This window comes from Corvus cornix, chromosome 4 (assembly GCF_000738735.6).
Source record: "Corvus cornix cornix isolate S_Up_H32 chromosome 4, ASM73873v5, whole genome shotgun sequence".
NCBI classification, from domain to species: Eukaryota; Metazoa; Chordata; class Aves; order Passeriformes; family Corvidae; genus Corvus; species Corvus cornix.
Genome location: NC_046334.1, coordinates 67,116,288 through 67,372,564, shown reverse-complemented (window position 1 = coordinate 67,372,564; position 256,277 = coordinate 67,116,288). Strand labels below are relative to the sequence as shown.

General features: G+C 44.4%; 1 protein-coding gene across 6 annotated transcripts; it reads left to right on the top strand.

Annotated features, from left to right (window-relative positions):
• The first annotated feature begins 68,229 nt into the window (after nucleotides 1-68,229).
• FGFRL1 (fibroblast growth factor receptor like 1) lies at nucleotides 68,230-237,497 on the top strand. Of its 6 annotated transcripts, none has more exons than XM_019287290.3 (7): nucleotides 68,230-68,309; nucleotides 71,139-71,248; nucleotides 150,676-150,948; nucleotides 221,320-221,400; nucleotides 226,159-226,443; nucleotides 229,510-229,863; nucleotides 232,682-237,497. In XM_019287290.3, the coding sequence occupies exons 2-7, from the start codon at nucleotides 71,188-71,190 to the stop codon at nucleotides 233,089-233,091; spliced, it is 1,464 nt and encodes a 487-aa protein (XP_019142835.3). In that variant the 5' UTR covers nucleotides 68,230-68,309; nucleotides 71,139-71,187; the 3' UTR covers nucleotides 233,092-237,497. The 6 variants fall into 6 exon arrangements, with proteins under 6 accessions (XP_019142835.3, XP_039406885.1, XP_010400372.3 ...); XM_039550951.1 differs by lacking the exon at nucleotides 68,230-68,309 and adding an exon at nucleotides 69,571-70,068; XM_010402070.4 differs by lacking the exon at nucleotides 68,230-68,309 and adding an exon at nucleotides 70,672-70,760.
• The last annotated feature ends 18,780 nt before the right edge of the window (nucleotides 237,498-256,277 follow it).

Genomic DNA, 256,277 nt, shown 5'->3' with positions numbered 1-256,277 from the left:
GTGCAGAGACTTTAAGCACATTACTGAACTGGGAGAACCAGCCCAGCAGTGGGATTTCCCCTTTGGTTTGCAGTTTCACCCTCTGCAAGTGCTTGAGGGGTACCCTTAAATTCAGATAAGCAATTCATTTGATTTCAACAAAAAGAAAAATGATAATGATTCCACTGAAGTTTCAAAACAGGCTGCGGGCCTAATGTGATCCAACTGTGTCCCTTAAACATCTTAATGGTGCTGAAAACACAAGTTCAGTTCCCTGGGAATGTCATTCTTTAGCTGTTGTCTGATTGGTTGATTTAGTGATGATGTTGTAATTCCATGAAGTCATATCAAAGTTCTTCAAAGCATTTCCATCTGGTTTCAATGCCATCATCAAGCAGGAGCAGAATGGGAACATGTCCCACCAAGGTTAAATGAGCCAAAAGAAGTGATTGCTTTCAGTCTGTGATATCAGAAGCACGTAAGTGCAGGGCCTGTAACACCCACCTGGATTTCCATGTTTTACAAGCCATGGTTTTTACTCTGCACTGCTCCTCATTGGTACTCCTGGTGGGACGAAGCATGGCATGGCCAGTGGCTGCACCCTGGTGTTGCATGAACATGTGGTAGCCACACCATGTCCAGAAAGAACCAGCCACAGGAGATGTGCCCACCACACGCTTGGCCCCATCGTGCTTGATCCAACCTGCCTTGTGAGATGTGGTTTGGATGGGTCCCTGGGTTGATCCTGCAGCTGGGGGAGCTGCAGCTGGTGGAGGCTCCAGCCTGTGCTGCCTGGGCAGGATGAGACCAAGTCTGTGCGGTGTCGGCGCCTGAGGAAGCTGCTGTCCTGCCATTGCAGCTGCCCTGCAGGCAGGAGGAGGAGAGTGCTTGGCTGCCAGCTGTGCCCCTGGCACTAAACCCAAGACTGCCCTGTATCCCTGTGTCCCAGTGGCTGCTCCAGCTGTCGGCAGCAGTTGCTGTCTGCAGCTCGATGTCGCCTTGTGCCGTCTCGCCATGTGCCCACCCCCAGACAGGCACAGCTGGGCAGCATCTCTCACAGCACCAATGCCATGAAAATATTGCTGGTTTGGATCACAGGATCGCAGAATATTCACAGCTGGAAGGGACCCACAAGGATCATCAAGTCCAATTCTGAAGTGAGTGGCCCATACCGGGATTGAACCCACAACATTGGTGTTAATAGCACTGGGCTCTGTGGCTGCCCTATAAGCACCTGGATCTTGTCAGTGTGCAGCCTCACAGCTGAGCTGTCACAGAGGAAAAGTGACCTGTATTATCCCTGTTATGCTGCCAGTGTCTGTGTTCCGTGGTTCCCTGGGACACCCCATGTCCTTGGGCACCTGGCAGGAGAAGAAGGACCAACACTTGGGTTTCTCTCCAAGAGCCTGTCCTCACGTGGTGCAGCTGCTGGTGACAAAATGACCCGTTGATGTTGATGCCAGGGTCATCTCTGAGGCGAAGTGCAGCACACTTGCTTTCCCTTTCTGCACATCACAGGACACATACCCAGCCTAGCCCTACTGAACCAGCTGAGATTCCCTCTGACCTCAGTGACAAGAGAAAACCTCTTGCTTGGTGCCGGCTGTCCTGGTCTCCCTGAAACCCTCCTCTCCCAGCACGTGCTCCAGCCAAAAAAATTACTGTAGTTGTTAGCAGACACAGAACTGTACAACTCCCTACTCTGTTTCCTAATTGTCTTTCTCAGCTGGTGGTTTCCAAGGGTGGTTTCTTTACTTTGGATGGTTCAAAACCAAACTTCCCTACCCACCCTGGTGAGGTCTGAACTGTGGTTTGAACTTTGTTGCTCAGACCCATGCCTGGCTCTGATCTTTTGGTGCCCAGCACTCCCAAGCTTTCCTAGGGAGCACATAAATAGCACCATAACTGTCCTAGGGCTTAGGAACCAGAGTGCAAATAAAAGTACAATTAAAAACACTTATATATCCACTGTTTTTGAAGGCAGTCTCATGACCTGGGCACTTGACTCGTGAGTCTGACAGCTTGCCCCCGGCAACAACAAGCAACTTCTCATCACCCAGCGAGGAAGAGTGATGGGCAGTGCCAGCAGCCCGTCTGAAACACTGCAAAGAATGTAGATGCTGGATGCAGATTATGCCGTTACGTTGTGCAAAAATAAAGGTACATGGAGGGAATTTGTGGGGATGCAGCCCCGGAGCTGGCTAAGAGCATTCTCTAGCACCATCTAGTGCTCTGAGAGCCCAGGTTCTTAAAGAATGCTGAGTTTTAATCATCGTATGGATCAATACCATAGGCAATTTGAGCCCCGTGGTGCAGAACCAAGAAGTGATGCATATCTTTCAATATATTACATGAAAGGGTGAGCGTTAAATTAAGTGTCAGCTGTGAACCAAGGTAATAAAATGTGGCATATATATTGCAGACAATGCAGATTTGTGATTTATGCTGGCTGGGCTCTGAAAGCAAGAATCCATATTGTTAAAGTATGCGTTCAATCATTTCAGAGAATCAGAATGGATTAGTACATTTAGACTTCAGGGGCTGAGTCTGAATATCCATGAAGCATTAAAATGTCTCCTTTTTCCCCTGGCTGTTGTTGCTCTTTTTTCTATATATCTTTGTCCCTTTCCAAGCACGTCCTATCTTAGAATCACAGAATCATAGAATCATAGAAAGGTTTGGGTTGGAAGTGACTTGAAAAACCATTTAGTTTCAACTCCTCCCCATGGACAGGGACACCTTCCACTAGACCAGGTTGTTCAGAGCACCATCCAGCCTCGAACATTTCCAGGGGTGTGGAATCCCCAGCTTCTCTGGGCAACCTGTTCCTTAATTTACATCATTCCTACTTTTGCAAGACTACCTTCAAGACTGATGGGATTAATTCGCAGAGGAGAATACCCCAGTTGAAAGAAACAAAAGGAATAGCAACAAGCAGCCATCAACACCTCCAGCAGCTGAGAGTTGCACTGGCTCCAGCTGTTGAGCTGGAGGGGACTGGGGACAATTAATTCTACAGAGGATACCAGCTGTTTGCTTATAAGCCTAAAACTCAATCGAAGTTTGTCAGACACATTCTCAGTAGTCAATGAAATGCACAGTAGATCTGGGGCCAAGTTTTGAGTGCTAGGGAGGCAAAACAATGGCCCTATGCTTTTATTTAAATATTTTATTTTCCTTATTCGTTTGGTAGATGAGGTTGTATGGAGCTGTTGTTGAGCTGTGAACCAAACTTGTGATGTTTTCTGTTTGTTTTATGCCTGACTACCTATTACATGATGCACCTTAGCTCAGTGATTTCAGGACTTGTCAAACTGATGGAGAAGATATTTTTTACTAACATATGTAATTTCTCTGGCTCAGTATTTAGCCAAGACCACCTTTCTGAATGTGGTAAAACTGTTAATAGGGAGATGGTGCTAATGGTTCTTATAAAAAATCTTGTCAGATGTCAGGTTTTCTTTCCTGAGAGTCCTTGCAGTAACAAAAGTAACCAATAGCCAATGACAGGTGGATCTTGTCTGCCTGTTTCCTGTGTTCAGCTGGTCTTTATCTCCTCTTCATCACCACAACTAAGCCAAAGGAAGAGACTCAGAGAGTTCGTGCTTTACCCATTAAGCCATTATAGTCCTAACCAGTAAGCTAGTTCAGATCATCTGCATCCACTTCTCAGACTTTTGTTTATATATTCATTTTTTCAGGGTCAATGGCAGTGAGGTTTTGGCTGGAAAGTTATGAGTGAGAGTTATTAAGGCTTCATGAAATTTCAACACAAAAGCAAACCAATCTCTAAGGCAGACACAGCAGCCTGCTGCATGACTTGTGCTGGTGCCAGGGGTTACAGGAGGACAAGGAGCCTGTACTTGAGATGCAGCCCACAATTTTTGGAATGCAGGTGAGGATGGGACATTGCACCTCCTTATGGGATCCCCATCATCAGCCCTGCTGAAAGCCTCTCTTCCAGGAAAACCATCCTGAGCCAAACTGGCACAAAGAAAGAGGATTTAAAAAGACAGCAAGAGGTTTATGGTCATGCAGGTTACTCTCTAACCCTCCCAACATAGGCTAGTAGTGCTTTGCAAAGCATAGTAAAGAGTACAGGGTTCTCTTTATTAAAGTTAGGTGCCAAAATTATTTGCATAGACCCACACAATCATCAAGAAGAAATGATAATAGGCGCAGCACGCAACATCCTTGAATGGTTTGGGTTGGAAGGTATCTTTTAAACTAGACAAAATGCATAGAATTGTGCTGATGGGGAGCAGTCAGAGACGAGGAGCACATGGCCAGGCAGCATCCCATGGGGTACAGTAGGTCTGACTGTCTGCACTAAGGATGGGACACAGAACTCCAGATTTTGCCTCACCAGTGTTGAGTGGGATCACCCCCCTGGACCTGCTGGCAGTACTTTGTCTAATGCAGCCCAGGATACCACTGACCTTGGCTACAAGAGCGTGTTTCTGGCTCATGCTCAATCAGGTGTTCAGCAGCACCCACAGGTCCTTTTCCATCAAGCTTCTTTCCCACTGGCTGGTCTACAGCATGTCCTGGTGCCTGTTTTTTTTCCCTCATCAGGTGCAGGATTTGGCACTTCTCACTGTTGAGCTCCATGAGGTTCCCACTGTCCCATTTCTTCAGCCCACTGAGGTCCCTCTGGATGGATACAAAACCCTCTGGCACATCAACCACTCCTTCTAGTTTGGTGTTGCTGCCAAGTTTGCTAAGGGTACACTCTGACCCATCATCCCAGCTGCTAATGAGGATGTTAAACAGGGCTGGACTCAGTGTGTGACCCCTGGGATACAATCACTAGCTGCTGCCCTCCAACCACACTCCACACCACTGACCACCAACCTCTGGTCCCAGCCACTCAACCAGTTCAGAAGCCAAATCACTGGCTGCTTATCCAATACTTTAAACAACAGCTTGTCCGTGAGGATCTTAAGTGAGATATTGTCAAAGGCCTCCCTGAAGTCCAGGCAGACAATGTTCACTGTTAGTCCAGGCAGACAATGTCTATCACTAATGAGTGAAAGCCTTGTGAAGTGAGGCTTTCTTTTTTAGGGGTAACTTTTCAAAAAATCTGGTTCAGAACTGACCCCCACTAGCTGTGGTTTAGGAGAACTCCAGTGGTATGGGAATATAGGCAACTGCAGGGAAACAAGCATCACCAGAAGTGCCCAGCAGAAAGCAAAATGAAAAAAATTGCTGTCTGAATTTACTCTCTGTCAGGGCAATTGTATCACTGTAATAATGCACATTTACTTGTAATGGAGTGCATGCTTGTTGAAAAAGGTGCCAAGCAAATGCTTTCTCAGCTTGTGAGGTTAAACCTTCCTATAATGTAAAAATTCTCATTGAAGAGCTGGGACTCAGGATTTTTTTTTTGTGCCTGGTTCTTCATGTGGAGAAGGACCATCGCCTTGGGAGAGCAGTCCTCTGCAGACTGTGATTGCTTATTTAATTTAAAGAACAATCTCCCAAATATTTTAAAATGTTTATTAAAAAAAAAAAAGCAAAACCCCAAAACCTTCAAATCAAAATAATTGGATTTTCACTTACTGGAAAAAAAATTCTCGTAAACAGTTTATTTCTGGCTCCGTTTTAGCAATATGCGTCACCAAAAGCTATTTGAAAAACTTGCCAAAAAAACGAAAATCAAATCTGTTTAAAAACATTTTTATTCTTGTCTTGTTCTGCTCTATTTCAATGTCCTCTTTCTGTGTTCTTTTGAAACATTTAAAAACCTATGTCTTTAAAACACGTTTAGAGATGCAGGACGGAGTGGAGGAGGTAGAATATTTTACAGCAACAGACTTTACCTTGAATAGAAAACCTTGAGTCTGAATCTAAACAAGAATGTCTCCAAAGCTGTGGGGTTTGGGTTTTCTTGAAATAGCAGGTGGCTGTTCAGATAAGAAATGCTGGTTCTGCCCATTACACAGACAGGAACCAGGTGCAAGTTGCAGATCTGCACTGGAACTTCCTGAAAATTTGGGAGTCTGCAGCCAAAATGCTTCTTGGATCTGATCACTGCTGCACTTCCAGTTATAATTATTGTGTTATAGTGTGTCAAATTGCAACTGAAAGCAGAGTCTGAACACATACATACTTTATTATGGCAATGAGAGCTATGCTAATGAACAATTATAATGAGCAATGCTGTACTTTGGATATTCTTTGCCTTCAAAGAAGACGAGTGCTATGTGCTGTTACAGTCACAGAATCGTGGAGTGGTTGAGGTTGGAGGCAACTCTTGAGATCTAGTCCAACCTTGAGGTCTACTCCAACCTTGAGGTCTAGTCCAGCACAGCTCAAGCAGGGTTACCAAGAGAGGGTTGTTCAGAACTGTGTTCAGTCTGGTTTGAATTATCTCCAGATCATCACCAGGCAACCTGGCCCAGTGTTTGACCTTCCTCACAGTAAATATTTAATGTGTTTTATTTGTGTCCAGTCACTCTTGTCCTGTCAGTGAAGTCTAATCCCTTGTCTTCATTCTCTTCTATTTGGTATTTATAGACATTGATAAGATCCCCCTGGGCTTCCCCTCTCCAGGCTGAACAGTCCCAGCTGTCTCAGTATCTCCTGATATGAGAAATGCTCCAATCCAGTAATCACCTTCATGACCCTGTGCTGGACTAGCTCCAATAAATCTGTGTCACTCTTGCACTGGGGAGCCCAGAACTGGGCAGAGTTCTGGGACACATCCTCAGCCATTTTCCTCCTACTTGACTTTGTGTCACTGGTCACAGCCCTCTGGGTCTAGTGGTGCAACCAGTTTTTAATCCATTTTACTGTCCACTTATTCCACCCATACTTTGTCATCTTATCTTAGGTGTTATTATGGGAGACAGTGACAAAAGATATACTAGTCAAGGTAAGCAACATCCACTGCTCTCCCCTCATGCATCGAGCTGGTCACCTCTCTGTGGGGGAAATCAGGTTGGTCAAGCATGATTTCCCCTTTGTAAACCATTGCTAGCTACTCCTCATCCCTCCTGATCATTATATACTATTCATGTTTTGAAGTCAACGTGTGGGGGAGAGAAAAAAAAGAACGTGAGCTCCAGTGGGAGACTTTGGAAATGCAAACACTCATTTGGGCCACTGAAGAACCTCAGCAGAATCCCACTACTGCAAGGAGCTAATGCAAGGACAACTTAAGCCTAAGAAAAGACTCACAGAGTGGGGAGGTGAGAGCAATTTATGTCTGAAAAGGTTGGCTGCCAAGTAAGCAGAATTGGGCTGTGGACTTCTCTGTACACATTTATCCTCAGGCATTCCTTGCCATGGCTTCCAATACTGGTATGTACTGGATTCCTCTTCTGTCAGATCCAGACCTGGCCCTACACCCAAACTCTACTGTGGCAGCTCAGTCTTACACTGACCTTGATTTATTTAAGTGTTTGCTTCAGTCCCATCACCCCCAACTAAATGTCAATTTGCATGCAGAGAACATCTTAATTATCATTCTTTCACCACTCACTCAACATATTTAAACTAGACAAACATTCAGAGGTGTAAACTTTCCAGTATCCAGTGCTCCTTCTCTGTACAGGGAAATCAACTCTGTTACCTGTCAGTGAAGAGGAAGAGGTAAGGTCATCAGGAGCTGAAAAATGTACAGGGGGAATTCTCAGCTGGTGTAAGCTTGGCTTTCTCCTGTATATTTACATCTTAATTTTAAATAAATAATGAGATCTCATCTATGGCCCAAGAAACTCATCTTTATAAACAAATCATCTGTTTTCCACTTGGAATACACACTAGAGAAATCAGATGGTGTCTGGTTAAGCTGGAGCATACATTACTTTTTAGAGTACACAAGACATTAACAGCCTGAGTGGAACTGCACAAATTTCTGTTGTTGAAGATGTAGTACCACCTAAGGATATGCAAAAGCCTCATCTGTGCTAGACATTAGATGGTGTTGTAAACCAGGTGGCTGATCAGAGTCCCACTGAAGTTTCCAAGAGGCCTGTATTTATAGAATATATCACATAAAATCACTGAAGAGTAAAACTAAAGAAATAGTGAATTTTGTGAAAAATCTTGCTGTGACATGGGATAGTCCATTTCCCACCCCATCCTCAGAGCTCTGCACCACTGAACCAGGCAGCCACAACCCATCCTTCAGCCTCTGCCTCCAGATGGCTTTCCATTGCCTCAAGTGTATTTAAAGAGTTCTTCTGAGAAAATGGAAAAGTAGTACATGCCTGACTCATAGCAAGAGCTTTCCAGAAATGGCCAACACCTCTGTTATGGAAAAATGCACATCCCTGGAGGAGATCATATAAAAAACTTTGACAGGACTTTAGCCAGCTGAGATAAACTAACTAGTGCAATTGGGTGAAAATAGTACAGATTTATACCACTTGTTTAAAATAATATTTTTTTTAGGTTGTTATATATTATTTCACACTTCATCTCACTTCTGTACATCCTACCTTTAGCACTTTCTCATATTTGTGGGTCTGATTTTACACTTACTGAAAATCAGACATTTAAATTTGCATCTAAAAACAACTGGAGCAGCATTTCCTTGAGTTTCTGAGGCAAACATCTAACTACCTAATTTCACACAGCACTTTGCACAAAGATCTGACTCATCTTGAAATTCAGATGAATGAAGGAGTTTTAACACACTTTGGAACTGGGTCACACATAAATTCAGGAGAAATTTACCAGTTATACCAGAATCCCCTGAAGTGACTGAAATGTGTTCCCAGGGCATTTCTTTTTTTAAAGATGGTTGTTCAACATTGAGCTGGGGGTCGAACTTGAAGCTCTGATGAGCTATTGGGCACTTCTGCTGTAGAATCTGAAGAGGGAAGGGATCCTGGGAAATGTGCTGGGCAGAGAGTTATTTTATCAACACCTGTGAAAAGCAACCTCAAAAATCCACTTAGTGACTGTCAGGTTTTCTCTTCTTCTCCATTCTGTTGATGATCACATTGCCTTTATGGGGTTATGTTGGACACCTTGACCTCAAAAGCAGGGCCAAACCCTGCTCAGCTCACGAGGGGAAGCCGTGGACCTTCCACAGGTTTGAAAGGACTGGAAATAAACTGAGCATGTAGTGCAGGAAAACTTGCTTTTCTATGGTGACCTGCATGGTTATTTCCCCCTTAACTTCCTGCTCTCCTCCCTGCTCTTCAAGGCAGGTCACTGTGCCCCATATTGGTTCACATGAAACTAATGAAATCACAGCGTAATATTTTCCATACCTCATATTGTGTCCTTGCTACAGTGACTTACATGTTGCTTGTAAAATATTTGCTCCGTCTGTTTCAAGGGGAGGAGTGGGGGTGGAGAGAGAGAGTCCCTTTCACTGCCTGATTTATATGTCAAATATAAAACTAAAATGAAACATGTGGCTGATTGCCTACAAAGTTTTATGTCAGGTGTAGAAGTCAGTGGCCCCACTCGTAAATCACATTGCTCATTTGTAACCGTTGCAACAGATTTATGAGATTTATAACTGGGTTATTGAGCTATGTCATCAGTGCAAGCATTTTCTTATTAATAAAAGTACTGCTAAATTGAGAGGTGGTTTGTAGAGCAATTGGCCGTACCTTTTTTGATGGGAGGAGGGAGACACCTTATTGTTTGTAATCTATTAAAACAAAACACTTGTGAAAGTCCTGGGCCCCTCCCTGAGCTCCAAAGGCTTTATTTCTTCTCTGGGGACCTGCAAAACAAGCTCCTTATTCATAACTGTGAGATGAAGCTGTGAGGATGATGTTTCCGCTGGTGATTCATGTGATTTACTCAGAATGTTTGATTCATCCGTGAAGGAAAACAACCTCTGGCTGAGGAACAGATGCTTATGGGGATTTGACATTTGATTTTAGCTGGGTTATAGAGGGTTATGAACAGGGATGGTTTTTCTCTATAAAACAGCTTTCCCTGGAGCAGGAAACCAGACTAATGCCCTAAAATTTGGCCTTCAGTCTGTGTTTGCAAAGGAAAGGGGGCATTTCTGTAAGGTTTCAGTTGGTCTCTGTCTCCTGAAGTTCCTCTTCTGAAGGTTTGCATTATGTTGGAGGTTGTTAAACCAATGGCACCTCCTAAAAGGGAAGGTGGAGAGCCTTGGGTGCCATTGTTTCAGGATGCCTTAGGGTGGAAGGTGCCATGTGATGTTTGCTACATCTAGGGGATCCTCAAGCCAAAGTGAGGTTGATGATGTTCAGAGACATGGTGAAATAGAGTTAATTGAAATTCGCAGGAGTGGCTCCAAATGGGATCCAGCAGGTCCTCTGACACCAAGCTTTGAGTCAGACAATACTGCTCCTAAACTGGAACTTCCTAGTTCTTATCCATAACAGGTAATTTCAAAGTTCTGGGTCTGAGCACACAGAGTTCTAACTGCGTTTGAGTCCAAATTTATGTTAAAATTTCTCATTTGGGGGCCCTCTCTAATATTTTTCATTAAAATGTTGAAGTATGTGTAATATCAAGAAATCATTTATCTTTTAATTCAAAAGTTACCTTTTTAAAATAACTTTGTGTCTGAAGCCTCTTATCATCAAAAATTACTAAAAAGACACAGATCTACAGTGAGTTATAACTATTTTTACAGAAGCTTTCAAGAAAATGTCCCCCCAACACGATATTTGAATCTTATTTAATTATTATTATTTGTAAAAAATGAGAGGCCCTCCCCTATTGGTCTCTGTCAGATCATTAAAACTAAAACTTGAGTCAAATGTCATTGTAGCACCAGCTTGACCTGCAGAGCAAAGAAGGAAGCAAGACTCTACCTTTCATGAGATGAATTTCTGTGTAAGGTTATGAAAAAATCTCAGCATGTTTATTAAAACCAGCCGAAGGTTACAATATTTTTAAAATGGAAATCTTACATTTGTTTTAATTAATTTAATATTTTTTTCTTTGGAAATTATTTATTTCTTTATTTATCTGGGAATATATAAAGGGCTGGTAGGAGGAGTGAAGGATGCACAGATATTGATGTTCACAGGGCAAAACCCAAGGTTTAGAAATTTGGTGGAAGTTGTATGTGAGGTCTGTGGTCATGTAATGATTTTGGGGGACATATCACTTGTGTTTCTTCTTTGAATGATGCACTCACCATAGAATCACAGAATGGTTTGGGATGGAAAGGACCTTAAAGATTATCTAGTTCCAACCTTCCTCTAGAAGCCCAATCCTGTTCCATCTGCCTTGATCAAAGCAGAAGAGGAATGAAAGCCAAAAATCTTCACGACTGAGCCTAGGTCTGAGTATTTGGTGTTCTGCAGGCCACGTAACATTGCCAGTGATGGTGTTGGATCCAGCCCAGCCATGAGGATGAGCTTGAATTGATCTAAAGCAAGCAGGACCCAAACACACAGCTTAAAGTTAAGCAGCTGCATGGGTGTTTTGTTGCATTTGGGGTGCAGAGAGGAAAAGCAAAAACTGGTTGGGAAGTTACAGGGAGAAATGTGATCCTAGTGCTCCTGTTAGTTACATTTGTTGAATGAGCAAGGCCGGGTAGAAAGTTTGGCCTGGTAAAGGGAACGAGTACCCTGATGTCTGTGCTGCTCTGGAGACAGGTGGGGCAAGATATGGATACCCAGAATCTCAAGACAGTGCCCATCATTCATTAATCTCACCTCCACTTGAACTGCACCTGCCTTCCCCTGACATGCACAGTTTTCTTATGTGCTTCATTGTTTGTAAAACATCCTAAGAAACTTGATTTTTTTGTAAAGTAAGAAAAAGAAAGAAAGAAAAAGCATTCCTACCAGATTTTTCCTCTTCCATTTGGTAAACTTTGCTTTTCCGCCCCGCTGTTTCCTATGGAGCTGCAGCCAGCGTGACTTTCCAGCTTGTTGATTTCCTTGTGCCATAATTTTTAGAATTGCCATAAATATCAACTCTGCTCTGGGGAGTAGGGGCAATTCATCCTGCTGTCTCCACTGGCTGCCTGTCCTGCTGCAAGAGCAGAGTGAACTCCTGGCCAGATGAGGATCCACATCCTGCAGTCTCCTTGCTTATTGTACATAAGGACGGTTTTAATGAAATACTGGGCACTGTTCTCTTCCATTTTTACAATTTCTGAGTATCTCTTGTTTGATAATTCTTTATGGCCTTCTTGGAGGCTGGCAGAAATAACTTCTGCTCTGTCATCAATAAAAAGTCCTGAATTTGTGCTTGTGGGAAGGTGTTCAGGAAGGAAGAGATCACAGAGATCTCCAGCACACAGATATCACAGAGTCCAATTCCACAGGAGAAAAGGCAATGGAATTCCTCTCTCATGCTTCCACAGACTGTTAAGGCCTTTGGTATTGGTTGCTAAGTGTTCATTTGCTCTTCTTGGTGTTATCAGAGAGAGTCCTTGGGAGGAAGGACTTGAGCTTTTTAGGGGAGATGTGATTTCCCTTTGCTTTCCAGGTGAATCCATCTACCAGCTGCCAATGTGATGTGTGAACACCCTCATTTTAAATAATTTGCCACAGGTGGAAGACCTGAGTGGTTTCAACTGATTTTTTTTTTAGCTGACAAAGTTAATATTCTTGTAACTATTGGGGAAAAGCGAGTATGTCACATGTGGTCATAAACTGGGAAATAAAAAGGTCAATCCAAAATGGAGGCTAAATGCTTGTAACATTTCAGGAGCATTGGAATGTGGGTCTTCACAGCAGAAAGTGTTACCTGAAATATGTGAGCAGGCTGCTAGGGATGCAGTTTGCAGACTGCACTGTAACCCGCTCTCCAAACAGGGGGATCATAAATCCAGGCTCCCTCCTGTGCACTGTGCCTCTGGTCTCTGCCTTCTGGCACGTTGCCATTTCTGATGACAAAGCAACACATAAGTACACACATATTTTTAAACAAACTCTCCAAACTCCCCATTTCCTCTTTTCTAAAAAGGTTTGTGCCAAAGAATTCTGGAAAATTAGGTCAAATGACAAATATTTAGGAGGCAGATTTTCCTTCTTTTTTTTTCCTATAGTAGAAGCAAAACATCCAGATAGAACAGTGTTGCTGTGAGTCTGATGATAGACTGTGTGGGGAAGGACCATGCTCCTGAGTCCAGGAAATCCTAACAAGTTCCAAGTTAATGATAAATACCATGGAGGATCTTAGCAACTCTTCACTCAAATTTTGAATTGCCAAGGAACAACTTTTATTTACTATTTCACATAGGTCCCTCTGAACACCAATGTCATGGCTCCAAAATGCTCCTTCCAGTGGCCTCTATACTGCACCTGAGTCTATGTGGCTGCTGTGCAGTGAAGGTCCACTCTAAAGACATGCCTAAAAAGCACAAAATTCTCAATTATATTGTTCCCATCCACAGGACATGCCAAGAAAAAGAAGTGGAGGCCCCATGGAGAGGATGGTGACGTTCAGGTGTGGAACATCTCTCCATCAGGAGGCTGGGGAGGACTGGGGCAGAGGAGGGATGTGCTGGAGGTGGAAGACAGCAAAATAAATAATGGAAGGATGGCAACCTCCACCCCTGAGGCTATTTAAATAGTACCACAGTGAAGTGACAATTTATGGCCCAGTTAAACCCAGTTACACCTTGTGTGGTCCTCTGCTGCCAGACCCTGCTCAAGCAGAACTTCCCACTCTCGCTGTTAACAGCTTCCCAGGGCAAGAACACAGATTTATTGGGGGGGAAATTGCCTTTTAACCTGGCTGGCATCTGCTCTAGGCCCTCCAAGGGTTGGGGGCTGTGTTGCTCCAGAGAGATGGGTTCAGTATCAATTTCATTTTTATATATTTTATTAGAGCTGTTAAATAAACCAACCTAAAACCAAGAAAACATCACTGAAGTTAAGCTTTTTATTAATAAAATATTGAACTAACCCAACAATAGAATACTTGAACTACCAAATGAACTGGCTGGGTCAAGACAGTTTCAGTGCTGGGCTGGAGCTGAATTATCAATTATGTTGAAAGTGTAGCCAACTCTTTTGTAAGTGTTGAGACGGATTCTAAGAATATGGCTAATTATAAATGATTAGTCTGGAATTTTACCACTGTCATTCAAATAAAAAGATCTGATTAGGTCACTTCAATATCCTTTGTCCGAACCACAACATTTCCATATCCTTATGTTTCAGTTCTCCTGTTCAGTTTCAGCTTTCTCTACTCTCTCTCCTTGAAGAGACATTAATGGAACATTTTAGACAGGTGGCTCAGAGCTTTTATTTGCTGTGACTTCAATGGCAGCTCAAAATTCGTGAACTTCTAAACACACAGAACATGTTTCACCAAGTGCCTTTATTGATTTGGTTTGGAATATTGGATCTGAAGGACTTTTTTATCTGACCTTTTCCCATGGCAGTTTCTGAGTGATATCCTAAAGCTAAATGGGACCAGAGGACAATTTGGGCAAAAGTTCTGGTGAATTCTTGGCAGATTCTGGTGAAGTTCTGGGATGTATCTAGTACACTGGAGCCCTGTAAGCTCAGTCCAGTCAAACATGAATTAGGTCACTGTTGGTTGTCACTAAGTAGGAAAAGTCCTGCACATGCCAAGAATTTTTAAAACATTTAGCAATTTGCATAGCAGAAATGACTGCTAGGTTTCCCTCCTAGTAAATAAACAAATAAACAATGAAACACAATATCTTGGGACATCAGGTCACTTTGGAGTAATTTTCCATGGCCTTATTTGAGTTACTAGCCCCAAGTTTTCTGAGAAGTTTTCATAACCTTCCCCAGGCAGGATGAATAGGAAAATCCCAGACTAGGTGGATCAGCTGCCCAAACACCCATCCATCAGCAAAATCAAAATAAATTCACAGAGACAGGAAAGCTCAGCATCATCCTTCTGTCCATTGCCTCTGGGAGCTGACAAAAAGGCTGATTCTTTGTGGTGACAGGGTGATTTTAACAACCTCCCCATTTCTGGGTAGCTTGTGGTCAGTGATGTACATCTCGGTGCAGTGCTACTACAAGAATGATCAGGGCTAGGCTTATTTGAAATATAACCTTTAAAATGATCAAGCATAGGTAAAAATGCGTGTCCAAAGAAAAACAAAGTTCTGAAAGCAAGTGCTCAGGTTAGGTGCCTAACCATCAGGAGCTTAATTAGGAGCTGTAATTTATTAAAGCTCCTTGTGCAATTTGTACCCTTCTGTGCAGGGTGAAGCTTGCCAGGGGGAAGTTTAAAGGACTCACTGCCATGGGGCAGGCTGTACTCAGATTGCAGAATGGCATTGCTGCTTCTCTTCCCACCCCTTCCCAGCTCTCCACTGGTTGTGTCCAGATGTGTCCATCTTTCCTCAATACCCACAAAATATTCTTAATTTGTGAGCTGCCCCTTATTTAATGCAAGCCACTGTGCTGCTGCTCTGCATTTTGCTTTGGTCATTGTACAAAATCCCTTTAAAAGATGGGCTCATGACAGGATCAAAACCCAGGACATGCAGGAGGAAATCCCCCTGACGGGTGAAGAAATCTCTACAGTACAAAGTGCTCAGCTGGCATTCAGTGTGCATCCTCCCTTGGGTTTATTGCTTCACATATTGGCTCTCAGATGTGCTACCCACACTGGATAATGGCTCTGTCCCATCACAGGTGCTGCATGAGTTGTGTGTAGTGGTGGCACTTAGGAGCTACTAATGTGTATTTGGGTCAAAATCCAGCTGCTGCATCATTTTTCTGTTTCTCCCTCACCCAGGCACTATGTATAGGACCTGCAATGATCTGGACATCTAGGGTAGGTCAGACCTCCCAGAACTGGGAAGGTGGCCTGAGGCTGGACAAAACAAATAGAAACAGGGCTATGGAGAACCTGTCACATGGGATGGGATGTCTGGATTTGGCTTGTTCAGTTTAGCAAAACAAAAGCTCAAGGGAGGATGTGACGACTGTCTATAAATATACCAGGAGAGAAAAGAGTTATTTCAGCCTAGGGACAATGTTGGCACAAGAACAAATGGGCATGAAGTGGCTGTGAATAAATCTAGGTTAGGAATTGGGAAGGTTGTTAGCAATTGGGGTAAGGAACTCCCTCCTAAGCAGGAGGGAAGAAAACAGGTGTTGACAGACGATGGAGTGGGGTTGATTTATAGGATTTTCATGCTGGTTTTGCTTAGGATTGCAAGTGTCAGCCACACAGGAGGTCATCCCAGTCCTGTGTCCTGGTGCTCACTGGCTGGGATGCTGCTAGTGGTGCAGTTGCTGGGCTGAAATGAAGTGCAGGTGTTTATTTTACAGACTTTCAAAGCAAAACCAGAATCTAACACCCAACTGCTATGACCTCTCCCCAGCATAGGAGATGCTCGTATCAAATTCAGTGTTTTGGTCACAAGCATGTCCTTACTTCAGGCAAAGACCCAAAATGATGGGGAATTGAGATGCCTTTGGGATCCTGTTCCTCAGGGTGCACACACAAGTCAGGCTGTGCATTAAGGGACAGCCCTGAGCAAGCACCTCTGTGCTCTGTGATGGTCTTTGCAACAGATGCTTGTGATGTCTCCTACAAAATATAAAGACTCTGGGACTAAGGGAGGGTAAACGAGCACTTCCTGGTGCATCTTCTGCACTTCCCGGTGTATATTCTGCTGGCATTCATTCATTAGTTCAGATAGTGCTACCAGGAACCTTGCAGAGCAGTGGGATCAGGACAGCCAGTTTTAGGAACACAGTGACACGCCCTCCCCACCCCTGCCTGCTGCACTGGTGGAGAGGTTAAGGTCTGATATTTCCTCCAGCTTGTTCTGCCGTGGCTCTGCACAGCAGCTAAAGGAGGGGCAGGCTGGGGAGAAACAAACGACGAGGTTATTTTTTCCGGATGATTTATCAGGCCCTGTTTTTTGCAGTAGAGGGCTGTTTCTGGCTGCTCTGGCCATGACTCATGGGGATGGGCTGCAGTCAGCACGGTGATGGCTTTGCCGCTGTGAATGGGGAGGTCAGGAAACCACTCAGACCTTTTTCATTCTTTCAGCCCCGGAGATGAGACAGGGCTGAAGCATGGGAGATGTAGTACAGATTTAGGAAACCATGGAGGTGTCGGGCAGATTTGGGTTATCTTACAGGTCAGAAGTGTCTAAACCCCCTTGACATCTTTTTAACAATGGCTTTTGACCCTCAGTCTCATGCTGCAGCCTCTCAGTCTGCAAACCCAGTCACTCCTGGGTTGCATGAGGAAATCACGGTGTGGACTGTGGCTGTGCCAAGATCTTAGAGCCCAACAGCACATGGAGTTGTTGGCAATTTCCCCTCACGGATGTCTCAGAGAAGCCAGAGAGAAGCTATTGTGTGGGAATGCCCTGCAGCCTGGGAAATGGCCATTTCAGCAGGAACAATGTATCCATCTGTGATGCAAAGTTGACTCAATATTGATGTGATAACAGCCTGAAAAGGGTCATGGATGTAGATCAAGCACCTTCTGGCCAAAGCAACCTAAGGAATGGCTGCTCTTGGCTCATGGACATGGAGACAGCTGTGATTTTTCTAGGCATTCTGGCAGAGGATAAGATTTTTATTGTTCTCTATCCTTACACAGAAAGCTGAGAGGAGGATGCTGGCCCCATGTGTTTCTGTAAGACAGAGAGATAAGAAGCACTGTCCTGTGCTAACCATGGCTGTTTCCCATCTGTTTCCTTTTGAGGTAACAGCTCCACAGAGAAGGCTATGTAATACTGAGGGAGGTGCTGGAATATGGCTTGGAGCAGGCATATTGTGGACAGGTGAAAAAAATGCCCCACATGATGACAGGAAGGTCAGGAGTGCATCGTGTCTCTGCCTTGAAATGTGCTGAAACTAAACAAAAAGAAAGATGTATTTCTGAATACCCAGGGAGGATGTCAAGTTTTAGAAGTATTAGACAGCACTTTGGTGATATTTTCTCCATAGGAGTTGCATAAAATTCATGTATTAGAGTTGATAAAAAAAGAGGAAAATGTGCTGATTCAAAAAAAATTTTAAAAAGCATTTAAGTAAGGTTTTTGTGGACCTGATGATGGAACATAGCCATTGCAGCCACATGGTTTAATCATATCATTGAAGACATGATCAAACTATTTTGACTAAAACTATTGGTCTCGTCAAAGAGTGCCCTCTATATTTTCCAGGAAACTGGGAGAGGAAAAAATAGTCTGCCTAGCAGCAAGACCTTCACTGCTGTGTTTTGTCTTAATTGTACATTTACAAAATTACTTTTTTCGATTCCCTGGACATGTTCCAGGAAATGCTGTTCTGAAAGCCATTTCTTGGAAGGGCTGTGGTTTTCCCATCTCCTGTTCTCCCAGTTTCAGCCAGAGACCCAGGTCACCCTCTTTGCAGGTGATGGCTCTCCTGTTTGTGTTAGCCAAGTTGTGGAAGATGCTGAATAGACTCAGTGCACAACTGCTTCTGTTTCCAGCTCTGATCTTAAGGCCAAGTATGATGGAGAGATTGTATTTCTCCAGCTTGTGAATGCTGTTCCCATCTTTTCCTTGTACTCTGAGGGGTTTTTTTTTTTTTGGATATTAATAAGATTTTTGAATATCTTTCTGCAATGAATACTCTCTATAGAGAAGAAGCAGGGCAAGCAAAGGCAGGGCTCTGAAGGGATGCACATACAAGTGTAGGGGGAAAGGGCAGTTGGAAAGCTTTACACAACCTCAGTGCTAGCTGAGCTTAACATGGTAAAGTTCTCCTTGCCCACAAAAATTTATATGGGGAAGAGAAATCCTGTCAGAATAACCTGGGGCAAAGACAAACACCCAAGTGCAAAAGCCAGTGCCAAGCCAAGCAGTGTGGGGTAGCAGTCAAGCACTTTCCAGCAGTGAGAGCAGTCCAGTAAGAACAAACTCTCCACAAAGTAAAGTGACCTGTGATTCAGGGAGACTTGACTACAGCCAATTGACCTCGGTGAAAAGCAGGTTGTGTGCACAAGGCATAAACTAGCCAAGGAGGTTGTTGCTATTACTTCCTAGGATCCTTCACAATGAGGTGGTAGTTGAATAATTCAGCAAAAGCTCCAACTTTTCTCACAAAACAGAAATCAACTGTCACTGGACATTAATGGAGCGAGAAAAGTAATTAGGTCTAATTTCAAATGTCTGAGCCAATTAAATAACAGAGTGAGAAAAGTTGTGTCATTTAGCTCTGCTCATCAAAAATAAAACTGTCAAATTGTCCACATTTCCAAATCTCATGCTGGCTTCTTGGACGGCTTAGGGAAATACGCAAATTGTGCACAAGGTGTCAAGACCGAGGGCACATTATGTTTTTCTGGTTCATAGAACTTGGATCTTTCAGGTTTGAATGCTTCAAAGCTCAGTTCTGCCCTTAGACATTCCCAAAAAACCAAGGTGAACCTGGCCAAACCAGGAGCTGTCACCGGGTCTGAGAAGAGGCCTTCAATTCATACATATGCTCCCCAAAAGGCAGGTGTGTGTGCTCAGCCTGCCAGGTGGCAGAGCTCACATAACTGCTTGTCCTTGAGCCAAATTTTACAACAGAGGCATTTGCAACTGCAGAGCCAGATCCTGGTTGTGGTTGTGTCACTTCCATGTGCAGTTGTGGTACTGAATTTGGTAGAGGTATGCGGGACTCAAGCTCATGTAACTAAGGCTGGAGTGTGACTCCCAGACTCCAGCCCTCCCTGAGGTCTGTGCTGGAGCTGGGCCAGCCCTGCTGCAGTCTCAGATATCACTGCTTTCTTGTGCTGTGTCTGTCTGAAAACATCTTGGACAACTCAGAAGTAATACTGCAAGAGACAAGGCCCAAGGTGCAAAGCTTCAATGGAGAGTGTGGAAAGCGCAGGAGTGGAGCATGAGGAAGATTTGTGGAGCCTGTACCTTCAAAGAGACACAGCCAGCAGCTCATGGGGGTCTGTCACCCTGAAGGACTGACAGGCTGGTTGGCTAATGGGGGATTTCAGTGTATAAGCCTGGACCAGGTCTCAGATCCACCACACCTTTTGGTCTAGCACAAGACCCACACTCAGGGCAGATCCACCTGCAACTGGTGAGGCCAGAGAAGATTTTATACTCAGTAATAGCATTTATTTTCCTCTGGCTGCATGAAGGGTGCTCACGTGGGGGATTCACAGTGTAAATTTACATGGCAATATCAGAACACCATTCACTCTGTAGTAATCCAGAGGATGAATATGGAGGAGGAGAGAAGAGAAACTTGGATGTGTTTCTACTCCAGTTGATTAGTCTTGGCTTTAAGCCCCTCTACCAGGAGTGCATGCATGCAGCTGGTTTTATGAAAATAAATAATTTTCCCAACACCTTTCCTGCTGGTCCTGCTGAGACTGTTGGTGGGGTCATCCAGAGGCAGTGGATGCAGGAGCCTGGCATCTGCCTGCTATGCAGTAAATGAAGGCAACCAAACCAATGTCACATTCACCCCTGAGGGCTCATTGGATGAAGGCACTTATATCCACTGTTTACCTGTTCTGGATTTGAATTGGTGACCCAGGGATGAAAGGCTTTCTGTCCCAGTGCCAGTACTTTGACTTGCTCTGCTGTAACAATAAATATCCCCCAAATCCCTGGGAGCTCCCAGCAATTACAGCCTTAAAATAAACTTATAGCATACGCTAGTGATTACTGAATGTTTCTTATTGTTTCCCCTCTGGGAGACATGTTTCCCTCAGGAAATGAGTTTCTAATTACACAAGAGAAGCAGGGAAGTAACCATAGTGTGGGAAACCTAAATTAATAAAAGCTTTTAGGTGCACTCTGACCACCTCTTTCAGATCTGGGGAATGATTAAATGTGAGTGGACTGAGGGGTTAAATTTTGTCTCTTCTTGGGGAATGCCTAGACCAGCTGTGGCAGAAGAGATGTGAGTATAGGAAGAGAGGAGAGAAATAAAGATGCTGTTGGAAACCCCAGGATGAAGTTGCACTGAGCAGCACACAGCAATTCTACAGCCTGCAAACCACAGACTATGTGGTACCATCTGGTGCAGGGCCTCAGGTTCTAATACATTGGGAAAGTTAATAAGATAGATGTGCATCCTTTATCCCCTTGAGGTGCTAACCCAGCCCATTTCAGAGCCCAGTACTCCTTTTAAATACGTATTTTTAAGGAGTGAATCCTGTTCAAGCCAGTGCACTACCCATGGAAAGCTGAGGCTGAAACACTGTTTGGGCATTGTATGTCTCAAAGAGCTTGAGGTCATTGAGGCTGGAAAGAGCCTTTTGGACATAAACACATGTGATGGTTCATCATGCCAGCTGGAATCCCCAGGGCTGGCTTTGTTTTTGTGAGTGCAAGAGGAAGTCCTCTCCATCCCTTGCTTGTACTTGTTTCATTTCCCACAGTACATACCATTTATAAACCTTGGAAATGCAAGCAGTCCCTTGGAAAATATCTCACATCTCATCTATGCAACAGTGGTATCCAGAGCAGAAAAATGGGTACAAATGCACTCAGTCCTTCTGCAAGTGAATGTCAGGGTCTACACCCACACTCAGATGGCTGCCCTCATGTCTGTTGCTGCTGAAGGACAAAATCTTCAAGCTGCAACTTTCTGGGCAAGATGAAGCTCATCCTTGTTCAGAAACTGTCTCCCTTGGTTTGAAATGCTTTGCTCTGGTGGAAGATACACCAGCATATGAAGAAATGTGCTCTAAGGTGTCACATACCAAAGCCAAACTGTGGATGATGTCATGTACCAAAACACCCATACTGCAGTTTGCATGTTTGCAGAGTGGATGTCTGATATGAGATTGTTTACGGGGAACCCCTGTGAAGTCTTGTTGTGTAATTTACTCAATACTAAAGAATGGAGAAATCCCATTTGAGTGTGTACATAGCTCAGAAGCAAAGAAGAAGGTAGGATATACAGCGACAATTCAGAATAAAACTTTGAGGAGACAATAGGATTTAATTTCAGGTGAGAATGTTGTCTTTGTCTGGGCAGCGGAGTGCTTCATTTTGAGATGGAAAACATAGTAGTCCCTATATGACTGAGGATGTTTTTATTCTGAAGTCAGGCAAACTATTTTTGCTGGAATTATGCTTAGCCAGAAAATTGAAGCAAATTGTAGGGATCCCAAAACTACTCATACCAAAGTCAAGAAAGACAAAATTAGCTTTGTTCTCTTGGAACCAAAGCCACAGGATCTCAGCCTGTCACAGCTGTCCTTAAGATAACTAAATACTCTGTTCTTAGGATTATGCTCACCATTTTGATCAAATCTGCAGTTAAAACCTGTGGTTGTTGCCCATTTAGTGAATCGGTACTCATCTTAAATTCCCACTATATACATTTACGTTATTCTTTTACTGCACAATTTGCCAGATGGGCCTTTATCCTTGAGAAACACAGTGAGGAGCATAATCACCTCTTCTGGCAGTGCCAAACCACACCGCTTAGGGGATTCTCTTGGGGTATTAATTGAATCTGAAATGGTGGTGCCAGCAAAACATCAGAATTTCAGCAACATATGTTGAAATGGCATCAATATAGGCTGTGTATGTACAGATAACATGTTTGATCTGCCTCTTGGGGAATGAGAATTTAAGCTTCTGCTGATGCATTCTATCTATGGTTAGGGTAGGATCAGAGAGCAAATCACCACATTGGCATATGGCAAGGATTTACTCTCCTGCAGCTGTAATTATGTTCATTCTGCATGGTGAGAGTGTAAAATAAGACAGGGCACATTCATAATAGCTCAAAGAAGCCCATTTTGCTTTGCTGTTGCTGCACATGAGGAGTTTTCATTAGGTTAGAGAAGGGGTTACCTGGTCAGGTCACACAAACTCAATTGCTCATGATCTTTTGTAGTTACTCCTAAATCATCCTGCTGCTGGGCAAGACTCTTCTCCAGCACATGAGAATAGCTATTGGTTTTCTCTACTCTAGTTGTAAATAACCACCAGCAATAAATATGTGCAGTGTCCCTTGAGACCCTGTTTCACAGTAAGTGGGGTGTTGCTATATCCCAGCACACTGACAGGTTTTTAGTGTGAGTGGAGACTACAGTGCTGGTCTTCAGGAAGGAGAAATTATTTATTTGGAACAAGATTAGACATTAACACCAGCAGAGCACAAATGGGAAAAGCACTGGACAGAAGCACTGAAAATTGCCTGCAGCACTCATTTGTCATTTAGTGTCCTCCTGACTTGTGGTACCAACTTCATCTGTTTAATGTGTACCAACAGTAACTCAAATTTAGCTGCGGCTGGGTTTTCTCCCTCCATGTTTTCTGTTTATTGATTATTAGCACAATGCACAGAGCACAAAGAGGAAAAGATGCAACTGTGGAGAACAGTGGTGCCTCTCCCTCTGTTCCATGCTGAATTATTACTCATATAGATAAGAACATGTAGCCACCTGCCATTCCTTTCATGCTTAGACTGTCAACTTCCTGGGTCTGTATTTGTAAAGCACAATAAAACGACAAATAACAGGGTACCTGACCAGCACGAACAAAACCCACAAAATGTCTTGAATTTTCATTTTGCTGAATTGACTCTGGTCTGAGTGTTACATAATCCTAGGCTGTAAAAGGTAGCTGTTCTTAGAAGGATCAACCTTCTTGAGCTATTTTCCCCTCTTGTTAACAATTTCCATCTCATTTCCTATTTCCGGCTCTAACTCCTGCCGATAATGCATCTCAGCTAATATTGAAACCAAGAGGGAAAAATATATGAATAGTAGACATCCGATCCAAGCTTTGTGTGTGGAATTCAGGGATGGAATGTTCTTGAGAACAAGAGGGGTTTTTTAAATAGCAAAAGATGGCTTGTTTAGGAAGAAAATTTGCACTGACACCTATATGTGGTACTGATGATGTTTGTTCCCACAGTGCTCTTAGGTCAAATATAACCATCCTCTTGAGAACGCTTGCTTTTTTTTTTGTTTTGTTTCCTTCAAGAGGTTCTCCATGCAGAGTATGTCTGCACAGCACTTTGCTGCGTGACTGCAGCTTGTAGAGACACTTTCATGCCAGCTTAAAAGGGTGAACTTGCAAATGCCATAGCAGTCACCAGCTGGGTTTGTGATTGCATACAATCCTGTCTTTCAGCTAGCAATACTGGCTTGCTGTGCCCTTGCCTCCTACTGTGGCTCCTCCATCTCCTGCTGTTCATCAGTTGGGTCAGTAGTGTTTTGTGCAGTCACTCCAAGCCACACCCAGCCCCTTCACTTCCAGAAAAGGCATTTTTTCTGCACACCTGACACAGTTCTTGGTGCACAGATGGTTGTCCAGATGTCCAGCTGCTGGTGGAAAAGACTAGCCAGCTTTATAAGTGCATGGGGAAGACCCATCTTATCCTATGTAATTGCAATTAGAAGTTATCCAAAACGAATCTGGCCATTTCTGGGTGAGTTGCCTTGTGCTCTTTTTGCAGAAGAGATAAAACCAAATATATTATTTATGTAATGATGAGTACCCATGCAGAGGTGGGTATGGGAAGTCCTCCCTGAGCAGGGATCATGTGAGGGTCTCTCTGTGCAGCAGTTTTATAACCTAACCTACATTGGAAATACATCAAAGAAGCCTTGGCTATGAAAGGCAGGAAGGGAGTGGTCTGAGGAACTGCAGCTACACCAGCGAGTTGAGCAGAGCCAAGGAATGTCCTCAGGCATCGCAACTCAATTGTGCTGTTAAATTGTCAGTCCCTGGCCAGCGCCTGGGAGTTGGCTGGGGCTCAGGACTGAGCGGCTTGGATGTGTCCCTCCCTCCTGGAGGACAGTGGTATGAACATGGGCAGTTGTGTGCCAGTGGGCTTCCACACCAGGGAGCCATTCTGGGCACGAGCATTGGGATAGACAATTGCTGGTAGGAAGGGAAAACTGGATTTTGTGGATTCATTTTTTTGGTATTAATATTCCCAGATTTCCCTGTAAGAAGAGAGAGGGCATACATGGCTCAGAGTCTCGTATGCAGCTGTGGAAGTGGAACTTGGACTTTACAGAGCCACCCAATCTCATGCTGTTTGAAGATCTGTCTCTCCTTTGCATGTAAGTCAGTGCTTGGTTGGGCCTCAGAGTTTCTTCCATTGGATATTCAGCTCTTCCAGGACTGCACTGCTCAGGGGGAGGTTCTGCTTGTGTGTAACACTCTGTCCAGATCTGCCTCTACTCCTGCTGGTGGCCCTGGCTGGCAAAAACAGGTCCCCAAGACATGCTATGGCTCAAATTCAAGTGTGCATCTTCCTCCTTCTGGGTCCTGGCCACCTCTCTGCAACTGGTTTCATGGAGGACACTGAGTGGAAGTGGATAACATTTGTTGGGACCACAATTTCTAGAAGCAAGCCTTCATTTGGGTGTTACTGCTGGATGTCCTCACAGACTGATACAACCCTGTGGAAAGCTCTTACACCTCAGCTTCACCTGAGCCAGGTGTGACTTGTTTGCCAATGTGGAGGGAGGTGGGCCCAGGGCATCATGCCCAAACCCAGATTATTTAGAGCCAAGGGAGGTTGAGTGTGGCCTCTTTGTTTGTCAGTTGAGGGCCTGAGAAGTGTGGTCTGTGGGAGTAATGGAGGTGGGTGTGGGGGGAGCAAGGCAGATAATGGAGAGCTTTTGAGCTGAGCTAAAGCTTTGCCTTGTGGTGAGCCAGGAAAGATGTTTTAGGGCTGTTTGCAGCATGGGTGACTGAGAGAAGACTCTGCTTAGCTGCCTGGGGCAAAAATGATGCCAGTTGCTGGATACTAGTAAGTCCTTTTGACTTTTGTAAATTCAGACCCTGAGGAGTCCCATTCTGAAACTCAGCAGGGTAGGTCAAAATCCTTCTTGTGTGAAATTACTTGTCCGCTGTTCTTCCTTGGCAAAGCACACAGGTGCCCCTTAGGACTCCAGAAAGCCTCCAAATCACTTCCTTTAACCAGGTTTTGGTTGCTTTGACCTGAATGCTGCAACATGCCCTGGGCCCAGCAGATCTGCCAGAAATGGACAGGGCTGAGTCTTCAGCAAAGCTCATCATTGAGTATTCATTAACCTTTGGCTGTGTTCTGGTAGCTGCAAAAGGCTCTTCTTCCAGGGTAACAAGTGACAGAAGAGGAAGTGACCTCAAGTTGCCTCAGGGGATGTTTAGACTGGATATTAGGAAACATTTCTTCACTGAAAGAGTGGTGAAAGATTGGAACAGGCTGCCCAAGGAAGTGATTGTGTCACTGTCCCTGCAAGTGTTCAAAAACTAGGTAGACTTGGCACTTTAGGAACATAGTTTAGCACTTGGCAGTGTCAGGTTAACAGATAGACTCAGTGATCTTAAAGGTCTTTTCCAAACTGGGTGATTCTGTGAAAGTCTTCCCTGGAGCCCATGATGGGGGGGAAAATCTGGCTGGAGAGCGAGGGGCTAGGCTGGGAAGGCAGTGGAAGAAGTTGTGGAGATGCCTATGAGAAAAAGAAGGAGCTGGGGGTCCCCTGCTGGTCCAAGAAGGGCACAGGATACCACATCTAGAGAGTGATTGTTTTCTTGACAGTCTTCCCCAGTAGACAGGCATTTGGGGTGAACTTATAGCCTGAGCTGTGGGACAGGAGCTGTGGGGCTCTCTGCCGGGGAAGCTCACAGGGGCTTGTGGGCAGGCCTGAACTTTCTCAAAGTCTTTTGGAGCTGTGTGGGAGAAGCTCAAGGAAAGAGCTGCCAGCTGGACCAGCTCCTCTGCTTGCTGCTCATGCTGGGCCCTCAACCCTGGCAGTTTCCACCCCTCCATGTAGGATGCCCTTCAGGAGAAGGCATCACCAGGATGCTGTGCTCCCCTGAAAGTCCAGAAGCAACACTGCTGGCAGGGCCAAATATAAAATTTTTCCAGTATTCCTTGAATGTGCAAGAATGGACAACTTCTGCCTTTCCAACATATTTTCAGATGTCTCAGGCTGTGAATGTCCCCATGAGTATGAGAATGAGAGGGGTTGGAAAACAGCAATACTTACTTTCCTGGAGCCTGAACAACAACAGAAAGGACATGGAAGAAAAATCCCCTCCTGAGACAGGATCTGCAAACCTTATATCTGCCCAAATCCAGGAAAGAGGCAAGACTGTGGATGCCTCATGTGGAGCAACCCCAGCACGAAGAATAATGGCCACAAGATTTGCTGCTGACTCATCTTATGGAAAGCTGAAGAGCAGCCAAGATGGGTGAGAAAAGGGGAGCCCAAGAGTGGGCTCCGAAATTTCATTTTGGATACCTGAGAAAGCAAGAGGCTCCTCAAACACCCTGACTCCAGTGGGTGCTGGCAGCACTCAATACAGAACTGCTTCCAGGCTGAGCACTTTTTTTTTTCATCAGAAAATGCCAATTCCTTACAATGGAAACACTCTGCAGGGCTGTATCGCCTCCGTGACTCTGTGAGAGAAGCCAGGCTGTTTTCTTACCCAATTCCTTGGCTCCTCACAGCCCACCCTGGCAGGATCTGCAGAGCCAGAGCCTCCATCCTGCACATTAACCCTTCACCCCATCCTGCACCTTGAGTCCCTCCTTGTTCAATGGCCAAGCTCCTGCTGGCCTGTAAAGGTGAAGCAGTGGTGTAGTTTTCTGCTCCCCAGGTTGGGAGTTTTCTGGCTCAGGAGTTGGTGTGACTTTCTATCTAATTGTGCAACTTTTGGGAAGTCAACCAAGGATTAATTTCATTCCTGTCTTCACAGGATGGTTGGGAGATGCTGGGTCAGGACTGCCTGCTTTCTTACTGGAAGCTGGTCTGTTTCCAGGCAAATGGTATGTAGATGGTGTCTAGAGGGATGCTATTAAAATTACTTAATCTAAGGAAATATTTTGATGAAATTGTCTTTTGAGGGGGAGTGCTAAGATTTTGACTTGAAGCTTTCACAAAATAAATGTCTCCATGCTAAAGTTACTTCTCTTGGGCCAGCAGTGGTGGGAAGCCAGAGTATTTTGATTTCAGCAGGATGTCACAGCAACAGCTTGAGGGTCTAGTTGGGTTGCTTCATACCTTTTCTCCCCTGTCACTGACAAGATTCCTGGGGCTAAAGATTCAGAGGTAAAATCTGATTTGCCCTTTGTCGAGATAGAGAGCAGGTGACTCAAGCCCCAAACTTGCCTCCCACCAGCATTTCTAAATGGAAGCAGTTTTCTGTTTCAAATACCCAAACTTTGGTTTTCCTGCAGATCCGAGCAGCCTGAGCAATTGAAAGCCTATTTTGGCTGAAATTCAGAGCAGTTCTGTTCACAATCACTTCTCTTAATAAACAGCATTAACATCTGGTGAGAAATCCCTGGGCTAAGCACAACTTAGCTGCAGCACCATGCTTGAACTGAGCTCAGCTTGATTCAGAGACAGAGCAGTGTGAGCTGAGCCAAGAGCAAGGAGGGGAGAAAACAGCAAATGGAAAAATTAATTGCATGTCAAAAAACTTCAGCACTCCAACTTCCATCATCTCAGGAGTTCACAACTGGCAGGGAGTCTTTAGTAAACTAATTAGTGGCTATGGCAAATTGTGGAAGAGATTGTAAGTTGTTGTAGTTGAATAGAAGTCAACAGTGTCTGATTTACAGTAGCCAAAACTCTTGCTCCTGATTTTGCACTGCACAGCATTATAAAAAGTGGAAGTTGTTTACCTTTTCTCTATTAAGATATTGCTGGTTTTGAATGAGTCTTTCCCTTAGAGTTCTAATTTAGATAGAATTTTGTTTCCAGTATATAAAATTAAAGCATATTTATTGGAGTTATCTGTGTAATATATATAAAAATAAGGTTACTGAGAGCCTTAAGTTAGCTATGAGAGTGCAAACACCTCCATGATTTAGGGATTTAATTTGCTGCTGCTTGGAGGGGTGCAGCAGTAGGTCAGGCTCTCCAGGTTGCGTGGCACAGCACAGAGACACTCGCCAGTGTAAATAAACTTCGCCTGGGTCTCCTTAAGCAACATTTCACTCTGAATAATCCTGGTGATTTAGCTCCCACTAGAACATTAGTTTTAGTTCCACTTTGCTTTATTGCTGCCATGCTTAATTGATTCAACACCAGGATGGAACTGCATAATGAGGCTACTTAAGTGTAATGAAACCCTCGCATTGTCAAAAATGAACATTTTGTCTGCAGATTCTGGAAAGATCTCTAATTAAACACTTCAAAACTCATATATATGCAGACTTAAGAATTTATTTAGTCCTGTAGTTCTGTAGCTTTTTGTATTTTCTTTTTCATCCAGGCCTTCTCCAAAAAATTCCTTTTTTAATACAAATTCCAGAGGCCTTGATTTTTTTTTTTTTTAATATCCAGCTGTGAAATTTCTCTACTTGGAGATGACTATCATTGAGAGACACTTGTTTGTACTGTGTAGGTTGATGTTAGCTGCCTGGTTGCCTCCTGACAAGTCCTTGAAGGCTGCTGCTTATTTTATTTGGAGATAAAATAAAATAAACTACTCGAGAGGAGTACCAGCCCCACACCAAGGGCCTCTTTTCTGGGCACATTTCTGGATTTGTAGTGGGAGACCTGAGCTAAACTGCTTGGTCCTAGTGTGTTTTTCACCCTCACCGAGCGCCTCGTGAAAAGGGGTGGAAAATTCTGTTTCTATAGAAAAATAAGCCTGAATAGCCCTGTTACATCTTTATCTTCTCTCACTTTGTTTCCTCGCCTCCCTCTGCAGCCCCATTCTGGAGCGGCAGAGCAAATTTGGCTTTCTCCACCAGGTGGTACTATTAGGCTGTCGTAGGGGGAAGATTTGCTCCCTCCATCCCAAACCCACCCAGATATTCCCGTCAAAGCTTTTCACTCTTGGTGTACTGAAGCTAAGGAGGAGCTCCGGTTAATTGCAGCTGAATGAGGGCATTCATGCTCTCTTCCCCTTCCCACTGCAGATCAAATAGGATCAGTTTTTTTCCCCCCATCCCTAATGAAAGGAATGGTCTGGGATCTTCTGGTGAGCCCATGCTCAGGGTGCACACTTGGGATTGTTGCTTTTATGAAGATATTTTCTATATGAGCAGTGTAACTCCCCGATAGCTGTGGGAGATGCATCAGCTTTAATGTGCCTGAGGACAGAGCAAGGTCTTAACACAAGTTTGTGTTCCTAACCTGATGTTCAGCTTTCCCTGGGTGAAGTGGATCACATGTCTGGGCCCTGTCTGCAGTGACAGGAGGGGATGCTGAGGTCCTGTGTGGGTTCCTGGGGTTCTCTCATGCAGGGCTAATGTCTGTCCAAATATTCTCAGACAGCTTTTGCTCTTACCTAGAAATCTTGTCCAGGAAGACTCTTGAAGGTGTTTTTCTCTGAATTTAGTCTCTCTGATGCCTGTGATGGCCCAGTGGCTGCATATGGGCTGCCGTATGTCCTCAGCTCCCAGGCACAGCCACAGGGCAATGTCCTTGCATGGCTCTGTGCAAAAAGCCAGAGGCACTTGAGAAGCTTCTCTCTTGCACAATAATTCTGTCAGGTTGCAGAGATGTCAGATTTAGTGTTGGTATTGTTCACCTGGGAGGGAAGAGAACATGGGTACATGGAGAGGCAGCTGCTTCACTGCTAGAGGAATAGTGAAGTTAAAATGCTAGAGGAGCAGTGCAGTTGCTGATATCCCTGGAGACTCAGTGCCTTAAAATCAGAGGGCGTTAGCATTGTCTGGTAGATACTGCAGCTCTCACTTCCACAGGTAGATTGTCAGCAGTGTGCTCCATTCGCTGGCATTTTTTATAGGCTTGCCCAGGTAAGCATGGTCCATACTTTTTTTGGGCTTTTTCAACCATGAATTTGTGTATGTTTGAGTAAACACAGTCCTTATCTACTGCTGACTGTCCACATGTGCCCTTTGAGCACTTCTCTGGTCCTCTTCTTAAGAAAAGGTCTTTGCACATGCTGTGATGGGCTGGCTGACACAGGGTTTCTGCTATGAGGCCAGTGCTATTTATAGAGCTGAAGGTCATGGGCCACTGGGATGATGAAAATACACTTAAATTGGAAGATCAGGTGCTTTCCAGGGCATAAACAGCTGGCTGGCAGAATTGGGATGGTTGGAGTATTGTCAGCACTGCTTTTGGAGAGAGTTGCTGCTCTGAGAAGACCTTGTTTTTTGAGCCACCCACTGTCACATGATGCTTATGTCACTGTGACAGTCACAGAAAACCCCTGTGATCACACAGGCAGCAGGAGGGGCTTTGAAGAACAAGCCCTGCTGTATGCCATAACATAAATCTGTATGTTGCAGGACTGAGAAGGTGATGCTTTTTTCTTTCATTTTATTAGCCAGGCAAGTTAAAAAAGCTACCTGCAAAGCCCAGTGGACCTTGTCATAAGGCATCAGGGATGCTCTTGCATCCTTAAAAGGATGAATAAGGTGAAAAGAGGCTCTTTTGTCCCCCCTCCTTCACCAAAAAAAGCACTGTGAGATTTAAGCTGGTGAATCAACAGAGAGGGGAATGAAATACTTTAATGAGAGTCTCCAAATTGGTAATTTCTTCTTGCTGTCTTGGGAAACTGTAGTAATCTGTGAGACATCTGTTGCTACTTGGGTTTGAATGCTCCATTTTTGTCATTGGTGCTGTGTGATTGTAGGACTCTGTGTGATGATGTTGGTCTGTGGGGGAAGGAGAGCAGGATCTGCTGCACAGGGGGATGCAGGGGAAAAGGGGCTTTTGATGAAGGAGCAGCAGCAATTACTGGGAATGTTTTTGCAATGTATAGATGGAGAAATCTTCCTTTCCTTTGTCCTTAGGGGTTTATCAGAATTTGGTGCATCCAGCTTAATTTGGATTACATTGTATTTTAATGGAGCATCCTGCTAGACTCTGAGCCCTTTCTCTGGCTCTGCACAGGGTGTGCACTCTTGAAGTGGAGCAGGGATACCTGCAGAAAGACAACTGCTGGAGGCTGAGAGCCCTCTTGGGGCAGAGAGTTCACAGCAGGAGCTGTGATGTCATCTGTAACTGCCCATTCCTGCTTCCTCTCAATTTAATTTCTTCCTGGCTTAATTTGCTGGTGCCCTGTCCATAACCCCACTTTTCCCTGGTGTCGTTTGTCCGTGTTCCATGCTCTGGCTGCATCTCCTCTGCTGTGTTTGTGGACCAGTGGAACGGGTTTCACAAGTTTCCAGCTGCATAATGCTGATGTGCCAAAGGGATTTGGTTCCCACGTATTGATATCTGTGTTGCAAGTGATGGGGTCAGGGGACGTTTTTGTCTTTGGGACTCTTTTGTACCAGTCCTTTCACTCTCCTCTTAAATTTCTATTCCTTGTGATCATTGTTTTAGTGATACCCACCTGCAGCACTCCTCAACATAATCATATTTGCGTGTCTGGCTATAGTTCTTCTTAGGGCTTAAACAGCACCAAAAAAATTCCTTACAGCTGAAATGTTCCTTTTTGATCAAAGGATTTATCATGCTTCTTTTACTGTGCATTTCCCCCAGATATGGCAGGTGATCTATGTCATCCCTTTTATTCTTTTTTTTTTTTCTTCCCACTTACTTTCTTAAAAATTGAAAAGAGAGCTGGTATTTCTTCAAGGCAATTGCACAACAGAGGAAGGCGTTACCAGCATCACATTTGGCTTGCAGTGCCCAGAACATTGTGCAAAGCCCCAGTGGACTCTGAGAAATGCACATCTTTAACATCTAATTACTGGGGTTTGGTAACAAATGCACCCAAATATCCCTATTGAACAGCACATAAATTAGTGCCACTGATACTCTCTTAATAAATACTTTTGTTTAAAGCCTTTTCCTACCTGTTGGTGAAATGGAGTCTGGTGTTTTAGGGAAGAAATTCTTCACAGTGAGAGTGGTGAGGCCTTGGCACAGGTTGCCCAGAGAAGTTGTTGATGCCCCATCCTTGACAGTGTCCAAGGCCAGGATGGATGGAGCTTGGAGCAACCTGGTCTAGTGGAAGGCGTCCCTGGCCATGGTGGGAGGTTTGGAATTAAGTTGGTCCTTTCCAAACCAAACCATTTGTGGTTCCATGATTCCAGCCTGCTCTGAAGAAACTGTATGGGAATCATTTTTACCTGGTTTAACTGGGCAAATGCAATCACTGCTGCATCACTGCCAGTACTTTGAAATAGAGCTCGTTTGCAGCCATGCTGGCCTTGAACTGGTGCTGCATGGAAAGGGTGAAGGGATAAAGGGGGTGTGGGCAGGAAAGTTTCACGAACATCTCCAGTGCTTGGCAGACTCATGGGCATGTCAAGCCAGCACAGGGGTGGTAACTGCACAGAAGTAATGAGGTTACCCTAAAATAAATAGCCTACAGCAAATATAGGCACTAGGAGGAAGATTCTGCAAATGCTCCTAAGCTCTGTAATTCCTTATAATTTTTAGGAACTGCTTATCCTCTGTTTGCAAACAGCCTGCAAGACTTGCCACTCCTTTCACTGGAGAACAGTAAGCATTTGGTATAGTAATAACTTATTTTAAATGGAGAGAGGAGGCCCACCATGTGTCTTTTGACAGTGTGGCCAGACTCCACTTTCAGAAGTTGCTTGTCCACCCCTCAAAAATCATGAGCTTGTTTTTCGGTTTTTGGGATCTTTTCACAGATCTCATATTTAAGCCAAATAAGTCAAAAGTTTGAACTTTACAGATTGTGTCCCTCAATCCGAATGTTTCTATCAGTATGAGATTATCAATCAACCAGCTCTATAATCTGTACGTACTGTGCATGTGTATATAGAATCAGAAAATCATTAAGGTTGGAAAAGACCTTTAAGATCATTGAGTCCAATTACTCAATTAACCTAACACTGCAAGGTCCACCATGAAACCATGTCTCTACTTAACACATCTGCATGTTTTTTGAACAGTTTCAGGGGCTGTGATCTCACCACTTCCCTGGGTATACTGTCCATCAAGACAACTTCCTGTAGCTAGATGCTTCAAAGCTTGTTTTATTCCATCAGTGAGTTTGTAGTGAAAGTATCAGGCTGCTGGAGTCCTAGGGAGAGCACCAAGTTTAATCTACGAATGCAGCCTGTGCCTTCATGGTGCAGAGACCTCTTACCATTCTGCAATGCTACAGCCTCCCATTCTGTAGCAGACATCACCTTCTGTCCCTCAGCCTTTCTGGCAGCTGCACAACTTAGCTGTAATTGTTGCTTTTCACATATTTTTTTCTTTCTTTGCTGCCCCTCTCCCTTGCAGGCTCCTGCCTCCTCTCCTGTGGTGGGGCATTCAAGCCCAACAGTGAGGGTGCTACCAAGGATTGTGTGCGCTGGTGATCTTGTTTTGTTTGGGTGCCCTTTGGGGGTCTAAGGTCTGTCTCTCATGCAGTGGGGAATATGACATTTCCCTAGTGTGGAGGGTGTCAGGAAAAACTAGTTCTTTATGGGCTGTGAGCTAACAGACTCTGCAGCAAATTTGGGGCAGTAGGAGCTTTTCCTCAGTGTCACAAACCCTCTGATCAGCTCTTTCCCCTTGAGAAATGCTTCATGGTTCACAGAGTGCTTCCTAGAAAGTGGCTTAGAAAATCAGTTGTGCAGTTTTGAAAACTGAGTGCTTTTGTGTGAGGCTTTCCGTGCCTCATTTTGGGGGATTGATATCTTTCTCACATCTAAGGAAAGCTGTACAAAATTACTGCTTCAACCCACACAAACAAAATGTTTTTGGCTTGAAGGCCAAACTGATGGATTAATGATTCTCAGTCCTACTTGTGCACTGAAAAGAGATTTACTTTCTCCCCGTAAGATAAACCCTGTAACTGAGAGATGTGTATGTTTTTCAAGAGTCAAACTGACTGATTGCTCATACTCTACTTGCGAGTTGTGGTCACTTGGATGAGACCTGTGGTTTTTCTCACGGTCACAGCTGATATCTGTTCTTGCATGTAGCAGTTTCAAAATTGGGTTCCTACAGAAACTTGTGCAACACACTCAGTGCATTACACAGAGCCAGTTTGCAATAATAATAATAATTAAAAAAAAATAGGGGAGTTAAGTGTCATATGCAGATTGCTCACCAGAGGTGACTAAGTGGCCTGATGATCCCTCTCCTTTTGGTCAGAAACTCAGATCTCTGGATTGAGTCATTGCAGGAATAAGCAACACCTGGAGAGGAGGAGGGTACTGGTGGTAGAGTGTGATTCAAATTATAAAAATCTTATTTGTAATGGATAAGCTGAACTGTTTGAAGTTCAACAGAGGCAAATGGAGGGTCCTGCACCTGGGGAAGAATAGCCCCAGCCCAGTACAGGCTAGGGACTGACCTGCTGGAAATCAGCTGTGCAGAGAAGGACCTGAGGGTACTGGTGGACAACATGAGCCATAAGTGCCCTCAGGGGCAAGAAGGCCAATGGTGCATGAGGGGTGCATTAGGAAGAGCATTGCCAGCATGTCAAGAGAGGTGCTGCTACAGGCAGTTGTAGAGACAGGATCAGCAGGTCCAAGGAGGAGCTGAACAAATTCATTGACAGTAGAAGGTTTCAATGCTCACTGATGTGGCAAGCACTGGCTGGAAACATGGAATGTATTTCCTCTATTTATACAGCTAAAGATTGAATGTTAGTGGAGCAGGAATCTGAAATGACAGCAAGATTGCCCAAGCTGAATTAATTCACAGCCTCCAAGGAAAATGTGTATGGAAAACATGTTGGAGCTGACCCCACCTCAGCCTCCACTCCAAAATGGGATCTTCATTCTGCCTGCAGCCTGCTGTGCTGTGGCTAAATCTGTTGGGACCTGGCTGCATTGGAGGCAGCCTATGAGCTTGCTGGAGAATTGTGGGTGCTGGGGTCTTGCCTGGCTTCTGTCCTTGCTTGGTGTGGAAAAGATGTCTATGTGGTGTGGGGAAGAGTTATAAAGTGCCTGGCTGCTGCTTGGGGGCCTGTTCGTGCTCCTGCTATGCTGTGCTGTGGGGTACACACTGTGGAAAACTGTCAAACCCAACACCAGCACCAGGGGAGAAACAACAGAGCCTATTTTTCATCTGGCTGAGGTTATTTTGGTGTGTCCAGCTCTCTGTTGTGCTCCTCTGAGTGCTGCCTAGGCATGTGCAAGCTATGGGGTGAAACTGGGGTAAATAGACCTGGGTCTGTTCTTGAATAGCTGCAGAAAATTCCTTTGGAGGTGTTATGTGTACACAGAGGCTGTTGCAGGCTTCCTGATGGCTGCTACACCTTCCCTCCTTGATGAATCCATGGGGTTTCGCGCACTGGATTATTACAGGGTGCCCTTTTAGCCCCTTCTAACACGACACCATTTGCATTTGTTCTCCCTCTGGAGAACAGGAGGGAAAGAACAGTGAGATATTCAGGGACTTAAAACCCCTGCACTTAACAAAACTGAAACGGGATCTCATGCCAACTGTGTGATTCGCACTTTCCTTGCTTTGTGTGCCGCGTTGGGGCTCTCCCCCCGTTCTCTTTTAGGTGATTAATTCCACCTCCTGCTAAATAAATTTACAATTAAAATGGCTTATTTGTAACTGCCACTGAATTTCCACTCTCTCTCTCTTTTTTTTTTTAATATATAATTGAAAACACACCCAAACTCTAGTCGCCTGTAAGTATTAATTTTCATTTCCACAGAATGCTCTGTCTCCGGGGCAAGGAAGGAAATTCCAGAGAGTTAGCCAAGACAATCAGGGTTAATGTGCTCTTTGAAAAGTGTGGTGCAAGCAGGACCCTCACTTTCTCATCCAAAGGTCAGGCCTTTGTCCCAGGCTGCTGGGACAGTGGTCTGGGTATCGGATGGAGAGGGCGTGGGTCTGGCCCAATGTGCGTTTTGCCCGGGATACAGTTTGGGAGACCATGTGCAGCAACATGGGAATGGTGATATGAATTTTCAGCAAGGCTGTTGCTTGCTCAGGGGGAACATGTGCTCCTTCACAGAGGAACAAAGGCCGTTTTCAGTTGTGTGGGGGTTGCCTGACTTCACAGCACAAGGGGTGTTGTACATCCAAAAGCGTAGGAAGCCCTTGTGGGGCTGGTGTTTTTTCGCTGTGCCCTCTTGACAACCAGAAGAATAAGTGTAGGCTGTGGCCTTACCACCTTGCTAGTCTGAGTGATATGGATCACTCCATGAACACTCATTTACAGAATCACAGGATAAGCCAAGTTGAAAGGGACTCAAAAGGATCATCAAATCCAATTCCTTGCACTGCACAGCACCATCCCTGAGAATCACACCATGTGCCTGCAAGCACTGTACAAACACTTCTTGAGCTCTGTCAGCTTTGGTGCTGTGACCACTGCACTTGGGAGCCTGTTCCAGTGCCCAGCCACCCTCTGGGGGTGGAGCATTTTTCTAATATTCAACCTAAACCTCTCCTGACAACTTCAGGCCATTCCCTCGGGTCCTGTCACTGTCACCACAGAGCAGAGATCAGTGTCTGCCCCTCCTCTTCCCCTTGGTGATTGCCCAGCCCTCTCATTTGTGGAGGTCTCTCTGCAGGGCCTCCCTGCCTTCGAGGGAGTCAACAGCTCCTCCCAGTTCTGTATCATCTGTGAACTTGCTCAGTGTCCCTTCCAGTCCTCATCCAAGAGTTGACCAAGGGCATCTCAGTGTTCTGGATACAAGCAGGGCTGACTTTATGGCTCTTCACTCTGTGATGCACCTGGGTTCATCTTGCTATGGTGTCCAAAAAAGTCATCCATGTGCATTAGAGACCCTTTCCCCTGCAAACGTGTTCTTTCAGTGTTCTATGAACATTCAGTGCCTTCTGTTCCTCCATCCCCATCATGCCAGTAAGATGTGATTTCCTCTCCACCTGGAGACTACACTGTCAGAGTTGTGTTTTTGAGACCACTAGGGTTTCTTTAAAATAAAGCTTCAATAAATATTTTTAATGAAAAGAGCCCCCTCTTCCTTCCCCCAACTACTTTAGGCCTGGAAACCTAAGTACAAATGTGTTTTTGTGCATTGACATAAAACCCTCAAAGTGAGACTAACTTGCTGTTTTTCCTTCTCTTCAGTTAATCAAATTTGGTTTGTGTGTTTTTTAGGTCTTGCTCTGTTTCCTGGCTGGCTCCCCTCTCCCCCTTTGGAAATGGATAGGAACACCAAGTTCTGATTGTGCGATAAGTTTCATGGTCGTTCACCCACATTCCTTTTCTTCTCCTGGTCCCAGTAGCCAAATTGCAGAGCAGTGCCAGGGCTTGTAAGGACATTTTCAGCTTTCCTGCAAGTATCCATGTCAGCAGCATAAGGGCTGTAATAGAGTAATGAGGGTCCTTGTTTCCTCCCTGCCCGTTACCTCCTGTTGGCAATAGGTTAAGAAGTGGTTTTGATCAATTACTAAATATTTTTCCCTGATGAAAAGCTGCAGTAATACTTGGGTTGAGATTAAAATCCAAAATTTCACGTACCCCATATCCCTCTGTGGTATGGGGTAGCAACACTTTGGAAATACCCTGCCTTAACAACAACACAAAGCATTTTTGGGGCGTTTTGTAACAGTTTGGGGAAGATGTTCAGCAGTGCTGATGCCTGCCTGAGTGTCCTCCACTGCTCCCACATCCTGTGGACAAAGAGTGGCTTTAGTGAATGGGAACCTTTTCAGAGACATACTGCTGTGAAAGCCTTCCAAAATAGTTTTTTCTCATTCCAATTTTTCTTTTGGACAGGCCCACAGGCCCAAGGCTTAGATAAGCTGTTGCTCATGGGGGCTCTGCTGCTCCCTTGATCTTAAATGCCATCTTCATAGAATCACAGAATGGCTTGACTGTGAAATGGGGATAACACATATGAGGATGAGCAGAAATGAAAGGAACAGCTTTTGTTTGAAAAGAGGAGTTGAATAGGTGAGGAAAAACAGTTGACTGTTGCTGTTCAGCAGGGTCATGTGCAAAATCTGCTTTCCTGGACTCTTCCTGGAAGTGACACTGCTATGGATACAACTGGTAAAGCTGGTTTTATGCAGTTGCTGTGAGGCTGGTCCGGTGGCTTGATAATTAATAATCTAATTTAGAAACAGTTTATCTATTGGAGAGATAGGAAAGAATGGAGCAGCATGGCAAATCACTTCATTTATTGTCACGGTCTTCAAAAAAAAGAAATTCATAATAGATCTAGACATTGATCTCCTGACCCCAAATATTTTTTACGTACAAATTAGACTTTATCTCTCTATGAAAATGCAAATGGAAGCCTTCACTAATCTCTGAAAAAAATCTTGTTTCTCAGTGCTTGCTTTTCCTTGAAATGCTTCAGGCTGTTTGCATTGATAGCATGTTGTCTGCATGAAATCTTAAAACTATGTACACCTTTGACCAAAAAATAGTGTATAAATCAAGAGTCTGTGCAATTATGACAATGAGTAGTTTTATTTCTTTTAATATGCAAAAACATGTAAACAGTAGTATGAAAGGGGGTTTGTTTTTTTCCCTGAGTCCAATGATCCCTTCTAGGCAGATTTTTTATTTGTAAGTGAAAGGCTGAAGTCCTACTGGTGGCAAAAGAAAGAACAGACACGCACACAACCTTTGAGAAACAACAGCTGGGAGAGGGGATCTCTGGAGAGAGAATGATAAAATGGTTTGGGTGGGAAGGGACCTTAAAGGTCATCTAGTTCCAGTCCCCCAACTAAATCATCTAGTCAAACCTCCTGCCCAGAGCTCAAAGCATCAGCCTTGAATTTGTCATGATAGAACTGACTGCATCAACAGGTCTGTTACTTGTCACAGCAAGTACAAACCAGATGAAGAGTAACACTGATTTTTCCCCAAATTCAGTGGCCTGAACATGAGATGATTTAAATTTGCTGTGAGGACCATTGGTGTGGATGTGGCTGCATTTTGGGCAGTTTGTGGTTCTCCAATTCAGTATTCCTGCACCTCTAGCCTGTGTACATTGAGACAGTTGTGCTCTTTCTCTAGCAACATTGCGATCTAACCCCCTGTAACCTGAGCAGCTTGTGATGCCCCTTGGGAGAAAATGCTGTGCCATCGAGAAAGCGACTGTGAATTAGGGAAAAATGTATCACACAGCATAGAAAACTTCAGTTTTGTGATGTCAGAGCAGTGGTTCTAGGCAGGGTAATTATAGCAGGGTGATTTTTTTTCCTACCTTTGCAGCAGCAGATTTGATGAGGAGTCTGGGGTATTGCTTTGATAATAGTGAATAGGAGAACCTTTTTCCTTTTAGGTATTTACACAGAGCCAATCAATCAATCAATCAAAGAAAATGCATGTTTAGATAGCATACCAAAAAGTGATTATATCTAATACTGAACTTTTTGTATCAAAAAAAAAAAAATTCCTCATTAGAAAAAGAGCAGTTCAATTTTATAAAGTTGTCATTTATACCAAGCTAGCCTGGGAAACTATGCTATGGGTAGGGTCAAGTTAAACTGGACAAAAAATAAAGGAGAAATGCAATTAGTGCCCTTGTTCTGGTCCCCTTTGTACTGGGGAGTCCAACCCAGTTTGAGGATGAGTCTTCTTTTAAAGCCTTTGTCCTCATGACTGCAGCCAGGTCTTTTTGGACCAGCATTTACAAATCTGACACAGATCTTTTAAAAAGCTCATTTGTGTTTGGTCAGTCTGTAGTTTTATTCCATTCAGATTCCAACTGTGCAAATCTCGCCATGGAAAAAGCCCTTCCTGTGAGAAGTGACATTCACCACCGTGAGAGTCCTCCTGTTACGAAATCCCCTTCAGCTGACTGGCAGAAACGACCCCCTTTCCTCCAGAACACAGAAAACTGAGGCAGATAGCCCAAACCCTTCCCCTCAGGCAGGACTGTAAGCCTTACAGTGGAGATTTAACAAACTGCTCTAAGAACTTCATGACAGCTGAATTATGCTAAAGCTATCATTCCTGTTTGCATGCTGCGGGTATAAATCAAGAGCAGCTTGTGCTGGAACCATCTCACAGACCTGGTGTGCTGGCCAAGGAGAAATATATTTATGTGAAATATTTAAAATTAAAAAAATACTTTGGAAATGCTGTGTATTTCTCCCATCACCCTGTGGCTTTGCTAGCTGAAAGCTGTGAAACAGGCAAAGTTTTCAAGGAGTGGCTGCATCTCTTTTTCTATAAACTGATGTGGTTAAGGCAAGAAAAAAAAAGAGAATTCTCAAATTGTCCTGAAAAGCTTATAAGGACTGGGGTTTGAGGAGAGCTGGTCCCAGAGCCAGATCCAGCAAGCCTTGACAGGGGTGTGTGGCGATCGGAAGGGACAGCTGTGTGTCTCCATGCTCTGCTGTCCCCCACAGCTGCAGCTGTTGGAGGAGGAAATGATCCGGGGGTCGGCAGAGTGGGATAGATTAAATAAACCCCCTTTGCCAGTGTAGGGGCTCGGAGGCTCCTACCCCTGCTTCTGCTTGCTTGGTAAAAAATAGTTGTGGCCATTTGTTGTCCCCCTGTTGTGTGCTTCCCCATCGGTTGTTGAAATATGGCCCAGAAAGGCAAATGCACCCTGGGCTGCATCAAAAGGAGTGCAACCAGAAGGTTGGGGGAGGTGATTCTCCCCATCTTTTCCTTGTGAGGCCCCACCTGGACTATAGGGGCCCCCAAAATAAGAACAATGTGGACCTGTTGGAGGAAGTCCAGAGGAGGCCATGAAGATGCGGAGAGGGCTGGAGCACCTCCCCTACGGAGACAGGCTGAGAGAGCTGGGGGTGTTCAGCCTGGAGAAGAGAAGGCTCAAGGAGACCTCATTGAGACCTTTCAGTACTTAAAGGGGGCTCATAAAAAAGAAGGAGAATGACATTTTTACATGGGCAGATAGTAAAAGACAAGGGGCAATGGCATTAAACAGAAAGAGGAGAGATCTAGATTAGATGTTGGGAACGAATTTTTCACTGTGAGGGTGGTGAGGCACTGGAACAGGTTGCTCAGAGATATTGGAGATGCCCTAGCCTTGGAAGTTTTCATAAACAGATTAGATGGGGCTTGGAGCAACCTGGTCCAGTATTAGGTGTCCCTGTCCATGGCAAGGGGTTGGAGCTGATGATCTTTAAAGTCCCTTCCAACCCAAACTATTCTGTGATTCCATGATAGTTGGGGCTGTCTATGGTCGTTCCAGCTCCTTTCACAAAAGGCATTGCTTGATTACATGTGTGATCCAACTGATGGTGACAGTATGGCCAGGATCTGTCCATCCACATGGGAATGGGAACGTTTTGTCTATTTAACCTCTTTGCACCACCTCTCCAGTTCTCTGGAAGATCTTGGCATTTGCAGACTCAGAAATGTTCAGCGTAGTTTCAAAAGCCTCCTGTACCCAGGGAGTATTTTGCTGGAGTAATCACTAGGCTTCTGTTATGATTTTAAAACTGGTGTGAATGAAATGCCTGGGAAAGATGAAAGAGCACTCACTCTAAAAGGGGTAAGGGAGACCTTTCACCATCAGCTTTCCCATCCTTCCCTACACTGACTGCAGAGAAATGCAAAGTTGTGAACTGGACTAAAATTAAACCACGTTGGTCTGTTCACTCCTTGTTAACAATGCTGATGCTAATAATTAGAAAATTTTTCGGAGCTATTTTTTTAGCAAGGGAAAATGGGGCCTTGACTAAAAGTAAATGTTCAGTTGAAGGCACAATTACTTCTACCTTTCTCAAAAATACCAAATCGCTGGAAAGAAACTATATGGACTTTGAGGCTTGGTGACTTAATGGAGCAAGGTGATTGGAAAAGGCTCCTTTTCAATTGACAGATTTGATAAAACTCATTTTGTGGTTCTGATGATGAGTCTTCCAGCTGCTGGACTGAAGCTGTCATGCTCTGTTCTTCAAACCCAAATCACAGGCTAGACCTTCACATTCCTGGGGTCTGGTGTCTCCCTGAGTCTAGATCAAGATAGCAAAAACCTCGTCTCTCCCTTAACAACCCTTCAGCTTTCCTTCAGGAGAACGTTCTTCAGGGAGAACCTCTGGTGGATTCTTTTTTCCTTTTCCTGTCCATTCTGCTGATTCTTCTCTCTGCGTGGGCACGATGCAGCCCATGGTCAGATGGATCTTCCCTACTCTTGTTAGAATGTTCCCCTCCCTGCTGAGCCAAACCATCCTCTCTGCCACTGCAGTTGGTGGGTTTGGTGTGGGTTGCATTGAGAGCATGACCTGGACTCGGGCCATGGCCTTTCCCTTCTCCACCATGGGCTGAGACCTCCTCAGTGACCTGATATGGTACCTCATCATGCCACCTTTGCAATTTCATCTGGATCCTGCTTATGCTCCAGACAGTGAGGTACATGTTGACATAACTCTCTTCTCAGAGAGGATTGTTGTCATCATCCTGCTAAAATCCTGGTTGGACTGGCACGGGATGGAGTATAGTGCATGTGTCAGAATTGTGTTTTGGTAAAAACCAGGCTGTGGAAATTGGCTCAGAAATTGTCTTTTCCAGATCGTCACTGGTCCTGTCTTCCATCTCAGTGAAGCCTTCCTTCATTTTTTGCATCATCCTCTCACTTTACCCTTCTTCTTGCTTCAGATGTTGTTTGTGTGCAGATGAAGGGACCACCTTTAGCTTTGCAGGTCTGAAGCCAGGGAGAGCAATGCTGATCAGCTGGAAATCACTCTGGTGTAGCCAAGTCCAGGATTTGGCCATGTGACATTTATATTGATTTGGCTTCGTTCACCTCTTGGCCACTTTCTGAGCACCTTTGTCACAGTGGATGTTAGATATAATTCCCCCTAAAATGTCACTAGTGTAGGACCCTGTAAAACTGATGTCATGATCACATTGCTTTTATGTTCCTTCAATGTAACCTGTAACCTCTGTTGTTTCTCCCTGTGATATTATAGTAATATTGGATTTGGTCTCTGCTACAGCACAGGACTAGCAGACTTTCTGTGGGATCCAAACCTACACATGGTCTTCACCTTGTTTGCTGCTGGCAGCTCCTCTGAAGATTTGATTGGCTTCAAGCAGTTTGCTGATGGTTTCCTGTAGGAGAAGAATGTGAGGTTTTAGCAAATTAATTCCAAGGCCATGAATACATAGGAACCCAGAGTCAGACACAGACTTTCTTTTTGAGGTCTGTAGAATATAGAAATATGCTTTTTTCCCAACTCTTAGCATGCTTCTGGGTTCTCAGGGTGTCAATGTGCCAGCATCACCCCAAGGAAAAGGTGTGCAATTTTGAAATCAATAGACAAGCAGCCTTGGGAAGAGGATGAATTGCTGGGTTAAAGCTTTATGAGTCTCAAAACTTTTCAGGATTTCTTATCCCATTTCTGGGGCATTTTCATGGCAAACCTACAGTTTTAATCACATCATCAGGTTCTTACTGGAATACAGCTGTTTTCCAGTTTATGTTCAGCAGATAAATCCCCTCCAGTAAGGAAAACCCAGAGGTCTGACCAACAATGAGATTTCATCTGAACCACTCCCCAAGCTATAGGTGACTTTTCTGATAGGCATAGTTCCTTTTCACGATGTAATCAAGCAGCCATAGGTTACAAAAATCACATCAAAATCTCCTTTCTCTCTGTAAAAAAAGGTCAGATGATTGCATGGGCTCTATCAGATCTCCAGATCAACAACTAGTGCTTTCTTTTTCTCCTCCTTTCCTGTTGTACTTGCTCAGCCCTTCAGGTCAGCAGGTGAGTGGATGGTTCCCAGGACTCGGGCTCCTCCAGGAGGCTTCATTAGAGCCTTCCTGGCTTCAGGCTTGTCTGAAAGGTGAGCACATCCATGTCCCTGAGTACACAGACCTGTGTGCCTACAGTTTGGGATGGGTTTGGTTTGGTTTTCTTCCTTTATTCAGCCCCTGGTAAAGAGTTCAGTGTTTGGCTGTGGCCGACAAATGGATTGCTGGTATGGAAGAGAGCAATTCCAACTGAGCTAATAAAATATACCTGTTACCTGTTATTTGTGAGGAAATATCCCAGGGAAAGATATTGACTTCCAAATATTTATGCCATGTTTTAAATGGATTCTCAGGGTAAAATCAAGAAATGAGAGGGGCATTAAATTAACAGCTGCAGCGTATTTTCCTCTAAAGTGTCATGTGAAACGCATGAAGGGCCCTGGACGTGGAGTGAGCAAGAAAGATTTCTCCTCCTCCTCGTGGCTGTGGTTGCTCCATGGCTCTCCTTCTTGCTCTTTGTGCCCGCATAGAGATACGGACTGAAGTCGGGGAGGTGAAATGCAGAGGTTGTTGCACTGTTTTTCCCCATCCTGATGTGGGAACTGAACCCAAAATCTTGCACTGCAAAAGCAAACACTCCAGCTGCAGGACCCTTGCTCTAGTGTTGGGTGTCTTCTCTCAACATTTCTTCCTTGGAAGGAGACCTGAGACTCTCATCTTGGGAAGAAACATCTACAGAGATAATTTAGCACCTAAACTGGAGAAAGGACTGGGACTGCAGCCTGGTGTTACCCTGAGCCCAGAACCAGCAAATTCCTACTAGCACCAAATGGTTTGTTTTTCTCCTCTGAATTCAGGGAGGACACCCCACTTCCAGCCTCTGAATGAGCTGGTTGAGGCAAGTGGTTATAACTGGAATGTCTAAAGGTTTGAATTTCACCTGATGTCCATCCAAAGTGAAATGTCAATCGCATCATTTTCCAGACCACTGAAATCAAATCTCCACAGGTTTCTGCCCAGAAGTTCCTCAGCCTGGAAATGCCTTCGCTGGGAGGAGTGAGAGGTGGGACCGGGTCTGTGTAAAACATGCTACGTACAGTGGGGTGAACCCCAGCTCATTTCAATGCTTGGAGCCTGAACTTGGAGCTTAGCAGAGGCTGTAATTCTGAAACTGCTGCTCCACAAGCACAATCCTTACCAGTCTGGGCTTGTGGCCCAAGAATCAGTGACGTTGATTCCTTTAGCAGAGGGCAGTGAGGGAAGGGCATGCAGGTACACGTATCTGCACACATGCATTCACACTCGTGTTCTTTAAAGCCTGAAAATGAATGAAAGGCAAATGCCATCCCACCTGAAGGGATTGCTGCCAGCACACTCCGTGCTCTGCAAGTCCCGCTGTAGCACTGCTGGTGACAGCCAACACATTAAAGCAATTGTAGTGCTTCTAAAACCTGCTCTGCATTGCTCTGCTTCCCTTGCTCCGTGCTCCAAGACACTCACGGCTGGCTCGGCATCAGGACGGCTGAAGGATGGCAGAAGAGGTGAAGGTCAGCAGCCCAGAGGAGTAAAACAGGAGGCTGGGGCGGGGTGGGGGAGGGAGTAAACTTCTAAATTAAGTGACATTTGGAAACAATTTCCTTAGCACTTTGCAATGTGGCAGATGGGAGGGGGTTCCCTGTCTCTGTACTTCCCCCACCAAACACCTGCTGAGCTCTTCAGAGGTCCCGAGGACTGGAACTCACTTTATCGCAGAGTCAGACTGAAGGAGCTGCTGGGCTTGGGCAGCTTACAATGAAGGTAGTGTCACCAATGCCAGTAAACTTGCCAGATTCAGCAGAAAAGCTTCCTAGAGCCCTTTCTTAAACAAAGCTGCAGTTTAGTGATCTGAAATCATTAATCAAGCTAATTGCAGCTCATATTTATTGGCCTGTAGCTGCTGTGTAGCCACGAACAGCTGAACACACTGAACTTATCAGCTAAGTAATTGTCTCTGATAAATGAATTGCCTTCAAAAGAAAACAAGTGATGCCAGCAATCCATCATCAAAATGTCTGCAGGAAACCACTGGATGTGTTGGTTTCATACAGGCACAATCCTACTTGGTGTTAAATAAAGAGCAAGGGCACATTCCTACAAGGCCCTAAATCTTGCACTTACACCCTGAGGTCATGGGGCATTTGGTGCTTATGATGGATTCCTTCACAGAAAGAGCAAATATATATATATATATATATTTGTATATCTGTGTGTATCTGACAGTGCCCTTGCCATCTGCTTTCTTTCTTTAATGCTTTTCTCACCACATCTTCAATCCCATAGACCCAAGGAACTGTAAGTTTCTTGAGTGATAAACCACGGTACTGCAGGCAAACGTTAGGGAAAGATAGAAATGGGACATGGAGAAATGGAAGAAAAAAGTGATGCTGTTGCCTCCTAAACCAGGGGAGTCCAAACCTAAGCAAACCTCCATCCCTGTCCCATAAAACTGCAGCAGGGCCTGTAGCAACACTGTTAGTAGGAAAGAGTGCGGGGGCTGGGTGTTTTTTCTTCTCAAATGGCCCCATGAATCACGTGTGTGAGAAAAGAAATAACTGGAAAAAGAAGGCACACATACCTGCTTGCAAAGAAAAGCCTGTTTGTGCTGTGAGCACACTGGAGGAAATTGTTGAAGAACAGTTCATCCATGTAAAAATACGACCGGTACGAGGCTGCCAAGGGTAGTTAGAACTGAGCGGATTGGTCGTCTAAATGCAGGTCAGACAAATTATTGGTGTCTAGGGGCAGCTTTCAGTTACACACAGCATTTTTTCTCCCATAATTTATAAAACTTATGGACAGCAGGATACAGGCAAATGGCTCATTGGAGTCCCAGTGACTCCTTCCTCTTTCAAATTCTTTGGCCTCCTTGTGGAAATGCCCTTGTTATCGCTGTGTTTATCTTTAGACTTGGAGCAGTTCCGCTGACTGGGCTGGGCTGGAGGAAGAAGAGTCCTTTATTGCAAGAGAATTCACCTTTATGTTCCCTTCTTTGCCTATTAGTAATAGGGAGAACAAACAGTAACTTGTTCTGGTGGATTTTATGCCTTTAGTAAGCAGGAATATGTCATAAATTTGTTAGACTGTTTTGAAGTGATGTTTCAGTGACCTGCTCTCACTTCCCAGAAAACCCCAGCACTCATTTCTGCAACAAGGCCATAACTCCTGCTATCACAATAGCTTCTTCAAATATGACCATGATATGAGAACTTCAAAAGGCAGCAAGTGCCCCAAAATGTCCACACAATCCATTTCAAACAAATGTTCCAAGTTTCAAGATTAAGAATCCATATTTTTATTGCTGTCTTAATTGTAAGGCAGCTTGAATAAAAGGAAAAGCTGTGCTGCCACCCTTCTGCTTGTCTAATTTCTGTTTTATAGAGAAAAATGGTTTACAGCCATGGGTTAAGAGTCAGGACTCCTGGGTTTTTTTCCCAACTTAGCTACTGACTCATATTACGTTTGGCAAGTCATTTAACATCTTTGCTTGGCTTTCTCCTCCATAAGAGAGATGTAATAATACTTCAGTGGCTTAATTAGCTAAACCTTGTAAAGCACTTTGAGATCTTTGGATGCAATTGTTCTAAATGGTGTTAGAATATTGAAATGGTAGAAACAACAAGATAGCAAAGCACAGAATTTACCAGCTGGTGTGGCAAGAGAGTCTGGTGAAGGTATTGAGGATGCTTGGGAAGAAGGAGCCTGAAAAGTTGCCCTGTGCTGCCAAGCAATTCTTGCCTTGGTGGGTAGTGAATTTTGTGTTTTTAGAGGTGGGGAGAAGATGTTTTTTGAATAGAGGGCTGATTAGTAGGGCTGAACCTCAAGCCCTTCAATTCAGGTTCAAAGCAAGAAGAATTAGTTTGGTAGTGCAAGAGTAGGGCAAATCTGTGTGCCTTGGTTGCTCATTTTCCAAAAAAACCTTTTAAAAAGTTGCTGTCCTTTTCCATTTCTGCAACTCACTGAAGTGGATGGAGCAGTTTATGCATTACTCCCTGTTCCCACACAGAGTCCAAAAGGTTCCACTGCATCCTCCAAAGGTGCTGGATGCAACAAGGGTGCTGGAGCTCCTGTGCCATTCAGTGCCAGCCCATAAACCCTTCCCACGGTGTTTTGTTAGTCAGAGGACAGCAAAGTCAAAAAATGGGCTGTATAGCCTCAGCTCCTCGGCCAGGTCTGTGGGTGATGGATTGCAGATGTAGGAGCTCTTCCCAAGACACACCCTGTGTGTGCCATGAGGCACTCCAAAGTTAACACCATTTCAAAGAAGTGTCCCATGCTGTGCTGCTCCCCAGTATCCATGTTGCCTTGGACTTTAAAGAGAAGAAGAGGCCATCGGGTCTTTTAGCAGTGATTACGTGCTGATGAGAGGTCCCACCATCCCCAGGCAGGACCAGGACCAGACTCTACCAGGTGGGCATATGGGAAAGCCAAGTGCGTGCCTCCTATGCTTTAAGTTTTAATTTTGACAAGGAATCTGGCTTGCAGCAAGGAGGGAATGAAGCAGCCAGGAGGGAATAGCAGGGAGAGGGTAGGAACTGTGAGGCATGTGGTTTCACAGGCTTGCTGGGTGCACAGCCATGGGGTGTTGAAATGTTTAAAGGGATTCAAGATAAATAAATCTCGCTCAGCCCCCGTCTCAGCAATGCCTGTTAGCGTAACTCAGTGTTGGAGCAGAAAGTAACCCGCTCTTCGTAAAGAGTGTGACTCAAAACGGGTTAATCCATCACTCACTCTCCCCCCCTGCCCTCACCCTGCTCCGTCTGGGATAACTTCTAATCAGTGCCTGGGCCCAGACATCGTCTCAGCAGCTGGCCATGACGCCACGGCGCAGCCACCCCTCCAGCCCCTGCCAAAAGCAAACTCCATCCATGCTTTAGTGGCTCCAGGAGCCAGCCCCAGCCTCTGCACCCCAGCCCTGCGCCCAGACTGGGCTGTGCTTGGCTGCTGGTCAGCCCTGGAACCTGCCCCTCTAGATTTTCCTGATGCCCACCAGCAATGAGAGAGCTGCAGCCTGACCCAATATTCCGTAGCTGGTGGGGTCTCTCCAGTGTAGCAGTTGGACACACTTGGTGCTGGCAGCAAGCCGAGGGGTGGGGGGTGGTTTATTTTCCCACTCCAATCTCTTTTGGCAGTGTCAGGTGTCCCATAAACACAGCCATGTATTCTGTTAGTTTCAAGGCAAAACTGCCTCTTTGGGAATGATTTCTCTAGAACTTGCCCATTTTTCTGTAAAATTGACATGGCCCTTCCTGGCCCCCAAGGTGTCATTGCCTCCTGTGGGATGCCCAGCCTGGGTTGAAGGAGGATGGTATAAAGCAAAGAGGGACTTTAGTGGACAAAGACATGCAAGAAAGCAGAGGGATGGGGATGTAACAAGGAGCCACTGGTTTTATAACACGTTTTATAAGAGTTTTCCATATTCCCTTGCTTGACTCTCTCCTTTGAACAGTGGATATGAAAGAAGTAACCAATTTTTTTACATGTGATTTCTAAAAGCAACAAGAAATGCAAAAGATTGGTCACTTGGGCTCTGTAAATGGGAGGGTGGGGGGTGGGTAGTGTTATGGGTAAAGTAATGGATGTAAAGCAAATGTTTCTGGAAGCAAAGGGGATGTATTCCCCCCCTGTGCAGCCTGCTTTCAAGGGCTTATTGAGTGCATCTCCCAGAAATATCATTGGAGCACATCTGGTTCTCTCCAACACAGATATTGCATGGGTCAGAGTGGAGCCAACATGACGTGGGTCTATGACTTTTCCACCTCTGACTGAGGAAAGCCCATCTTGGCCCATTTCTTGACTGGTCCCACTGAGGCTTTCCTGTAATTTAGGAATACATTCAGCTGAAATTTCCAGTTCCCACTGCAGGTTGCCATCATTGTATTTTCCAATGATCTGGTTCAGCCTTGAAGCATCCATACCCTCTGGATATCCTGGCTCATGGTGGATCAGATGTGTATCACTTGCCTCTTCGCGGCAATGCTGTCTCTGCCTTTGGAAAAGGATGCATTTTTCCACCACCCACTGCTCTGCTCTACCACCCAGATGTGCTGCAAGGCATTTTCCTGCATTGTGTGTTGGACTGACCTGTCCTCCCATGGAATTTAACCTCTGTGCTTTTGAATCATTTGTCACCTCTGGATCCTTCCCTACCCTCATTCTGAATGCTACCACATGAGTCATTCCTCAGTTTTCTAGGCAGACAGACCCCTGAGGAGCAACAATTCAGTCCACATTACTGCCAAGTGTGTTGTGTGATTGAAACTGTGCTGAGAGATTCTCTGCCAGGCGAAAAAGGACAAACAGTCTTTCCCAGAGGATGCTCTGCTTCATTTGTGCCCTCCCTTCATGGACGGTTTGATTGTGAAACTGGACTTCTTCCAGCGCGCATACAAGTTGGACATAGGCTTTAGTGGGCCCTCAAGTCCCATTTCACCTCTGGGAAAACAGCGTCCCAAAAGAAGATCTTCTCTCTCTGCAAAATACTTGGCAAAGCAACAGAATTTTCTTGGTCTGAGCTCATTGATGTACTCGGCTCCTGTGGGATTGCACTGGACTCTCATTCCATTGGGCACATCCAAAGCCCTTTGTTTATCATATGGAGGTGTCAGTTTGTCAACTGGTAGTGCCACAGGATAATAACATTTTCGTGACATGGCATCTTTAACTTCCTTTTTTTCCCTTTTTCCTGACAGGTTATGTTAACTAAAAGAGAAAGATGTAGCCTGTACACACACTGATGTACAAAGACCTAAATGTGTGTGGGTGCCCCCTTACATTTATATTTTGTACATAAGGGAAAGAAATCTGCACAACAGGCAAGAGAAGCAGATCTTAAATGACAATTGCTAACAAGGCAGGAGACAGGAAGAGATGTCCCAGCCCAGCGCTGATCCATGTGCTGTAGGTGGGGAGAGGGGTTGGGGCAGACACGTTTGTGTCTGATGCTGGAGGGATTTGCACTGTGCAGGGAAGACAAATCCCTCTGGTTGACATCCATGATGTTGGAGCAGGGGAGTAAGGAGGAATGATTTCAAGGCATGGTGTGGGACATCTTCCCTGCCAGTAAGGTCACTCAGTGACCTTACTGAGCCTAAACTGTTGTTTTCTGTGTTATGCCTCTTTAGACCACCTGAGGGCTTCACTTGGTGTCCAAGAGGGATTTATAATCATTCACAAAGAATATACTCAAGAGTTACGTTTTAAAATTTTAATTCAACTCAAGAAGTTTTTCACAGGGCCATGGCTTGTAATGAAGCCCCTTAACCAGTGCCACATACTGGGAGTCATCCTTCTTGCCTCAGTGGAGTTGGTGAATTCAGTCCAGTATGCAGATTTTAACCAAAGGCCTCTACCCTTACATGCTGGAAGGAGTCCTGTTGTTTTTAAAGGGAAGTTCACAGACAATGAGAGCCACTTGGTGTTTGATGTCCAGCCGAGGTATCTCCCAACAGGATTGTTGCCTATGTTTGCAAATTAAACGTGCAAGAAGTAGAAGGCTGAGGGCTCTGCTCTCCATCTGACCTCTCATGGGCATCGTGTCAGTGCTAACTGCAAATAACTTTTGTTCTGTGAGCAGAGTTTACATTTTGTTGGGTCCTACAGTAATATTATTTTAAGAAATATCTCAGCTTTCTTGCACTTTCTCTTGTTCACACAGATCAGATCCAGGTTGGCTTTAGGAAGCTGAATTTTTTTTAAGATAAGGAGGTTGATTTTGGCTTATTCTCTGTCCCTACTTATCACTTGGTCTGAGTGCAGAGTGTTGTTTCTGAAATGAGACGAACATTTCAGGAACGACATGACCATTGTGTCTTCAGTCACCTTGTCTTTTCACACTTGGGTGTTTTTGTTTCTCCACCAAGGCAAAGTAACCACTTCTCATATAAATCAATAGACGTAATGCACCCAGGAGAGCTAAAAAATGCCAGGGCTGTGTCCTCTAGCCCTGGATCAGCCAAAATTCTCTCTGGTGCCAGTGGGAATTGGACAACATGAAAGGATCACACATCTAGTGAGAAAAAAATTGCCAGAAAAAATTAAGTCAGTGAACCTCCAGGTCAAAGATGTCTGAAGACTGGCAGCAAACAAACATGGCACCTGCCTTTAAGAAGACCATGAAACCAGGTCTTGGCATCTTCTGTGTAATGAGCTTGTTTGTTTTGGGGAAGAGTCCAGACTCCACAGTCTGTTGAAGGAGTTTGTGCAACAAGGGGCAGGAACGTATCCAATGGCCAGCAGACAACGCGGGCACTTTAAAACCAAATCATGCCAAAAATAATGTACAATTGGCTTCCTGATTTGGTAGAGGCAGTGAATCTTGTGCACCCATGACGTATTTGGGATTCGTCAGGCTATTTGATATTGCACTGTGCTAGAAGCTGAGTTAAAGTACCCTTGCTCAGACTATGTATTTTCCAGAGCAGAGAGCTGTTGCTGTTGGTGAACTCCCCTGGGCACAGCAGGGTGCCAAGGAGGTCAGTAGTAGAGTTATTTCAGGTCTTCAAGACCAGGCCAGTGCCTGGTCATCTGGGGACTTGCTCCTTCTCTTGGTCCCAGAGAGTGTTGGGGAGATCCATGGGCTGTGGGCACCATCTGCAATGCTTGGGACCAGAGAATGGGGACTCACCAGGGATGTCAGATGACTGGTGGCATGAACTCCGCCATGGTGGAATGCTGGAATGCTGCAGGTGATGAGCAGCAAAAGGGCAAAGAGAGGGATGGGTCAAAAACTCCAGCTGCAATCAGAGCAACGAATGGAGATGAAATGGGATAGTCCTTTAGGAAGGGGGAGTGAGGCCATGGGACCCTGTAAAGTGCACAGTGCTGAGGACCTGGCAGAAAACCTTAATGGTCAGCTTGTAATGCCAAAAGTGTAGGAGGACAGAGCCAAACTGGAGTGGAGAGGAGGAAAACTGTTGCAGTAATGAAAGAACAGAAACCCGTAAGTAGATTCAGTGGAAAAAAAACAGTTCAAAGAAAGTTTGAAAGTTGCAGTAAAAAACAAAATAATTACATGGTTAGATTGCTGATTTCAGAAGTCCACAGCCTTAAAAGATTCTATACAAAATATTTGAGGCAGTCTTAGCCTATAGAATTAAAGAAATGTAGGCATAGAAATGATCAAAAGAAAAATGCCGTAAGGTTTGAAAGCTGATGCATAAGGAGGACTGATATTTGGCACACTTGCAGGAAGAAAAAGCACTTCATATTTTACTACCAATGTGTTCAAGCAATGATGCAATGATAGGGAGGGACTTACTCATTCTTGGGAGGTGACTGGATAACAGCAGTGGTCAGACACTAGCAAAGCTCATGCCTTGTTGGGAGATGGTTATGTGCTTAATTTCTCATTTCTACCCACCAGGCATCCAACTTCAGACCCCAAATCCTTCTTCTGCTGCAGGTGATCTGGATGTAAGTGTGAGCCCAGCCTCAGAAAGCATTTTCCTGCTCCCCATGCAATGCACAGAGACCTCACGCACGGCTGGGCTGCAGCGCGGTGCAATCCAAGCTCCCCATTGCTCATGTGCCAAATCACTGAGGCCACAGGCCGACCAAATTACTTCAAAATCTGGACAAGTTCCCATATCTCCTCCTGATGACAGACTTGTGCAAGGAGATACTTGGCATGTTAGGAAGTGTAGGCAGATTATAAGTGGGCAGACCAGTCTGAAGTCATGTAAATCTTGTAAAAATCCGTCTGCTCCTCCTGCTTCAGTTAAGCTGAGAGCAAAACAGTACCTTGACACTGGCTGATATCTGTGTGTAACATCATCAGACTGTTTTCATAATGATCCTGATTTACTTCAAATTTCAGAACACTATAAAAAGACATTTTGAGACTAAACACATTTGCAGAGCTCATTACAGCCAAATAATTAAATATTACTAGGATGGCAAATGCTTGCAACCACAGGTCTGTCAGGACCCATACTCTGCAGTGTCTGAAATGTAGTGGCTATTTCCCTTTCTTGGAACAGGAGGCGATTTCATCCTTTCATACTGTTTCCTGTAGCAACATCATTATGTGCCAGCTTTTTGGTGGGTACTGCTGTGCACCTAATTCATCCAGCTCACAGTAGTACTGCTGATGACAATCCCTAGCATGGATCTTCCCTGAAGCTGTGTTTGCTTAACCAGTATTTGGTGAAGTCTTTGTTTCTAATTTGTCTGTCTACTATGTGCCTAATTAGCTCCTTTTGAACTCATCATCCTGCACACCTACTTCTGCAAAATGATCCTGGTAGGTGGAGAAATGCTGCTGTTGAAATCGAGTGAGCTGTGTTGGTGCAAGTGAGGTCAGAGTTGGGTGTGATGTGGCAGTGCTGGAAATTACTCCTCTTTCAGGAGCCACGTTTTAAAACTTACATTATAAATTGTGCTGCTGAAAAAACAAGAGGATTTGTCAGTTTAATCTTTTGCATCAACTCTAGGCTTGCACATTCAGACCAGTTATTTCTCCACGAAGAGCTCTCTTTCCAAGATCATATATCCCTCTGCAGTTCTGTATCTCCATTTTTTCTGCAGCAAAGGGTGGGTTGGGAACATCCAGTTCCCTGTATTCATGATCCACATGAGTAATTGGCAGCAGCTCTGAACATGTGTCCTCATGCATTTATGGATATTTATGATCTTCCTTACTAGAGAGACGAACATGTTTTGTCTCTGAGGACCCTGCTGACTCTACTTTCTTTTTCACTTTCCTGTGGGTTTGCTCATCACTGGCAGGTGGTTCATAAGTGCACAGCCAGCCAAATGGGTATAAGGGTATCTCAATGTCTCACTGAAAAGATATGCTCAAATGTTATTTCTCCTGGAGGCAAGAACATCAGGCTTGGCAGACCACAACGGTGTTTGGCAGCTCCCACGTCCCTGTGATCCTCACAAACTGCCTTGGGCTTGTGGCTCCTTTCTGCAGGTGATGCTGTTACACCACAGCAGCCAAGTTGCCCCGACATTTCCAGATCTCACTTCTTGAAGGCATAAGAAAAACCTTTCCTTGTGTGCTGGAGGGAAGCAGGACTCCTGGAGAGGGAGTCCTCAGCCTTTAACCAGAAGATGGCACAATGTAACTGCTGTATGAACCTGGACCATCAGCAAGCTCTCCCTAAGTAAGAGCAGAGAGTTGCTGAGAGGAGAGCTAAATGGCCAGACATTTTCCAAGGGGTGTATGGTTGCTCTCAGGTGATGGCTTCTCTGTTGCTGGTCACTCATCTCTCTTCCTGGGGTCTTCTTGTGCTTCTGCAAATGCATCCAAGCCAGTGCTACACTCACCTCTTCCCTCTCCCCATGTGTTCGTGTGCATGCACGGGTGAGGATATTGCACATTCATCCACATGCCTGCATGAGTTCCATGGGGTTACACCCCTCCAGCTAGCCTGAGTCTGGACAGCCAGCAGCCCACCTGTCTAATGGTCCCCACAGCACATCTCAAACCCTCCAGCAGATGCATGTGAGACCCTAAGAGCTGATGTATTGGGGACCCCGGGCTGTCAGCACCGGCTCATGGCCCATGGTTCCCCTGCTGGTGTGGTGCACACCTGGCCTTGCTGGCAGCGTGGGGTCCCAGGTGCTCTGGGGCCACATTCCTCTCCTTCCTCTGAGCTTCGGGGACTTTCTGCCTGTGGTTGCATGACTCCTGTGGACTCCTGGCCTAGCTGTGGCCTCTATGCCTTGGAATAAAGCTGTTTGCCTTAGTTTTGTACCGAAAGGGCTGGCAATGAGCTCCAGGAGCCAGGGAGTGGCGTGGGAAGGGCAACCTTGCTGAAAGGTGGTGAAGGAGACCCAGGCAATTCCACAGTCGTAGATAACTCCCTTGCTCTTGAGTGGTCCTATGGCTGTGCCAGACTGCCCTTGGAAAGGCTGAAAGACTGAAGTTCCTTTTACAATTGGAAAACTGAGGCTCATAACAAAACATGGGGCTGGGCATGCAGGAAAGGGATGCAGCCAGGAGCTGGAGTTGTCCCTCTGTTCCTCGAGCAGCCTCGGCTGTGACCAAAGGCAAGCATGTAACCGCGTTGTGGCAAACACAAACACACAAACCCTCTTGTGCCTCTGACCAAATTCTTGGGCACATTGTATTGCTTGAGCAGTCGGGACATGTAAAGCCCTCTGAGAGTCTTGAATGAACAGGCCCGTAGGAGTGCGAAGTGTTGTGGTACTGAGGATGGATTATTTTAAAGGCAGGGCCCAATTAGTGTAGTTGATGATGATGGTCTGACAGGCAGTAGCTTAACGACAGATCCTAGAGACAGCTACACCAGGGTGAATGAGTAAGCAAAGGCTAGATATGCCCATAACTTTCTTTAGTTCCTTTTCTTTTTGCTCAGGACTGACACCAAGGTCGCATCTCGGTATCACCATAAGAGACGTGCACCAGAGGTTTTGTGTCTGTCTTCAAGGACAGAACTGATTCCCAAGTTTTCTGATTGCCAGTGATACTTTTAATTTCACTTTTGCACCGTACTCAAACACAAACCCTTTGCCTATCTAGTGAGATTCAACTCCAAGAAAACTGCAGTGGCAAGAAAAGCTTAAAAAAAAAATTAAAAATTACTTGCTTGCATTTTTTCTTGTGTCGGTGAAATTTGCGCTTTGGTGTGCTTGATAATATTTGCATTAAATTATCCTCCTCTGAACAGAAATTGTTGGGACTAATTTATATTTCAGGGCATAAATCCAAACTTAGAAGACTATAATAACGTGGCAGCTCTTTGCCATTGAATTACATGTTAAGTATCTTATAGTGGAACTGTAATTACATGCTCACTCCAAGCATTGACAAGTAAACAGGATTATAACAGTCTCTGGAACCAATGTTTGCATGAATACTTCAAGAGAAAAGAGATACTTGAGGACACATATGGGGTTTATTTTCTGGCTGAAAGCATATCATTGTTATTTATTATTCACACACTACTTCTGTACATGGCAGGACAGAGGCTGTGCAGCACTTACTAGCTAAGAGGGAGAGATGGATAAAAAAAAGAATAAACAAAAGCAAATCTTGGCATTTTCAATGTTTCCTTTAGCTATGAAGGGAAGGGAGGGATAATCAGACATTGACAGGAATTGACGTGGCTCTGGAATGCACTGGAAGCATGATGGAGATGTGCCTGCACAGAGTCTGCACTGAGCCATTCCAGCCTCCCAGTGATCATCAATACCCATCTTAGCAGGCCTTCTTACCTGTTTTTCCTTTTGCTCCCTAGCACTTCTGGGTCTCAGAGGACTTATTCCCATGTGGGATCTTGCCAATAACCTTTGATGTGGCCATGGAAATCACGTAACTCAGTTCCCATGGGATCAGATGTGAGGAGCAAAGCAGTGGCATACTGCCTCTGATGGAGCTCAGATGGATGTCCCTGCACCACATGGAGGGTTCAGCAGCAGAGGAACAAACCACCCCTCTGTTGCTCACCCATAACTGAGACTTGGAGGCATTTATTTCTCCCTTTCTCTTTTGTCCTAATGCCACGGTGAGGAAGGGGAATGTTGAGCCAAAGGTAGTTCCTTATGACCTTGAATAACACATAATTTCCTAGGCCGCCTTCAGGACAAACTGGGATGAGGAAATAAATTCCTGGCAAAAGCTGAGAAATGTTTGCAAAGCTTCTCTAAACATGATACAAACTGAAGTGAGTTGATGAGGACATGTCAGGACAATGGTAGGGGAAGAGGAAGATGCTGGGAGTGCCCTGTGCTCATGTAGGTATTTGGATCAGGCACTACAAACCAAAGCGTCCCCGCAGTGTCTCTGTGAGACTGTCTGTCTCCAACAGGCTGAATGACAGCTCCAGGCCCAAACGCTCCTGAACTTTGGAAAAGATTTAGACCCAGAGATGAATTCTGTGGCTGCAGCTCGCCTCTGACCAACAGTTTGTCAGTCTCAGCCCATGTGCTCAGTTTGCTCTTTGTGCAAACTGTGCTTGTTAGGGGACGATGGTGTCAGCCGCTTGCCCTACACCTACACCTTTCACACCATGTGTCCTGCGCTCTGTGGTGGCATTCGGGGCTTCACACAGGCATTCTCACTTCCAGCTCACAAGAATGATGGCATGAATTGCTATAAATCAGGAGCCTGCATGTGATTGACATCTGAAGTGGCAGTGAGAGGAAAAGGGCTTATCCATGCTCTGTGTGCAGCTTGGGTATATCCAGGGCAGCAAACCCTCCTCCAGTGAAAACCTGTGTTGTCCAACTTACCCAAGTACATGGCTCACTGTCCTGGTGCATAGGACTCAATTACTAAATGGCAAAAGAATGAAATACACATTTCCAGGCCTGTGGAGAACCACTCTACCAAAGTTACTTAATATAATTAACTGCAACTCTGCCTTCAAAGGGACTGGTCAGAAAAGACTCAAAGTCTAATACTTTGAGTTTTGTGTCACTTCTGAGTGGCCCACAAGGCTTTATTCACACCTAATAAACATGTTTTAGCTATTAAGTCCCAGCACACATCTGAGAGCTGAGCAAAAAGTAGCTACTAATAGTGAAGATACTCTTGCACATGCTGTACTAAACTTCTTGGGTTGTCTCTTTGGAAGAGAATGGACTTCTGTTTAAGAAAAGCAATTCTACAAGGATACAAGTGCTAGCAATAGTGTTTCTCTACTCAAATAGCAGGGTTTTCTTATTTTCTTCTTACAGACACCATCCCAAATGCTCTCCTGTCCCACATTCTCTTGACAAGCCATTTTTCACAGACAAAGATTTTTGTTTGTGCTGAAGGACGCTGCTCTTTTCTGCACTCCTGAGTTTCAAGCCATGCAGCCCTACTTCCTGCACCCAAATTTCCTCCAGCCCATCTTGAAGCCCCTGCTGTGTGCGCTTCTCGTGAGGCACAGGCTGTGTGTTGCTTGGAGATGGTGTCAACATGAGTGTGCCCTGCAACTTCACTGGGAAAACACACTTTGGGAGTCAATCTTGGCCAGGTGAAAGCAAAGAGTCACTCTAGGACTGGTTGTAAGGAACTTTTAGGTGGTGAAAGCAGAAGCTCTGGTGGGCCACTCCTTGCACTAATGGCCATCTGCCCTGTGCACAGGGGTTCACAGAGCTGAGTGTCCTCCTGCCAGAGCACACCACTGGCATGGCTCTTCCCACCAGGAGTCATGGTCAGTGATTTGCTGACCTGCAGTTTTAATTACCCCTTTGCTTTTGAATCTTTTCTGAAGTGGTGCCCTGAGGACCCTTTCATGCAGATGACTTTGGTGTTCATAACACAAGTCGCTCACCTTGGTTCTCAATCACACAACAGAGTCACACTTACTCCACTTCTTTGGAAAATATGGCTGAGTTTAGGCACCTTGGATTATTCAGATTGATCATCCTGGTGATTCTGCCTGGCCTTGGAATGTATTCACTTTTTCCCTAATGCCTGGCCTGGATTTTCTTGTCTAAGGCTCAGGATGTCATATTCCTTGAAGAATTCTTTTGCACTGTATAACTTTACAATATGTGGAATTCCTTCTCTCCATTTATTCACTTTAAGTGCTATGCTCAAGTAGGGGTGGTTGTGTCTGTAATCTGGGTATCTCAATTTATGGCCGCATCAGGACTCCGAAATGTTCAAACGTTCTTACCCTTTCCATAATAGCAAATGATTTATGAAGAAGACATTTAGGGTCTGGTTAGAAAAATGCCTGCATAAAATGGTATATTTTTAGTCTTCCTGCACTTGTATGTCTTTCAGCTGAAATGATGATCCCTATTCCCTTGTTAGCAGGGGAGAGGCAATGCATCCATAAAGCTGAGCCAACATATAACAGTGTTGTATACTGTCAAAACTCTCCATTAAAGCTCTGTCACTAAAGTCACTGTAGAAATGAGGAAGAGAACTTCACTTTTGGCTCCCAGATTCACTGTCCCATTTTCCCGTGGGAAGGACCCTCACACCTTTAAAGTGCTGAGAATTTCCTCTGCAGCTGATGGGAAACAAATTTCCCCGAGTCATGCACAACGTGTTTTTTCTGATGCCACTGCATGAAAATGTGGATGTCAGCTCTGAAATGCGGCTCCACATATGCTTTACCCCACTTGGATATTTAATGCTCATATGAGCAAGTATGAGAGTTGATTTTGAGATATTTTCCCCTGCTCTCTGCAGGCCAGCCCAGGGCTGGAGACAGACCAGGATCCACCATGGATTCTACAGGAGTGAAGACAGCCAGAATCAGCCACTGGCTTGCAAAAAAAAGTTTTTTCTTATTTTGGTCCTGGAGATGTGAGTGCCCTGTTTCTCTTGCAGTGCTCCTGGAGTACAAATTCCTGGTGACTGAGGGGGAATGCAGTGAGCTTTGTATCAGCAGCTTCTCAACTTTTTGCTGGAGGTAAAACTGCCTGTGGAGGAAGACAAATCAATTGACTTTACAGCTGAGCTGATTGATGATGCCAGCTCACCCTTCCCAAAGTTGGAATCTTCATGCTCAGGCTGCCCTCTCTTCTGCCTTAGGACATTGTGCTGCTGGCTTGGACAGAAGCTGCTGGCCGCTCTTGTAGGATTCCCTGTGCTAGGAAAATCCCCTTACTGCCTTCAAACATCAAACATGCTTCTGGCTTTACTTGAGAAGCGTGAAAGAAAAAGGGGAGGTGAAGTTGGGAACTCAACCTGCCACTCCAGGTTGAGCTGCAGGGCTGGCAGTGAGGAAAAAAAAAATAGTATTTCTGTTGCTATACAAATTTGATCTAGAATCAGTGAGAAACTACCTGGAGCTAACCTGGCTTTCCATACACTCATCTTGGAAACTTGTACAGATCATTCAGAAACTGGGTTTCTTCCCCAGCACAAGCTTGACTGCTACAGGGAGCTTTCCTCTTTTTGGTTTTTTTTTTTTTTCTTTCAGACTTCCTTGGTTTGGGTACTGTTTCTAGTGTGGATTTGTGGATACCCCTAGAGCACCCTAGAGCATCCTCTGCTCCCCTCTGGGTTTTGTTGGCTCTCTTTCTTGCAGGGACAAACACCCGTGAGCAGATTTTAGTAAGGGCATTATTTTCTCTTTGATTTAGCATGACCAGGAGTTATTCCATTATATCCAGACTTGTCTATTTACTCTTTAGAGCATGTTCCTTTTATTTACTCCTCCAGAGCTGCCAGTTTAATCCAATCTCTTTTCCACTGAATTACACTAGCACAATAACACAGGCCAAACAGGTTCAGCCTGGGTCATGGGTGGCAGAGGAAGGGGCTATATTCTTGCCAGATAATAACTCTAGTATTAAAAGAAAATTAGTATTTCCTGGGACTGGTGAGATTTACAGATAAAAAGGGAGTTTCTATTGCCAGTAGTTGTAATGGTTTTGCAGCACCTATCCCTGTGAAAACTAAGCAAATAACCTGAAAAAGAGAGTGGAGGCTGGCTTGTTTTTGCAAGAAGCCTGAGATTTGACAAAAACTCTGGCAAATGGGTAATGCCTGGTCAGTCAGATGTAGGACCTCATGGAGGAGGAAGGCCCCAAAGCCCCACCAAAGCTCCACACCCGAACCCTGGGATGACATTAATCTGTTTGAACTAACAGTTGTGTAGGACATGGATAAAAGCACCCCAATGAGCAGACCTTGGAGTTCAGAGCCAGCACTGTAGTGGGTGCTGTGCCTTGTGTCCCGACATCCCTCTTCCCTCTGGCTTTGGGTACCAAACCGTGTGACAGCTGAGCACACCCTTTAATGTATTTATGTCACCTTTTGCTCTCTCACTATTGCATTACATCTGCCCTGCCATGCAAGATTTTTATGTTCTTCATTATTCTTTTTGAGTAGCAGATTTTTTTGTTCTCCATTATTAACACTATATCTTAATAGCTCTCTTAAGTAAACAGACACCTGCACTTTACAGAAACATGAGAAGATAAGTCCACTGGCCCATGGAGGTTAAGTTCTTATTTATTTCTATCATATGTGATTTACTATCCAGCCATTTTTCTCATGAGATATGTTGTCACCTTCTCCCTGCCCTGTGTATATCTGCTGCTCACCAGGACACCGGCCAGCCCTACTCTGCTCCTGTTATTTTGGAAACCCAGAGCTGTGAGTTTCATAAAGGCTGGGTTAAGTAAGCAACAGATTTATCTTTGTCGAAAGATAAAAGTGTTTGGCAGTGAATGTTGCCAGCTCCTTACATATTTCCAAGGCTCCTTGGCTCTCTGTTCTTCCCTTCACTGAGGATGGCTCAGGGGGCTGCTGCCCAGACCAAGGGGCAGCCTTGCATCATCCAGGCCTGAGCAGACTTGGTGTGGTTAATATTTAATCCTCCCAGTGCCTGGGGAGGGTGGGCCAGATGCTCCCCATGTAGTGTCGGGTGCATCATGCCATGGTGGATTTCGTATCCGTCCTCTTTGGGCTATGGGCGAGAGGGCAGCGCTCCTCAGGTCCATCAAGGTTTGTCCTCCTGGTGTGAGAGTGCCCCCCCAGCCTTGCCCTGCACACCCAGCCACCCCAGCGGTGCTGTTGGATGAAGCCGTGGGCACAACAGCAGGACAAGGAGAGTCTGGTGAACGTTTGAGCAGCTGAAGGGCCAAGAAGAGCCCACTGAGTTCAGAGATTCCCTCATGGGAAACTCATCTCCCATCAGGAGTAAAGCCATGGCTGTGCTGTTGGGGTGGTATGGCTGCATGGGCTGAGGGCCATCCACAAGATTCAGAAAAATTGCATCTCCAGGAGAGACTGAAAAGCACTGAAGTGATGGATGTATCTTCCCTGCAAACTCTGTGCTGTGCCAGAGCAGCCCTGGCTGGATCTCTATTTGGGGGAATCAAGGAGAGTTTCTCAGGCAAACCCTGGGCAAAACAAAGGTCCTGCCAGTCCAGGCAGGCTGGAACAAGATGCTCACTGGGGAGAAGGCAGCACAGCTCTCTCACCCCATTTCTCAGGAAGGATCCCATTCCAGTCTCCTATTGTTTCTATTTGCATACAGATAGAAATTTCCTACGAGGATCATTTCTGTATGGTTTTTACACATGAGAGTAAACAAGACATAGCTGTCGACTGTATAGTTAACATATTTTTGGTGGTGTTCCCATCCAGAAAATGCAGCTGCATTATATTCCTGATAGAGTGGAACTAAAGTTCGGCTTCAGCAAGAATGTTAATAAATGAAAGACATTTCAAACAACACTGATTGAGGCGAAGTGTCAGTCCCTCTTCCCCCCACCTACCCCCCTACAAGGCTTTATTTTTTTGCAGAGTTGCAAAAACTCTGATGTCTGACCTGGAAATCAGCAAATTTCTGCTGCTGGTTACACTTGTATGAATCTGAAATGGCTTTATTGGTTTCAGGGGGTTTGTCTGGGCCAGCACCACGGTCACTGAGAGCAGGGACTGTGCTGCTGCTTTACTGCAGGTTTGTCCTTCAGATAATTTGGTTTCTCTTTGTTATCAAGACCCAGCCAAAAAGGGGGGAGGCTGTGCTCGTACCACCTAAACTTAGTCAGTGCCCCTGACATGATGCATGTGGCTCTTGCCTAATCTCCCATTGCTGACAATTAAAACACAAACATATAGTCATATTTTTGGATGAAACTGTACAAACATTTCAAAACAGTTTATGCATGCAGATTTGTATGTTATCAGAGAGCACCACACATGCACATGGAATTTATGGAAAATGCTGAGAGATTTGAAAGGAAATAGTTTGGGAAGTTGTCTTATTTTTTTGAACATAAATCCCCAAACAGTTTCCCTTAACATTCCTCACGCCTGTTCAGCAATTAATACTTGGCATTTCTGTTTTTCATTCTGTCTGTTGATATTGGCCTTTTTTGTTTTGTTATTTTTCACAACTCTTCTTTCACGTTTGCTACATTCGTTTGCTAAACCCAATGCTAATCAACGTGTACAAATCTCCTTCTACAGGAGGATAATGTGAGGGAGCAGTTAGAGGAGATTTAGGCCTTCAAAACTGTGGTCTTCCCCCAAGATGAGATATTTAGATTGAAAGGTGCATATTCAGAGTCTTCAGCTCAGCCTACCTGGACTGAATAGTGGCTGCTCATATGAGTCTGTTGGTTTGATCAGGTTTTTTTCTCACTTAGAATGATTCCAATGGCTCCAGTGGGATTATTCTTGTTCTAGCCAGATGTAGAAGGAAAGCAAAATCAAATCCTTCATACATCAGTGTCAGACTGACTCCAAGAAACCAGTGTTGAGTGATATAAAGGATACGGGGCCTGAGGAAGGATGTGTTTATGGAGAACATTTGGAAACTTTAACTACTTCTAGTTTGAACAACCGCAGAGTTAGGGAACTGCCTGTGAATATTTAAGAGTGGAAAGAAGTACAGAGTGATGCAAAGGGATATGAAAAAGAGGAATGAGATATAATTAACAAAAGGAGGAGTATAATGCTTTAGAACAAATGGCAACCTTGTCTGCCATAAGCTTTTTGTACCATATTCTTCATCTGAATAGGTGAGCACCTTCCAGGCGTGTGGAAAGGGTGCTCAGATGTGGTTTATTCCTATGATCATGGTGTAGTTGTTGGATAGAAGGGGAGCAGATTTTGTTGGAGATGTAGTATTTTTTCTTAGATCTACTGAGAGAAGTCAGACAAAAAAGCAAACGAGGTGTGGGCCCTGTGTGTCTAAACCTTCTGTGTGTACTTCCATCTAGATTGCTTGATCTAAACCCCTTCCTTGTTCTTACCTTTCCCATGAGGAAAGAGGATTTTGCATGAATTGTAGTGTTCTGTTATACTAGGACCTTCTTATACACGCTTTTGGAGTAGAGGAGGCTGCTTGAGGCTGTCACCCAGGGAATATTGGTCTGTACTTCACGGTGCTGCTTTGGGATGCTGTTTCTCCTGCACAAGTGAGCTTTGCCTTTGGGAGGAAAGTTCAGCTTATCCCGGAGAGAGGAGTTTTCTTCTGCTGTCACCCATCTTGGAGACATGAGCTAAGCAGCTGAGTAGTGTGTCCTAGACACTGAGACCTTGAAATTCATTTGGCAGCCGCTGGGAAGGCAGCGTGAGGGCCTCACACTGCCAACGAGATGCATCCTTCTGGCCTGGGCTGGGCTGGCATTCCCCGAGCACCTCTTGGACTCTGCTCAGGGCTGTCACGTTTCCCTGGTGCCAGGGAGTGCTGACACAGCGTGCCTAACCTGGCCAAGAGAGATAGGGCCTCTGGGCCAACTTGGAATTGTGGAAATGATTTCCTGCAGATGCCATCATGTGCAAATTTAGCACCAATGAGAAATCCAAGCACATTCGTCAGGCACAGCGAGGCTGGGCAGTGTGTGAGACCAGTCCTTGGTGAAAGGGCTGGGAACTCTCTGCTGGTGGTGCTTCAGACCAACACAAAGACCACAAGGTAGCAGAGGGATCATTTGTGCCTGTGAAAAGCCATGAAAGCCCTGGTACAGTGGCCATGGGGAAATGTGACTCCCCAGCATCCTGAACAAGACCCAAGGCTTGCATGATAGGACATCTAACCCTGTTACTATCCTTTCTTCTCTGTCAGACATTGGAATTCATGCTTCATGTATAAAAGTGAACCGTATACATATGATGAACCATTTGTTTCTTTGCAACACCACTTAGAGCAAAGCTAATCTAAGGGAGTAAATGTATATTTACATGAGAGAATGTATATTACTAAGGGAGTAAATGGATATTTTCCATGAGAGAAGATGTGACATCTTTTATTAAGAGAAAAATATAGATTTCAGTACTGTATCACCCTGTTTGATCTTTCCATCTGCCCATTCATCCCCTCTGAATATTACCTAGGTCATAGCTAGGTCTCAGTTACCACATATAGGGAAGATAGTGATTCTGCTCTCATAAAACACTGCTTTCTCTGAAAGACACCATTTTAGCCTTAACTATGGACACAAACAGAGCAGTGCAGTGACTCTGGTGTTGCACAAATGGAAAAGTGCATTTTGGGCTCCTTGTCTTCCCAGCTGTGACATCTTCTGTGCCGCCCTGTCACACACCAATTGCTTTATCAGAACCCATCCACCCAGGGAAATCCGCCCTCTGCCCCATCAACCACGTTACTTACGTTTCCCTGCATCCAGAGCAACCCCCTTTTCCAGGCATCCGGGAGGGATGCTCAGGTTGACCCCACGTGGCGGCTGCCGCTGGAGTAACCAGAGGAGGGCTGCATGGACGGGGTGGCAGGTGGAGGGAATGTGCTAATCCTGGTCATGCCCTTCCATCACCTTCACGTGCTCCGTCAGCTGCGCGGAGCCGCCCCGCACACCCTCCGCCCCGGTGGCATGTCGCCGTGGACCCGTGCCACGGGGCCTCGTGCTCCTCGGGCAAGGCACTGCTGCCAGCCCGAGTCGCTTGGATAACCGCAGCCCCATGGAGCGTCACAGGGAATCCGACAGCGTGGCTGCCACCTGCAGCTGGGAAAAAAAAAAAAAAAAAAATCACGGGAACAGGTCGGGAATTACAGTCCGGAGGTGCTGTGTCTCCCAGGTCATCTGCAAGGGAAAAGAAAAGGCAAAGCAATCAAGATTGGAGGGAAGAAATGGGATGGGGGGAAAGGGAGTTCTGTGATAGTGGAGGTGAGCAGCTCCTGTGAGAAAAGAGGTAAAAAAGCTGGAAAAAGTCCAGTTTGTGGTTTTGGAGACATAAGGAAAGTCGTCCTGGGGATGGATGTTCACTAGACCATCACAGCTATGCAAAATTTGAAAAGCCACGGTCCGGAAACAGGGCTTTGGGGACAACTGGGATACAAATGGACTGTTAGGCTCCTTCTCAGGCCATGTGGAGACATGAATTTTGTTGCTTAGCATTCGTTTTTGTTTGTCCACTCCAGAAAGCTGTTTTCCCACAGCCTTGTCTCAGGACCATGGGGTGCAGGAGCAAACTGGGGCTGTTGACTTTCAGACTACTCAATCATCCTGCAAATTACAGCCAGCCCAGAAAAAAAACCACAGCTCTGCATGTTTCCTTTTTTAGGTAGAAGCGTTGGGAAAACAACATGAGATTTTGTTTCTGATAAACTAGGAGCTGTTTCAGGAATATTAATTATTTTTCTTGTATCAATATTTTACATTTATTCCTTTATTATGGTATTGGGATTGAGATGGATGAAGTCTACAGCATGGTTTCAGACTTTCTTTCAGGCATTCACAAGCCCCTGAAAAAAAAAAATAGTGCTGACATTTTGAAGTCAGAAAGGTTTATTTTCTGGTTACTTTTGCCTGGGGTATGGAAGCTGTGGGCTCCATTCCCTGCCCCACGTAATCCCTTTGCAACATCACTTGGAATCAGATTCTTAAAAATCTTTCTGGATGCCTAAGGAAGGGGCTTAAAGGGCATCTGAAGGTGTTGAGGCACCTGAATAATTTTTAACTTCTTGTAATCCTCCATCTCCTAGAACTTCACACTGGTGAAAGGCTGCAGGAGAGATTTTGCTGCTTTGTAGTTGTACTGGGAGCAGAAACGCTCAGTCTGAAAGCTGTTGGAGCCTCCAAAGGCACATGTGATTTTCAATAAGGAAGTGAGGATGGAAGGAGTGGATCCATCATGGGATTTTTGTCCTCTGTGTCCAGCCTGAGCTGGGTGCTTGGTGCTGGGCTTGGGCACAGCCTGAGTTGGAAGAATGTCTTTTCTTTCAGAGCTGATTGAGGCCCAGAGAGAGCTCACCCAAGTCTAGACAGTCTGAGACAAGATAGTCGTGGTGTATCTGGGATTTAAACCTCAATCTCAGTGCATGACTCAGAAAACAAGACGAGGAGTAGGAGCTCAGTCAGGTCCCCCTAACCTGGTAGGAAACCTGTCTGTGAACCAATGTCCCACATCTGCACCAGAACTGGGGCTGCTTTGGACTTCAGTCTGCATGCAAACAGAGGTTGCGTAGATAGTTTCAGGGCTGGATCACCTTTGGGACAATGTCCTTGGGACAAAGACCTTGACTCCATTGGGGTGAAATGACTGGAAAATATTACAAAGAGGTGTTTTCATCCCGAGATGCAGCATGAAGTTGTGTTCTTATTCCGGTGCAAGTTAGAGTGATTTCATCAGAAGGCATGGCATGAACATGGCCACGTAGGGTAAGTCCTGAAGGTTTCCCTCAGTCAACACTGTCTTTGAAATCAATGAGGCTGAAGTTATTGCCTGATAGGAGGAGGAGTCCATCTGGAATTTCTCAGCTGAATTAACTTTAATAATAAAAATGATTATATAAATATGTAAGATATAAAAACAATATTGTCAGCTGCTTTGTTTGTTTCTGGCTCAAGGGGTTTATATGTTTAGTCTTGGATGTTTTTCACATTGATTTTGTGTATCAAGATTTAATGTTGTCAGGAATCACTGAGTAAAAATATTTAGTAATAACAATAATAATAGAGGGTGTGATTTCATAATCCTAACAAAATAGATAAGATGGATGTTCACATTACTTCTTGGCTTGGGTTTAGGAGTTCTCCTGGTGCCTATCACATTGAACTAGTATTGAGACAACTTTGTTTTCAAGGAGGTCTTCATGCTGGAGCATATCAAGCAAGAGATCTAAGAAACTATAACATCAACAGCAATGATGTTTCTTTTGAGATACAAAAAGTTTAGCTATTGAGGCAGTATTTTTTCTTGTCGTTTGTTTAGTCTATTTGGTGAATTCTGCCAGGTTGGTTTTGATCCTGAGTAAAGAGTGATTTGCTGTAAGAGAGAATGCATCAGCCAAGTCATGTTTGAAAGTAAATAATAAATAATTGTAACAGTTAATATAAGGAACTGACATCTCCACGGTTTATTTTCCACTTGGTTTAGTTTAGTTCAGGCCAGCTTCTTTCTGGCATCATTTGCATCCAAGCCGACAGATCAAAACGGGGCAGCCACCCCCCATCTCTGCCCCGCTGCCTGCGCGGTGGGTTCCCACGGCCGGGGCTCTCTCCTGGCGTGGGGAGAGCGGTGCTTTGGCCGGGACGGGTTGTGGGGTGCGGGGGGGGCTGCGAGGTCGGAGGTCTCCAGCGCCGCTGGGCTTACGGGGGTGCGGGGAGGAGAACGCTCTCGGGCACGACGAGGTCGGCAGCGCGGCGCCGGCGGTGCCGGGCTCGGGAGCGGCGGCAGCAGCGGGGCCGGAGCGCGGCGGGAGCTGCGGGACGCGCTCCCGGAGCACCGAGCGCTCCGCGGCCGCCCGCTGCGCCCGCAAAGGGTTAAGGGGAGCGGGGCCGGCGGAGGGCGGGGGCTGCCGGGGGCTCCCGGGGATTGGTGCGAAGTTTGGAGCGGGGCGGGCCCCGCGCCGCCCTTCGCGGCGGCTCGGCCCCCACCGCCACAAAGCCCTGCAGGGAAAGTTGCTTTATCGCTGGTTTCTCTCTCCCCGGCTCTCCCCCACCTCCCCTCCCCTTCCCCAGCCCCTTTCCCCTCCTCCCCTCGCTCCTTAAACGGGATTCCGGCTGGGCGAGCCGCCGGACGGCATCACCGGGCATCCCGCGGCGCGGAGCCCCGGAGGCTCTGGCAGGTCCCCGCTGTCCCTCCCCGCACACACACGCTCAGCCCGGCCCGGAAAGCAGGAAAAAATAATTTACAAGGTTTCCCCCTTTCCCTGACCTCCTCGCCCGTGACTCTCGAGTGGAAAAAAATCTCCCGCGGGAGCGAAGAGGGGGGACTGTTAAAAAGCCGGTGAAGGGGCAGAGCCGCTCCGTGGGGAGGGCACCCCCGGGCAGCCCCCGCCACCCCGGGAGGGGGGGGGATGAGGTAGAGGCCGGCGGCGGAGCGCCCGCCGGGCGCCGGTGGCCGCGGAGGGCATGAGGCGGCGAGCGGCGGGGATGGGCTCCAGCGCGCGGTGTTAGAGCCCCGGCAGCAGCCAAGGTAAGTGTCCCCCGCGGCGTCACCCCGGGCCGGGACACCCCGCCGGGGCCGGGGAGCGCACAGCTGGGAGCCGCCAGCGCAGCCCCGAGGCGCGGGGCAGCACCAGGTGGCATCGCGCCGGGTGTCCCTCCCTTCCGCGACCCCGATTCCCGGCGGCGAATATCCCGTTACCGCCGAGCCGCGCCGCGCCCCGGGGGAGCCCCGCCGCCCCCCGCTCCCGCCTGCCCGCCGCGAACGGCGGAGCGAACGGCCGGAGCGGCCGTGTTTGCTCTGCTGGATGCTGTGCGCGGGTTGTTGTGTGTCCTGGGGGCACGGGGTGTTTAAACCGGGGAGTTTACAAGGGTGAGGAATCCAGACAGTGTTTAGAGAGTGAGAGTTTTAGGAGGAGAACAGGGTGTAATTAATGTAAACCTGATCTTCCCCGGGTGTGCGTATCACAGCGAAGGCATCTTCAAGAATCTGGGTAATTAAGTGCGGTTGTGCTTTGGGACGCACCTCTGAAGCCCACGGAAACAAGTGAGGCTGTTGGTGGGGGGAAGCGTGGCGGGGGGGGGGGGGGGAAGAAGAGGAAAGGAGGAATCAGCGCTGTGCAGAGAAGTCTCGGAGTGGAGGAAGGCGCGTACCCAGAACGGAGCTTGGCTGAGGGGCACTGGAGCAGCAACACAAAGTTTTCTGGGCTGCTGATGGGAGAGGTAACATTCCTCCTCCCGCTTCCACCAAGTTTCTCCGCAAATTGTTAACCTGAAATCTTGTTTTATGGCCACTTGCTAGCGTTTTGTTTGCCTTCCAGACTGATTCTGTACAGGATACCAAAGAATTATGCATTAACTGTAAACTTAGAGGAGCTTACTGGCCTCAGTGGGTTCTTGATTTATATCAGGCTAAAGCAGAGAGGAGGGCAAAGTTTTACTCACTGAGCACCAAGGAATGAATTACAAGTACGTTGCTCTTTCATTTGCTGTTTCTTCTTGTCAGTCTTTGCAATAGGATTTAAGACTCTGCAAAGTTGAGGGTTGTTCAGGGTTTTTTCACCCCAGTAACTATTTTGCTCTCCTTTTTCCTGCCTCCAGGTCTGAGAGGACAGTAGCCTGTGCTGTACAGTGGGATCTGGTTTTCAAAATGGAATTGCAGCTGGCGCTCCTTTTTGCAGGGATAATTGCATTTTCGGACTCGGCGAGAGGTAAGGGGAGCGTGCTTGGTGCGAACACTCTGTGACTCTCACCCTTCCCTCTGCTCCGTGGGCTTGTGCTCCGCAAACTCCCGCGGTGCCCCTGGAGGGACCCCCCCCACAGGAGTTGCTGTTGGCAGGGACTCGTCCCCTGCATGTTTTTTACCTGCACAGAGATGCAGGCTCGTGCCCATGTGTGGTGCCTCCTTACCTGCACAGTTCGGGGCCATCGTTTGGGATGGAGCGCGGTCACTCCAGCTTTGCTGAGGTCTGTTAGGCACAGGTGAACTTCCAGGGGCTTTTCTTGTGCCTGTGTGAAAATACACAGAAAATTTTAAAGAAAAGCAACTGCATTCCTCTGTGGATCAGAAATACCTCTCCCCTCCTGTAATCCCTCCAGCCTCTGCCCCGTGTATTCCCACTTACAAACTAAACAAACACATCCATTAACTTCCCCGGTGACAGACAAATGACAGTTCCCAACAGCGAGAGCGTATTTTAGCACTGAGGCTCTGGCAGTTGATCAGATTTCAATAAACAGGTTACCCTTCCAGAGGCAAATTGAAATACATTGACCTGGGAATGATGGGGGTAGGAAAAAAGAAGTTTCTTTATGGGAAGATGCAAAGCTCTGGGATCAGAGCGCAAGGAGCGGTGGCTCTTCCTGCACTTTTGCCTGGTGTTGTACCTTGGTGGGTGCTGTCCTTGGAAAGCCTGAATGGGAATCCAGGCTTTCAGCTCCTCTTCCTCTGGTCACAACGTAGGGGCTGCATTGTTCCAGGAGAATGGGGGTATGACTTTAGGATGCTGGTTGCTCCAGCTGCATTTCCCAACAGTCTCAGAGTTTCATGAATTGTTGTAAGACCTTTAAATCATCCAGCGCGATGGATGTGCGAATTAAAAGGTTTAAGCTTGCCCTTCACTTGGGCTGTAACTTGCCAAAAATAAATCTTGGGGGGGGCGAGAGTGGGAAAGGAGAGGGGGAGCACTACTCTGAAAACCCAAGTTTGGGTTAGCGCACTGCTTTTTTTTTCTTCTTGGCATTGGCTCTCAAGAAAATATTTTATGGAGGCAAAAGCACTATAAAATGATTTGGCTGGAAGCTGAATGAAAAAGAAAACAGTGTATAGGCTGTAATTCCTGCAAGTCTGAATTCCAGGCGAGGCTTACAATGGAGACTCAGTTTAAGTTGTGGGCGATGGGCAGCAGTGTATGAATTAAGATGACTTCATGGATGTATATTATTGCAATGGACCTGAGAAGTTGGTGGAGTTCCGGAAAAGATCTGAAGTGGGCAGGAGAAGACAAAAAGATTCTTGTCTCTGATGTGAGCTGAATATCGGCTGCTTTACTGGCTGACCCTGTTTAAATTTGGTTTGCGATTGTCTTGCTTGTACACTTATTCCCCCTGGAAAGTGAAGTGCTGTTGGCTGTTGTTGTGTGAAGAAGTGACAGAAAATTAACAGTGGTAATTTCAGGACATCATTATTTTTCCTATGGAAAGGTCTTCCTAATATAACTTTATAGGATCATATTGGCAATTGGGTTATTTGAACACTTTTTAGAGCTGGATGGAAAAACCCATCCTGTAAGCGTGTGGAGAGAGGATTCTGGTTATTTAAAATTATCTAGAAAGAGAGGTTAAAAGCCAGGGCCAAACCCATAAAAAATGTCATTCGTTCATGTGCTGATTTAAAAGAGGGAAAGTGAAGAAGAAAAAGGAGTCATTGCTGTGAAAACATAGACAAAATTCTGACATGTAAATCCTGCTTTAGACCTCCTTAAGGTTGAGAGCATTTTCGATAGTGAAGGAGATAGATGGAGGATCAAACTTGTGAGCAGAGATGAGACACTCTCCAGAACTTTGAAAATTTATTTTGTGCTGACAAATATCTCCAATTGTTAAGTGTTTACATTGGGATAATTTCAGAATCTTGGAAAAATGTGCCGGGCCTTTAATGTGCCTGCAGAGTTTTTCTGAACGCCTCATATAAGGGCTTTGGCTGCTGGAGATGTGTAAACGTTACCTGTTACAGTTGCTCAGGTTTTATAGGCAGTCCTTCAGCCAAATCTCAGCCTGAGGTCATGAGGCTCTTCTCTGGAGGAAGAAGGGCTCTTTGTTTTGGTCAAACAGCATTTAATATCTGTATCCTGATTGCAGATTAGATGTGTGTGGCCCGAAGTGTGCCAGCACCTCCTGATTGGAGGCATCAGAAGTTAAATAGGTGCTTGCTGGCTGGCAGTCAAGTGAGGAAGGTGTCTGAGGAGGCTCTCTGGGAAAGTGATGGTCCTTTTCTACTCATTTTAGGCAGAACTAGGTTATGCTGGAGTTAGGATGTTAATTTGGAGCTGACTGATGCTGTGCCTGTGCTTGGGGAAGGGCTGTGCCATGGTGCATCTGCACAAGGGGGCAGAGTTAAGTTGCCCACGCGCTCGAGCTTTGATATTTCCTGACAGTTGAATGCTCAGCTGCAATCTTGCATTAAATGTTACGTTGTATTATTTTTACATCTTTATTTAGGTGACACCTTTTAAGGCAAAGGGCCCTGCAGGAGTGACCGATTGGGTTTATGTGGCAGGTTTTTTTTTCCCACCTCCCAGCAAAAAGGGGCGTTTTTCCGGGGTCAGATCTGTGCCTGCTGGCTCTGTCCCACCAATGTATCTCATCACTGAAGTAGAGGACACTGTAAAAAAGGGAATATCTTAGCAAACCAAGATAAACTCTTAAGGAAGAGGCAATACCGTTGAAATATCCAGGCAAAGCAGAGAGCAGGTCTGGTTCTAGAGGTCTGGGTGGTAGAACTGTCTGTGTTTGAAGGGATGAGGGGTGAGATAACTCTGGTTGTGTTTGAACCAATGCTTTTGGGGCTGAAACTTAAAGACTTTGACAAAGGGCTTGTCTACACCTGCAAGTGCACTGGAATAACCCTTCCAAAAAATTTAGTCTGGAATAAATCTCTCAGTGGCCAATCTTATTCCAGGCTAAGGATCTCCTGGAGGGAGCCTGTACCAAAAAAGTCTTCCTCAGGAGCTATTTTGGTAGATATCCAAGCCCCTTCTTTCCCTTGCGGCTGAAGACTAGAACGCCTGTGTGCTCAAAATGCACTCTTGGATAACAAAACCTGTGTGCTGTGGTTTTCTAAGAGGGACTGTGCCTTCCAGCTGACAGCCAAGGCGTGAGGCGGCCGCTTCAGCCCGGTTCCCAGCCGCGACGGATAATGTCTGCTCTGAGCCTGGTGTAACAGCGCAGGTCCAGCAGCTCATCTCTTACGTTATTCCATTCCTGTTCTCTCCAAGCAGCCCCATACTGGGCATAAAAGTTCTCAGTGTCCTGCCCTGGCCCTCCTCTGCGGGGATTAATGCCATCTTGGGTCACTAACCCTTAGTGACTATGTCCTGCAGCAATGTAGCTCCTGCCACGCCACACCTCCTGTTGGACACAGGTAATACAATCTGATATTTTCCTGCCTATGTCATCTCAGTGACAGACAATGAAATATTTGTTCCAAATCTGTCAAGTTGCCATCATATTCGCGTTGGTGACCGTATATGGTAACATTGGGATGTGCCTGGCTTGGCCTTGTGGCTTAAGCAAGATTTTGTATGGTATGTTTAGAAGTTTTTGGTAAGAGCAGTAGCCACCCTCCTGTTAGCAAGTAAACTGATATTCTGCTGGAAACTAATTAGTTTGGATGTTGATTTCATTTTCGGTGCATTGCGTAGGGAGGGGAAGAACGGGACCTTAATTGCTTTCTGTTCTGACACTTCTCTGTGCGACCTTGGCTTGCAAACCTGCTTGGTGTCTGCTTTACATGGAATTTGCTGATTGGGCTGCCTCAAAATTCAATGTTTTTGTGCAGAAATAATGTTATGTGCCATTTTGTTTTCTCTTAATATTGAAGAAATGGGAATAGGATGCTAGAGGTGTTTTTTATTTCTTGGAAGTTGAGTTCTTCGTTCTGTTGAACAGAATTCCCATTCTGTAACTTTGGAGTTTATAAGAGTGAACTTTGGGGTTTATAAGAGTGATTCAGTAAGGACAGCAAAGATAAATAATGGTAATGTGAGAGAGATGGTTGTTGGCTTCTGTTTTATGCCTTTATTTTTGTTGAGTGGTTGTTAGCAGATATAATGATTAGGTGATTTCTCGCTTGTGAAAGAGAAGCATGTTCAGATCTAACAGCCCGATTCAGATTTTACGGAACTCACAGCTCATCTTCTGGTAAAGTTTGGGGCATTTTTTGGATCGTGCTCTTGGGGAACTTGCTGATGAATAATCTGTCAGCATGACTTGTACCTAGAGTCAACATGACGATCTAAGAAAATCCTGGTTATTTTTTTAAACGCCGGTTCCTCCCTTCTTCTGAGGCTGTCGGCCGCTCTAAATTGTGGCTGAGTTTAAACATAAAATTCAGTGTGCGTCATACTGGAAAATTAGGGTTGATTTTATTTGTTTTTAATTAGGAATATTACAAAACTCAGCAAATAGCTCAAATACATCTAGATTTTCCTTTAAGTTTTTATAACTCTGTTTTCCAAGTCCATATATTTCTTTGACATTCTTTAAAAGACGCAAGCAGCAAATCAAAATACGTCTTTTCTGGGATGAAATTGCACACAGCAAAGGCTGGAACTCCAAAGCCTGAGTCTTAGCCACAGGAGATACTTCCATATGCCATGAGGTGGTGCTTGAGATATTAAAGGAAAGTGGTATTTTTCAGGAAAAGAATATCATTCAAAACTGAAAAAGAAGCAACGCTTGCTAGCAAGTAGGAACCCTCTTTTCAAGATTTGGGACCACTGGTGCTAATTTATCAACTAAAGCTGAAGTTTGTCATTTGACATGAATTGGCTGATAGAGCTGACCTTTTCCAATATCCCCTCTGATAATTCCTTTTTGAGTGTCTGTCTCACCATGAGCATTGCTGATATAGCGTTGGGTGCAGAACACTTGTCATGGAATAGTGTGAGTGCAGTAGAGCCTGGATACGCATTTTTGGATTAATTACTTGAAGAGAGAAAAATTTCTACTGAAATAGGAAAATAATAATGCAGAGGTCTTCTTTTGCCTATGTTGAATTAAAAAAAACCCAACAACCTTTAGTCATAGCTTTATTTATTCAGTGAGATTAGAATAGGTGCAGCTGATTTTCCTAAGACGTGAAGCTCCTACTTGTGTCTGCAGTGACTTGTAAAACCATGCTGCCTAAAGGATCTGTGCAAATGTATCCCAGCATTACAGGAGTCGGTGGAAATGCTCTTTTCCCACTTTCCTTTCATTAACCTGCTCATTTTGTCTTGTTTCAAGTAATTTGTCTTTCATCTGACCTCTTCCTGTGTTTTCTGGTGGGCTGCTCAAGATAAAATGCATTTGATCTTGTTTGGAAAACTTAATTTGGATTTCTATTTCTTATCTTGTTCTCTAATAATAATGCCTCCATACTTATTTAGCTGTGTTCACCTGTTCTAGTCCTTTGCAACAAGGGGAAACATTTTTCATCATATAAGGGACTTCTTGAGAGTGGAGCTGGTGTGAATATAGAAGTTGCAAAGACCTCTGTCTGATGCAAGTCTGTTCAGTCTGCTGCTCTTTCATAGCAACTGTGGTACTATGGTAAAAGACAAATATTTCCAAAAGCAAGCTTGATTAATCTGATCATGCTGTCCTGATGTCGTATGAGATAGGCAGATGCAGCCCATGCCAGTTGTAACAGGTTAGGACCTGATTCAGAGCCTGTGAGTGTTGGTGCTGTGACTCCTACTCACTCCCATAGGCTTTGGATCCATCCCTGAGGGATGACTTACCCTGATTATCTGTGATATCCACCTCATGTGTGAGAGCAGAGGAGATGTGGGCTAGGTGTGACACTCGCCTGCATGACTGGACAGCTTGGACGCACTTTTTTTATTACAGAAAAGCACATTTTGCTGCTACTGACTGCCAGCTCTGGCTGGGGGGTGGAGCGTGCACTGCCAGGGGTGAAAACAATTTGGAAATTCATTGCTTAAACTTTGGGTAGCCACAGAGAGGTTTGTCCCCAAAGACAGAGAGCCATTCTGCAGGTAGTGTTCTGGGTTTGGAGGGGCCGAAGACTGGCCTGAATGTTATTTAATAAGTTAATGTATGCTGTTTGTTGCCAAATCCATTCCCATATCCGATTTTTATTTTTTTCCCTTCCCCTTCCCAGTCAAATAAACCTGGGCTGTGTGGAGTTTGGTTGGTTGCTCTGATTTCTCAGTGTCCCTTTTGTATCACAGCAGAAACATAGCATCCTGCAGTGCTGTGAGGAACCTGACGTTGTTATTTCATCCCAACCACTCCAATTTTCATGAAGAAGTTTAGCCAATAACTCCAGGCTACTTCTTCCATTAAGTGTTCAAACTTAACTTTGAGCTTCACTAAGAAGAAAAATGTAAATTGGGAACAGAGGCTCCTTGGAGCAGGTTAATGTTTCTCAGGATGGCTGCATCTCTATGCTCAGCTTTTCTACAAGTGGTTTCCAGCTTGATGGGACACAAAAGAATTTCTCCTCATATGTGGTAAATTTATTTCATGAGTGATTCACACAATCTTAGGTATCCTGTAAAGTGAGTAATGCAAGAGGTGTCATACCCTAGGTGCCACTTTGGTGGGTATTTTAAGAGCCATCAGTATTTGTGCCTCTCAGATAAAAACACAGGAACAGTAGACAAATAGGGAAATGTGGACTTACTTTGTGCAGTAGGCATTTTTTAAAATTCATATTCTCCTTGCTGGGGTTGCTCCACACACCCCCTGAACTGATGACCTTAAGAGTTAGGTACTAGTGTGCAGTGGCACAACAGCTCTGTGGTAACTTTGGGCTTATCAGTTCTACCCAGGATACTTGGAGAGGGAAAAAGCTGGAGGGGAATGTGGAGGGAAATGCGTTAGCAATCCTTCAAGAGAAAATTCAGTCCAGATTAGTTAGTGTACCCCTGCTCTTGAGGCTTGCCTAGTGCCTGGGAGAGGATCTCCAGCAGGCAGTGTGTGACTCTGAAGAGGATGTTGGGATGCAGTTTTTCCAAGCCCGTGCTGTAGTTCTCACTTCTCCCATGTCCTCCCAGGTGCCCCCATGTACAGGTGTGAGACTTGATTGGCTTATGTGACTGAGTAAAAGCCTTGTAATGTAAAAAGGGTGCTTTCATTGTGCTAGCTACTATTTAACTATTGCTTTGTATTTTAATTTGTAATTTAAAGGATTTTAATCTCCTTTTTTTTAGACAGAAGTGAATGGGGCAAGGCCAAATCAACCACAAAGGAGGGAAAAGGGAAAGCTGTTCAGACTCACCAGCCTCTCGAAGCTGCACAAGCCAAAGTACTGGAGTTAGGCTGCTGCAGATGCTGGAGCACTGTGAACAGGTTTCTTTCCCTCCTCCTTCCTCTCTAATAGGTTTGTATGATCTGGAGTAACAGAGGAAGTTATTTTCTCAGTGGTTGTTCTCAGATCTGTTAACACAGATCTGTAACTTCTGGTTAAGCAATGGCAAGTGCCAGATGAGCTACAGGTGTATGAACTATGTGTCAAGGATGGAAGGGTTAATGAGTAACAGGATGAACCTCTGAACACTGTGGAATATCTCCCCAGGGATAGTCCAGACTCTGTGGAAGGAAGGATGCTTGTTTGTCATTGACCAAGTCAGTGTTAAACTAGTGGCTGTAACTCCTGCAGGGTGTGGATACTCTTCAGAGGGAGGGTGCTGTGAGCCACCTTGCTCACCTTCTGGGTGAATCTAAATCTTCCCTGTTCTTCTGCAAACTAACACAACACTTTGGTGGCAATAACAGTGTCTCTTTATCCAGATGAGTAATACTGGGAAGCGTTTAATGCATTTTTGGGCAGTTTGAAATGGAAAAACTGGGGAGGAGTTGACAGCTCCTCCAGCATATGGAGATCAGGCTCCATGCTCTGAGAAGTCATTTCATATTTTGATGTTCAGGGTTGGATTACAAAAGTGTTAGTCCCTTTAGGTTCAGTGAGTTGTGGCTGAGTAGGTGTGAATAGGATTTAAATATATAATCTTACCAGAGAGCAGAAACTGGAGCCTCGTAAGACCAGGCTGAGTTTCAGTTCTGTGCAGGGTGGCACCACGCCATGGGAGGGTTCATCATGATCTGCAATAGTTAATATAAAACTAGAATAACAGATCAGAGCTGATGAGTATCTTTCCTCCTCCTGCTATTCCCAACCAATCAGAAATGCAGTGTTGCCAGGGTTAATTTCATTAAGGGCTATTGAGAGTGAAACTTTCAACCTAATCATGGCCAGGACGGTAAATGGGTGTTTACTTTGCCTTGTTTGATTGACAAGGAATCATAAACCTGTTAGGGAGATATTTGCATATGCAGGGAACTGGCTTTGGACAGTTGGTTGCTAATTGCTGGATTTGTGTTCTGAAGGTGTTTGCCACCGCTCTGAGCACACAGCTGTTGTTTCTGGGATGCAAAGAGGTGCAAAGTAGTAGAGGCTGGTGAGAGTATTTTGCTCAGGAGCTCCAGAAGCCATAAGGTAGGGATGGGTCAGTATTTTGTCTAGACCAGAGCAAAGTCCTGCTTGTATTCCTGAGGCAGAATGCTTTTCCTGATTTCCTGCTTGCTCAAACGGGAGTAGACCAGAGGATTCCTGTTGGGAGGAGGATTGTAGATTCACAGGGTTGGGAATCTGTCCCTTGCTTTACCATCAATACCAAAGAAGAAAGGTACTGCGAGGTGCTGCTTGAAAGTAATCATAGCAATAGACCTGCATATTAATAATAATTATGACTATTTATTGAGAGTTTCCTGTGCATTAAAAAGAATAAATACAAAAAAGTGCTGCTCAATGTAGGCAGTGTTCCTCTTCTAGATACTGTCAGGAGAAAAAGCTTGTCTTTCTGAAGGCCACAGACTAAGTGGAGTTCCAGGCTTATTTTTCTTTTATCCTAGAAAATCCAATAAATCCAGTAAATTCTTTCAGTGTGGTCTTCCAAGAGTTTTTCAACTTGGTCTGACTTGCAGATTATTTGAGTGCCATTATAGACTAGGGGTCAAGCAAGTTAATTCCCAGAACAGTATGCTGCCCTGTTTTCAAACTGTGCTAATCAGGGTTTTGAGTCAAAGCATGGCAGTTTGCTTAGTGAAATTATTTTCCTGTTAGAAAATTACGCATAGGCTCTGACTATTCGTGTTGGCTTTGGTCACCGGAGCACTCACATCACATGCAGTGCAAAGCCTCCAGGGATGCAGTTGCTGTGGATCAGGGCACTGGTGGGAGCTCATTTCCCATTTCACAAGATTGAACTCGTAAAACGGGCTGAAACCTTATGAAAGCAAAGAAAGAAATTGTTGCTGTTCCATTTCCACCTCCAGCAGGACAGAGGGAGGGGCTGTGTGGAGCCCATCTGAGCTGTAACTTGAATGTCCTTCCCCAGAGGAGACATTTGGTGGAGTTACTTGGTTACCTCTCCCCCTCACCTTTTTGTAATGGACTCCTGTTTACTTTTTCCTCCTCCTTTCCCAAAGCTTATTAGCACTGTTTAGGCAGAGGAAATGAATTAACATAATTTTCTGTTGTTTAGAACGAGACACATTCCCTGCATGTGTGTGTACACACGCTGGCATTCGCCCTCCCAGCACTGTGCAGAGGAGTGTGTTTACAGAGTCTGGCTCCATTTAGGGAGAACAATACCCTGATTACAGAGGGCAGCCTTTTCTTTCCACAAACCAGAAGGAACCCTTCGTTTCAAGCAGCTACTGCCCCTTGAAGGTGCGGGCATTGTGAGCCCCTGGAAAGGGGGGAATAAATCTGTTGTGGACACAAACCGGCAGCATTGTTCTCCGCGGAAGTTGGTTTAGGGGTGGGGGTGAGGAATGGTGTTGGGATAAACCAAATGCCAAGTGTAAGATCTACCAGCGTGCAGGGAGGTGTTGTGAGTTCCAATTTAATTTCCAAATAACAGCTGTGAGACTTCACGGGGAATTGTTTGGTGCTGCTCGAGCTGGCAAGGGAGCTGGGGAGGCTGGGTGGGAAGAAAATGGTAACTGAGTCTCAGAGAGGTTTTGGATGGGCTGAGTTGGGTTGAAAGGTGCTGTTATGTGTGAAATGCTGGTCATTTCTAATTGCAGTCATGCACCTGTGCCTGGTAGATAATGCTGGAGCCATGTCATATGGAGCATTTGCTTCACGTGATGCTGAGAAAGGTCAAGCACTTGGTTTCTTTCCTGCTAAGTTGGGTCATTAGATGCACAAATAGGACCCCTCCTTCCTTTGCCTGACTGCAGCCACTCAGCTCCTGGCAGTAAATCCTTCTCAGGTGTGATTTCATGGCAGCTGAAGATAACTGAACTTGACCCCATCACTGGCCTTTGCTCCCAGCTTGGTAACTCCCTTGTGCCAGGGGGAAAGCTCTTCTGACCTTGCTGGGGGTGTTTTGGGGAGGAAACTTGGGCAGGAAGCCAACCTGGAAAAAAATGTAATGGTTTAAATTCTTAGAGGAGCATGGGCTGAGCTTGTGGAATATTGCAGTGTCTCCACAGGCAGCGAGCCCTTTCTTCCATTCCCACTTATGGCAGGAAGGCTCAGTACTTTGAAGGACTGGGTATTTATGGGAACATTTATAAAATGACTCTTGAGGAATCTGAAATGCATCAAGGTCCACAGGGCAAAATGTAACATAGCCTGGGGGCAGCGAATGTGAAGACTGAAAAAAATCATATTTGGCTCTTGGTTCAGCTCAATTAGGGGTAGTGCATGTCTGACCCTTTTGCACTGGGAAATTGCATCTTTCACACTCTGCATCACAATAATTTTCTGTTTGTCTCAATGATCCCTTGAAATCTGGAGTACTTTATAGGGAAATGGGTGACGTCTTCCTTCCTCTATCTCTGCCTTTGGCTTCTGAGGGAGAAGGATCATTTTGGGGAGATGGAATATGGCAAGTTAATTCTGTCAGCGTTTGCTGGCCCTCCTATGGCATTGCTTGTTGCAAGGAAGGAGCTGCTCCATGAGAAGCACAGCTGGCAGCAAAGGTGGCTGCAACCAGTGCTACTGGTGACCAGGTGTTCCCTCTGGTCCAGGCGCAGTGTGTATCCACCCTGGAGCCAAGGTGAATGTGGTATGTCACCCAGAAGTTTCTCCTCAAGCTTGCCTTTGTCTCTACAGAACTTCTGACCACTGACACCACTTCAGCAGGTTGCAAAAATAAGGCAGAGAAAACAACTCGGGCAAAATACTCCCTGTGGGTGAAAATATTTTTCCAGGGAGAGTAAGAGCCAGCAGGCTAAACAGGTAACGCTGTAAGGCTGCATCAACAGCGCTTTTAGGGGTTTTTGGAAGGGGCTGTTTATGTTGGCCCGTGAGATGTGGTGCAGGAGTTCTGTCCAGGGATGATTGACGCATGTCTAACCTTTTGAAACATGACCCAGCACCCTGGAAACTGTGGCTTTTGCTTCTTGAGCCAGTTTTTTGTAAAGAGGGGAAGATTCTGGTACATGTACCAGTATCCATATGAAGGCTGCTGGGGTTGCTCTGCCTTGGAACACTAAACTCCAGTACAGGTGTGAAAATCAGAACCTGGTACTCAGTAACTATACTTACTGAAAGAAAAATATTTTTTTTTTCTTAAATATGCTTTAAAATCTGCCAAACCTTCTCATACCTGGGCAGTGCAAGGGGGCCAAGCACAGATTCCCCTGCTGGCTCATGGACTGCAAGAAAGACAACAGGAACGGGGCAGTAAGAACCACTCCAGGGTCCGTCCCTGCATCTGTGATGGCTTTAAGCTGAGAGTGTGAGGGTGTGTGGTGATCTGGGGAAAATGTGAATCTTGGCAACAGTCCCTGATTGAAAGTATCTGGGAAACACTGAGCCGGGAGGTTGAAAATACATCTCTGGGGTTTCTTTCTCCAGAAGGAAAAACAGCATCAAACTTTCACTGAGACAAATGTTTAAAAGAATAAAAGGGAACAGCTTAGTTATCAGATACTAACTGAAATAACAGCAGCGAGGAATAACCCTGAATGAATTTTAATAACATTTTGATTTGGGTCTTTTTGTTTGTGTACTTACAGGCACTTTCCCTTTTACCTCTTCAAGGGCAAGGCAGATACTATAAAGTGCAAAATAACCCCAAACTGCAAACCCAGTAACTCTTGTCTGAGTGAGATGAAAAATGCTTCAAAGTAATTCAACAGGTTTTCTGCTGTAATAAGCCCAGTGTTAAAACTGAGTCAGGGCCTTCTGTCTGTGGCATGTGTTGGAGGGTATTTACAAGATAGACATTAAGGCAGAGCTTGGGGAGGACTGCACATCTGAAATACTTAATATTACTCTTGGAGAGCAGGTCAGCGAATGAGCAGCGGTTTTGGTTGGTATGATGAACACAGCATAAGGCAAAGTTGTTATTATAGCTGGTGTGATTTTATTTACTTATTTGTTTATTTTTTAGATTGGGGTTAGTGCCCGGAAGTCCTCATTGTACCAAAGCCCTGTCGTTGTGGCAAGGGCTGTCAAACCCAGAATGAGCAACAGACAGCTACAGTGTTAAATGCAAGTTACGAACAGCTCTTTGCATAGAGACTTTGTTTTACTCTGACAAAGGGCCAGACAAAACCAGACCCATTGGTCAGCTGAGTTTTATTTACTGTGTACCCCTCAGAAAGGTGAGATCCCATATTTGCTGGCTCCACCCTGTACAAAGCAGATGTTGCCCTGGTAAGGATTTCTTCCTGCTGCTACAGTACAGACCCACCAGGGCAGTAGTTCTGTGCCCAAGCCTTGTGTCAGTGCCCAAGGTGAAACAGATGCAAACATTTGTTCATGCACAGGCTGGAACCTTGCACTGAACACTCACCGTGGTTCATGTGCATGAATTGCAAGTCCAGTTGTCCCCTCTATGCTGGGTACAAGGCATCATTGACTTCAGGGAGAGGTAGGCATTACACCATGCTTTTTTTTAATGGAAAAAACCATCAAAAGTCCTGGAATGAAAGGAAAAAATTACACAGGTTATTCAAGCGTTATTACTATTATTATCATCCTCGTCATCATCCAAGTGTCTTCATGTATGCTACCAACAAGGCCTGACTGCTCCCAAGTGTTGCTCTACATCCTGCTGGAGCCCACCATGAGTTTCCTCCTTCTAGAGAGGTGGAAAGAACGACAAGCCTAAAATCTGGGAGAAGGAAAGCGAGTTGAGAGAGGCAGATTTTCACATAGTCACAGAAAAAGAGATCTTCCAAAAGATTCCATTTTCCTTGCAAAGGCTTGTGGTGGTTGTTGAAAGGGCACTTCAATGGAAAAGGGCCAAGCAGCCCTAGGCAGAACCAACACCCTCAATTGAGAAAGATTTTTCAAACAGCAGTACTGTTAAGAAGTAATTAAAGTCAAATAAAACACGAAAAATAGTGTATGACACATCTATTTGAATTCATCCCAGTTTGGATCCACTGAAACCCATGTAGCACAACACTGGAGGCACACAAGGGGAGGTCCAAAACCAAGGATTTCAATGCACTTTTGCAGCTACAGAAGTCTCTGTTCTCAGACACCATTTTTCCAAGTGTTTAGGTGCATACTTACTTCAAGCACCTGGAGATTGCGAGTATTCAAAGAAATACATGCTGAGGACCTTCCACACTTGCAGTTTCCTTTGCTTTGTTGCTCTGCCTTCCCTGCAGTGTTACCTTGGGCAAAACTTGAAAACAAAATAAAGAAAAAGGGTCATTTTGGGGGCCCAGCTGTGTCACTTCAGGTTTTGCTAGCTGTTGAGGAAGATTTGTGAGGACTCTCTGGGGGAGAAAGGGTCAGGTCAGAGGTAGAAAGCCACTCACCCTCTATCAGAGGGGCTTATAATGCCAGGGCAGCTCCCCAGGGAATGTCTGTCTGTCTGCCCTTCCCTCTGGGGTTGACAAGAGGCTGATGGCCTTCCTGCAGCTGTTCCCTCTGTCACATTACAAATGAGACTCTGAAAAGCAGCCCTTGGCCTTGAAACAGCTCTTCTCTTGCTAACTTGTTCTACCCATCAATTAATGCCAAGCAAAGGTGTTTTATAACTATTTTATAACTTTTTCAAGAGCAGGACCTTCATGCCTTTGCAAAGGGAAAATCCAACTCCTGTGTGAGGTGGCTGCCAAAATGCACAGTGAGGTACGTGTGAGAGCAAACAGAACTTTTGCTTTTCGTGAAAGAGGCACTCCTTAACATCCAAATTCTTCCATGGAGACTTCATCCAAAGAGTGTCTTTGTTATAAGTGAAGATGGGGACAGAACATCTTTATCCTTCCCCATCAGGACAGTGGCACTTAAGATCAGCATCAGTCACGATCAGAAGATCTTTGTCCATTTCTGATGAGCTTGAAAACTTGGTACTAAGAGCTGGTGTCTTTGCCTGGATTCTATCCTAATTCCATTCTATTCTCATTCCTAATGTGAGCAAGCAGCATTTCAAGCCATTGTTCACCCCTGTAGCTCTTGGCCTGTGCAGTGGGTGTGAAATGTGCGGAGTGAATTATGAACAAATAATTAAAAGTCTCACATGGCAGCGTGTTTCCTGAGAGGGAACAGCAAGACGACAGTGGGGCTTTCAGGCCGTCTCTTACCCACTCACCCTCTCCTCTTGTACCAACTTCCAGCAATTCGGCTGTGTGTTTTTTTAGGAACTAACTTCCACCCAAAGACTACTGAATTTTTTCTTAAATGCCAGGTTCTGTCAGGGCTGATAAGGCAGCAGCCAGCCTGCAAAGATAACACAAGGTATCAAGGCTTCTTGGGTTTGTCTTTATTTGGACTTTTTAGCAAGCATTTGACAGACGCTGAGAGCTGTCTGGAGACTTTGGGTTTAGTGGATCCCCCCTGCTTTTCTCTTCATCTTTGGTACCAAAATGCTTTTAGGTTGATTTGGAAGGAAAAAAAAAAAACAAAACAAAACCAAAAAGGTCTGATGGAGCTGGGGAATTATTGGTGTTTACTGAAGGGAGTGGGAAAGGTGGGCAAAGGGAGCTGGATACCGAGGGTGGCTCTGGAATCTGTTGTTTTGATGTTTCCACTTGGAAAATATTCCCCCCAAACAGGGTTTAGAGGGGCTGAGGAGCAATACAGAGTCACTCTAAATGCCTGATCACTGGCAGGAATGTGTTGAGGTGTATGAAAACCTGTGATTAATTGTCTTTTCAACTTCCCCCTGACTCCCACTCCCCTTTTCTTGCAGAGTTGTCCCTGTTTGGGCTGCTGGCTTTTGTTAACCTCTGAGGGAGTGTTTATGCTTGGCTTATGTTAACCAGAAGGGAAAATTTTCCAGTCAGAAATTGATCTATCTGCTGATGCTAATTACTTTGTAATAGGGAGTTTCGTAAGCAAAGCAGATGTGGATAGGAAGCATAGCCCGTACCCTTACACAGAGATGTCTTCTGTCACCCTTAGAGTCAGAGATTAGGGTCCATTTTTAGGCCAGGTGAGCCCTTAGTGAAGTAAGGTGTTCCCCCCGTGCTCATCTCTTTGTAATGACCCTGTGTGTCCCCAGTTGTGTAGAATTTTAGAATCCTAGACTGGTTTGGGTGGGAAGACTCATTAAAACTCATCTTGTTCAAACCCCGTGCTATGGGCAGGGACACCTTCCACTAGGTTGCCTCCTCAACTTGGCCTTGAACACTTTCAGAGATGGGGCAACGTGTTCCAGTGCTTCACTTCCCTCACGGGAAAGAATTTCTTCCTAATACCTTGCCCTCTGTGTGATGCAACTCTGTGGATGGTTGTACCATGGGCCAGATTAGATAGATCTGACTGGAAATCCTATTAAAAAAAAAAAAAAGGAAAGACTAAAAGTCGTGGCATAGCCCTATAGCACTGGATTTGACATATCTGGCTGTTGCTTGTGGCACCCCTCAGGTGGTTTGTACCAAGCAGGCTGTTAATTACTGATATTTAATATTCATTGTTTTGTCAGTGGTGTTTCACCATGGCTGGAATTACAACGCCAAACTAAGTCCCCTTTTCAAATTTCAGTGCAATTTGTGGGCTTCACAGCATAATTAAGCTTCACAGCACTGCTTGGAGGAACATATTGTATGCCTACAGTATTGTACAGGCAACCTCACAGAGAGGGTCAGGAGCAGTATGGGAACACCGTTATTGTTTCACGCTTCTGCCCAGCAAATCTTGCTTGCTCTTTAATGTAACCTGTCGCATATGAAATTAATTTCCAACATGCATTTGCTTACAAAATAGTGTTCTTCACACCAGAAATCTATAGCAGTAGAAGAAACCACTGCCAGATGTCTGTATTTATAGAAAACTGGTATGTTCTGACTGGCGATGACAGAATATTTCAGTGTATTTATGAAGTGCTCGTGTTTTTAGAAATATTGAAATCCAGTCAATATCAGTAGAATCTTGCTTTTCTTATTTCAACCAGCTGAACATGTTTCTTTAGTAGACACAGTACTAAAAAACTAGGAAAAAAGCTTTCCCTACCCCTCTGTCGTCACTGGTTTGTTTGTTTGGTTTGGTTTTGCTTTGTTTTTTTTCCCAGCTTCACAGACCTCATTTTAAAGGGACATCCCTGGCTTTAAACAAACATTACTGGAATCTCATGCAACTTTGACTATATACTTCTACGTCAGGCATTTTTACTTGGGAGATAACTGCTCATGAAGCTGAAAGAACAATTTTTACTCTAACAGTAGGTTGTGCAACATTTTTCAGTTTTCAGAGCAAGGTGTCTCTTTTTGCTTAGATGGCCCTCTTTTGGGTTGTTAGCGTGCAAAGGGTCTCACATTTGAATTGCAACCCTTTGAATGTTAAATTTGGATCAAGCCAGAGGTGTTGGAGGGTGCAGAAACCCTGGCATGGCTGGTGGCTAGAGTGAAGCCCATCAGAAACAGTGTCCTCCAGACAGTTCAGTTGTTTTCCAGACCATCTGTAAACAGCTCAGTTGAGCCACTCAGTGCCTCAGGGTCAAGGGTTTTGCTTATATTCCTGACATGGGCACTGGAGAGTTTTCAGAACTAAAATTTGCGGAGATCTCCACAGATTGGAAGGTGCTGTTGGAAGCCAGGGCTGCCTACCTGGCAGTAAATAAATGGAAGGGATTTAGATAGGTGCCTTTACATATTAGGGTAACAAATGAGGAGCTGTACAGAAATGTAAGCAAGAAGGGCTCCTTGTGGGATTTACCACTGGAACACAATTGCTAATCTGTGCAATCTACAAATCAAATTAATTGGGTTTGCTCAGGCTGTTGCTCACACGATTGCTGAGCACAGTAGCTTGAAGGCAATGAGGGTTTGGCCTCCCAATCTCTGCTGCGTATTTGTTTTTTTTGCAGCAAATGCCTTTGATATATGTAAGTTATATTTCCGTACATTACAAATGATAGATTCCTCCCCCATATCCTGTGACAGCCTTCCCTGGAGACAGACAGTCTGTGTTGTTTTAGCGAGATGGAGAAAGATTAACGGGAAAGGTTTTGCTAGTGTTTGCAAAGACTTTCAGCGAAAGGGAAAGGTTTGGATAGAGGATTTAGGGAGAATGAAGAAGCGTTTCTGAAAATTCCTGCCTGCCCGCGGGGCTCCCCTCGCTGCCTCCCCTCTCATGCTGCCTTCTGCCTGTAAGGAGCATTGGGACAGTCCAGAGGAACCCAGGGGCTTGTCTCCCTCCCTGTGTTCCTGCTCAGGTAGAGCTAATCCCGTTGCATCTGCAGGTCTGTAGAATATTTTCCGATCCAGCTGTGCTGGTGCATTGAGTCTGTGGGTGTGCAGGGAGCCTCCGCACCACTGGGGGGTGTGAGAAGGTGGGTACAAGTGGAGAAGATGCTCCGGGGGACCCCTTGGTCGTCTCCATGGGGCTCACCCCACCAGACATGGGAGTGCTGTCCTGCAGCCTGAAGCCAAGGGAGAAGTGTTCAGCTCGGATGAAATCATTTATGCATGAGTGTCTGAGCTGCCCTCAAAGCTGATGGGGGTGTTGGTAAGTGGGGCATTGAGCTAGTATTGACCATCTCTCTGCAGACTGTAATGGGATTTCAGCACCTCAATTTAGATGAGCCTGAGAGCTGAGTCCTGGCCATATTTCAGTTCCTGGGATAGCTAGTGGTGATGCTGCCATAGTCACTGCTCAAAGGTATCTGCATGCAGTGCTAGCATTTAAAGCCTACAGGTAAAACACAGGCAAGTCCCCACTGAGCTTTTTTCCCCCCACTGAGTTTTTAGAGCTGGACAGGCTCTGTTTCACTCCACAGCTACTTAACATCCTCAGCCACTCTTACCCGGAGTCCCCACTCCTCCCTGGCAGGTGTTCCTGAGGACACATCGCAGTTAAACATCCAAGGATGTTCCTATGATATGTTTTGGTCACTGTCAGCAAAGTAGCTGAGTCGGGAAGCTTCACACACAGGCTCCTTGCTCCTATGTGTATAATATTAGATGCATTTAAGGGAAGAGGTGGTTTTTCTTCCTCCTGGTGATCAATTTATACCTCAGAGTGGGAAGGATTAATAGCCCTCGGGGCTTTCTCGTCACCATGCAGGAATTAGCATCTCAGGCAGGAGGGGCTCAGAGGTCTGACCTGCAACCTTGTGTGGTGTTTTCATTGTGAAGCACAGACAGGATGTACAGTAAATTAGGTTCAGGCAGTTCTGCTTGCTGAAAACAACATCATTTCACAGTGACCCTGAAAACAACTTTTTTTTTTTAGAGTCCTAGCAGAGGGATTGTAGCTGGATCCAGGAGGAGGAGGAGGAGTTGTGGGTGGTGATCAGGAGCTGGAAGCAAAACTTTCCTCTCCGAGTTTGTGCTCAAATCCTGCCCTTGCTGACAAGGCTGGTGACGCACACGGAGGACTTGGTGGCCTTCACCATGGCCTGATACAGGGCTGATAGAGCAGCTCCTGCTTCATGTGAACTGGAAAAGATGGACACGATTGCCTGGAGTCCCACTGTCACAAAAGAGAGCATCCAATCTTGGCAGCAGTTGGAAAAAGCCACCAACAAAACTTGCTCCGTGGAGAGTCCCAATGGTCCCTTTGACAGTGGGAGGGAGAGAAGCTTGTCCAGCCCCTGCTATGCTGCAGAGCAGGATTTATTTATCCCACTCTTTACCTGTGTGGGATTGAGATGCATCATGCCCTAGAAGCACCTTTTTCTTCTGTAAAGAGAGATGAGGGACCCCTCAGGTGTCTCTGCTCTGTGTGTCTGAAGTTAGAGGTGAAGGAGGCCTTATGGGATCTGGTTTTGAGCACGTTCTGGTGTAAATCAGGAATGGCTTCTTCGAAGTGGAAAAGGAAAGGCTAATTTAAAGCCAATATATGTGAATTTACCCTCAGGCTTCAGTGAGAGTTAGAAGGATTACTATGTGAGCCAGCCCATTTCCGTACACAGGCAAAACTTTTCCTTATGGCATGAAATTCAGCTCATTGCAGAAGGCCCAGGTACCACCAAAGCCTTCTCTGAAGGGCTTGAAAGGGAGGCATAATATCTGTAGACATTGTGTTGCCTGTCTGTCTGCACAGGGAGAAGTGTCATGGTAAATGAATCCATTACCCAGGATTGTTGATATAACACCTTTCTTCTACCTCTGAAAGAAGCTTCCTTTTAGGTCTTTTAAATCTGTGTTATCTTCACCTCCCTCGGTGTAATTGGGGGATTTGGGGATTAGAGGATGGAGCCAACGTCACTGCTGCTTTTCTGCATTTTTGGAATGTGAGGGAAGAGGCTGGGGGTGGAATGGTTCTCGAATGTGCAGTTTATTGGTGTGTCTTTGTTAGAGTTTTATGGCTTTGTTAAAAGACGTTGAGCTATATGATTTATTAGCACTGCCAGAGAGTGCATTAATGATTATTTCACATTCCGTGAGATCCTTGTGGGTCCTGCCCATGGGAAGGTCAGAACGAAGGGGCATTTGACATAGCACTGCTTTACTTACAATAACAACTGATAACGAGCCTAGAAAATAAGTAAGTTCCTTTGACTTCAGGGTGCGTTATCTTGCAGCAGATATCAACACAGCCTTCCAGAGAGAACTGTTGACCCTTTGCTGCGTGTTGTCAGATCCTTAAGAAGTGCCATGACAAAACCTGCATGCACATAATGCACTTGGAAGTGCTTTCACTTGCTTAGGAACAGGCACTCCAGCATTAGCAATTACTCCTGGCAGATGCAGTACTCTGCTAACCGTGCGGGATCGTGGGGTTTGGTTGGGAATGAGCAGACCCAGCTGGCATGAAAAAGGGCTTGTTAACATTTGCATTTGTTTTTCAGGGGTATTCTCTAGTAAAAGGTCAACCTGGCCTATTTGGTGCCTTCCAGAGCTAAAGGGCCAGTCCTCAATCTGGATCTGGTTAGTCTTAAATTCATACCTGATCCATTGACTATTTCTGGTGCATGTTCAGAGTTCTCTGAAAAACACGGGTGTTTTTTGGCTGCAACTTCTGCATTGCACAGCAGCTGAAGCTTTAAGAAAATCAGTGATTATTACAACTCTGTTAATTAAAAAAAAAAAAATTGGTTAGCAGAGAACTCCATTTTGGGTGATGGCCATCCAGCATTGTAGACCAGTTCTGTTGTGGATTTGGTAAGGCTGTCTCAGAGCGACAGCTGTCTGTTGGTCAGCCTTGCCCTTCCAGCATCTGTACTGGTGGAGATAAGACAGCAATCACCCCCTCTGCTCTCCCTGCTTCCAAAGCCGATTTTACAATGTTTTTTTAATTTTTCACAGGCTACTGCTGGCCAAGCGGAGACATTCCTTGTCTGTTATTCATGGGCAGAAATGCTTGATTAGGGCTCCTCTTCCTGGAAACATCAGTGAAGTTGATGCCCTGGATCCTCTTCCACAGATAAGATTAAGAGCATGGAAATCGGCACGCTCCTGGCAGTGGTTTTTACTGGCTCAGAGTGGTAATTGTAGAGGGGGTATTCTGGAGAATGAGAAATTTTTCAAAAGTTTCCCTGTATCATTTGTCAAGCACTGTTCGCTGGTGGGTTCTGGAGGCAGAGAAGTCACCTAACTGACATGGATTTTTCTTTTTTCCACGTTGTTTCTTTGGCTGGCAGTGGCTCTCAGGGTTGCTGCTGCATAGGGAATGAGTCACTCGTTTGTTTGAAGCAGTGAAGAAAGGTTCTGCGTGTTCCCATTGATATTAAACACGAAGCTGTGATGTCGGTGGTTTCCTTTTCTCTTGCTTTCAGTGTATTTGGTTTTCATATCAGGGAGGTCAGGAATTCTTGTTTGCTGCCTCTGAGGAGGGAGGTTTCGGGTAGTGTTCAGCCCTTTCTGGCTGCCCATCCCAAGCTGCTGTCATCGAAGCACAGTGGAGCCTGTCAGCTGGGGATATTTTCAGTTGCTGTGTTTGTGGGGAACCTGCCTGAGCTTTCAGCCTCATGGATCTATTTTACTTCACTTGTTTTTATTAAAGTCAGTGACCAGTGCAACCCTGGAAGGCAGCCAGGCTTTATTTCATGGCATTACAATTTGAAGGATGCGAGGATCAGTGTGTCCCATTAGAATAGCTGGTCTGTCTTGCCTGGCACAGAGCTGGGAGCTTCATCTGCTGGGTCTCTTATGGGGGCACAAACCTGTGTTTGATTAAATCCCTTCTAGCACCTCTCTCTATGATTATTTCCCTGCAGGCAAGTGAAGGGTAGAGGTGACACTCATATCTGGTAGTCTTCTCTCAATAAGCAGGAAACCTAAATTCTCAATTTTGTTTTGTAACAAATCTCCACTGACTTTACCCCAGTGAGTTTTTCCTCTTTAGGGTGCCTTGCTCAGCAAAATGCTGAAGTGATTCCCCTGGTGTAGGAGGAGTGGTCCATGTGAAAGCTGCTTTTCCTGCCCCATGGTGATGTAACAGACTGCATCCTCCTCTCACTCCCCACAGGTAAATTTTCTTCAGAGTAGTCACCTGGGGACACGTGTCCATATTTAAAATAAGATACAAACCCCAGCCAGTGTCTTGTTAAGTGCTTCTGTTGGCTGCTGGTTCTGCTAAAAGCTGGAACAGCAGATTTCACTCTCCAAGTAAAATCGGTTCCCGGAGGGGCACAGCTCCACCTGACATCAGCAGCACCCCATGGTTCCCCCATTGTTTTTACTTTTGCTGTGTCTGTAATTAAAAAAGCAAAACCATCCCATCCTCACCCCCACAGAGACCATATGTGGAAGTGACTCTCTGTGCTTGATGCAAATGCAGAAAATGCGTCTGAAAATAGATTGCAAGTGATGTAAAAGTCGTGCTCGTCAAAGGAGAACGCCAACCCAGTTTGCCCTCATGGTTCTGGAAGGGATTTTGTCTTGTGCAGAATGTGTTTCCCCCTCATGCCCCTCCTCTCCCCTGGAGCTGTAAGTCCCCTTTTGTTAGGCCACTGTCGTGGAGCTAAATCCTGGAAACGTAATTTATTCAAAGTGTTCCGCACACATGTAAATGGGCAAAACTTATTGACAGCTGAGTTAAAGTATCTCTTTCTTCTGCGTAACAAGGCACTTTTGCTGGATCTTTCAGCCGCTGGCTTTGTTCCTCAAGCGGGTGAAAAGAGCTTGCAGGGGGGGAGAAACAGGCACACGGGGAGAATGCCTCGGGTGTGTGTTGTGTGTCTGCACAGTCACAGATTTGTGTGGGGGCAGCATGGCAGCACCTTTCCCCATGGAAGGTGCAGGGTGGCACACAAAACTTGGCATATTCTTGATATAAGAAGACACTGTCTGTGTCCCTGGTCCTTTGAAAGGCTCCAAGTGGCCGTATGTCCACCTTTAACTGTGGTAAATGACAGTCCCTAAAAGGATCTTGGTATTTGTCTATTAAATTCCAAGCACACAGCAAATTCAGCTGAACTTTCTGCTGCTTAAGCACTACTCTTTCCTCCTCCATACAAGGCCTTGAATTAGCTAATTAAAATCTAGGGGAGAGAGGGAACAGCCTGCAATGGAGTGAACTCACAAGATTTCTGAGGTCATTGCTGGTAAAGAGTTCCCTCACTCTGTCCCATGAAAAGATTTTTAAGTATTCATTGGAAATCTCCCATGGATTTAACTTCTTCCTTTGTTTTCCTTTGCAGTAAAAGCTTGATTGAAAGTGGCTGTGGCAGCAGTAATGCCTGGCTGAGTTTGGAGAAAACAAGCTCTAGGCCCATTTAGACATTTCATTTGAAAGCAGCTTCCATTATCTCCTGTTAGGGGCTGTGGTTAGTAAGGAGCAGGGTGAATGCATATGTGTGTTCATCCATTATGACTTCTTTATCAATTTTTTTTTTAATCATTGTTTTTTAGGAAGAGATGAGATTTTTTTTTTTTAATATAGGTAATTAATGTCTGATAAACCTGAATCCAGTGTTCTTGGGATAAATTTGGATGGAGGATCCTAACAGTATTAAGCGAGTCGACCCTAGAGTTAAAATACAATTTATTCTATTCTATCAGTTCATCTTTTAGAGTGTCATCAGTATCCCATGAAAGAAAACTGAAGAAAACTTGGGGATTCCCCCCGCTCCGCCCCCTCCCCCCCCCCCCCCCGCCTTAAGTTTTTTTTTGGGGAGGCACAGTTTTTAAAACTAGAATTACATGCTGGAATTTAAGGTGTCAATTAGTGTGGCCTTACCAATACTACATCCTTTTTTATATCAAATGTCTTGTTTTCTGAGCCTCAGTTAACACAGGTGAGGCTTTGAGGAGAGGAGTGATTCTGCCCGAGTCCCACCAGTGCAGCCCCTCTCACTTCAGTGGGACTGGAGGAAGGTTTTGAGTTTGTCTTAGCAGAAGTGGAGTAGATCAATGCATGACATGGAGAACTTACTTATGTAAGGACAGGTCTGGAAATGTTTTGTCTTAACCCCAGAGCAGGTAGGGCACATGGAGAGGCAGTACTGGCTTCTGCAACATATCTTGAGCAGGGAATTGCATGGGGGAAATTCTGTCTTAGCAACTTGTACCTGAAGCATGCTCTCTGTACTGAGACAAAGAACTATTTGTCAGCAGAGGCTGTTTCATATAAAAATGGTATTTTCCGTTGAGTTTCATTTTGGAGGCCCTTCTCTCCCTGCATCCTTTCCTGCTGCTGGCTGTCTGCTGCCATCTCTCTCTTCTCTGCCTGCACTGGGCCAGTCAGACTCATTGCACTACTGAAAAGTAAGGCAACAAAACATTTTCTGGTGGTTTGATGACCTGAATCTTCCTTCTCACCACATCGGAGTGACCACACAATGAGGAGAGGAAGGAATCAGTTTGATTTTTGCTTTAATGTTGCTTTGGACTTGGATCTCTCCAAGTTCACGGGGCATCCAAATGCTTTTGTGGTGCTGTTGGGGGTTTCTTGGTTTCATCTTTTCAACATGAGCCTGAGTGTGGACGAGCCCAGGCCTTTGAGTTCTTCATGGAAGTGAGAGGTCTGACACTGTGGTGCCTTGTGCTTTCTATTTTTGTTGGTCTAATGATATGGAAATGCTACTTGCTCTTCAGACTGATAGGAGGAAACAGCTCCTAAAAATACCCTTTTTATGAGGGTTTTCCCTGTCAGCTGGAGAGATGCTGGGAAGGCTCTCTGCTGGAACAAAATCTGTGCTAGAAGTGAACTGAAGTGTGTGGAGAAATGCAGTCAGTCTGCACTCCCAGGGTCTGTCCAGGGCACTGGAAGGAGTAGGATGAAACCCTTGGCAATTCCAGGCCACCATTGTAGGTTCTCCTCTTGGGTCATCCTTGTTTTGACCAGATATGGCGGAGCTGGGACTGTGTTAGGCCTTGTTCACCAGCCACACAAAGTCTCCTTGAGCTGGAGGTTCCATTTGGATTGTGTAAGGGTTTCAGTGTGCCAGGCAAAGCAGAGAGCATTAAGAAGGGACAGCAGGCAGGAAGGACCTCCAAACCGTCTGGGATAGATTTTAGTCCTACCCCATGATGTGCAAGAAGATGGCTGACTATTGTCTTATGAGTCTGTCTTTTGGACTCTTTCAAGAGTGAGACTCCTGGGCTGACCAAGCAACATGCTCTGAGGATTGATTTTAAATTAGCCCAAACCAAATTACTTAGTGAAGGCTCATTCTTGAGAGGGTGTTGATGCTGTCAAGCTTGGACAGGGCCTCCCTGTGGCTGCTCTGGCTTCTGTCAGCTTTATGACTGTAGCCATGAAATTAACCATTTAACCATGTAATGACTTTTTATTTCATTTAATCTTCCAACGAACGCTCTTTGTGCAAAAGCACTAAGATTGCTGTAGTTTCTCATGTAGCCTTTCTCTGGCTCGTTTCCTGCCCAGCTGTTGTCCTCTCCAGCCCCTGTCTCCTGGCTGTGGAGGTTACACCTGCACATCTGCAGTGACCACTCAGCCTGCTCTGCTCCTCGGGGAGCTGGGGCCAGCCATGGCTGTGACCGTCCTGCTTCTGGCTTCCTTCAGCCGTCATTCCCAGCGCCACTATCGCAGCCATCAAAGCTTTATCTCTGGACCTGGTGTCTGATGAGGCCGTCATGGGGCAGGAGCACTTACTGGAAAATGATTTATACTAATTAGGCAGCCTGAAGGTTTCTTGTGGAACCGTAGGAGGGAAGACACAGAGGTCAGTTGTCTTTATTCTCCAAAAAGCCATCATCACCTGATAAAGATTCAACTGCCTTAGGTTTTGAAGAGGATGCTTCATGCTGCTTCAGCCAAAGCAGGGAGTGAAGACTTCAATCTAGTGACCTTTGTTCTCTAAAAGAGCGTGTCAAGTTTTGGCTGTGCTGCTGGCCTTGACTTTTAATTGTTGGAGAGGATGTGAGGTCAGCCCCAAGCCTTTGTGCTGCAGCTTACCCGGTGAGAGAGGGGAAGTGCCGTGCTTCTCTGCGCACCGCTGCCACAATTTAATGTGAAAAAAACATAAGCAGCCTCCCCTTCCCCCCAAATAATGAGCTACCTCTTATCAGCAAAAATTAAAGCAAGAGAAGAACAAGATGAATGTTAGGGATGGGAAACCTGATAATATCAATAGCTGTGTTTTCATGCAGATTGTTACACCGTGATGCATGAGAGGGGTTTGCCCTGACTTTACCTTGTCTTCAGCAGAAATTTCATCCCCATCTGAAGGGCCAAATCCGTGTTCCCTTCCCCAGTGATGGCATGTGCTTGTGGGGTATCTGAATTTGGCCTGACAAGGTGACCTAATTCCCCCTCATGTTTCAGAACCACTTCTCACCCCATTGTGATCTAGCTGAACGGGATGGACCAGGTGATGGAAAGGGGGGACACAGTGGGAAGAGTTTTTGAAGGGCCAGCACGATTTGGCGAAAAGGACCTTGTATCAATATTGAGCTCTGAGACTCATTTTTCTGCCTTGCTTGTCTGTCCATTGTGTGTTACTCTGCTGGAGGAAAGATGCCTGTGGTGGCTTGCAGTCACCTTTAGAAGCATGTCTGTAAATGAGGTGCCCTGTGGACCACGTAGGGACACCCACTGTTGCTCCATGCCTCATCAGCATGCCATCCCTTGGTTGCCTGGCATGCTCGCCTTGTTCTTTGGGCTGGTGTTTGCAAGGAGGTCCTTGAAAGGTGCCCTGTGCTCTGGTGTCTTCTCTAGACAGCTTGAATGATTTATATCCCTTTTATGCCTCTTTGGCTCTTTTCCTTGACAGAAAAGCACTGGAACATCACTAAAAATTTCTGTGTTTCTCTGCAAAAAAGAGCCAGGCCTAGGAGGTGCTTTCTCCTTTATCCCCAGCATGGCAGCCCTCTCACTCGTGATGGTGGGCAGTCATTTCTGGCTGACCTCACCAAGGATAGTCCCCAAAGTGTTGACTAGTTACTATCTTGGTTTCAGGGTTGCTGAAATGTGTCCTGCAGGGAACAGCGCTCAGGAACTATTTTTTTCTGGACAAACATCTCCTTACGACCTTGCTGCTCGTGTGGGTTATATGATTTCCAAGCTGGCCGGGAGCCTGGAAGTGAACTCATAGGCCTCAAGGAGCAATAAGTGCTGTGGTGTTTTAACTAGCCCAGCCAAACTCAGTGTGCACGTGTATGTGTGTGTGTTTATATGCATGTGTGACAGCACTTTCCAGCAGACCATCTATCTGTAATGATAACCTAGCTCCACTCAGTTGTGGTATCAGCTGCAATTCTATGGTCCCATCAAAAAACCCAAGCCAAACAAGGAAATACACTCCTGAAAACAGCCTGTTTTAAACTGCACATCCCACCTGTGGGTCTGTGTGAGTAGAACAAGTCTCTCTCAAACATAGCTTCTTATGGCAAACAAAGGGTCTGCTGGGAAATCTGAGGTTCAAGCTGGTACCTCTGCATCAGTGAGGTGTGTCCAGGTAATCAATCCACCTCTGAAATCAGCTCTCATTCCTCTTCCTGGCACTGCCCTCTTTGCAAGGGTTGTGGCAAGGGGATTTGAAGTCAGCTAGTAAGGCTGTGATGGATTTGGAGGTTCTCTAAGCAAAGCCTCTGATGCGTGGGTTTGAAACAGAGTCTGTTCTTTTATATTTGCGTTGTGCTCTCCTATAATTGGCTCTGCAGAGGCTGGACTGGCTCCTTTGAGAAACCAAGGATCTTGCAAAGGTGTTGAATGGTTCTAGTAGGAGCTGAAAGGAGCTGTGAGTGCTTCATAAGCCCTTGAGGAGGGAAAAGTCTGTCTTTAGGTACCAAAGCAGTTTTGTAGTTGGCTTGAGCCCAAGAACAAGACAGGAGAGAAAAGCAAAGTAATGCCTTTTCCAAAGGTCTCATAGAGCTTCAAATCCTAGGATTGATGAAGTCTTTGATTTGAGACCAAATTATTTGACAGTGTGTGCACTTGTTGCTCTCTTGCTGCCTGAAGAGCCTGTCAAACTGAGTATTTGATGAGAATGTGCTGGACTGTGGGCTGAGACCTGGTGTGGGAATCATCTGACCTGTCCTCAGTGCCTGCATTATGATGAGATGAGCAGAGTCTCTCTGTACGTGTGGTACAGGGAGTTGAAGGGAACTGGCTTGAATATGGACAGCTGCATTGGGGAAATCTGGGCTTTTCCAGCCTGCTTTTCCAAACACAGGTAACTGGTTCATGGGGACTTTTACCAAGGCTCTTTTACCTCACAGGAATATAGGCATTCCGTGGGTTCAGGGTCCTATGTGCCAGCTCCATATGGATGACCTGGTGTGTCTTGTGCTGCTCTGGATGTCTTATGTTTGGAGTGACTTAAGGCCCTAAAGCCAGGAGAGCTGTTCTCCATTCCTGCCTCTAAGCAGTGCCTCTGCCACTCATTTATCCTGGTATGGTGGCAATTCCCCCTGGAATTATTGTGGGCTTTGGAATATTCCCTTCTTTTATGACCTTGTGAAAAATAAAAGGAGTGGGAGTAGATTGAAATCCTCCATTTTATATTTTTTAAGTATTTTTTTTAGTTCTGAAGCAAGACATTTCTCCAGAAAAGTTTTGTAAGCTTACTAGGTTGCATTCAACCACACCAAAGCCTGGAAGACGAGACAGTATTGGGAAAAATAATTTGGTTAAAACTTAACTGGTGAATTTTGGACTGATGGAAAGTGACAGCACTTCAACTGGGGCTTCAGTGCTCTGCAGCCATAGCCATGACCCTGGTTGCCATAGGCATGCGCTGTGGTAAGGCAGGACACTGTCCACTCCTGGGCTCTTGCAGAGCTCCCAGAAGCAGACGCCACTTCTGAAACACCACCTCTCCGAGCCTCTGATCTCTACCCACCTCCTCAATCTGATACAGTTGAAAAATACAGTGAAAAGGCTGGAAAATGTTGTTAAAGAGACCTCCAGAATTTCCCATTTACCAGGACTGGCCTGCTCTGACAAGCCCTTGAGCTGTCGTAGCTTTTCTCTCTCAGCTTCCTGACAGAGGGTGCGCAGCGTTTCCCAAAGAGACTTCTGCCAGTGCCAGGAAAGGAGACAGTGTTGCTTTGCTCAGAGTTGTCCTTGTGCTTTTTCCTCCCTCTTGTTACTGAGATAAGGAGTCCGTGAAAGACTGTGCAAAGCACCATGTCGGTTTAATCAGTGTACGAGGGAGAAACTCGATATGCCCTGTTAGCGTAGTCACAGCCCAAGCATGAAATTAAGTGGAGGTGGGGGTGGATTCGATGGAGAGAAATGCTGTCCATCTCCCAGGCATGAAGCTGAGAGTCCACAGGAAGGGGGGATTGAGGGAATGCCCTTGCAGAAAGCCTCTTGGAGCCTGGCAGACCGGGACTGTGGTGTCTTATAATTATTGCACATAATAACCCAAAGTGGGTCATGCAGCAGTTTTGTGTGACGGTATTAAATGGCACTTTGGGAGAGTGTGTGTGCTGATTACAGCTGCTGAGGAATGCCATCGCTTTAAGAGGGGTGAAAAAGAAGTGAGAACGAAAAGATTTTCTTTGTGCCTTGAGGGATGTGAGGATAGTGTTTTCCCCATCACCCCAGGGATCAGTGGAGAGTTACACTCACTCAACCCAGACATCAGAGCCTGAGGCTGCATGTTGACATGGGATTTAATGCAACCTGTCTGCTTAAACTCTGCTTGGCTGTGTCCTGGTGGGTGCTTCCGAGCCTGAATTACTCTGGAGCAGTGCTGTGCACTACCAAATGTTATCTGTCCTTTGGCCTGGAGCTGGCAGTGTGTAAAACGGGTACGTTCAGCCTCCACAAGCTGGTACTGCTACTGAGAGAAGTGGTCCCACCTGCTTGCTGCCCTGCCCTGTCCTGCCCTGCTCTACCCCTCCCTTGGAGAATGTGATTCAGGACCTCCGTTGCAATCAGAAAAGGCTTTCTTGGGACACTAATTTTGCCATCCAATCTGACCTTCTGCATTTTCTGCGTGGATTTCAATATGATCTTTAAGCTTAAAAATTGCAAATATTGTAAATTTAATTTCTCCTGACAATACACAACTGTTGCTAGATGTTATAGATATGCCAGTTGTTTCTGACATTATATTTATATGGGGAACCTGCAGACAAGACTCTTGAGATAGCAGTCCATGCTGCCCCGATCTATGCTGTTGAATTATCCTTCCTGTGTTTGCATACTGAAGAAAGCACTTTCCACCTGGTTCAGAATGAACAAATTAAGGAGCATACTTTCATTTGCATCTTATTTTTGTCTGAAAACAAGGGATGATTTTAGTATCCTCAGCCTACCCTCTGAGCTCTGAGTGCTGCCTTATTCAGGCAACAGTCCTGCTGAAATTAGTGGGTGTTGCACCTTGTAGTGGAGGAGTCTTAAAGTACCTTTACAGAGGTAGTTGGCACCCTTGTTCCTGCTTTACAAATCCAAGGCACAGAGGGAGGAGCTTCCACTAAACCAAGCAGCAAGGAAAAGAGAATATGACCTACCTGATAGTGACAGCATTGTAGGTCAGTATTAGATTACCCCAGCTGTGTTAATTACCCCAGCTGTGTATATTTGCAGATATGGAGCCAATTCTCCAAAACAGGGCCATTGCCAGGTAAAATTTCAGAGATGAGTGAAGACAGGGATGCTGTGGTGAAAGTGACTTCTCCTGAGTGCTAGAGAACTTGTCATTCTCACTGCTGCTGCTCACTTGACATTCTCACTGCCGTTTCAATAGGGAAATCATGCCATGTCTCTTTTGTTTCTAATTCTTAGTTATTCTTGTTATTTCTCTGAGTGCTTCAGTCCAGCCCTGGCTGGACAGTTTAGTCCTGCTGTGGGAAGGAGCTTTCTGTAAGCTGTATGAAACCATGGGGCAACTGTGTTTGTTCTGATCACCCTCACTGGTGATCCCTGCCATTTTCCAGCCTGGTATCCCGAATTCCCCACGTCCTCCCCTGCCCAGGCCCTTCGCATGCAGTGCAGGGGTGAGCTCCAGGGCTGTGCAGTGGTCTCCCTGCCAGGCTCTCGGGAGTCCTGCCAGCTGCCCCGCTCCCTCGGGCTGACAAAGGCTGGGGCTGCTGTGGGAGGAAGCGTGTGCAGATCCCAAGGGGAAAAGGAGAGCAAGCACTTTGTATCACTTGACAGGAAGGCCTCTGCTTGACAAAAGAGCACTGCTGACAGGCTCCAAAAAGCAGCCCGGGGCTTATATTTCCTGAGCCAGCGAGACATCCCCAGCCTTAGTGCAGAGGGGTTAAATAGATGGGAGTGAGAGCGGGGTCTGTGGGTGTTTGCAGACCATGGCAGGTGTGTTACTGACCTGTGCATGGCTCTTGCTTCCCAAAAGGTGAACTTGCCACCCATCTGTTCCAGCCTCCGGTTTCTGTGCAGCCGCTGGGGCATCAGGGATGCCGGCAGTTTGGGAAGCGCCTGCCAGATTTTTCACTTCCCCCTCTGCTCCCCCCACTCCCAGGCTCGCACAGCAGTGAAGTAATCTGTGACATTCAGACAGCGGGAAGGGGAAGCTGCTGCAAAATAAAATAACAGCATCAGGAAGCAGCACCGTGCTCTTTCCCACTCCCAGCTGGGAAATGACAACACTTCATTCAGCTGCTCAAAGCCCGGCGCCAGTGCAGCCCTTGCCGAGCAGGGCTGGCTAATAACTTCCTGGCTGCCCAGCTCAGCACTGCCTGCCCAGTGGGCTCAGGGGCACTGGGAAGATGAGACAGGTGAGGTGCCAGCAAAGAGTCTCTTTAACAGCAGGTGCTGCACAGTAACACCTGCCAGAACAGTTGCTTGGGTTTATAGCTTCTGTGAAGCCCCCGGAGGGTGTTTCTTTTACATTTCAATTCCTGCTAGTTACATTCTGCAGGATGCCTGGATCTTCCCCCCTTCCTTTTCTGGTGGCTGTTACTTTTACAGATGTATTTCAACCCAAAGTTTCACAGCCCAAATCCAGTGAGGAGTGTGCCAAAGCGAGACTGCCGCAGGCAAGCTGACCATTTGGACAGGTGGCATGTGTGAGTTCGGAGAGAAGTTTCTCTCTCTTCTTCCCCTTCTTGTTACAAACCAACCCCTGGGTGCAAGGCACTGCCTCTATACACAGGTGTCTGAGTGCAGGAGGTTGTTCCCTGTGCTCCCTCCCTTTCTAAAACATTTAAAACATTTAAGTGGGGGGGGGGAAAAAATCAACCTGGCACATCAGGTCTGGTGATGGCACCAGCCAAGTACCTTAACATGGACAGTGAGATCCACAGACTTTAAATCCTCAAAAGCAGATTATATTCTTTGTTTATGTACGACTGGAATGTAAAAATAAGTAAGGCAAAGCCTTCCTTTTAGGGCTGGAGTTCTAAACCACAGATCTGCTGTGGATTTAATGCCTGTTTTCCTCATCTGAATCTGAAGGGACAGAAAAGAGCCAGCACCTGGTGATGGGCTTGAGGGTCACGGTGATTTTCTGGCCACAGTTTCAGCTCTGCTGGGCCTGACAGTGGCTTTTTAGCCTAGGATGTGACTTGTTTTGATTATAGACCAGATTTTTCACTGAGTTCAGCCATGCAGCTCCTAGGGTTAGAATAAAAATCCTGTTCTTTTTCATTCAGGTATCTTCCACAGCAGCTGCTTTTTTCTGGTATGCACCGACAACTTCAGGAGGGAACAAAGTTGGTGCAGCCCTGCAAGTTGTTCCTCCAGCTTCCAGCCCCTCTCTTTGGGTGCTGTGACTTGATGGCATTACCTGAGTCCCAATGTCATCTCATTGCTGTGCTGGCATCGCTGGGCATGTGGAAAGGAGCACACATTCCATGGTGGAGAGTACAGCATGGCTGTGTGAAATACCAAGCTGGGCCTACAAATTGCTGTGAGGCTGCTCCCGCTGTAGTTGTCTCTTCCCATCCAGCAGCTTTGGGGCTGTCACTTCAGCCCTTCAGATGGTTACAGCCTGAGCTGTTCACCATCTGCATGTTGCTGCCTTCTGCTCACACAAGGATGACATAAATGTCTGTCCACGTTCTTGGGGGTTTTTTGAGCTGCTTCTGAGTGTTAAAGTAATTTTGTGGTTTGTGCCTGGTTTTTATCACCCAGGGTCCTGGGTGATTGACCCACTGTCAATCCTCTTGCAATTGTTTAGGTTAATCCTCTCACTGACTATTTCTTCTCCTCTACCCAGCACTGGTCTCCCCAGGCTTCTCATCCTGCAGTACAGCTAAATCCTGAGAGCATTGGACTCTTCACCTGCATCCCAAATCAGCATAAAATGCCTGCTATTCTTCTTGGCCAGGTGCACTAAGAATGCAAAAGGTATTAAATGATGTCACCATTTACTGACGATGCTCTTTTGGTCCTGGTTTGCCATGGAAAGCAGGAGTTCAGCTGTGAGCTGTGATGAGGAGGCTCCTGGCACATCTGTCTGGACTCTTTGTGCCCCAAACCCATGTTTCCTCATGCAGTGAGTCTGATTTTAAAGTGTTTGCTCGCTTACAGTTGTGCAAACCTGTACAAAGCTTGGGGTGACCTGCCCTTGGGGTGATTCCTGGCCCTAGAATCTAACTCCTGTGGAACCGTGGCCAATTAATTTCGTAGTTCTGTTCATCCTCCTGTTTTGTTTCTGGTCTGTCCATTTGGACATGCCCTCTTGTTGTGTGTTTGCACTGTACCTCATTCAATCTGGGGCTCTGTTCCTGTCGGGGAGCTTGGGGGAACTGCACAGCAGTCATGTAAAACTTTACTCTGTTCATGTGACAGGGCTTTAACCTGTTTTATGTCACTGCAAATGACTGCCCTGGCCATCAAAGAATAACAAATATACATTCTTCTATTTTCTGTGTGTGTAATTACATTACCTCTGATAGAGTAAAATAAATATAAAGAAATATAACTATTTTCCTTCAGAAATCACAGTCGTGTCCCATTGATATTAAAGTACCTCCCAGAGTTTTGTGGGCTTTGCTGAAGCTGAGATGTAGACAATCCTCTTGAAAATCACCACAGAATCATAGAATGCTTTGGGTTGGCAGGGATCATAGAGATCCTTTCATTCCGTTCAGCCATGGGCAAGGCTGCCACCCACGAGACGAGGCTGCTCAAAGGCCCTGTCCAACCTGGTCTTGAATACTTCCAGGGATGGAGCATCCACAGCTTCCCTGGGCAGCCTGTTCCAGTCCTTCACCACCTTCACAGTAAAGAATTTCTTCCTAACATTTAATCTAAGTCTCTCCTTTTTTTTTTTAGTTTAAAGCCATTCCCCCTTGTTCTATCTGCCTGTACAAGATGCTTTTTTATAAGTGTTTTTTACAAATCCCCTTTAGTTCCTGGAAGACTTCTAGAAGGTCTCCATGGAACCTTCTCTTTTCCAGGCTGAACATCCCCAGCTCTCTCAGCCTGTCTCCATAGCAGAGGTGCTCCAGCCCTTTTATCACCTTTGTGGCCTCCTCTGGATTCGCTCCAACAGGTCCATTTGTTTTCTAAAGGAAAATAAGATTTTCATTGTAAGACAGTTTCCACACTTCAGGTGTTGCTGCTGCTCCATTTCAGTCTGGATTTCAAAATCTCTGAAATCGTACATGAAACAAAACACCCACCTTGTGCCAAACTCTGGATGGAGGAGGCTTTCAGTGCCCTGTGCTATGGGCTGGGTGGCTGTGGGCTCTTGAGGGAGCAGGCTGGGAGGAGGGACACAACTCAGGGAGCCAAGTGGTTTCAGTTCTGCTGTTCACCTCGGTACAGGCTCCACGTTTAGCCCGGGTCAATGAGCCATGTCTGCAGATAAAGAGCTATTCTGGTAAAGTGTGCTGAGAGGGGATGTGTAAATGCAATAAACCCTTAAATTTATGCAGTATATCCGACTGAGCCTCCACTCCCCTGCAGCTGGAGCTTCTGATGTGTTTTAGGGAATGATCCTGCTTAAATTAAACAGTAAGACAGAGCTGCCAGTAAATAAATGGGCTGGTCTGACACAGAGGAGGCAGGAGCTAGTGTGGGGGCACCTGGCACTGCGCAGGGGACAGGGATGCTGCCTGCCCGCCAATGGCTCCAGCTCGTTAATCTGAAACCGCCATATGCCAATCTTGGGACGGGTTTTAAATAGCAAGTCAAGAGGGAAGCCACGTTTGTCTGGGGCTGAGGAGGGAGCCAAACTGAGATAGTGCTGCTTGCCGGAGTGTTTGGACAGCATGGACAGAAAAGGCCCCCTCTTCCCAGCATCCAGCCCCCAAATGGGTTTTGGCTTCAAAGGTGACTTTTTTTCAGATGAGTGTCTACTGGTGTGGAGGTTGGGGGAGGAGAAACTGGATGCTGAGGCAGAGAAGGGCTTGTCCTTCATTCTATCTGCTGAGTGAGTGGTCTGGACTTGCTGCCGTGGGTCCATGAGGGGCTGGGTTGGGTGGTGGGGCAGGCAGGGTGTGACATGGCAGATGGAACACACAAAGTGGGAGGGCTCATGTGCTCTGTGTGTGTGGGGAGAGCCAGTGCTGGTGTGTGAGGGTGGGGGTCTGTGGCAGGGCATGACAGAAGGGAGAGAGGGGAAGGTCCTGGTGATTGGGAGCCAGCTCTAGAGCTGTGAGCAATGAGGTCACCGAGGGTTTCAAGGGCAAAAAGGGATGAAAGTGTGGTCAAATAGAAGAAAGATTTCTGAACCACTGCAGTTAGAGCCTTTCTTTGTGGTGTTTCTGTCCAGAGTCAGCTCTTGTCCCATCATGTGTCCTACACTTTCATTTAAAGGGTGTTTATGGGATTTGTGCCAGCATAAGTTGCGCTAGTGAATTAGGCCTCAGAGGCAAAGCAGCTCCAAGGCGACCAAAAGAGTGGGATCAGTTCCTGCTCCTGAAAAAAAATGTGGAGTGACTCTCTAACGTGGTCTCTTTGCAAAGTGAGAGGAGACTGTGGTAAACCCAGCATCCCAGCCTCCTGCAGGCCTCAAAATTGCTTTTACTTAACCTACTTAGTGGCCATTTTCACCATGTGAATGTTCTCTTCCTTCTTCCAGGGATTAACTGGGACATGCAAGCAAGGCTAAGGCGGGAGCTGGAGCCTGATGTCTGTCTCAGTCTGAAGGGGTGCAGTGGTGGAGTCCCCATCCCTGGAGATGTTTGGAAAGACTGGATGTGGCACTCAGGGCCATGGTGGTGTTGGGTCTCGGTTTGGACTGGATGATCTCAGAGGTCTTTTCCAGCCCCACTGATTTTGTGGCTCTGTGGTGGGTGTGCTGTGTGGCTGGGGCGCCTGCATGCCCTGCTGCTGGCTGCATCCTCCCAGGTGTGAGCTGTGTCATTTGGAGTTTAGATCCACTTCCCTGGGCCTGTTGGGACCAAGCAGATCAGAGGAACACCTTCAGCCAAGAGTGCTCTCCTCATTTATTAGAGCCTTGACAAGTTAAATAGAGGTAGAGATTAAATATGAATGGGACTTATGTTGGAAAGCTCAGCCTTAGAGACATTAAAGAAAAGGAAGTTGAGTCAACAGGAAAGTCACCTGACTAATAGAAGGAAAATATAAGTATGAGGGGGGTGCTGTTGGTGTCCCACTTCCCTTGTGGAACAGAGGAGCTGGGGTAGGACACCTGAAAGGTGCCTGGCAGATGTGGCATCATCCTGTTCAGGGGGGAGCTGCAGCCACAGATAAGCATCATAATTTTAAACTCTCTTACAAGCTTGTCTTCCTGAAAAACAAAACAGTAAAAGCTGTCTACTTTTGCAACTCATATGCAATGCAGTTAGTGGGTCCTTTCCATGTGCTGACAGATTTCATCTGCCTGTGTCTGTCTTTAGTTATTAATTGCTTAGGATGGAAACACAAGTTTCTCATTCTTTGTCTTTATTTATCATCAATACTTGTCTGATGGTATGAATAGCTGTCAAATTAAGCTAAGTATTACCAAATCATGGCAGATTTGTATATTATTTGCATGAGAACAGCTTTCTGCTGCCTGTTTAAATTAGAGTGGCTGAGCAGTCGTTTTAAGGACAAGATCAGGATGAGTCCAACTTTGTGTCAGCATAACAGCAAAATTTGGATTACAGGCTATTTTTTGCCATTGCATAGGAAGGTGTTGGGTTTTTTTTCTGGTAATTGATGGTCTTTTCTGTTTCTTTTTCTAAAGCATTTACTGAAAATGTGAATGCCATTTTAAGGGTGTTTCTTTAGCAAGGAAGTGTGTGATAAATAGAAGGCAAAGTTCTTCATTCCAAGAAAGCACTGCAAACCCACACCACATCTGCTGACTTCAGCAGAGTCTCACCAGGTTTACACAACTCACACATTGCAGCTGGGCTCACATTGTGCATACTTAGAGAACGCTGAGTTACCACTAGAGGTGATGGAAATATTTTTAGGGAAATGAAGCTTTCCTGAAATTGTTTTGGTACTTTTATTGAGATAACATACTTGTATTAGAAGAAAATGTAAATAGGAATATTTCCAAAAAGACCAAGACACAGGAAGAGCAGGACAGCGAGGTGCTCCTCATCTTGAGTCCAGATTGCTGGCTCAGGATATAGATCTCCATGATCGAATCTCTGATCTGGAATGAAATGTATTTTCCCTTTTAAAAGAGGGAGCATGAGACACTTGACCCTGCATCTTGGACAGGTGGTAGACTGTAACCTCTTTCCTGAGAAAAAGCTGAAGTAAGAGTAAAATGAGAAAAACAAGAGACAAAGGGGGCTACATATTTGTCCCTAGCTGATGCAGTGTGTGTTTGTGCATTGCTTGTGGTGCTTGTGGAGACACACAGCCTTTCCTCTGGTATCCCTGTCCAAATATTTTTCTCTCTCCAGCATGGAAAACATGAAGTTCCCAAATATGACACCTTTCTGTTTGCAACGAACACTTAGTGTCATGTTTATGGGGGACTCAGTCCTGCATTCAGGGGCAAGGATGGCTTGTCAGTCCCAGGGCCCACAGGGCTTGGTATGTTGCTCTTCCGCCGTGCTGATCAGGTTGTTCTGCTTGGCAAACAGGATCACTGAAATGAAATTTTTTTTATTTTTTTAAAAAAACAGTTCAAAAAAAGATGGCAAGAGAGTGATAATTCTTCCTCACCCCTGTTGTTTTTTCTGTGGAGATTTTTCACTTGGCGAGGCAGGGGCTGTCTCTGGGGCACAGAGAGCCGCTGATTCTGCTGACATCCTTGAGAAGATGTGTTATAAACAGGAAGGAAAGAGGGAAGAGCTCAGGTCTTGTTGACAGGGAGCATGTGGCTATTTTTGCGGGTGGGAAACCTTACCAGACCCAAGTTTGGAATCCGGGTGTGCTTCTGAGAGGTAGCCAGCCTTTCCAGCACTGTTGGCTGTTGAAATCCCCATTCTGACATCCTCACCCTGCTGGAGTGCAACCTTTTCATTTCTTGGATGTGCCAGCAAGCCTTATTTTCCCTTCTTTTTTTTAACTCTCCCAGTCAGTCCATTCAGTCCCTCCTGGGACAGGCTGTCCTGCTGGGGTGTTGCAGTGCAATTATATGTTAGGTGTCAGGAGCAGATAATGGGCAAACACATATCAGAGAGGATGGCACTCAGCTAATCACTGGCTTCTTTATCTTACAGGCTATTTTAGGGAAAAACAACAACAATGCAAAAAAGCTGCCACTGTAGTGTCTGTGGTTGAGGTCGGCTGCTATTGCTTTGGGGTTGTGTTGGCATTTCCCCTCTGGCTTCACGTGGTGCTTTCCCAATGGCCTTGTTTTCACAGCTGCCCCATGACCGGGCAGGAGCCCAGTGGCAAATGAATTCAGCCACAACTCTGGCCAGACCTCATTGTCAGCACTTCTGTCTTCTGCTGGATCACTTCTGTGTTGCCTTGTTTGTTTCCCCTGGAAAAGCAAGAGCTTAGGTGTGGGAAAGAGAGATGAGCTTTTGGGATAATTAGCATCATCCATGAAACTTCCATATTTTATATGCCTGTTACATCAGAAGCCTTCAGGGTTGAAGTTGGATCTTTAGGCATTTTAGTATGTTTAACACTTGATTCTCTGAATCTCCAGCATCTTCCTGGTTTAGGTGTCTTACATCATTTTTCTGGGATATCTTTCAGCAGCAGAGCAAAAAGTATGTTGAACAAAACATAGGATGGCTGACCTTATATACACAGATTATTTTTCAAACATTCTTTGCCTGAAACTAATTAGCTCATACTAATTAGCCCTTTCTAAGTGGTGAATTGCTGGGCAGGCAGCTGTGGATGTTGTCAGTCAGGCTCCAAAGTCTAGCTCCTGGTGAAATGAGAGCCTAGTTGAGACTCTTCAGTGTACATGAGGATTGTTACTCCACGGAGTTGCCCTGGGTACCCCGTCTGGTCGAAACAGTGCAGAAAAACCAGGGGAAGCTGTATATGTGTGACAGTTTTGGGAAAACAGGTTTAAAGAGAAATGAAAACTCCGTCTTCCTGCTTGCTGCTGTCCTGTGCAAAAAAGAAATCTTGCCATGTAACCCCTGAATTGCAGGAATTCCTGGAGTCCCAGCAAACCCTGTCTAATCTCTCCCAGTCCCTCACGTATCGCCTCTGAATGTTTTCAGTGAGTTCCCAGACCTCGTGCTTTCTTGCTCCTGATAACCAGCCATTGTTGGGATGCCAGAACCACTGCACTGCATAGTTCAGCTATCAACAAAAATATAGTGAGATAAAGGGGATGGTTAATACCAGAGTGTCTGTGGTAGTGCAGATGTCAGAGATACTCAACTGGCTTTCCTGGAGAAGTTCTTTAAATGGGTCAAGTTACTTTGGGAAAATAGTATCTAGCCCTTTTGACAGTGTGAACATCCGTAAGAGCATCATGCAAACATTTCTTCCCGTTGAAGAGTCAGGCAGCCATCAAATAGGCACTTAGTGCTTCAGAGTCTTGGCAAGGTAATGCCACCTCCCCTGGGACTTCCCAAAGATGGCTCTTGGGTGCTGAGCACACTTGGGAAGATCACAGTTGCAGCTGAAGATGAAAAGCTGGCCTGAATGATGGGCAGTGAGTTCTTTTGAGAATTAAGCCCATTAAAAAAAATGAAACCAGATAGAGGAGCTGAAGGATTTATTGAAATGACTGAGCAATTGTAGGACCACAGATGCCAAAGAGGAAGAATAGGGCTCTTGGGTTTTCCTGCCAGGTCAGGATTGCTGCCTGTAGTGTCTGGTCTAGCAGCCTGTTCAGTTGTTTCGGGTGATCATTTCCATTGCTTCCCTTTTGAGACCCTTGTATTTCCTGATAGGAAAACTTAGTAACAATGAGACCTAACGGCCAGGCTAAATTTTTCTTCTGTCTGATTGCTGGCTAGTATTCTTACCCATTTAATGGGAAGTACACACTCAAAACAGAGAGAAGAGATCCCGTGGGGTCCCTTAGAAGACGTGCCATTGTCCACGGTGTTTTCGCCAGTGCGTCACTGCAGAGTCCCCCTTGGCATTTCTGTGTTTGTGTCTGTCTGTGTGACAATTTGGTGGCTGAGACAATTTATACAGCTTGGTGTGAAGAATGATGTTTTGGGTTGAGGTTTGTGGTCTGTGAGGTTAAATAATGCAGGAGTGGTGGTCTTGCTGTCGAAACCGATTTCTCGGAACCAGTCTGTTGATGACCTTGCTACTAACTTGGGCAAGTATCCTTAAGCTACGGTGAACTCATGAGTAAAATAAGGTTTTGTTCCTCCTGATGCTCATCAGAGGGACACTCGGTGTAACAGCGTGTAAGGCACAACTGCATGTGTCTGGGCTTTTGGCATGTGGAAAGTGCAGGGCAGTGTGTCCACTTAGTTTCTAGTAAAAGGCATTTGAGCTGAGACATCTGCGTGTGAGATGTTTGCAGAGCAGTGTTCACCACTGAGCGGTGGTGGCTTATCATAGCTGGGAGTTACAGCTGCTCTGGGCAAGGCCAGGGAATGGCTGGAGCATCTTGCGCTGAGGAAGTTCTGTGGAAGTGCAAAAGACAATGATTACACTACTGCAGGGTTTTATCCATGGGTCTCTGGATCATTGTGGGTCTCGTATGCCTTTGTGCTGAGTAGGGGAGGAAGAAGCAGGAAAGACAAGACTGCAGCCACCTCCTGCATTTGTGGGGATGCTGTGCTTCACCATTTATGGAGGGGGATTGGGCTCAGCTGTGAGGGCAGCTGCCAGTCTGCCCCTCCTGACCGATACTTAATGCTTGTTAAATGAACACAACCTTTAGTTTAGGTTCAGCATTTCACTTGATAGCTCTCTGTGCAGCCACCGGGGCTGGGAAAAGGGAGGGAAGAGGAATCCCAAGAGCAGAAGCAAGACAGAGGAGAATAGTAAGGGGAAGGGAAAAAATATAAGGACATTGTTTCTAACAGCACTTAGTGGCCTAGATTTTCCTTTCACAGCTATTTCAAAAGTGTGCCCTATTGCAGATCCACTGAGCTTTTATTGGTATATAGTACACTGTGTAGCAGCAGCCACTGTTGTCTGCTCAGCTCCTAACATGATACTCTGCCAGATGGCAAGGAAATAAACCTGCGTTTGTGCTCTGGGATTGATCAAAGTTTTTTTGCTGTTGTCATCCCTGTAACATTGACACAGATGTAAGGCCACTACACCGTGGCTCTCATCCCTGCAACCTTCCTGTGTATAAATTCAGCACAGTGCCCTTTTTCATAGCAATATAATGCCCACATTCCTTAAATCCCAAGAATAGCCCCATGCAGGGGAGGATGCACAGCAAGGTTTCGCCAGGAGTTTTTTGGACGAGGTTTGTGCAGGGGTGAGCTGAGGGAGTGGAGTTGGCTGGGAGGAGGGTGGATCTCTAGGAGATGTAAATCAGCAGCCCAGTTACAGTAGCTGGGCTGATTTACTCCGGTGGAGATCCCAGCTTGGGATCTCAGCAGGAATCCTCCAAAGGAAAGACATTTGGGAATGATTAAAATAATACTCAAGGCAACGATTGTTCAGTGGTTTTGGATGAACAAAACCTTGCAGAGGAGAAAAGCTGTTGTGAAAGGGGATGTGGAGATGCAGGGAGATGACACAGGGGTCTTGCTCTGTGCAGACTGTTTGCTCAGGGCAATTTAATTAATCTTTAATACATCTTTACCTTCCCATCTGCTTATTCCCATTCTTCCATGGCTTTCACTCCCTATTCTCACACCCTTTTTCGTACTGGAGGCTTGTGTGTGCCAACAAGCTTGTGCAAAGAGCCCTGGTAGCTTTGAGTGGCTGTACCATGGGCTGGACTCAGCTCCTTCCCTTTAGGCAGGAGAGGCTTGGTGTCCTGATTCACCTCCCTGCTTGCTGGAGGGATACCACTTACATTACAGCATAAAAATCCAGGGGTATGGTCTGTGCTCAGAGGGAAGATGGTCTTTGCTCCAAGAGGAGGGTGTCCTGTGGCCAGGGGTTGCGTGCCCACACTGGACAGAGGGAAGCAGATAAGAAGGGAGAGCATCATGAGTAGTTTTCCTCCCCCTGCCCTCTAAGGAGACTTGAAATTGTGAATAGCAGGGAGAGGGAAAAACATGTCCAGAGGTCTGGAGGGCTGCAGAGAGAGCAGCAGGCACTAGGTTGAAAATTAAAGGGGTCTGGAGAATTTAATCAGATGCCAGTACCCAGTTTGTGCTGGAAGAGGTTCTGGGAACTGTGCTCCAGCCTGTTACTTTAGATGGTTTTTACAAGACTACGCTGTTTTAATCCCGCTTCATGCTGCTGGACCAGAGCCTTGTTTTATGGCAAGGGGAGATGAGCCCCTTCAACGTGTTGCTGTTTATGAATTGCCTCTGGGAAGCTCGTGCTGATGCATGTTTAAAAAAGGCAAAAGCTGCCAGTTTTGTCCTTTTGACATTAACAAAACTGGCAACTTTCTTTTTTTTTTTTTAAGTTTGGGTTTTTCTCACTTTGGTGGGGATGAGGGCAGAATAAGCCCAGTTTGGGATGATTTATGGCGCCAGGAGTAGCTAATTTTTTGGCAAACTTTGCAGGAAGAGCCCCCTAAACGTGCCAGCTGTAATCGGCCGAGCTTTCAAGAGACACACGGAGAGAGATAATGTGTTATTTATCCTCACACAAACAGGCTGATGGAAAACGTGCCTGTCCCAGACAAGGAAATTCTCCCTCCTCCCTCTGCCCCCCTCGCCCCAGTTCAGGCTCCCCGGGAGCAGCTGGGCTCTCTTACTCCTGCAGTCCCCAACAGCTTCAAATTCACTTCCCTCAGCGCCTTCAAAGGAGGTTTTGATAAATGCATTGCACTTTGTAGCCAGCCAGGCTCTAATTGCCAGGAGGATTACGATAAGCTTTTTTCTTGTTGTTTCAAAACAATCTGGAGGACAGCGTGCCCTCCCAGTGCAGACACCCCCCAGCCCTGCTGCAGCCAGGCAGAGAGGAGGCAGCAGGGTGCCAAATTCACCCTGATTATTGCATTTAAACTAGGGTTTTTTGGTCACAGTTCAGCCCAAGTGTTGTGGGCTGACACTTGCTGCAGACCTGTGGGTGACCCGTGCTCGAGGGGAGGCTTGTGCCAAGGCAGCTCCTCCGTCGGTCGCCAAACGTCCTGGCACCTCTGGGGCCTCGGGAGTCCCAGCACCAGCCCTGCCTCGTGGGCCACTGAAGTGGAAACTCAAGAGGTCTGTCAGCCCCTGGGAGTGATTTTCTTTCTCCAGCCGTGTGGTTATGCTGCTTGTGCAGTGGTTTGGGTTTTCTTTTTTTTTTTTTTTTTTTTTATTTAAAGGGCGCTCTTGCTTCTTTGCTGCTAAGTTTAATAGCCATGGTCTGGTTAGAAAATAATGCAGGGGGAAAAGCAGAGCTGCCTTAATTTGTGATCTAAAAATAGGGAAACCTACACCATTAAATTGAGAGGATTTAGAAGCATAACCATAAAGCCAGGAAGAGTTTGCCAGGAGCTATCGAGTGACACAGATTTCAGCTCCCTCCTTCTTCCATTTTTCTTCTTTTAAAGGTGAACTGAGCAGGCTTAGATTACTCTTTTGCTGCTTTTGACTACAAATGTAGTTCAGGGAGTTCTCACTGTGACAGTTATCAGTAGAGCTTCCTTTGCCATTTTTATTGATTTTATTTGTAATAGATTTTGAATGCTTTGTCATTGGCAGGGAAAATGCTTTGTAATCCCTATTTAACCCTTAAATATCCCAGTGTAGGATTGATGTACCTGAGATCTGTTCCAGTAGAGGAGTTCAAGGATGTAACAACCATGGGGAGAGAAAGACTGATGGTTACTGTTCTCATCTGACACTTAACAAACCATCATTTAAATCTTTGTGAATCAGTCACCTTTTTGACTGCTCTGAGAGAAATCCCTTCTGTCTTTGCCATCACCAGTATGTGGAGAAGTTTCCCAGGTGTGAAACAAGGATAATGATGCTTCATAGAAATACTTCAGTGGAAAAGGGCAGGCTGCCTGTAATCAGCTTCCTCTGGAGAGATGCAGCATGCAGCTCTGCTCGTGGAGTGGTGAATGGGTTGGAGACCCTGAGACAGAATCTTCCAGCCTCTAAACACTGCATTATGCCCTGCCAAAACCACTAGTGATTCCCTTTAGCAAGATTTACCCTGTGGATCCTTTTGGAAGAACTCTGCTGGGGGGGGTCCTAGAGGTTGACCTTTTTTCCCTGATGCTGGGTTGTTTCCTGCCCAGGGACTGACCAGCTCACCTTACTGGTCTCCATCTCTTCATGCTCACTGATAATTTCCAGCATGGCTCAGTGAGGTGCTTTCAGACAAGATGAGTTCCACCCAATTTCTTTGTGTGGTTGGCCTGAGCCAATGATGTATTATTCAAACTCAGCACCGCCTTCTCATACCTAGAAAATCAGTTTTCTTATCAAAAGCAGATTCATGGTTAGCTGGCATCTTTCATTAAAAAAATGTTGCATTTTACCCAATTTTCTTGGCTACTTAGCCATCTTGGATTGCTCAGGGCTTCAAGATCTGCCATAAAGCCCTGTATAGTACTGAGGTTGTTTTCTTGGGTTTGTACTCACCTCAGATGACACCCTGCTGGTTTCACTAGTGCTGTGTATCAGATACTTTGCTGTCCAGGAGAGCCTCATTTGCCTTCTTTTTCTTTTCAGTGTCTTAGAGTCAGCTGGAATCTGTTTCTCAGATGTTTTGAGCATGATCAGAGCTGTCCAGAAAGCCAAAGGCAGCCTGACAGACGAACACGGAAATATTCAGGGAACTTTGAAGGTGATGAAAAGCAAAGTTATTCCAGATAAGCTCTGGAACATACTTCCATGAGATAATACCAGGACCACATGCTGGTTGGGATTAAAAAATATGTAGATATGTTGATAATGGGAATATCTACTCTCATATTACCCAGTTTTTCTTTTTTAAGGGACGTTAATCCTGATGCTTTAAAGGCGTATGTTGAATACTGAGGATACGGTTATTTTAGGAGCTGGTAAATAAGGGTACATGCCATGCAGTCAGTGTGAATATACCTGCCACAGCAAAGCCATGCTCTGGCCCACACAGAGGATCAGTGCCTGGATGATGGCCTAGCTGGAGACTCCTTCAGATCGGGAAGGCTGTAGATGTGAGACAATACCTACACATCTGATCCGTGCTGAGCTTCTTCAGCAAAGTGCTGAGCATCCTCACACTTGCCAGGAGTGATGAGCATTGTTTAGTGTGCCCTTGCCAAAAACCTAAGGAAGCACAACCACAGGACAGAACCATAGAATTGTTATGGTTGTAAAAGACCTCCAGGATCACTGAGTCCAGCTGTAACCCAGCACTGCTGGGTTTACCACGAAACCATGTCTCCACATCCACACGCCTTTTGGACACCTCCATGGATGGTGATTCCAGCACTTCCCTGGGCAGCTTGTTCCAATGGTGTTGTGCAGGCCACTGCACAGACCTAAAGTCCTAAGAGTGATGTAGTCAAACACTTCTTGTATCAGGGAGGAACTGTGATGACTTGTGAAATGCCATGATTGGTGGTAGTGAGGGTCTAAACCATGATGTGTTGGAATGAACACATCGTCAGCTTTGAAAACACCTTTCTATCCCCCCTGCTTGCCAGCTGGGTGCTGTTGGGATGATTGAGTTTTGGTGGAAGAGAAAAGAGAGTCTGCTGTCTGAAATATAAGCCCTTCTTCCCTTACTGTAATGGGTGAAACCACTACTGCCTGCATGGCTGAAGTACATGGGTATTTCCAGTGTGCTGGAAATGGTGATGAAACAGAAGAAAATGCAGTGTGGCTTGTCTGGGTATTTAGGAGAGTGCTTCAATCTGAACTGGAAACATGAACTTTGGATAGCTTTGTTCTGCATGCTTGAAAACTGGGTCAGAGATGTCAGAAGAAGGTTTTCTATGGATTCAAAGGGATTTGCCTCTGTGTGCTGACCCACAACAATCTCTCTCAAGCTCCTCTCACTACTCTCTCATTTCAGCACAATCCCATTTGTTTTTAACTCCCCCTCCCTGTCCCCATTGCCCCAGCACTCAGCAGTTTATTTAGCAGATGTTGGCCCCAACTTTCGAAGCAAGGGTAAACAGAGCTAAGGTCAATCTGAGAAACACAGCACCCCAGGAGAGCTGCTCCTTCTCACTGCTGCTGGCGAGCCTATATCCAACTGGAACTGGAGGGAATCTGAAAAGATGTGGATAGGATTTGTCCCTGCAAGGATAGCAGAGTTTATGTATTTAAAAAAAAAATCACACAGAACAAAAGTGTGGAACCCTAACATGAACTGGGTGAAACTATATCCTTCTTGTGTTTCCTCCCTTTGAAGACCTTGCATTGTGTATTCCCAGCCATTACCATATGAATCAATGATTAAAAAAACCCAAACCCAGCATCTTGATAAGAATCCAACTTTGCTTTACCAGTCCATCCTCTGAGGTAACCAGAGCGAGCTCCTTTCACTCCAGCCATTGTTGGCAACACAGATTATATTCTTCAAAGACTGTCTGTCTCGTTCAAACACAAGGTCCATATCTTGACTGAACATTAACGTCACCTGATAGGCCCCATGTCCAGCTCCACCTTGCCCTTCCCAGCGAACCAGGCTTTATAGCAGAGTCACAATATGAGCAGAGAGAATAAAGAGCCTTTGTGCTCCTCCTGGGTCCATCCCCTGGAGCTGATCAGGCACCAGGATTGATTACCAGGCAGGTAAAGACCTGATAACCTTCCAAACCTGTATGAAGACCCCTTTCTGACGACTTCTTCCCCTGATTTGCATTTCAGGCCTCCATCAGGCCTCATTTTAGAAATGATTTTATCTGGCTTTCACTATAGTCCAGACTGCAGGAAGTTCATATGAGAAGAGGCAGCAGGGAAGCTTGAAGACTACTCCTCTACTACCGCACAAATAGAAATGAAGGCCATAATGTTACTTAATGTGCAGCAGTGATTGATTCAACTCCTCTGCTCCCCAAGTACTAGGAATTAGCATTCACTTACCATCACATTACCAAATTAAATAAATTTACAAATACATAAAATTAAATTGAACAATTTACTAAGGTTGCAAAACAGACAATTGGAGATGTCCTTTTCCGCCTTAATTCAGCTCATGTGAGAATATGCCAAATCATAGAATTTTTAATTAGATGTTCTCCTACTATTTTTGACTCATAAGAATGGAGTTATATGTCCCAGGCATTGGAAAGTCTTAGCCCAAATGGTTCTGTGTAGCAAAATTATGAGCAATTAAACTTTTGTCTTCATCAGTTTAGGCAATCTGTTGATTCTCGCCACGACCACAGGGATTTGTGGTAGCCATTATGTGTGGAAGTGCCATATGTAACTCCTCAGTTTCTTTTGTTTGGGATAGCAATAGCCCTTGAAGAAATTTTGTATAGAAAGGGTGGGTTTTTTAAAAAACACCATTTCCTTCTAAAAATGCCGCTTCAGTTTTAAAATGTTGGTTCTTTTTTATGGATTTATGGCAATCCTGGCAAATAGCAATGAATTTTGTTCAGTGCCTCTTGTCCCTCTGCAAAGTTGGTGCATGGTGGCTCCTAGAAATTGGAGTATGGTTTGTGCAAAGGGCTGTGAAAGTGGGACTGTCCTCTGTGCTGTTTGTGTCCGTGTCCGCTGCAGGATCCCTGCCAAAACACGTGAAAGAACTCTAGGAAATTTTCTCCTATCTTCTCTCTTTGGGAAGTGACCCAGCAGGCCCCAAAGCTGCATTACAGGAACTGTAAGGAGAGGTGAAGCCTTTCTCCCCTAAATCCAGCAATTATAAACAAGCCACTTAGCCAAAACATAAAAGATGGTGTAAATGGAAGTTATGCCTTCCCTTAGGGTTTTCCATCAGAGAGTCTGTTTCCCTGACATCCAGCCCTGGGATGGGTGGATGACATCCAGCCTGCTCTTTTGTGAGCGATTCCTACGGGAGGTCTGAGGAATTTTGAAGCTGTCAGGCTGTAATACCCTGGGTTTAGCTTTTTTGAGAAAGCACACTGTTTTCCAGAGAGCGAAGCCAGATTGCTGGTTTAAAGCTGCTACATTTCACCAAAAGAATGCTGATTATTTCACAGTCATGCGAGCGCCTGACCGGTAAAACGTGTGGGCAGTCTGTCCACTTTTTTTTTTTTTCCTGTTTTCTCACTGATTTGGCTTTTTAATACAATGCCTGAAGATCTTTTGAGAGGGCCAGAAAAATCTGCTGACGGCTCACGCAGCTGATTTGACCCAGAGCGCCTGCTTGGCTGAGCAGAAAGATGACACTGCAGCAAAAATGTTACTTTAAGGGAAAAGAAAACAGGCACAATGCTCCTGCCATTGTTCCCAGGCTCTGTTCTGGTGCCAAGCTCTGCACTTAGGAAAACACAGAGGTACCAGGTTTTAACCTTTCGCCTGCTTCCCGCAGGTGTTATCTTTAGCTCTGAATAGGCAGGATGAGGTCCACAAATCACATTCAAGCCTCTAGCAGCCCCGCTGGCTATGAAAAGACAACTTTTAGTAGGTTTTGTATGGAGGAGCTTAGCAAGATTTTCAGCAAAAAGAGTCTTTTGCTCAATTTTATTCTTTCTAGGTTTCAGTGTAATATCGGGTGATACTACTGGAGTCTTCTCCCCCAGCACGGGAAGTTAATGGAAGTAGTTCAGTGCTGGGATATCCAGCCTATGATGAATAGCAGGCAGGTATCTCTCTTCCTGTGATTTGACTATATTTTACCATTGACAAAGAAGTTTAAAAAAAAAAAATCTGAAATGGCTTTGGTGAGGCTCCCATTTAAATAGTTATTGTTTTGAGTGAAAATGGTTTGTGGAAGGAGAGCAAAGTGCTCTGACTTCAAAGCTTGTCATTGTAAAGAAATCTGATGGTGAGTGGTCACGCATACCTGAACGTCACTCCTACTGCAGCAAAGCCAGAAGTGCTGGCAAGGAGCCTGGTCATGTTCCCATTGCAGACAGGGTGAGAGATCCTCAGCTGGTGTAAATCACAATAGCTGGATTTGAGTTGGAGATTTCTTTTTCAAAAACTTCTTGACTGCACTGGGAGCTGCATCAAGCCCCTTACAAGTCCATGGGAGCTTCTTAAAACCTTCTGATCCTATTATTTGTTCAAATCCTAGAGAACCCCTTTGAGCCCAAGAAAATTTGGTACAAGTAGGAGTAGGACTTGCGTTTTTATTAGATTTCCAGGCTGCCTTGCCATCCTGTTGCTCTTAACAGGACATTGATAACTGCCCAGGTGGTGTTTGTGCCCCTCATACCTGTTTCAAGAAACTGAAACTGCTCCTTCAGCCCTGCTGAATAGTCATTTTTTGGATCTACCATCCACATTTCTGAAACTCAGCTTGTGCCATCCTGGGCCGTTGGGACAGAGTGATCAGAGTTCAGCAATGTGTTTCCCTGCAATATCTGAGCAGCCCTGGTGTTCAGCTTGATATGTGCAGACCACAAACTGTTTTTTTCCTCCCTGGTGAGATACACATGCTATGTAAGAGGCATGCACACTCCCACCCTGCAGGTCAGGTAGCTCCATCTTGCAAGGATGATGCATTTTGCGGGGATAATGCAGCAGTGATGACAAATGGGTGCCTTTAAATATTTAGAGAGTGCCTGGAAGGCAGATGGATTATCTCAGAAGTACCTCAAGCTAATTCTGTTCAAGAAAACCAGTTTTTCTTAGCCTCTAATCTACCTGCTGAAACTAGGGTGGATTTGGTGTGCCTTGTTTTGGAAAAAGTGGGAAGTAAGATGACATGCAAACTGTCAGTTCAAGTCTGGAGACTGGATTTCTGGGTGTGGAAAATTTGGAAGACATTCAACATTCATTGACCAGCACTCATTTTAGTGTGAGTATCCTCCTGTGCACTTGGAAGAGATAGGTATTGATGAAAATCCACTGCCACAAAGCAGTGCTCAGTGCTTTTGTCCGTGAGGGCACTGTGTATTATTCTGCACTGGTCATGCTTTATGAGAGGTTTGAAATTATTCAGATTTTGCTTCTTGGCCTCTGTTTTGAGCATGGTGCCAACAAAAGTGTCAGAGGTGATGTGCGCCCAGCTGGGAAGATGCTACAGAAGGAGCTGTTATTACGACTGCCCGAAGGAAGGCAGATATATCTTCCATTGCTTTTCTGAGACCAAAAAACCCCTACTGTTCTGCTCTGGAACAAACCCAGAATGTTTCACTTTATTTTCCCCTGCAAGATGGAATGTCAACAAAATGTCCCTCTTGGACTGAAAATCTTGACCTTTTCTGTTCCTCTTGACCACTGCACGAATTCACTGAAGCACACAGTTACTTATCCCTACTTCTTCAGGAACAACTACCCGAGGCGATCCTGGCAGTAGGAAGTTCAGCTGTGCCTGTTCAGCATGTCCTGGATTCCAGTGACCTCTCCTCTGGTAAAGTGATGCCTTCCCATGTGAAGCTGTAGCTCAGTTTTTTGCCAGGATCCTCCTTTTTTGTAGATGAACCCATTAACTGTCACTTAAACACCCCCCTGGCCCCCATCTGCAAATCATAGTTTAAATAAACATCAAGCTATTTCCCATCCACTAAAATAAATCTTCTAGGCACTCTAGCTGGCGCATTCAGGGTTGTGTTTGTCCTTGCTGATTTTGTTGTCAGGTCATGCTAACCTGACCATAAATGTATATTTTAGCGGAAGGAAACATGGGGCTGATTCTTCAGCTGACGTTCAAGGCTGAGTTACAATTGATTAGCTGCACGAATTTACTTTAACAAGCATCTGTGACCTTTTAAAGTGACCCAGTACCTACAGAAGCAGTTTCAAGAAACAAGACAGGGTCACACCAACCTGTTGGAGGGGGGAAGTGGAAAAGAGGAGAGAAAAAAGGCATAACCTGTGCTGTTACAGGGCTCTTTGGTAATGATGTTGCCCAGGACTGTTCTGGTGCTTTCCCTTTGTGAAAATCTAGCCACTTCATTAAAAAAAAAAAAAAAAAAAGAAAAAGATAAATGCTACCATCTCCATTATATATATGGGGAAATGAGGCAGAGAAAGATGAAAGGACTTTGGCCTGTTCATCCCACCAGGAAAACAACAATATCCAGGTCAGCCAAGTCCCTGTCTTTACACTTTGGTCCTTAAGCCATGGCTTTGTAACTACCTTGCACCTGTGTAAATAGGGAGGCAGGTGCAAAGTCCCCTGTGCTGTGGTAGCCATGCCCTGGGAGGGCAGGAACGTGAAGAGAGATCCTTAGAGGGTGGCTGAACAATGTCATTGTCCTCCCTTACCTCTGCTCCCTGCCCTAGACAGCATGGCTTGTGTCCTGCCTGGGCAGGAGGCATTGCTCTGGCAGTGTGAAAGCATGTAGTCAGCTCCAGAGATTTCATGCTCTGTCTCTTGAAATCCAATATGAAGCAGTTGCCTTCTCTCCATCCCACAGGCTCATTACACAGCTCCGTGTGTGGCCTCTCCCCATAATTAACCTGAGGGGGTTACTTTCCTTTTCTAATTTGTAGGAAGTGGCTCATGACATCTGTTGCAGCCCCGAGGCTCCTTCCTGCAAACCTTTAGCTGGTTCTCATTGAAAGAAAAGCCAACACAAAGAGGTGTAACAATTAACTGAGTTGAGTCCTGGCTTTGAAAATAGCATCTTTCAATTGCTCAATAAAAATCTACTGAGAGCAGAGGACAGTGAATATTTATTTTTAAAGGGAACCATGGGCTTTAACCTCATGACTAAGTATCTTCATTTCTCTTCTTGTTAACACTTCAGGGAAAAACTAACGAACAACAAACCGACCAACCTCAGAAGAGTTTTGACGTATTTTGCTTTTTTATTCTGTTTCTCTCATGGTACAAAGTTATAGTATCTCTCTTCCTCACAGTCACCCTCTCTCCTTTGCAGATCTGAAGTTACCTGTTGCATCTTACCTATACTGGGGCTTGATATTGCAGGGAGCTCCCCTATAAAAGCCACTGTAGAGTTTGATCCTAAAACTTAAGCCTTTTGGAAGTGAGAAACATCTTTCCTAGACTCTAAAGGAAAAAGGAGTAATTTGGATTCTTGTCTCACAAGAAAGCTTTCCATTTTTTCCATTATGTTTTGGAGTTAGGGTGATGTTTTGGCATGGAAAAAAACTAAAAGAGGCAGAAAGGTGTGCCAGCCTATTCTGTGGGAGGGAAATCACTTGGGTGGCTGGGAAGCTGGTTCTCGCCAGCCAAGCTAGTTTGGGGTGATGCTCTCCCAGTCTCACTTCTTGTAGCTCTTTATTATTCTTACAAAGTCAGTATTCCTCAGGGCATGAAGATAGGAAAGCTGTACAGGTGCATGTGTGTGTATTAGAGCTGTGAGAAAATACATAAGTCTTATTCTCACTGATTTATTACAGGGCTTGAAATGAGATTTTTATGATCTAGGCTGTGGCTGTTCTAAGAAATATAAATTTCCATTCTAGACCTAAACCATTTTTTTACAGTAGACCAATTTTGATGTACTTTCATCCCAAATTTGTACTTCCCTTCAAATTGGCATCTTCTGACTGAATGCAGGCAGCTGGAAAATGGTTGCACTGTAATCTCACCCGACCTCTTGCGTAATGTGCTGCACAAAATCTCTCATGGTCCTTTCTGCAGCGTTTCTGTTGGGCACAGAGCATTAGTTGTGTGTAGATAAAAACCCTTTTAGAAAGCTGTCTACCCCGTGTTTGCAGCAGGCAGTTGTAGCGTGAGTCAGGCAGCTCTGACCTCCGCCAAGGCTGGTGATACCTTAACAGCAGTTGTGTGTGTGTGTGCTGCCGTAACAGCAACTGAATGAAAAAGGCTTTGAAGTTGCTGGCTGGCTGGGGAGCAAAAGTCCCTTCATCTTTCAGCACCAGTTGTGCTTGCCAGGCCATCCAGCACTACTGAAAACCCCCTCCCTGCTCCTGATTGTGAACGTAATGAAGATGACTGATAATCAAAGTGCCGCTTGCCTCCTGCTCTCCATACACAATGGAAGCAGCCTGGTGGGTCCTGCTGAGATTCCTACCTGTGGCTTTTTAGGTTGGTGATTCTTACTGGAGAGTTTTACAGGAAAGGAGTCCCTTTCTGCATGGGCTGAGCTGTGTTGTGTGAGGGCTTGCAGATGAGTGGTGCCTGAAGTTTTGAGTTTTGTGGAGCACTTCATACCAGCTTGGTCAGATTGTGGCCCTTCCTCTGGAGCAGTTTCAGATCCAAGAGCAGGGACTCTGCAGAGCTGAGTGCAATGTCTCCTGCAAAGTCAAGAATCATCCAGTGTGATGAACCCAGGTCTAAATCCCTGTTGTCTCCTGACTGTTGGCTCATAAGGGTGGATTGTGCCCTGCCGCATCCAGGTCATCAAGTTGTCCTCTTGGGAATGGACCTGAGCCTCCACCCTGCTCTCTGTGCCCTGGGATAATATCAGCAATATCCCTATGTAGCCCTTGGCTCCCCATGAGTACAGCTGGAGCTGTACCTGGGGTACAACGTGTGTCAGGAAAGAAACGTTTCTCCTCACAACACTGCACAACTACAAGGGCCCTTTTAGTTTTAACACTGTATTTGAAAAGTCTGCTTGGCAAAGAGCTGAATGGCCCCATGAGCTGTGTGAAGGGGAAACATATTTGGCAGGAAATACATGGCTCTGTTAATGAATAACAAGGATTATGTGAGTGCTGTGTAGGGGGCTACAGCAGGACCGGGGTGTGTGGATGCAGAATTAAGGGTTCTGTTCCAAGAGAAGGGGGGCTTTTGTGTGGGATGGTGATATGGGGTTGTATCCAAATGTGTAAGGTCCTGGTTAAAAGCTGATGGGTATGAGGGTTGCTGAGCTGACTCTTGCAGAGAACAATAGCACAGAGAACACATCACTTGGGGCCACGGGAGCCTGGGCTCTGCATATCTGTGGGTGAAAGGGCTCAGGGAGGAAGGGGAATCCCTGCCATATCCCTCAGCATGTCATACTTTGCTTTGTGAACATCATAAAATTATTTTGTGAGTTCCTCCAGAAGTGCTGCTTACTTATGTTTTGGCAGGAGAGGAGAGGATGGAGGGTCAGGGGACACTAAAAAGTACTGTTAGCATGTTATCTTCAAGTGATCTGTGACAGCTTTGGCCGCTAAAGCCCTGACCTGCCCAAGTGCTGATTTGTTGATCTCAGATTCACACTGCAGTGGCCGTGTCAGTATAGTTGGACTCTTGCTAGAGAGGCTCTATTTGGGATTGCCTAAGAATTGCTCAGAATTGCTCTTCTGATATTCCCTTGTTATGTCCCTGGTACAAAACACTTCTTCCATTGCTCATCTCATTCAATCTCAGGTTACTTTACAGGGCCTAGAATAATTTCATGATGCTGTGGTTGAGATAGGGATTTAGATTTAGACCTAACTCATATGGAAGAAGTAACACTAAGAAGTTGGGGTCCAAGCCTTCACACTCAAATGTTTAATAATAGATGCCTAAATCTGCACAAGCATTAAATGTCTTGCCTTGTCCTGATCTGTGAAGACTGTTAAGCAGTTAATTCTATTAATTTAATGTGAATTTAATAGGCAGGCATCCTCTGCTACTTGCTGAGGACCATCCCCTCCACAGAGGGAACAGAGGCTCCAAATTATGCCAGAAAACCTCTGATTTCATCCTAGCCAAGTCTTGCAGCAGACCATAAAGCTGTAATGTTACCCTTCCCAGAACCATGACTCAGTCTCCAATACTCAAGAGGATATTAAGGTATTTAAAAATTCGCATTTAGGCACTGGTTACTTGTTTTTTGGCTAAGCGTTCAGATTCTCAAGCTTTCTACAAGCTTGTCACCACAACAGCTTAAAAATTCCTTAAGGTTCATCCTTTTGTGTTATCCCATGACTCCAGAAACTGGGACTACATGAAAACACTAAATATCATTAACTCAGGGTGAAAAGAGCACAGTTGGCATCTTGGAAGGTTTTATGTAAGTCCTAATGTTACAAGCCTGGCTCTGCTCTTGTAAACTAAGGGCTACAAGTGGCACCTTCTTGTTCAGTTGACTTTTTTCAGGAATTTTTTTAAGTCAGCAGAGCTGAGGGAGGGTGAGGTCACTTCTCCTCCGCCTTGTGCCCCCATCAACAATAAAAGCATGTAAGAATTGATTGCAGATTCTTCTTTAATTGGGTGAGGTGATTTGGAGGGAACCAGCTGTTGTTCCTCCTCTCCAGAGAAGGTTTTGGGCTGACATAACCCAGAAGTAGGGAAGGTGGACAGACGTGGGAGGGAGGTGGGAAGGGAGAGCAGGCATTGGGCTCACACCTCCCCCAAACCGAATTACACGTCTGTCAGTGCCAGGTCTCGAAGCAGACGGCTCAGGCAGCGGTTGACATGGGTTAAGCACTCCAAGAGCAGGACAAGTGCTGTGGCACTGTATGTCACAGATGTTTGCATGAGTCCAGTCCAGTGTCACCGTGGAAGCACCCACATCACACCCCTCAAGGCTCCCCAGTGGTAGTGAATGGACCTTTATCACCCCGAATCAAAGTGTGGCTGTGCAGGAACCACAGAGCTTGGCCCTGGCTAAGCCCTTGGTGGTTGGTAATGAAATGCAGGGAATTCCAGGCACAAATGCTTCTTCATCTCCCTCTGCTTTTATCTGGATGATGGAAGCAATCTGTGCAGAGGAATGGAAGATCTTGGAGGCTGTGCGGGGCAGCCTCCCAGGTGCCTGCAGAAGGGAGATCACTTTGCAGTGGTTTCACTTTCCCTGGAAGGGAATTGAGGGATAGGGACTTACCAGAGGGAAGGGGTGCATTGCTGATGTGTTCATCCATCACTGCATGCCATTGAAATGATAAGGTGCATCTGGCACGAGGTCTCAGTGCATTTCTTCCTCACTGGCTGACGTGGGGAGCTGGTGTGCTGCCCTGTGTTACAGCTCATTGGCTCCAAGTGTGAAACAAGTCAATTAATTTCATTTCTCATTGACATTGCCACGTAGGGGAAGGGGTTACTTTAGCTTTTTAAAGTCTGACATGCATGAAGTCTTCCGTATTCTGTGTTTAAGAAGAGTAGCTAGTGGCTGTTCCAGTGCACAGCTGCAGAAGCACTGTGGAATGACATAACACCCATGAACTGCTGTGAGACATGGAAGTTCAGGATGCTCCTTTATCACCCTTGGGTCTAGCTGAGAATTTTTGGAGGTAACACTTCCAGGGTGCAAGATGCCAGCTCATCATAGCTGAAATTTTGAGGGAATGATTAATTTTGGTCATTCATCAGGTTCATTTAAAAAAAACCAGCACTCTGCTATTATCATATTTCACAACTGTGCCTGGGGGACTTTATCTTGGATCAGAAAAAGGCTAATTGTTGTACAAATAAAGAATGGTAGGAATAAAATTGTCTCCCGGGGAGGTTGTGATTGCCATTTACTTTCTTCAAATGAAAAGTAAGATTGTCTGATCTGGCATTGTTTGGGTTTGATCTAAAATCTAGGTTACTTTTTACCAAAAAGCTTGAAGAGATTAAAAATGAATAGCAGCTGCCAGGATTGAAATGAAACACTCCCAAACTGCTGGTAGAACATCTGACCAGAAAGAAAAATGTTCACAGATTAACATTTTGAGAAAATGCTGAGGTTCTTACTTTTCATTATTTTTTGTTGCCCCTCTTTGGAATAGAATTTTTCTTTTGAAATTTCAGAAAAATATCTGGGGACTGTAAAACTGTTTGTCCCTCACTTTCCTCATGGCTGCTGCAGTTAAACTATGGCAAGGGGCTTTTGGGGTGTGGGAGTTTTTCCCCATGTTTTTTCTTACCCCACTCTGAGCAGAATTAGATGATCCAACACTAAAAACAGCTGAGTCCAGTATTGCATTAGAGCACTGCTCTTGCTGCTTCTGGCTGAACTGCACTTTTTTTTTTAATTATGGGGCCAGTTTTTGCAGTGCAGACAAGGCCATGATTATTCTCTGAATGTGGGGTTGGTGATGTCATGCTGTTGCAGAAGGTAGGCTCTGCACATGCTAAAATAGCCATGTATTTCAGGATACAGAGAGAGAGCCCTCGTGGCTGTGGAGTAACATCACACATTTCACTAATACAGTGCTATCCCAATTCTACATTCATGAATTATGTGGCAATACAGGCACATGGATTTTTTGTGTGGGGGGTGATGTCATGTCCTGATCTGCAAAGAAATGTGATAAAATGCAGCATTTTTACAGGTAGGTCATGCGTGCTGTTCGTGTGTGCATGCAGATAGATATGCAGAGGAACCAAGTGTAAGCTGCTAAGCTTTGCAATGATCTTTTTTTATTTATAAAAATAGATTTAAAATAATTTTTAGTATCTTCAGTCACTTGTTGCATTGTTTAAACATCACCTTTTGCCTCTGCCATTTCCACTTTGCCTTCATTTCCAGCAACCGTCACCATATTTTAGCACAGCCTGAATGGCTTGTTGGGCATTTCCAGGTTCAGAGAAGTTTAGTGGGGAGGTTATCAGGAGAACTCAGGCTGTGCAGGCAGCAGCAGTGCTGTTGCTGCATGTGTGTATCAGCAAAGATGTATCAGCAAAGATGCATCAGCACCAGCACCAGCCAGAGCACAGTGTACCTTCCTAAAGGCACTGGGAGGGTGGGAGAGAGAATGTACGCTCTCTGCCTGGCTTGGTTTTGTACCTTGAACACCAGCCAGAGGTTCTCCAAGGCACACATTTTGGCTGCTCATCTGTGCACAAGCCCTTACCACCACCTCTCCACGGGCACTGTGTCTTGCAGGCGCGTGGCTTTGTGCACAGCCCTGCACTGCAGTTCAAAGAGTGGCATTGCAAATGTTCACCATCCACCAGGTTTTGGAGCTGGGTGTGTTCCTAACATCCCAGGCTTGCAGGATGACACAGGCTTACTCACCACGAATGGCATGTTCACACAGGAACAGAGGGACGGAGTCACTTCTGTATGAAATCCTAAATCCTGTGGGTTGTGTGGGCTGCTTTGCCTTAAGGCTGCTGCACAGGTTCTTCCAGGTCAGACTGCTGCCCTTTAGTCCAACCTGGCTCTTGCTCAAGGGTGAAAATAGAGGGTTTCTTGTTCCAAAACAGCAGCAGAGCTGGTGGCCTCAGTCCAATGCACCTCCCAAACCAGAGCTGGCACCTATTTTCCGTACCTGTTTAGCCATGATTTATCCCACAGCCTTCTTCTGCACTGCTGTGTGGGTCTGGAGTTCTGCTGTCATGTGTGTCATGGGACCCTGAGCCAGACAGAGCTGACCTCTCTGTATCCTTCTGTGTCGTACCTGAGGGCAGGTTTTCTGTCATGGCAGGGAAATGCACAATCGCTGTATAAATGTACTTTTCTCTCTGCTGTCAGTGATGCGAGTTCTGTGAGTACTGAAAGCACCCTGAAATACATATAAATAAGAGAATTGACTTAGCTCTTGGCAGTTTGTAGAGCTGCTGGAAATCTCCTTTACACAGCATGCCACATCTTCCTTCTTTGCTCATCTCTTAAGTCAGAGTATTTTCCTTTTGCTCTTTCCCCTTCCCTCCAGGAAAAAATAGTGCTTGGAGGTTGTACAGCCATGGAGTCATCCCCTTCCTCCTCATAGTACATGATTATCTGCCTTACTTATTTCATTGAAACCACAGAAGATTAGGTTTGTGAACAACTGCTGGCTAGAAAAAGAAAGGTTTGTAGTCCAGTCCAAAAGGAAAAAAGAAAGAAGAGAAAAAGAAAAGAAAAGAAAAGAAAAGAAAAGAAAAGAAAAGAAAAGAAAAGGAAAAAAGAAAAGAAAGAAAAGAGAAAAAAGAGAACAGAAAAAAAAAAAGAGAGCAGCTTCACATTATTTTAAAAGTCACTCCAAAGAAATCCCTTTCACTTGTACAATGATTTCTTCTCCTGGGACATCTCTCTGCAATAGCTGTCCTCTTCCTTTAAGTGGTTACATATTGAGAATGTGATATTCTGCCAGAAGAGTCTTGATTGCTCTACTTCAGGCTAAATGAACTGGAGCAAAGAAAGAAGCTTTTTGAGATTGGTACTTTCTGCTAATTGTTCTGCAGAGAGGCTCATGCTGGTGCTAGTCTGTGTGCCAGGTACAAAACTCTTATGGCACAGTTGTATTTCTTTCACACTTTTGTACTGGGGGGATGCTGGCAGTAATATTGTCAGGGTTGCTTCTCTTTACCATACCTGAGTGGACTTAAAGGATGTGCAGATGTGGCATGTAGGGACATGGTTTTAATGGTGGACTTGACAGTGCTGGTTTAGTGGTTGAACTTGATCTTAAAGGTCTTTTCCAACTAAGTGGTTCTGTGACTCTGTGATTCTTTGCAGATGTGTCATTATAAACACATCCACAGGCTGAATTCCTCACGCTGAGCTGGTTCCAGTCCTTGCTGTAACCCTTAGAGTTGCAGCTGACATTTGGTGTGTGCCCACACGACTTCATGTCATGTCACTGTGTCCCTAACTTCTTAAAGTGGTGGATTTTCCCTGTTTTACCATGACCTGCCATGCTGCTGCTCCATAAATCAGTGGTTTGCTTTTCCGTCTTTCACAAAAGAAAATTTTACTGGGAAAATTTTGGCCACCCATTGACATAGTACACTGAGGCCTGCTGAGCATCTCGTGCAAGACTTTGGTTTCACAGGAGGGAACTTGTCCTGGAGTGGGGAGGCATCACCTGATTGTCACAGTAGAGCACTCAGAGTCAAAACTGGATTCCTGATGCTGCTGCCACAGATTCATAGGGCAGCCTTGGGCAAGTCTCTCTTTCTCTCTCTCTCTCTCTCTTTCTCTCCATGGGCTGCATTACATGTGCAGTGTAGCTAATGTAAAATGGGGCAGAGATGCCAGCAGGGATCCTGGCGGCAGTCAATGTGTGATGTAGATGGACCTGGTATTTTCCTGTCTCTGACGTGTGTGAGACTACCAGACAAAGCTTTTTGAAGCCTTTAATTCATAACGTATCCTGTGTCATCCTTATGTGGACAGGCAGCTATGCAAAGTATTGTTAATCCTGGTTCTTGTAATCATGAAGGGAATAGTGAGCAAGAGCACCTTTTAGAGAATTTCCCATGCACAGCTGAAGTGGAAGGAATTCAATTGTTCACCTTCAAGATGGTGTTTCCCCTTCTTCCCTAAAATCTGTTTTTTGGATAGTTTAAACCATAACTTTTCTGTTGTTTTGCTTTAACTTCTGTATTTGAAACACCAGATCACCATACCTCCTCTGTGCTGGATGTGCTCCAGTCTAAACAATCTCCATTCTGCTTGCCTAAATTCCTTTCTATAGTTTTAGCTGAATGTGGAATTCTTTTCTGCTCCTCTGTCTAAATTGCCATGTGCCATTCCTCAAGGCTGTGGGACAGCTCATGTGTTCCTCCCTGGAAGTGGCAGCATCTTGGTAGTGTGTGAAGCAGGGTCTGCATAATCCTTTGTGATCTTTCAGGATAAAAAGCTGCTCTATAAATACTATATCATTTTCATTGTCAGTCTGGATTCAGGAGCGAAATGATCCCACTTAGTTAAAGCAGGATGAAGTGTCTATTTTCATATTTGTTTAATTGAACCACTCAGCATGTCTGATAGTAATGACTTTATTTGAAGCATGTGGTTCTTATGAGCTGTTAAGATACCAATAGCATTTGGATTAGTCTTTTTGCCAAGGAAGCCAGGTCAATTTTTCAGGAGAATAAAAAAAAACCCCAAACCCTAAAGGAAACTTTATTTTAACAGTGTCTTGAATTTCACTTTAGGTTCCATAAATATTTGTCAGTGTTCCTTTTGTAATACCCATGAGAGCCCTTGGCAAGACATGGGGTCTATCTCCAGAACACGGAATATAAATAAATTCCCCAAACCATGCTGGAGAAGTGGAGGTAACTTTAGCCCATGCAAGAGACCTGAAGCCAAGCAAAGGGTTGATCATGGTTCTTGAATTACTGTTTGTAGAGAGGAGAGGGAATGGGAGGAAAAAGGGAGAAGCACAGAGGAAAACCTAAACATCAGTAGTAGGTATGTGGGAGCCCACACCATCCTGTGCAGGAAGGTGGAGGTCATTTACCAAGGCAATGACAGAAATGTGACTCTGCTTGGATTGCAGCTGCTGTCTGCTCCTAATGCATCCAGAAAAGTTAGCAATATTTTGTCATGCCCTAAAGGATGAGGGAGGAAATTTTACATTTTTGATGAGGACTGGTAATGCCATCTATTTCAGAAGATCAGGCCAAGAAAACACTGGGGAGCCACCCTATGAGCCTCCTTCCCCCAGTCTCCTCTGAGTACCTTTGATATTCCCAAGAACTTGGCTCACTTCTGGGGTTTTCAGCACTATATCTAAGAAAAAGAAGAAAGAAGCCTGTGATGATTTCAAAGGCTTGCCCATAGTTAAGTACTTAACCAGAGGTTTAGGGTGCAAGGCTTTTGATTTAAGAGCAAGACCTGTTCCGTGCAGCTGAGGGGGGAAATAGCTGAAATTTTATCGTATCCCTGACCACAGATTGAGATTACCAAAGCTGTACAAAAGCAGGGAGTCAGAATGAAGGAGGTGTATTGAAGGAAGCGGGACGTTGGCTTCTAGCAGTGTGCTCTGGTTGCTGGATCAACTCCAATAAAAATTTAAATTCAGACAAGCTGAATGCCTTATTTGTCTGGTTAAGGGGGAAGAAGGTGGGGATGGGTGAAGTTTTTCCTTTACCTCTGAACATTAAAATAATGGTAGTAGGATGTGAAAAGTATATATTCCTTAAGAATCAACTATTGTAATATCAGATAGTTGACAACTGGATTTTTTTCTTCTTTATGTGCTTTAGATGGAAAATAGCAAAGCATGGATAAATAGAGGTGTGAGAGGGGTTTTCTGGAGGAGAACCTATTTTATAGTGAGATGGGACCCTATCTGTCCACAGATTTAGAAAACTCTACAAAATGCTGGACAGCTTTGATCTCCCTTAAAATTAATGGGAATTGAGTGTTGCTCACACTTCACAAGATCAGTGTCTCCTTGCTTGGAGAATTTCCAGCAATGATCCATCCTCAGTTGTCTGCAAGTACTAAAAGAAAAGTGTAAAAGAACCATTAACCCTATGTTTTCTGCTTTCACAGACAGCTGTCTGGGGCCATGTAGAAGTTGATATTCTATAGCTTTCTATTCCTGCCACACTTTTCCTACGTATGGTTTTGGAAATGTGTCTGAGGTTTGCCAGCAGTTCCTTAATCTGGTTACTATGGAAGTTAGGAAAAAAATCAGGTAACAACCTCCATCTGCAAAACTACTTCTGGTTTTGTGACTGGGATTCATACACAGTCAGCATAGTCAGATCATTTTTTACTTAAAAATACCCTCTCTCCCTCACCAAAACAGGAAGCATCTTTCCAGGAATGCTTGGGAAAGTGTTTGACTTTTATGTGACTGAGATAACTGGAAAAAGTATTAAAGCTAGAAAAGGTTTAGCCAGACAGAAATACTCATCATACTCGATAAATGTACTACCTGTGCTTAATCTGTCATATTCCTAAGTTACTCACATTTTTCTTCCCAGGCTAGTTATTAAAAAAAAAAATATACGGAGTTCAGTTATCCTTTGGAGCTTCATAAAACTTTCTTAAAAAAGCTTTGCAGCCCATTTCTTAATCCTATTCCATCATACAGCTCATGCCAACAGTATGGTTTGGCAAGGGGCTGTTTACCTTTCTGCACCATGTCCAAAAAAAGTACAGGAAGGGCAGAGCCACAGCCAGTGTGTATGCTGGCAGGGTGCACACAGGCATTTCTCTGCATGCTGCAAGAGCTGCATTACTGAGGGAACTGTGCAGCATTTACAGGAGCTGAGCACCAGCTCCTGGCTAACGAAGAAGGAGGGGAGGGATGCTCTCTTTGTTCCTGTACCCAGGGCTTTGGTTTACACAGCTTCACTGTATTGCACAGGGCCTTCCTGCCCTGCAGCTTGACTTGCTTGCTCTGTGACAAATTATTCCTTAATTGCTGCATGGCAGAAGAAAAGCTTTACAGCCCTGAGGTTATTCCTAACAAATCAGGTTACAGAAGCCTTGAAAATTATATTGAGCAGAAAAGCACCATGAGGTTTCCTTGGGTGCCTGGGCTGTGTTAAGCTTTACTAAGGCAATGTGCTAATGAAGCTTGTTAAAATGCAATTATACGTTAATGCTGTGGATGCAGAAATGAGGATAATCAGCAGAGAGGTGCTAGTGAAGCTGTTGTGATTAGCATGATTTGTGTGTGCCACTGCTGTGCTCAGGGCCTTCACCCCACTGTGCAAGGTGTTGTGTGAGCACACTAAGGCTGTGCCTGAAGAGCTGCCTGGGGGTATGAGGTGAAGGATGATGGCAGGAAGATGGGTGGAGCAAAGGAGCAGTGAGATTGTAAAATCTTAAAATCACAGAATGATTTGGGTTAGAAGGAACCTCACAGAACATTTAGTTCCAACCTCCCTTCCATGGGCAGGGACACCTTCCACTAGACCAGGTTGCTCCAAGCTCCATCCAGCCTGGCCTTGAACTTCCAGGGATGCAACTGCCCCAGCTTTACTGGGCAACCTGTTCCAGTGTATTCTGAGTAAAGAATTTCTTCCTCTCATCTGATCTAAATCTCTCCTTCTTTCTGATCTAAATCTCTCCTCCTTTTAGTTTTAAACATGGTGTTGGCCATGATGACCAGCAGGATGCCAGTGATGGTGGGTACCTGGTGCAGGAAAGCTTTAGGGGGCATGTGTAGGGAGAGAGCCAATGCCTCAGCCAATTCCAGTGGGGAGCTGCTCCCACACGAGGCAGGAAAATACCTATGATTTTCTTTGAAAAATGTAAAAAGGCAGGAGAGAGCCTGGACTTTCGGCACAGCTGGAAGAGGGTGGACCTCTGGTAAGGAAGAGGTGATGGACCAGTGATTGGGAAGAGGCGAGGCGGAGTCTTGACAAGTGAAGAAAAGTAGCAGCTGTTTGATGTGGCAGGGAAAGGGAGAGGTAGATGTGAGGAGAAGTAGAAGTGGCCAGACCAGTGCCTAGAAAAAAATTAATATGGATGAGGCAAGAGTGTGCTTCGCCAAGCTTGGAGCAGAGGATGAAATATCATGGGAGTCTGGATGCAAACTACAAGTGAGTGGATGGGCAGCCAGGGCTGGGCTTATCAAGGAGCTGCAGAAAGACTTCAGCTCAGGGTCTGAGCCAGGATGGGGGGAGAGCTAGAGGGAGAGCAGAGTCAAAAATAACACCAGGGCTGTGGGCCTGAGCGACAGGCGGGACAGTAGCAGTGTCCACAGCAATTAAGGAAGGAGGTGGGAAGGGGGAGGAAGATTAAGAGCTCTGAGCTTGAGCTGACAGCTCGACATCCAGGAGATGTCAGGGATGCAGGCAAGGTTTTCGTCCGGACAGAGAGAGACAGGCCCGGATGATCGGATCAGACAACTGGGGGGACTGATTTATGTGAGAAGATTAAAAGAGCTGCTTGTAAATATATGTATAGCTTGGCTAAGTGACACCTGAGGGGACAATAACTGTCTGCAAGTGTATGAAGGGATTGGATACTGGAGCCAGGAGGAGGGGGAGGGAACAGTTTAGAAGTGTAGATGAGGATTTTGACTAGAGGCAGTGGAATAGGGTGGAGCAAAGCTGGCTGTATTGCCTCGTTAGGGAAAACCTCTCCCCTGGAAAACTGCAAAGATTCTTTTGGGAGTCTTAAGACCTGCATATCCATCTAGGTTCCCATCTGCCTGTGATCAGGGTGCCTGGCAATCTAATGTGTGTCCTCACAGCACCCCAAGAGAGGAGCTATGCAATTATGGCACTTTGGTACCTTGTGTGACCCTTGCTCTGTGACTATCAAGGACCTAAGAAAGCACCTTATCAATTAGGCTCTCTTTCCTTTTATTTGTCTCTGTTTTAAAGGGTCATTCCTGCAGATAGTACAGAGGGATGGATGGGAATGAGACCTGATGGGGCCCCTCCAGCCCACAGTTGGTGAGGTTTTCTCCACATGTTCCTTACAACTTTTTAAGTTTTACTCCTCTGCGAAGCCAAGGGAAGAAGCAGCAGGTATTAATTTGTTTCTACTGGTCTCACCTATGAGCTGTGCATTCCAGTGCCTTGTCTCTGCCCTTTTGGGTATTTCAGAGGGAGATGCTGGGAATCTGCAGGAGGCAGCTCCAGAGCGAGCGGTCTATTGCGAGACTTGGATTCCTAACACTAGTTACAGACTTTTTCAGGTCCCAAGTTTCTATTTGTTTTGAGCAACATTGCTCAGAACACGAGAGGGTTTTCCTAGGAAAATTGAACAGAGCACCAAGAAAAGTAAAAGAAATGAGCACAAAGTGGATCCACCCCAAAGTTTGCAATTTGATTTTCTGGTAAAGGTTCTGCTGTGGTACCAGATGGGGGTTATATCCTCAGATAAATCTTCCAGAGAAAGAGCTCTACTTCCAAAGTTAAATACTAGCTGTCTCCTGTGTGAGCACCCTTGCCATACCTATGCATGTCTGGCTGGTCTTTACATTGGTGTCCTAAGGAGATGAGATTCATGTGGTGACACATTTGAGGGTCAATCCATCTCCATCCCTTCCAGTAGCTTTTAAGCCTATAAGCCAATTTTGCACACATTGTTTGAGAAGGAGTGATGTGAGAGATACTAAGTTAAACTTTGTGAAAATGGGAAGTCATGTAGAAGGGATTGTAATAGTGCTGCATCCCACTGCCACCACGCTTGGGGCAAAGGCTGTTGCAAGTCTTCAGCCTTTTATAAATATATGGATGAATTTTCTAAATAGAGAGATGTTAGTGCAGCAGTGAAAAACAAGCAGATAAATAAATGGAGATGTCATCAGAGTCTTGCCCCCTAATAGACCTGGGAAATAGCTCCACAGAATGTAGGGTCATTGCAAACTGCCCCATCCCCAGTGTAGGGTTGTACAGGTATCAGTGGGAGATGTGAATTGCTGGTGGCTGTTGCATCTCTTTCTGTGCATGAGGGGCTCAGGGTGTCATCCCTTACCAGTGCCGAACCAAGTCTCGTTGTGCAATGGCAATAAAAAATAATTTTACAGAACCAAGATTCTTTTCCAGCTCTTCATGCAGACTTTAGCTGCATTTTTGTGGTGTAGCACTTCAGTAGAGACCAGAGGTCTCTGACCTGTGCAGGTTTCCTTTTTCCCTGCAAGGAGTTTGTGTTTGACCTTGGCAGTCACAGTTGCAAGCAGATCTCCCTGCTCTTTCACTTCTGTTTCAGCAGGACCAAAATCTGTGGGGTCTTTCTGAATATTTCCCTCCTCACCCAATATTGCTGAAAATGAGCCTGAAGTGTTGACAGACAGCAGCACTCTCAGTGTGTAGGAATCCAACATAAACAGACTTGCTGGTTGTGTACTTGGACATGTTAAACGAGGTCCCTGCTTTGATCTTCCTTGCACTATCCTAAAGCCCTGCAAGCAAAGGCTAAGTAAACAGACCTTTGATTTCAGGGCTGTTTGGAGCAGAGGTCTTGTAAAACTTTTATCAATGGCAGAGCTGAGCTACTGAAGTCCCTCTTGGACTGTAGGTGCTGCAAGAGTAGAAGTGTGGTTTTATTGACCCTAACATCTCCCTGCTTCCCATAATGACAAACATCTGGGAGTATGAGCCAGCTTCCTGTTGATTGTAATGTACCAGTTTCTCTAGGAGACACACCTGCTTATAATCTCCTGTATGGTGAATGGAGCATAAGCAATTTCAGATCCTACAGCTATTGGATCCCACAGCCAGTGCAGCCTTTTTTTAATGCATGTCATAAAGATGCTTAAATAAATCACATGGGATTCATCCGTGGGAAGCACTCACGTTACTAATCCTGCGTGTTCAACGCTCCTGGGTCAAACCCCACAAAAACCATCACTCTGGCTGAAACAGCTTGAATGTTACAACAAATTGGATTTTATTTATTTGCTTCCTATTTTCAGAGCATTTAGTGGTTCCCTACAATCACAAAAGTCACAAATTTCCTTTCATGTTTAAATAAACAGGAGATTCTCCTTCAGAATTATGCCCTCAGAAAAGAGACAGTAAGAAACAAGCACCTAATATCATGCAATTTACAAAATAAAATTGTGAATTCTGGCAAACTCCCCTCGATGGACGAAACACAGGAGTTGGATTGGCCTCTGCTTTCTTCTAATTCAGTATTTTTCTCTGTCTTCTGGTGAATTATATGAAGGAGGCTTTGTTTCCCTTATACTCACCATAGGAAAGTGACATAGGAGAGTGACATCCTGCCAAGGTATTTAATTTTTTAGAAGCATTATCGAATTTACATTGTTTTCAACAATAAAACCCACTGTACTTACAATAATGGAGTCCACACTGTTCCCAGCGGGCCAAAGCTCTGGACTCTACTGGTGGAGCCATTTCAAGCAAAGCTTGACTGAGCTCAGGACCAAAAGTTGAAGCATTTTTCTCAGCCCTACCAGTGTTAATTGCTTCATATCAAGATAAATGCTAAATGACAAATTCACTGACCAGCTGTTCCATGCCAACAGTGCTCCTGCTGTACCTTCTGGAAGTAAAGCTGAGATTGTTGGCTGAGTAAATTGTGAGTCAGAGTGCATCTAGTCCCTCTTGTCTTCTGCCCTCACACTTTTACAGCTTGGCCTTAAATGACGACCTTTCTTACATTGCCTGTTCTGTCTTGGTCATGAACTGATCCTTTACTGTCTGTAAAACAATGCAGCACTGTTCTCCCTTCGGAAGTGAATTTTGTCTTTTGTCAAATAGTCACATCCACTATTAGATAAGAAGTGTTTTTAACAGCCCTCTATTTGTTGCTATTTGATGGCTGTTCTTTGATCCCTGGAGGGGTTTGCGGCGCTGTTTGTGATATACTGAAAATCGATTTTACACATTTCCATATTTTATCAATGAGTCTTCCAATGGGGTTTCACCCTAATCAGATTGGAGAATACCATGGCACAGACATTGGGAAGGGGTTGGAATTTACATGCAATAAAGATTAGGGGATTAGTGACTGATTAGGAATGTGCTGATTTCTCCAGCATCAGGTACAGCAAGAGATCGTGTCTGCTGTTCTCTGACCTTGGGTTTTGACCTCTTGACTCCTTGCTCAGAAATGCCAGTGAGCAGCATGGAGTGATTCCTGACGTGGCTTTCCCCAAGAACAAGTTCAAGTCACTTCAACAGTAAAACCTATTTCCATGAACCGGGAAGCTCAGAAATGTTTATGCGAGTGGACAAGCTGCTCAGATGTGCATTGGCTGGGGCAGGCTGGGCAGACAGGCTGTGGCAGCATTTCAGTGTGCAGCCAGGAATTCCTGCTGACAGCTGATGCGCTGTGCATGTGCCGGTACCTGCACGCGTGCGATGGGATGTGGGGCAGTGCTGCAGTCACGCGATGAGACAATATTTCTCCGTGCACAGCTTTTCCTAGATAGCTGCTGTGCTCTCCAGGTTTCTCCCCCTTCCACTTGCAGGAGGGTAGCTGGGACTGCACATTACCAGACACTGAGGTAATAGGATTGCACGTTAATTGATATTCCAGTGGCTCTATCTACCTGCTGGATATGATGTTGCATTCCAGTGTGCAGCCCGCCAGCAGAATGGAGTCACTTGAAATCACGAAGCAATTGATGTCAGCAAAACTCCCGTGTGTCCCTGTAGCTGCTGAAGTTTTGGCAGCTCAAATAAAGCAACAGGCTGTGCTAAGAACAGGGGGTTGGTAGTTTGCTTGTGTATCAAATAATAATTAGCACCATCTTGCTGTTGTTGCAGATGTACAGGCATAAAAGGCAGGCAGTGTGGGATCTTCAGCAAAGGAGAAGTATTTCCAAATCCTTTGGATAGTTTGAGGAATCTAAATGGATTTGTATTTAAAATATTTGGTTTCAGTTGTTCAATATTGGCAGAATATACCCACTGCTGAGTGCTGGTGTGCTAATACCATTCATCCTGACACGCCACACTGGTGTGCAATAGAGGTATAAGAGGAATACCTTCCTCCAGGTGATGTGAAGCAGCTTTTGAACAGCAAGGGGTGCAGCAAACCTTTGGACATACCAGATTAAATGCAAACCTGATTTCATCTGATATTAGAGCTGAACAGTCCCAGGACATTACAGCACAGCCTCTAGCAATCCTAGGTGGTGCAGTTGGACATAGTAAGTCGGATAGAACAACAAGTCTTCACTCTCTCCTGATGGAAAAACTAATTAAGCCAGGTAAGAGTGCACGAACCTTGTTGTTGTGAGCAAACCAGAGGAGGAGCAGAAGAAGTGGGTCTGTTTAAAGCTCTCCCAGGTGCAGGCAGGCTGCAGAAAGCTGCACTTGCCTCTGTCCAGGCGAGTGTATCATGTGTTTTTACATCAGGTAGTGTGTGCTTCAGTGTCTGAAGGGCAGGAACCAGATGGGAATGCTGTAAGAATTCAGTGATAGTTTCCCTGTGCAGGAGACTTGGTTTCTCTTGAGTGATTGGCCAAAATTATTACATAAAATATTTCTTAAGCTGAAAAGGGGAGAAAACCAGGCAAAACTCTTTGAAAAAGAAAACTGGGTAAAGTCTTAGTTCTTGACAAAAATGTGATTTTCTTACAGAAAAACAGTTCTTCCAAAGGCTCCATATCAAGCTTGCTATGCAGCCATTCAGCTGGAAATGCTTTCTGTTCTAGAGAAGCCTCTGAAAATATCTCCAGTTCTTAAATACCACAATGTTTATCTCTTTGTGGTCACCATCAAACAGTTGTTACCACGCTTTTGTGGTGACCAAACATAGAAGCCCCCAGAGACGAGGGCAGAGGAAAGGGAGGGCTGAGAGCAGCCTCGCCATGCAGGGCACTGCCACTGATTGCCCAACAGCAGAAGGCTTAGGGATATTTTGGCAGTGTCTCATGACTGAGAGTGAGTGGTCAAGATGGTTTTTTTCTGAGTCCTTAGTGCACTAATCTCACTTTTTCCATCCTGAGTATTGGGAAAGGCCAGTAGGAACCAGCACAGGATGGAAGAGTTTAAAGTCTTCTCCACTTTCGTCTCTTAGAGCAAATTCTGGTAAAAAAGATTTTTAAGAATATTTTGAGGAAACCCAAATCCTTGAATACAAATTAAAAGGCTCCTGTGTCAGTCAATGGCTGAAAACTTGCTGCTGTGGGCTAGCAGGAAGGCAAACCAGCTATTTAAAGGTTTGCGTTCCCATCGTTCCCGTGTACAGCATGGAGTCAACCATCGTGGTTTCTGTTTTCCTGCAGACATAAACAATGACACTTACAATTTCCTGCTTGCAGAGTGCTCACACAAGAGCCTGTCTATAAGGGAAACGTCTCGTTACTTATTAAACCCTGCACAGTGCTCAGACTGGGTTAAATATTGACTACCAAAGTTCAAGGGGAACCTGTGTCTCCAAACGTGAACTTGGGCATCCTATTCTCTAGGAGCTGTTCAGATAAAATGGATAGGTGACAAAATGCTGCATGCAGGGAGGAGGGACAAAGAAGGGGACAAAATTCAGAGCAGGTTGGCTCAGAAGTAAACACCTATTTTTGGAACCTTGGGATTTGGAATGTGATTGCTATTGGTGGCTTGAAGGGGAGTTTTCACGAAAAAAGGGGAGAAGTCACAAAAAAAGTCAATTAAACTGAGGCTTGCAGAGTGTTTGGTTTGTTTTACTGAAAGTCTTGGAGATGTGGGCGATTTGGCTGGAAAATCCACTGGGCTTGTGAAGCAGTATTTTCATGGTTAGGAAACAGCTGGAAGGGCATAGTACAATGATATTTATGTTAAAATTTGGGTAGACCCACCCCAGAAGGCAATTCAGGGCTGCCTGACTGCACTGTTTTCCAGACATTATGGGAAGCAAACAAATGTCTCGCGTTGGCAAGAATGGTGCCTCTGTGACCTGTGGAGGAGATGGTGGAGGTTTGGGTTAGGTTTGGAGAGAGCCAGGTCGGAGCTATGGAATTTCGGTTGGGTTCTGGATCCTCCCTCAAGCCAGAGGATTTCTAGCTTTCTTCCAGAATTAGTCAGTTTGTCCTTCCTGGAAACAGAAGACTAAAATTAAAAAAATTTAAAAAAACAAGCAAAAAACCAACCAAACAAAAAGTCTTCTAATTTTAGAACCTTGAAATAATGCTTTAAGGGCATTGCTTTTGAAAAAGTGCCCAACAAATTATGTATGCCATTATTTAGATGGGCTTGCCTTCTTGAATGGGAATGAAAGAGGTAGATTGTGTGGGTGTGTGTGCCAACACACCTTTGTTGTACTTATCTCTTCTCTAAAAAAGGTTTTGTGGTTATCCATTGAGCTGCATACCTGAACTGAGCTGTCAGTATAATTTTAGCATTTGAGTAGAAATATTAGTCCTCTCCTTTGGCCCACACTAAGCCCACTGGCAGCACTTGAGAAACAATAAATCATATATTTTCTTCCACACTAGAAACTTTCCAGCATATGAAGTCTGTTTCTTCAAAAGTAATTTGAAGTAATCCTAACTCTCCTTTGCGTTTGCTACCTCGAAACCTAAGGGATAAAGTTACTATTTTTTGCTGCTGAAAAAATGTTCAGCAACAATTGAAATTGAATGTCACCCATACACATTGAATTTAATAAGATGGTAATTTCATGTTAAATAAATACCAACTGATTATTGAAAACATATGCTCAAAGGATTTAGAAACCACGTAAGAGATACGTATCTCATCTACTGTTGTTTAACTGCAATAAATCTAAGCAATAATCAAGTGCCAATTGTTTAACATACAATAACTATTTTATTAAATGTTGGTGAAATGTATATGCAGGCCACTTAATTAAATGGAACATGTTCCCAAATATTGTATTTTTCTTAGGTTTGGAACATCTAGAGTAGGGAATTTACTGGCAGCCTTCACCCAAGGGACTAGTTATTTATTACTCATGTGAAAATATGGCAGGCACTTCTTGTGCTATCAATAAGTATCCATTTCATCAGGAAAACAACTCCTACCACAGAGGTAAGGAAGAAAGAGAAAATATGTCACTTCACTTGCTGTAAAATGGATCTGTGAAGCTGTTTTCTCCATCAGGTTGTTGGGCTGAGCCATGCAGCCCAAGCCTGGAGCTTGCTCCTGCAAACAGTTCACAATTTCCAAATCTAAGCCTGAGCAGCCATCGGGGCTGGTCAGCAAATACTTGTGGTGTTTTTGTGTTCCTCGCTCAGAGTCTTTGTTCTACAGAGATGCTGTTGGTTTTTTCTTTAATCTTTTGATTGTTTTTGATAAGCATTGTTTTTGTCTGTGGGCGCCTATGTTTTCAAGCCAAGAAGGACCCATTAGCTCATCTAATCTGATCTTCTCATGTCACATACCAAAGCATTTGGACCAGTTACCCCCACGCTGACCCCTACTTTACTTGGCTAGCACATACCTTTTGGAAGTGCAGACTGTTTTGTTTTGAAAATATGAAAAGATGTTGGATTCAACAGTCCTTTGAACTACTTATTCCATTAGTTAATGGGATACATGGGCAACACATTCATCCTTTTATCTCTCTCAAAAAGCATTTTTATCAGTTCTGCTCTCCACGTAATGGCTTCCAACTGTGCAGAGAGCCAAGAGCTCCTCTCTTTCAGGAGCACCTACACGTGTTGATTGAAACTCTTCCCATCATTGCTTTGTAAAGCCTTCCATGTGGGATTTGCTCCTTGGTAGAGTTTGTCGTAGCAGAGCAAGGTCTCTGTCTATTGATCCATCATTACAGCCTGAATGCCGATACAAATAATGGTAATAATGATATGCAGAGAGTGTGAGGGCATAATCCTCATGTAGGTCTTGCAGAGATTGTTAAACTATTGTAGAAAAGGTTAAACTCCTACTGTAAGCAGGAGTTGTCCAGCCCAGCTTTGTAGCAGCAGATACCCCAAGTTAGACAACTCCAGATGCATGTTTCAAACGTGGCTTTTAGGTGATCCTTTCCAGCTGCGTATGTACATTTTGAAGCATGGGAAAGGTAAAGGAAATCCACTTTGCTGTGAACCACCCTGGCAGTAAAGTCTTTGGAAGCTCAGGTTTTACAGTGATGAGTATGGTGAAGGCCAAGTGTTGCCTCAAGTTTTGCTGTAAGAGATTGTGTTCACACCAAATGAGCAGTTTGGTTGGTGACCTTTGTCCAATTCCCTCATCTCGCTGTTGTAATGAAAGATTTCTGTGCTTAGCTGTGTTCCCCTCACAGGACATGCACTATCTGTGGTACTCCAGCCCCTCATGCTAATTCCATATGTTGATGGGTTGTTTGGGTGCTTCATCATAAATGACTTTGCTAATTTGTTAACACAGCACTTCAAAAGAAATCTTATCTACATGGAAAGTGAATGTGTTTGGTATTAAATAATAAAATATACATAACCCATGGGGCTCTTAAAACTTATTTAACTTCTTTATAAACTTTACAATACAGTATGTGGATATTATAAATTACTTTCCATTCCAAGAAGCTGTCCGGGCTTGTTGACCTTCCTTGGAATTTCCTCTTTGTAATTATGTTTAATGTGTTAATAAAGTTCACTTTGAACTGTATGATGGCAAATGGTCTCATAGGACGTGGGTCAGTGCTGGTGCGTTCACCATATGTGAAGCTTGATGTTAGTGTGCAGTTTAGTTGAAGGAATAGCAAGGATAAGTCCAAACAGTTGTAGAAGCAGTATCTCCTCCCCATGTTAGCCGTAAAAAGGGGTTCATGGAAAGTTAGGAATGTGGAGTGGGAAATCATTTAGCTTTCACTGCTAGGTGTTACTAAATTAAAGTGCTAGGTTTGAATCACTATCAAAACACCATATATCTAGAGGGTTTTCACACGGAGCTGTAAATCATGTTTACTACATGTATGAGTTGAACAAGTGCATGAACTTTGCAATGCGGCGCAGGAAAATATAATTACATGTGTGTGTGTTTTTGACTGTGAGAAATATGGACAGGAAGCTCCAGGCTATCCCACTGTTGTGTCTTAAATACACTTCTAGAAATTGTTTTTTCTTCTTCCCGGAAATAGCTATTTGCTAAAGCAAAGAGGCTTTCTTGGGTTTTACATAACTCCTTTTGCCAAGAAATGGCAACCACTATCCCTTCCCGAGGCACTGGGGAGGAGAACAGGAATGCTAGTAAAGCAGTGTCAGCAGCAGAGCAGCAAGTGGGGCTTTTCTGTGGTGTAGGATAGTGGATATAAATTGAAAATTGCCCAGCTGTTCAGTAAGACAGGTGTAGAGTCTGTCTTTTATATAATGGAACAGAATGGAGATTCCAGTTGCTTGTATTCGTAAATGAGGCAAATAAATCTGCACACTTGTCTGCATTTATATGAGCAGAAATATTTAAAACAAATGAGGTGATCATGGCATTTCCTTGTTAATGTTCAACTGGGTTTATATGATCTTGAACAGAAAACCTGGTATCTGGCTGAGCTTGTTGGTTTCTTTCTGGGTGTGTTTAAATGTGTTTGCAAATGGGGAAACTACAAGCAAGAAAATAACTTGGTGGAAAATCTAGGTTCTGGATTGTTTAAATTATATTTTAAGCCTGATTGCACCCTGGCCCTTGGAACTCCAGGCATGATCCCTGCTAGTAACTAAAATGATTTGAATGTTATGGAGCAAAGTTATATTTAGTTTGTATTTGGAGAAAGAATAACAACGAAGCACGGGGGGAGGCAGCTGCATTCTCATCACTTCTTCCCGAGTCACATCCGTGGATGTCGAATCCCACCCTTCTCTCTCAGCCACAGTATTAAGAAATGATTCTCTCATATTACTGGGTTGAGGACAAGGGGGCCTGAAGAAAACCTGCCCCCACTAGGCTTGTGTCAAGGTGGGGCTTAACTTCCTGAGAGAGCTCCTCTGTTCAGGCTGTGGAACCAGCTGTGCCCTCTCCACCATGATGGGGCTTAAAAGTAGTGCCCTGTGGCCATAGAGAGCTGTCCTTGCCTCGTGGAAAAATGCAAGAGTTCTCCCTCCCTTCCTGACTACAAAAATGCATAAAAATCTGTGTCAGTAATTTGGATGGAATATCTACCTGGGGCCTTGTTTTCGTCCCTTTCTCCTATATTTGATGAAAAAATGCTGCGGGAAGTAATTGCTGTGTCCAGGAGCATCACAGATTGGAGATTCTCAGCACTTGAAAAAGGCTGATGTTTCCAAGAATCGCTGCCTAATGGCTAAGGAATCAGGGGGAGTGCTCACAGGGTTTACACTCAGGACCAGAGGGCACTTGCTCTCTGCTACTCTGCCTTGAGAGAATCCAGTCTGGAGCTTTGGCCCATGACTGCAGGCACATGGCAGTTCACAGGATTCCCCCCTAGCCAGAGAGATGGTATATATTGGCATTAATTTAGCTTTGGTGAATATATGAAGTCTCTATTTTAACAGTCTGGTTTCACAAAATGTTCTCAGGTTTCAGAACAATTGCTTATGGTGTTGCTCTCCAGTTCTTGGGGTGTTGCCCTCCCCACAAACAAGGCAAGAGCAGCGCTATAGCGAGCAGCTGTAGGGCATTGCACTCAATTAGATCATTCCTCCTCACACACAACTCAAAGCTGGAGTCCAGGATGGCAGAGATCTTGACACTGGCTCCTGGAGGAGTAATTTCATCTGCCTTTTAATGCTGCATTAGAGCACGGGACGGACGCCGGCAGCAGCAAGGGATGGGAAGTCAGTGACTACAGCCAGGGTTCAGCCTGTTTTTACCTCTCTGGCAGCTGTAGGTGAAGCAGCAGGTGCTTTCCTGGGATTTTGCCTCGCTAAGCAGCTGTAGAAATGTATCCAGCCTGTGGGGCCTGTGTCCTGGGCTCTGCTCCCACACTGCTGCACTCAGCTGTGAGCACACACGTGCCCCAGCCCTGCAGGGTCAGACACCAGGGACACTCCCAAATCAGCGCCTTGGGAGGGCTAACTGGGCACTCTGCTCTCCTGGCCACCCTGTGGCATATTATGGGCCATTTCTGGAAGGTGGGGAGCTCCCATCAGTGCTGCGCATGGGAAGTTGGCAGACTCAGCATGCTTTTACTACATCTTTTTGCTCTGTTCATGTAGCAGGAGATGGAATTGCTGTAGAGAAACCCTGGACATTAATCTCCAGCAGAACCTGAGCAGTGCTGAGCAGCTTAATATCTGGATTCAGAGGGGGAAGACACTTTTGCCTGGATAGTTTTTGAGGCTGCTCTGTGTCAGTAGCACCCACTGCCCAGGGGATATTGGAGAAAGGCCTTTTTGCAAAACATACTTACCCCTCTCTGCTGCCTCCCCTGATGCCTCTGATGGTGCAGAGTGGCAAGATGTGCCAAAGTGTGTCTTGACTGGAAAAGCATTCATCCATCAAGCTTGCAGTCCCAAGGCAGGGCTCTACAGATATGTAGTGAAATAAGACCCAGTGAATGCCTGTACATGAGAAAGAGAGACAGACATCCATGATGATACCAACATTTTATTCTTGCTGTAGCCCAGCTTCAGGAGGTCCAGCTACCAATGGCTTGCCAGGGCTTCTGAAGCCTCTGACATATATGAAGGTGCTGAATTGTATTGTGGTTATTTGTAAACACAGTAGTAAGTTACAATATTGTAATAATTATCATGGTGCTTGATATTTACATCAAAACACTGATTCCAGAGAGTACTGCTTGAGCAGAAAGTAATTACTGCAAAGATGATAGGTAATAAAATGGGAATATTTACAGAACTAAATGAACAGAAACAAGGCCTCATCATCTTTGTCCTAGGGCTGTACACTACTGAGAAGTGCATGCTGTATCTGGCAAAATTCACAGCAGGAAAAAAGAGTGAGGGGAGACTTTTATTCCTGTTCCTGAGAAAGCTGCTGGAGGAGCTAATGAAGAACTGCACTAATGTTTTTAGGCAGAATGGCTCTAAGAAATGCACCCTTTTCTAAATGTCATAAAGGTCTGCGGATAGATCCTGTGACAGGGACTGATCCAACAATTCCTCAGAACGAAAGGTCAGTCAAAGGAAAATGGCATTTAGGAGGACCAAGCTTACCACTGACCCAAACATGTGACAGATCCAGCGGCAACTCTGGTGCCATCAGGAACACCGCTTGTGCAGCCTGCCCCAGAGAAGCACATGACGTGACTGGGAAACTATCTGATTCCTCCAGGTCTCAAAATTCATCAGGAGTCAACATGAATGTCGGAAGGAAAGGGATTTTGAAGGAGCCTACAGCAGGCTTCCAAGTTGGGAGGAGGGTGCTCTCTCTCCACTGTCCCTGCTTGCCCTGCACCAAACATTTTTTCCCCAGCACTAATTATAGATCTGTTTTTGTCATTTGAATATGCATGAAGTAGTATCCTGGCTCACAAGCAGGTTGCAGTGAAGCTACTCTTGAAGTTTGACTTGGTTTGATAGGGCTCTGGGTCAGAAAGGACCTCTCCAAGGGCCAACCCAGAATTTCAACAAGTCTATGGACTTGTCTGGGCATTTCAGCTCCTTTGCACTGAGTGAGGGCACCATGTAGGGAAATGTAGCAGAATTTGGGGCTGGATTCCCACCCAGTGTTTGTGAATTCTGCCTTATCAAAGTCAACACACAGAGCCCCTCTTCATGGGTGGATTTTCACTTTAAAAGATTCAGCAATGCAATTTGTGTAAGACCAGCATTCAAAAGGTTTTGGGGTTATCTCTCCATCCACTGAGGTAGTTGGAAATCTCACAAGGTGAAGAACTAAGGGTGGTTTGGAATTTTTAGAAACACCTGGACAGGCAGGATTTCTCATGGTATTTTGCCAGTTCCCTTGGAGTATGGGAGGATACCATCACCTGTGAGGTGCTGTCCCACAGGTGACTGCAAAAGATGTGAAGGGGTGGGTGTTGTGTTTGCCTCCTTTGTTATCTCTGTTATCTTTGTTATCTCTGATTTTTTCAGAATAAGTGCTCTCAAGGTCCCCACTTTGGGTCATTAGAAGTTCATCAGAATCTGAGTGTTTCTAAGACCCATTGATTTAACCAGGCTCTTATTTAAAATCTTCAGTAAGTTTCAGGCTAGTTCACCACTCTGTTCTCAGCTTGAGCAGCATTTCTGCTCATCAGCAATGCTGCAAAATTCATGGGTGTGATTCAACATGAGTAACTGCAGCAGCAGCTCTGGAGTCATTCATGAGTTGGACTGTATGTACTGCCTCAGTCATGCTGGGGAAAAATCAGGCAGACTTTGAAATAATAGGAATTAGTCATGAGGAAGTGCAAATATGAGCTCTGTAGTTTATCCCCTGTGGGTCCAATCCTGTAAAACACTAGGAACAGGAGTAAAATATGAGGGAACAGTTCCAAATCCCACAAACATCTTGCGGGTTTTGGGTGCAACTCAGCATCAGCAATTCTTAGCAAAACATTTTGTCCTTATGCAAGAACAGGGCACTTATTATCACACCCATTAATAGACTATTCTGGGAAGAGCACTGCTATTGCAATCTGTGTGGAGAACTTGTGCAATTAATGAAAAGGCAGAAAAGGCAGATGCAGGAAAAAGACTCTATTCAATTTTTCAGAGCCTTGGGAAGGAATTCCGGTTGGAATTCAGCTATAGGACCATTCCCACTGTTGGAATCTTTATCACTTCTTTTCTTCAGATAGTTGACCTGTCCAAGTGCATCCTGTTATCATGTGGCAAACAGTGTGTTCACTCTGGCATTCCAGGGACACTCTATTTTGTATGAAATTATCACCTTTTACAAAGAGCAAATATTTGTCAGATGGGTCAAACCAGTGGGGTTGCTAAGGAAACTTATAAAAACATTCTCTTTTGGACTACAGACAATGTTAACATGTCAGGCTAAGCTGTATCTTTTATTGAAGCACTACCCAATGAATGTTCTGTGTTCAACAACTGCAAGCTTATGTGTCTCAGATAAAGCCCATCTGGTGACTATTAAAGGGAATTACTGTACATATAACATGAAAGGATTAAAACATGTTGGGGGGGGGCAGTGTTTTGTTGTAAGTGCCACTCCTGTTACTAATTTTGCCTTCAGAATAGGTGTTAAGTTTAAAACAACTACAGTTTCTTTACCAAATACAGCAGAACAGTTTGTGTATTGGGCTCCTTCTTGTGACAGGAAAATGCTGGAAATTTTGGAAAAGCAATAGACCCTCAGAACCAGGCTTCCCTGGTGGGTTAGCTTGAGCTGCTGCTGATGGCAAGGCTATAGCTTCAGGTCTTGCACAAAGAAAGATCTCATTTGCTGTATCCCTCTGTATCCCTCTGTAATTGCCTACATTTTCATCCTTGATTGTAACTGATTTTTGGTAAGCACCTTTTATTCTGTATAGCAGTCAGTGTAATGTCCAGATTGATGACTCGGCTTTGAGTCAGTGCTGTGTCACTGGCAAAAGCCATAACAGCTGTTCCTCTCTCTGCTCTTTCCTAGGCCCCCCAAGGATCGCTGATAAAGTGATTCACCGCCAGTCTGTGAGGCTGGGCAGGACCATCAAGCTCCTGTGCCCGGTGGAAGGTGACCCCCCGCCCCTCACCATGTGGATGAAGGATGGACGGACAATCCACAGCGGCTGGACGAGGTTCCGAATCCTCCAGCAGGGGCTGAAAATCAAGGAGGTGGAGAGCGAAGACGCAGGGACCTACATCTGCAAGGCCACCAACGGCTTCGGCAGCACCAACGTGAACTACACCCTCATCGTCATTGGTGAGTAGAGCTGGAGGAGAGCCAGGCCTCACCTGCTCTGGGGCGACAGAGGGAGCTGATCTCCATGTAGCTGTCAGAGATTGCAGATTTGCTTTGCTAATCATTCACTGACCTCCACTCTTAGCTGGCCCCTTCCAGTGTTTGAGGATTGCCAGAGCTGGCTGTGCTGCTGCACATCTTCTGCTGCAGCCGGCTGCAGGCAGATAAGATTGCGGAGTGCCAAAGGTTACACATAAACAGAAATGATGCAATAGCCACTGGGGTCCAGATCACAATGAATTCCACACAGGAAAGGCTGTGCGATAAGGAGAGGTCACACTGATCCTTATGTTTGCTGTTGGAACAGGATAGCTCTCAAAACAAATGTTGAAGCACCCATATGAAAACGCACAGCGGGGAGATCCGTGTGCTGAGCTGTTGCAAGGCATGGTGTCTTCGGGAACAATAATATTTGGGTTGAAACAAAGCTCCGAGCTGGCACGTAACCCAGGGATGTTCAGCTCCTGAGAAATCTTCTTGATGGAAGCAGGATTAAAAAAGCTTCAGATGCTGTCTCAGTGACCATGGGTTCACTGGCTGTGCTTTTGACCATTTTCAAAGGGCTTGCTTGCCCCAGCAATGAGATTTTGGGGTCACTTGCTGGGCTGAGCATTCCCAAGGACTCCTGAAGACACTTCTCTGGGTAATCAGAGATTCCTCTGCAGCAGCTGCCACAGAAATGTGCTCATTGGTGCTTGGCTGTGAGAAGGGAAAGAGCTGGATGAAAATCAGTGTGCTGAGGGAGCCAAGGGGAGAATTACGATGCAGGGGGTCAGATAAGATACCTTGCTCACCCCTTTGCCTGATCAGCATCCCAAGCGTCTGGTCTACAAAGTTCTGTTTCTCTGAGATGGTGGAAGTGAGGACAGAATTTAGGGCAGTTTCCAGCTGCCTGCTGGTTGTCTCTTGGCCTGGTTTTTGTTCTATTTCTCCTTTTTACCCTTTGCAGTAGGAGGGCTGCTGTGAACTTGAGACATGTAGCAAACACTTGGTGCTGCTTGGTGGAGGATTATCACCCGATAAGAGGGTGATTCTTGGAGAATGCACTTTGCTGCACAGCCAGTATAGAAAAGGACCAGAATGGAAATACCTTATCTGGAAAGAGATGCTTATGTGAGGGAAGCCCTCAGGTGACTCCTGTATCATCAGTGGGATAGAGCTGCAAAAGTCATCTTGTAGTTTACATAGTTTGAGGATTTGGTTTTCTTTGTTCACCTCTTTCTTAACCACGTTCATCCATTTCTCTGTGCTACACTGAAAAGACAGAGTGAAGTGGAAATAGTTTTAGAGTCATGTCTATACAGACTCCTTTTGGATGCACCTTCCAGACTCTTTGCTGTGGAGAAAGGAATGCTATAGGAGCCTGCTTCAGTCCAGTTTGTGCTTTTGCAGCATGTGGAGTTTGCCAAGGTCTTTGATCTTCTCTGTCATCCTATATCTTCTATAAAGCTCAAGCCAGATCCCATTATTCCAGGGCAGAGAGGCATCAAAGTATCTATAAGTCAAAGAAGGCTCTGCCTATTCTTGGTAGCACAATAGAGGCAAATGAAGGCAATAAGCCAGTAGGCACAAGGTAAAAGTTGAACTAGAATTCAGGAAAGATTGAGAAAAAACTCCAATTTGGTTGCTCAGGGAAATTGGATTATCAAATATAATTGTGTTAAGAACAATAGTGTTCATTATATTTGGCACTGAAAAACCCTGGGCACAAGCACTAGTTATTTAGACCCTCATCAGGCATTTATGGAAGGAAGTGGCAAGCTCACACTGGCCTCTGTGGGTGTGAGATTGAACCCTATGCAAAAAAATATTGATCACCAAGTGCCAAGAAAAGGGTAACTGTAACCTAAACCTCTGTCAGACATATGGGCTGAGGTAGCATTCATTTCCATGCATCCTTGTTGTAAATAGTGGCTAAACCCAGTACTTCTTAGGCTATTTTGCACCTTCTTTCCTCGTCTTACAGTGTACCCTTGTGCATTCTTGTTGCTCAGACCATTTTTGATTGATTACTTATGTCCCCTGTCTCCAGTGGTACAGTTGTGTTCATGTAGGGTTTCAAACCAACTGCTTTTCACTAGAGCAGTCTCCCCTGAAAACAAATGTTCCCCTTGTGTCTTTCTTGTCAAGCTCTGCAAGTAAACACAAGGTATCACTGACTTACTCTTTCAAAGGACCCAGACATTTAATGCATTGACCAGATGCTCATGTTCGTCTTGGTGAAAATACTTTTGGTTGAGAGAAAATCAATCCCTTGTTGGTTTTTGAGAAGGAGGCAGTGTTTTAAAACCAACTGCATGTCAGTTTTGACGACGAAGATCAAATTGATGGAGCTGTTTTGTTTGTGCTCTGGAAAGCACAAACTTCATTAGGCAGAGTGGGTTTTTGAACCATATGGCCTCTCTATTTTCCCACTTCTTCAAAGAGAAAAACCCCTCTTATTCCAGCTTTACTGCTAACACCGAACATGTAAAACCACACAGGTGTCAGACATGGGCAAGGTGGTTAAGATATTAGATCTAGAATAGCATTAAATGATTCATGAAACCCTAGGACTTGAAAGAATATAATTCATATTGACATGAGAGTATTCTGGAAATTTAATCAACAATATCTGGAAAATATTCAGTAGCTTATTGAAAGGTTTTGGAGTTACACTGTATAATTCTAACTGAGCTCTGCCACACCACTGGCAAGTGAGGAACTGTCACCCCTGTGTTATTTACATGGAGGCTGCAGCAGAATATGGTGATGATTTACCCAAATCCTACAGAGAGCTGTGAATAAATTCAGCAGTCTCCAACCTCTCTGCCTGTTTTCAGTGCTGTGTAGCTCTTACTAATCTTAACTTTTATTAGCCACTGTATTCCATAATAGTACAGAGAACCAACAGAAATCTGAGACATTGTACAAAGGAATGAAAAGGTCAGTGGATCCTCCAACACTGGTGGGGGCCAACAGACGTGGCAGAGATGAGCTCCCTGGTTGGACTCTGTAAGATGTAATAGTTGAGGTGTAAGTCTACTTAAATGTGCCTTTGTGGCTTCCAGGAGAGATCTTGCTTGCAACCAGCCAGCTCAGTGCACAAGCAGAGTAGGCTTCGGTGTGCCTCTGCATGGCTGGTAGACAGGACTACAGCTTGCCTGGCTGGAGAACCTCTCAGTCTGAAAGTGCAGATGAGATGGATTACAGTGATTTTACAGACAATTACTGAGATAAAGAGAGACCAGGTGATTAGGCCAAGACCACATAAAATAGGAGCTGTGGCTCAGAGTTGAGTCTAAACCTCTTAAATCTCTCCCTAAAAGACTATTCTTCCTTTATAACACTTACTAAAGTCTTCTCCTCCTAATCTTGCATCTTCCTAGCTGCTCTTCTGGAGTGAGTCTTCTCTTATTCTAGGTTTTTGATCTTCATTCTTGAACAAAGGCTTTGCCAACCCAGATGATAGCGATTGGTTTCTGCCTTGCTTATTTCCCCATCTTCTCAGACTGCAGGGCCTGGATCCCAAAGATCTGAGGAATCCTACTCTAATACAGCCCTGCATGAAATGTAAGCCAGTAAAAGCAGATTACCAATATAAGTCAAAACTACAATTTCCTCTCTTAGCTATCCTTAATAGTTTTTGTGGCTCACCACAAGATTTGGGATGCCAATTACACTGCCGACGGATTTACAAATGCTGGAAGAGGAACTTTAATCAGTATTTAATTACATTGCAGTTACTAAGTACAATGGTTCCTTATTTTGGAAAATTATGTGTAGCTCATCAAAACAAATGCACTGTACCTTCCCCCAAAATTATACGTACAACAATGCCCTTGAAATCTTATCTTTTTTTCCTCAGCTGAATTAATTCTAAAGGTGTGAAAAGGAACTTTATTTAATTTATAGATGCTTGGTTGAAACCTGCGGTTTCTTTAATGCATAATTAAAAAATTCCTTGCCAGTGTGCTCTAAAAGGAAACTTAAGGCCAAGGAGGAAGAAAGAAAGTGCTGAATAGCTACTCCTTATTTGAAAACTGTCCACCTTGTGTGCTGAAGGGAGGCATGTTCTGCAGAAAAAAAAATAGCAGGTGGTGCTGTAACTGAAGCCTCTGTTGAGCTGTGGCCAGCTTGGAGAAACTGAGTTTGCACACATGGAGCTACAAGCCACACTCCAGCCATCAGGCCCTCCCTGGGAAATCTTAGGCCAAATGGGTGAGCTTTTCCTGACTTATAAATAACTTAGAAAACAAAGTATTCTAACATGGAAGTACTGGTGGACCTCCGTTACTGCTCTCTCTGCAATAATAAACAATGTCCCAAGTTCCAGAAGTCTGGACATTCTCTGAAGGGAAAATTGTTTGTGAACAGCTGTAGGAAGGACTATAGGTAAATATTTATGCTGTAGCATAATGACCTCTTTCACTAATGCACAACACAGAGGACTTTTCACTTGCAGAAGCGTTGTGGCGAAATCCTGCAAGTGTGCCAGCATTACAACATGTGGGGCTATTGCTACAGGTGCTGCCAGTAAATACTTCTTGCATCAGTTGCTCAACCAGGTGATGAAAGATCAAACTGTCTCTATTTTCACATCTGCATCCATGTTTCTTACTGCTTTCTGTAGCAAAGAAAAAAAAAATCAACAAGAGCAGGGTGTGGGACTGTGACCTTCTTGCTTTGCTTGGTGTTTGTAAATTGCCAAGGACACATCTTGCCTGGATGCATCTCAGCACGAAAAATAATCACCATGTAAGTCCAAGAAACAGCTTCTCCTGAATTTCTTTTTCTTGCCCTGTATCTCTGACTGCTGCAGTTGTTTATTCTCTTCTCCGGGTTTCTTGGAGGAATATTTTGGTGAAGAATCCATCATCTATCCAGTTCATATCCTCCTCTGGTGCCTGGCCCTCTGAGGGACCCAGCCACTTGGCCCCATTTGGGCTGTAAAGTCTTGATGCGGAGAGCAGGAGGAAGAGTGCAGCGTGTTGTCCTAAGCTGCTTACGGGCCGTTCAGAATTTGAGCTACATCTCACTTTCAGACAAATCAAATTTGCTGTTAAATGTCTGCTGTCTGTCTGTTGCAATTGATTGCTTCAAGAATCTTCCCTGACATCAGATGATTTATCTTTAAAGTAGCTTTTTCCTGCTGAGCCAGCTGCTATTTTATGCTTTTTTACAGCTTGTCCAAAGACAGCTCTCTTTGATAACAGGCATGTGTGAAAAATTTGCATTAAAATAACCATTTTTTTAAACAGTCAGCATAAATATCCTGAAAAAAATCATGGCCATGTCTGAATGGATATTTATTCATATGTTCTTTTTTTCTGCTTGTAGTAGTAGAAAATACTGTGTGAAAAAAAAATTGAGTACAGTAAAACGTGGTTTGCATTACACTTCTCCAATGAAGTCATCAATCTGTGTCTCAGAACTCATTTACAGTGCAAAAGCTGAGAAAACATTTCTAGCTCAGAGTCAGGTGCCACCAGCCATCTTGAAAAAGCATGACAAATTCATTTATGTTTGGGTTTTGGCCTCTTAATAAACTCTGGGGACCAGAGAGCGATGTGCTCAGCAAGAAGATGTGAATCAACACTGAGTCAGCAATGTGTGCACCCAGGGTCTGCTAATGCTAAGCAAAAACTCAAATGAGTCAACACTTAAAGAAAAAGGGAAAAAATATGCAGTTTTTGCATTTGAGAACAAGGGGGTATAGCTTGTGCTGGTCATGGTATGGAGTTAGCAAAATGTCTTCAGTGCGTTTACTCCAACATGAAGTGCAAAGGGCAGTCCATCCAGTGTGGGACCATTAACACAATCACAGGGCATATAATCATGGCTAATGTCAGTCGTTATATGGAAATGAAGAGTTCCTTGTGACAATAAACAGTAACAAAGTTCGTGTTCAATTTGTTAAGGCCCCAGTCCGGCAGCTGGATCTACGTTGGTGGCCTCCTGTGCACACGCAGGGTGATTAACACCAGATGAGGATCTGGCCATAGCCACTGATGCTTAGTAATGGTTATGTTGCTAATTAAAGCTCAGATTGGTTTGGGCCTTTGGGAGCTGAGCAGAAAAAGGGAGCCTACCCAAGGCCCAGCCATTGGAATCATTGCTTCTTGTCAGCATGTGGTGAGGTGCCACTGTGTCACCCTCCATGGAGATGTAGGTGGGGGTTTGGTTCTTAACAAACTCCTTAGTGGTGGTGTCAGGTGAGGGAGTCCTGCATGCCAGCCTGTGGGAAGAGACTGGAAATGGGCATGAACAGATCCCAGTGAGCAGAGGAGTCAGTGAAATGTGAGTATTTTCATGTTTTGGTGCAAACTCATAGCTAAAAGCTCTTCACTTGGAAGTGAAGCTCCTTTTCCACTGGAAATGACTCATCATTGACTAATGATGCCCTCATCCAAGCAAGGGCTCTTCCTTCTCAGTGTTTATTCACGTTGGCATAAAGACATACACCCTGATCAAGCTTGGTGCTGCTCAGGGATAGCACAAGCATGTGAAAGGAAATCTAAAAGCAATCAGTGTTCCTAGCCCCTGAATTTCGGGAGTTCTTCACTTCTTCCTCATTTGAGAGATCCAACTCAGAGTCCAACAAACTTCCTGTCCAATATATGTTGAGTCCTGTAAAATGTCCACTGTCCTGGGAGAGGAAAGGAGGAGAAAGAAATACGCCAAAATGGAAAGGTGTGACTATTGCTGGATTGCTGCAGGGAAACAATTTCATTAGATTTCATCATTTTGCTGAGTGCTGCACTAGACTTGATGTCACAACAGCTCATAACAATTTGTTCTTGAAAAGCTTGCTCCTTAAAGAGGTGATGATGTGAGTGCCAGTATTAGCTGTAACTATCCTAAAAATGATCAAAAATGTAGCACCGTGTGGTTTGACTGATGGTCTTGATGAATGGGTGTAAAAGGCTGGAAAATACTACAACTGGGCAGCAGTCTTGTTTCTTCCAAGTCCAGATCTATAATGTAGCTCAGTGCTAATGCTGTATAATGTCCACAGTTTTTACAAGATCTTTGTTTGGTTTTATGAGTTTCATTTGATTTTATAACAAACTTTACAGTATGCTTATCAATACATCATGTTCTGGCTAACAAAAGCCTCACTGTTTTGGGTAGATCTCTCTTTTCCCTTCTTGAAGCTGTAACATAGAAGCCAAGTTGAGAAGGTGACAACACCTGTTCACAATTTAAAGGAAATGAAAAGATTTTTTTCCATGGATGTAAGCATGAAATTCATACATATATGTATGGATATATAATTTCCCCCCATACTCCATCCTATGGCAGACTGTGGCAAACCAGAGCTGCAGCCAGTGTAAATCTGAGGCATGCAGGACATATGGATGCATTTAGCCCACAATCCTTTGCAGATGCTTTGGAGTGTGTAGTGGCTGCTACACCCGTGCAAATAGCGGGCTGCAGCTCTGCTTGCTGCATGAATATTGTTTGGGAATGAAAGCAACACACAATACCAGGCAGGCTGACATTAAAACCGTGTTTGATCTGAGCAATTTATGGCTTCCTTCTGTTAAACGATATTAATAGAAAGAGCCTCTGATCCCAGCGAGTTTGTGGTGTTCATGTTGGGTTTTTCTCGTCAGTTTGTCTGAGGCTAAAAACATCTCTTTCCTCTGACTTTATTAATCAGAGCTGTCTTTGTTGCAATCCTCCATACAGGCAGTGGGCAGAATTTCTCTGTTGGCAGTGCAATGCTGATGTGCTCAGCCAGAGATTTGTCCACATCTGTGTATCCACAATGCTGAGATATTGCTGCGTTCGTGAGTAAAACCAAGGCAGTCCTGCTCCAAGCAGGTGATGTGTGTGTGTGGAAGGAAGGCTCTCAAAAGGTGGTCTAGATTCCCAGTCAAGGTCTGCTGGGACTGCAGAATAGTAGTTAAGAGTCTTTTAATTACTAGCAGCCCCAGTAATGAGAAGCCATCAAGATAATTGCAGGCCTGCTATCAGCAGCTTTTCGATATTTACCACCTTGCCAAGCATCCAAGATGACTTATCTTCTCCAAGTAGCAGGGTCTTTCTGTCAACTTTCCTACAGCTGCTGCTGTCCTCCCCATTCCTGACCGTTTTTCCTTGGAAGTTGTGCTCCTCCCTTTGCTTCTTGCTGAAGGCTGGGAGTGAAGGATTTAGCATGGCCTCACTGGACTCAGAGGACTCCTGAAGCTATGTTGAGCTTCATGGGCACAATGTTTCCAGGAGGTCTGTGCCAGAGCACTGTACCCTGTTCCCTTGTGCCACCACACAGCTCTGCTGTCCTCAGTTTGCCCAGTAAATACCACAGAGAGTGGGGGTTTAGCCAAATTCTCCCTTTGGTATCAGCTAACTCAGAAATACCCAAAAGGCACACTTGTAAATTAAAGCACAGTGCAGAATATTTATTATAGAGTGAGCAGCGCCAAGTTGGACCAGTTTATGACGTGTAGCTTGAATGTTGTTTTTGGAGACTGCTTTTTTATGTGTAAGTGCACGTACACAGCACCAATTGCTCGCATGCTGCCTCTTGATCCATGCATGTAGGTATGTTGCCTGTTAAAATGTATGGTTGCTGAGGAGGTATATTTTTATATTCCTGTAGGGTCTGGTTCTCTACCTTTCCTGTGCTGTCTTTGGCATCCACATTAAGAAAAAGATGAAAAAAAGGAAAATAAAAATCAACAGAACTGCTGAAAATTAGTGTACGGACCTATTTTAAAATCCAATTTATTTTTGTTTGATGAGAGGAAGGACATATTCTGTGTTGTCCTTGATGAATAATATCATTGTGCTAGAATGCTTTGATTCATCTTTCTTTATAATAATGTGGGTTTCATAGTCAGAAGACCTGAGTGTTTACATTATACACTTCTTGGCAATAAAATTGGAAAAGAAGAGAAAAAAAAAGTACTAATCCCAGGAGGTCTGAAACCTACACTCCTTCTTAAACGTACCCTGTTAAAGACATTAAGTCTCTTGCAAACATCCATCTATCAGCAGTTGAGAGTTTGTAAAAGGCGTACTTTGTTCTGAACTCCCTGCCCTACTGATTATGCACAGTTCTTTTATTTTGAGAATAGGATGACGACCCCTTAGCCTGGTAATGATGACAGATTTATGTATTTTAACACCCAGACGCTGCTGTATTTGTTAAGGGCTGCCAGACTCCAGCAGTGCTGCAACCGTAGTTTATTTTCATTGTCAGTTTGTGCTGCTTTTTAAGGTGTTCTGCAGCCACTGGAAGCAGCGCCACTGCTGCTTTCAGAGGTTGAGATGTCAGGATGTTAAGAGCATAAGCCACCATCCTTGGACTGTTTCCACTCATAAAATGTCAGTTTTACTCTGGGTGTGCTGGCGGGATGGAACCTGCTCCTCGCACCGAAGCCAAGGAAAAGAGGGGAGAAATAAGCAGTAAAAGGAATCAGATAACACAGAATTTATCTCTTCACTTTCTACTCCCATGATGTATTTTGCAGCTCTTGAGTTAGTGTTTTAAAGAAAACCTTCTTCTACTGTGCAGCAAAAAGCCAGGAACATAAACACACTTGCAGGCGTAGCTGTTAAAGTGCTGTGTGGGTCAGCACATCTGTCCTCTGCGCAATGCATCTGTCTGTGATTTTTCTGGGTTGTTTTAAATTACTGCAAGTGGCAGAACAATAGGGAGACAAACAGTGAGAACAATGCTGTTGTTTAATATCAAGCTAAATTATTAACAGGCCTGTACAGAAAATATTTCATGTAAATTAAAGAGAAGAAAATTATTTCATTTTCCATTGCAATGATCCAGTGCAACAAAGGCAGTTGATGTCTTTCTTCTTTTCTTCTTTTCTTCTTTTCTTCTTTTCTTCTTTTCTTCTTTTCTTCTTTTCTTCTTTTCTTCTTTTCTTCTTTTCTTCTTTTCTTCTTTTCTTCGATCTTGCTTCAGATATGTTTGTTCCTGTGTGTGTTTATAAATTCCTTACAGACACACTGAAGATTGTTAGGTTATAGAGCAAAAAATGCAGAATATGGACGGTTTTCTGATCTCTTCATGCCAACCAAGCCACTAAGTCTTAGTTTATCACACAATTGAAATTATAGGACTTTAATTGCTTTTTTTTTCTTCCAGTTCATTGTTTCCCCGAAAAATATTGTCAAGTCATTTGAACTATTGAGTTGAGTCAGTTTCCTGCTTGATCGTCAACAAAAGGCTTTGAAATAGTTGGCATTGAAGCCTCCATTGCAAAACTATTTTGATTTGGAAAAAGCATCACCACCAAATTCTTCGTTGAGTTTTCTTTAGACCAATACTGAATGTTTCTCTTCTTAAAGAGAAGCCATGTGATCTGGCACGTTGGTTTTGTGTTGGGTTCTCAAACTAGAAAAAATTATGGTGACCTTTGCACTGAAGTAGACAAGGATCTTCATCTCACTTTTGCTGAATGTGCAGCTGGCAGGAGAGAGGAGAACTGGTGACAGTCCTCCTTGGTCACTGGCCGGGAATTGGGGAGTTGGATCCACTTCAGATGCAGGCTGGGATTCCCTGCTGAACAATCCCAGGAATCTCGTGGAGGAGAAGGACGACGCCTCCCCAATCCCCAGCACAGCCCAGTGTTTGTGCTCTGTTTGCAGTGTCTCCTGACAACTGCAAGCCCACTGCAGCTCCTCCTGGTAGCCCTGGTGTGTGCTTTGGCAGGAGAAACTCCAACCCAGGAGAAAGTTGTGGGAACAAATCAAGAGGGTTGTGTCAGCCAGGGTCTCTTGTGAGCTGCTTTGTTTTGAGTGTGGTTTTGTTAATCTCTTTCTTTCAAGGAGGTTTGGAAGATACAGCAGCCTTCAATTCTGGGAAGTGAAAGTGTTGCTGGTGGATTTTGAGAAGCTGGTCTATGTCTTTGGCTTGAAATGCAAGCAAAGTGCTAAGCATGCTCCTGCCATGGGAACTGTGTCCTGCTCACACTGGCTTCATCTGTAGGGACTCCATCCCTGCCTTTCCTCTGGGATGGTTTTCAGAGCCTCTGGGGAGGCGCCTGAGAAACAATGATCAAGGCCATTGTAAAAACATGCCTGTGTGACCTTCAAAAAGATGAGGTTGTTTTCTGGGTGCTCTGTCCTTGGATAATTGTGGAGAATTTTGTGGTGGCCCCTTGAGACCTTGCCATGATAAACAGACAAAACAGCAACAGCTTTCAGGGGTAGATGGGTGGAATTGCATGAGAGAGGAATTTGGCTACTGAACATCCTCAGTGCTGTCAGAGCTCGTGTGTATCTCAGATCTCTTCACAAGGAATTATTTGGATACATTTTACCCTTGTTCTAGGCAGAAACTGGGTCATGGACACACTCTACTACAAATTAAAGTGTTAAATCTTAAATACAGAAGTTATGCCTTGTATATGGTTATTGCTATTCATTTGTTTGACCTGTGTTAACTTAGGAATTTTTGGCCCTGCTTGTGTTCAAAGCTCCACACTTAACATGAAGATGGGCTGCACAATGGGCTGCTCACAAGTGACATTTTTGCCACCCTTCAGCATCTTCAGCAAGGGAGGGAGTACTGCAGATCCTGTGACAGCACCTCTATTCCTCTAAAGCCATGTCATATCCTTGGCATATCCTGAAGGGGAAACTCTTTAAAAGTTTCACGAGATCCTTCCCACCTCATATTTGGACAAAGAGCTCTTCTGTGTTTTGGGCCAAATCTATTCATTTTTTCTCATATTCTGTGGACCACAGAAATAGTTACAGACATGAGGAATAAAAGTCAACAAGTTGCCTGCATGTCATTCCTGTTATTTCTGCTGTAATCTTTTTTTAGAGTATTTTACTGCTTTTCTTATTGACAACTATCTCCTTGGTGCTCTGTACCAGCTTTTTTGACACTTGGTACAGGGAATCTGTTTCCTGTGCAGAAATAACCAGTTTGTTTATTCCCTTATGGAGTTCTGACTTGCTTTTTTATATTGCAGATGTGCTGGTGCCACCCCAGCACTCTGCAGGATGTGCAGTGATAATGATTTAACTTTTGGGGATGGTGTTGCTTTTGGGCCTTGCTTATTTATGGCCCCATGGATTTGGAAGGTATTTTCAAGACTGTTTACTTCACCCTGCCTGTTTTTGGGGATTTGATATTTTAGTACAGTGGGAGTTCTTCTCCAGCCTCAAATGCTAAACCACGGCTAAGGGGAGATGATAGGACCAGCTCTTTGCTGATACTTTGGTCTCTGCTCCAAGGAGTAGGTGGATTTTTAGCCAGTGCTTTTCTCAAGCCTCTCTTCAAACATAGCATGACTCAGGCCATGAGTGAAACACTTTTCAAGTTCTTACTGAGGGGAGAAGTGGACCCCACTTAGAGGCCTGTAGTGTTAAAGGAGGATGGTAAACTGAATTTTCAGCATTTTATCTCTGGGACCATCAAAGATAGAAGATAAAGGGGAGTTTTTCAAAAGCAGTCAGCCGAGGCTGAGTCAACCCATTTTGAAGAATTCCCATGAACTTCCATTGCCATTGCTGAAAGCTTTTGAAACCTTACCTGACCATCCAGTGACACTTCTTGAAAAATATGTGTGCTAAGCATGCATTCCTGGGAAAATGTAAGTAGGGTTCACATGTGTTGAATACTAAGGTGCTTTCTCAGAAGCAGGTGTTTTGAAAGGAAATTGAGAAAACGGGTTTCTAAAGCAATTTTAATGAGCTATAGTGTCTGCCCTAGTCAGGAGGGACAGAGTACTTAAAAGCTATCTTTTTAGCATAGTTTTCTCTCCTGTAAACAAGTCCTGACTGATAAGTTGGCTGTGGCAATAAGCAATCTCCTAACAATGGTCTAACACATTCAGCTGATGAAGTCACGCTGAGAACAAAACTGTTGCAAGTTTTGCTGGTGTCTGACTCAGAGCTCGTATGATGCTTTGGGATTCAGAATAGGAAAGCCATTTCTGCACCACCTCTGGATATGGGCTATAAGAGTTAAATACAAGCTAGTAAGAATACAGAAGCTGAGAACTGCGACAGTCCCAAGGTTGCAGTAATAATGTTTTTTTTTTCCCCGCTTTATGAAAACTGGAGGCTCAAATATCAGGAACGCTGTTGTGGGATATAGTCCATGCATGCAGTTGCCATTGGCTGTGGTGGGAAGTCGGTGGAGTTACTCAGAAGGAATGTATGTGAATGATGAGCAGGATGCTCCACCTATGTTGCAGGATTGCATCCTGATACCTGCCCTCCTTAGCTTTAGGACTCATCTGGAAATTCATTGGACTCACTTGAAGGGAATGGCAGGTCTTGCAGTTCTATGGGTTGTAAATGAAGGACAGAAGGAGCAAAAGGAGAAAAACATTAGGGGAGGGATTTTTTTTAAAAAAAAATCTTTCCTCCTTTTTGCATTGCAGACCCATTAAGTACTTAACATTTTAAGAGCATCCCCTGACTTAGAAAAGCTGGCAGAGATGGGATTCAGTATGAGTCTGCCAGATTGATTTACAAATCGGCCTTACGAACTCCTGCTGCTTAAACATACCAGAATGCAACAATTAAAGCCAACATCTGGAATTCATTGGTGGAGCTGATCCTAGATAAACATTAAATGAATGTCCATTTCCTTAGCATTGGATTTCCTCTGGCTACCACAGCTTAAGCAGTGTCATCCTATCAGATAGAGCTGATGCTGATAGCAGAGCAAATGTCAAAGTCATGAGCCAGATCAATTTGTTCTGTCTTTTAGCACTGAAACTAGGACTAAAGCTGGGCTGAAGACACCCACTGTTTTTTTCCACTAGACTATGGGAATGGATTCCTCATCTTGCTAACCTGGGCCAAGCTGTTTGTGTGACTCCCTGTCTCTCCTGTGCAGAATACTTCAGATTGTTTAGGTTAATCTCACTTGAGGAACTTTGTCTCAATACTTTCTTCTCACTCTGTTTCCCCCAAACCTGTCAAGGTTACAGAAGTCTCCCTCCACTGTACTTATCCAAGGAGGGATTTTGCTTGTTCATTTTTCAGAAACAGAGAAAATCAGCTAATGAATTTGAGACTAACTCCCAAGTTAGTTGCAAATTATGTAAGTGGAAGCCAGTCACAACAAATACATGTCTTACTTTGCAACAGATCTCTAGTATTCAGCATCTTCCCACTTTCACCAGTCTGACAGTCAATGGGTGCTTCTTCCCACCTCTTGCCCAGTCATTCAGCTTTATAAAAGCATCAGCTCAGATTTTTTTGGTTTCCTCGGGGGAAAAAATTGCATGAATATTTCAATTTTTTTCCCTCCTGTGTTTTCACACTCTGCCTCCTCTCACTTTGTGGAGAAGCTGTATCCATGTGGAGATGAACTTGGCTTGGAAGTGAGTTTTTGGGAAGCATTTGGGTTTCCCATCTCTGGTGTCCGGTTCAGCAAGGAGCAGCACAGCCATGAGGGCTGTGCTTGACATACCTCAGAGCGCTCAGTGTCACTGTAATACCCCAAGGGCCGGTGCATTTCAGGAAGGGATCACAAGCAGGTTCCCTGAATCACCCTACTGAATCAGCAGGACCTTCTGCACGGAGCAGACGCCTTCTCTCCTTTGAGCGGCTGCAGCCCGGCTGAGCTGGAGGGAGCCGTGACCCTCTCAGGACGCAGAGCAGGCTCAGCACAGCGGTGCAGAGCCCTGGCACTTCGCATTCTCATCGTACAGAGTTGCCTGCTCAGGGTAGGCTCGAAGAGGCAGAGGTATTTTCCTTTCTGGTTGGCCCTTTTTCCCTTGTGGCTCTGCAAGCGTTAATCTGCAAGTGGAAACTGAAACGCGAAAGAGCTCCTCAGAGAGGAAAGATTCAGGTGAGTTTACAGTTGTGTTATTTTGCTTTGCTGGTGACTTCTGTCTGGTGGGTTTTCCAAAGCAGCTGATAAATACTTTTCTCTCTGTTATGGTGCCCGACAGTAGCCTGGAGTCCCAGTTTCTTCCTACAGAAGATAGACCTTTGAGGTCTATAAAATTTATACAGTACACTTTCTGATTTTATTAGCCTAGTAAAAGAGATCATATTTTGTGTGCTTCTGTATCTCTGGAACGTATGGCTGGGGAATTATTCTGCAGGGCACCAAGCTGCATGTTGTGGTGGAAAATACTGATTTGTCTGAGCTGTGAAAGTGGTAGACCAAGCAGATAATGAAAGTTCTTGAAATGCTTCAGACATACACAGCCATTTTAGAATATCCCACAAGGGGGCTGTGGGTTACATTGTCATTTAGCTTTTAGTTGTTGCTAATTAGTTCCACCTAAATACTTATTTCCCCAGCCCATTCCTTGTCTCTCAGTTATAACAAACAGTGAATTTGCTTTGCTCTGCCTGTGTTTGAAAACAGTTTCATGGCAAGTGGTCTGTTTGTGGACATGCAGTGAATTCAAATACCTTTAAAAATACAATTACTTTTAAAATACATATGCTTTCAGGCCCACCTATGCGTAGGGAGAGTAGGGCACAGCTGAAAGCAAGTCCCAGACTTTAGAGTCTGAAGAGATAAAGTTGATCAAGGACTGATGGAGTGAGAGATAATAAAAGGTAGAGGAAGTTTCTAAACCTTGTGCAGAACACTGGCAGAATAAGTGGCCTCTTTATGCCTCCTGTTAGTTTTTTCTCTGCATTGTTTTTCTTATCTGGGCAGCTAAAAAAGGAAACAAAGTGTTGGCCAGTGAAGCACATGTTGTTTAATAGCCTGTTTCTGTTCAAATAGAAATTTGTACCAAGACTGGGCAAATCATGGTGCTTGGGACAGGGCTGGAGAAGAGCATGGACTGGAAGGTACATGTAACTTCTCCCTGCAAGATTGGCCATGACTTTTGCCTTGATGATAAGGAAAATGGCATTTTTCCAGTGAAGGAGAAAAGAAAATGGTAGAAATGCATATGAAGAGGGAATAAGAGTTTTTTTCCAATGCTCGGCCTAGGCTGTTAGGTGTACACATTCTGTCCAATTCCTTTGTTTGCTGGTAGAAGGTTTCCAAAATGACCTTATGCCAATACACTGACAGACGTGGGAGTGGGTGGGATCAGTACAGTGTCACTTGGGTGGGATGGTGGAGGGCCTCCTGCCTTTTCTTCTGGGAAGATGATGGCAGCTGCACGGCCTAGACACCTGGAACTTGCCTCTGTTGGTTTGTGCCTCTTGCAGTGATGAGGAGGATGAGCATAGAGGTGAGGAGGCTTTGGGTCTATGTTACCTCTGCACAGCCCCGGAGGTGTTGTTAGAGGGAGATGCCACATCCTCCCAGCCTCCTCCTTCCATGCAAAACCCCACTAAATAGCTGTGTCTTCACCACAAACGTAGCTGAGTCTCCTTACCACCACATGGAAGAAATAACCAAATTCTTTGGCCTCTTGTTCAGTAAAGGCCAGTGGAAGGTAACTCTGAGGTGACTCTGTTTCCTTCTGCATCATTTTTCTGACCTAAAAATAACACTGTGGCCCTTGTGGTTGCCATTAGGGTTATTTAGTGCTGCAGCCTTTTTTTTTTCCCCTTCCCTTTCCAGAACACTAGTGCTGCTGAGCAGAAGAACTGCCCCATTGTGCAAACCCAAAGGAAACACTGCGTAGAAAATGTGAGGAATTTTTAGGCCATGATATGTTTGGACTAGGAAGCAGGGGACTCAGAGGAATGTGGAGCACAGTTCCAAAAATATTCCCTGCAACAGCGCTCTTGGTCAGTAACAGTTATTTTTGTTGGCCCGCCAGCTCCCTGGAGAAGGGCTGATGTCATTCCCCGGCACGGTGGAGGTGGGAATACAGAGAGTGCCCTGTGGTTTTGCAGGGCTGAGAGTGGACAGCTGAACCAAATGCCTGCTCCTGTCTCAAATGCCCTTTCTGCTGTGAAAGGAAAATTTAAAGGCAGCATATTGTAGGGGATGGTGCGGATAAAATAATTAAGAGCCCCATAGAAACATTTTCTGTAGTCATAGTCTCTTCCTTCCCTGTGAGTTCCCTTCCTCTTAGATCTTCTGCTTTTCTGCTCTCAGTGATTTATGTGCTTGGAGTGCTTTTTGGGTTGTGTTTATGATGTTATACTGCTTTTGTTATTAAAACTGATCAAATCATAACGTGTAGTGCTCTGGTGTCCTGAGTATCTCTGACTGAGACCTCTGGAGAAGGAAACCAGCTTTTTTTTTTTCTGTATTAAACAGGACAGAGAAGTAAAATATTTGGACCTTTTTCCATGCTGGTGACTCTGAAGGTCCATTGTGATCTTGGTGATGCTGATTTGACTTTGATTTATATGTGAGGGAGAGGCCAAGAAATAGGGAAATGGTAATTTTTAGAAAAAGTTTATCTAGGCTGATAAGCTGGTAAAAGCTGTGTGCATCCATGAGTGGTATGAACCCAGCAAGATGTAACTTAACCTCAGTCCTCCATAACCTGAATTATGGTCAACACATTACCCCAGAAGCAGGGGTGCCACAGCGTACTGAACACAAGGCAAGGAGTTAAGAAACCTGGATTTTAGTTCTGGTTCTGGTATTCAAGCAGACCATTTTACCATGTGTGCCACTGGTTATTGCTTTCTACCTGGGTCTTACATATGACACGTGTACCTCTAGAGGGACTGTGTTCATCCTCGAGGGGCTCTATTTTTTGTTTTGGCATCTGGATTTAATTGCAGCCACACTTTGCTTCTTCATCAGCCCTAGTGAAAGTTGTGTCTCATGACTTGACATGAAGAGCAACTTATTTGAGCTATGGGAGTGGTCCAGAAGTCCCCTGTTCAGATCTTTATTGCATCCTGTTTTATGGGGAAAGGAAGAACCTGTAAAAAACCTACAGTGCTGCCTTTCCTCAGCCACGTATCTTGGGGCTGCAGAGGGAAGAAAACTGTACAAAAACAACCCAAAAGCATATGAATGCAAAGGTTTCCTAACCTTGAAACTTAACTTTTGGGTTGATAGAATCCATGCAATGATGACAGTTATACAGTGGCAGGAAATTGTTAAAGGTGTCAGGTTTTCCATTTTAATTCTGGGAACACACTGGCTGTAGAGTTCCTTGAAAATATTGCTGAAATGGTCCCACTTTCTAAATTGGAAAGATTTACAATTTACCTTTTCTGTTAACCTCTTGTTCCTCAAAAGGTTAAATAAGGGAAATGCCTCTTTTTAACACTGGTAGGTGTTTGACAGGCTTTCCTTAGCAGTGGGTAACAGTGGATTTCTCAGCAAAAGCATCAGTGTAATCGTAAAAAAAACCATTAACTTGCAAGTTGTCTACAGCAGTCTTAGAAGACGGCTTCTGTCATATAATTCATACACTCTATTTATTTTCACGTTGCATAATGTACCAGAATGGAATGGAATAGAATTGAACAGATATTTCAGTTGCATGGGACCTGCAATGATAATCTGAGCAATTCAGGAATGACCAAGTTAATGTGTGGTGCTAAGGGCATTGTCCAAATGTCTCAAGAACTGACAGGCCCAGGGCATCAACCACTGCTCTGGAAAGTCTGTTCCAGTGTTTGATCAACCTCTGGGTAAAGAAATGCCTCCTAATGTTCAATCCAGACATACCCTGATCCATTCCCACACATCCTGGATACCAGGTAGAGGAGCTCAACTCTTCCCTCTCCACTTCCCCTCCTCATGAAGCTGTAGAGAGTGAGGAGTTGCTCTTCAGTCTTCTTTTCTCCAAACTGGAATCATAGAAGTGTCTACATTGGAAAAAGACTTTTAATATTATTGAGTCCAAGTAATAACCCTGTTCCAGTGCTCGACCACCCTCGTGGTGGAGAAATTTTTCCTAATATCCAATCTTAACCTCCCCTAAAACAACTTGAGGCCAGCAGGACAGTCAACTTATGCAGGTGAAAATAAATATAAATAAAATAAATAATTATAAATATATACATATATGTATAAAGGAGAGTGGAGTCTGGTAAATTTTGTGTTAGCATGAAGGCATCAGGCTCACCTTTAACCAGGACATCCTTCCTCAAGCTTTGCCAGGGAAAAGATGGAGCATTGCTGTTGTGAGATAGAAGCAATGGAGGCCGCTAGTTCAGGTGCGGGGTGGTTGCTGAGTGTTGAACTTGGAGCGCAGGAGAAGGAAAGGATGGTCCAATGTGCTTGAAATGTGAGTGGAATCTTGGGCAGTGGTGGGATACTCTGAGAGCTAATTTGGATTAAAACTAGAGCATCTGTAGGGAGGACTGAAAAGCTGATGTCTCTCTAGAAAGGAAAAGTTGATGAAGCTCTTGCAGAGTCTGGAAAGGTTTTTCCAGGAATAACCCATGTTTCTAGATTTCTGTCTATAAGAACTAAATAACCAGTTGTATCTTCCCTGCATGGATTTAGTTGGCACAGGTTAAAAAAATTAGTTGTGTCTGGTGTTTCATCAGAACTTCTTGGTTTATCCATGAAGCAGCCATGGAAGGCTGTGGGGAGACGATGGACTGGGGAAAATGTCAGGGTTAATAGACCAGTCAGTCCCTTGATTAGCTCTACCCTGGCAGCTGCCTAGTAGTCAGCTTCCAGTGTAAATAATCTTTCAGCTACAGGGTTGATATTTCCAAAGCTTAAAATATGAAGGCCATACTGTGCTCTTTCTCAATATCATGACCTTAATAGGTTTCCAGTAAGAGCTATAAAAGCTGTCACCGCACCCGCTCTGCTTTGTGACTTGAAAACATCTGTGCAACAGTGCATGGCTCACTGACCTGGACAGGACTGAATGAAGACCAGCACCTAATTGGAGAAGGAAGGTCTTCGATGTGCCCCAGATGAAAGACATCAGATGGTCTCTCTAATTAGTCACTGAAGTAGATTTGGAGTTCTGAAGCCAGTTGAATCAGAAGCATTAATGTTCATGGCTCATTATATTTAGAATAGAATAGACTCTTTTGATTGGAAGGGACCTACACCAACAATCTAGTCCAAGTGCCTGACCACTTCAGGGCTGACCAAAAGTTAAAATGTTGTTGAGAGCATCTCTTAGAACATTAGCAAATAGGGGCATTGACCACCTCTCTGGTAAGCCTGTTCCAGTGTGTGACCACTCTCTTGGTAAAGAAATACTTCTTGATGCCCAGTTTGAGCCTTCTCTGGTGCATCTTTGAACCGTTTTTGCTTCTATTTTTCAGTCGGATAAAGTGCTGTGACTTTATCTGGCCTCTTGGGACACATACTGAAGGAGACAAGCAGGACAAAGGAAGCAGCAGCACACTATCCTGTACTGGGAAAAGCAGGTGGAGAAGAGGGTTTGAAGGGGGTGATGGTTAAAAGGTCCCAAGTGCTTCTTTCTAAGGAATTCAGTGGGGCAGGTTATGGACACCTTATGCTGACACCTAAAGCATCAGGCGTTTATTTATAAAAACTTCTGTGGTAGCTATAGAAGTTGCCAAAATACCATGAAAATTGAAACAAGGTTGTTAAGAGGAAGTTTTATAGTGGCTGGAGCGCCAGGGGAAGCAAAGGCAGCTTTGGACCTAAGGAGTCCTGGGCCTTATGAAGATGGTGAAATGGGGAATGTGCTAGCAATTTCCTGGAGAGCGAAGTCCTGTGTGTCTCCTAGAGCCTTGCCATGCTATTGATGTGAAAAAAGGTTATCGAAAAAGGCTGTTCCCATAGTCACTTCCTCACACTGGCATTGCAACACCTTCCCCCAGTGAAATTCCTGCCTTTACTTCAGTCATTAGCAGAGTCCCAGTTCGTAGCCAGCTGTTTCCCCAAGGATTGCTCTGCAGGGCAGGTCATTGCTGCCAGGACCCTCTAAAGAAGATTTCTCTGTCTGGATTGTACTGTGAAGCAAAGCCGGCAGTGAACACTGGATTCATTTTCTGTGTTATTGTTAGAGTGAGCTCTTTATAACCATTCAATTTTCTTTTAAATAAATCCCATTTGGAAAAACAAATCCTGCCCATAAAAGCAGCTCTCTGTGCTGGGTTAGCTTTCAGCATACCATACACAGCTGTATATTTGGGTTTATGTCTGCAGGCTAAATTCTCATTCCTGCGTGCAAGCAGCGTGCTCATGTTAAAGCAATGGCAAAGCTGTTTCTTGGGACACTTGGGCTTTCATTGGCATTAGGGAAGATGGAAGAGAATAAGTTAGGAAAGTGAATAAGCCACAGTTTGTTCCAGGGAGTTTTGTGTGAAAGATTAGAAAGGGACCCAGTTCCTACCCATGGAGTCTAAGGTGATAGAGATCCCTATACCAGCTTTCCCCCTCTCCTCTGTGCAGTGAGTGATTCCTGCTAGTCTGGCTCCCAGGTTTGAGTCTATTTGTTCTCATCCCTTCTTCTTCCTTCGTGCTGATCCAAGTCCATTGTACATTGTGGAGATGAAGCATCACCTCTGACCACTTGCAGAGAGAGAAGGGACATCTAACCAGGGTGTCCCTCCAGAGCACAAGTGTGATTTTTCTCTGTCACTTTTCTATGCCCACAGAAGATGCTGAGAGGGCTGAACAGGGATAGATGCAGTTGCTCTTTAAGGTCCCCTCCAATCCAGGCCATCCTATGATTCTGTGATTCATGCTTTCCAAAAATGTGCAGCTTGCAGTTTAAACCTCACCGCTTCACACAGGCTCTCTCTTTAAATTCCTTTTTCTCCTTTTTTTTTTTTTTCCCTGCAAGAGGGAGATGAGAAGAATTGCCCCACAATTGTTGCCAATTCCTCGCTGGCTGGCGTTTAAATATAAGGAAAAGTCAGCAAAATGTAGAATCTGTGAAGGGGGGAAAGAGATCTCAAAAGAAACCATGGGAATGTTTGAAACAAAAGTGCTATTATTCATTGTGGGCTTCGTTTTAGAATTTCCAGTGTGTAAGGCACTGCAGACCTCCACTGCTGGGACTCAGAATGGGACATTTCAGCTGGAGAGAGCCATCTGAAGATATAGTTCTGAAGGAGTGTGAGGCACCCTCTTCCTTTCCATCTGCATTACATCTGGAATTATTTCCCACAGTTATTTATGCTACAACAATGGAGCTATTAATGCTGCAACAATAATAATTTGCAGTTCTTTAATGAGGTTTCTAAAAACGTCATTAGTGCAGGGTCGCACTTAAACGATGGAAGACGACTTTAAAGTATTTTTCTCTTAATTCCTATGTCTGATTCTTGAGACAGAGCAGTTTATTTCTGCTTCTTTCTATCTTGGATGTTAGATAATTCAAAGACTTTTTTTGTGGATTTTGTCTTTGCAGAGAGGTTGGGGCTTTTTATTTCAGTGAGCTTTGGGTGGTGTAAGGAAGCCTGGTTTAACACTTTAGCCAGAGCACAGAGTGAAATATTTTAAAGCAATTTTTGCTTGCTCTAGGGCCTATGTGCCATTGTTCAGGAGGTGGAGCAGGATTTGGGACACTGAAAAGCATCTGTATACTTTATTACTCTGTATAATGCAGAGCAAATTGTAGTGGGACTTCCTAGTCCTCAACACACAAAGTTGGCCGAAGGGTCCTGTTCCTGCGTTGCTTTTGACCTCCTGTCATCCTTCCTTGTGTAAAACAATGCAACAGTCATGGGAGAAAACTTCTTCAGTTCCTGTGGATCTTCACAGCCTGCAAAAGGTTCAGCATTTGTGTGGCTTCTGCTAAAACAATTTCTCTTGCACAAATAACATGATAGAAATTGAAAAAATAGTCCCCTTATTTCAAGTGGCAGATCTCAGGCTCAGGTAAAAGTAGCTGAGCTGAGGTTTTCATTAGAATTCTTCTGTTTTAGGAAATGAATGTAATGTGGGTTCTGATGATCTGAAAGGTTAGGGCTGAATCAGAAGATGCAGAGGGAGAGAGGAGGTGGTATCCAGACTCGTGCCTGCAGTATTGCTGGGACCCCACTGTTTGAGCTTGCCATTGGGCCAGACCCTGAGCAGCATTTCCTCAGCAATTCATGTCACACCAGCAACACTTGGCTTTTCCTCAAGTAGATGTTTTACAAGCTGAGTTCATGCCCTTGGGGAGAAGCAACAAGTGCGTGTGATTTGATAGGACTGAAAAGGAAAATAGCTGAAGTTTTTAAAAGGAGGTAAATATTTAGTGCTTGTGTCAGTTGTGCACAGCATTTGATTTCCTTAGTGCATTAGTTCTCCTTCCTCTCTCTCCACTTACATCTCTCTGTCACTTGCAGTTTGGTATGACATGGAAGAACCTGATAGAGTTTTATGAAGAGGAGCCTTTTTAGACCTTTAATTTGAAGTGTGGTGGCCAGAAGTGTGTTGATAAAAAGCTGCCTCGTGCAGTCCCTTGAGCTTCAGTCTAGCCTGAGTTGTCCTTTTGCTTGGGAATATGCCAAGGTTGAATTTGATTCTTCAGTTCTGAAATGTGCTTTCTATCTGCAGGAAAAACCTTCCAAGTATTTTTTTCAGGATCCAAGATTTACTGCATGGGAGAACAGGGCTTATGGAATTACCTTCTTTGTGCCCTTTCACACCTCTCCCATGGTGACCAGCAGCAGAGGAAACAGCAGCAGATCATTGTGTCCAATGGGTGAAGAAGAGGCAGGTGATACCACAGACCCTCAGTGAGGGATTGGGGAAAGGGGATCTGCCGGGATAGAAAGATCCCAGGACGCTTCTGCCCATTCCCAGCTATGAACTCTACCTGTCCCACCCCAGAATTGGTCTTTCCTTTTTTTTTTTTTTTCTTATTACTGTGTTGTCCCCCTTAGCCAATTTTTTTCTTTTTCTCCCAAGCAGCTTTAAATACATTGGGATTATTCCTTATTTATGTCAGAGTGCTCAGAGGTGCCAACAGAAAACAAAGCCGTGTTGTGCTGGTCTTTTTTCTAACATGTAGCAAGAAATAGACCTCACCCTATGATCTTACAGGGTAAGTCAACTACACAGACAAATGATGAGTGACAGGCCTTGTCCCATTTTACTGAGTGAGGGAACTTGCCTGAAGTCCCAAAGAAAGTTTGTATAGAAATTAGAAACTGAGCCCCTGTGTTAAAAGTCCAGGTGCCATAATCAAAAATCTTTCCTTCATTTCCAAAACTTAGTAAGAGATACTGTTTTTCTCAAGAGAGGGTTTTGGTTTTTTTATTTCCTGACATAGAACCTAAATACTTTCTTTTTTAATTTCATTCTGCTAGTTTGAGGTAGACGCACTGTCAAAAATTCAACATCCCTTTTTGATTTGGCTTTCCACTACTGGCTACACACGTACCTGATAGAGAGCAGTGGCTGTCAGGTTTGCTCCTGCACACAGCTAGAAGATCTAGTGGTGCCTCAGGAAACTTCTCTGAAACCCGTGGAAGACACTGTGTGTTGAAATTTGCCAATCAGACAGGCTTATGAAGTATATTAAATCAAGCTATAATGTCTCAGTGTGAAGAGGAGAATACATGGGACGAGGGTACGTCCACAGACATACCTGGACCAAAGGTGGAGGATACCATCTTTGGCCATTTAGAAAGTTCTGCTGTCTAACCTAAACCCTGACTATGATGGAAATCCTCCATTTTAATTTGTATTTTGGTTTGGTGGGATTTTTTTTGTCCAAATTTATTTTACATGCAATAATATTTTACATTATTTTACATACATCCATATTTTTGTTGCTAAATTAAGAACCCAGAAGGATCTGTTAGGAGTGTGGCAGTCCAATGAAGGTGACATAAATCTTGTTGACCCTCTGCAGCAGCAGTTTGGTCTTAGGATTTAACAGACTTTATTGCTTTATTACAATGAACAAAATATAATTTCTATTCCCTAGGAATTTTGGTTTTTTGAGGAGTCTTTGAGGTTAGAATCTGTGCTGGACACTGTGCTATGAAATTATCTGTACTATTGCTGATAACCATATTATCACCTTACTATCACTGAGTTAATGTCCTTGGGTAGGGTCTTACATGCTGGCCTCAGGAGTGGGATATCAGGACACAGACATGCCCAGAACAGTCTCCTGTCTCTAACTGCCAGGACAGTGGCAGGGAAGCATAGTGTGGTATTCCCCTGGCATAAGTGCCCAGACTCCAACAGTGTGATCCTTGGGAATTCCCTGAAACAGTACTGTCTGTACAGAATGCAAAGCACTGGACCCCAACCTGTGCTGGTTCATTATCAACAACACAGAGGAAATATTGTCATAATTAAAAATGGAGTGAATGTCCCAGTTTAGTGTATGGGAGATGTGGCTGGGTTTGTGCTGTGTGATTCACTGGCTCTGGGAGCAGCAGTGGGTTTCACTCTGCTGTCAGAGTGGGCTGCAGTGGCTGAATATTCCTTTCCATAGCTGCCAGCAGCATCAGGGCTGCAGCTGAGGGTCACCATCTCTCAGTTCTGGGTGGCTTGTAGCAAAAGTTGCTCCTTCACCTCCCACTACAAGCCCTTGAAGATTAGAGCACTGGTCACTCTGAGAACAAGCCCTAAATTTTCTTTTCTAAATTTTTCTAGAGTTTGAACCAGAATTTTCTGTGAGAATATGGTTTCTGTGCTAAAAAAAATTTCACTTTTCCGTAAGAAAAATGGCAAGGGAAGTACTACCATAGATAATGTCATTTTGAACAGTGTGTTTACTGCCTGTGAGACCTATCTGACCAAACCCTGCTCAAAGGAGGTGCAAAAGAGCTGATATCCATGAGGGACCAAGATAGGGCGAGGTCTCCTGGGAAGGCTGTGCCCCATACTCACCATGGAGGTTTTTAGCTTTGCAGCAAGAAGGAGGTTGTATCAAAGCATGCAAGATGTTTTTCTGTCCTTGCTCCTACACTCCCACATGTGGCTTGCCCCACATATAATGCTCATTTTTCTCCTGCACAGTATCTTGTGTGATGGTTCACCGAGTAGGGCTCACCCAGAATGTGTGTAAATGGGGTTTTATATCCACTTCGGGTAAATGACCGCACAGCCTTCAAGAAAGTGGAGAATGAAGGTTGTTTCCTCTGATTAGAACATATTCTAGAGTAATGCTTCTGTGATTCAAACCAAGGGGAGTTTTTTAGGTATGCAGTGTACAGTAATTACGCAAATTGGAATTTTGGCTAGAACAAACCCCTTTGCTTTTTTTGAAAAACTGCAATGAGATTTTTAACGATGATGGATGATCAGCACACTGGTTTTATGTTTTGCCCAAGAGGGATGAATCATAGATGTGAGAGCTAGGAAAGACTTACAGAAAGAGGTCATCTAATCATCCCCAAGAAGACAGGATCATACTAATTTGTGATGGTTAAAGACACTTGAAGAACACTTCAGTAGTAGTATCCTAGCTATTCTGTTCACATACTTCTCTCCTTGTGCTTTCAGGTTTTCTTTCAGTTCCATGGCATTTCTGCAGAAGAGAAAATCTCAGCCTAAGGCTTTCTCATGACAGATGCTAAGCAGTGCTCAAATCACATAAGCCAGATTCTGCCCACAGGTTTTTGGTAACTACCAACCAACCAAGAATTTCATAGTTTGAGCATTTTTCAAAGATAACAACCCCTGGATCAGTCACTTTCACTGTGCCAGGAAAATACTATGTTGGTTTTTAATAGTCACAAAGCTAGCATTTTCTCTGCAGGCTTTTTATGATGGTTTAGTTTAAGTCTAGGAGGTAGCTCTGTCATCTCTCTCCTTTAAAAAATGTGTACATATGGAAATAGCTAAAAGTAAAGCAAATGAGTAAAAAATGACATCTTTTTGTAGGTAGGACTAAGCAGCCTGATTTAAAGGAAACTTTTTTGACAAGATCTTCTAAATATAGCCTTTCAGCTGGCTCCTCTGGAAGGTGATGGCAGCTCAGGCTTTTAAAGTTTTGCCTGAAAATAAAAGTCTACAGAAAGCACCCCAAAGATTTTATGAAACATTCAGAAAGCCATCAGCCCAACATCATCCTTTATTTTCAGAGTTTCTCTAACTGTTTCCTTTTATACCATTTGGATTAAGGACACTTAAATTGCACCAGGCTAGGGGCTGTGTTGACAATTTGCCAGACTCTTGAGAGCCACATGTAATTTTAAAAATATGGAGAAAATTGCAGCTGGTGCTTATTTGGAACATGGCAGGTCGTTTCACTCCGGGCAGCAGTGTTTCTATGCCCACAGAGGGACACATATTTTGACAGAGCTGTGGTTGTGCCAGGCTGTCCTGGGTGTCCTAAAAAAACACTCTTCCTGTGTCCTGTTTTGTAAGTGGGGATTTGTGAGTAATTTCTGAGCAGGAGACGTTGCATCATGGGATGGTGTTAGGAAAGTTGTCTGAACAGCTGCAGCTGGTGAACTTAGTTCTCAGCAGAGCGGGCAGCAGCGTGTGCTGGGTGCTCATCCAGACCTGTGCTGGATTGTCTCTAACCTGAGGGTCCTGAAAAATACCTGCAGCAGCCTCAGAATACATGGAGTGGAAAGCAGCGGAGCATTCAACAACCAAATCATACAAACTATTTTGGAAAAAGTAAAAGTAGTTATTTAATTTACAGTTAGAGAGATAAGCTCGTCCTTGACTTTCCAGAAGGCCTGAGCCAAGACACAGTTAAAAATGTCAACATGTCACTCACTTGGGTTTCTGTGAAATACCTGAAATCACTTAATGTGTTTTTTAAAGCAGTAATCATTGATCAGAAGGACAAATTATGTCATATGTTGTGCTGATAATTATGTTTGCTAACACAAGGTTTTTCTCCAATGCAGATAGGACTGAAGTATTTTATTCCAGGTAGCCAGAGGAGGAAACTGTTCATGTCCCTTACTAAAAGCAAAACTGTGGGCTGTGCTTATCACTCATGTGGCTAGGCAGGTGCCAGGAAGGATGACTGATACCATTGCATCTTATGGTTAATTACCTAACAACAAGATAATAACAACAACTCAAAACCTGCAAACCAGACATCAGACTTGTTTGCATAACCATGTCACCTTGTGCTTTGTGCTCCTGGTCGGTGTCTCCTCTGGGCAATAGCTACAGAGTAAACAGTAAATAACAAAAACAGCAGTCATTGAAATGACTGTGGTCCTACATTGTTAAAATTGACAGGCTACCGCAAAAAAATCCCGGAAATCATAAGGAAAATTGTTGCTTCCGTGGAATAATTCATCTTATCCTATTTTCTAGCCTAATCCAGTAGACCCTACCAACAAAATGGAGGTCTCTTCTATTCCTGAGACATTACAATGATTTCAGTGTCTGTCTTCTGCATATCTCTCACACAGCAAGATCTTCTCATTGCCAGAATTGGAGCCAGCAATTTTTTTTCTTTAGGGCTTTTCTCAGGGATCTCTCAAGATACTTTCCATGTGTGTTTGCAGTCAGAGATATTGCAAATACTGGATCTTACCTCAGGCAATTGATCTTGTTCTTCACCAAGGTTTGGAGTGAGTGGTTGGGCCTTCCTGGTTGTGCTTTTTGTGGTTGCCTGGAAATCTGAAACCGTGTTAACTAAGATTTTGCATTTCCAAGGAAGAATATAGGCAATGTGTCATGCCATGTGGTAGGTGGTGGTCAGTGCAGGTGTGCCTGTGATCTCTTTTGACCTTCAGCTACAACATCTAAGTGTACAGGTTATGTAGGAAAGACCAGTCTCATCCCACAGACTTCTCTGTGGTTGTCTCAGGAGAGGAGCCTTTCAGCTTCTGTGGGCAAGAACTTGTCTGACTGTAGAACAGCAAAGTGAGGCCACCGCTGTCTGCTGCAAAATGCAGTAGCTGCCTTTACAATGTATAAAGAAACTTGATCAGGAACAATGTTTGTGGTTTAAAAAGGCTGAAGACAAGTTAGAGATTTCACTGAAAGCTGCAGGAGTGGGAAGCTGACTGCCCACATGGCTTCTTTGCTGAAACAGCCTTCTAATAACAGTGATATCAGCCAAGGCTATGGCCAGAGAGCCAAGTGAGTGTTGCTGTTACCTGGGCATCATTTTTCATTGTGTGAATCTATGCTTTCTTGCAGAGAAAATGAAACCTTAGACCAGATGCTCAGCTGGAATAAATCAATTTTACCAGCAATAGCAGGATTTGGTCCATATGATAATGTTCTGTGCCTGTTTGAGCAAGGAAGCGTCTGGTGATATAGCTACTCAAGAATAATATGTTTCTAGTGTAGATGAGGCAACAGTAAAGAGGCTGTGCTGAAGACAGACTGGATTATGTTTGCTAAGTGGATGGAGCCCATCAGGGAGATCACACCTCCTTTTAGAAGCCTATCCCTGTGTATATCACTGTCCTGTCTCACAAATGCTTTTCAGATGTCTTTCAAACATGGACAACATGTTTTTGAAAGGAAGAAAGGTTAAGCTTTTCTAATAGTGTGTCTGCCCTTGCTATGTGGATCTCAGCATGAAATTTGATTTTGCTGGGTCAGTGTCCCACACCTGGACTTTGACTCTCTCTATTTACTGTCCCTCCACTCATTTTGTCCTGCACTGTCCCCTTGAGTTTGCTAATTACTGATCAACAAACAGATGGACAAAAGAATTACAAGGCCTTGTTATAATTTCATACTCACTTTAATTTAATGCTCTCATCAGACACTCCTGGAGTCTTAATGAGGCAGAGGAAATCAGTGAGTGTCAGAGTGAAGTGCTAATGCACTGTGCAGTAATTACAGACAGTGGGAATATCGTTGAGATCCTCTGGGCTGCATAGGAAAGCCAGAAATGTTGTAGCTCCAGAAATGGAGCTGGATGTGACATCCTCTGCTGGGGAAAAAGAAGATGCCTTCAGATTAACGATAAATGAAGAAGATTTGTGAAACATTGTCAAACTATGTGCTGTGATTTAGTGCAGAAACAAGCCTTGTCTTGTTTGCTAACTGGTCTTTTTTTTTTTCCTCTCTCCTTTTTGAGAAGAATCCCACTGTTTGCCAGGACTAAGTCTGATTTCAGCAACCTTGTGGAAATACACAATGCATAGTTGAGCCTCTTTGATACAGCACATGTGAAAATACAGGACTAATGCACTGGCTCCCTTCCATGCCACCAGGATTTTTGCAGAGCAGCACAGGCAGAGATCTTGTTGATGGCATGAATAAGCTCCTTGCCATTCAGAACAACTTCTCAGAAGGCAGATTAACCAACCAGCGTCTGAACATGTTTTCAGCACAGGCAGAATGCACCAGGGGGACAGTAAACATTCACATTTGTTCCTCTTCAAAGAGATGGTTCTGCTCTCATTACTTCCTCTCTCTCCTCCACCCAGCCCCAGCCCTACCCTATTTAGACTCATGATTTACTGGTCTTCCTTGAACTCTGACCTGTGTCAATAGGACCATGATGTAAACATCTTCCTGTGGCTACAAAGCTGTGACCTGGAGGAGCAGGTGGGGGATGAGGATGGGCTTGGGGGTGAGAGCTGTGTCATCTATGTGACCCTATTTTTGGCCCTACAGTTCCTTGCTCTCCAGGGCAGCAAGAGCCAAAGCCTATAGAAGTCAAGAGGAGCCTTTCTGTTGACTTGAATGATCTTTGGATCAGGACATACGTTTGCTGTGCAAACTGGAAGATAGCCCTCATAGTGAAAGAGGGAGATTCCCCCCCAGGCACCCGGAGGTCCTGCTCAGTGGGTGATCTTTCATTGGGAATGAAAGCAGATACGCAGCTCCTTGTGTCGGACGTGCTGCACAACAAAGGAGGAGCTGGCATTGTGAAAGCCAGGCAGGAAACACTCTGTCTCCAGACACGTAGGCACAGCTCAGTGCCTGGCCCAGGAGAGGAGAATTCTTTGTTTTGTTGCTCTCATCAGTGTGGCTGCCAGGATCAAACTTGAGTCCACATGGGAGGATGCAACGCTCTTCTCCAGGGAGCGGGAGTGGAAGGAGAGTGGGTGCAGAGAGATGTTGTTTTTGTGCAATTAGTGAAGGTTGTTGGGAAGGAGTCAAGTGTCAGTCAGTGGTTATGGCGTTCCTTCCAACCTGTGTTGTGGACATGCCAGCAGTGTTGCTCACTTTTCCATAGTGTTTAGTTTGAAATCAGATTTCAGCCTGGCTGCAGGACCACTATGACTGTCAATTAATATTTTATTTTATTTATTTTTGAAGATGAATATTACAATAATTTTGGATGCTCTAGGTGCTTACTCTTCCACCTGGAAAATGGTTTCCTGCAGGACTGCATCTGTTCCTGATATATTTGTGTTTGTAACATGATTTTCTCCAATTCATGGAGCCAGTATTACAAACACTGAAAAACTTGGATAACGTGGTTGCTGTGGGATACTCAGATACTGTTATTTTTCCCTAAGAAGTCTCTCTGGTGAAAGCAAGAAAGTGGAAAATTGAATTTAGTTCTTTCTACTGACCTCAACTTCTGCTGAGCTGCTCTGTAGAAAAAAAGTCAACTTAAAACGGCATGTGTAAATAGGTTTGCTTAGATTTCACTGGAACTTGAAATAATTGATGTTAATTTCTTGTTCTCACCAACTTCAGCCTGTTGGGAGAGCGCTTCAGACAGTGGGGACCTGGCAGACGGTTTTTTTTAAGGCACTATCACAACATAAATGTTAATCAGCATTTTAGTGAACAGCCTCTGTCTTGAAACTGTGGCATCAGCTTTCTTGGAAAGTGCCATAATAATACAAGACAGTTTTTAGAATAAAGCAAGGACTTCATACCTCTCTGAACACAATTTTAGTTTGTCTCAGATGGTGGGTGAATGTTCAGGTCAGCACTCGTGTTCAGTGTCCACAGACTGCTGACAGTATTTGCTGCCCTACCCAGATCATGGCTGAAGCAGAGGGCTGAGTCTCAATGCATTTGTGTTTTTGTATTAGTAAGCTGATAGTGGATCTACAGCTGAATTCAAGTAACCTAAAATGCCAGGTTTGGTTGAACAGTGCTGATGTGATTGCCATTTGATGAGCTACCCCTTATCAACTGAACAGTGGAAGCTGTAAGGACATTCTCATAAACTCTGGGAATCATGGAATGGTTTGGATTGGGAGGGATCTTAAGACTATCTCATTCCAGCCCCCTGCCATGGGCAGGGACACGTTCCACTAGATCAGATTGTTCCAACCCCATGCCTTACCACCCTCACAATCATTTCCATTTTTAATTTTAGTGGGACAGACTGATTATTTACTATGACAAAGAGGTGGCAGGATAGACGCAGCAGCTCTCATGATAGTCTGATGTGAAAAGCAGAGGCATTTCAGCCAGGTGCATGAGTGAGACCTATTCACACTTCCTTGGTTAAAACCTTCATCAGGTTTGGCAGCATGGCAGAAAGATGGGGGTTTGCACATGCTCCTGGGGAGGAGCAACTGTTTTGGACAAAGGATGCTGGAATCTCTGCTGACCTAGAGAGGAGACTGCAAATAGCATTATATTGGCATGCTCAGCATGTAATAATGATTCCTGGGAGTCCTACATCTTGTTTGTTGGGTGGGGTTTTCCCCCTCTTTCTGCCTATCTCTACAGTGTATATGAACCACAGCTGTTGACAGGGAAAATATGCAGTTGCTCTGCAGCAGCAGGAAGGAAAAATAAATCATCCTCCTCCTGCCCCTTCTGTTGCTATTGACTTACCAGTGACTATTCTAAGGTTAAAATCACACAGAGCTGTGTGTGTAAATGACAAGGAATTTGCTCTGAACTGGACCATGCTGCCACTTATGACAGATAAATTCTCTATTTCTAGTTGCATTCCCCTTGGCAGACCGCTCAGCTTTATGGTAGAATAGCCATGATGGTTATTTCAGCGAAGTTGCTCACATTTTGTGCCAACACAATGTCAGGAGAGCATGGCTTTAATGGGAGTTTCACTACAGGAGGGTGAGAGCTGGGCATTGGAATGATCATCTGGAGCAGAGCTCCAGAGGGCTTAATTGTCCTCTGTGCATCTGAGGGAGGAATTTGCTTTTCGAGATGTTTAATTTTGCTTTTTATGCCAGAGCACTCCCCCTGCCCCTCCTGGTTCTCCCAGAAGATGTAGCTGCCCATACTCCCCATACAATCTTGACAGATAGTAAAATTTGCCCCATAAGGCGTGCATATTTTTGTGAATAGATCAGATGTCACCAAGGGCACAATTTCAGTTTGTCATCTTCCTCTGGCTTACACTGTAGATGCTCCTTCTCATTAGTGGAGTTACATTCATTTACACTAGCTGACAGTGTAGCCCTATGTTTTACATGACTTCTGGGATAAATGTATTTTTCTTTTCTGAAGTCTTCTGCCCTCAGGCTCCCATTCTGCCTGGCAAATGAATGTTTCAGAAAGACATCCAAAGCCAATCTCTGTATCCTGTGGTGAAAACAAGACTGACTGTATTAGTTCCTGCTTGTCACTGTCTAAAATATGTCTTCCTGATTAAGTTAGTGGACAAGAACTAGTCACACACTGCAGTGTGATACAAAGAATATAAAGATTCATACTCTGCTCTCCATGACCTTTCCTCCTTCATGATCAAATTTTTTAGGGGTTTTTGTTGTTGTTGTTGAATACCTTCTGTCTTGAGAACTTCTCTTCCTTTGGCTGATCCTGCTGACTTCTGTGTGAACAGATCAGACATGAGCAAGGACGGAATTCCAGTCTATCTTGCACAGACAGCACATATTTCTGGTTTGCTGTAACTGTTTATATCAGAGTAGCACACAGAGGACACGTATAAAATCTGGATCCAGTGTACTACACATAGTACAGCAAATTTGATTTCATTGGCCTACACTGTCTTTTATTTGCCTGCTAAGCCTTTAAAATCAAATAGCTTCACAGATTTCAAACCATCCAGTCTCCACTCTCCAGCTGGAAGATTGAAACTGGATTATAGGATAATCTCAAATGTCATCACAATTGCTACCTACGCTACACTAGTTCCTTTTGTTTGAAAAATGGTGAAATATTAGGGCTTGGGTTTTGGGGTTTCCTCTCTCTCTCTCTCTCTCTTTTTTTTTTTTTTTTTTTTTTTTTTTTAAGGAGATAGTGTTAAACATTGCTACCTACAGAGGGTAATGTTAATGAAAAAGACAGGTTTAGGAATCCACAGAAGATTTGCTGGAAAGAACAGTTGACTACTTTGGTCCCATATTGCAGCTCTACATCTGTGTCCAGGAGAAGTTTGGAAAACTCTTTACTCAAGATCATGAAGATGCTGCTGAGCGATGTTGCAAATGCTGCTTTGCCATTTGTTTAACTTCCACCACCAGCCACTGCCTGATATTTTGTCTGGTTCACCAAGACTGCAGAGACACCTGTTTTATGTGTTGCTTTTGCAGTATTATCTTTTAAGGAGGCTTAACTCACTTCTCAGACTTCTTTCTGACTGTTGGGATGTATTGAGTACCTTAACATTTACAAGTGTTTTCTCCTATTCCCTTAATTGTTTTTGGCTTACTCTTACACTTCTTTTTTTTTTTTTTTCTCATTTTTCCCATTTAATTTTTGAGCCATGACATGGAGTCTGGACCCAGATGCTATCTCAGATACTGTCGTGTTTACAGCCAGATCACTTACCCACTTCTATGTAGGATTCTCCTCGTGTCCAGAAACTGCTTTAGCTGGTTTTGCCACATATTTTGCCTGAGAATTCAAGTTGAGCTGGTTGTCATATAGTCTCTACTTTTGAACTTTGAGTCTCTCAGCCTGAAGCTTTGCTCTCATACATGTGGCCTGCATCACCCTGCTGAATGGTTACCTATTGACTAAGTGATGCAGTTTATGCTCTGTCATCTCTCTCCTCAGGCTGTACATTCTCCACTGCTGGTTTTGCTTCTGTCTTTTCTGTGCTACCACTGATGGTTTTTCCTTCCCCACACAGCAATGGGCTTATCCTGAACTGGAAATGGATTTTTAACTGCTGCTTTATTGATTTTGGCTTGATGAGTCTCTGGTGTTTCACTCCTTTAACTTGACTTTTTTGCAAGCTGTGTTTTTTAAAGACTAATGACATTCTTCATCATTAATCTTCTCCCTGTTTTTCAGGGAACCTATATATATATATATCTGTGTGTATATATATGCTTTATCTTAGTGTTTTTGTATTACTTTCACACATCATTTCAGCCAAGACAGTTTTTTGCCTCTAGGAAGGTCAGGCAGTATGGGATGTCCAAGGAAATCATTCCAGTAATACCTGGAGAGATTTTTTTTTTTTTTTTTTTTTTTTTAAACAAACAAAACCCCCCAAAAATTAAACCCACACATGTTATGACTAGAAGTTTAAGGAGCAGTCATTGTCTTTGTTAATGGCAGTGGATAATCTGCCAGTGAAAGTAGGTGCTCTTGAAAAATCCTCAGGGTTGTCCCATCCTTAGCTCATTGGACTGAGCTTGCTGTAGGTAAAAGTTGTAAGTCTCTCTTCCTCCTTCACGTGGTCTGGAAATGTTTATCTCACCCTGCATTACCCAGTGCATGTGGCATGGCCATTACTATCCCTCCACCCTTCCAGGCACAGCTTTCTCTATGGAGGACAGTAGATGTTCCGTTCAGGAAATCCTGTGGAGAGTGAGACTGCTGACATCTTGATCACCCACAAGTTATCCAACACAAGTCTTCTGCATCTTCCTCTTTCTGCTGCCTCATCAGCTATAGAAACTGGAGTCTGAAGTTAAGTGTGAAAGCCACTTTAGGTTCTTCATTTGCAGCCTGTGAGACTTTTAGTTTGTCTGTTCTGTACTAGAAACTAGGATGCTATAGACTAGACCAGTCAAGCTGACGAGGTAAATGTGTTTTCTCTTCTATAAGAATACAAATTTCAGTGGTAATTCACCTCACCAAGTTTGTGAAATTATTGACTAGTCTGCCTTCTCCTTTCCTTCCTTAGGCAAGAGGGCCCTCACAAGTCTCGAAGACATCATTCATAGTGCACACTGTTCTTATTTTCTCCGAAGTTTAACATGCATCAAAAATTCATTCATGCTTTTAGCATGTTATAAAACCATGGAGATGGAGTTAACTTCCCCTGAAATTTGTTTTCTCCTCTAAAGCAGAACATAGATACACTTTTAGCTTGAGTGCACCTGTGTATGGCATCCTTGTTTTTGATGCAGTGAAGAAAAAATAAGCGCCTAGTCTTCTCTAATGAGGAAGCTGACCAAGGTGTGCCTGTGGTTTTATTCAGTGTGCTGTGCAAAAAAGGATGAAAGGGAGCATAAAAGAGGAGAGTTTTTCTGGAACCATGGTCCACTTGTTCGGCCAATGGGGCATGCTACATTTTCCATTTCTCACATTGCCAGTAGGCACATGAGTAATGGTATGGTAAGGGAAAGAAAAGAAGGGACCAAAAAGAGCGCAGAGGGTGAGCGTGTCAGGCTTTAATGAATGCCGTGCCCCAGCCCAGGTGCTTGTTTCCAGCAAAGTGTCCGTATGTCACTTATTATTTAGAGTCTCTAACACTTGCTCAAGGTGCCAGAAAATAAAAACAGACGCTGACACGTAGCGGGCACAAAGCACGGCTGCGGCAGTGCAGATGGAGGTTGGATTTCACGCCCGGCGTTCGCTAACATGGCGCGAGGGGAATCGCTTTCACAGGGGCCGACCGGGCCGCGCTCCAAATGAGGCGTTCCACATGATTTCACATCAAACAATCACTGCAGTGACACATTTGTTGTTTCCACTCGTGCGATAACGCAGCAGTGTGCTGGTACATTCATTGAGGGTTTATCGATCGGGCTATTTTCCTAATGTGCTTTAAGCTGCGGAATTACAAATCCTGGCTGGCGCGTTACCGTGTTTCGCTGCCTTGGGGAGGCACACGGCAGCCATTCATCCTGATCAGTTACTGTCAAATACTTCCCCCCAGGCCCAGAAAATAACTTGTCTTGCCCAGAGGAGTAGGTTTGTGCCATGAGAATGAAGCCCAGCATAAAACATATCCCTTATTCCCCTTCCAGTGGATTGCTGGCCACCTATTTGATGGTGTGTTGGTAAAGTACAAGAAATCGATGTGGGTCTTCTCTTCTGTGTATTTTCATAGTAAATTTGGCATTTGAGCCATGTTTAGTAAAGTTCTGCCAGGGGTAGTAAGCCTTGCCAGCTTCTTCCGTGATCCAAGGACAAGTTCTTTGTCTGGCAATCCAAGAAACTTCATGAAAGTAAGATTGACTTATGGCTTGGAGATGAAAGAAATATGCCACAAGAAACCAAAAAAGCTGTTACAAAACAAGGCAGTGGGAGTGTATTTTTTCTGGTATTTAATGATACTGGCAAAAAGGGAACATGTAAGAGCCACAGCACAAAGCAGGACCCAGTGTACAATGAACAGAAAGATGATTGCTGCCTCAACCAGCAAAGTTTACGAAACCCATTTGGAAACTTTTCCGAGCAACATTTTCTGATGGAACATTATAAATACAATAATTCCAAAAATCTCTGATCATTCTAAAAATATTGTGAAAATCCCAACAACATTTTATTTGAGTATACATGATTCAAAAAATATGTTGTCTTACTCAATCTGACTCAACTTACTATGTTTTGAGTCATCTCAACAAAGTATTAAGTTGCTTCCCCTTATGCAGCAAGAACCTTCAAATGCTGAAATTTTGTATTTTTCTGTACTCTTCAGTTTGTTCAATTCTCAAATCTCTCTCAAGAGCTCCATGGTAGTTGCTCTTGCGTACTTTTAACTTAAACCTTTGTAAGGTCACTAGGCAATAGCCATACAGTTACTTATTTCAAGACATTTTGTGTGTTTCTTCCCTGAATTTTTCCATTTTCCTTGTTTAGTTCAATGAACTTAAAGGTTTGCATAGTGCTCGCATCAAATGTAACACACAAACTGACAGCAAGTGATTTAGCCTGAAGGAAGGGCTTTGCTAGAGTTTATGCCTAGTTCAGGGGAGGAAGGGGTCCCTAATGTCTCTGCTGCAGTGTATCCCCTTGATGTGTTAAACTGGCCTTAATTCTGTTTGATTCTTGTGTTTTCACAACCTGAGATTTTTTAGATCCTGACTTTTGGCCTGAGCCAATCTTTGAGTAGATCTGTGATGCATGGAAAGGGCGGTATAATATATTTATGTGTTAGGTATATAAGGGCCATTCTCCTTCTCTGAGTTTAAGTTGAGTCTCTTTGGTGAAGAGGGAATAATAAAGTCTTTAAGACATGGAACAGATTCTTTTTAGATAAATACCTGGACATTTGAAAAATTCTGCAGCATTTATAACTGATAACACTGCTATGATCAAATAGTTGTGGTTTTGTGTTTAAACAATCCCCTTTCTTTCTGATCTTGTGCTGTGGGTGTGGCACTGAAAAGAGGGATTTGACAGTAAAATCCATCTCCAAAGAGAGACCTGTCTTCTAAGGCAAGACTTGTAAGCAGAGCAAGTAGGGGCAGTGATTAGAATCTACTCACACTGCTTTGATGGCTGAGAGGGGTAGTGTTACACCAGGGGAGCACTCACAAATTACTGGTGCAACAGATGAGAGAAACCTCACCTCACCCTTTCTACCAGCAAAGAAGACAAATATTTAATTTGTGTCTCCCGAGGAGTGATTCTTTTTCTACTGTTATTGTGGAAGCAACAAAGTTACTACATTTTCTTTTGATGCAGAAAGACCATTGTAATTAGGGGTTTTGTTTAACAAATTCCTTTTGCCTTCATTACAAAGAGCAGCGCCTTTAAAGGGAACTTTGCCAGCTCTGCTGTTTTATAGCCGTGAGATCTCTGCAGCGGATGAAGTGCCCACATTTCATTCCTTCATCTGCTGAATGGCGAGAGGTAGATCCAGCACCCATGCGCACCACAGCCTTGTCCCTTTTCTGGGGCTGGAGTGTGGACTTGGAGGCCATGGAAAAGGGAGCCCTCGGTCATCCCCGATGGGTCACATCCTGCCTGCAGGGCAGACCCTCGTCAGGCGTCTGCCTGTCTGCAGCTAGAGATGACTCCCATGCAAAGGGGAGAAGCCAAGCCAAGGCAAAAGTCCTGGAATTGCCAGTGAAGAGCATCTGCCAGGCCTGGCTGTAGCTGTGTGTTGGAAAAGCCTCGTCTGCATGGGGAATGGCACACATTCAGCAGATGACGGCCAGCACTTGGCTGGGCCCCACCAGCCCTGACCTTTCTGGCAGGTGGGAGGGCAGGGCAGTGTTTACCTTGGCTGGTCTAGCCAGGGTTTATTCCTCATGGAAATGGAAATAAACTCTGAGTACCCCCTTCCCACAGCTCCCAGTGTGCATTGGTGGGGTACACTGCATGGCAGGATCTGACCTGCTAACTGTGCCCCATGGCTTCAAGTGGTGACAGGTCTTGCTGCTCATGTCACCAATCTTACTGGAAAAGTTTTTAGTGTGGGGTAGCCTGTGTGCATTATTTATTTCCCAGCAAAGTCTTACTTGGTTGACAAACAGTGTGAAAATACCAGCTTTTGGAGCATCTGTACTGAGGGAAAATTGTGTCAAGTGAAACCATTATATGTAAATACACACACCATTCTATGTATATATGCCTTTTTTATGTATATATGGCACTCAGTAGTGCTAAACTAGACAGGTATTTCACCTCCTTATTTTTGCTTTACTGGGGTCTGGGCTTCCTTCATGAGTGCAGGGCAGCACTTATGGGAGAAGATTCTCTTTATCACACTTCTTAAAAAATAATTTTATGAAGATACTTTCTCATAAACTAAATACTGTTATGCTGAGGCAAAGGTGCAATTCTGAAGTGTATATATATGTAGATATTGTACAGTAAAGCTCCAAGGCTATTTGGAGCTTTGCATTCTCAAGAGAGACTGGAAATCCTGCATTGCTCTGGTTGGAAGATGCTGGAATAGAAAGAGGTCAACATGTGGTTGAACTGACAACTGGTACCCCAAATCTGAACTACTGTAAAATACTTACTTTGATTTAACATTTGGCCCATTCATTAGGTTTTTTTTGCTCCAGGTTGAAATCTATATCAGTAAACCTTATATATGTTCAAGTGGCAGATTTTCCCCTTCACTCTTGGAAGACAAAGGTCATAAGGAATGTTTTTCTTGTGATCATAAGCCAGGTCCTGATCTTGTTTCCACAGCTAAATATCTGGAATAACATAACGTGTTTAATAGATTTGCTTCAGATCTTTGGCCATGTGAGTGATACTGTGAAGGACTCTCCTGTCTCATCTAGTGCACATTGCACTGACTCACTGAGTCAAATTACAGGCTCATCAAGGAAAATGTGCTTTCAAAAATGCGTGTGCAAACCACACACTGGTTCAGCACGGTGGGTGCAGCATGTGGCTTGCTGCAGTTTATTGTCAGAGTGTTTCATTAATTAAAGCCATCAGCAGAAGTTGATGCTTGGACATCACCCAGTAAAGAAACTGTATCCTCTGCAGAAGGCGCAGGGAGTCCTTGGGAGGACTGTGGTGATAAATATATGCATACATGCACATTTGCCCATCCTGATACAGTAGCTCTCCTCTCCCAAGCTTTCATCTGACTTTTGCTCTGTAAATACCTCTGGTCATACAAGGGAAAGGCTATACCCAGTAAAATGGGAAGCCACTGCCTTTGCCCTCTTCAGTTCACGCTTGTGTGTGTTGTCTGTCACCTTGTAGTTAGAGATACACTGATAAACTAGTAGCTGCTGGTAGTTATCAGGAATTTAATTGAGAACCATTTAACATGAGGGTGACCTTGTGAATGAAATTCTGAATGAAATAGTTTCTTAGACACTTACCACACACTGAACAGTGCTGAAGCGCTCTCTGTTCTCCCTTATGTGCTGCAGTCACTATTTCAAGCACCCAGCAGTATAGATGATCATCCTTCAAATGTTGTACATTGTTTTATGAATACTTGAGGAGAAAAGGGTTGAATCCTTGTGGCCAGAAACCAGAGGGATACATGGAGAGTTCAGCACACACCAGGCTCTATGAAAGGGCAGAAAAGGTCTACAAGACCTGTCAGAGCTGCTTCAGTCCTACTTGGTCAGAGATGTAAGTGGTCTTTAAAAAAAAAAAAACCACAACAAAGCAAACTGGTTTTAGTTTTTCCTTCTAGAACAGGCACAGACCACGATGGATTTTTCATTTCCATTCTTTTGTAAACCCATTAAAAGACAGTTATTTTCATGAGTTTTTCACTGGTCTCTGAATCCCGACTCTCAGATAGTACATTTTGAGTCAGATCTGCTGGTGCCAGCACAGCTGCACTGATTCACAACAGTAACATGATCTAGTTACTTTTTCTAGTAACACATTCACAAAACCATTCGGTCTGCCTTCGCCAGCACTGGCAGGGCAGAGTGCACACAGGCAGATTAAATCTTCATGAAGCCTGGACCCTTCCCATTTCAAGGATGCCTACATTTTGATGTCTCTCACTACAGGTTTTTACTATCAAGTCCATAATCCCAAGCAAAGCTCTTCAGACAGGCAGTTGTTAGCAATTTCTAATCTGCTGCATCACCATCTGCTGCTTTGCTCTTAGTTCACTGCTGCCTGAGTCTGGGGACCCAGCTACAGTGTGCCCTTGCTGATACTTAACAAATGCTAAGAGGAATGGTTTACTGTTTTGCATTTTCCACTCTATTTCTTCCCCTTCTTGGCTCTATTCTCTTGCCTTGTTTTCACATTATTGGGTATGGTGTCTGGTTTCTAGTAGCAAATCAGTAATGTAGGAAAAATGAACATAATTGCAAAAATACCACACAAAAGTCTCATATGTGGCTTTCATTGCTTAATCCGCTTGCTGGGAATAATTGAATGGGATTCCTTTTGTTTTGTAGCTGCTTGGTTTTCTGAGTAGAAGTCCCCTCCTCCCATGCTTGACCCTGCAAGTACTAATGGGCAGACAGGCTTGAGAGAAATAAGAACAGAATCCAGCCCTTTGAAACTGAGCCTGCTCCAGAGAGTCAGAAATGCGTGGTTGAAAGTACTACTGCTTGTCATTTCTTATAGCCCGTGTGCTTTGGAGAGATTGGCAAAGATTCACCTGGACTGGGGTGTGAATTCAGCTGCAGGCTGGTGATGATAAGCTCCATGCTACTGAAGCAACACAGATATCAGGGGGGCTCTGCCACTGGAACGGGGAGACCCTCTCCTAAGAGAGCCATAATTCAGTGTTGTTGTAGTGGGAAATACCCTTAGAAGAGACCTCTTCTGTCAAAAACACATTTCCCTGATTCTGTATAGCTGTTACTAGTTCAGTTTAAAGCCTCATTCATCCAAATGTGTGTCATCACCCCTGTGTTAGATAAATGTGGTGGTTCAAGGTGGGCTCAAAGCCACAGAACTCCTTTGCATACCAGTGGGTTTCACCTTCTCTCTTCTCTGCAGTACGTGGTGATGTGGAATCGCCTTGCACTGCTCTGAAAGTGTTACTGGTCCTACATCTACTGTCCTTGGTTGCTTCTGCATTTTTTGGGTCTGTCCAGAGCACAGGCCGAAGTGTAGTTGTAGGAGAGCAGAGCAGGAGCAAGAGCTGCCGGGAAAAATTCATCTGTGTGTTCCCAGACAGGCTCTGGGTTTCTGGTGACATTTCCAGAGCTCTGGGTACATACACAAGGGCCTGTCAGGAAACTGCAGTTGCTGTTGCTGGGATGGTTTGTAATAGGAAAGGAAACACTGAACGTGTGCATCTAGTGTGGTCTCGAATGTTAGGACTGGGAGGTTGTTTTGCCACGTGAGCAGCAGTGGTGAGACAGAGGAATGTTAAACACAACCCATGCATTGAAAAGCACATTGTCGTATCATGGGGATTATACAAAAAGTCGCTAATATGTTGACAAGATGAAGATAGGGCCTTGAAGGAAGAGATTTAAAGACCTTCAGCTGTAAACCTTATCAACAGGAAGATTGAGAGGTGACTTAATTGCAGTCTGCAAGTACTTCATGGGTGGAAGATACAGGATATTAAACAGCTCTTTAATTTAGGAAAAGAAAGGCATAAACTGATAGCAGAACTAAAAGGTGAGTCTGGACAAAAGCAAGGTAGAATCTAGACAGGCAGTGGAGGTGAAAAGCCTCTGGGACAAACTGCTGAGGGAAAGCATGGATTTTCCATCTTTTGATGGAAAGCTTATTTCTGGAAGCTTTCCTGGAAAATGCTTTTGCCAAATACAGCAGCACTGACTAGATGGGAATTCAGATTAGGTGTTCAAACAGTCCCTACTTGTTTAAAGCCTATATATCTTGTCACACAGGAGTGTGAGACGGGGGACATAGCTCTGGAGAGAGGCTTGGCAGACCTGGCATATACCCAGGTCTAGTACTGGTGTGTGGTGTAAACCTGCAGAAAACAACCTTGAATGGTCATCTAAAAACACATCCAAGACAAAAGATTCGTACTGTATTTGGAAGGTCAGGAACTAAAATAATGGCCTGGTTTCATTGTTGCTTAGCCAAAGTGAGAGCTGCAAACACTTTATTACAACGGAATGGGGATAATTACTTCTGTACCAAAACAAAATTTGAATGCTCAAGGATTCTATATGTAATTAGACAGCATATCTTTCTGTTCCTGTATGGAAGTGACAATATTTGAGCTCACCCCATGCATTGTGAATTAATGAATTGTACAAGTCATGCCTACTGTTCCATGTGGGAAGGAAACGGGTTCCTTGCAGAAAGTTGTTGTCTGTACAAAACTCAACACAGGCTGTGGCAGCTTTATTGTGCAGCCGTGTAACATTCCTTCCAGTAATGTGTGTGTGTAGAGAGAGGGCGGGCAGGCAGTAATTGTTTCACTGACAGAAAAGATATAGACAGATGCACAGAAGCATTCTGGAACAAAAATGGGGCTGCATCCACTGAAACAACAGATGCTGCCTTGTGAAAATATTTTTTCCATTATAGCTCCAATGTCATCTCCCACTTATCTCTCTCAGAAGTGCAGAAGGAGCTCATTTCAAGGGTACCTATTCTTGCCAGTGGCATTCCTCCTGCCTCGCAGCCTCAAAAAAGGGAATGGGTTTTTAACAGGCTTCGTGGTGGGGGGACCATTTGTCTGTGATTAGGCCCGAGAAAGGAAAGAAACTTTTGTCCGAGTGAAAGGGAAGCTTGTAGTTCATTAAGCGGCGGGGGGATTAGCCATGTCGAGAGCTCTGTTCTCAAAAAGCGCTGGAGAGGGCCCGGGGAGGGGAGGGCTCGTTGTAAGAACTTTCTTCCTTTTCTCTTCTATTCTGTGGGTCTTTAATGGCTTCCCCGCGGTGGGGCACGGCGTAAGTAGGGGATCCTGGTCTTATTAGTGGGATTGGGGTCCCCACCTCCCTCCAGCCCAGCATCTCTTTATCATTCTGCCAGTTCATTACAAGCCCCAGCCAAGACTTCACTGGCTTGGGACTAGGCTAAAGAGAGAGAAAGAAAAGGGACGGGGGAGGGAAGAGGACGCAAAGCAATTAATTTGGGAGCATTCAGGCCTGAGAATGTAGGCCACTCCAGAAGAAACAGCCCCCCTAAAGAAAAGAAAAAAAACGAACTTTTAACAATGTTTTCTTTCAAGGTTTTGGCTACTGTTGCATAAAACCCTCCAGTGCTTTGATATTTTTCCACTTCTAATTTGCTTGCACCAAGGAGTTTCTCCACAGAAATGTTTCCTTTCGTTAGGAGATTTCAGATTTCCCCTTGATTCCCAAATGCTCCTATTTCAGAGGTAGAAAGGCTTTTTTTTTTATATATCAATAGTCCCTTGAGCCCAAAATGTGAAATTTGTGTGCAGGTAAGTTCTCTCTGTCCTTGCTGGGAACCTCAGATGAGTACTGGCCACTATAACAGGCAAGTCCAGGCTCCATGGCTTGCTTCCTGCTGTTCCTATGGAAAATTCCTTTTGCAGTCAAAACAGTTCTTGTTCTTTCAGGTGGATACAATCAAATGCAGAATTACTGCAGGTCTCACTGGCACAGAGAGCCATCCGGGGAGCCCACTTCACTTCCCTTGCTTGGAAATTCTGGAAAAGATATTCTGGCATAAATTCATTGTTAAACATCAGTTCTGGAGTGGAAATCCCTCTTTCCAGGGGTCTGAGCTCACCAGTTATTCCTCATCTGGACTGAGAGCTTGTGAATAAGGATATTGCCATGGGACTGACGGCAAAACAGTTTTTCCAGAATCAACTCCAAGCACAGATGCTCTCAGAGCTATTTCCTCTGGAGCAGTGGGAGTTTTGGTGGGCCTGGAGGTCCGGTCTCACAGCCTCACCATGCCAGCCAGCATACAGAAAGGCATCTGAATCATTTAGCTTACTGAGAGCCACAAATAAGTAACACAAAAAAAACCAAGTTAGAACTTCCAACTGTTTATTTTCACCTGTGTGTATTCACTTGTGATTTCCTGGCCAGTAAAGGCACACTGGTGTGCACACTTCATGAGTGAGAAGATTTACAGCTGACCATTAGGCAGTTCAGGCAGTTTTCAAAAATATTTGGATAGATGAAAGTGTGTTGAATATGAGGGAGTTTCATTTGAGATGAGACCATTTTCCCTCTCCTGTAAACCCAGCCATGTGTTTCTCTGGGCTTGCATTTCTGCCCTAACTGCATTCACCACATCACTGAAATACTCAGCATATGCTGCATTTCTACTCGAGGTGAGCCACAGATGAACCACTCTCATGACAGCTTGACTAAAGAAATCTGGACAGATTGGTTGCTGTGTTGGCTCCTGGCTTTGGGTGCCAGTGTGTTTGCTCTGGGCTGTTTGGCTTCCTCAAAAGGCACCTTCCCATTTGCTGGTGATCTTACACAGTATAGAAGAACAGTGTTCACAAATCAGTGCAGGAGTTCTCTGCTATTAGGAGAAATCACAATTCAAGTGTTTATTCTAGAAAAGTCCCACGGTAGCACTCTTGACATTTGATTGCAGACAAATGTAAAGGTGTGTCTGGGCCAGGAGGGATGCAAACACAGGGTGGGAAAGGGCATCTGCACCGTGTTGGCCTGGCTTAAATCTATGAAGTGGGATGATTCTGGGATGATCATGAGATCAGTAGACTCCTAATGAGGCAGATGGGAGAAAGCCTGGAAAGGTCAGGACACTGGCCACACCACTGGCATCCCATTCTGTCAAACATGTGCAGCTCTCAATCTTACCTGGAAGAATGCAGAAAGACACAGTTGCCTTAAGAGTTTGAGATGAACTGATTTTGCTCCTACTTTATGCTGCCTTTCGTGCTCTGCCACAGGGCTTCTGGGGTGTCTTGGCCCTCTTGGAACAGCCCTGGGGATCTGCATCTTTGGGAAATTACCTTTTCCAGTGCTGCCAAGGGCAGCAAAGATGATTTGCTTTGTTGTGACCTGTGGTTAGAAATGTGGGTGCCAAATTCTTTGCTCAAGTATTTGTTTAGCAGCTGGGTCACCTGTTTCTATCACAGGACAGGATTTAGGCACATAAATTAAATGGATTATCAATCCATTATATATATTATATTATATATATTATATTAATTATAAATGCTATCTTCACTCATTTTCTTTATTGCCCTTTTTGCTTCCTTTTTGGCCAAGGTTAATTCAGAGCTCTCATGTGGGTCCACTGGAATGACTGGAGAATATTGCCCAATATTTTCCAAACTGTTTTCCAGGAAAGGCTGTTGGTACAAGGCACTGTAAAGACCAGCACAAGGTTCATACTGGCAATCAGCAGCTCTGACTTCCAGTATCATACTGCAGGGTGAACCATAAAACAGGGGGTGGTGGGTAAATTGAGAATAAAATTGTGGTGGGTAAGAGCTACAGGCAACATCTGCCTTTCCCATCAGTGCAAAGGCAGAGCAGTTACACTTTTTATTTTTAGCAACTTTATTTGCAAACATGTGATATTCCACTTAATAAGAGGTGGTCAGCTAAATGGATGTTTTGGCAAGTTACTTTCCTCCTGGAGTCTAGCCTTGATGGAGGGAGACTGAGCCCACATCCCATCCCGGGCTGTGCCTCCCGCACTGTTCTCAGACTCGTGTTTTGATTCACAGCCCACAGGGAGACAAGTTGGGGTTTAATTATGGCTGCAGCCAATCAGTCAGATAAAATGACAACCCACTCAGGCTTTTAGCACAGAACTCATACTGCATTTTTTCAGTGATTATAACCCAAGTCCTCCCAATTCTCTCCTCCCCACGCCCATGTGTGTATTCTTCAGTATTTCTAGGGCTTGGTCTGGTTCAAAAGCAAAAATGCTGAGTGGTAATAAAAGTCAAGGTTAATGTACCATAATATCGAGTCAAGTGACTTGTAAAAATTCTTGCTTTAGTTTCTCTTAGTTCACAGACACAAGGTTCAGAACTTTTTCCAGCAAGATTTGCTTTTGCAACATGCCCTTATTTTGACAGCTTTTATTTTTAGAAATGCTGAGAATCTCTTTGGAAACTATTTATAGGTTTGCTGCTCAAGTATGCTGGACTTTTTTATTTTTGTTTAATTATTGCACTCATAGTTTTGCTTTAATGTTGTTTTTATTTAATGACATGGAATATATATATATATATATATATATATATATATATATTATTTTTTAGCGAAACTCAAGCATACAAGCCTTTCCTTTGCTGATATATATATTGGAAAAGCTTGGGGCCAGAACTGAGTGCTTCTCAAGTGAATTTAGATTCAGCTAAGGCTTGATTTAACTGTGGTAGTTAATTGGGATAAATTCACATGGGTAGACCCCCAGATTAAATTGTCAGATGCCCAGGGTGAGTACCTAATTGTCAGGGTTTTATGCAAACCATAAAGAGGCATTTCGTTTAAGTGTTGAAGCTGACTCCCTGCAGAGGAGGATGCTTTGCTCCATCCTTTTTCTGATCATCTGTCCCCATCCTTCTGTTCTTTTGAGTAAATCTTACCCATGCATTCCAGCTGCTGAATAGGAAATCAGGGCAAATCACCTTGTCTATTTTTTTATCACTTATTACCTAGAAAATAGCTTCCATCATCATTTCAAATTAAGCAATTACTCTCTTTTTCCTTCACCAAAATCTCAAATGTTTACAAGGCTCATTGCCGCACTTTAGAGGCCACTTTAGGAAAGTATCAGCATGCCTGTGTTTTTCTGAGGACTCTACGGTGGAGAAATTGGATAGATTTGTGTCCAAGTCAGAATGACAGGGGCTAAAACGCATGGAAACATTTTAATCTAGTATGTTAATGGTCCTTTCCTGTCTCAGAAATGTCTATTCTCTACTCAGGCAAAAGAAATTAAATGCAAAAACAAGTTATGAATAACATCTAATCAAAAAGCCATCCCTGTTTTTATATCTTAGAGCAGAAATTAACCATGGCAGCTGCTCCTGGAAGGTTATTTGTCCATGCTATTATGCAGAATTCTGAAAATTGCCATTTTTTCCTCACAGACTGTTATCAGGAGCAGTTATGTATTTTGCCTAAAGACTACTACTTCCATTGTTTTTGAACTTTACACCAGACATAGTCTATCACAAAAATAATCACTTGTCTTGTGACAAAACAAACCATTCCATTTCTTTCTTTTTTCCAAGGCATCTCATTATCAACTTTGGAAGGAAGTTGAATTTATAAAAAGATAAGTCGTGTAAATAAGCTGGAAGAAATCTAATCAAAGTCCTTTGTCTTCTTTGGCAAGTACAGCTCCATTAAACTGTGATTCTCCTTTGAAGCTTCAATTACCTGACTTACCAGAGCTGGAGCAGGGGAGAAAGGGCTGATATTTCTGAACAATATGCATGTGTGTATGTGAGGGGGAGTTATTACCTTTTGGGGGGCAAGGGAAAAAAAGAGTCTGAGCAAGTTTACAGATTGCAGTTTTATGGTTTTGACCAGCTGCTTGGAATCACAGGATGAAATTTATCCCTGATGTGTCCCCACTGTAAGCAAGTGGAGGAGCAGGGCCAGTACAATGCAGTCTCTCCAATAACTCCAGTGCAACAGCACCAGAGGTGCCCATGCCCCGTTCCCTTTCTCACATGGAACTCGCTTGCACCCATTTGTGTTCACGCATGTTTGTGGCCCCAAATGCTGTTTGTACCAAATGCACATCAGAAATGCCTCACACTGCTCCCCCGTGAGCACTCCCCAGGCTGTATTGCACAGGGTTCTATTTACCACTGTGTTTATGTCACTTCTTTCCATTTATAGGTAAAAGTCAAATTGCCGTCGCTGGTTTTTTTATGTTGTGCATCCACAACTGTCTTCAGTGTTGACAGATGCAATTAGACCAGATCTCATGGGTAGCAGCATCCACCTAGCCCTGGTGGTGTGAAAGTCTGTGTGTCTTATCATACTGTTAGGCGGAGTAAATCAGAATAACTGAGGAATCTTGAGTATTTGAGTAAAATCGCCCTGCTGGGCTCTGTGCTGCTGCAACTAAATTTCTGCTGCCTGGAAAGCTTTCTCTCCACTCATCCAGGCTCCAGAAACTGCCACAGAGAGGCATAGGACTTGCAAGGCAGTAACACCTACCTGCCTTCTCCCAAATGACAGAGACTCAATTTTATATTCTTCAGTCAAGCATTCAGCTGATGCACTGGTGAGCCATACACATGCAGTTTGCCATGGATTTCTTACTAATAATTTTAATCCTTCTAACCACCCCCATCATTCTAGGTTGTATAAATAACCTAAAAAATGAGGGCAAAAAGCATGGATTTTCTGTTCTTTGTTGGAATGCTGCTCTGGTGTAACTGAGAGGAGAACTTGACCTGCTGTATCCGTTTTTGCAGAGTTCAAACTGTAATTCCAGGCCAGATTCTAATCTGTGCTTCTTGCTCATATTTCACTGAAGCTCTCAAAAAATACACATGCTGTGGACTGCAGTGCAGCATTGCAGGCAGTGAGTGGCTGTTATCTGGCCTGAAGGATCTTCAGGAAATAAATTTAAAAAAAAAAAAAGATAGTGATCAAATTGCTGAAGTGAACAACTGATGGGTGTTTTAAGTATTTAATTTGTTTTCATTTGCTTGGAAAAGCAGACCACGTTTGCCTCCAGAGCAAAAGGCAGTTATTGATAGCGCTACTTAAGTGAGCAAAATAAAATGCTTGCAATGACAGTTATCAAAGGTTAGGTCCCTGGAGATAAAAAGCTTTTGTGTCCATGTGCACTCCAAACCAAATCTTTCTGTGGGCCTACATAAAGTATACAACAATGTGCTTCCCTTCTGAACTTTTTTGGGACATGGCATGGAAAGACTGTAGCAGTCTTCATGAAGTCAAATCCCAGATGGGTATTGGTTTCAAAGGGAACGATGACTAGCCAGTATGTTAAATATTTTAATTCAGTAAAGCCTCCTGTTCTCCTTGATGTTTGCTAAAGTTACGTTCAGCAGCTGTAGAGGAGAATGTGCACAAGAAACCGAAGGAGAATCCTGTGTCCTCTCCTCTTGCCTAACCAATAAATTTTAGCACTGAGTAGGCAGGCACAAGCCCTCCTCACCTTGGCCCGTGGGGTGGGGAGATGAGCAGAGAGGGGTTTAGATGGAAGCGGAGCCGCGAGCAGCTGGACCAGGTGCCACTGGTGCTCTGAAATGTCACGTTAAAGGCTATTAACATAGTGAAGGCTTTTGAAGGCTACTGAACTGTTTGTAGCATAATCCTTCCGCTTTTCTGCCGCAGCACTCTCTGCATGTTGTGCTAATAGACGCTTGTGCAGAGGAAGCCCACCATGTGCAGAGCTCCAGAGAGAAAAACTGCAAGAGGTGCTTTGTGTGCTCACAGTGGCAGATAATTGCTATTGGTGCTGTAAGTCTGATACAGGCAGGCAGGTCTGATCTGCCCCATCTTTTAGATAGATATGAATTTTCCCAGAATCTGGGGTTATCTGGTTCTGGGCAGAACTTCAAAGACAAGAAATTATTATAATAGAAGTGAGGAGTATTGGGGGTGGAAGGTTTGTCTTGAACTTCTTCACCTTGCCAATGCTTTCTGCAGTAATAGAGGATAATCCTTTCTGCAATATTAGAAAGTTTTGGCTAACAATTTTTGGAGAAAGGGGCTGCTTTTGCAGGCAAGCACTACAACAAACAGCCTTTCCTCTAGAGCAGCTGCACTGGCTTTTGGTTTCTTTTGCTTTCTTCTGCTATTTTTTGGCTTCTGTAGAATTTGTCTAGTCTTACCTTGCTTGAAATGTGAATCAGAGCCTTTAGACCTGCTAAATTATCCCAGAGGGTTTAAGGCAAATCTTTGTGTAGGTGATTCCTCACTGATGCCCCACTTCTCTCTGAGCATTCACTTGGCTCTGAGCTTGGCTAGACAGGAGTGAAGGAGACAGGTACCAGCTTCTCGTGCTGAGTACTATATATGTATTTATATAACAGTTGAGGCATAGGAAGAAACCTGTATTCTGTCCTGCTATTCGTGGGCCTGGCTTTGCTGCTGAAAACGTTCTTAGCTGTGACTTTACACTACAGGTGTCTCTGCTTTTATGTTCTGTAAGTTATGAGGCATTTAGGTCATTTTCTAAAAGCATCTCCTTTGCATTTTCAAAGCTCCTGTGTCACAATGCACTGCACTGCAGATGGTTAAATCAGTTCCTTCTTGATGACAATTTTAGTATTTGATCAGCATGTCCCTTTTCAATTTATTGCCAGTTATGCTTTCCTTGCTCAGAAGCAGTAAGGTATGACATAAAAGCCAGCTCTCCCCACCTTCCCTGGCTACACTTGTCAGCTGTGTTCACTCATGGCTGCTGCCATTTTAATAACCAGTTCCTTCTCTTAGATCTTGAGAATGTATGATTAAAAAATCCAGCACCTGAGACCCACAGTGAAATGCAGTGATTTTGCTGGAAAAGCCGACCCTTCAACTTTCCTTTCACCCTATGGAAATGGCGAAGGTGAGAAGTGTTACACTGAGTGTCCAGTCTCTCTCCTTGCATGCAGTAAGGCTGTCTAAATAATTAAATTCTCACTAGTCAATGCTTGCTCAGTTGCAATCTAACAGCATTTCATCTGTTCCCAGTGGAACCTTGCCTCCTTGTCCATATTGCAGGATCGCCAGCCTTTTATCGAGTGAACTGCCTGTGCTGGATTGGCCTCACACTATCCACCATTCCAACAGGATAATTGTTGCTGAACACAAAGCACTTCTCACTTCTCCAGCTCTAGAAGGCAGGAAGGGTTGGATAGGCTCCTGAAAAATATGCTTTTTGGACATGGCAAGGATGTTTTAAGAAATCATGAGCACAGAGAAGCACTTGAGGACAGGTGGTGTTTATCTGACGTGGGGTAGTCCCTTTCCCAGTGGCACACAGTGTTAGTGTGATCTCTGATTTGGTGGATGATGCTGGAAGCTTGTCCTTTGGTTAGATGACAGAAGCACAACCTGGGTCTGCTTATCCACTGTGTGCAGACAAGCCATAACATATTTAGAAAAACTAGATTCCTTTTAAAGCAATGTTCCCTAAATTCCAGCACAAATTGCCTATGGGTCAATCGACTGCATGTATGGATCAGGATTTATCATAAGGCCTACTCCTTGTTAAACTCAAAAAAATACCCCATGGTGTAGATCAAATCAGGTATCAAAGAACTCACACAAATAACCTACACAACATATGTTGTCCTAAGGCAAACATGTTACTAAGCAGATGGGTTTGCATCTTTCGCTGCTGCTGTTTGCACTGCAGCTGCTCACAAGGTGTTTCACCTTCCCATCTAGCAATACCCCTGTGCAGCAAAGGTGTGGTTTAGATTTGGTTTCAGGCAACAGCTTTGAAGGGCGAAGGTGGTAATTTTATCCAGGCTTTTTTCCTAAGTAATTTGCGTTGTTCCTTTTCCTGGGACGTTTTACTGCTTGTGCTTTCCATGGCTTTTTTTTTTTCCCCCTTTTTTTGTGGCATTGCTTCAGTCTTGATATAATCCCTAAATATATGATGGAGAACCGTTCAGCCCTTCAGGGAAATGCCATTGGAGACCACTTTCAGGTTACTGGGTCTTTCAGTGTTGTTCACATCCATCCTTAAACATTAATATTCTTCATCCATTCTACTCTGAAGCCAGTGAAACATTTTAATTGGCTTTGGTGTCCTTTGATCAGGCCTGTGATAGTTGTATAATGTTGCTGTCATGCTGTACAGGTTGTTAAAAGGAGCTTGTATTTAGCCTTTCCTCTAAAGACGTGCTAGTGTTGCTCTTATTTCTAGCTCCTTGTAGAGGGGTGCCATTGCGCAAATGGTTGTGAACAGTTGTACAGTCCTTACCCAAAGAATACATAATTTTAGCAACAGCAGAAAAGACAGAATTATTATTACTATGAGTAAAAATTTGCAATGTTAAGAGGAGTAAATATCTTCCTCATTTTCACTCAGAGGCAGAACTGGGAAGAACTGAGAAGCAATCAGTTCTCTGTGCCTTACACCTATGTCTTACCCTCCACCAGCTGTTCCTGGACACACCAGCTACTCCCATTTCAGACCAGTGGAAACACTGAACGTATCTGAAAGCAGAGTCTGGCCTTTCATACAGGAATCAATTTGCCCATCGCTGTGGAGCAGCCACAGAGAAACTGTTCAACAGTACAAAACCCACATTGTGTACGAGATTAGGACAGGAAATATGGGATTGCAAGCTGAAACTGCATGGTAAATTTAAGTGAGTTATACACAGTAAAACAACATGCTTCTCTCTCTGCATCCCTGCCTGTACCACAGAGGCTCACAATTTGGCTCTGTTTATCCTCATGTTACTCCCAGTTGGTGGGAACCCCTTGCTGCCAGGTTCACAGATGAAGTCCTGGGCCATCAGCAGGGAAGGTCCTCTTTCGAGTGGAGGAAAGCCTAGAGCCTGGCTGGTACTGTGCTGTCTGCTCCACATCTCCCCTTTAAGGGCAAGGATAGCTGTGAGATTACAGCTCCTGAAGGCCTCTTCTGAGATGTGCCCTGAACAACAATCTATGGTGTGTTTACTTAATGAGATGGATATATGTTCCCCAGCTTTACTGTCCCCAAATTAGCTATTTAACCTTTTTTTTTTCCCCCAATTAGTAACCAAAAATGCTTTTTCACTTTTTTTCCCTTTTTCAAAAAGGCTACTGGAAAAAAACATCTGCTTTCAAAGGTATTTTTTCCTTTTGATAAGATTAGCTCATTGTTTATAAAGCAGAAAGCAAAGTCACAATTGCTGTAATGAGTATTGGCTAATTAACCCTTCTCATCTGGAGGAGATAACACGTAAGACTCACTGCACTACTTTCCCTGTGGAATAAAGTAGCAGTGGTATTAATCCAAGCCAAACATTGAAGTTTTACAATTGGCTGTATTATTATTGCAGTTATAGCATTTTTACAGCCAGAGCAGAAGGCTTCTGAAATTAAGGTGATATTTAATCTTCTTAAGACTGCTGGGCACCAGCTAACTGCTCATGCTATAGAAAGGAGACAGCTGCCTCTGCTCTGCTTTATGCAGAATTAATGCCACACCTCAGTTTCTGGGAATTTTCCAATGCAGTTTTCATTTGGAATGGCTGGTCACTTGAGTAACCTGTAGCTTAGAAATTAAATAGAAGCAATTTTCTGCTTAATTAGAAACATAATCCTAAATTCTGCCAGCTTCAGCCTGGCAGTTCAATGGAAAGGTTTCAATATGGGATTGAATGTCGTGTTTTGAAGCCTGTTCTGCATCCCTGCTGGACTGACAGTGTGGTTGCATTGCCTTTTGCTTGGGAAGGGGCAACGTGGTGCATCACGTCCCAGGCAGGTTCTGTGGAGAGCCATCCCAACTGCAGGGCAGGCATTTGACCTTGGCCAGGGAATCCTTAAGGATCAGTGAACTTTATGTGGGCAACTTTGGATGGAAGCAATGGAAATCTGCCCTCTGAGCTGAACTAACTGGGTTGTGCAGGAGGGCCAGCTCTCTCTGTTACAGGAAGGCCTTCTGGAAGAGACTTCTCACTGTGTGAAATGCTGACAAATTATGGTTCCACCAGCCAGAAGTCAAATGAAGGAAGATTCATGCTGAGGCTGAGGTAGTTTTTCAACAGTGTAATTTCTGAGTGCTCAAAGAGCAAGGCCAATACAGTCAAACATTTTTTCCCTGCTGTGTTACCTCCAAGGGAACTTGCCAAATCACCCTGATTTGCAGTGGGACTCCAATGCAGCCCGTGGGAGTCAGCTGGGACTGTGCTAATACAGGTTTGAGGACATAAAGGCAGTGGGGTCCCTGGCCCTCGAATGGATCAGACAGCAGATCTTACTCCAGGAATTTACTAAAAAAACAGTGACTAATCTCTACCCAGATGGGGTTGGCTTGGGAGTACACAGGGATGTGTAATCAGACTTCCTTGCAATAGGATGGTGATTGTTCAGTGAGATAGTGGGCAGTTCATTACACGTCATGCTGATACGGGGAAGTCCTGATTGCCTTGAACATCCGGAGATCCCGTGGCTTCCACAGGGAGATGCAGTATCTCAAGCCTATTTTTTCTTGTAGAAACCCCATCCACAGATGTGATCCAAAACCCCGTGCTCTTCCTACATTCTGAGTTTACCTCTTTTTATTTTGAACAGAAGTAGATCTGGTTTGTATTGTTTAGATTTTCAGAGTCACTAGACTTCCTACATCGTATTATTTAGCATGAGGATTATTTTTTTTTCCAGCTTGTGGACTCCCAGCATTTCCAGACAGACAAAACTGTATCAAATCATTGCAAAAGCATGGCTGTTTGACTTTTCCTCAGTTATCTTCCCTATGCCTTCAGAAGCAATCATGGATACATAGACCTGTACCACATTGCAGGCTTCATCCCATTGCTTCTTCTCACGGAAATTCTGTTTTTATTAAAAATTTTCCTCTCCGTGGTTGCTCCTTTTTCCTTTCAGCGAGTCTTCTTTGGAGCAACCCCTCTCTGGCGTTCCTCCCATCCCACTGCCATGAGGCTGCCTTTATTCCTGGTCGAATTACCGAAGCCTTCCCTCCTCCCTGTGGCATCCAGGCGTCCCAGCACAGGGTTTACCCCAGGCTTCCCATTGCGTAGGCCTCTGTACTGCTGCCAGGCAATCCTTGCAGTATATGCTGCGGGTGATTCTCTCAGCCTCTGGAATGAATTATTTTATTGCTGCCAGCTTGTCAGAGAAATCAGCTTGAAAGCTGAGCCAGAGAGCGGTCCTGAGAGCGACCGACTCAGAGTGGAAGCAAGTCACCACTGAGCAAAATAAATCAGGGGATGCATCAGCTGGATAATACAGGCACTGTTTTATAGCAGAATTTTGAAAGAACCAATTAGGCTTCCACGGGTCTTATATGTAAAGCTCATAAATATACAAATCATAGTATTATAATTAAGCATTGTTGTTTCCCCGGTTTTGGGTTTTAAGGGTATAGTTTTCTGTTTAACTGCCATCCTTTTAAAGATTTGGCATGGTCTGGGACATTTTTCTCTTCCCATTTACCTCCCAAGGAATTTGCATTCCTGCTCTGGGCCTGCACTTGGGTGTGCGTGCTGCCACTGAAAAGGCTGTGAGCCATAAATAAAAGAACAATATGACCACAAGCACCCCCTGCAGAGGAAGAAGAAAGACATAAGTAAAATAATATGCCAAAGAAAATCGTCAGCCAGATAATTTATCCACCCCTAATTATTTCTGTGCCAGAATGAGGTATTTCAGATAGTAAGAAAACACCTCTTTTTTTTTTTTTTAGTGATTTCAAACCATTGGCCTATTACAATTTGATTCAAATTTTAGTTGATTCTTTGTCAAGAAAAAAATCACCAAAGGTCACTTGCAAGCACCACAGAATCCACTTCATGTGTCTCTGAACCAGAAAGATGATTTTTTCATGCATTTCAGATACTTTCAGCCATTCAGACTCCTGTGTCTTGAAAGAAAACACATCTCAGGTGTCACGCTAATCTGGTTGGTATGAGATTATGGCTTGCAAATTGCTGATTTTGGATATGGATGCCTGGCCCATTTAAAAGACTTCAGCATAAATAGTAATAATAGACTTACAGTGGCGCAGTCTGTCAGAAGACGAGGCAAAAAGCTGTGCTTGTTAAAACAAAAGATACCCCAGAAGCAGGAAATTTAATATTATTAATGAAAACAGAAGGAATTATTGGGAATGTTTTCACACGATAGAGTTCCTCATTCAGGATGTATTACCGTAGGGACTCCACCAAGGGGTCTTGCTGGATCTTTTTTTTCCCGAGTGTGTCTGCAGCACTGTGAACATTCCACTGCTATAGCCTGTGATGTATTTGTAACATTTGCATGTAATCTGTCAGGCAGGGCCTCTGCTACAGAGCGTGGGAGTTTCAGGCCCGTGGGATTTGTGATGCTGCAGATGAAGAAGGGGAAGTCAGTCAGATTTGTGGCACGGACAGGGGTTTCCCCGGTGTTGGAAGGAGGGAAGAGTAAGCCCTGAGTGCGCTGCAGTCCGGCTGCACACAGGCTATTCTCACAAGGTTTCCATTTTCAGGGTCTGGACGTGTTTTGGCATTGGAGTTCTCCTTTTCAGCCAATCCTCCACAATTTTTCAAAGTTCACCCACAAGTCATAATTACCCAGGGGGACAACAGCACATGGATGCAATGAAGTGCATTCATAAAAGTGCTTGTTTTTGCACTGATGGGACTCTAACTGCTTGTTATCTCTGAGCATGATTTAGAGGGACATAAAGGCAGCATCTCAGCCTCACACATTCATAACCCCTTCCATCAAAAAATCTCGAAGCATTTTACGCACAGATGTAACCAGATAATATGTCCTGTTGTCTGTGTGGCATCTCCAACATCAGTCATCATCATTCTAAACCATATGCCAGAGTCTAGAGTATTCCCTGAAGTGTTTTACATGGGAGGAATCATGTAAATAGAATATCTGGCAATCTTATGAATGGCTCACAGGATTTCAATCAACTGCACAGTTTTAAAATTGGCATTTAAATCCCTCTCACATCTGCTGTTTAAAATAGCCAACAGCGTGTGGAATACATTCAGTATGAAATATTCATATGAGTACGCTAATAATAATATGCATTATCACAGTAAAAAATAAGGTGTGTAAACTGCAGTGCTTGTTAGAGTAAATATTTAGAGATTTTAGAGAAAGCAGTGTTTACTAGTCAAAAAATAAATATTTTCCCTCTACAGATAATACTGAGATGTTCTCTGTTCTTCGAATACAGGACTTTAACATTTCCAGTTGCCCCCTTGGTGCAGATTGTGGCTTCCAGTGCTCTCCAAGAGCAGTCCATATGGGATAACTTGCATAGGAAGCTAATAAACTGCACCTGCTTTAGCTTCTAAATATCAGAGGGTGAAATACCTCTTGGAAAAAGTTTTTTTATGGGTCATCTGGGCAAGGTTCTAGGTGACAGCTAACTCTGGTTAGGTGTTAGGTAGTTCTGGTTCATTGACAAGCACTGAATTCCAGTTGCAGCCCTAGTCTGTCTCCTCAACTCATTTTCCTATCTTCAAACCGTTATTGTTTATAAAGACTCCCTGCCCATCCTTCATCTCCGTGAAGCCTTTAAATGAGGTTCAAGATATGAAGTGCCTTAACCTGGGACATGTTGTGTCTCTGACTGTAGAGGATTCTGAGTGTTGGAGAGAGCTGTACCCTCACTCTCAAAAAAATGCAGTAACTTTGCTACTGAGGACTCATAATCTGTTGAACTCTACCTAAAATAATGTTGAGTTTCATCTGTTTTTAGATAGCCTTGAAAGGCCTCTTTCAACCCAGGCTATCCTATGATTTTATGATTCTGTCTTTTCTTAGGTAGCTTCTATCTCTGGTCCTTTCTGATCCTAAGATGGTGGTTGTTCTTTTAGGCTGCTGGTCATGTGCTAGGACATGCATTAAAAAAAATGCAAAAACACATGAAGGAATTTAATTCCATCCCACAGGAATGACTGTACTACGCCAGTCATTGTTTTGAAGCATGTTTTAGAAATTTCTAATGACAGCACTGGGATTATATAGTTAATTGTGGAGCAACCATTTTTACAATTTGTGTTTTACCCCACATGGAAAGCTATAATTTGCTCCATGTAATTAGGTTAGGTTTAATTTTGGCGAGACACAAGCCAGCATTATCCTGTGTAATATACTGTAATCCTCGCGTTAGGTAGGGTGCCAAGTATTCAGTTTGTTTTGGGAGCCAACAAAATTGCCACTTGTCCAGGGTTGTTCTTGGACAGAATTGTGAAAATGGTAACATTTTGCTACTTAAACCATCTTATTATTAGTCTGACAATGACCTAGAGATATAGGTATCATTCATTGAACATTATGAAGAAGATAAATGGCACTTCATTAATAAAATTACGTATTTAACAGCATATTGGGGCAATGTTGCAAGTCTTGATATCATCAGACACCAAGGCTACTTTCTGTCTCTCATGACCCCAAAATCTCAATTTTTTTAGCTTATTGTCATGCTGTAAGGTATAGTGATCAGAGAGATTACACCACTTCCATATTGCTGTTACACAACTGCATATCAGTTTGTTTATAAAAGATAAATCTGAGTTTAAAAAGCTAAAAAGTATTTTTTCTCTCTACCCTTTCAAATATCGTGTTTTTTCTGTCTTTCAGGAAGTCCGTTTATCAAAAAATATTTGAGTATAAAGTTAGGGGTTGGTGACTGATGAGGGGCTGACCACTGCCAATGACAGATTAAAATTCATGTTTATTACATATATGGACTGTTTTCTGAAATAGTTCTGTTCTGAAATCTGAGAGGAAGGATTCCCTAACAGCATCTTGTGCCTCACTGAACATCATGAACATCTTAGACACTTAAGGTGTTATATGCTCTGAAATGTTCAATTGAAAGCTATCATCCTCTGTTAATGTCTTAGCACTTTTACCACTTATAGGTGCTGTTATTTCTTGGAATTGAAGTTAAACCATAATAGGCTAATGACCTATCTTGATGAGGTGTGATTTTTCACCTCAAGCAGACACACTTTTCCCATTAAAGATGTTGAGCAGCAGTCCTCTCTGAGAGTTTGCTTCATTTGGTAATTGTCATAGGATGTTTCATTTTCTTCCATAGGAGGTATTTTTACTTTTCTACCAGAGGACTATGAAATATGTAAGCCCATAGAGACTGTTTCAATAGTTTTCATACTGGTGTGCAAGAAACAGCTGGATCCACATTCCTGGCTGTAAAGCCTGGTATTGCAATTCCCAGTTCATCATGATGGATTGGGTAATTCCACATGAAAGAATTAGCTCAGTGTTTGGAAGGGACAGGACTGTACAAATGATTATTTTTGTTTGATATAGATGCCATCCAAAAATAATGCCTGTGCTCAGTCACTGACATGTGTGACCTCTCTTTTCCTTCCAGCCCCTCTGGAAATCTCTTCATGCTGGCCTATTTTGGCCATGTGAATTTTCAGGGAGCTAGAACATGTATCCACAATGTTTCTACACATTTTGGTGAAGAAAATAATAAACATTGATCAGTGCTAGCAGAGAGGGGAGTGATAGAGGTATGATTTTGTGGGGGACAGCAGCTGTGTAGTGGTTAAAATAGAAGGCTGGGAGCCAGGTCTTACCAGTTTATCCTCAGCTCTGCTGCAATCTTCTTCTTGTCACTAGCCTTGCATTAGTCCTTTCAGTGGCATGCCTCCCTCCCCCAACCCTAAGTAATTTAGGATTGTTGAAGATGGAACTTTGGCCTGTATTTTTGGGTAGAGTGTTCATACCACCTCATTTTTGGCACTCACTGTATGTAGCCACCATCTCTTCCACAGTCAGGGAAGAGAGGTAGGTGTCACCCTGACCTTCTTTTTGTTCTCACTCTGGACTTGGACACTATAGTTAGGTTTCTAAAGTAAGGACTGTTTAAACTTTTCAGATAACACTTAAAATCACAGAATTCTTCCCAGTGTTTATAAACTTTCTGTAAATAACTAGTGATTTATTATTATAAATAACAACTACAGTGAAATGGTTATAATTCAGATGGGCTGATTGGTGTTGTAAATGAAGCTTTTCTTCTCAACTCTGTTAAAGTACAAGACCCCCATCATACCCCCACCAGGCCAAAATGGGTGGGTTCTAAAAATACGTTTTTCAAGAAACTTTAATATCCGTGACATCCACTCTGTGTCTGCACTACCCAGGCAGTAAACTCTTTAAACAAGGTCTGTCTTCTGTGCTATCTGTGAACAACCTCTAATATACTGGGACCCTGTCTCTAAGAAAACCTTGATGCTATCAGAGTAACATTAAAAAATACTGGAAAACATTACCAATTTGTTCTGCGTCTGGAACAGCTGCCTGGTAATTGCTGTCTTTTGGGGGCTGCTATTTCATGCTCAGAAAGTGCTGGTGACAAGGCAGAAGCCTAACCACTCATCTTGTTCTCTGATTTCTTCTCCCTTTCATCCTCTGCAGTAGCAGATCAAGACTGTGACCGCAGACTGGTGCCTGTGGTACAGAGCTCTCGGGTCTGCTGTCTGTGTGTGCTGGAGCATGCTGATTAAAAAAGCAACCTCAACAACAACAACAAAGGAGGAAGAATTGTTTTCTTGCCCCCTATGGAATGGAGACCTGAAGTCAGGCGGGAGGTCCTGGTGTCTGGAGGAGTCAGCATGGTGGAAGGGCTGTGATTGCCTTTGTAATGTAATTGTTGTAATGGCAGGCCAGGGAATTGCAGTGGTTGAGCGAAAAGCTCCAGCTGTTTCTCCTTGTGGTTCTTTGTGTGGTTAGAGCAGGAGCTGGAGCATCCCCATGTGCAGATGGAGCCACGACTGAGAATGTGTCTCAGATGACTTTGTGAGCTCTGTGGGCAGCCATAGACCACAAGGAGCAAGGAAGAGCTGCACTTTCAGAAAGGCTTCTCCCTCCACAGCATTATGGAAAGTGGTTGGGGAAGGGGGGGAAGAAGGTTGTAAACTAGGTGCAGATCTGAACCAGATACAAGTCATGGGCACAGAGAAGGGGAGGAGAAAGATGAATGTGGCAGGCACAGGTCGTATCCTGCATGGGCTCAGAAGAACTGCAGAATTCCTCTGTAAAGATACAGCCAGAAGAGAATATTTCATGTCTTCAAGGACTCCTTTTTCACTAACATCCTTTTGTTGTGTGTTTTCTTTCTTATCAATCATACCATACTATGTTACTAAAGCTCTCTTCAGCAACTACATGAGCCAGCTCTGGCAAATGGAATTGTAAAATCTATAGTTCAGCCATAGCTAGATCATTATAATTTTACATGTTCTAAAGTTTGAGGCTGGAAAGCTGACTGGCAGAAAAGGAGCTGGGGGTGTTGGTTGAGAGCCAGCTGAACATGAGCCAGTATGTGCCCAGGTGGCCAAGAAGACCAGTGGGATCCTGGCCTGGGTCAGCAATAGTGTGGCTAGCAGGACCAGAGCAGTACTTGGCACTGGTAAGGCTGCATCTCAGATCCTGCATTCACTTTTGGGCCCATCACTGCAAGAAGGACATCGAGGGGCTGGAGCATGTCCAGAGAAGAGCAACAGAGCTGGGAAAGGGTCTGGAGCAGAAATGTCATGAGGAGCAGCTGAGGGAGCTGGGGGTGTTCATCCTGGAGAAAAGGAGGCTCAGGAGGGACCTTTCTGGTCTCTACAACTCCCTGACAGGAGAGTGCAGCCAGGTGGGCGTTGGGCACTTCTCCCAGGTAACAAAGACAGGATGAGAGGAAATGGCCTCAAGTTGCACCAGAGGAGGTTTAGATTGAATATTAGGAAAAACTTCTTCATGGAAAGGTTTGTCAGGCATTGGAACAGGCTGCCCAGGGTTGAATCACCATCCCTGGAGATATTTAAAAGACATATAGATTTGGCCCTTAGGGGCATGGTTTAGAGAGACTTGGTAGTGTTAGGTTTGTAGTTGGACTCAATCATTTTATGATTCTATGAAATAGAGCTTCTTTCTCTTCTTCTGAGTGACTATTCCGTAGTCAAGCAGATGCCACTCTTGGGAAGCTTTCACATATGTTCGGTTTAAAGGGTTTCATTTTTTATCTCAGGTTTTTATGTATTAATCCCTTTATTCCCTTAAAATATCCCACTTTTCTGAAGGTCCACTTCTCCACCTTACACATTTACCTCTCTAAGGAAATACGTTATCCCTTTCCATACCAAATTTTTTAAATCAAGCTCAAGCAATAAACCACAGCATTCTTTATGCAAGAGTACAGAACAGGGACATGTCCATGTTGGTGTCCCAGCAGAGATTTCAGAATTAGGGAGGAATTGGTGGTAAAAGATTTCGTCTAGGTGCTGGTAGCAGCTTATGCACAGCAGTGAAAGATTCTCTCAGGGCTGCTGAAACTCTCTGTAGAAGTAGGATTGGTTTGTACCAGCTTGACTGGTACCAGCCTGTAAAATAAACTCTTTCTCATATGTCTGTGCTATCCCATAGTCCTCCTTTTTCTCATTCTGTGGAAGAGAGTTAAGTCTTCCTTGGTCTCAAAGCTGTCATCTCTGATTATGTTCACCTGTTGTTGAAATGTGGGATGCAGCAATAACCACCAATTCAGAGCTTTGCCACTGACAAGTAATACAATGGGCCTGTACATCATCACAACTTAAAAATGTGAGTTACTGATGCAGCTCTGGACAGAAGCCTCATTTCTTCACTACCCAGCCAGGGCTTTTGTCTGTTGACTGTGGAGCCTCTCCAGTATTTCAGGAGGCAGGTGGCCTGCAAATGTTCCTTTTGCAAAGCATCCTGCTTACCAAGAGATTCCCAGTGCTGGGCCTGAAGTGAAATCCAAGAAAATTTTTGCATGGAAATTCTCATGAAAATGGCCAGAGCTGAAAATACCAAATAAGCCACCAACACATACTTCTTAATTTTTATTGTCAGGAAATTCCAGTTTTAATACCTCTGGTTATTTTTGGCCCAACTGCAGTTGAAGGCAGTAGGTAATAAAGTCTTCAGTGGCTGTCACAGAGGGAAATTCTCTGCCGGTAGTGTTTTACTTCCTGTTGGTTTTATTGTGGGTTGTTTGGTTTTAGTTTGAGTGGGGGGAGGTTGAGAAAAGCAGAGTGTTCCTTGGCTGCGCACTCCTCTGGGTGCGTTTCTGCTTTTCCATCTTGAGGGGTTTTGCATGACTGGACCCAAGGAGAGGGGTTTCTTTTGTGAGGTCTTTTTTCTTATCTCCAAATATTCATGATACCTTGCTTTCACTGAGCCCTTCCAAATAAACTCTGAAGACATTTCCTGTCTTTTCATAACATTAGCACTGTTAATATGTGCTGTTGTTGTAGGTAACACTGTTAATGCAGGCAGGTTAAGGAATGGTGAGCATGAGGTGGATGGTTAATGGAGGATCTACAAAAAACATTCAAAATAGTATCTAATATTTATGCCAGGTTTGTGTTAGTGGGATGAATTTATTGGAGTTTGGTCCTGTCTACCTCTGGCAGGAAAGAGGGTTCAGAGTGGAGAGTTGCTAAATTAGACCTCAATGATGGTAAAAAATTCAGAGTTAGTCAAAATGAAGACTTTGCATCTGAGTCTTAATGATTTCAAGTCACCCTTGGGATTCACCTGTCTCAAGGGTCCTGAAGTCATAATTCAGGCCTTGCAAAAAACACAAAACAACCTGAAAAATCACAAGATACCAAAAAAGAGTGTTTTGCTCCTTTTTGCCCAGGATTTTAGAGTGTATTTGCACAGAGTTGTTCTTCAGAATCACAGATGTTAAGAGTTGTTATTCAGTAACAAAAAACTCCTATATTTTAAAGCAGTGACTTCAAGGTCAAGATCATGTTCAAGGTCCTCCAGAAACATCCCAAATATCACAAGATGAGCAATAAAACCCTGTCAGCTGGCAGTGGTAGCTCTCAGATGGCATTTGTGCTAGCCAGTGGGTTGGGCTGTTTTTCCCTGGCCATTGAGGGTTAATACCAGCTGAAACTCTAATGAAACCTGGAGTGTTAATCCACATTTAAGGAGATCTGGGGAAAGCAAGTGCCTTAATCCCTGTAATATCCCAGAGATAAAGTTGTTGCTGCCTTCCTACACATGTACCTCATGTACCATTCATCTGGGCATCAGATAAACCAGTCAGGATAGCAGAAGACTCCCTAAAATAAAGTACAGAGTGATCTTTGCCTTGTGTTTCCCTTTAAATTCCAGCAAGTATTACAGGAAAACCTGAATGCATCTGAGATAAACTGCAGAGACCTACTTTTAAAGATTGCACTTGCTTTTGTGTGTGTTTATCTACCATCTACTGCACCTTCAAGGCTACTGAAAAATAAGTCCAATCTTTTCCTGTTCAAAGTTTATGGTCTAAATTTTCTTGGTTAGGCTCAACAGAACAAATTCTGATTTAACTTCTAGAAAGGCCGGAGATCCACCTCCCACAAGCAACTTGAGTTTGGTCACTCCCTAGACTTCTGCAGCAGTGAAGGACATTGGGGAGCAAATATGATGTGCAAATATGATGCGTCTGGGTAAATGCGAGAGTCAGCTCCTAAAGCCGGAGTTCAGAGAGATTTCTTTCATTCATCCATGGGAGAAGGAGAAGGCCTCATTATAATTGTTCAAGCCTGACTGGATTACATCACTTCCCCCCTCATTTCACTCCCTCCCCACTTGCCTCCCTCCTTTAATTTACACCCCTTGTTCAGCAGCGGTGTGGAGTGGGGGCTGCCTTAATGATGGATGCTGATTGCTTCATTCCCCACTGCCCCCCCAGCGCCTCCCCCAGTGCTTTGAAGTGTGCTCAGGTCTCAGGCTCCAGTTCAGAGGTCACTTTGTTTATTTATGCAAAGCTGGCTCATCTGTGAAATGGGGCTTTCAAGGCCCCTGACATCAAAGACTCCAAAGCTGGTCCCATCAAGTCCGAGCAGGGATGGGCCTTGCATTATAACAAATTGAAGCAACTTTGTGAATCATAGGGAAATATGATGGCTAGATTTTTGCTTTAAAAATTGGGCTGTTGTTTTGACTTGTGGTTGGATGCTCAGCACATGGTATTGGCCTGAAAACCAGTTATACCCATTCAGCTAAAACATGAAGCCTTCATAGAGAGCCTGTGGGTAAATAAAATTTGATCCTGACTTGGTAACAGTCTGAATATTTCCCATCGGTTGCTCTCAGAGCTGGGCTGTTACGCAGAATTTTCCATTTGCCTTAACTTTTAAGAGGGAATGGAACAATTCTGCTATGGTAATAAACAGTACCTGTATCCCACTGATGTGGCAGTCTTTGTCCCATAGGCTCCTCAATGGGCTTTGTCAATTGATGGAGTTACATACAGAAATCCCTTTTCTGCAGAAATCCAGCCTGCTTTGGGACACCACACACTTCCCCAACACCATCAGCATCTCAGTCCTGTGGCATCTCAGCCCTAAAAGCCAGCTTGGAATGAGTTCCTGAAGCAAGGGAGAGTCAATGACTGGAGAGCAGCTGAGGATGATGCCACTGGGGTGACATTCCTGTAGAGTGGGCTGATGCCTCTGTGTTCATCCTGGCCCTGTTTGTATGGCCATGTGTGATATTTGGAAGGGAAGGGCCTACACGAGTTTGTCCCATGTCTCCAAGGCTATCACCTGACACGATATTGGAGCCTTGCCCTTCAGGTTTCTCAACCAGCCAGCATGCTCTGTAACACCATGGAGCCAAATTGTACATTAAGGACACCTAAATCATGTGTATATTTTCTTAGCATCAGATACTCGTGACATAAAATTAGTCAGTGATTGCTTTTCAAGGCAGGTTTTCCACTTCATCTTCCAACTGGCTGCTGTCCTAAGCGTGTGATACTGTCCAAGAAGTCCAGTGCAGGATGACCTTCCAATATAGGTCACAGAAAAGGGAGCTTGTAGGAAACTTCAGCAGTTCATCCTTCTTAGCTCTGCCTCTCATGGTAATCTGCTGGCAGCCAATCTGACAGTGCTGCATAGCTGGTCCCTGCTGCCCTTGAACTGCAGGCTGATTTTTCTGTATGTACTTATCACCCCGAGCTGCCCACCTCTGTGGGGAGCTGACAAGAGCATGAATAAGCAATCGGCTTATTAGGTCATTTCTTGAATATAGCTAAGACTCGTGATCTCTGCTACTAACTCATCATTTGGTATGCTGGTCATACAGATCTGAATGCGGCTTGTTTCTCCAGGTCCTCTCTCAGTCTAATAAGAATACTGCCAGGCCAGTTGTGTTTGTGAAGGTTGGGGTGAAATGCAAACAACAGATCTTCGGATCTGACACTATTAACCAGGCTTCAGACTGCAGATTTGGGCTGAAGCAGATACCTCTGAACATTCAGGAAATTTAGCTTTGCTTTCTGCATCACAGACCTCTGTAAAATATTATAAAAGTGTTTCACTACCCTTGGAAACCACTTGGTATTAAAGTTGAAAAACTAAGAAAGTTCTTCAAAACAGGGAGAGACATATTCTTTCCATGCAGCCACAGTACTGACTTCGGTTGAACCAGGTGGAAGTCAAATATTGATGATGTCTGAATTAGACAGGGGCCTTCCATCCTCAGAGTGTTCCTGAGATATCTGTCTCCCAAAGTAATAAACAGCTCCTTTTTGGTTCTCTGAGACTGCATGTCAGAGCTTAACATTCACCCAAGGTGCAAGAGGGGAGATTCAAATCCTTCTCTGAAAGCAGCAGAAGAGAGCCCTGACCCTATATCATTCACACCCCGGGTTAGCACTTTATCATTATATCACTGGCTACTCTGCTGCCTCACTCATGCTTCAGCTGAAGACTCACTGGCTTCAGGGAGTCTTCCCCAAAGGAGCTTCATCTGGGTGTCTCGAATAAACTCTTTCCTGCAGCTGTTGAGTGTGAGTTTGTTCAGATACAAGGAAGGTAGGAGCCCAGTTCAATGCACATTGCAGCTGGAAGGGTCTGCTGGAGCATCCCTCACCCCATGGGCAGCTCTGGGGATGGGAAGCAGCAGTTCTGCTCTACAAGAGTTTCCGTGTTTATGGCATTTCCCCGCCTCAAGACTTCAGCTATTGTTGTTAACATTACCACATTCCCAACACAAGTGGAACAAGTTCCAGTGTATCTAAGCCAAGATGCCTCAATGCATGCAGTTATTTATTTCAGTCTTGCTCCTCCACCAAATCATCTATTCCATCAGCTCAGCATGGTAGAGTAAGTTATCCTGATCTGTTCCCCCCAAAATGTATTTTTCTGGGTTTGGTAGGTTTGCGATTTGTCAGGATAACAACTGATGATGCATCTTCAAAGGATCAAACGGATTCAGAGCGATTTTCCTTACATCAAAAGCTTGGCAGCAAGTCAAAGGGTGTGGAGTCCACAGTCAGTGGTTGTGTGTCAGCAGGAGGAGGGCACAGGGGCTGACTTACTGTAATGTGAGGCAGCAGGCAAGGGAGATACCCTGCTCTTTGTACATCACGCTGAGCAGAATTAAGGTATAATTGACAGAACATCACCACTTAAACGTCTTAACCACTTGTATGATATTCAGCAGTTAACAGTGAACAGGAATCCTACATCTCTGACCACAGTTTTTCTTCTGCATTACCCAATACATTTTTCTAGTTATGCTGAGGGATTTACTATGCTCTCTGTCAGACAGCATCCAAGAGTTCATTTGTGACACTATGGATATTTATGAGAAAAAACTGTGCAAGTGCCAGGAGATAGTCCATTTGGCATTTTGACTGAAAGGAGACTATGTCATATGCAAGCCATCGTGTATAATGTGTATTTTTGTATTCCCTGCATTTGGTTTGCCAAGGTTGTAAAAATAAACTTGCAAAGTGCAGCACATGGGGCACTGGTGTCCTCTGTAACACAGGCTGCAGGCAGAGCCTGGATGGTGCACTGGCACTCAGGCTCTGTGTGAGACTTGGTGTTTCCTGAGTGGGACCTGTTTCACCCTGCTGCCCTGTGGTTTGGGCTGGGAGGTGGCTGGGGCACCCAGGAAAGGCTCAGGGTGTCCAGCCATGGACCGAGGGTGGCGGGAGGTGGGCTGGGGCAGTCAGCTGGAGGAGCTGCTGAGGTATGAGCACAGCGCTGCTGCCTGGAAAATTTTCTTTTCCCCTCAAAGTGACAGCTGTACATAGCTTCAGGAGAAACGGTGCTGAAAGTAGCCAAAAGGAGAAGAGAGAAATCTCTCAGGGTCGAGGGGGGACAAACTCATGTGGCATTGCAGCCTCTCTGCTTAAGGGACAAGGCTAATGAGAGCAGAGCATCTGTTGGTATATAATGCCCTGTGCTGAAGAGATGGGATGATTTTCCAAAATAGCAGAACCTGGGGTGAGGATGGGGTTAAAGACACGTTCTTCCCTCTCAAAGACTGCACACAAGTTTACACACTAAATACTGTTTTAAGCACAACCCAATTTGTAAAACAACCGTAAAGAAAAGTTCTACTATTTGTACCTTTTTGGGGGGGCATACTTATATATAAGCTGAGATCAGTTTTTCCTCTCTGTTGCAGAGATTACAGAAATAATTTTCCTCTCTTTTGCTCACAAGACCCTTTTCTTTTGAGTTGTAGGAGTTGGGCATTTGGAGGGATTCCTTCCTTAAATCAGATGTTTCCACTTCTCTTTATTTCTTTGGGTTTTTTACACCATTGTGTTCCTCATTGAGGCAAACTTTTTCCCAGCCTTCACCTGACCTGTCTCTGAAAATCGAATTTCCCCCACTTCAGTGCACTTTAGCTAGGAGCTAAGGAGCTCTTGGTCGAGATTGTCACCTCAAATCTAGCTACCCTGTGGGGCTGTGCCACCTTGTAGAGCACAGAAGTAATCTTAGAAGACAATATATTTTGCTTTACCGTCATGTGAGGTTGGCCAGAGTGCCTCAGGTGGACCTCCCTCCTGGTGTGAGCCATTGCTATGTAAGAGGCTGCTCAGAGTTGAGCACTTGTGCAGTAGAGGTCAAGCTGGAGGAGGAAAAACTTCACATCTGGGCGCTGCAGTGGTGCAAGGCCACCAGTATCAGCCAGGTTGTAAAATGAGGTTCAGGGCACTCTCCTGCTCCCTTGGCCCTCTTGGAGACCTTGTAGGTGGCCATATCATCATGGCAATTTGAGATGGGGGCTGCTGGAGAGATGGGGGTTTCACCTTGTGGAGATTTTTATTTCTCCAGGGCAGAGCTGAGATTTTGGTACTGCTGTGTAGTAGTGATATAGACAGCAAGAGTGATGAGGGACAAAGTGATGCCTTGATACAGGTGGATGGGTAGTCTTAATTCAAAAGAAATATCCACAAGCAGCTTTTAAAATCAATATTGTTTTTGCCAGCCATAAATTTGCATTCAGTATCCTTTGAGAGCTCATTTGACCCCAGACCTGCTTGCTTTTCTGATTTTGTATGGAAGCTGAAGAGTGAATTAGTGGCCACAGTTGTACTGCTTGTGCTCTGTATGACTGATCATGTCTTCCCCCACCCCCTAGGTTTAATTATCTCTAATTTTGATTTATACCATTATTTGCATAGATGGTACCACAGATGAGCTCCTCCTATGGAACAGCAACCTGTAGACATAAACAAAGAGGCTTTTGTCAGCTATTAATGGCAACATTGATTAAACTCCCATTGATTTGGTAGCCTGCCGAAACACTCTTAAAGCAGAAAACTAAGTTGTTCATTAAACTGGCCAGGATGTAGGTGCCAGGATGTGGGTGCCTACTGTATATTGAGTTTGTTTCAGCTGCATGGTGTCTCCAGCAGGAAATGCAAACTCCTGTTGTCATCCTGTTTTGCTGCAGGAGACCTTCTTAACATTTTCCCTTTCCTTTCCTTCACAGATGATGCCAGCTCAGGAAAGGACAGCCAGGTGCCTGAAGGCTCCAACGGAGAATATGAAGATCATTCTGGGAAGCAGTGGGGTAAGGAACAGTGTGTGTTTCGTGGTTTTCCTCAGTTCTTGGTTCAGTGCTGTTTCTCAGTTGCTGATGGAGAGGAAAGGCAGAGCGACTGGAGTGAGTTCTCCCTACATATGGTCAAATAATAAACAGTGTCAGCTGAATGTGTTGGTGTGAATGGATTCCATCCAAGGGTCCTGCAAAATGCAGCCTGTCATTGGCCCTAGGGCCCCCTGCCATTTACCCCAGCATGGCTCTCCCTTGTATTTGTTTTTCTGGGCAGTGACTTTCTTTTGCATGTGCAGCTATTACAGCTTTCATAGACTCCCTATAAAAAGCATATTGACTTTTACAGCAATATTTCCAAAAGTCTTCAGTGCCAACATAACATTCTCCAACTGAGGGCAAATGGGAGGTCTGACTTCACTTCAGGAGAATTAGCACTAAGCCAAGATGAGTATTTTTTAAGATCACCCTCTCTTTTAGACACCTGCCTGAACTTCTCCAAGCCCTGGACTGTTCAGGCAGAAGATTCTGTTGCTGTTACAGAGCTTTGGGGAACTGCTAAAATCTCACTTGGAACAGGCTCTGAATCACCACAGGACTGGCAGGCCCAGTTTGGTCCAAGCACTCCTTGAAGGACAAAAAGTTGTCAGTGTGATGCCAAACAGCTTTTGGCCATTGCTGACAGGAGTGTGATGTGAGTTTTTGAGCTCAGTGGATGAAGCACAGCATTTCCATTTTGCTTGTGCAGTACATCCCTCTTTAGTTTTAAAATACAGAGATGGCTTTGTACCATATTTGTGGCCAGGGAAAGCCTCACAGCGGTGGTAGGGGTGGAACTTGACAGGTTTTTGCCATATGAGTCCCCACCACTTAAGCTGAGGCCAGTTTTCTTCAGGAGCTGACAAACAAGGGATGTGATGTGCTGTGGTGTAGTCCAGGCTACACTTGAATTACATAGCTGGGCATGGGGCAGCGATAGGGGATACACATCATAAAGTCACCCCGAGACATTATCTCAGACTGAGCTTGTCTGGGGAGAAAAGGTAACCTCCACTCATTCTGGAAAGGGATGACAACATTTTAGAGCTGGAGGAAGGGTGTCTTAGATAAACTACAGGTCAGGAGTACTTCGGGAGGGGTTCAGCAGCTAGTACAAAGCTGCCATCTCTCCACTCTTCATTACCATGGTGCTCCTGGTAGAGCTGCTGGATGATAGATCAGTACGATGACACAACAATTGTATTACAAAGAAAAGATGTAAGCCCTACTAAAATGGTTAGGCACTGACAATCTTGTATCAGACCGTGTCTTACTCTGTGCTGCCCTGGCCCCGTCCTTTGTGCTGCGAGTGTTCCTGAACCTCTGCTTTTTCCCCTGTCCCTCCTCCTCTCCTCTCCCTAAGCAGAGAAGTGCCTGGGGCTGGCCATGCACCCACCTAAACCCTTTCCATCCAGCACTATTCACCAGTAAATTGCTGGTGTGAGCTGGTGTGGAGGGAGGGTCAGTGTGTGACTGTACGTCACTGGAGGATGATGGGTGAAAATGCAGTTTGTGTTGTCACAGTCCTGGGCCCTGGAGAAGTGTGAGAGGAGAAGCGTGGTAAAAAAAAATCTCTTCTTTGCTTTCTATCTACCTGGGGAAAGCAGGGAACTGATGTGGGGAAAGATAGATACCCCCATCCACGTCTTCCCACAACTGACTGAGCTCTTAACTGGACTTGAAAGTATTTCAATACTTAGTCCTATTGTGACTCTTTTTTTGTAATTATCACGAAATCCAGAAGTGGTAGTGACTGTCACTATGTGGAGGTAATGGTGGTAGATGACAGAAGACAACATTTTTCATATAATCACCTCACTTTGTATGAGAAACGTCTAACAGAAGCCTTAGGGACTGATCCATGCCTCTCAAGGTGTCCCACAGAGAGAGGAGACCGCTGAATTCCTTCGCAGGTCTTTGTGCTGACAGACTTCCGTTGTATTTAATTTTCATTAGCTTTGAATAAATCATCATGGTAAACAGCATTTCAGCCAGGAGCCTGTACACAACACTGTCTCTTTGTCCCCATCCACTTGTGTTTTCCCTTGTTCTTGAGTGTGACATAATTTATACTGTACAAATGTGTGGTTCATGTTTATGAAGCAAATGCCAAGTGATGTGGAGGAGAACAAGCATGTGAATAACAGAAGCACTTTGTAATGGCATTTGCTGGCACTCCAACAAGCAAAACTGTAAATGGTACAGATTTGGGGACAGACATTTAGCATCAACTCAAAAGAGATCTTTTCTGCCTGTCTCTCACAGTGCTGCTTCTCCTCTTTCTCCTTTGTGCTTGCTGGGTCTCTTTTTCTCTCTAATGTGTGTGTGCCTCTCTCTTTCTCCTGTTTTGTTAACTGGCTTTTCTAAACTTGTCCAATTCAGGCTTTTGTCAAGGAAACATTCAGGACTGTGTAAATGGGATCTGGTTTCAGCATATTGCACACAGCCTGGAGTAGCTTTTGAGACCACATAATCACTTAACCTTTTTTAAACAGAGAAAGAAAGAAAGCCAGAAGAGCCAGAGAAGCTTTACCTGTAGTTCGGTATGTATTTGGGCAACCATGTACGAGGAGTGAATGCAAAACTCCAGACAGACTCATGGGAGTCACAGTGGGAGGAAAACCAGAAATGTTAAAAGACTTGCATTTTTGAGTGGAAAGAGTTTCTGTCTTACAATGCCCTTACTGAGCAGGGATTCCACCGAGTCCTTCCAAGAGCTCAGAGTCACTCATTATGTTTTCAGTCTGCTGGGGAAGTGCGACTGTCCTGGCTCCATCTTGCTCTTCGGTGTGTTAGTCCCAGCTCAGGAATCCTATCCATGAGGATCTCCCCTCTACTTGGACCTGGAGTTCCTGGTCTCAGAGTCAATTACTGCCATATTAGAGAGTAACTGTTCAGACCCATTGCATGGCTGATTCCTGACCTCTCCATGAGCCTTGCAGACATTTTCTCAATTTCCACAATGACAGCCCTTATCAGCACGTCTCCCTCGGCTCAGACTGAAATTTGGGATGCCGTTGCCCACAGTGTTCAGCTCTGACAGGGTTCATTGTCAGGGAGGGGGATTGTCTTTGCTGTGAGGGGGCCTCCTGCAGCAGACCCCAAAGGGAACACCCAGCAATTCAGGCACCACGACCTGTGCAGGGGGTTAGTATGTCACACTTGCTGCTCAGCTGTCACGGCAAAGACTTCCAGTGCCGGAGTTACTCCGGTTCATTGGATTACACATGAAAGCCTCTGCATGGAGAGCAAAGCATTTCTGAGCAGGAGTTTGAAATAACATGGAATGGCTGGGACCCAAAATGACAGCCATGGGGGCAAGGGAAGGCTGTGGAGACAGATGGTTTCCCCTATGGAGAAGCACTCTGCAGAGAGGGGTATGCCAAAGGGTGTCCTCTTCCAAGAGGGAGGGATGTTGGCCAAGGCTGCAGGGGAGTGAGGACTAAGGGATACGCAGAGGGCAATGGCTGCCATTCCCCAGTGCTTGGAGACAGGAAGCTGCAGACCAGCCTCTTCCATTCAGGAAAGCTCCATTATAATGCACATCCCAGAGCTTCTGGCCCTCAGCCCTGGGCAGCAGGGCTGGCTGTCAAGCAGAGAGTCCCACCAGGCCATCCTGTAGCTGCCCAAGGAATCCCTAGAAGTGCTTAAAAAGCATGTAGATGTGCTGCTTAGGGACATGGTTTAGTGATGGAGCTGGCAGTGCTAGATTAATGGTTGAACTCAATGATCTTAGAAGTCTTTTCCAACTTCAACAATTCTATGATGGGCTTGGTTAGAAGTGTCCCTGGACTAGCACTGTGTAGTTAAAGTAACTGTGAGAAATTTGTCATGTCTTTTAAATTCTTCATTAAATTTCAGATTTTACCAGGTGAGAGCCTTGCATTTCTCTTAAGTTTCTTGTCTCTGCTCTTAGAAATATTGGTGATTTCTTTGCTAAGACAAGATGACTGCCTTAACCCATGCTTCTGTCCACCAGCAGCTATTGCTTCAGATTCTCCAGTTTTGGGATGGACTGGCATGGGGTATCCTCTAATAACAAACTCATAGAGTTTTACTGGATCTTTCCATTTCTTTGTTTGCTTCTTTGGACCGTTCAGCTTGAAGGCTTTGTAAACTGGAGCTGAATGAATTGTATACATTTAAGTTCAGATCAATGTACAGAAGTCTGTCACACTTCTAAGACTTTCCTACATATTGAAAAGATGCTGACTCTTCTTAAGTCCCAGTAAAGCCACTGAGAACTAAGGGGAAAAACATCTTCAGAAAATGAAGCTTCATGTGACAAGCAAAAAATTGAGAAAATGGTCAGCATGACAGGAATCTGAGTTGTTTTCCTTTGTTCTTGGCTAAGGACTTTGTGGAATATGGTAACAATTACAGTGTGATTATGGGGCTGCATTTTGCCTTCAGCTGCAATAGCGTGATTTTGGTATTATTTTGTGAGATGGTCTGGTGCAATTGCCTTACAGACACAGAAATTCTGGGGTTGTGCCATGCAGTGCAGTGCAGTGGCCAGAGCAGTCCAGTAGACATTCAGATGCATCAGGCTGGGTGGTGAATCCCTTCTAAGGAAAACAGTTTGAGCTGATATGAGGGAGAGTGATACGCTGGTATGTACAGGGCTGGTATGTACAGGGCTGCCTCTTAGGCAAATTTGGCCATAAGACTTGACAATAGTTTCCTTCTTTGCTCATGTCCTGTGCTCACCACAGTCTGTTCTGATGCCTTTTGCAGCCCGGCCCAGGTTCACTCAGCCTACCAAGATGAGACGGAGAGTGATCGCCCGCCCCGTTGGCAGCTCCATCCGCCTCAAGTGCGTGGCCAGCGGCAACCCCAGGCCTGACATCACATGGCTGAAGGACAACAAGCCCCTCACTCCCCAGGAGATTGGGGAGAACAAGAAGAAGAAGTGGACGTTGAACCTGAAGAACCTGAAGCCGGAGGACAGCGGGAAGTACACCTGCCGGGTGTTTAACAAAGTTGGAGAAATCAATGCAACGTACAAAGTTGAAGTGATCCGTAAGTGCAGCCTCTGGGAGGGAGAGCAGAGAGGGGCCTTTGAGAAGGGGGCTGGCTCTGTCAAAGCAGTGCAATGGCAAGGGTGCAGTGTTGATAGCTGGACACGGAAATGGGGAAGTGCTAAAAACATCAGAGAGGAACATTACTGAAATGAACCTGAAACCTGGGCAAGACAGAGTAGCAACAAGACCATTTAGGAGCTGAAATGAGGACAGGTACTTGGGAAACAATCATCTCCACAGGCACTTGCATGGTGGAAGTTCACCATTGCCCAGTTCAGTCTTCTACAGGAGAGTCAATTCCAGGACAGACTGAGAACTAACAGAGAAAGCCCTTTCAAGTACATGGAGTGGGGGGGGAATATCTAGGATAGCCCAGATTATTATGTCAGAATGGCTGAAACCAGTCAATTCAAAATTTAATCCAGAAGTCCCCCAACAGAATTAGCAGAAATCTTATGTCTAGAGTGACTGGCCAGACAAGGCTTTAGGGCCAGATTCTAAAAAACATTTGGCCATATGAAGGTCCAAGCAGGTACAAATAAGTTACTAAAAAAAAGCCCAAAACACCCGCTAGGGTCTTGTCTGTATCTTTAGATGCCTACATAGCTTTAAAGATTCAGTCCTTAGAAGATGAGCTGTGGGGGATTACCCTCCATTGTGGTGAGGTAAATTGCTCTTCTTACTATCTAGCTATTCTGATTCTTGCTCTCTAATCTCCTGTTTCTCCTGTTATTGCTGAGGATAATTATACTCAAATCCTTCCTAAGTTTACCAGAGAGGAGGTCTTATTCTTAAATCACGGTGCTTTGCCTATGACATCATCATAAGTTGTCATGGACATGATTACAGAGTAGCCAACTCAAGAAAGAGGAGAAGATGAACTGAGTGGAGGGAAGATTGAATAGCCTTCATTAATGAGGAGCAGGGGCATGGAGGGCTATTTCCAGCCACTTGGAAAGCATGTTGTTTGTCTCTGCATACATTTTAGTATGAGAAAGTTTATCCCAGTGTGAAAGATGGTTCTTAAAGGTAAAGATCTGTTCTCTGATAAGTCCTTTCTCTAGAATCACAGGAATTAAAAGCACATGTGGGAAGCTCTGTTGGGCTCTGAAGGCACAAACCTGCTGGACATCTGGGATTGATAAAGATGCAGCTGTGTGGAGACAGTAAAAACATGTGTTTACACTAAAACCAGGAGCAGAGGCAGGGAAATGAATCAAGCCCCATCCTAATGGCAGCTGTGGCATTTTCACTTCATCAAAACCAGACAGCACCAGGAACAAACCCCTTTCTGTGTCCCTGTTTATCTTGGTTTTTATCAACTTAGAGATGTATGTAACCTTTGTTTTCATTAGCTTTTGCTGGCTAGGAGTGAAAACAGTAACCAAAGCTGGAACTAGAGTCAAGGAGATAAGGGCATTAAGCAGTTTTCAGACATCTTTCTATTTTTAACATCATTCTGTGGAGCATTACAGGTTTTATTCAATTTCCTCCTTCTCCCCCTCCCTGAGCCTTCCCTCCTAAGTCCTGCTTTTCTGAGTCTCAGTCTCCCCGGCTGTGATTGCTGCTCACAGTCCCAAGGCAAAGCCTACAGGGACTACTGCGGTATTTTTGTTTCCCAAGCACATCTTTAGAGCCCTCCTTATCCCGAGTTTTTGAAAGAGGGTCCATTGTTCCATCCTCTCACTCCAAAGCCAGTGCTGGTGGGAGCTGTTTTGTTATGTGCTCAATCCAACAGTGTTTGCCATCAAAAGGAGTTGATGATTGCCAGCAGTTACCACCCACTGTGATACCATAATTTCTCCTGTGCCTAGGATAGAGGTTTGCAGTACCTCCTTGTCTGGAAACTGTGACTGATTTATCTGATCCTAACACTAAAAAAAAAATCCAAACATTCCTCAGAATGAGGCATACATTTTTCCTTTCACTTTATGTGGTTCTGACACAACCTTAGACTTATGATCATGCTGGAAAGGATAGCCTTGTGAAGTTCTTCAGTTTGATTTCCTTTCCCTCCATCTCGTTCCCTGCCTTACCTGAGGCTTGAGGCAAAAATAATTTGTGAAAAAGGAAATATTTTGTTACTGGCTAGAAAAGCCAAAGCGTTCTGAGCTCATCCTCCACAAAAAATTTTCTCCATAGTGAGTGTGGTGATGGTTATACCAAAGAAAGGAATGATAAAAGCAGGGAGGTGAGGATGAAGTTAAAGTCTTCCTTGCTGGTAGTGCCTGTGGTCTCAGCTCTTCCAGCAGTTGGTGACATGGCATAGGATTACTTCCAATAGAGTTTGGTCCCCATGAACAACTACCAGGCCCAGGTTGAGAGGTGACAGGTATCTTCTGAAGGACTTTCAGACCAAAGATGAGAATATCCATGGCCTGCCATAGTCTGTGAAAGAAGGGGTCTTTTCCCATCAGATTTTGTCTGTCCATAGGGAACATTTGAGAAGGCCAAAGGAAGAAAGAGTATGTCTCACCCCACCCCTCACTATCCCCAAACTGGGGGTAGCCACAGTAGTTCTGGTGTGGGTTCTTAATAGATAAGTATTTGTAAATAATCTGGTAAAAACCTGAGGTTGTGTCTGAGAACACATAAAGGCTCTCTCTTGGAGCCTGTAAATGGACATATAAAGGTCATGGTTGTAAGAGACACACCATCACAAAATCACAGGTAGGAGAGTTGTTCAGTGTGCAGAAGAGAGGGATGAAGAAAATCTTCCAAAATATAAGGGCTCAGAGGGAAACCATACATTACTCCAGTTCTGATGCAGGTAGAAAAGGAACTTCCTTGTAAACAGAAAGATTCAGGCTGAGCATGAGAACACACTTGCTAAACCTCAGACAGTGGAGGAGTTATCTGGAGAGACTGGAGAGCATATACCATTGGAGGCTTTGGCAGAGGCTGGGCAAATGTTTGCAGAAATCTCAGCCTGCCTTGGGGCAGGGAGTTGGGCTAGACTATGATTTTGCATCCCTCCTACACCTTTTTCCTATGTTTCTGCAATTGCAAGTTACTGAGATTGGCAAACACCTTTCCCCATGGAGCTCCCTGTGTTTCTGTGCAGAGAGGACAAGGTCCAAGCCCATCCTGACAGGGACACACCCTGTCAACACGACGGTGGACTATGGTGGGACCACATCCTTCCAGTGCAAAGTGCGCAGCGACGTCAAACCCGTCATCCAGTGGCTGAAGAGGGTGGAGTACGGCACGGAGAGCAAGTACAACTCCACCATCGATGTCGGGGGGCAGAAGTTCGTCGTGCTGCCCACAGGGGAGGTCTGGTCCCGCCCGGATGGTTCCTACCTGAACAAACTGATGATTACTCGAGCCAAGGAGGAGGATGCAGGGATGTACATTTGCCTCGGGGCAAACACCATGGGCTACAGCTTCCGCAGTGCTTTTCTCACAGTCCTGCCAGGTGAGTTGTGACATTTTCCTGCATCTGTACCACTGTCTGCATCATGGTGTTTAATCATTCAACTACTGATGCCCATTGGCTCCCTGGCCCTCTGTGGTGCTGTGCGATTTAGGCTAGCCCAGTTCCGATAAGAAAGAATGGGGGACTAAATCAGCCCTGATTTAAATCAGTCCCTGCTGAAATCCTGTTGATGATACTTCCTCTTCTCCCTTCCTGGGGAATAATCACAGAATCACGGAATGGGTCAGGTTGGAAGGAACCACAGCAGGTCATCTGGTCCAACCTCCCTGCTCAAGCAGAGTCAGTCCAGAGCACGTGGCACAGGATGGTTCTGGAATATCTCCAGTGAGGGAGACTCCAAACCCTCTCTGGGCAATCTGTTCAGTGCTCAGTTACTGCACAATAAAGAAGTTCTTCCTCATGTTCAGGTGGAACTTCCTGGGCATCATTTTCTGCCCTTTCTTCTTGTCCTTTGCTTGGCATCATGGAGCAGAGCCTGCTCTTGACACCTCCCTGCAGATACTTATAGACATTGATGAGGTCCCCTCTCAGTTATCCAGGTGAAATAAATTGAATTATCTGCTCCTGTATGAAAGAGGATCAAGCTGGGAAAGGATACTGCAGTTGCAGACACTAAATCACTTCAGTGGTAGGCTGCAGGATGGGAGAGGGGAACTGAATAGCAGCATAGTTTGCAACCTCATTCCCTAACATTTCCCCTTTCTCTTGCCCTTATTTATATTGATTTTACTGGTAAAAGGAAACAATGATGCAGACCCATAAAATGAGAGAAGAATAAAAAGTGTCCGGGTCACAAGGAAATGAAATGAATGAGTGTGAAAACCAGAATGATTGATTAGTTAAATTCTTACCCAATGGTCCCCTGGGGCCCCTGTACCAAACTCGCAGCTGCTGCCTTCTCTCCCCAGACCTCAGAGCTGGTGGCCACATCCAACTGAGACTGTATCGAATGTGTTTCAGACACACCATCCTTGCCTGGTCATTTTCTCCTTTGTCTTCTGACTACGCAGTTCTACCCCGATAAATATTTTGGATTTAGGACTATACTCTGTCAATACCAAGGGAAAACTGCATGGGTGGGATATAACTTAAAGCCTCTGGGAGTTTCTGACCTATGAGAGTCTCATCCAGCTCCCACTGAAATCAGGGGGAGAGTTTCCATGGATTTAAATGGGACTGTAATGAGGCTTCATGCCAGAGCCAGAGCCTGCAGGCCTGTTGTTATTAGCAGTGATGGAGAAGGAGAACCCAGCTTGCCCTAAGATGCAAAGGTGAGGTTGTAAAGCCATGAGTTAAAAAAGACCATTTTGTTTGTAAATCTACCAGATTTGACATAGACAGTTCTGAGGAACATGGACGAATATCAAAATGCTTTTGCTTCAGCCCAACATAGGATTTCTACCAACCGACATGAAGGCTTCTGTTTTCGTGGTCAGCTGATGGGTCAGTTCTCTGATCCTGTCATGTTTTTAACAGGGGGCTGGACCAGACTCCCCTTACAGCCTAAACTATTCTGTAATTTCCAGTGTTGGTGAATCAAAATTTCGTCTGTTGAGGTCAAAGTATAGGTCCTCCTAACTTCAAAGAGACCACATGGTATATATTTAACATTTCAAACTACCCATAGGATTATTTGTCAAGGAGAGAAAAAGACATTAGTGTCTTAAAGAAATTTATCTTGAAAGTTAAGTGATACATGTTTGAATATAGCATATTGAATGATTTGGATAGCCTGTGGTTCTTGAAGTTTCTGGGGGGTCTCCCTGCCAGCTGAATTCTATACCTGGGTGTGTTTCAAGGCATTGGATATTCCAGCTGGTAGCTATCTAGACAAGGATTTTCATAGCTAGAATCCTACCCCAGGACTCCTTTTGGGTCTATAACTCAGGAGATCAGGCTGAGAAACTGGAGTGGCTATCCAGGGATGTACAGACTGCTGACAGCAGAGAGATAAAGGAGGAGGTGGTTGTGAAAGATGATGTCTAAAGCATCTTATCTCCTCTAGTAGCTGAATTTATTGCCCTTGAAAAGCCAACAGCAGCTTCAAAGAGTCTGGTGGTGGTAGAGCCCATTTGGTGTAAGAGGCAGGGGACACACTTCAGTGCTGAGTGAACTTGCAGTTCTCTATGCCTTGGGAACCAAGAGGGGCCACCAGCTCACCTACATTTTTCCCATCCTTCAGCCTTCCTCCCACACAAGAAACCACACAAGAAACTCAAAAGACAACACCTCCAAAACCCCACATTCATTCTCCCTGCCATGGTGGAGCATTGTTGGGTAGCTTCAGGATTGTTGGACAGGATTGCTAGAGAGTGTCTGAAGCCCTTGCAGGCAGAGCTACATGTGGCAGAGGTGGGTGGCCAGAGTGCTGTGGCTCTGTGCAACCTGATTGTGCCTCCTGGGCTGCTGACAGTGAGGTTTTACTGACGTGTCCTGTGTTGTGTCCTTCAGTCTGGGCAGCAAAGCCCACTCCGTAACAGAGTGAGTGTTAGGAAACTCTCTCAGGCTGGCTCTAGTGTGCATCCATTAAAGTTTGGATAAGAGAGTTATAAAATTCCCCAAAGACTCCCCTCCTGACCCCTAAACCAGAGAAAATGAGTTGCTTGTCCTTCCAGGAGCTCTGAAAGGCAGAGCAGTTACCAAACATCATGTGCTGGCTTGATTTCTCCCTTGTTACTTGGTCTGGCAGGGTTACCAGACAGCCTGTACAACAGCCAGCCCGTGTGACATCTGTTTTGAATCCACTTTGCCTGCATTTAATTAACTCTTTCTGTCTCTCTCCTGCCACCATGTCCAGATCCCAAGCCTCCCAGTGCACCTGTGCCCCCTTCCTCTGCCAGCAGCCTGCCCTGGCCTGTGATCATCGGCATCCCTGCTGGAGCTGTCTTCATCTTTGGGACGATCCTGCTGTGGCTGTGCCAGTCCAAGAAGAAGCCCTGCTCCCCTCCAGCTGCTGCCCCTGTGCACCGGCCGCAGCCCCGGGACAGGATCTGTGTCTCCCAGGTCCCCGACAAGGACTGCATCTCCTCCATAAACTACGAGGAATACGTTGCCCAGCAGCAGCATTTACTGTCCCAGGGGCCCGCCCTGGCCCCTGCCATGGCCTCCAAAATGTACCCAAAGATCTACACGGACATCCACACCCACACCCACTCACACGTGGAGGGCAAAGTGCACCAGCACCAGCACATCCAGTACCAGTGCTAAGGGTTGGCCCCGTGTACTGTGGCTCATCTGGGCTTTTCCTTGTGGTACCTCAGCAGAGACTGCTCCGAGTCAGCTCGCACTGCCAGCAACAGGCAAAGCAGACAGAAAAGATTATATATGTAATTTTAAATATATATATACATATATATATGATTGTATATGCGTGTGTGTATGTGTGTATATATATATGTGTATATATCTATATCTATCTATATAAATATATATATAATAGAGAAAGAGAGAGAAAAGAGTTGTTTTTTTTTTTTAATTATTGCAATCAGGATGTAGCCAAGGAATAATGAAGGATCTCCGAGTCACAGCAGAGAGGAAGCTATCTCCAGCAGCAGAGCCTTCCTGGATATTTTAATCAAAGTGGCAACAAGTGAGATGGGACACAGGGATGTGAACCACCACCTCCTTCCTTGTGTTACTGAAAGGAGCAGGTAGAGCAAGAGGTGTGTGTGGTACTTTTCTGGATGGGCACAGCTGTTCCTATGCCTGCTGTGCTTCATTTGCTTTGGTGGGAAGCCCCCAGACCTGTCCTGCTCCAAGTGGCTTGAGCTCTGATGTACTTGAGCATTAGTGCCAAAGCACCGGGAGACGTAACCCATTCATCCAGGGAAAAGAAATAACGCAAGAGAGTCTGGAAAAATTAATTTCTGTTCACAAGGTGAAATGCCAGGTGCTTCTCAGTCGTGTTCATCACAATCAACTAACCAAGCTGGTTGGTTCAATTTCTGCAAGGTGAAGGCATGTTGTTTCGCATGGGATGTTCTGCAGATCAGCTCCACTCCCCTGGTCCTAGGACTCAGTGCTGCTGCCAGGAAAAAGGAAAAGAAGGAACGAGGGACATTGTACAGAACAGCTTTATATTTATATTTAAGAAATAATAATAATTAATAAAAATAATAATTGAACTGCTGATGGTGAAGAAAGCAAAACACACTGTCCTTCTCTGATGGCTTACAGTGACAAGCTACTGGATTTTCTGCATCAATGCAAAATACATGAAAACATTAGAAAAAAAAGTAAGAAGCAAAGAGAATGAAATAATCTTGTAGGAAAACAATGCATTTGAGAAATATCCACCTAGGTTGTGTGTGGTTGTTCCCTCCCCTCAGATATCCTTTTGGATAAAACATTGCAGTTCAAACAACAGTAAAAGCGGAAAGAAGAGAAAATAAATAAGGACTGTATTAAATACCTATATGGACTGGGAATGAATCCAATTGCAAAATATAAAACCTTTGTAATTCTATATAGATTTTAAACAGAAGTCATGTATATTTAATTTATTTTGTTAAACAAGAAAAAAAAATGTATGATATTTTCCTCAAATCAGGCATTTCTATACGTATTTTTGATCAAAGAAAATAAAGATTTTTTTTTCAGGTTCTGTAGATGCTATGCTCAGAACACACTTCTTGTAGCTTGTGACCAACTGTGCTTCTAACCTGGAGGCCACCTGTCTCTATGCCTTTTCACACTAGCCAGGTGTCATCTCCTGTCACCTCAGGTGCTGCTGTACCATCCTGTCCATCAGAAACTGACCTTTTCCACTGTCTGTATTCTGACTGTGAGGGTCTGCAGTGGCCAGGTCACTTCTCATGGACCCCAACCATCTTCAGTAGCAGAGTTCTCTGCTCACAGGGAAAGCTGTTTCACTATGCATTTCGGGGAGGGACGTGGGGAGGATCTTCCATTAGATTTTTAAGCACAAACCTGCAGTGGTTTGTCGGCTTGTTTGTTTGTTGGTTTTTTTAAGAAAATTTTGTAAATCAAAGCATAATAATTTGTGAGGCTGTAAAAGGAGCTTTGGCTTCAGGGTGCTTGGAGGGGAAATCATGAAATGCAGGTGAAACACTTAATTTGTAACTGCAGCTGCTTTAGGAGCCAGTGGAGGGTGAGCTGGGCACAGTGAGGAGAGAACACAGGAGCTGCTCCCCTTCAGGGGGGCTTGAACCTTCCTTCTGCTGCACACTATGGAGAGGCACCCAGCTCTTCAGGAGCCAAAATTTTCTTCGGAGAAGGCGGGTTTAGCAGTGTTGCAACTGTTTCTCTTCTTTTCATTTAGAGTTTGATGGTTTCAAAAAAAAAAAAAAATAAAAAGGAAAATTTGAAACACTAATTTTTAAGTTTGGAGTTACTTCCTTCTGAAGCCTGTTCCATTAAAGAGATCCTCACCAAACCAGCTCTCCATTTAAGAGTGAGATAGATACTTTATTTAATCTGAAACAAAGCTATGCTTTAGGCTTTGCTTTTCTCTGAACATTTCTGAAGGTATTTGCTGTGTGTTGACCTGCAGTGATTTTTTTCTGGTGGTTTGTTTGAATCACCAGCAAACCAAACAGTTCCCTGTTTGCTCAGCCATGGTGCTGTGAGATGGGGCCCCAATTCAGTGAAACATGTCAGCTCCTGCTTGCTTCACCAATACATTCTGCTCCAAAAAGTCCCTTTCTTGCCTTAGGAGTATATTATCCATGTAATAACCCCTAGAGGAAGACCATCCCTCATGACAGTCCTCCTGTAGAAGTTGTAGTAAAGCAACCCATTGATAAGTAGTATTTTTCAGCAGGACAGTTAAGCTAAACTTTGTTAACAAAACTTTATGAAATCCCTAAAATTCAGATTAAGGATATCTTCATATGCATCCTCTCAGCTTCAGGGAGAGCTGAGAGGAGCTTAAATGTGAGCACTTATACAAGTCATGGATATAAGGCATGATTTAGGCAGGAGTTCTTAATGGCTGTAGTATACTGAGTCATTTCATTTAAAAAATTAAATATGCCTCTATACAGTAAGGGCATCACCTTTATTTCAAGAAGACAGTAAGTGTATGTTTCCATGAGAGATACTAAGGGCTACATCTCATATCTTGTGCCTATGAGAAGCTACTTACTACATCATAATGTCCCAAACTCCTGCACATTCCAGCAGCATTAGGGGCATGGCAAAGGGCAGGATTCCCCTGTATGCCCGTGGCCTTTCTCTGCTCTCTGGGCCAGTGTTGCAGCAAGGAGACACTTCTAACCCGTGCTCTGTGAGTGGTACTGACACCAGCTTCAGTGGTGGAGGTGAACTGGGTTTGTGTGGTTCAGCCCTAGGCAAACCCTGAGGGATTTTCTAATGGCACCAGTTCAAGTGGCAGCTCTGTGTCTGAGCCTCAGAGAGAGTTAAGAGGAGCACTCCTGCATTTCCCATACAGCACAGAATTCCAGGCTGTGCATAACACTCTCCACCAGTGCCTTCTGCCCTTTGTGACCCAGCTGCATAGTGCTGGATCATGCAGTCAAAAACTTTATATTTTGCCAGATGGCTCAAGTGGAAGCAGTGTCTTCTTCCAGCTCTTTAAAGCTCCTGAATTAAAGATAAATCTCTACTGCTGCTGACAGAGCTCTCCAAAGGCAAATGTTGCATTAAACTACCCATCATGGATGATGCATCATCCCAGGGCAGCTGCAGCTCTCAGCCATGGCACTGAGAAGGCAGCTCTGGTTTTGGGTGCACCATGAAAGATGCTATAAAGGTCTTGATTTGCAGAAAGAATGGGGATTTCATCCTGCCTCGGGTATCTGCTCCATCTTGAGCACCAAAAATGGTGTGAAACTTCCCCCCAGGAAAATACCATCCTATGCCCTGTTCAGGAGGGGCTGTCTTTTTTGTCTGGGCCTTGCACTGGCTGGCTGTGCCTGGGTGGATTTCACATTTTTGGGGAATTCTTTTTCCTTCACAGGGTACCTCCTAGCACTCTTCTGAGTCACTCTGTCCCAAGCCCCACTGCATGCCATCGAATTTTAGGGCTTGATTGTGCTTTGCATATATCGCAAAGTCTTCCGTAGTTTAAATAAATTCAACCAGGTCATGCTTGTGTATGAATATGGTTTTTATTCAGTGGGAAAAGATTTGGATACATCTTCATTCCTGAATAGAGGGTGTTCAAAGAAAACCATTGTCTTGTTGGTAGTAACTGACCCTATGTTGAACACAGAAGATTTTTTATGTGTTTGTATACATATGCATATGGGCATATAGATGTACATGCCAGACTGTGATACCGAAGGCAGTTGTACTTTTAAAACCTTGGAGCTTCAAAGATCAAAGGAATTTTGGGCTTAATACCCACTATCTTTGTTGATTTTATTTGCATTACAGATTAAACATGGCTTTACCTGCCAGTTTGTGCATGGCATTTTTAAACTTTGTATGGACAATCTTTATGTGGTCGGTCCCTTTCGAACTGAAAACTTATCAGACATTGAAGATAAAAAGTGTTCTGTGGTTTTCAATTGGTGACAAATACAGTAACTGAACACATCAAAGGAGACGGAATGGCACAGTGTGTCTGTGGCTTTGTAATAAAAGTTGCAGAAAAAAAAGGAATAAAAGCCTGGAATTGTGTTAATATATGTTAGAGTTCTGTGTTTTGGAGGGAAGGATGGCTCTGTGTGGGTGGGTGTGTGTGTTAGCACACATCAGGAGTGCGTGCTGGCAGGACAAAGCAGACATTATTGTAAAGGTACCTGTGTGCCACAGCTTGGTCCGATATTTTGTGTGGGTTCTGTGCATCTGGCAGAGGCATTATTTTTTTAATGGTTTGGGAAAGGTTTCTGGTTTTTAGTGAAAAAGGGCAGTTTTTAATCTGTTCATTTCTAGAGCCAAATACTGTAACTGCACTAGGAGCCAAATTTTAATTAGCAAGATGAAATTTTGGAGTACCTGGAGTGGAGGAGGGATTTCAAGGTCAAACTCAGCACCTTTTTTGAGGCAAACCTGTGAGTGTCTCACTACTCACTCCAGAGGCAGCAAATGTCCAATCTGTGACATCTTAAGTTCAGAAAAGCTGGCCCTCATCCAAACTTCATCTTGACCTGACCTGGGCCTCTGACCCAAAGATCCCTGTGCAGAAATTGCACACTTGTGGTGGGAAAGAGGAAATATTTGTCTGTTGACTCCATTTCTGTGGCTGTCTGAAACTCTTGAGAGGTTTGAAATACTGAAATAAAGATCTGGGGAAGATGCAGAGGTGAGCAAACCCTGGGAGGTGGTCAGATATTAATGGAGAATTTATAATGGCTTTCCTACCTGGGCAGCACCTCTGCCTGTATGTGGTACTTTGAGCATGCCCAGGACTCCGAATTGCTCAAAGCTGATGATTAACATGGGATCATTTAGATTGGAAAAGATCCTTACAATCATTGAATTACTCCCCACACAGAGCTTGTTCCAGCTCTTGTAGGTGTCAGTGGGAAAAAAATCCCTGCAATGTCCATTGGGAAACAAGTTGGACACATGGAGCCATTGCAAGGGTTTGACATCTTTGCCCTGGCTGGCTCATTGGCACAGAAAGATGGGGCAGAAATTAATGGCCCCAGTGTGAAGCCAGACACACAAATAAATGAGAAATGCACACACTTTGGAAAGAGCTACCAAAGGAAGAGGTAGATGCTGCATCTCTCAAAATCTTCAAGGCTGAGTGCTTTGTGGACAGTGAGTTTGGAATGAAAGATTTTGGGAATGTTATTGGGATAAAGGGGTTCATCTAACCCAGATTAAGTCATCTAGTGGTCCCTTCTGGCCCTGAGGAAATGCAGTTGAGCTGCAGAGAACAGGAGATGCCAGAGCATGTCCCTGCACCTGGCTGGGCCATGCCCAGTGAGTGCCGTGGCTGCGTGAGTGACCTCACAGCAATGATAGGCACACGGCTGCACATCCAGGCTGCACACCCAGGCTGCACACCTAGCTCCAGCTGCCTCCAGGCAGGATGATCCCAGCACTTCCCAGCTTAGTGCTGCAGTCAGGGTGTTATTTATGTAAACTGGGGCCCTGCACTGACATTTACAGCTGCTTTGTGCAAACAGCAGTGGGGCCCTGTGTGTACTCACACCCATCCTATACAGCATTGTAGGGTCTGTCATTCAAATGTGCTGGCATGGGTTAGGGGCTGACGTCCAATCTGTTGGGGTGGGTTAGAGTCTGTCATCCTACAGGTCCTTTGCTGACCAGCTGAGGGAATGGGGTGGTTTAGTCTGGAGAAGAGGAGGCTCAGGGGGACCTCATTGCTCTCTACAGCTACTTGAGGCTGTAGTGAGGTGAGGGCTGGTCTCAATGAGGACAAGAAGAAATGGCCTTAAACTGCACCAGTGGAAGTTCAGATTAGATAATTGGAAAACATTTTTTACTGAAAGAGTGCTTAGGCATTGGAGTAAATTTTCCAGGGAGGTGGTGGAGTCACTGTTTCTGGAAATGTTCAAGAGGTGACTGGATGTAGCACTTGGGGACATGGTTTAGGGGTGATTATGGTGATGCTGGGTTGACGGATGGACTGGGTGATCTTGAAGTTCTCTTCCAACCTTGATGATCCTGTAACTGCAGAGAGCACCAAGACACAGAACCAAACCAGTGAGATAAATTACAAGACCACCAACCAATTATACCCTCTTAGTATCCTCCAGTTACTTATTGCCCTTTAAATCTTTGAATCTCAAACTAGATATATGGAAAAAATTCTTTTATGATGAGGATGGTGAAACACTAGGTTGCCCAGAGAGGTGGTGGATGCCCCGTCCCTGGAAGCATTCAGGGTCAGGTTGGACAGGGCTCTGAGCAACCTGATGTAGTTGAAGATGTCCCTGCTCATTGCAGGGGGTGGGACTAGATGACCTTTAAAGGGTGCCTTCCAACTCGCTCCATTCTGTTAATCTGTGATCCAAATGTGTTGGGATGGGTTAGGGTCTGTCATCCAAGTGTGCTGGGATGTACCCAGGCCACCTGCCAGGTCAGTTCTGTGTTCTGGACCTGGCAGAAAATGCAAATGTTTAGGGAGCAGTAGGTATAGACTTTCTCTTCACCTTATCTTACCAGCAAAGCCTTTCTTGGCCCAAGATTCTCAGCTTTTAAAAGTTTGCTACAAATGTAAAGAAGCCACAAGCAAATCCCAACACCAAAAATGTGGATTATTGTAGTCAGAAATAGGAAGTAACAGCTGATAAAATCACATTTAAAATACTGGTGCTATATTGACTGTTAGATAGCACATATATATTGTCTATTTATGGAGTGGAGTCTGGAGAAAAGAGAATGCCCTTTTTACATTTTGTTTAGCCAATGCACCTTTGTGTTTACCGCCTTCAGGTCTCTGTGAGCAACACATGGAGCTATGACCTTTATTTGTCCTCATTTGAGCTTGCGTACTTTTTCTTTCTTTCTTTTCTCTTTTGCTTTCTGCCACTCTGCTGTAATTAGGGTTTAACATATCCTCCAATATGCATGGACATCAGCAAAGCAATGAATATTCTTTTTTTCCCCATTTTCACTAATCAAATCCAGTCCAAAGTGCTACTTCTATCCGAGCTGATCTGTGCTTTAGTGAAAGGAGTAATAAATAACACTTTAGACCAGACTTCAAAATGCCTTTTTTTCCTTTGATCTGAGTGATTAAAGTCAAGCTGCTGTTCCTGAGCATTTTCTGATGGAATTACGTGAGTTACACAGCTCTTCATTTGTATCTTATTAAGCATTATGTGTTATTGATGCTGTTCAAACAATTAGCACCTAAATATGCCCCATATTCTCATAAGGAGGCAGTAGCAGTGTTAATGTTAATGCCCTGGTTAACAGTTTGCTCCTATCCAGAGTCCACCATCGTGCTCGAATGCCATTTAATACCAATGAGGTCTTTACCGATGCCCTTCCTAAGTTGTTCTCTTCTGCAATCGTTTAACTGTGCAGCGAAGTGAGAAGAAGTCGAACAATAATGTTAAGTAAAAATGACATGTCTCTTAACACAGGAATTTTTCTAAGTTCATTGCAAGTTTTGGTTATAAAAAGGCCAGCACTTCACAGTGATCGGTCATTTTGACATTTTTATGGTGGTTTTATTACCCCTGGCTCATTTCCATCCTAAAGAGAACATTTGTAACAATACTTGCTTGCTCTGTTATGATTAGGATTGCGCTTTGTTCGGCTGTTGCTGCGCCCAATAATGCTCTTGGCACACGTCCTCCCAGACCCTGCAGTGTATTTATTCAAAAGGAAGGAAGAAGAAGTGTCTACTAAAACAATAAACTACTACTGCTTGCATTAACGTGGCCATAGCTTCCTTGTGCTGCAGACAATCAGTTAGAAAAGCTGTTGGGTAAACTTGCTCCTTCACTGCTAAAAAAATAAATATTCATGAAGCTTACAGCCACTTTTTCTTGTGCTTTGTTATCAGGTTGAAAATGGTGAAAGATTTTAAAGTTAATGATTTAATCAGAGAGATAAGGATGGAGGTGCAGATCCTGAAACCAATAGGAGCTAGGATCTGAAATACTGATGAGGACCTGGGTAAGGGTTTAAAGCAAATTTTGATGAGTTACTTCAATATTAATGTTATCCTGCATGTAAGGGACAGGTTCAACCCAGTACTAATATTAATGTTATTAATATTGAAAATTGAAAATACTAATGTAATCACTAATTCTGTCTAAGAGACAGGGGGTGGATGTGAAAAGGGGAGTCAGGAATGGCAAAGAGGAGCAATTGAAAAAAGAGAGGGAGTGGTGTCATGTCCCCAGAGGTTTCCAGGGTAAAGTCAAGTCAAGGCTTTGGCCACTCCGCATGCGTTGGATCCCAGGAGGCATCTGGAGCACCTGTGGGGGCTTCCTCAGACCAAGGGCAAACCAGAGCACTCAGTGCCCACCATGTAACAGGCGATTTCTCTTGAGCACATCACTGCAGAACATCTTTCACTTAACATGCCTTCATGTCTTGCCTGGCTTGCAAAGACAAGTAAGAGTGTTTTAAAGTCTAGATTCGTCTTTTTTCTTAAGTGAGTTAGCAAAATTAGGAGCAGAGTAATCATAAGATTTCTAAAACAGGGAAGAGAAACTGGCATTTCCCAAAGGTGGTTTGGTTTCTGGGTGGAGAGAAAGACCCAAATGTTGTAACCTCTTCCACTAAAGCCAGCAAGATAAGCTGAATTTGTTGTCCAAGTACTATCAAACAAAAGGATTAACCTGGATTTGACAATGAACTACAATGCTGGAAAAAGTATAGAAATATGCAGCAAATTGGTGAAGTGTCCGTTTATGTTACCTTTGCCCTAACCTGGTAGAGACCTCAGCAAAGAGTGGTGATTTTCCTTATGCTGCTGTGTTCTGCAGCTTGGGAGGCTGGTCATCTCCTGAACTCTCCCTGTCTGTAGGAAGAGGAAACAGAACGAGAATGAGGGGGGAGAGGGGTGTAGGGATGGGATCTCCTGCTGGTCCAAGACCCAGCTTTCATCGCTCGGCTCCAGCTGCTGTTTGCTGGCCCCAGCCCTGGGCTGCCGCAGAACCCGAGCTGGCCTCTGCCATGGTTCAGTGAGAGCAAAGAGCTCTCCCACTTGACATCACAAGAGGAGCATTTTGATGTTTATCTGATACTCCCTTCCAAAAGTGCATTCATGGTAGAGGCTGCATGTAAGGACAGGTTCAACCCACTATCACGGAGAAGTGATAAAACACTTTTCTCTCATTTAGGTTCTTAAGACCTAATACTCCGATATGCCAGAAAAGATTTGTAAGGGGCCATAAAGTCAGCACAGCTCTGTTTGCACTTGCGTTTTGGTTCCTTGACAGTGCTGCTGGGGCCTCTGTGCAAACATGACTCTGCAGTTAGTATTTAAAGTGCCAGTCTCTGCAGCATTTCTTCTGATTTGCCACCTTTGCTGGAGCTGGAGCTAGGACCCACATGGGATCCACCAAAGTTGGAAAATCACATGGGCAAATCATTGTCAAAATAGTACTTAAAAATAACCTACTTGTTAAATGATTTTATGACAAAATATGATATACACTGTGTAGGTAAATGATAACTCCCATTTCCAGAGTGTCTGCACTCTAGACATTTTTGACCTATTACTCTTTCTACATCCCTGTGAATCATAGCAATAATCACTCTCACTGTACAGAAGAGACATTGAAATACAGATAAATTAAAAGGTTTTTATAGAGCAGGAAGAGTAGAGATCTGAATTGGGATCCATGCACCAAACTAATGTTTGTCCAAAGCAATCATCTTCCTTGTTATGTCAGCAGTGCTGCTTTGATACTGGGAAATCACTGGATATCTGTGGTCTCTTCTCCAAGGTAACAAGAGACAGGACAAGAGGAAATGGCCTCTAGTTACACAAGAGGAGGTTTAGATTCAATATTACGAAAAAATTCTTCACAGAAAGGATGATCAGGCTTTGGAACAGGCTTCCCAGGGCAGCGGTGGATTCATGATCCCTGGAACTGTTCAAAAGACATGTAGATGTGGCACTTGAGGGCATGGGTTAGTGGTGGCCTTGGCAGTGCTGGGTTAATGGTTGGACTCAGTGTTCTCAGAGTTCTTTATCAGCCTTAACAATTCTATGATTCTATGTTTTACTATCTTTCAGGGGTAGCAAAGCAAGACTAAGATCAACTGTATCCCCAAACTAGAGCTGGTGGCACGATGGGAATACTGGAAGCCCCACTGGGGAGGCTGTGTCCCAGTTCCAAGCCCAGTTTCTCAGTCAGTGGAAGGCACAGCCTGTTTGTTCTGTTGGTCATTCCATTCAGGGTCTTGACTTGTCCTTTTTTTCCTCACAAAACATTGTCTAAAAGGTGAAGCTATTTCCCCAGCTGCTGAATAAGGCCATCAGAGTGGTTTGGGTTAAACTTGGCTTCATGGAAGTCACTGGGATTCTTATGCTAGACTTTTTGGGAGAAAAGCTCATTTCCCTTAAAGAAGCTGGCAGCTTTCTGACAACTGCTGTCATCAGCACTGTGGTATATCCTTTTTTTTCCTTTTATTTTCTGGACAAGTATGTACAAGAGAAATACGAGGGGAGATTTGTACCATCCTTGAGGAACTGTGCAAGACGTGTCAACATCAAACCTTTGTCCTATAGCTACTTCAGAAATTTAGTTGTGTGTGGTTCCAGCTCATGCACGTCGAGCATTCAGAAGCTTCTGTCAAAGACCACGTGTAGTCCTTCAGAAAGCTGGAGGGAGAAATGGTGATAAATAATTCACATTTCAACTAGCATTATATGGAAATTTTACCAAGCAGGTTCAAATTATTTATTAAACACTGATAAGTCCCTCCAGGAGTATCAGGCAACCAATGATAGACAGTATTTTGGCAGTAAAGAGAAGTGGTTGCTTCCAACAATTATGGATGACCAGGCTGTCCAGGAAACATGTTCGGATTGTTAATCTTGATAGATTTTCATTGTTAAGATTGTGGTTGAAGATACCAGTACAGGGAAAAATATACAAGGTGTGGATTTTTTCTAACTGTATGTTAAACTTTGAATGTTTGGCTACTCAGAATTGTAAAAAGTGGTCATGAAAAATACGAATTTCCAAAACCTTCCGAGTGTGCACCATCAAAATTAATTTAATATAAAGATATGTTCCTGATACTTTTTTAATTTTACAGAAACCAATGAAGAGAGTTTACAGAGACAAAATACATTACTGCTGTATTCAGTGATGAAGTTACAGTTATTTTATTATGGTTAATATAAGTGTCACAAATATTGGTCAATAAGGAAACCCATTTTGTTGTTTCCAAGACTGTCAAATATTTAAGCTGTCCCCTGGTAGTATTTTTAATACTTTCAGTCAATGTCCCTAGGATACTTCATAGTATTTGGAACTCAGAAGCCAGACTTTTTTTTAATTTAGCAGATTAAATGTTTAGCATTGGAGACGTGTTTTGGTCTTTGCCTCTGGCAATGCCTGTGCAGTATGTAAGGAAGACCAGTCAATAATTCCAGTTTTTCCAAGGCAAAATATCAAAACAGGAAGCACCCAAAGTCCATGAGTCTGCCTGGGGCCTGCAGCCTGGAGTGTTCTGTACAGCCTTTCTTTGAAAATTCAATCAGTGTTTCCTTTTAAAACACACTCAGAGGGTTTGACACCTTTTAATGTGACAATCACGTGCTTGTAACTCACACTCAAGGTGTGAGAGACTGTACATTGCAGTCCTTGCAAATTTTCCAGCCAGCGTCCTGGAATTTGGAGTAAATTGCTCCAAATCTTGGCTTTCTGAGCACCCTCAGCCAGGCATCCTGAGGTTTTCTCTTGTGTGGGGATGAAAACAAGGGCTGTGGACAGGCAGGGAAAGGAGGCAAGGGACTTTCAAAGCTGCATGAGAGCTGTCCAGGTGACAGTCCCTTCACCTCCTTGCAGCCACCTTGGTTCCCCCGGGACCCTCACCAGGATTGTGTGGGGGTGGCTGTGGAGACAAGAGGGGCACTATTGCCCTGGGGCAGGCTGTCACATCTCTCAGTCAGGCATCCTGGAGCAGGAATGACGGCTGTGCTGAAAGGCTGGAAGAGATGGGCTGGAAATGGCTTCATCTAACATATCCAAGGCAGGCATGCTGGGCAGAGAGCAAGTTGCCAGGACCCATATTTGGAAGTCTTTCATGGCCATCATCTGCCATCGTCTCAAGCCAAGAATCATAAGCATTATAACAAGGAGATATACTTGAGCACAGAGGATTACAGTTTTCTCAAGGATTGTTGTCATAAACCCCATAGTGGGTAGAGCTTAACATAGTTTATGATAATAACTGAGTATCACATTGCCCATAGCATCAAAAAATGACAGCAAAATTCAGCAGCAGGTGGGCAGCTTTAATTATATAGGCTCCAAAGGGAATAAACACTGGGATGGTTTTTACTGTCTGTCTGGTATGAGTCAGTCCACAGTGACCCTACTGGTGTGATTTGGTGAGAATGAAGCATCTAGCCCGTATTTAACCATGCAAAGTTTCTTTTTCTGTTTTTTCGCCCCTCTCCCTGTGAGAACAGAGAAAAGAGGATTTGTAGGAGGAACTGGGGGATGTGTTACTGTCAGTGATTTGCACATATCAGGGCTGAAACATCAGACAGAGGAAGTACCCAAACAGCTGGGACTGCAACAGATGTTCTCCAGACAGCTCTGCCTCATGAAGATGTACTACAGCAATAGGTCATGTTACAGAAACAGAAAATTTAAAAGAGTGATTTTGCATGCATGAGTACTGGCTCCCCAGGCCCAGCAGTATGAGTGACACTGAACAGGGGAAGGCAGCTGGGACCCCTCTGAAGAGATCATTGTGTCCCTTGCCACCACAGCCTGCTTTTCCAACACAGAGATATCTCTAGCAGAAATAACCCCACTCCCACTACAGAAACACAGGAGGGGTGAGTGCAAAATCCCCTCACCATTTCTGCAGTTTAAGGGTGGATTCTCAATTTCTTGCTGTCTCTGTTTCATGGCTTTTAGCCTCTTCCACTGCCTCTCTTCCTGCAGGTCCCTGAGCGAGGATTTTCCTCTATACTGACCTAGAAATGAGAATGGCTGCAGGAAATTCACTTGGAATTTCTGGAGATGATTCTCTGTAGTCCTCAGACAGGATCAGAAGGACATGATGTGGTGAAACCAGGTGGTGATGTCCTGCTGGAGCTCTAGTGCAGTCTCAGCCAGCAGCCACACCAACCCAAAGCTTCCCAGAGAAGGTCAAAGAGCATGGCCAGGAGTGCCACTGCCCTTGCAGTGTCTGCTGTTTGCATGCTACTGACTTCATCTAGGGAGAAATAGGAGATTTTGGGTAATCTTTGAAACAAGAGGTACTAAACCTTCCTTTCCTTCAGATTAAGAGAATGTCCTAACCACCAGGTCATTGGGTTTCTTGAGAGCTGTCCAGTATTTTCTTGAAACTGATCTGTTTTGCAGCCAGGAATGCAACAGTGATGAGGTCAGATGGCAAACTGGGAGCACAGAGGGCAATATCTTGTACTATTATTACATTTTTTTTCCAAACTGGGCACCTATTCTTTCCACAATGAGCAACATCAGAAAAAAAGAAACTGGTTCTCTTCACTGTTTCCCTTTGGGTACACAGAACGATTTTCTTACCTTCCTGTCTGGTCGCTCTATTTTAGTGTGTCCCCGCAGTTTTGCTCATTTAATTATTTTCATTACAAAACTGAACATTGCCCTCTTACACTTCTCAGTGCTTTCAATATGTTAAAATTTCTGATGTCTTTCACAGGTATCTTATTCAGCTTTGCCACTATGATGCTCTAAAAAAGCTCCAACAGTAAATGGAAATGGACTCCATGGGACATTAAATATATTTAAGTAAACACATTAAGCAAGCATTAAGAAAAGTGAGCACTCTTAACTCGATGAAATGAGCCTGCAAACACACAAGGGCCCCATAATGGCAGTTTCATTACAAACAGACTCCTGTACACATACTCACATGTTCCAGCTCTCTCTCCTAATATGAGAAAAGTGTGATCTGTCATGTCTTTGCATGATATCACTTCTCTGCTGGCATTTAAATAATTACAGTGCACCATGAAGTGCTTGGGACCAAAAACATTGTGGCCCTAGGTGAAAGGGCCTTGTTTTGTTGTGTCTCTCCAAGTCCATCAAGTTCCCATAGCAACCCAGAGCCCACCAAATAACTAAATACCCCATTTGCAGGCACAGGGGGCAGCCACTGGAGATTACTTAAAATATTTGAGTCTCTTTAACCACCCATTTCTGAGAATAATTTCATTCATGCTTCAGCACACCTCATGCTGTAGAACAGTCCATTTTACCACTGTAATCCTGGACAGGTACTGCTGGGAGCTTTAGCAGCCATTCTGGCACTGCAAAGGGCAGCATGGTCATGTCTTGCTGGGAATGATGTAGACAAATCTAACAGAGCAATTTACAGGCATCCCACTGCCTGACAGTTACTACTCAAAATCTTTATTGAACGTTGATGAATAGAAACCACTTGTACAAAATTCAGCGAATGATTTGTGAGGAAAGGAGAGAGGAACTGGGATTTCTTCTAAATGAGTTTTCTATATTACATTTATAATTACTAATTGCTTCCTCACCTCGGATTACAGGCTATTATTTTAAGCTTCAGAACATCAGTGACATGTAGGGACAGATTGATTGCAAATCTCTATTTTTCTTATTTCTGAATAGAGATTGCTTGTAAAACTTGGATATTTTCTTTACCTGGGAGATTAGGTTAAGGTTGCCATTCCAAGTTGTCTTGTATTTCTGGTTCAGGCCAGTCCCAAATTGCCATCTCTTTCTGTCCCTGACCTCTTCTTAGCCTTTCACACTTCCCTGCCCTTTCAGTTTGCCCTTGCAATAGTGTCCAGAAAAGTTCCTTCTCTGCAAAGGAAAATATGTAGAGCTGAAAAGGCAAGTTGGGTTTTAGAGATACACTTTCAAATATTTTCCTGCCCATGGGACCTTGCTGTCCTGCGACCAGCCAAAATTGCAGCAATGAAGAATGTTCAGTGGCCAGGACAGATCAAGTCACTGGGTTCCTTATGGACCTGTACTGGTCACAGGACTCCTGTGACCAGTACCTCAGCTTCCCCACTGCCCAGGAATGTCAATCATGGCATTTCTGTGAGCAGCACCTGCTCCCAGAGCACTGGATGGCACCTTACACAGCATTGACTCCTCCTCTACAAATATGGAGCACAGCCTGGAGCTGTCCAGTCACATCTGCTACCTGGAGAAACTTCCCTTGTTTACTGTCCCATCAGATGTAGGGGCTCCATTTTTTCTGGGCTGCTGAATCTCTTGGCAATGTGTCCTTGGCTCCTGATGAGTCACTGTCTTTCTGACTGAAAATCTGGGACAGGCAATAAAAAGAAAAAGCTGTATTGTAGTAATCAGAGTGCAAATGAGAGTTTAGGAGGGAAAGAAAACACTACAGTAACCATATGCTTCTGCAGTAACACCTGAAGAGAGACTGACATTGGCTTTCCCGCAGATTATGAGGGTGGCAGACAGCCTTGTCCACACTTCCAGGACCTCACAACGCTTTGGAAACTCATCATGTCCATAAAGAAACTGAAGGCTTGGGTGTCCAGTAGCCCTTGCTAAGCACCTCCCAACACTGGAAGAGAAGAAGACCAGCAAGGCACTCAGGGCTGCTCCTCTTGTGTTTTTTTCTGCTGAAATCACTGTTTTCTCCTGACCACTGCGGTAGAGCATGGCACAGAAACTCAACAACCCACATACTGCATTCCTGGATAATTTACTGGGCTGCAGAGATGATACAGCCCAGAGTTCAAACCAAAAAAAAAAGGTGTGAAGAGGAGCAGGGGGAGAACAGGGGAAACACTTGAATCTTCTCTCTGGGAGGCTTTTCTAAAACATCAACTTTGGCATGATCTGGCAGGCTTCAACTGGAAAATCTGCAGACAAGGGAGACACAAGAGGCTATTTCAGGAACTGAGAGGCCTTTTTAGGGTGAAATACTATGAATAAATGACCAAAGCCAGTGAGAGTGGGAGAAATACAGAGGAACCATAACAGCATAAAAAGCAGGGGAAGTCTGGGGACAGTTGCTATAATTTAGTATAACTGCACCCTTGTCTTCGACAACCACAGGAGTTTCATGCTTAATTCTAAGCAGGAGATGTACAAAAAACCAAATTAATTTGCAGGAAGAGGAGGAAGCTGATTTGAAAATGAGAGAATGGGTTGATCATTTGGCTTAATCTATGCAACAATTTTCATTATACCCTCCATGAGCATTTTCCAGTTGAGAGGGGAGTGTTTTATCTCCATCTGTTGATGGAAAGAAACCTTCACAAGGTCTGGTTTGCTGTGAGAGGAGCTCTGTCTGGAGAACTTGGCCCCACAAGTCAGTAGGAAATTTGTTCCCCATCCTGTGAGAGGTTCAGAGATTTTGCTTTTCCCCTCCTGTAACAAATAAGAACAAGTAAAATTCTCCATGCCAAACTTTCCCCCTCCAATTTCAGGTTGGTTCCACTGAAATTTTTAATATGAAGCATGTGGGGCCAGTTTATTTCAATTCTAGTATCTAGAGAAGATAAAGGGAATATAAAGAGAAGGAAAAACTCTTGAAAAGTTTAAGTGTACTGCAATTCCAAAGGTACTTTAGAATCAAAAGAAATTCTCCATTTAAGGAAACAAAAAAAGAGACGGTGTTATAGTGAGTTGAAAAGTATATTTTAAAAATGTTTGATCTTGAGATTCTTCCTTCCCCAAATGTTCCTCCAAGCAAGTTGCCTTCTGACAAAGCAGTTTCCAGGAAATGTGGCTTTTCTTGTGCCGGTTTCCTGCACTGTTTGGGAGATCCTCATCTCTGGATCCCAGCGCCTGAGACATTGCCCTTGGAAGCAAGTCACACTGAGCTTCCTTGATCCAAAATCTGTCCATTTGCATGGGCTGTACAAGATGAACTGACCAGCAAGAGGGATTTTTTGTTTTGCTAGGTGGTCAGGCAACACATGTGAGCTGATGGGCAGCTTTTCGGTGACTTCATGCTCTTCCCCCGCTCCTTTTTTTCTTTTAAAGCATTGTTGGGGAACTGGAATAAACGACCTAACACTGAAAGGTAGAAGTATATGAACCAGACACTCTCTGTCACAACCTGGAGCAGCAGGCAGTCTGGTATATCCAAAATATAAAGCACCAGGTATTCTGGAGACTGGGAGAGGATCCAAAACCAAGTTAACAGGGCATTCAGATTAGAATAAAAGAGACCTTATTTGAAGAGTTATAAATTCACTGAAATATGTTCCATGTACAGAAGGAACAAGAGGTCACAGAAGTGGCCAGTTTGGCTTACATAAGGCAGCAAGGGCAAAGTGCTGGCAGAACACACTCTGGACGATGCCAAAGAAATCAAATGTAGCTTGCTTCAGCTTAGGGAGGCCAAGGGACCAATAACACAAAGAAATGCAATTATAGCTTGGTCAGTCCCCTGACGCCAGCCTGTTTCTGGAGCTGGAGCTGAAGATTTTCCAGCCAAAATAGGGTTCATTGTGTATGAGCCCAGGGCTCACCATGTAAAGCTGCCTCCCCCTACTCTGAGCTGGGGTTTGGGTTTTCTTCAGGCCACGGGTGGGAGGAGTGTGTGAGAAATGAAGACCATATTCCATGGGCTATTGCAGAGAGCCCTTCCCCTCTCCCTGATCACCTCACCACATCAAAACCCCTTCCCCTCTGCACAAAAAACCCTTAATAATTATACCAGAAGATACAATGATCCAGCTGTAAGATGGTCTTCAGCACAGGGTGTGGCCATTGAAGGGGGTCTCTCATGTCACAGATGTAGGCTACTATTTGGGGCAGGAGAGTTTTGCACAAGATACTTCAATTCTAATATTCTTTGAGGGAAGGGAGAGGAATTACTGACCTGATTCAGTGCTTAGATTTACAAAAAACCTCCAGCTGTTAATCCCACATGAAATTTATCCCCTTCAGCATTTTTAAATTTTTTTTTTTTAATAGAGGCACTAGGCTGAGCTGTGCTCAGGGTGCTGGGGTTTGTGAACTACCTTCTTCAGGAATTGCCTAATTAGGATTTAGGAACAGGGTCTAATACTGATCCTTAAATCCTTCCTGTGAATCTAGTTCCATTCCTAATGGGCATTTAGTCTTTGGCACTAATCAACACAGCCCTAAAGAGTTTGGTTTTCCTATCTCTGCATGTTAAATAACAACACCGGGTAAACCCTGTCAGAGTTTGGCTCTGTGTTGGTTTAATCCCCCTGGATTGCTGTTTCTAAATATTTATGTTACCTGAGATTTTGTTTCAAACTTAATGATCAGCGCTGCTATAGCCCAGTAAGCAACAAAAACAGCCTTTGATTGGCACAATGCTTAGAGAAGAGAATAATCTTGAGTGTTTGGAAGGCACTTTGCCCATGGCAATACATAAACATGCTAGTGTGGGATTTTGTGCATGTAGGAATAAATCACTTTTGTTATCACTTCTGAAAAGTTAATCTGAAACACAGTTTCCTGTGCAAAAATTGAAGGGAGATTTATCACCCACACAACCATAGCCATAACTCTGTAGGCTATCTGACTATATTTTGTGGGTAAATTGGAGTGAATTTTCAGAGAAATGTCTCATTTGATACGGTTTTCCTTCTGTCTGTCTGCTGTTCTTCCCATTGCCCCGATAACAGTCACTATTAATAGATATGTTATTAAGTCACCACTTGGCAGCTCCAGTTTATGGTGTTAATTGAGAGAGGCATATCTGAGACATGTAGAGTGCTTTGTTCAGCTTCAGGCCCTACAGCCTAAGTAATGTGTTCTCCAGACACACGAGATCCAAATCACAGGAGAGAAAATAGATGGAAAAACCACTGACAGGAGGTCTTTAGAAGACTTGAAATAGGTGAATCAGGCCTTGATCTGAGCTTTCATAGACACAGCTTTTTTTTATTGCCTTTAAGAGCAATTAATAGAGTCATTAAGGTTGGGGAAAACCTCTAAGATCATTGAGTCCAACCATTAACCTAATACTGCCAAGGCCAGCACTAAACCATGTCCCCAAGTGCCACATCCACGTGCTTTTTGAACACTGCCAAGGATGGTGAGTTCTCCACTTTCCTGGACAGCCTGTTGCAGCGCTTGACAATCCTTCCCATGAGTAAATTTTTACTATTATCTAATTTGAACCTCCCCAAGTGCAACTTGAGGTCAATTGTATTCCTGATTTAAACTCAATTCAGATTAGACCTTAATAGGCTATACCTTAATATGGCATTTAAGGAATGAAAGCAAATGAATAATTAAAACCTTTCTGGATGTCTCTTCCAAGTGATTAAAAGTGTGTGGAGATGAGGCTGAGCACCTTGTGCTGTAACCTAATCAGTTCTAGCTTTGTTCAGGGCATTGGAAAGCTGGTGAGTAACAAAATCTTCATCTGAAACCTCTGGCACATGGAGCAGACAGAACTCTCCTAAATTTATGCAGCACATTAGTAAATGTCCTTAGTCGACACACACAAATGTGATGAGAAGAATTTCTATTTCTCCCCAAGGTGTTTCTACAATAATTCTTGTAAGTCTATTTTAGCAAATTAGAGTTAATACCCCCTCTTCTCCCTTAACTTCCCAGACCTCACCCAACCAACACCATCCTTTCCAATCTTTATCTAGAAGGACCTTGTCTTCTGAAGCTATCTATTGATTAATTAACACTGGGCTACTGGCAGTGTTTCCTATGCTGCTGATTGCCATCAGTCCCCATGGATCTGTCCTGAACCCATGGCAAGAAGGAATTTGCACTGCCAGAGCCTTCTTTCTTCTTGTCCATCCCCTTGTCTTGTGGACGAGCTCTGCTGTGAAGTGCTCCAGACCCACCAGCATGTGCTTCTCATCAGCAGCTGAGCTCCTAGGGTCACACTGAATGAGGTAACTGTTTTAATCAACAAATCCCTGAACACAAGAGAGATGCAGCTGCCTGGTCCAGCCAGCTCTTGGGAGAACAGCAATTAGCTAGCTGAAATGCTAAAGAAGAGGCAAAATTGTTGAAGCAATACACAGAGCAGGGCCTAAGAAACTGGTGCTGAGGAGCAAGGGGGATATGGAAGAGGAACCTGCCTCATTCATGGCCACTCAGCTTGGGGTGGTGAGCAGTCCACAAATTCAGATCAGGGCCAGATAGGTAGAAGAGACTGACCAAGGGTAACCAGGACTGACCAAGAGCTTCTACATTTGGATGCAGACTTGGTGCTGGCCCATCTGGTGCTTTGCCATCAGTTATTAACACAGTTCTTACATAGATGAGGGTTTTGGCTTACTAAAGTACCCCAAGAGGATGTTTCTTACCACTAATTAATCTCTTCTCTCTCCTCATGTCTCACTTCATTCTCCTTTATGATTCCCCTTTGGCCTCTGACTCTGGAAATCTCATTACCGCAAATATCCTCTCCTGCTCCCTTCAACACTCACATCATTACAGACCCCAACTGTTCCTGTAAGGAAAGGAATGGCTCCACATGAACCTTCTCCTGGGCCTTCCTAGGCATTTTAAGCTGTTCGATTAGTTTCCCATCAATTACATGAATTAGGCGTAGCAGTGAAATCAGCACCCACTGTCTGAGGTGCAAATGAGGCAAATAAACCTCAGTCCTCCCCCCAGCAAACTCACAATCCACCTGCATGTGCAACATGGGCTCTCCAGGGCCTCTTGATGGAAAAATATCCCTAAAATGGTCTAAAAATTAACCACTCATTGAAAGAAAAACGATCCTAAGCAGCACAGAAACACATGGGAGGGTGTTAGCTTGGAAGTCCATGAAGTGTTTCTGTCACTTCAGTCTGTTTGTAGGGTTTTTTCTTATTCCAGCAAGATCTAAGATCTGAGATGATGTGTGTTTGAGAAAATATTACTGAACATCTGGTTGTTGACTGGATATTGAAGGGGTCATCCTGCAGTATCCCCAAAATCCCCTCTGGGAGATATGTTGCACAGTCTAAGTACAAGGACTGAGTCAGCAAACCTCTTTGTATGTACACATAAAATGTAACTCACTGGGAACCTGCCCTAACTTCTCAAAACTGGAGGCCAAGGGCAAACTGGATTGTCTCCCCTCTACTCCTGGCAAGCTCCTCAGTGCTGGTGACACCCACCACATGCAGAGGGGATATTTTAGTGGCCACTTTGTCCTCTCATCATCACTAATGGTTTGCCCATAGTCCACCCACCAAAGGTGTGATAATTCACTTCTTGGTTGTGTCACAGGTGCTGCGCTTCAGTCCCTGTTGAGTTGCTGAACTTGTGAGCTTTGATCAGGGCTTTGTGTGCAATAGTGTCAACTTTTCAAATCAATGACCTCACACTGACCACTGAAAAATCCTGTTCCCCTTCTCCCCCAGAATGTGTCCTGAGATGTGCGCCCAAAAGCAGAAACACGCAGGCTGAGAAATCTTGGCTTTACTGAACAGCTCCAAGTTCACCCCTGCTTAAATCAGTGGGGATCCAGCAGTGATGAATTCTGACCTTTACACGAAATCCACAGCAGAGCAAGCAAGGGTGTCTCTGTATTCTAATTTCAATTCTACACTCAAAGGATGCACATGCATTTTAAACCCACCTTTTTAATCCTTGCAGCTGAACCATTCAGCTGTTGCGTTGCCACTGAGAATTCAGGCGAAATGTTTGACAGAGGGTGAGGGAGCTGCTCTGCATCATTAAGGAAGGCAGCGGTATGGGATGAGAGTATGTGACCTCTGAGAGGAGCAACCTGCACTGAATGCATCAAACAGTAAAATGTTGCCAGGAACGAAGAGGATTAAACCCCTTAAACTGCTCTTGAAACCACATATGCCTGGAAGTAGAGAAATTCCTTCCTAACTTGTTTTCTCCCCATATAATTAGTCCTCAAATATGCTTTCTGGAGTGAGTGCATTTGTCCCAATCTAAGGAAGCAAATGGAATGATGTAACTGGTTTCTTTCAGTTCCCACGTCAGTGCAACTTCACAATACCCTTGGACTTCAGGGGATTAAGTTCCTGTCTTGGCCGTAGTCCAGTTACTGGTCATTGCTATTTGTCGATTATCCTAGCATTCCAGAAAACATTTTATCCCCTTCATTAACTCACAATTGACCAATCACATAAATCAGGTTAAGGACTAGTGGACATGTCTACAAAGAAAAGAGAGATTCTAAGAAAGGCTGATTAAAGAACAGGTTGAATTTGATTTTGTCTTAAGATCTCTGTTCTTGAAATTGCAAATAATGACCCCTGCAAAAAAGAACATTAATACAACCTACCAGTCTTTTGTTCACACTTTGAAAAGATGAAAAAAAAATCATTGTTTCTTGAAAAGAAGCCTCCACCTTCTTAAAGATACACAGCTCGTTTCCATTATTTCAGATTCAGATTATTTGCAGATGTATCATCTGTGAATGTGTGAATATGTGGGTGTATAACTCTGGCTGTGGTGGACTCACCGTGTCACCAGTGCACAGCTGTGCTGCTGTGAGGACAGATGGACACTGGGGACACACTGCATAAGCCTTTCATTCAGTAAGAGTCAGTCCTGACACTGATTTCACTAAGAACGAGACTGAGTCCTGTACGAAATCAGCTTGCCATCTTTATAGGTGATATGCTGAAGACAGCTCTGGTGCTGTGACCTCTCCTCCTTGAGCCCAAGGACCCTCAAGCCTCCTCCAAGGTGACAATAAAGGCTGCATCCTGCCCCTCCCATGCCTCCCCTCTTTGTCTGGCCATGCTGCCATCCTGGAGCCATAGGAGAGTGACACAATTCCTTGCGTCTCTTGTTGGCATTTGGAACACGTACTTTTCTTGGTTTGACTTGGGGGAGAACATTTCCAAGAATGTAACAGGATGGTTTTTAAATTGCACACTTTGCCATGGGCCATTCTCT

Bases quoted from the DNA above. Each gene is read 5' to 3' on its own strand.
- FGFRL1 (XM_010402069.4), top strand. The intron at 71,249-150,675 runs GTAAGGGGAGCG...GCTCTTTCCTAG, and splicing joins ATTTTCGGACTCGGCGAGAG to GCCCCCCAAGGATCGCTGAT. The intron at 221,401-226,158 runs GTAAGGAACAGT...TGCCTTTTGCAG, and splicing joins TCATTCTGGGAAGCAGTGGG to CCCGGCCCAGGTTCACTCAG.